General features: G+C 37.4%; 3 protein-coding genes across 3 annotated transcripts; 2 read left to right on the top strand and 1 right to left on the bottom strand.

The window, feature by feature from the left end:
* Positions 1-17790: 17790 nt before the first annotated feature.
* tm9sf2.L (transmembrane 9 superfamily member 2 L homeolog) lies at positions 17791-39410 on the top strand. The gene is made up of 17 exons (XM_018247229.2): positions 17791-18064; positions 21232-21299; positions 22125-22218; positions 22851-22978; positions 24142-24271; positions 26593-26717; positions 27102-27213; positions 28048-28127; positions 28312-28420; positions 28978-29110; positions 29607-29726; positions 32743-32800; positions 33210-33369; positions 34603-34754; positions 35638-35749; positions 36306-36477; positions 38269-39410. Exons 1-17 carry the CDS (start codon positions 17930-17932, stop codon positions 38334-38336), a joined length of 1956 nt encoding a protein of 651 aa, XP_018102718.1. The 5' UTR covers positions 17791-17929; the 3' UTR covers positions 38337-39410.
* Positions 39411-48654: 9244 nt separating this feature from the next.
* On the top strand, positions 48655-229609 carry clybl.L (citrate lyase beta like L homeolog). The gene is given in 9 exon segments (NM_001093877.1): positions 48655-48736; positions 144919-145123; positions 191016-191204; positions 198411-198512; positions 202604-202697; positions 204427-204594; positions 212909-213033; positions 229354-229441; positions 229443-229609. Coding segments are annotated over 9 exon segments (1134 nt in total). The 5' UTR covers positions 48655-48692; the 3' UTR covers positions 229562-229609.
* Positions 229610-268907: 39298 nt separating this feature from the next.
* zic5.L (Zic family member 5 L homeolog) lies at positions 268908-275982 on the bottom strand. The gene is made up of 2 exons (XM_018247228.2): positions 274869-275982; positions 268908-271820 (listed from the first exon to the last, which is right to left on the bottom strand). The coding sequence occupies exons 1-2, from the start codon at positions 275962-275964 to the stop codon at positions 271381-271383; spliced, it is 1536 nt and encodes a 511-aa protein (XP_018102717.1). The 5' UTR covers positions 275965-275982; the 3' UTR covers positions 268908-271380.
* Between the last annotated feature and the right edge of the window lie 12376 nt (positions 275983-288358).

Raw genomic sequence — 288358 nt, 5'->3', positions numbered from 1 at the left:
GCCTGGACTTTGACTATTCTCTAGTTTAACCCCTTGGATACCATGATCTTGGACTCTTGTTCCTGGCTTCCTCCTTGGTCCGGACTACTCCCTTTGGGAGCCGCTTGGCCCCGTGACACTAATGTTCTCTAATGTACTTGTAATGTCCTCTAATGTACTCATAATTTCAGTCTTCCATCCCTCTAACCAGTTTAGTTGAACGTCTCTGCACTCTCTCCAGCTCATTCATATCCCTCTTAAGGACTGGAGTCCAAAACTGCACTGCATACTCCAGATGAGGCCTTACCAGGGACCTATAAAGAGGCATAATTATGTTTTCATCACTTGAGTTAATGCCCTTTTTTATGCAAGACAGAACTTTATTTGCTTTAGTAGTCACAGAATGACACTGCCCAGAATTAGACAACGTGTTATCTACAAAAACCCCTAGATCCTTCTCATTTAAGGAAACTCCCAACATACTGTCATTTATTGTATAACTTGCATTTATATTACTTTTGCCAAAGTGCATAACCTTGCATTTATCAACATTTTAAAAGCAAGGGACCTAGTACAGTGCCCAGTGGTACTCCACTTACAACACTGATCCAATTATAAAATGTTCCATTTACCACCACTCTTTGTAGTCTATCTTTTAGCCAGTTCTCTATCCAGGGACAAATACTATGTTCCAGGCCAACATTCCTTAATTTAACCAGTCTAAGTAAATCACATCCACTGCCATCCCAGAATCGAGGTCCCTGCTAACCTTCTCATAAAAAGAAATTAAGTTAGTCTGGCAAGATCTATTATTACTCATTAAACCATGCTGGCACACACTCGTAGTATTATGATTTGCTATGAAGTCCAGTATCTTATCCTTTATTAACCCTTCAAAAAGCTTTCCTACCACTGATGTCAGACTAACTGGCCTATAGTTTTGAGGCTGAGAACGGGATTCTTTTTTGTATAGAGGCACCATATTAGCAATACGCCAGTCTCTCTGCACTATGGCAGACCTCAATGAATCCTGAAAAATTAAGTAAAGAGGTTTGGCAATCACAGAGCTTAGCTTGCTAAGTACCCTGGGATGAATACCATCTGGCCCGGACCTTTGTTTATCTTAACATGTTCTAGTCTCTTTTGAATTTCCTCATGCATCATTAGTTGTATTACTAGAATTTGGACTATTAAGAAGGAAACCTTCATTAACTGGTTCCTCATTTGTGTAGACAGATGAAAAATATGAATTCAGAATCTGCGCTTTTATTTTGTTTTCATCAACCAGCTGACCCCCCTCCGATACTAAAGGTCCCACCCCTTCCTGCTTCATTTTTTTACTAACATATTTCAAAAATAATTTTGGATTCTTTTTACTGCTTGCTGCAATTTCCTTTTCCATATCAATTCTAGTTTGCCTTATAGCTTCTTTGCATGATTTATTGGCCTCCTTGTACCTTATAAATGTTTCGGCTGTACCAGCTAACTTGAAAGCCTTAAAAGCACATCTTTTCTTACCCACCTCAACACCAACACTTCTATTGAACCAAAAAGGTTTTGCTTTGCAACGTCGTTCCTTGCTTACAAGTGGAATATACTGACATGAATATTTATTAAGCAACATTTTAAAGACTTCCCATTTTTGTTCCGTGTTTAACCCTGTGAAAAGTATTTCCCACTTAATATGTTGCAGAGATGCCCTTATATTGTCAAATATTGTGAAATTTAGTGTTTTAGTTACTCCCTTATAGAATTGCTTCTGCAACAGAATCTCAAAGGAGACCATGTTATGATCACTATTCCCTAAATGCTCACCCACACAAATGTTAGAGATGAGTTTTGTATTATTAGATATTACAAGGTCCAAAAGTGAGTTATTCCTAGTAGGTTCTTGAACGAGCTGGAATAAAAAGTTGTCATTCAGCATATTTACAAACCTACTAGATTTTTCTGTCTTGGCAACCCCATTACCCCAGTCAATGTCTGGATAATTGAAGTCACCCATAGCAACAACTTGACCCAGCTGTGAAGCCGCTTGTATCTGCAAGAGTAGCTGGGCTTCATACTCGTCACTTATACGAGGTGGTTTATAGCATACACCAATGATAATTCTCTTTGTAATCTTTTGCCCAGTCAAAATCTCTAACCAGAGGGATTCTACACCCTCACCAGTGCCAGCTATGGTTATTTCTTTAGCGCATGGCTTTAATTCAGGCTTTACATACAAACACACTCCTCCACCCTTTTTAATCCCACTATCCCTCCTAAAAAGCATGTAACCATTTAAATTCACAGTCCAGTCACATGTTTTATCCCACCAGGTCTCAGTGATACCAATTATATCATAATTTTTAGAGCATGCAATTTATTCTAGGTCTCCCATTTTACCTGACAAACTCTGTGCATTTGCCAGCATACAGCGGAGGTTACTACTTTTACTTTTGAAATTTGCATTACTTAGTGGAGAATTATATGTTAAGTTAGTATTATTCTGTTTTCCTTGTTACAGAGGGACCTCCTTACCTGTTACACATTATGCCCCCTCACTCCTCACTCCTACCCCATGACCCCTTACTAACCCCACTGCCCCGTCTACTCTAGCTTCCCCATATTTCTTTATCTCACCCGCCCCCCCCCCCTTGCCTAGTTTAAACACTCCTCCAACCTCTTAGCCATTCTTTCCCCTAGCACAGTGGACCCCCTTCCATTGAGGTGCAAAACGTCATGACTGTATAGGTTGTACCTCAAGAAAAAATCAGCCCAGTGCTCTAGGAACCCAAACCCTTCCTTCCTACACCAAGACTTGAGCCATGCATTTAAGCTCCCGCTGTCTTCCTAAACTTGCATGTCGCACGGCAAAATTTCAGAAAAGATGACATTGGAAGACCTTTCCCTGATCTTAAAACCTAGATCCCAGAAATCACTCTTTAAGGTCTTCCATCTACCATTTATTTTGTCATTAGTAATCTATATTTATGTATAATACACAAGAGCCATACAAATCCTGTAGATTATATCCTTTTAAACTGTGCTTATTGATGTCATCAATTATAATTAGTATTTCTAATTTGTATCACATGACTCACCGAAACTGGTGTATTATAAAAAAATTTTTACAACTTCTTGTAAAATATGAGGATATTTGAAGTTCCGTGACCTGTATAAATGAACTAGGCTTTTACAATAAGGGTATAAGGGTACAGTATTCCCTATATACACTACAAACTTGTCAGCTTGATGCTTTTTAGTTCCTGCATACAGGTTTCCTCTATAACATATATATATATATATATATATATATATATATATATATATATATATATATATATATATATATATATATATATATATATACATGGTGCGACTGCCAATGGGCTCAGACACAAGTGAACCTTTGCCAATAGCAATTCCTATCAGCCATTATTCACATAACAGCTAGAACTCTCTACATCTAATTGCTGTGAATGTGGGCCTGGATATCAAGTTCTCAAGTGATCCCTTGAGGCCCAGTCAGACACTGAGAATATTTTAAAAGTGCAAAGAAATATATACAGATTGTCACCCATAGCAACCAATAAGCAGGTTGTTTTAATTAATTGGTCCCCTTAGATCCACTACTGTAATAAGGCAATATGGGAATGTGCTGTCATTGGTAGTTTTTTTTAACCATAAATTTGGCTCTTTGGTGTAGAAAGTGTAATAGAAATCTCTGGACTAGTGTTAGGGCTTCCCCTCTCCCTGTCCACTTGCAGTAGTGGTAAGTAAGAGGGGGTACAAGGGAGCAGCATCAAGTCAATCTAAAGGCTCTTACAGATGGTTTCCCCATGCATTTTCCTGCAGATAATTTTCCTGCATTTCACTGCAGGGGAGCGCAGAACAAAACATAGCCAACTCTTCCTTACGGCCTCTACTGACACGGGTGCATCGAAGTGCGGAAGGCAACATAACGCGTTCCACGCTTGTATGCACATGTATCAGTACGGCACATAAGGAAGAGACGGCTTTTGTTCTGCACTTCCCTGCGGTGGAATGCAGGAAAATGAACAGCAGGAAAGGCAGGGTGAAACACCCATCTAAAGGAGATCCAGATGATATTAAGATTGCCCAGAAGGCTCAGATAGGGGAAATTCACCAATTTTATTGTAGATGACTCCATCAAGGATACAAAGTAACAAAATAATAAGCAAATCTATTATATACCAGTGCAAACGTTCTCACATGAATTGCAGCACTTATAGCATGACAGGGTGCATGGTAATGTGCAGTAATCATGTTTTTTGTAATCTATCAGGTGTGCATTCTACAACAACAGAATTATATCAGGTAATTGTTTTTTTAAAAAAGCACCAGGGTCCTCTTGCCATTAAATCAATTTTATTTTTAGTTTGAGATACAGTTGGCATAATTAAACAGAACATTTCCCAGTCCTATTCCAGCACAATGACAGTACTTCTTGAGGGGTGATAATCCCCAATCCCCAATCCGCAAGCGTGATTGGTCTATAACCCATAATGGCAAAAATGGTCTAAATGCTTAAAGAATTTCTGTTGTTTTAGCTTCAATCGAGTTTAATCTTGGCCCAGCAGCAGGCAACAGAGCACTTTAGAGCCAAAGATGACAGTGGTTTTGCATGTGTTGTGGCTATTAGCAGAGATGAGAAGAGTGAAATGGTTTCAATACAACAAAACCTACAAATACTACAAGTTGGATGTAGCAGTTTCATACCTCAGAGACTCTAATGAAACGAGTAGCAAACATTTCACCGAAATGCAATGGAAAGGCAAAAGTACATTGTGGTTAAGATGTTTTTATCTCTGCAGTAGTATATACATTGCCCTACCTTGTTAGATAAGCTCTTTTTGTTTGAAAGAAATTGTTGTCAAATTCTTCCAAACACAGCACCTGGACAAGTTCTTGTATGTGAAGAAATGTAGTGAGGAACAGAGGAGTGAAGGGCTTTGGATGTTAGCAGAAGGATTTTATATGCTATGCTTTGCTTAACAGGCAGCCATTATAGGGATTTAGCTGGTGGATGAATCGGTTCCGTCTAGGGAGAGAGCAGGAGGATCCTAGTAGCAGAGTTTAAGACTGATTGCAGGGGAGAGAGGTTGGAGTCAGGGAGACTGGTTAATAGGGCATTGCAGTAGTCTAAACAGAATAAGATAAGGGCCTGGATTAGATTTTGGCTGTTATTTGTGAAAGAAGGGGACTTATCTTAGCAATATTGTGATGGAAACATCAGCAGGTTTTAGCAGAATTATTAGACAGGGGGCAGGTTGGGGAGGGCTCCTATCCCACTGATTGATGGATGTAAGGGATGGGTAATAATGACGTCTACAGAGTTTTTTGGTGATAGAAATTGCAAAAATCTGGTGCAGACCCGCAAAAATCTTCAAAACCAGCAAAACTGTGCCAGGCAAAAAGTTTTCTCATCCCTAGTAACTAGTCCAGGTAATTTTAGATAGGACTTAAGGTGGGACCTTTAAACAGCAAAGTTCCACACAACCCTCCCCCACAGGGTCAAGAACCAAAACAGTGAGATAAAGGCACAAAATATCAATAAATTGAATGGTCCATCTGTCTTTACCTCAAAAAACGTCCTAGGGAAGTCACTGGCATGTTGTTTTCCTCTATCATGCTTCAGCTAGTTAATGAAAAAAATAGTATAGATCTCATACTGGTCTCTAAGGGGCTTATTTATTATTTAGAGGTTTTTAATACCTTAAATGAACTCAAATGAACTCGAATGAACTCCCAACTCGAATGCCATCTTATTTAAGAAAAAACTTGAATAGAAAAAAACTCGATTCTGTGAGTTGGAAATGTGAATCATGAAAACTCGAATATATAGCGTTTTCTGCGGAAAAAACTTGAATCACTCAAATTGTCAAATAAAACCCTCTGAAAAATCTCGAACATCATGCAGGCTATTAACATCTTCAAATGGTTCAATGGACCACTGCCATTGACTCCTACATGACCTCGACAGGTTTTAGATGGTGTATTTTCAGAATCTAGCTCTTTCCAGGGTCAGCCATTTTTTTTAACCAGAAAATGTTCCTTTTGACCATAAAAATCAATTCGAAAACTAAAACCTTAATAAATAATTCCCTGAATTTTGAGAGATATAGATACTGATATAGATAATCTACTACTACACAGAACTTTACTCACAGATGCTCTGTGCCAGATTAAAGAGCCTGGAGCAAGATGCAAAGTGCAGGTCTATTAGGTGTATGGGAGCCTTGAAATTAGTGTCTGGCATGGGTAAGCATTCGAGGGGATGCCTATGTGCCACCCACCTTATTCCCCCATATGCATTCATGCCTGCTAAACACATGCATTTTTGCATATTATTATTGTTATCCTTTATTCACATAGTCCCAACATATTCTGCAGTGCTCTACAGAGTTCCTTACTCTAGGAGTGCAAAGTGGCATGCCTTAGGGAGCAGCAAAATAAATGCATTGCGGCAATGCAAATATACAATATAAAATACACAGAGAGCTTTATGCTGTTTTACTTTGCATCATTATGGTAAATGAGCCTGTCAGACCAGTAAGTATGATGTGGTACTCACTTGCATCTGCTTCATAGAGGGCAACTTGTCAATATCTTGGCAACTTCCCTCTGTGTTAAATCACCACTAAGGGGCATAGTCATTAAAACATTTTAATATAAAACCGAACAAAAATAGCACAAAACAATTATCTTTGGATATCATTTCAACAAAATGGTATAGGTATGCTCACGTAATTGCTTAATTTAATGATGCCTTTGTAAGAAATATGAATATGTTTAAGGATAATTATATGATTAAATGCTAACTTTTCATATTTCCTCTCTAGAAGGCTTGCGTTTAACCTCCCAGGTAAAGTATCTCGCTGCTCATTTTCATTAAGGTAAATGAAAATCAAGAAGATCTTAACCGGTGGCTCATTAAGAAATGGTTTTAGTGAATGTGATAGATATAAGGTATAGCCCTGACAGGCAGCTACTGGTTATACCTTAAAACAGTTAATGAATATCCTGTAGTTTCTTCATTTTCATAAATCCAGAGGGAATCTAATTTGGTTCCATCTTCTCCCTGGGACACTGTGAGAAGTAAGAAAAATTGCATTAGTGTGTGTAATTTGAGTCTCACTTTGGTATGAAGCTTTAATTTACTGATCTCTAAATTTCGCCTCCTGCTGGTATATGTGCTTCCAGTTTTTGGCATGAGGGCATTTCACTGGCTGATCTAGTGAAGAAGTAATTACACAGTTTTTAGAACAACCTGGATAATTAAGTTCTCCATTTGTAATCAGTAAACCACATGGGACAGTTGTGATGAACGCAATCGGTTATAATAACACGACTTTTAGCTCTGTGATTGGTTGGGATTAAATAAAATGTAAAGTGCTGTGTAAATCTGTCAGAAATAGCTAAATAAAAAACAAATATTAGTACTGTTGTTTTTATTTTTTGCTGTATGTCTTATTTTGTTTGTTCTGGTTTAGTCTTGGTAGAATAGCGTCACGTGAAAAATATGATCTTTTGGAAATCACAATGACAGGCTTGAAAACATTTATTTAGATAACACCAAGTAATATTATTTTAACTATTATAACTATTATTACTTTTATTTAAACTACTGTTTCAGGAATATAAAAATGTCTAATTTGTTCTTGCATGCTGTGAAAGTGATTTATTTAAGTAATGGCTATTAGCAGTCAACACGAGCTATGGATTGTAGCATGCTCAGATGGCAAATTTTATTAAAGTTTAATGATGCAAATACTTGCATATACATCTTGTGATATTATATTGCAGGCATATGCAGATACTGGAAACATATATTTATTATTATGTCCTGTGCAAAATTGCACAAATGTATTCATTCATTTCAGTGTTACTAACATCATACCAAGTACAAACATTGTAATCACAAAAGCTGTCAAAATAATCAAGAATGAGCTATGGAAATTATCTTTACAAATCAGTATATTAATGTAAGGAAGCCTTACCCTGTGGTCTAGTGGGCAGCTGGGTCCACCGCCGCATCCTCGGCGTGGACGCCCGCTGCTCCCTTCTCTCCTGTGCCGGCTTCCTCTAAGGCGCGCGCTGCGCACACGTCAGTCTTTTAAAGGCACAATGCGCTGGCGTGTGACGGCAGCGCGCAATGGCGCCAAATTCAAATAGTTTAAAAGGGGAATTTAGATTTCAGCACACTGCCCGTTGTTAGGTTCTATTTGGAAGTTCCTAGGTGCCTTGCTAAGTTTATTCTTCTGATCCTCAAGTGGTTTGACCCTTGCCTGCCTGCTTACTACTCTGACTTCTCCAATCTTGATCCTTTGCCTGTTCCCCCTACTATTCTACGATCTCCAATCCGATTCCGGCCTGTCTGAAGATTCTCTACTTGTGCTGGCCCGGCCTGCCTGTTCCTTGTGGTTTTCTTCCTTCCAAAATCCTGGTGAGATGATCATGCCCCTTTGCTAGTCCAGAACCGTTTAGCTTTGCTCCTCTCCCTATTAAGACCTGGCGGCATCTGATTAGCCGAGGGCTCCTCCCGAGGTGAAAGGCGGCGGTTAAAGGCAGAAGTGAGAGCCGAGACCAGGGAGCTTAGCTTGGGTTCTGGATATAGGGTGCCGAACGGGCCCATGAGACGGAAGAAAATGGAAGAAGCTCCCACTATTCCGCAAACCACTGAACTGCTGTATTTGACCCTCCTCCAGCGCCTTGATGAACAAGAGGGAAAACAGAACTTTATTATTCAAGGTCTGGGGTCTCTTTCCGAGAGGTTGGATGCACAGCAATCCTCTTCTGAGTTTCCAAAGAGGTCTGCTACTCCGGGAAATAGAGGTTTTTCCCTTGACCCAAAAATCCCCTTCCCAGATAAGTTTAGTGGGGATAGGAGTAAATTTTTTGTTTTTCAAGAGGCATGTAAGTTATACCTCAGTTTTTTCCCTCATAACTTCCCTACTGGTGAGGATGAAGTAAGGTTTGTTATGACCTTACTACAAGGTGACCCACAAGTTTGGGCACTAAGATTACCCCCCTCTCTCTATTAAGACCTGGCGGCATCCGATTAGCTGAGGGCTCCTCCCGAGATGAAAGGCGGCGGTTAAAGGCAAAAGTGAGAGCTGAGACCAGGGAGCTTAGCTTGGGTTCTGGATATAGGGTGCCGAACGTGACAATTAACAGCTGACGTAAAATAATCTAGATTCATATACAAAACAGTAGAAAAGGCAATGGAAGGGATAAATATATCATTTGCATCAGTAAGAAATGTTTCCTGTATTCTGATCCACTAACTTCTCATCATTTTACTCAAAAATAATTTGGAAGGAACATTGCTAGTAAGCCACACAAATCAGATCCTATATAAGGGAGGATATTAGATAAACTCTCTCTCTCCTGAGGAACAAAAGGTGCAAATGTGTGAGCTGTACTGGTGAACAAGCTGTTCAAATACTGTTAGGGGTTGATGGAACAGGGCTTAGCCCATTAATTCATAGATAGGAAGCTGTTTTGTCTAGTTAGTGGTTCACTAACAAGGATTTAATTTGTAGTTGTGTTTATTTTTCCTTTTTCTGTTCAGTGTGAGTAAAACTGGTTGTGTGCGACTTAACCCTCCTACTTCTGTGAAGCTTGCTCTATTACTGCATTTAAAAGACAGTTAACCCTTACCACAGGAAATGCAACCTCGATATCCACAAATATCACATGTGGTGGAGGGCGCAGGCAGAATTTCAATGAACAGTATAAATGGAGGCTGTTGTAAAACCTTCTTACAAGATACTTACAAATTATTACTGTGCAGCAAAGTATAAAAAAGAAGGGAAATAATTAGCTTAAAACAATTTACTAATACATTGAAAATAAAAGCAAAGATCTTATTGGGTTCTATGGATAACAACACTGGTGCAATTTAGCATATGTGTTTCAAAACCAGTCCTACGGTGTTACTTATCTCTATAAGGGGGAGGCAGCCTTGCTATTTTTGCCCAGGGGGTGTTTTCTTCTAGTCTGCAAGGCAAGCATTTTTTGTTCATTGCTTGACTGCCTACTAGATTTGAATTGTAGTATGTGTCTCCTAGAAACGCAGGCTAAGAATTTACTCCCCTGCTGCTCCTTCGCTCCTGTTCTGCCTGAACCCGGATGCATTGTCTCTGCTCAGGTGCCCTGCCTAAAGAAAAGAAGGGGAGCAGCAGGGCAGCGGAAAATCCGCAATCATTTGGCACTAGCCTTAAGTCTACTGTGCGGTGCTCATTTACTTATTTTTACCTCCAAACTATCTTTGTACTAATGCAGTATGTTTGTACAATAATGAAACTAAATGAGTCTTATTTTCATTTAAAGCAGATATTGAGTGATCTATATAAATTTATAATACACAAAAGCCATGAATATCTTGTAAATTATATCCTTATAAACGGTGAGTTCTGATGTCATCAGTTATAAACGGTGAGTTCTGATGTCATTTCTGTCACATAACTCACTGAAATTTATGTATTATAATAAATAAAGTACCCCCTGTTGTAAAATATGAGGATATTAGAAGTAACCTCGGAGTTCCATGACCTGTATAAAAACACTCGGCCTTCGGCCTCGTGTTTTTATATGGTCATGAAACTCCTCGGTAACTTATAATATCCTTAAATTTTAAAAGAGGGGGTACTTTATTCACTATATATAATACACGATTCATGAATCATGTAATTTATATCCTTATAATACAAAAACCATGAATATCTTGTAAATTATATCCTTATAAATGGTGAGTTCTGATGTCATCAGTAATAAACGATGAGTTCTGATGTCATTTCTGTCACATGACTCACTGAAATTTGTGTATTATAATAAATAAAGTACCCGCAGTTGTAAAATATGAGGATATTAGAAGTTACCTCAGAGTTCCATGACCTGTATAAAAACACTCTGCCTTCGGCCTTGTGTTTTTTATGGTCATGAAACTCCTCGGTACCTTGTAATATCCTTATATTTTACAAGAGGGGGTACTTTATTCTCTATATAATAGTGCTTAGTGATGTCATCAGTTAGAATTGGTGCTTAGTGATGTAATTTCTGTCACATGACTCACTGAAGCTTTCGTGTTATAATAAATTAAGTGCACCCCTACTGAAAAATATGACCTTGGAGTTCGATGACTTCTATAAAAGCACTTGTGCATTTATATGGTCATGGAACTCCACCGTGACTTTAACTATCATTATATTTTACAATATGGGATAATGTATTCACTATATAATCAAGTGCTGAGGATAGCTGGATAGTATTTAATAAAGCACATTACAGGTTTTATGTTGTTTTTTAAATGGTTGGCCAAATTTCAACCTGAACCTACCCAACCAGTGGTCGACCTATGGGTCACCGCAGGTTTTGGGTCAACCCGTACATCACTAGTTCTGATATATTAGACACAATTATAAAAGTATATTACAGTTATGACAGCTAGGATATGCAGGAAAATCAAGGTCTTCCACACCCTTCTCAGCAAACCCATTTCCCATGGACCTCACTATGTGTCTGGGAGCATTATTGTGTTTAAATAGGAAAGGCCCTTCCAAACTGTTTTCAAAAGTAGGAAACAAGCAATTGTCAGAATGAAATTGTATGCTGTAGCCATAAGTTCTGCTTTCAAATAAACTAGGGGCCCCAGACTAAACCATAAAGAACAGGTATTGTTCTCCAAAACTTTTCCATCAGACTATTATATGGTTAAATCCCATTTATATTTTTAGAGGATGTGTTTCCACTGCTACAAAATTCAAATGTAATGACCTTAACACCACTCCAACCGACACCCACATTCCCAATGAATATTTCTTGAGCTGATTGATATTGCTTCCAAGGGAAAGTTTGAATGTCAGCAGTTAGGACATGTCATTTTAGGATTGTCCAGTTTCTTTTGGCCTTATAATGTCCCAAGCTGCAAACAATTACTGTACTGTTTTGACTATAAATTAGTTCTCACAGTCTCTGTGTCTCTAGTTATTAAAAAAAATGATGCTTGGAATTTAGTGTTGCCACCTTTTCTAGAAAACCTTCCTATATTCCCAAATTAATCACTTTTTTCTCATCAAGGGTTAGTTGTGCAACTTGAAGCTACAAATGTATTAAACTTGACTTTTATGGCTGAAAACCCAGCATTGGTGTCACTGGAAATTTCATGAAAAGAAAAGATGAGGTTGAACACTTGCAAATGCAAAACGAGTATTCATGACTAAAATGATCAAAACTTCAACTTCAACACAGAGGTATTATCATTTTGGCTCAGCATTTCTGGAAATTCCTTTCCTCAGGCTTATGCATTATAATTGATAGCAGCCTTGTGCAGGGTAAAGCTTAGCAGCAGCCACAATGCTGCATTCCATCTTATAAGTGTGAATTAGACTGCAAGGTAGAAATAGAAACACTGCTGTGGAGTAAACACCTCTAAAAAGAAACAATTTTGTAGTGTCAGGTGCTGTACTGGAGGACCCACTCCTGCTACAGGGTCATATCCATATGTCGAGGAAAATACCAGCAGCACACTGTGTGATTTTAAATTGACGTAAGCGTAAGTTAACAATTTTGCTAGGAAGGTGGTAACTCTAGAGAAAATTTGTTATGAAATTTAAGTGCCAATAAGTGCCAATAAATCATCGCTGATGAAAGTACGCCAACTTTCACATTGTTGCGAGTCTGTGGCCTAGTGACAAATTCAAGCATAGAGATGAAGCAGAACAGAAAAATTCTATTGCGTTTAACGCAATTCCTACTTATTCTATAGTGAAATATAAAAGCAATTGCATCTGATTGCCAGGAAAGTGCAACTGCCTCCATTTTAATGCATTGGCACAATTGCATTAGGCTCATCTCCCCCTGGTAGGGTTGCCACCTGGCCGGTATTTTACCAGCCTGGCCGGTAAAAATGATGGCTGATGCCAATGTTATTAATAGGGAATAAAGATAAATATATAGGAAAGACAGTATTTTTTTCCAGAAAAGGTACCCCCTGGCGATTGCAAATATGCTGGAATCATCCGTATAAAAAATCGCATTGTGGTTAGGGTTGCCACCTTTTCTGGAAAAAAACACAGGCCCTCCTATATATTTATCTTTTTTCCCTATTAATAACACTAGGATCAGTCATCATTTTTACCGTTGAAGCCGGTAAAATACCCGCCAGGTGGCAACCCTAATTGTGGTGGATAAAAAAACCTATGGCCATTGTGTCCGAAAATGAACTTTCACCCTTTGATAAATACGCCTTTAAAAACCGATAGAAATTACTGAAGAGAGGCGGCAGGGTCGGACTGGGGGCCCAGGGCCCACCAGGACTACTGTCCAGGGCCCCCTCTGACCCCCACGTGATTGCGCCGAGCGCGCCTGCTTGAAAGGCGCCACTCTGCGCTCCTGCATGAATGGCGATGTCGCATGCACTGATGGCACTGCGTGGCTCCTAAAGAAAACTTTTTTTTTTTAACAAAAGGTCGGAGAGGGGTTTGGCCCGGCGGGGGCCCATTAAGGTCTCCCGCCAAGCCAGTCCGACACTCAGTGTCGGACTGGCCCACCGGGATACCAGGAAAACTCCAGGTGGGCCCAGGTGTCAGTGGGCTTCTTGCTTCTAACCAATTGGCCTTTTTCATGGCCATTCCCTATTTCTATGAAAGCAAAGAGGCTGGAATAACAGATTATAGTTTATAGTTACATAGTTAAATTGGGTTGAAAAAAGACAAAGTCCATCAAGTTCAACCCCTCCAAATGAAAACCCAGCATCCATACACATACCCCTCCCTACTTTTAATTAAATTCTATATACCCATACCTATACTAACTATAGAGCTTAGTATCACAATAGCCTTTGATATTATGTCTGTCCAAAAAATCATCCAAGCCATTCTTAAAGACATTAACTGGCTGTGAAGAACCCCCTACGTTGCTTCAAATGAAAGTTCTTTTCTTCTAGTCTAAAGAGGTGGCCTCTGGTACGGTGATCCACTTTATGGGTAAAAAGGTCCCCTGCTATTTGTCTATAATGTCCACTAATGTACTTGTAAAGTGTAATCATGTCTTCTCGCAAGCGCCAGAGAAAAAACAACCCCAACCTTGACAGTCTACCCACATAATTTAAGTCTTCCATCCCTCTAACCAATTTAGTTGTACGTCTCTGCACTCTCTCCAGCTCATTTATATCCCTCTTAAGGACTGGAGTCCAAAACTGCACTGCATACTCCAGATGAGGCCTCACCAGGGACCTATAAAGAGGCATAATTATGTTTTCATCTCTTGAGTTAATGCCCTTTTTTTATGCAAGACAGAACTTTATTTGCTTTAGTAGCCACAGAATGACACTGCCCAGAATTAGACAACGTGTATCTACAAAGACCCCTAGATCCTTCTCATTTACGGAAACTCCCAACACACTGCCATTTAGTGTATAACTTGCATTTATCAACATTGAACCTCATTTTCCAGTTTGCTGCCCAGTTTTCCAGTTTAGACAAATCACTCTGCAAAGTGGCAGCATCCTGCATGGAACCTATAGTTCTGCACAATTTAGTATCATCTGCAAAAATAGAAACAGTACTTTCAATGCCCACCTCCAGGTCATTAATAAACAAGTTGAAAAGCAAGGGACCTAGTACAGAGCCCTGCGGTACTCCACTAACAAAACTGGTCCAATTAGAAAATGTTCCATTTACCACCACTCTTTGTAGTCTATCTTTTAGCCAGTTCTCTATCCAGGTACAAATACTATGTTCCAGGCCAACATTCCTTAATTTAACCAGTAACCTTTTGTGTGGCACTGTATCAAATGCTTCAGCAAAGTCTAAGTAAATCACATCCACTGCCATCCCAGAATCGAGGTCTCTACTTACCTTCTCATAAAAAGAAATTAAGTTAGTCTGGCAAGATCTATTACAAATAAAACCATGCTGGCACAAACTCATAGTATTATGATTTGCTATGAAGTCCAGTATCTTATCCTTTATTAACCCTTCGAAAAGCTTTCCTATCACTGACGTCAGACTAACTGGCCTATAGTTTTAAGGCTGAGAACGGGATCCTTTTTTGAATAGAGGCACCACATTAGCAATTCGCCAGTCTCTCGGCACTATGCCAGATCTCAATGAATCCTGAAAAATTAAGTAAAGAGGTTTGGCAATCACAGAGCTAAGCTTGCTAAGTACACTGGGATGAATACCATCTGGGCCGGACCTTTGTTAATCTTAACATGTTCTAGTCTCTTTTGAATTTCATCATGTGTGAACCATACATCATTAGTTGTATTACTAGAATTGGTACTGTTAAGAAGGAAACCTTCACTTACTGGTTCCTCATTTGTGTGGACAGATGAAAAATATGAGTTCAGAATCTGCGCTTTTATTTTGTTTTCATCAACCAGCTGACCCCCCTCTGATAGTAAGGGTCCCACCCCTTCCTGCTTCATTTTTTTACTATTAACATATTTAAAAAAAATCTTGGATTTTTTTTACTGCTTGCTGCAATATCCTTTTCTATGTCAATTTTAGCTTGCCTTATAGATTCTTGGCATGATTTATTGGCCTCCTTGTACCTTATAAATGTTTCGGCTGTACCAGCTAACTTGAAAGCCTTAAAAGCACGTCTTTTCTTACCCACCTCAACACCAACGCTTCTATTGAACCAAAAAGGTTTTGCTTTGCAACGACGTTCCTTGCTTACAAGTGGAATATACTAACAAGTATATTTATTAAGCAGCATTTTAAAGACTTCCCATTTTTGTTCTGTGTTTAACCCTGTGAAAAGCATTTCCCACTTAATATGTTGCAGAGATGCCCTTATACTGTTAAAGTTTGCACGTCTGAAATTTAGTGTTTTAGTTACTCCCTTATAGAATTGCTTCTGCAACAGAATCTCAAAGGAGACCATGTTATGATCACTATTCCCTAAATGCTCACCCACACAAATGTTAGAGATGAGTTCAGTATTGTTAGTTATTACAAGGTCCAAAAGAGAGTTATTCCTAGTAGGTTCTTGAACGAGCTGGAATAAAAAGTTGTCATTCAGCATATTTACAAACCTTCTAGCTTTTTCTGTCTTAGCAACCCCATTACCCCAGTCAATGTCTGGATAATTGAAGTCACCCATAGCAACAACCTGACCCAGCTGTGAAGCCACTTGTATCTGCAAGAGTAGCTGGGCTTCATACTCTACACTTATACAAGGTGGTTTATAGCATACACCAATGATAATTCTTTTTGTTACCTTTTGCCCAGTCAAAATCTCTACCCAGAGTGATTCTACACCCTCGCCAGTGCTAGCTATTGTTATTTCTTTAGCGCATGGCTTTAATTCAGGCTTTACATACAAACACACTCCTCCACCCTTTTTAATCCCTCTGTCCCTCCTAAAAAGGGCGTAACCATTTAAATTCACAATCCAGTCACATGTTTCATCCCACCAGGTCTCAGTGATGCCAATTATATCATAAGTTTTAGAGCATGCAATTAATTCTAGGTCTCCCATTTTACCTGACAAACTCCGTGCATTTGCCAGCATACAGCGGAGGTTACTACTTTTACCTTTGAAATTTGCATTACTTAGTGGAGAATTATATGTAAAGTTAGTATTATTCTGTTTTCCTTGTAACAGAGGGACCTCCTTAGCTGGTAAACTGTATGCCCCCCTCACTCCTCCCCCATGACCCCTTACTAACCCCACTGCCCCGTCTACCCTAGCTTCCCCATAATTCTTTATCTCACCCACCCCCTTGCCTAGTTTAAACACTCCTCCAACCTCTTAGCCATTCTTTACCCTAGCACAGTGGACCCCCTTCCATTGAGGTGTAAACCGTCACGACTGTATAGGTTGTACCCCAACGAAAAATCAGCCCAGTGCTCTAGGAACCCAAACCCTTCCTTCCTACACCAAGACTTGAGCCACGCATTTAGCTCCCTAAGCTCCCGCTGTTTTCTTAAACTTGCACGTGGCACGGGCAAAATTTCAGAAAAGATGACATTGGAAGACCTTTCCTTGATCTTAGAGCCTAGATCCCTGAAATCACTTGATCATCTACCATTTATTTTGTCATTAGTACCGATATGCACTAAGACAGCTGGGTCGTGCCCAGCCCCACCCAATAATTTGTCTATCCGATCAACCACATGCAGAACCCTGGCACCAGGTAGACAGCAAACTGTTCGGTTGTAGCGATCTGGACGACAAATTACCCTATCCACTTTCCTAATAATTGAGTCCCCTACAACCACAATCTGCTTAGGCCTGACTCTACTCTGCTCCCCACCACTACTAGAGAAAGTAGTATAGTATATAAAGAAAAGAGTAGAATAGAGGTTGATTGAGGAGAGTATAACACTGAGAGTGGGCCCCTAGTCTAAGGTTTTTTGGTGGGCCCCTGGTGTCCCAGTCCAACACTGCCGACACTGAGAGGCGGTATTTTAGTCTGCGGACTGTGGTGATCTCGAACTTCACTCTTTGATAAATATACCTCTAAAAGTTAATTTAAAGCCGAACAAACCCTTTAAGACACTTTTCCCAACTCCTATAAAAAGGGAGGTGACTGGTTGATAGTTCTACCAATGTGAAATTGTACACGTGGATATACATTCTTGGCATTCTTAGCTATAGCATAATTATTTATAGCTGGCTCTATAAAGGACTGGTGTGGATTATAGGTGAACGAAATGATAAAGCGCTTCTATTTTACGTCCGCCGGCTGCGGTTCTGCGTCGCTGTCATGGCAACCCTTCATCCCCACCCTAAACTGGCGCATTCTCAAGCTATCATCCATTATACTGCCTACCCGGAAGCGGTATCCTTGATGACGCTATGCTGGGTGACGTGTCTGATCAGCAGGAAGAAGGAAGTGAGTGTCGGTTGGAACTCGGAGCGGCTATCACTTTGGTCATCTGATCGGGGCTGATCTCTTAGTGTTCTACTGCCGCGCGGGCGAGCGGCCATGGCGATCCAATCAAGCACTGTGATCTTCACTTTACTGCTGCTGTTCGTTATCAGGCACGGCGCGGCTTTCTACCTACCAGGTCTTGCTCCAGTTAGCTTTTGCGAGGAGGGGAAGAAAACCGCAGAATGCAAGGTGAGTGGGCTCTGGTTGTAACATTGTGCTGGCAGGGTTAGCTTGGACGTGACATCACAGCACCTTTTACATGTATCAGCAGTACGCCGTGTTCCAGAGGCACAAACGCAGTGTTAGATTATTACCTTATGAAAAGGGGATTGATTCCCCAGGGAGCATCAGATTTTACTCAAGTAATAGGGCACATCCATCCATCCCAGCTTCTTTAGTTGTTAAGCATATTCTGGGTGTGGTAATTCAGCAACTGATAATTTATATTTCCATAGTAAATTGCAGATCTCCCATGTAGTAATAAAACAGCCTTTATTACAATATTACATTTGGCACAGCAACGTTTCGGACCTCCTGGTCCTTTTTCAAGCTGACAAAGTATGTAACTACAAATTTTTCCCAACTACTATATTTCCCCCAAACCTTAGCATGGATTGGTGCCATTTGCTCCGTCCCCCCTCCACGCTTAATGAATTTTATAATTAACATAGTTATAATGTTCCAAAATATAAAGCAGCTCAGTTCATGGGAATATAAATAATAGGTTATATAGGAAGATTATTGTTTGAGTCATAATGCTACAATAACTAAAATATGTAGGGCAGCAAATAATTAGCTGGGCTGTGATTGGCACATACGCCGTACCAATCAGGTCCGGACTGAGAATTAAAATAGGCCCTGGCATTTTAGGTACACAGAAGCCCAATCCACCCACACAGAGGCCCAAACAGCCCACACAGAACCCACTAAATACTGACTTTCTATGGGACCTTATAGCAGCCCCTCTGGCATTTGCCAGAACCCACAGATTGCCAGTCCAGGCCTGGTTCCATTCTACAGGTAAATCCATGCAGGCCTAGCTGGCAGTTTAGGAACAAACTGGCTGACACTTGTCTATGTGTAGGGTGTCTGGCAGTGACTGAACAAGTATCATCTGCTTCTACTAGAGCATTCACGCTGTCATACATTTTGCTTAATAGTAAGTAGAACAGACCTTAAAAAGAGGTGACGGCTACACGAGAAAACCATATTCAAACAGTGAATTCGTGTAAATATTGTTTGATTATTCTATAATAACTGGTGTTTGCCAAGCACTAAGAGTTTCCATAGGCTTTCGTTCAGTTTGGAAGTAGTCTGAGGGAAACTTATAAACATGCAAACATTAGTATTCATTTATGGAGCGATATGCACCCAGTTTCTATCATTAAGCTTTGTAAGATATATTTAGATCCAGTGTTTTGAAACATTCAGTTTGGTCCTTCGAGATTTTTAAGACACAGATACTGCAATACATTATTGTTTTGTAATTATTTCGTTCTCTTGATGAAATTCCACACATCAGTGTTGTGTGAGAAATTGGTGCTTTGTTATGTAAGAAAGGTATTTTGTTTTATTCCTGCCTAGTCTGAAAATGTAATTTTTAGTTTATATAATTAGGAAAAAAAACTTTTTTTCAGGTACAAACTTGGTTCTTTGCACTAGGCTGTGTTGATTTTTATTTTTTTTTTTACAAATGCACTGCAGCTTATAGTAACTACAGTATATCATTAATACACAGATATACAACATTATTATTTTTTTTTTTTTTTAAAGACTTTCTCTTTCTTGTATTATCCTGCTTTTCCCTCCCTCCAAATGTGCTTGCTCCTTCCATGGATATCTTTTCAAGAACTCTGTAGAGATTTCAGTTGAATCAATTATGTTTGACTGAACCAACCTAGCACATTTAATTACAAACTGTAAGATCAGGTCTGCAAAGAACTAGAAATGCAGGTTTTGATCTAATCTGAATTGTATATTTGCAAGAATATATGGCATGGGTATATTGTTTTCACATAACTGCTCCTCTGACTGACAAGCAAAGCTGGAAAATCCACTCTTAACAATGTACAAGAATGAATAGGGCTGGGCACATCTGAGGAGTCGACCTTCCTTAGCTCTATTATTCAGCTGACTCTCCTTTCCTGCATTCTACTATTAACTTTTTCTCCAGTTGCAATTAAATGGGGTCTCTACAAAATACTATTCCTTGCATAATGAAAGAAAAATAATTTTTCCAATATACTTTTATTAAATGTCTTCACTGGTTTGAAGGGAACAGTATTCTCCCTTGTTACTGAGTTTAACGAATAGGGCTTATTCAGAAAATATATGGTTTCTGTTATTTCTTGAACAGGGTAATTGAAGCTACACCGTATTTGGCTTTTGCAAGGTAGATTGTTTGATTACCAGTTCACACATAACTGGTATATGAGCATTATATGTGCATTATAGACTTAGGGGCAGATTTATTAAAGGTCGAGTTGCACTTAACCCAAAAAATTTGAGTTTTCGAGGTGAAAGTCAAAACTTGAATATATATTCTTTCTGGGAGTGTAAAGTAAAAGGGAGTCATTAGTGGGTTAAACTAATATAATAAGGGGATATATTGATAACATTAGCCTCCTCTTTAATTCGCACACAATGCACTGTCTGAGGGTTCAGAGTACTTGATACACAAGAGGGCCAATCCACTAGAAGTTGGGAGGTAAGTTCAGCTGTTCATTGGTCCACATTTAAAGGGGTTGTTCACCTTTCAGTTAACTTTTAGCATGATGTAGAGCAGGGGTCCCCAACCTTTTTCACCCGTGAGCAAAATAATTGGGGAGCAACACAAGCATAAGTTCCTGGGGGTGCACTGCCAAATAAGGGCTGTGATTGGCTATCGGTAGCCCCTATGTGGACTGGCAGCCTACTTGAGGTTCTGTTTGGCAGTACAGCTGGTTTTTATACAACCAAAACTTGCCTCCAAGCCTGGAATTCAAAAATCAGCTCCGGCTTTGAGGCCACTGGGAGCAACATCCAAGGGGTTGGGGAGCAACATGTTGCTCGCGAGCTACTGGTTGGGGATCACTGATGTAGAGAGTGATATTCTGAGATAGTTTGCAAAAGGTGAACCATCCCTTTAAAGGACAAGGAAAGGCAAAAAAATAAAATCCCATTTTTATTTTCTTTAATGAAAAAGAAACCTATCTCCAATATACTTTAATTAAAAAATGTGTACCGTTTTTATAAGAAACCTGACTGTATGCAGTGAAATGAATGAAAGCTGCTGATTGTGAATAATGACACAACAGTCATAATTTATATATGCATATGTTTACACAGTTTTTTAATGTCTTTCATTTGTTTTCTAGTCTGAAATAGAGCTGTTTGTGAACAGACTGGACTCTGTTGAGTCTGTTCTTCCCTATGAATATGCTGCGTAAGTATTGAATTCAGGTATTGTCAAACTTTGTAAAATCCTTAAAACAATAATCTTGGTTTTAAATTCCTGTAGTTGCTCTTACAAACCTATCACAGCTTGTGTGCTATAAAAACATGAAATAAACCCAACATGATTATTTATGGATTCATGCAGTTTAGTTACCATCAAGTACAAGCCACTGATTTGTTATTACAGAAATTGAAACAATGTGAGATGGCCTGTTTTAGTACTCTGTTTGCAGTATGCTTTAAAGTGGACCCGTCACCCAGACATAAAAATCTGTATAATAAAAGTCCTTCTTAAATTAAATATGAAATCCAATTTCTTTTTTTTATTAAAGCATTCATAGCTGTTGTAAACTCATTTAAAAATATCAGTTGTCAATCAAATATTGCCTGTCCCTCCTCTATGCCTAGGCATAGAGATGGGGCAAGCAATTACTTTCACTTTCCATTTAGCACTTCCTAGATGTTACCGCACTCCCTACATTCCCCCAACTCTCTTAACCATTTAATTGTGTACATGGGGATGGACATTGGGTCCCTGTCCCCTGGTGCACAAACAAGATTCTGAGCTGATACAAGGCTTGCCTTAATAACAGTGTCCACAAAATGGCTCCTTCCTGGTTGCTATAATTATGAGATCCCAGACTGATGGAAACAATATTGAGATAATTTATATAGTGTAATTAAAGTTCATTTTGCTTGACTAACATGATAAAATAGGATTTGGACAAATTTGTTTGGGTGACGGGTCCCCTTTAACTTATTACTTATATATTCCAAAACAACTTAATTTTGTTTTGTTTTTTTTTATAAATAGGTTTGATTTTTGCCAAAATACAGGTGAAAAACGCCCATCTGAAAATCTTGGGCAGGTGCTGTTTGGTGAAAGAATTGAACCCTCTCCATATAAGGTTTGATTTTAGTCTGGACACAGTTTTATAGTATTTTAATGAATAGACATTAGCATCAAGTTTAAAAAAAATAGATTTTGTAGACACACGCACACACATGCACACGATGAGGTGCACACCGGGAGCCTTTTTTAAAAGGTTAAAAATTCTTAATCTTGTTTAAAACAGGTCAACGTTTTCTCAAGACCATTTTATGAAGAGAATTGCCATGATCATACTGCAGCATTGTGTTGCAAAAGGATATAGAAAAGCAAATTTCAATAGGCATAACTTGATTGATTATCATAATACTAGTTGTTAAATATCCATTGACATATGATGATATTTAAATCCATATTTGGTTAGTGTAATATTGTTGAAAACAAAGTATTCACAAGCTCAACCTTTTATTTGTGAATAATTAAGAAGGCTAAAGAGAATGGCTTAGAATGGTAGAAGGACACAACTGTTATTTAAATGACTGCTTGTTACCCATGTGCCCATGTAGTGTCATGGCCAGTTTTTCCTCCTCCAGTTACCTATTGCAGCAAATCAAGCACATACCATTTATTACAAGGCCAGTAAAAGTTAATATTATAGGTTATGGGTTTCTGTCTGTTTTCTTTAATATGTTTAATATATTTGTTTTGCAGTTTGAATTTAAAAAGGATGTCAAATGTCAGCTTGTTTGCAAAAAGACATATTCTACTTCTAACCAAGAAACCAAGTCAAAACTTGATTTTCTGAAAAAAAGTATGCTTTTGAACTATCAGCATCATTGGTAAGTGAAAACACTATGAACCTTTAAGACACCCCTAAATTGATACTTTAGGGTACACTATTAGCTTTTTGACCGTAGAAAAACTTCCTGTGATTACTTGTGTTCTCTTTATCAGGACATTTTTGCAATTAGAGTGCATTGCTTTATATTTTAATTGCCCTTTGTGTTACCAGCTATGAAGAGAAGAGAAAATATATAGAGAGCAATGTACCACCTTTTGTAAAATATAAGGATATCCTCATCATATCAAGTCACGAGGAGTTCCATAATCATATAAAACAAGAGGTTAAAGACAGATTTTACTTTTTGCATTGGGCTAAAGCCATTATAAGTGTTTGCTGGTTGGTCAGGGAGTTTTGAGCTCTCTATTTACAGGGGAAAATGGCATTCAAACACAATATTCTTGAACATGAAGGGGACTTTCATGATGGTTAACATTGACAGACATGGAACATGTTGAACAAGTAATGTACAGCATTCAACAAAACTCTGAAAGGAAAAGTAAGCCTTTTATTGGAAAATCCCCTAAAATTACTCCACAGGATAACATACCTTTCTTTCTAAATTACAAGCAGTTTAAATTCAGCTCTTTAAGCTACTTCCTAGTCTAGTGTAAAGCTCCATCTCTTTTCCTTTCTGAGCTTTCCTTCTCTCTTTGACTATGAAGACTTCAAAGAGGTGCCTACTTGGCTCCAATAGAAATCAGTTGGACATGTGCAGTAAAGGAAGTCACTAAAAGAGCTGAAGTTAAGCTGATTGTAATTTAGAAGCCAAGTAAGAAGTGTAGAAAGAAAGGTATGTTGTTCTGGGGGATATTAAGGGGAAGATTTTTCAAGGGTCAAATTGAAAATTGAATTTTAAAGTTTTTTTATGGTCAAAACTCAAATTCAAATCGAGTTTTCAGTTCAATGTTATTCACCTGAGTTAAAAAAAAATTGGATTTTTATAATAAATTTCGGGATGGTCGAATTTCGAGTTTATGGCAGTTTTAAAAAAAACTTGCATGAATTTGAAATTCGACCTTTGATAAATGTGCCTCCCAGTGTAAGATAGAAGAAAACAAAAAAAGATTTATTTATTCATTAAAGGAAGCTTTATCTGCTAACAGTCACTAGTATTGCATTGTAACCTATGAAATATGCTCATTAATACTTTATTTTTAGGATTGTTGACAATATGCCTGTAACATGGTGTTATGATGTTGAAGACGGGCAGAGATTTTGCAATCCTGGATTTCCTATTGGTTGTTACATTACTGAAAATGGTCATCCAAAAGATGCCTGTGTAATTAACGTAAGTCTTATCTTAAATTCTGTACTTCTCAGCTTTGGTTTATGTCAGAAAAACACATAATAATGGATGGCTATAAATAAATATGCAAATATGTGTTTTTTTTAATATAATGACAGATTGAAGATTTTTTTTCCTTTATTTGTGTAAACGAAGAATATGTGACCAAGATCCACCCACTTTCAGACACTGTCATTCTTTATTTTTTGAAGCTTTTCGGTCACTTAGCAGCTGAACTGGAGAGCTGCTGAACAGAAAGCTATCTGGTTGCTAAAGTCTTGTGTACCTTAGCAACCGGGCAGTATTTGAATGAGAGACTGAACTATGGGAAGGAAGTGCCTAAATAAAAAATTATCTAATACAAAGTAACAATAATAATGCAAAGTAAGCCCATAGAGCAATAGGTTTTTGCTGACCCCATTTGAAAGCTGAAAAGATATAGAAGAGGAAGCAAAATAACTCAAAAACTATAATAAAAAAAGGATAAAGATTGCAGAGTTGCTAGGAAAAGGACATTCTATAACATACTAAAAGTCAACTTAAAGGTGAACCGCCCCATTAATATCTTGTTTTACAATTTTTCATAGCTAATATATAAAAGCTAGTATATAAAGGTGTTTAATCACCAATACAGTCATATGAAAAAGTTTGGGAACCCCTCTTAGCCTGCATAATAATTTACTCCACATTCAACAAAAAAAGATAACAGTGGTATGTCTTTCATTTCCCTGGAACATCTGAGTACTGGAGTGTTTTCTGAACATAGATTTTAGTGAAGCAGTATTCAGTTGAATGAAATTAAATCACATGTAAAAAACACTTGTAATTTTGCAAATTTGAATGTATGTAACTGCTCAATACTGATTACTGGCAACACCAAATTGGTTGGATTAGCTCTTTAAGACTTGAACTTCATAGGCAGGTGTGTCCAATCATGAGAAAAGGTATTTAAGGTGGCCAATTGCAAGTTGTGCTTCTGTTTGAAGCCTCTGAAGAGTGACAGCATGGGATCCTCAAAGCAACTCTCAAAAGATCTGAAAACAAAGATTGTTCAGTATCATGGTTTAGGGGAAGGCTACAAAAAGCTATCTCAGAGGTTGAAACTATCAGTTTCAACTGTAAGGAATGCAATCAGGAAATGAAAGGCCACAGGCACAGTTGCTGTAAAACCCAGGTCTGGCAGGCCAAGAAAAATACAGGAGCGGCATATGAGGAGGATTGTGTGAATAGTTACAGACAACCCAACGATCACCTCCAAAGACCTGCAAGAACATCTTGCTACAGATGGTGTATCTGTACATCGTTCTACATTTCAGCACAATTTGCACAAAGAACATCTGTATGGCATGGTGATGAGAAAGTAGCCCTTTCTGCACTCGCGCTACAAACGCTTGTATGCAAGAGCTCATTTAGACAGGCCAGTCATTTTGGAATAAAGTGCTTTGGACTGAAGATTGAGTTATTTGGTCATAACAAAAAGTGCTTTACACCACATTCCAAGAAAAACACCTGCTACCTACTGTCAAATTTGGTGGAGGTTCCATCATGCTGTGGGGCTGTGTGGCTAGTTCAGGGACTGGGGCCCTTGGTTAAGTGCATAGTTACGCAGGGGTTGGATATTCCAACAAGACCCTAAACACACTTTGAAATCTACAAAGGCATTTATGCAGAGGGAGAAGTACAATATTCTGGAATGGCCGTCACAGTCCCCCAACTTAAATATCATGGAAAATCTATGGGATGATTTGAAGCAGGCTGTCCATGCTCGGCAGCCATCAAATTTAACTGAACTGGAGAGATTTTGCATGGACGAATGGTCAAAAATACCGCCATCCAGAATTCAGACACTCATCAAAGGCTATAGGAGTCATCTAGAGGCTGTTACATTTGCAAAAGGAGGCTCAACTAAGTATTGATATAATATCTCTGTTGGGATGCCCAAATTTATGCACCATTTTGTTATGATGCATATTGCATATTTTCTGTTAATCCAATAAACTTTGCCATAGCTGAAATACTACTGTTTCCATAAGGCATGTTATATATAAAAAGGAAGTTGCTACTTTGAAAGCTCAGCCAATGATAAACAAAAATCCATAGAATTAAGAGGGGTTCCCAAACTTTTTCATATGACTACATTTAATGATCTCTCCCCTATAATTGCTTTTGTAACAAAATGATCTTGATAGAACTGTGTCATTTCTGTTCTCTTTGGAAAAGGAGTTTGTTTTCTGTTCCGTAGTTCATGAGTCACAGTTCCTGCTCCCTCATTAAAAGATGGGAGGAATACATTTTAACTTTTTCTTCTATTCTTGTTTTCACAGTCAGAGTTCCATGAGAAAGACACATATTATATCTTCAACCATGTGGATATAACCATTTTTTACCATGTTGTAGAAAATGAGGGCCAAGGGGCAAGATTGGTTGCTGCTAAACTGGAGCCTAAGAGGTATTTTTTTTTAGCACCAGCATTCACTCTTTGGCTATATTGATACTGATTTCGGCCAGAGACCATTTTAACTCGAGCCACATTGACCCGTGATTTATTCAATGTCATTTTTACACTGTTGTCTGAGTTTCTCTCTGGCCTGCTCATCACTATCTGGAATGCTTAGGTTTATTTTTTTTTAAATGAGTAAAATACATTTAGGGAAAAATAACTGCACATTTCAGCTTGGGGAATGTCATTGCTGGTTTTCAGAGAATTCAGAATTCTATTTAACTGGTTCCTGGAGTCAGTACTTGTTGAAATTAAATAAATCAAGTACTGTTTGCTTGTATACCTGCTGTATAAAATTTGAATTTAGTTTTAGTATCTGTATTTACTTTTTAGCTTCAAGCAGACTCATGCTGACCAGCCAGACTGCTCGGGGCCTCCTATGGAAATCAAAAATCAGTTTAATGGTGATGTCACTGTTCCATATACCTACTCTGTAACTTTTCATGTAAGTCAATCCATAATTCTCTGTTTTTGACATACTGTATAAAAGTTCTGTCCAATCACAGGCCAGATCTTGAACATTTTTAAGATTGTCAGTCTGACCAAGGGCCTCAATGACTTCATTTGGCATGAAAATGTTTATATAATATGTGGTTAGGGTTGGTGGGCGGTATTTTACCAGCCTAGCCAGCAAAGTGGCAACCCTACATGTGGTTCTTGTTAGACATTCACATAGGGGGTTATGTTCGAGTTATTTTTAAAAAAAATCATGTTTTTCTAGGGCAGTTTTCAGTCAAAACTCAAATTTTCAGGTTTAGAAAGTTTTTATTCAGATTTATTATACCCGAAGCTGGAAATAGCCGAACTCCAAAAATACTCCAGATAAAACCTGTTGACGTTATGTCGAAGTTAATGGCATAGGTCCCTTGAACCATTTTAAGATGTGAATAGCCTCCATTAATGTTCAGGTTTTTTCATTGAGTTTTTTTCCACTGAAAACTCGATTAATTTGTTTTTGGGTTTTAACCCCTGAATTCACTGATTTGAGTTTTTTCCATTCTGTTTTTTTTTTTTTAAATCAGAAAACATTCCAGTTGTAAGTTCATTTGCGCTATAAAAAACCTCTCAAACTCGACCGTTGATAAATAACCCTGATAATAATCATAATAGAAATGTAAACGCTTACAACAGTTTATTAGGGCATTGCGTGAGGCTTCTGTCTGAAACTCACGAAAAATGCACTTATATTGTGTTTTTTTCTGTTGTTTAAAAATGCCCTTGTGTAAGTTCCCTTAATCTTTCTTTCAAAATAATATATGAATCTTACTTTATTTTCTAGGAAGAAAAAGACATCAGATGGGCATCTAGATGGGATTATATTTTAGAATCTATGCCTCACACACACATTCAGTGGTTTAGGTAAGTACACATTAAGCATATATTCCAATACCCCCAAATTTTACTGTATTTGACTACCAGGGTGGGCTTCCAGTTGTAGCAAGATAGCCAATAAGCATATCCCCACATCTCAAGCTTTCATGCTATAATCACAAGTTGGTTTAACCAGCAAGACAAAGTAGAAACTTGTTTTTTATTTTTTCAGTATTATGAATTCGCTGGTGATTGTCCTCTTCCTTTCGGGCATGGTTGCCATGATAATGCTAAGGACATTACATAAAGATATTGCAAGGTACAATCAGATGGATTCTACGGTAAGTGTTATACATTTACTTATACACTCTTAATGGATATATCCTTGACAATTGTTAATTTTAAAACTGCACGTCTGCTTTTTCTTTTTTTATCCTTTTTTTTTTCCCATTATAAAATAAGCAGGCAAAAATAACAGATCATAGTAAATATAAGCATAGTGTTTCATGCAAGATAATCTCATGAATCACTCATAATTTGTAGAGAAGTAAAAATAACCTTATCACAGGCTGCTGAGCATGGAATATACCCAAGGCACTTCCTTAAGTCTGCAGTAGCTTTTACTAACTCTTCTGCAGAATTGCAGTCTTTCCTGCCTACTGTAAAGCTTTTGAGTACTTTACTTTTTAGACTAGAGAAGCAGTTAGGCAATATTCTAAGCAGCAGTTACATATATATATATGTGTGTGCGTCACTGAACTGTATGTCTCTGAAGGCATACTGTTGGAAGTTTTGATTTATGGATAATGAGCATTATTAAGTAAAGGGCACAATGAATATAATCATTATGTACTTGTGTTATAGTTATTAATATAATTATCATTTTAACATTTTTCAGGAAGATGCACAAGAAGAATTTGGCTGGAAGTTGGTTCATGGTGATATTTTCAGAGCACCAAGAAAAGGCATGCTGCTCTCTGTTTTCCTGGGTTCTGGCACTCAGATTCTAATAATGACTTTTGTCACATTATGTAAGTACACAAACAAAGCTATTTCACAGCCGTTGTTCTGCAACTTAAATTAAGTGTATGTTTGTGGACAAACTATTTTCCTATTTTTTTTTTCCCCTTCTGTATTTTTATTTTTTAAAGGGGATCTAATGTTAAACTTTTTCACTACATGCACCCAAACTCTAGTGATTGCTTAATTATTTTTCACAAATGGTTATATTTGGCAATATAAACAGCCAATTGTACACCATAACATTATAGCTACTACAAAAACATCAGCCATGCAGTTGTACATTGCAAACTTCAAATAAACATATGTATGAAAGAAAATATGTGGAACAGAATTATGAAAAAATCCACTAAAGCTTATTTTTAGATCTTTAAACAGCCCCTGCATAACCTCAAAACATGCTTACATAAATGCATTTTAAATGTATATGTATAGAGACACATATGCTGTGAATATCTGTCATGTTCTCTAATGCAACCTTTTTTTTTATTTATTTATTTTTTAAAGTTTTTGCCTGCCTTGGATTTTTGTCCCCTGCTAACAGAGGAGCTCTAATGACCTGTGCTGTTGTGCTGTGGGTGTTGCTTGGAACTCCAGCTGGCTATGTTGCTTCAAGATTTTACAAAGGTAAATCCATATTAAGATTAAGCTTTTAACTTCATAGTAAGAAGAAAGCTTTAGGCATTTCGCAGATTGTGATGATTTTCTTTATTCCTTTAAGATGAAATAACATTGACAAAGCAATTTTTTTAAAAATTAGGGTTGAAACTTTAATATTTAATTATTTGACACTGTTCTTAAAAGAATCATACTTGGAGGTGATTGGTAGGTAGGGCCCTTAAGTGTCAGTGACATTTTTAGTTTTAGGCCTCAGTAGGATGGATTGGGGAAGGGTCTCTGTCAAATTTGGTAAGTGATCCTTTCTTGGCATAAAATAACAGGATGTGAAGGGTGTTATAATGCCTAAGACCCCCAGGAGACAAGTGACCCATGCATTGACCCAGGGAAATTCTAGGATATCTGCCAGGTAATTAGTGACAGGTTCTTGGGAGTTCGACCCATTTGCTTAAGGGAAGTTCTGTAGAGGTGGTGAAAGGTTTTTTTTGTTGCCTCTTTCCAGTCATCTTGCTTGATGTGTGGAATTTTACCTGACTACCACTACTACTAGGCAGACTGGAAAGGTTTGAGACCAGACTGGAATAGACTTTGCTGTAGCCTATTTTTTTGTTTATCATTGGCTGAGCTTTCAAAGTAGCAAATTCCTTTTAATATATAACATTATATATATAATATTATGGGTAATATGACATGTCCTGGTTCAACAGTCCATTACCAAGTAGCGCTCTTAGCATCGCACCACTGGTTGTTAACCATGAAACAGACTCTTCAAACTTTAGCTTTCTTAGCCTCCGCCGTTCTGTCTATGCGAAACAAATAGAGTCCCGCAGTTTTACTGCTCGATCCGGCACTGTGGGTGTTAGCCATGTTTTCACAAAGCAAAGAATGTTACAATGCCTCGTGTCACGTTGGAAATAACTCTTAGTCTTAGGTCATCCAGTTTGTTTTCCAGGGACTGGACATTAGCCAGCAGGATACTGGGCAGTGGTAGTCAATATGCTTGTTGTCTCCATCTGTTTCAGACGCCGTTGCGTTTACCGTGCCGTTTCGTTGTTCAGCATAGCTTGTATTGTTGTCATCTGGGATCCCGGAGGATCTCAGCTGGCCACGATGAGTTAAAAGTGTCAAATTATGTGTGAAAGTTGTTTCCCGATTTCCAGAAGTGTCTTTCTATCTTAAGTAACCAAATAGGATGATGTATGTGTCTAATTGGAGCAGTCAGGAAGGCTGCTGAACGTAGCTGCGCCATAATTGACTGAGGTATAGGACTGTGGGGACACTCCTAGGGTCTGCCGGGCACTCACCTGCCTGTGCAGTTGACCCAGACACTTACTGTCCCCTCCATGTCTTCCTGAAGTTTAAGCACGTTGGAGCCGCACTTCGACAATTTTACTTGAGTCCCCGGCTTCCGTGTTGTTTTAGGCCATATCTGTAACTCAGGACTGCTGGGAGCTTGATTGCTCGTTTTGGTCACGGTTTGTGGCGGGTGTTTCCTGGGCTATATCCGCTGTTTTCCTGGGCGCTGGGTCCCCTACTGGCTGGATAGATGCCGATTGTAGTTGCAGCCGCGGGAGTGCTGGTGAAACACGTCCTCCCTATAGCATTGGAATTTTTGTGTCATGCAGGAGCTCTTCTACCATGAGAGAGGGGAATTGAGACGTGTTTGCGGTAAATTTGGAGTGAAAGGCATGCCTAAGATGGAATTATTTAAAGAGTGGATGTGGGGGTGGTTGGCATTTTTGCTGCAGTTGTGTATGGTTAGGAAAGATGGAGTTTTTCAGGTCTCCCACTTATTTGATGTTGTGACTGGGCCAGTGAATAAAGTCCTGCAGCTGTTTGATAGGGCAAATAGGAGTTCCCCCATAGACGGATGTGTGAGGATAATAGGAGAGGTTGAGAGCCAGTGACCAGGCTTTATGTGGGTAGATGGGAGGGCTGAATCCTTGTGGTGTGGCAGGGAACCTTACGGAGACCCAGACACCAAGACTGCCTAAAGTTGTGCTATTAGAGTCAAATTGGGAGCAGAATCAGTAAATACTACTGGTATGCATGCCAGAGACCTCTAGTGACCAAGCAGAGGTAAAACCATAACCTCAATAATTTCTCCAAGGCATGCTAATAGGTAAAAAAAAATATACTTTAGTCACGTCAATAGTTAAAAGACATGGAAAGTATCCCCTCTAACGCCTAACGCGTTTCATGCTTACCCAGCACTTAGTCATAGGCAGGGGCAAAACACCAATGGTAGTATATTTGTGATGCTATGTAGTACAGGTAAAAATTGGGGAAGGCCAGGCCACCCACCCCATGGGGCTTATAGTTTGGTTATAGAGTCTATACCTCTCTTAAATGGTATAACAGCTTTGTGAAGCTAACATTTTATCGATATTTCTACTTTTTATCTTATTACTTAGCTTTCTGCTCAGGCCCTTTCGTATTTATATTCTAACCTCTCATTCAAACCTCTGCCTGGTTTCTAGGGTAAACTGGACCCCAGCAACCAGATATCTGTTAAAATTCCAAACTGGATAACACCTATCCTCTTTATTGTAACACTCTTTTTAACAGTGGGGTTATCTACCTTACAAGAACATAGATTAATTTAAATGTAGCTGTTTAGGTCAAGAAATAAGAGTCTACAGGCATGCACCACATCAGACATACTTTTCTTTTGGGAATTCTGGTTGTCTGCCCAAACCATGAGCTTAGATACCATGTGGGCAGCAAAACGTTCATGCACCACTGCCCTTAACAGGATTATGTATAAAAGTAGATTATATGATTTAACAATACAAAGCAATTAACTTGTGAGCAGTAGCATAAAAACCCATCAATAATTAGAAGCGCATGAAAATGAAACGGGATTTAAATTTTTTTTTGTTATAAAGATAAATATTTATAGTATAGAATGCTTTGACTTTTTCCTACAGATTGTTCCAGAATAAAGACACCACCATGAACCATGCTAAATGGTTTTCAGATATTTATTTGCATATCTAATATATATATATTTTTTTTACTGTAGCATTCGGTGGAGAAAAGTGGAAAACAAATGTCTTACTGACTGCATTGCTCTGCCCAGGGTATGGTAATTCCATAAAATAACATAATGTGCTATTCGTAGTCTATGGCAGGCATGTATATTTCAGTTATCACAATAGAGCTAAAATACCGATAATGTCAATACTTAGTTGCAGCACAGTGAATAAGAATACTTGCTTAGCTTTAAATGTGGCAAGTTAAATTACAGATGTAAGTGATGAGCTATGCTGAAAACCATTTGAGGAATGCTCACTCCTGCTTTATACCATGTATAAATGTAGAAAGAGGGATATTCAACCTGAATATTTTACCTGCTGTTCTAATTAGTGTGTTTTGTTGCTAAGTAGCTGTCAGAGTAATGGAAGCTTAGAGATCATGAGCATTTACATGCTGTAGTTTCTGGAAATGTTTGAGCACCTAGAAATAAGTCCTTTTATTTATTTTTTCCAGGATTGTATTTGCCGATTTCTTCTTAATGAACTTAATTCTCTGGGGAGAAGGATCTTCTGCGGCAATCCCATTCGGTACCCTTGTGGCTATACTAGCATTGTGGTTTTGCATTTCTGTTCCACTGACATTCATCGGAGCATATTTTGGTTTTAAGAAGCAAGTAAGCATTGCTCAGTGTCCTGAATAATATTTCTGTTGATTAGCAGATTATTTTTTTAATAATTGAAAGGAGCAGTTTTATGTAAAAGTGTAAACAGGCTGTGCGAAATAAAAAATGTTTCTAATATAGGTAGCCGAAAATATAATCTATATAAAGGCTGTAGTGACAGATTGTCTAATGTAATATCGAGAACACTACTTCCACCACGGCAACTCTTTACTTGCTTAGTGCCCCCCTCTTAGTTGAAGGGGATACATGGGACATACTGTAACTGTTCAGTTTACTTCTGATCCTTCCTTAGCACTTACGTCAGATTCTAAAGCAAACTAACAGTTTTGTCCAGTATGCCCCCCCCCACTTTGTCACTGATTGGTTACTGGCTATTAGATTAGACAGTACATTAGTATTATTAGTGTTCTGGCTAATACATTAGACATCTGGTCAATCCAGCCTATATTGATTACATTTTTGGCTAGCTTACTATATTGAAAAACGTTTTTATTGAAGCCTATTTTTACACTGAACAGCTCCTTTTAATATAGTAGAGATGTGCATATGATAATCTGCCCATGTCAGATGCTGTGAAAAGTTTACCAAGGCTTATGAAACAAATTCACAAGATATGGATGTCACCTTGTTATAAGTAAATTACACTTGTTTACAGCCTTCTTTAAATATTTTTTTTTAAATAAAATTTCAATAGAAGCGTTGCCTCTAATTTTTTAAACCTGTGTAGGTCCAGGTGAATACAAAGTTATGTGTCAGGATGTTCTGTACATTTGAGTTTGTTGTGACACAGATAATACCTCCCCATCTACAGTGGCAGAGAAGGTGGATGAGAAGTAAGGTGAAAGTTATAAATACATGAGAAAAAATAGAGCTCAATATAGGAGATCCACAAAAGGAGAGCATGGGGGGGGGGGGCAGTATGACATATATTTTCTATATACACGGAATAAGAAGCGATTGTGAGAAATATATGTTTTTGTTTGCTTTGCGCTGGATCATAAAAAGGCTTATCACGGACTGCTTGATTAGGTGTATGTGAATGAGAGTTTAAGTTCAATGCCAGTCACAATTTTACTTTAAAACTTAAAGCATTGAAGAGATTACTTTAACACCATTAAAGCCAGCATGGAAGCCTCGCAAAAAGCTTGCAAATTGCGCGGCAAAAGAAAAGTGAGATTAAAATGGCCTTCTAATGATGCCTTTTCTTTCTTTACTTCCCTTTAGGCCATGGAACACCCTGTCCGCACCAATCAGATCCCTCGTCAGATTCCTGAGCAGTCATTCTACACAAAGCCCTTACCTGGTATCATAATGGGAGGAATTTTGCCCTTTGGTTGCATTTTCATTCAGCTGTTTTTCATTCTTAACAGTATTTGGTAAGTTTATCTTTATTTTTTTCAGCGTTATTTTTTTTGAATGAGGAATATTGGACATTTTTTCCCCTACACCATGAGTCGATTTGTTCTGAAGGTTAAAGCTGACTCACCTTACTTTGATTAAGGCCCCATGAGTTAATTAATTGCTTGGATCTTACAAAATGATACACTAGTGCATCAACTAATATAGAGTGCAAACTTTTGAACGGCACATGCTACATTTGCCTAACATCAGATTTGCCATATTTGTGTAATAACATTTGCAGATGTCATATTTTTGTTTTTTCCCCTACAGAAGTATTGTTAACTGCTTTTCACTTTGAAAATGAACAAAACCTGTCAATTGGCATGGGGCAGCAAATTATTACACAACTATATAGCACTCCCCCCCCAATAAATCCATATTAATATTAAAAACCCAGAAACTTTCAAGTCCATTGATACCACATTCATAGGGCACAAAAAAGATATGGCTTCTAGTGTCACCAAAAGGAAAATCACACATTATATTTTTGACTGAGATTTCGCAAATCTAAAAATAATTTTTGATTAATGTGTTTTTCTTCAATTTTTTGCTGTTAGAAAAGGAAATGACTAGCACTATAAAAATGTCACTATGTATTAAATCGCTTGTGTAAGCACAATAAATAAATTGTATTGAATTTACTTCATACTACAAATTCATTAGCTAAAATATATTATTTGCACTTATTAGTTGTGGTAGGTATTTGAATCATTATATTGTACCTTTGGTGAAATACAGTATACAACATCCCAATATCTGTTCATGTTGAAGCACCCTTGTTCTGTGTAACTATCATAAAATCACACATACATGAAATGGGGTCTTACATTATTTGTAATGTTTATTTTTATATTATAGGTCACATCAGATGTATTATATGTTTGGATTTTTGTTCTTGGTATTTATCATTTTGGTCATTACTTGTTCTGAGGCAACTATATTACTTTGCTACTTTCATCTCTGTGCAGAGGTAAGATTCTTTATTAGGTTCTACCCTAAAGCATAGCATTTATAAGAAAAGGTAAAAAAGAAAATAGTTTTTTAATGAATAATTTGTTCTAATACATCATTGGTCTGTGATTCCTTAGAACTGTATTTCTATATAAAAAAAAAAAAAAAAAGCTTTAACACTGACATAAAGAATGTAATGTCCGCTTATATGACAAATCTCATTTCCTACTGTGATTTCCTAAGCTTAGCTTCTCAACTAAGCATGTGCAGTGTCACTAACACTCCTAACAAAATCCAAGATGGTGGGCTCCTGTGCACAACTTTGCAGACATGGATCATTACTGTTAAAGATGCATTTCTAGCCTGGGTTTAGTTCTCCTTTAAGACAGGGTGTTCACATGCTTCATGCCGCAAACCCAGCACTGCCTTAAAATAGTTCAGAATTTTTACTCCTATTTTTACTTCTATGCTACTGTTGCTGGGGTGCAGACAGGTTAGATACAGTATAAAAAGATGAATGGAAATTTGTTTAGAATACACGTGTTAATAATATGTTTCCTTCTCTTTGTTTACAGGACTACCACTGGCAGTGGCGCTCGTTCTTAACTAGTGGCTTTACTGCAGTATATTTTCTTGTATATGCAGTACACTATTTTTTCTCCAAACTACAAATCACGGGGACAGCAAGTACCATTTTGTACTTTGGATACACTATGATAATGGTTCTCATCTTTTTCCTTTTTACAGGTAAGCATATTATGTTTATTTTTATAGGAGGGCTGTTGATGGTTTGTATAATTTAACAAAAAATACACAAGCTATGTCAAAAAAAATAAGTATTTGTCCCCTTTTGTTACTGTGTTTTGCTTTTTGACATTACATTTGGTTTGTTTGTTCTAGAAAGCAGACTAAACGGCCCAAGTATTGTTTTCATTTGTTTTCTTTGTAATTGAAGATTATGAAATTTGCAGTCATAGACACTTCCTATTTGGGGGTTATCAAGTAATCTGGACATGGATACCTAGCCATGTCTTAAAGAGATACTGACAACAGAAAGTATATCTTTTTTCATCTATCTTAGTATTGGCTTTCCATGTTACTTATAATTTTGCCATAATGGATTTGCCCAAAGCTTTTTCATTACCTATCTGACTCCCTGCTACATTTGTGCAGCAGGAATCCGTTAGCGTTGGAAACTTTACTTTAACTGACAGGCTGAGATGGCACAGTCAGGTTGGCAAAACGGGTGTAGGAATTCAACTAACAATTACTTACTATGGATGCACCGAATCCAGGATTCGGCCTTTTTCAGCAGGATTCGGATTCGGCAGAACGAATCCTAATTTGCATATGCAAGGAAGTAAAAAATGTTTTCCCTTTCCCACGCCTAATTTGCATATGCAAATTAAGGTTTGGGATTCGGTTCAGTATTCGGCCGAATCTTTTTGCAAAGGGTTGGGGGGTTTGGCCGAATCCAAAATGGTGGATTCGGTGCATCCCTATTACTTTCAAAAACAAACCTCTCGGCAAGAAACAATCAATATGCCCTATAGGTAACATGTACATTCATATTTTAAATGTCGTTTTTTAGTGTCAGTATCACTTTAAGCTATGGATCTTTCTGGCTGTGAAGCACAGTCAGAACCATATTTTTAAAATGGCAAAAGACTGAAATTGTGTGAGCTGGGAATAGTCTGTTTCAGAAGAAACAAGGCATAAAATCACAAGTTAGCACAACATTCTGGGAATTGCGGGCTTCTGTTGCCTTAGCTTAAGATGGTATTCATGACATAATAAGTCAGAAACCACTTCTTCATAAAAAATAAAAAAAACTTTGTCCAGTTTACCAAAAACACCTAGGTCATTAAAAAACACACACCCAAACATTGCAACAAGTTAGCAGTACATCTGCTAGATAATTTAAATTTTGCAATAGCCTTGAATAAAATCCAGAATCTGACTTAAAGGAGAATTTAAACACTTAACTAAAAAAGTTGGGCAGAAATGTTACACATTTTGTTTTGATCTTCTGTACCAGCCCAAGGCAACCTCAGCTTCAGAATGTAATCCGCTATGAAACATCAGTTTCTATAATAGGCCAGCCTCATTTCTGCTTGATTTGTGACAACCCCTAAACTTAGCTTCTCAACAGCTGCCCACTGAATATTTGAGTGTTACTGACACTTTTAACAAAATCCAAGATGGGGGCTCCTGTGACAAGTTTGAATCATTACTACTATAGAGACGCTGAACCTTTAGCCTGGTGCAATAAGTTCATTACATAGAGATTTTTGTTTTTTAAAATTTATCATAAGCTTTTATTGTTACGACAATAAAATTAATCATGGGAGCCAACAGTATGCAGTATGTAATAGAGCAGTAATGACAGCTGTTCAAAAAGTCATCATTTAGTGATTCATGTGACATTGTTGAGAGCTGTTTTATATACGGAATGTGGAATTATTGTTACAGTATATACTAACTCTGCCAATTTGTGTTTTTTTACTATTTGGTAACAACTCTATTTTTTTTCTTTAGGTACAATTGGATTCTTTGCTTGCTTTTGGTTTGTATCAAAGATTTATAGTGTTGTTAAAGTTGACTGAAAAGAAAATCCAACACATTAGCGGGAACATGTTCTGATCGCTGGGACTGAAGTTTACTTTACAGTATTGTCACCTATTTGTGGGAAAACAGTAACAAAATACACCCTGTCTTTGAAACATCTTTAGTTTGAATTAAAACGTTCATGTTTGTTTGATTAAAAAAGCATTCACATGTTCCTGTGGAAGGAAGATTGTAAGCATTTGTAAATAACGGCTGTAACTAAGATTTATGCTTTATACGGTGAATGTCTGCTAGATCAATTATACAAATGTCAATACTATTAATAAAGTACAATTGTAAATATACAGTTTTGCTTTTAGACTGTAGGTGGAATGAATGAAACTTTGAAGAAGGAAACTTGATTTACCTTAAAACTATAGCAATGTGCTTTCTGAAATATATTTCCTTTCATTCAAGTTGAGTTTTATTTTTTATACTTGGTGATATGTCCTGACCATGAGTTTTTGTTGTCTTTATTAGGTTTAGTGATTGAAGCCTTTAAAACCATGTGCCTCTCAGTCTATGAATTTTTAAATTTATAATCTTAATAAATATTGTAAAAATGTAATAAATATGTACTTTATTATTCCCTTTGTATTTTCTGGTGACAAACTATACTGTAGAATAAGCTTTTCAATATAGCTTAGGTTGTGAAAAGAATAGAAGTAGCAGGTCTGATTTAATATGAACACATTCTTGATTTTAAATTATTTTAAAATTATTCCAATATATGTTTTTAGAAACAGAAGTTCCCTGAATTGTTCCTTTTAATGTATACACACACAAGTATTTTAGGTTAGCACACGCAAACTGGAAGATTTTCCAGAATATGGGGTCGGGTTAAGGTTATGTTCTTCTTTCAGCAAGACAGTGGGACATGCTGGCATTCTGGATGGCTGGATGCAATGTCAGTCATTCAGCATAAGTGCTGGAAGGGGCAGAGCTAGGCAGCCTTGGGCACAGTGTGAATAAGAAGGCTTTCTTCTCTTTGCCTCCCTGTACAAGCAGCTCAATATACAATCCTGAGTATTTATTTCTGTCTGATGTTGATCATTAAAGTGATCCTGTCATGATTTTTATGATGTAGTTTTTATTTCTAAATTACACTGTTTACACTGCAAATAATTCACTCTACAATATAAAATTTCATTCCTGAACCAGCAAGTGTATTTTTTTTTTTAGTTTTAATATTGGTATGTACGCAGCAATCTCGGGTCATTTTGCCTGGTCATGTGTTTTCAGACAGAACCAACACTTTAGGATGGAACTACTTTCTGGCAGGCTGTTGTTTCTCCTAATAAGTGTACCGTATATACTCGCGTATAAGCCGAGTTTTTCAGCACCCAAAATGTGCTGAAAAACTCAAACTCGGCTTATACGCGGGTCATACCTTTCCGCGGCCCCAGCAGGACTGCCTGTGTCGCCGCCCGGAGCAGGTCCAGGAGCTCCGGGCGGCGCGTCCTTCCCTGCCGGCGTTCGCTTTCAAAATGGCGGCGCCCATGGCCGCCACGTGGGTAGCGGCGCCGGCCGCTACCCACGTGGCGGCCATGGGCGCCGCCATTTTGAAAGCGAACGCCGGCAGGGAAGGACGCGCCGCCCGGAGCTCCTGGACCTGCTCCGGGCGGCGACACAGGCAGTCACAGGCAGTCCTGCTGGGGCCGGGTCACGTTTTACTGTGACAGAGGGAAGGACAGAGGGAAGAGCAGCAGACGTGAGTGCCGGGGTGGGGAGAGCGACGGGGTGGGGAGAGCGACAGATGGGGAGGGCAGGGGGGGGAAGTGGCAGAGGGAAGCAAACATGAAATGGGGGTGGCAGAGGGAAGCAAACATGAAATCCGGGCGGCGACACAGTCAGTCACAGACAGTAACAGGTACCTGCCCAGTGTCCCCCAATTGTTGCGGCCGGGTCACATTCACATTTTGAAATCTGACATGGGGCCCCTAGGCTTATACACGAGTCAATACATTTTTCCAGTTTTCTTAGGTAAATTAGGTACCTCGGCTTATACACGGGTCGGCTTATACACGAGTATATACGGTAACTGAATGTGTTGCAGTGGCACCTGGCTTTTACTATTGAGTGCTGTTCTTAGATTTACCAGGGAGCTGTTATCTTGTGTTAGGGTAAGGCCAGACGAGGAGATTCGGGGAGTTTTTGTCGCCTGGCGACTTATCGCCACGTCTTTTGTGCGACTATCTCCCCGAACTGCCTCAGCGTTTTTTCCCCATAGGCTGCAGCGCAAAATCGCCTGCGGCAATGTGTTTTCAATAGTCGCCCAAAGTAGTGTGAGGCAACTTTGGGCGACTATTGAAAACCCATCGCCGCGTGTGCATTAGCGCAGGTGATTTTGCGCTGTAGCCTATGGGGAAAAAACACAGAGGCAGTTCGGAGAGATAGTCGCGCAAAAGACGTGGCGATAAGTCGCCAGGGGACAAAACCTCACCGAATCTCCTCGTCTGGCCTTACCCTTAGGGAGCTGCTATCTGGTTACCTTCCCATTGTTCTGTTGTTGGGCTGCTGGGGAGGGAAAGGGAGGGGTGATATCACCCCAACTTGCAGTAAAGAGTAACTGATGTTTATAAGAGCACAAGTCATATGACTGGCACAATATGTCTAGCTCCATGGCAGATTTCAAAATTAAATATATAAAAAAAAAATCGATTTTCTCTTTTGAGAAACGGATTTCAGTGCAAAATTCTGCTGGAGCAGCATTATTAGCTGATGTCTTTTTAAAAAAACATTTTTTCCCATGAAAGTATCCCCTTAATTATGCATAGCTTTGAGTGGTCTCCTCTGCACACCCTGTGGCGAAATAGAAACTGTAACATGTTGTCTTAAGAATTTGTTCCCAAAGCAGCTTATGTTGAACCAGTATACAACAGTTAAGGCAAGGACACACATTATATATCCATAAGTTCTCTCTACCTGATGCTTGTAATCAGGTGGAGAGAAGTAGCTCCATGTATTCCACTTAAGTTCAGGTACATGGAGCAGAGATCAGTCCCTTCTCTGCTCAAGTTATCTTTGTTGCTTTTCTGCAAAAGGAGTAGCTGCATTAATGATCACGAGCGACCATGTAGTAAATGCAAACCACAAGATCTCAGTGAGACAACACACCCTGTTGTGGTAAGTCCTAAGATTTGTAATGAGACAACTGCTGAAGTAGTGAAGGTACAGTTTCTTTTCACTTCCTCTTCTGCTGATGCACCATGCACTTGACAAAGAGTCCTTTGAGACTCTAAACATGTTGTGTTGAACAATAAACACCTAATTGAGCAGTTAATCCGGCAGTCTGGATCGTTCCTTGGAAAACTTTATTTTATATATTGTGCATTGACAGATAACATCAACATGGCCATCTTCAAACTGCCCAATATCTAGATTACATAGATATTGGTTGGGACTGGTGAGCTGTCATGTACATGTACCAAAACCGTATATTATTGTAAGAGAACAGTAGTACTGAAAAAAATGTACTCCGGGTGTATTTTTGATTCTAATAACCTGAAAAAGAGGTATTTTTAAGGTTATTAGAATCAAAAAGACACCCAGAGTACAGACATAAATTCCTGCATATGAACGTGTCTCGGGAAGATGCTGGGTAAACTATTTGGAATGTGTCTTTTAGGTAACGGTTATGATGTGTAAGATTTAGTTTTAATATCTTTTTTTATTTTTCAGTATCACAATGTTATCTTATGTTTATTATGGAATATGTTGAACATTTGGACTGGTTAAATTATAAATCATGACATACTGGACTTTTATGGACTTTACCTTCATGGATTGGATTAAATACAATATTGCACCTTTGCCTATGATGTCATTGATTGGAAAGGGGTGGAGTCCTTTTCCACGCCTCTTCCTGACACTTTAAATATGTTTTGGGGGGCTGTAATACAATTGCTGCTGTTGGACCTTGTGATTAAAAAAGGGTTTGTAGAAGTAGCCTCCCAAAATGCTTTTAGCAAACTAAAGCAAATGTATATAGAGAAAGCTTTGGATAAAAAAATATTGAAGTCTTTAAAGGGGACATATGCCATAATTTTTTATTCTGCACAAATAAATGGTATATAAAGTAAAATAGAAGACTGAAAAAGACTGCTCTTTTTTTCATACCTTCTGGGTAAATTTCTTTTAAAAATTTCAAAATGGTTACACCGCCTTTCCCACATTTCCTGTCTGAATACTCGTTGCTGGTCTCTGGGGCTGCCGGTTGTCTCCCATGTAGATGGGTCCTAGCGCCCGATATCGACGCACACCATTCCCCACGCGAGTCATAGTGCTAGAGAACACTTTAGGATGAGGCTGGGCGGCAAGCTGCCCCTAAAACTTAGCCCCCCTGGCCTTGTGTTTGGCATGTGTATGGGGCGGGCAAAGGTAGGAGGTTCTTCTTATTACACAATGTGGTTGGCTCACTCTATAACTGCCGAACTTATCTGCCTGCTCACACACATTATTTGTCTCTCTCCTGTCCAGAATGTTCAGCTTTCTCCCGGCTCCCTCCCACCCGTCTCGCTCAGCTCACTTTTGCCCGTGGTGTTCAAAATCCTCCCGGTTCCCTCCAAAGATCCACACTCCGCAGCAGGACTGGGATTCAAAATAGGCCCTGGCATTCCTAGTACACAGAGGCCCAAGCAGCCCACTTAATTACCACTTTCTATGGCATCTTGCAGCAGCCCCTCTGGCATTTGGCAGAACCCACAGCAGTCCGGGCCCGCTCAGCATTTCTGCTCATAGTGTTATATTTGTGCTGGCTCCCTACCACCTGCCCTGATGAGCTCTCTCCTGCCTGCAGTGATCCACTCTTAGATCTCCCTACCTGTTTTACAAGCTGATCACATACCCAAGCCCCAGATTGAAATCTGGACATGGATTGTTTTACTTTATGTTGTGTGCTATTGGCGAACATATGTGCTTCCTACATACAATAAACCACACCTCATAAAAAGATGCAGGGAGTTACACGACAACAAAACTACACTTTCTTTGATTGGATAAAAATAAATAAGGCACAGAAACTGTATATCAATAATAATAAAAATTGCAGGGAGTTATGACAGATACTGTATGAACACATTTTGAATGGGACACACAGGGAGGAAGATGGGAGGGGTTTTTGCCTGCTAATGCAGATTTCTGCCTATCCATACAAGCTATGACTACTTCCTGTGGAATAATGAAGAGACGCCCATTCCTCATTTTACTCTAACCTCTGAAGTAGAAGGATCTCCCTGCAGCTCTGATATAATGATAGTTTTAGTAGGTAAAAGCTTTCAAAACCCTTTTTCCTGCATCATTACATATTGTAAGGAAGGGGGGGATATTATACTAGAAAATTAGTATTATACAAAATGTCTCCTTTAAGAGGAACTTGTACATTGTTGGAGCACCTACTGAACAGACAAATGTGCTTTCAACTAAAGCTGACAGGGACCATTAAAGGGGTTGTTCACCTTTGTGTTAACTTTTCTGAATAAAAGACTGGTATATAAATAGGAGAGGGCGTGAATAGAAAGATGAGTAAAAAAAAAGTAGGGATGCACCGAATCCAGGATTTTGCCTTTTTCAGCAGGATTCGGATTCGGCCAAATCCTTCTTCCAGGATGAATGGAATCCTAATTTGCATATGCAAATTAGGGGTGGGGAGGGAAATTGCGTGACTTTTTGTCACACAACAAGGAAGGCTAAGATGTTTTTCCTTTTCCACCCCTAATTTGCATATGCTAATTCAGATTCGGTATTTGGCCGAATCTTTCACGAAGGATTCAGGGTTCGGCCGAATCCAAAATAGTGGATTCAGCGCATCCCTTGCAAAAAGTAGCAATAACAATAAACTTGTAGGTTTAAAGAGCATTTGTTTTTTAGATGGGGTCAGTGACCCCCATTTGAAAGCTGGCAAAAGGAAAATAATTAAAAAATATAATACAAACCAAATGAAAGGTTGCTAAGAATTGGCTATTCTTTAATATTCTAAAAAGTTAACCTAAAGGTGAACCACCCCTTTAAAGGTGAAGTTCAAGGTCCCTAGATTTGCTAAGACTTGCTGTACACAGTTGGAAATTAAGCTTCTTAAAGTAAGATCCATAATTCATCTCTTTGTTGTTTGTGCTGAAAAATTCAAGATTTGTGGATTGATTTTCCATGTTGGAAGAATTTACTTCTTGTAGTTTACTTACTAGTGAAGTTGTCATGATCATCACCAAACAAACATGCTTAGAGCAAAAACCTGGATTCCAGTATAAGTGTGCCTGTAAATGTTGCTGAAATACTTATTCATATTTGTAAATGGTATGAAAGTTACAGTCACATCATTATGGGCATCTTGCAGGCAAGCTAATACTGAATTTTTTCAACCTCATTTGCAGAGGTCAGCCCTACTTACAACCTGGTAAGCTTCAGTTACAGTGTATGTGACATATACTTTATGTATGGTGTCTGCCAGCTTGTGTGCAGTTTTGTGGCCACTAATAGTAAATGTGACCCGATGCCTATTTAAACAGCTCAACATGTATTAAAAGACATTATCCTCGACTATATTTCTCAATCTTGACAAATGAAAAATGTTATGTTCCAGCTTACAATGGTAATATTTAACCCTTTTTCTGATTGTTCATCTTACCTATATTGGACATGGGCAAAGGAAGCTGAAAATATGAATCAATACACACAATAACACTGTATTAAATACTGTTGATCTGAAGGATATTTATGTGTACCAATATCAGTGGAGCATATACATTTTCTCAGGTCTCTCACCTTTAGATTTATTGTCTGTCTTTTTGGGTTAACAACAATGCTTTAAAATGTTTCCAAACTGTGAACAGAATGTATAGCGATATATAAACTGCATGTTAATTGTTGTATGAAAAAGAAACATCCTTTTAGAGCATTGAGAGAGCACTGATGATCATGATGATATCTGGATGGATTATAAAGGTACAGAAATGTAAGTAGAACCATGTCTTGAAGTATATATGGTAAAGTACATAAAAAGATCTCTAGGACAGATTTCTCTTGGTAAAAAATTCGAAGATATTGTCCATATCGAAGGAAATTGCCAGACATCATGAGTATTTTTAATTACACCATACCTCAACTATACTGTATGTCTGAGTTTGAATAAAAATTTGACAACTTATGCCAATTTCACAAGAGTTCTTATTTCAGTAAGACAATTATTAAAAAGATTTGGCCTCAGCCAATAATTCTGTCAGGGTAAGTCAAGTATGATCTCTGTTGTATTGCCCTTCAGTAACAAATTTGCTGGAGCGTTCAGATGGGGTGTCTCTAGCAGAGAATGCAAAGGCCATTTGATTTTTTTTCAGGTAACTTTGGAGCAGGAGTGGCCATACTTTACTAATGCGGGGTCTACTTTTAGTGATGTTGTCCCATTAGGATCTACATCCATAAAGGCATTGTTAGCATTCTGTTCCATGGAAAATATTACTTAAATATTGATTTATGAGAAAATTTATATTGTTATATTTTACAAACAACTATTTCTTATGTGACTTTATTATTAATAATAATAATAATAATAAATATCTGAATGAAAAGTATGAAATAGGAGAGTGATTTAGAGAAACGTGTCTTGAGATCTACTGATCACCAGCTAAAGGTCTACTGGTAGATCCCAATCTACCTTTTGGACACCCTTGCTTTGGAGGATACAAATCTAATCTTTTAAAATTGGGATGGCCTGAAGGGCTTACATTTATCCCTTATAAAGCAGTGCAGCTGATATTTCCTGTACTTGATTGCTATCTTAACATTTTGGCCTTTATGTTTATTTTTTGTTTTTTTTTAGCAGTTTCCTACTTCTGTAGGAAACACCTCATGAACCCCCTCATGGCCTCATTCTCTAGTCTAGTTAGGAAGTGATTGAGAAACTTGTGATGCTTCTCCACTGTGACAGACACAAAATCCGGGGTAGCCGTTCTGTATTTATCATTTCATATATCAATATGGTATTATGCCAATCCATGGCTTTGTGCTCAGGAATCATTCCACCAATATGCTGACACCAGTTACCAGTTCTCCTCACAATTTCCCCACATCATGACCAGCACTTTAGTGCCAAAATCTCTTTCAAATGCCAGAACTGTGTAAGTGCTAGATTATAGCTCTTCCTTATATAAAATTCCTGGGCGTTAACTATTCCGATTCATGGCTAATTTGCCAGTACTCCTCTTTTTCCTGCTGCTACTCAGACTAGTCTGTCAAACTGCCAGTTGGTGAAGCACAATTCACTGCTCCAATTCACTGCTCCAATTACAATTAGGAATTGTGTGCCTAAAACCCCAAGCTCCTGACTCCTAATATTTTGTACTTATGTTGTGTACATACCCACCCAACAGGGTTCAGTGTTTTTGGCCTAAAGGGGTTGTTCATCTTTCAGTTAAACTCTTAGTATGATGTAGAGAGTGATATTCTGAGACAATTTGCAAGTGGTTGTCATCTTTAATTATTTGTGGTTTTTGAGTTATTTAGATTTTTATTCACCAGTTTGCAAAGTATAAATTACCCTAGCAACCATGCACTGATTTGAAACAGAGACTGGAATATGAATAGGCCTGAATAGAAAGATGAGTAATTAAAAGTAGCAATAATGATAAATGTGCAGCCTTAAATAGAATTTGTTTTAGATGACCCTCATTTGAAAACTGGAAAGAGTTAGAAGTAGATGGCAAATAATTCAAAAACTTTAAAAAACAGACCAATTCAAACGTTGCTTAGAATTATTCATTCTATAACATGCTAAATTAAAGGTGAATGACCTTTTTAAGGGGCTTTTTATAATTGTCACTTGTTGAATGAAAAGTCCGCCCCCTCTCCCCAATCAGCCTTTTGAAGTGTTCTCATTTATGTAACAGTGTCACATCATGTGTGCGGTGTAAATGGAACCATTGAGATGTATGATATGTTAACAAAAGTGGATCTTTAGCCTCCTACCTAGGCACCTAAAACCTTAGGTTTGCAAAGAAATGTCTTTATTTACCTCGTTTGTTTACACACACAAGGGATGATAAATGATAACTGGCCAAAGAAGCAGCAGAGAGTATACCTCCCAGCTGTCCAGTTTTCTGCAGGACAGTCCTGATTTTGACTGCTCAGTCTGCAGTGCCGGTTTTCTTACTGAAATGTCCTGATTTTCTCTTTGATCTCCTGCACTGATTCCAGAATAAGAAACAAAGTTTCCGTAACTTAGGCTTTTTGGCAGAGACTCCAGAACAGTCCGATGCAATTGTAACGATTTAAGATAAACATACAAACAATTGTAATTATTTAAGATAAGCAAACAAACACTTGTAACAATTTAAGATAAGCAACTATACAATTGTATCTCTTTAAGATAAGCAGTTCTCTTGGGAGAACTGATACTAGCCGCTTATAGGGGAATTCAATGTCATTAGCATAACTGTTATAACACATAAGGGCAGGGGCACATTCAGGGAGATTTAGTCGCCTGGTGACTAATCACCTCTTCTTCGGGACGACAATCTGCCTGAATTGCCTTCGCCCTGCTATAATGAGAAAACGGCTGCGCAGTGGCACTCGAGGCACTTTGATTTCCGAAGTCGCCTGAAGTTGCTTCACGCGGAAACTTCGGGTGACTTCAGAAATCGAAGCGCCGCAAATGCATTGCTGCAGGCAATTTTTCATTTTAGCAGGCGGAAGGAAGGCAGGCAGTTCGGGAGATTGTTGCCCAGAAGAAGAAGGCGACTAAATCTCCCCGAATGTGCATTTGTGCCCCTGCCCTAAAACATTGCACTAAAACGAACAGAAATGTGTTCAAACTTTCATAACGTGCTACATTTAGTAAAATGGACATGGTAATTAGGGGGCGTGACAATAAAACTAACACGGCTAAAATGTCGCTTGCAGCTGCATAACTTTTTATCCCTCTTTCCATTTTGTCAATGTTGGGGGGTAGGGCAGAGAGCATCTTTAATCTTGCCACCTAACACAGCTAAAAAGTCACTCTTAACACTACACGCCATCGTGTGCAATGCAGTACGTATGCTGACCTATAGCCACAAGCAGAGTGCCTACCCTTCCTATCACACCTTGCCACTTTGTTGCAACGGGAAGTGAGACAAGGTTTTCCGGAAGTAGCGCGTTCTCGAAGCTACGAGGTGAATTTGACTCAAATGTTTTCAGCGCGTTTAGTTCTCTTGTCTGCTTGAAAGCTCCATCGTATGGCGTAACTTTCGCTTTCATTTTGTCGAGTACACGCCGAAAAGACTCGTATTCCGCACACCAATGGCAAATCTCCTCCCGCGGCTCCTCCCAGTAGTTCCAGGCAGGCGAATGGGCGCAAAGTTATAGCGGCTGACTCAGCGTGGCGGAAGATGGCATTGCTGCAAAGACTATGGCTTGGTGGGAAGGTGACACTGTAAGTGAGTGCTGCTTATTCCACGGGTACATTTACAGCGTCCTCAAGTTTAAACTTTTAGCATTTTCACTGTGTTTATTTATTTATTAGTCGCACAGAGACTTATCAGATGCACTTTGTACTGGGCTTTTCTGTAGTAGGACGAGATGGTAAAGTGGCAGGGTTTGTACAGGCATCTATAGTCACATACGTTACTTTATCTCTAGCAAGTAGAATTGTCAGAAGACAGTATTTCAGCATTTGTTTGTCTGTGGGATTGTTTGTGGTGGTTTACAACAGTTGGGAAAAGTTGTTCCTCACAGAACCATGAATTAATTTACCCATAACAATGACATGCTTCCATTTTTTATCTACCATTGTCTCTTAAAGCGGGTTGTTCGCCTTCAGACAACTAGATGTTTTCAGATAGATCACCAGCAATAACGACTTTTTCCAATTACTTTCTATTTTCTATGTGTCACGGTTTTTCTAATATTGAAGTGTAAAGTGTAATTTTTCACCTTCTAAAGCCGCTGGGGGTCGCCGACCCTGTAAACTGTTTTAAATGGATACATTTAGTTGATACATCTCTTATCTTTGTCCCTGCTGAGCAGAATCTCTGGGTTTCAGTATAGGCAGCTGTTAGAATTGATACAATACTCCAAAGATACTGCTGAGAAATGTATCAACTCAATGTTGCAAAATTGTAACAGTTTAGAGTCTGCACCTGAATTACTGAGCTGCCAGACTCAAACACCAGAGACTCGATCATTCAACTTTAAACTTGGATTTTGGAAAAAGAGTAAAAAATAAATAATGGAAAGTGATTGAAAAAATGTCTTTATTTCTGGGGGGAACAATCTGAAAAAAGTGTTTGGAAGATGAACAACCCCTTTAAAAACGTATTGATGATAAAATATTTGCTAAAAGTGCCCAAAGTATTGTGTATCTATTAATGAGCACTACAGCTGCCGTGCCCAACAACTGCCCTTTCCCCTGTCAAAATGATCAGAGCAGAGCCTTACACACACACCTGTTAGAAATTAAATTAAAGGGAACATCCAAATAAATATACATTATTTTTATACAGACATACCTGATTTCACAAAGTAAAGGGAAACTACTCCTACAGACCATTTCCCCATTTGTACACAGGGAGATTTGTTGCCTGAGTTTGAATCTGCACAACCATGAGCAACAAATAGGGTTGCCACCTTTTCTGGGGGAAAAAATACTGGCCTTCCTATATATTTATTTTTTCCCTGTTAATAACATTGGGATCAACCATCATTTTTACCGGCCAGGTGGCAACCCTAGCAACAAATCTTCCTACAGTGCTTTCCAACTCGCAATAAAATAAACCATATGCAGTGCTTAGTTTTGTAATTGTGGAAAACAAAGCGATGCATATGTTTTCCCATCGGGAATTTACTTTATTTCTGGTCAGGGAGATCTGTCCCACAGTAGCATAGATTTAAATAGGGGGGCTAAAAAACTCCCCTTGTCCCAGTACCATAACCTTGTCCCAGTACCATAAATATGTTCCATTGTTAAGTGATGGAATCTGGAAATTCAGCTATCCATAGTGGGCGGTGCACAAATGTAAAGCAGAGGGACTTCAAGTCTCAGAATCCATCACTTTTCAATGGTCCAAAGTGTTTAGGTTCCCGTTTTGGAGCAGGCAGCCAAGTTTTTCTAGTTCTGCATTGCTTTTCTGGCTTTCAGTGATCCAAACCTGCATATAAAGTCACCCTGAAAGCTCACTTTAGATGTCACTGTCCCACCCCCTAAATTACCACTTCACTCCTTAACATCAAATCCAGCCTTTATATCCACCAATAAAGATGGCAACTCTTGCATGACACTGTCAAGTTAAGTGGGCTTGGGAAATGGTTCATACAAGTCAAGAATAAATTATCATGATTTCCCCTGTCTGTGGAATCAAGTATGCCATTATATTTATTCTCCAGGGTTCACAGTCTGACAGCTGTACTGGAATGTAACTGCTTAACCTGCTCCACAGAATTTTAGAGAACCTGGAAAGTACAGGGGTGTGATTGGATGACTAGAATTTAGGCTGCATATGGCAACTGTGCATGTGGAATCAAACTGAAGAAAAATATTGAAAGTTTCCAAAAAAAGATCGAATTTTTATACACTGTATTCATATTATAGATATGCTGAATCCATAATGTTGGCATTCGGCTAAATACTGAGATCTCACAAAAGATTTGTCAATTTACAAATCTCAATCCGAACCTTAAGAAGCGTATATGGTGTCTCTGACTTTGCTTGTATTGCACTTGTCTTGTACCACATTTCCAAGCAAAATAAGTCCTTGCATGGGCACTCCTAGGTGACTGGTGAGGTCAAGAGGCATGGTTCTGGGCATTTGAATCAGCTAAAATCTGTGGTAATAAAAGCCAAAACATTCTTCTGTGTGCCATTGTCCTTTAAAGGAGATGTGTCAGTGACCTCTTATGTTGTCTGCTCATTTGTGCAGTCACTGCACGCACAGAGCAAAGGTTGGTTAATTAAAACGTGGCAATACAACACCATAGTTAAAATATAATCTGCAATAGCTAAACTGCTGCTTATTTAAACATTCAAATTATTGGTTGATCAAGTATTTTGAATTCTAAAAAAAGCTCTAGAAACTCTCTTTCTGTTTAGGATAGGAGCTGCAGTATTAATGTGGTGTGACATCACTTCCTGCCTGAGTCTCTCCCTGCTCTGGGCTCAGATTACAGCAGAGAAGGGAGGAGGGAGGGGAAGAGGAGCAAACTGAGCATGCTCTTGCCCAGGGCAATGAGGTTTAAGCTGAAGGAAGTCTGATACAGAAGCCCATGTGTACACAATAGAAGGAAAGAAATGCTGTGTTTCTTTTGACAGGGGACTCAGAGCAGCACTATTTTGGGGGTTTACTGGTATATTTAGATGGACCTTTCTGATAAGGCTTACTTAGTTTTAACCTTTCCTTCTCCTTTAAAGGGGTTGTTCACCTTCCAAACACTTTTTTCAGTTCAGTAGTTTTCAGATAAGACTTTTTTTCAATTGCGTATCTTTTACAGACCAAAATTAAAGTTTAATGTTCCTGCCTCAGGTGTTTCAGTCTGGCAGCTCAGTGATCCAGGTGCAGATTCTGAACTGTTATAATTTACAACATTAGTTGATACATTTCTCAGTAGCATCTGTGGGATATTAGCAACTATTGTATCAATTATAACAGCTGCCTTTAATGAAACTCGGGTTCTGCTCAGCAGGGACAAAGATAAGAAATGTATCAATTACAGTTTACAGTGACCCCCTTCCCAGAGATGCTTCAGAAAGACATAACCCCTTTAAAACTATATATAAACTATAATTGACGAGCACCGATCATGCTGCTTAATCACTTATTTTATTTGAGTTTATTGCTATTTTAAGTCTGTATGAAAAATTAGAATTTGAAAAATAAAATATGCCAGCAGTGCATTTTTCATGTGAACAGAGTGAAGTTTTCCCCAAATGTCCACAATAATTACAGCCATCAAAAAGGACGCAATTGCACCTACGTTTTGGTTCATATTAGATGCAAGTTGTGCCTAGCATTTTCACAGTGTAGGGGTTGTGTCATTTCTAGTGAGTGCAGTCAAAGTAGTGTTTTCAGCCAGTTCACTAGGCACACGTTTATTTACGTGGTTCAAGGTGGGTGTAGCACAATAGTCACAGCTGCACACCATTCATCAGAAAAAGCAGGATAGACGGTCACATTGGCAACCATGTGGAAGTGCACGAATGCATATTGACCCAAGCACCTTACTTTATAGCATAAATATATGTTCTCCATTCCAAAATTATTCAGTAAATGTGTGTTTTTAATTAACAGGTTGACTCCTTGAGTTTGTTATTATTGCGTTCTGTACTTTAATTGCATTTGTGGGGCCCATGTCTGGGTAGACCTAATTCTTCAGCAAAAAGGCTTTTCAGAGACAGAATTATTTGGAGAGAAAGTTTATGTGTAGATGGCACCTAGGGAAGGAATGCTGACTGGTGAGATAGTATGGCCGTGTTGAGTAGATAATGGGAAATTGGATAGTGGTGAATTTGGAAAATCTAAGTCCATATGTGACTGGATATTGTGGTATCTTGTATGTTATATATTGGATTGGATTTATTGGATTGCTTTATTTGTCAATACAGACCATATAAACAGTTATACAGCGTATCGAAATTATGTTTCACTCAGCCCCCCCCCACTTGGTGCATTTACATAAAGAAAGAGCATTTGAGGATACATGTAAGGTGACAGGTTCAGGGAACAGTTAGTTTTTCAATGTTATCATGTTAAGGGCTCTGATTGCTTGTGGGAAAAAGCTTTTGCAGTGTCTAGTAGTTTTAGTTTGAATGCTGCGGAACCTTCTTCCAGATGGTAAGAGAGAGAACAGAGAATGTGATGGATGGGATATGTCTTTTGCCAAGATATTTGCTCACCGTACAAGGTGTTTCCGGTAGAGTTGGGAGATGGGTGGGAGAGGTTCTCCTATGATCCTTTCTGCAGTTTTCACAATTTGCTGCAGAGATTTTTGTTCTGCGACAGTGCAGTTCCAAACCATAGTGCGATGTAGCTGCAGAGCACACTCTCGATGGTGCCTCGATAGAATGTTGTGAGAATCAATGGGGGAATAGTTTATATTAGGGTAAATGTTTATGTGTTTTGCATATTGAGGAAACCTTGCATGGTCATTATAGGAAGAAGCCTTGAAGATTGTAAAGCGAGTACTGTAATGATGGGTTATTTACTAAACTCCAAATTTATCCCATAATCAAAAAAAAAAATCTCGACCAAACTTCCATGCCTGATTTTGACTTACTTAATAATAAAATAACTCGAATATGATCGAGGGAAAAAACAATAAAATCAAGCAAAAACCTTAATCGTACTATTTTTTCAGACTTTTTCCCAGAATTGCTAATTTTTTTGCCCGAATTTATCGCATGACTTACTTGCCCCAAAAAGCCTGACCAGATAAATTTGAGGTTAACTAAATAAACCCCTCAATCTAATGTAGCAATTTAACCATAAATAGGGAAACATCCTCACAGTTTAATATATTTCTTTCTCCTACCAATAATGTAAAAATGCTGTATTGTTTAGGAGATAAAATCACATATTTTATTACAGTGAATAAAAAAATAAAAGCAAAGCAAATGCATCCTCATTCAAATCTAAATCCAATTTTGTGGATTCTGTGTAGGAGAGGATTAAAAATGATTCCCTAAAGGAACAAGACATTAAAAGACCAAGAGTGAGCATGGATGTTAAGGTCAAAGCATTTATTGAAGGCATTTAGTACTTATCCCTGTCAGGTTACGCAGTGCCTATTCCTAATATCCTAAAAAATGGAAGAGGCATGCTCTTTCAAGGACTTCATATTTGATGTTTATTTTTGATTCCAGGTCAACAAAATATGACTTTCTCAAGGTCAACATATAGTACAAAAGATGTTGTTGTCTTATTGTGCATTCTTTGTGCCTTCTTTTCTACACAATATCTAAATGATAGTATAAAATAAATCATATTAGGTTGAGAGATTCCATTGTTGGAAATACAGTAGAAATACATATCAATTAATCGATATTTTATCAATTAAAAATTCTGTACTGTTTCATAAATAAAGTTTCTTTTCATTATCCCTGTCATTTTCTTCAGTCTGTTTCTCTACATTCAAGCTTGTGTGAGGTTTTTTTTTTTTTTTTTGAAAGACCCTTCGTTTACATCAGTTAGACATATGGAACACAGACCAGTGATAAATTAGATCTAACTGTCCATGAAAAAAATGACACAAAGTCTACATGTAGAGAGACAAATTGCTGATATTACTCAAGTATTTAACAAATAGTAAAGAATTGTAATTGATGAGAATTAGAAAGTTTCATATTTCAATGACATGAAACTTATGGTACATTTGTTTTCTCGTTAAATATTGGCAAGAAATCAGCATTGTTGTATTAATAATCAGTATTTATTGCCTTATTTGTATGCAGTGTTTATTAATAATAATAATAATAATAATAATAATAATATTCTTTTCCTGTAAGTATTCTTTGAAATATAGGTTGTATTGCAGAAACTAGTAACAAAACCATGCACTGTATAGACTGTAGAATGCCTTGCAAAATTATTCACCTTGCTGTTATTTCACATGCCTGGCTGTTAAAGGAGACCTATTGTGTGAAAAATAAATGTGCCTGTACATTATACTCTTTTAAATATCGAGGGTAAGTGCTGAAAAAAGTAGTGTTTCTGTCTGATTTAATGAACATTTCTTCAAAAGTCAGCCTGATAGGAACACGAAGCCTGTCTTGATTTGTGTGATCGGCTATCCCGCTTCTACTATGCTTCTGGCAGGAACCATTAGGGCACACCACCTCTCATTTGAAACAAGAACAGGAAAAATAGCAGATCTATAGGGAGCTCCGATATAGGGGCTATTTGTTATGATAATATTAACTTTTAGCCCCAAGTAAATCCAGCACCATGTATTATTCATTATTGCCTACTAGATCAGACTTAGATATATTTGTCTGTAATATTTTTATTTTCAAGCAATCACATATAAATACATTACATAAGCTGTTGCATAATAATTTAGTCCTAGCCATTACTATTTTGTAGAGGCACTGCAAATCTATCTATTATAATAACATGAAGGTTACAAATATGACTATTTAATGGCCTGTCAGTGCACAGCTTGACATGTTTACCCTTGTCCAATATTTTCTCGGCTATTCTTATCTGTTTTTCTCACCTTTGTGACAGAAAATTATAATCTGACATTGAAGGAAGCTCAGAACAATTCCAAACTCCCATTATAAGCTATAATCTTGCACTATTACCGTATTCCCAATAGTGGATCTTCCACTTATCTGCACTTGAGTGAGTTACTGTTGGATACTATACTGGCATGTAGACGCATTTAGACAGCTTAGCGTTGATTCTTATCATGCTGGGATTCTCCCGAGATGGTTTAACTATATTCCTGGTTATTGATGGAGCCAGAGAATTAAAAGACTTTATCTCCAGCTTATTTTCCATGGTTCTTCATATCTTATTATCCACTGCAGCTTGCATTTCACAGAATAATGACAGAGAACATCATGAAGAGCCAGTTCAAACCTTCTCCCTTATACCCCATACTTTAACAGCCTGTGGTAAAATGAAAACATCTAGTTAACTAGGTTAGAAAGGAACTTTGGTTTTTGCTAAATATACTTTACACAAAGTTGGTACCATAAATGTACACAAATTAGACCTACTCATAAACAAAATAACTGCCTTTTACTATTGTTACCAGAAAAACTTATAGAATGTAAGCAAAGCCAGCTCCAAAATTACTAACAAAGTTATGTGGTATAACTTGGTGGATGACAAAAAAATTTGCTTTTTTTTTAAAAAAAATGTTTGTCACCAAATCTTCATTGATTTATACAGTTCCTTAGCATATTTCATAATATTGTTTACACACAAATGGCAATTCTTACAACATAAATCTTTCCACATATGGGTGACAATCATAAGCAGTATATACTTCTACTACAAAACTACTTTTCCTTTAGTATTTTTTACTTTAGCTTATTACTTTCACTCGAGATTAAGGGGCCGATTCACTAAGGGTTAATTAACCCTCGATATTCGACTGGGAATTAAAATCCTTTGACTTCGAATATCGAAGTCGAAGGATTTAGCGCAGATAGAACGATCGAAGGATTATTCCTTCGATCGAACGATTAAATCCTTCGAATCGTTCGATTAGAAGGATTTTAATCCAACGATCGAAGGAATATCCTTCGATCAAAAAAAGTTAGGAAAGCCTATGGGGACCTTCCCCATAGGCTAACACTAAGTTCGGTAGGTTTTAGATGGTGAACTAGGGGGTCGAAGTTTTTTTTAAAGAGACAGTACTTCGATTATCGAATGGTCGAATAGTCGAACGATTTTTAGTTCGAATCCTTCGATTCGAAGTTGTAGTCGAAGGTCGAAGTAGCCCATTCGATGGTCGAAGTAGCCCAAAAAACACTTCGAAATTCGAAGTTTTTTTACTTCGAATCCTTCACTCGAAGTTAGTGAATCAGCCCCTAACTGTGATTATCTATCATAATAATTACAGTACAGTTTTTTTTATGATGGGGTACACAAAGGCAAACCGTATAGCAGAGCTATTATCGAAGACTATTGATTTTTATTTATGCATAACAGAAGGAATCCTTGGAAGGAAACCCAGTTTCACTCCTAAAATGTTTCATTTTCATGGAATACTCTAATTTTCCCCACTAGGTTTACATTTACAGCCAGGGCAATTGCTTATCATGTACCCCCCATGTACATCAGTGTAGTACATGTTTTTCTGATATGTATGATATTCATATAGTATATAGAGCCAGGAAATGTAATCCAAATTAAAAGCATTTTGGGTGAAGCCACCTCTTCTCACATCTATGCAATAAAGGTATCTTTAGCAGAAAGCTAAATTTTAAATTTTCGTGGAACTTGGAGAGGATTGCCTCACTCCTGTTGTGTGATTAGAGAAGTAAAGGAAAGACTGAAGGGTTTATTTTCGTTTTACCAGGTGCTAGATCACTAAGGGGCACACAAGTGTACCGTTAGCCCTCATCTAACAAGCCTTTGGGAAAGCTGTTGGGCAGGTGGTAAAGTTAGGGCCCCATTGCTGCCTGTACCTCCTGCTGCTCCCTAACTAAATGACAAGATAGATCAGGAGAGGGGACACCTACATGCCTCCCCCCGATAGCCTCTTGGGTAAACCTCTGCCTAACACAGGTAGCATTCTAATCCAGAGGCTAGCCACAGGTCTCTGTGTCCAAAACAGAACACAGAGGCCTGCAGCCATACATCAATAGTAGAACTCTTTGTGCAAAGTGCAAAAAAAAGTGTGGGTTTTTTTTTTTTGCACTTTACACACTGCTCTGCAACACAAATGACCCCTACAGTAAGGTTTTTGTGTCATGTGTTAGCTAATCAATTGACTGTTTGCTAGAAAATTCTGCATGAATATCGAAGCACAAAACCTTTTGCTGTGCAGCAAGTCAATCCGAATTGGTAGTTTAGAGAAAAAAACGTGTTGGTTGTATAGTTGTATGTAGAACCATAAATAAGATGCACTGCATACAATTTTAACATTTTGTGGTCTCTAGATGACACATTATTATTTATCAACTTACTGGCTTTTTATAGTGTATTGTGTTTCTGTACCCAAGAACAGATGGGAGGGAGATCTAAGGGACCATTTACAAACACTAGTTTGTAGGTAGGTGGCCCAGAGTTACTTACAGTAATAGGCAACAGCAAGCAGTTAAAAAAAAAAAACATAGTTCTTTTTATTTTCTTAAATACAATTTGTTGATGCAACTTCACACTGACAGTCAAGTCTTCAGTCACATATCACTAGTGATGGGCGAATTTGCGCCGTTTTGCTTCGGCGAAAAATTTGCGAAATTCGCGAAACGGCGAAAAATTCGCGAAACGGCGCCAGCGTCTCGTTTTTGACGCCGGCGCCCGTTTTTTTGACGCCGACGCCCGTTTTTGACGCCGGCGCCCATTTTTTCTAATATATTTTTTTGACGCCGGCGAATTTTTGCCGCGAATTTTCGCGGGCGTTTCGCGAATTTATTCGCTGGCGGCGAAACGCGCAAATTCGCCGCGAATTCGCACCTGGCGAATAAATTCGCCCATCACTACATATCACATACATACACTAATTTCAGAATTAGCTTTCTTACTCACAGGATTTTCCGGTATTACCTCTGAATACCAAGGAGCCGTAGCTGTTCCACCGTACCTGCCGTTGCTACCTTTTTCCTAACTGCCTTGTACACCTAGTGCACACTATAACACAAATCTCCTCAGTCTGGCTAAGCCTACCACTTACTTCAGTGCTGGGCTCTTCTTTCCTCCAGCAGGTGTTCTTCACTGGACCACGCCCACCTACGAACTATCACTCCCGTGGCTGTTTACCCCTATTTGTACTATTTCCCTTTTCTTTAGCTCTCTCTAGTGGCCGGGGAAAATATTACACTTTACATAACACTATTAAATAACTAGTGAGAACCTGCTGCCCTCTTGTGGCCAAATTCTGTAAATACACTTTTAACACTTTAATTTTCAACATTAAAAAAAAATCATACATAACAAACATTCTTGCAGTTACACCATCATTCACTGTACTTTTCACCTTACACCATTTTTATCCACCTTACAAGTTTGCAAAATGCTGATTAGCACCTAAATGTTGTAAATGTGTAAGTTGTATTCTTGTTTTTTTTTTCCTGGTATCATTGTGTGAGCACTGTGTCGTGTTAGCACAAGATTTATTTATGTGCATGTGTAGGCACAACCAGCAAAGGCTGTAAAAGTAGCAATCCCACAAGGCAGTTGTTAATTCTTCTCCTTTATGCCTGTGTGCCCTACACTTTTTAGCCTCGCTTATTATACAGCAAAATGCAGTCAAGGCACAAAAATCTATTGATACAAGTACCTTTGTTTAAGCTTTCACAAAACACATATTTTTGCTCATTGCACATGTGGAAATAAATGAGCACTCTACAGCTGTCAATTTGACTATTCTAAAATGTTAAAATATGGTATATATGACAATGCTGGTAAAACATGTTTGTGATTGTTGCTATGTTATGAATTCAATAGGTTGTCTACTTTTTGTAGGTTTGTTCTCATATACTTTGGAATCTAACTTTTGTTTTGACCTTGCAATGTAAAGTGTGCTTATTTTTTGTGTGTAAAAATTCACTGCTTATTTGGTGCAGACAGGGAATCTAGAAGGAAACGGGTCCCTGCTCTGATTTTTTTCAAAAAAATTGAATTAGATTTTTGAGATTTATCATACTCTGTCCATTTAAGAACTCAAATTGGACTATCCGCCACCTAAAACCTGCCGAACTGGGAGCTGTCCAGAGACAAATTAGAGTTGTTTGCAGCCTTCCTGACAAAGTTTTTTTACGAGAAATAACTAGAATCGAGTTTTTAAAAATTTGAATTCGATTCAAGTTTTCGGGGTCAATTTAATTTATCCGAGTTTTAAAAATTAGATTTTTTAAATAAATTTTGATTGGTCGAATTTTGAAGTTATTGGAGTTTTTAAAAACTCACATGAATTCGAAATTCTACCTTTGTTAAAGTGCTTATCAAGGGTCGAATTTTAGTTCATGGGAGTTAAAACTCCCATGAACTCAAAATTTGACCAACTGCAATTTATTTAAAAAAAAAAATCGACCCCCAAATTCAAATCGGATTTGAATCTAATTCGATTCGAGTTTTTTTTCTCCAAAAAAAACTTGAATGTCAAGAAGACTGCAAACAACTCCAAATTGATCCAAGGATGTCTTCCATGGGCTAAAACAGCAATTCAGCAGGTTTAAGGTGCGGAATAGTCTAATTTGAGTTCAAAAGGGCCACTGTATGATAAATCTCGAAAATCGAATTTGAATTTTTAAAAAAACTCAAATCGAATTTTAACAATTCCCTAGTTGAATTTCACAGCTTTGGCCATAAAAAAAACTTGAGAATTCAAATTCGAAAATTCTAATTTTACTTCGACCCTTGATAAATCTGTCCCTAAGCGTATAATATACAGGGTCAAATAGGAAGTTAAAGGTCACTGTGCACAAAGGTTTGGACAAAGACCATATATTGTTATGGTGCTTTCAAACATAGGATCTGTGTTTCTTTCTGAAGAGTTTAGGAGAGTGTTTCTTACAGAGGAATTCAGTGATGAAATAGTAATGTGAAAGTAGTGTGCACCTGCAGTGTTACTCATGGTTGCCTAAGCAGATATGCTGGTAGAATTGCTGCAGAAAATGGATTCAGAACATCCCTGTCCTACGTATATGTTTGTACTTGCTTGTGGCAGTGCCCTTCTTCCTCTTCCTCCTTTAACTGCCTTAGGCCCCCTGGCTTGTTATTACTTTCATACAAAAGAGAGGGTTTGGCAATACATATTATCTGAACTCCTGTTTTATTTGTCTGTGCAATTGCATACATTTTCAGAAGCATGCTAAACCATCATACCATGTCCCATTGTGTATTTTACTGTGTCTTCCTATTAAACTCATCTATCCCCTAATCACCAATACCCCTCTGTGCGTTAGCTGCACAAGAATAATGAGCAGTAGAGTTTATGCGTTGTTGGTCCCTTTATCTGGGTTGGTGACTGGGTGGGCCCCCTCAAACAAGCATGCTGCTGTGTAACTATTTGTGAAGTTAACCTCACATGGGGACTGGGCTAACTGGCTACCAATGTACACCACTGATTTTAACTTTTTTAACAATCACAACCCTGCAACCTACTTTTCCTTCCAAAGATTCGTGCTCAGATCTGTCTCCGGAAAATATAAGGTAGATTTAAAATGTAAGCCCCATACACTAACACACTACTGGATCATGATATACGGCTGTAAGAAACATCTCACAGAGCATATTTTTAAAGGATCAATGAGAATAAACATATCTCTCTACTCCCCCCCCCCAGTTTACAATACACAGTATTCATTATCCATTTGGCCCGTGGACTGATTTGCTGGATACATGGCAGATCACTGTGACCACCTTATGGCCACTTTGTTTGCTTAAAAATATACAAAAGAAACCATTATACATTCATGTTCCACATACACAAATCATTTTCAAATTTATCTCATTACATTTCTTTCAGTTAACATTTGCTCTTATAAAGGTTAATATAATGTATTATCTTTATCATTTCTAGGCCTGTCTGTTATGTTTGCACAATAAAAACGTGTAGAGGTCGCTTACTCAATTCCTTTAGTGAATAAATGGTTTCAGTTCTTGGGTTTTATTAGATAAAAGTTCCCTTTTCTTCTTGAAATTGATCTTAGAGAGAGGCTCCGGAGGGAAATGAAGCATTAAAAGGTAGCAGAATATAGAGTTGGCTTTCTAGACGTTGCAGTTTAACAGTTCCTGCATTTTATATTAGATAACATTTAGATTGAGGGTTTTTTGGTGACCTAATTTCCCTTGTACTGTACTTTGAGCTCTGCACATCTGCACCTGATTTATTTAAAGGACTTAATGAGAAACTTCAAATAGTTTACATGTCAATTACAAAGAAAGCACAGTTTTTACAGTTCCAGTAATCTGTCCACATTGCTGATCACAACATGATCCCAGGTGGGCATAACTGAAGACAGATGACATTCCAGAAGTACAATTACAAAGAGCTTATATATTTTTAACACTGACAAGATGTCACGCTAAGCCTTCCATACTCCTAAATATTGTACACATACAACCGATCCTTTATCTTGTTTGGTCCCTGGCTCTCATTGTACTTCTATCCATTGCTGACACCTTTTGAGGCAAGTATCCATGTAATAGAGATGACTAGAATTTCCGGATATTTAATACTGGAACCATATTACAGAATTTTAGCATTTTGTGGGGTACATTGTAATAGTAGAAGAGTGACCGATAAAACCCCTACAAACATCATTTTAGAATATGGATTTTAGGTTTATCAGACATAAGGCTTAATTTCTTATAGCATGAAAATGTTTGTTTTATATCCACTTATATTGCTAAATTTGGATACTACATTTTTTTTTATTCATAAAGGGCTTGGCAACATCCTCATAGAGTCCAGGTTGAATACCAGTCGAAACATAGATGTATTTATAACCTATATGTAAATAGTTTGCAGTGATTCTTACTTTGTCTGGAAAGGTGGATTAATGGCTTTATGTAAATTTGGAAAGACATATGCAGACCACCCCCACTATGATAATTGTTGTTACCAGTTTGTATATCCTATTGAGAGGAAGGTTTTAAGTTTAATATTTAATATATTAATTTATAGCTATAGTTCTGGCTTTTGACCGATGTTTATCATCCTGTGTAAGAACAAAGTAATTGCATTCTATACAGCTTATCTGTTAACAGCTATGGGGATATGAGCCTTTTTGTCCTATTCAGTGGCAGATTAATGCACAGGCTACCCTAGGCTATAGCCCAGTGTGATCAGGGGATCATCTAACCTTTTTTTTACATTTTTATTTCCATTTTCTTTTGTTGTAATATTTATTTTTATTTGCACTGCTTGGTATGGTTGGGCACAAATGCTGGGAGAAGAAGTCAGGCAAGGTGCATGAGGGCGCCCGGATGAGTGCAAATCCACTGACGTCACTTGTGTGCGCCAAACCCGACTTGGCGTATAGAGATTGGGTGCACACAATTGCTTGGATCTGCACAAATCTGGACCCAGCAGTAACCTAGAGGGGGCCTGTGTCAATTTAGCATAGGGGCCCCACATTAATCTGCCACTGGCCCTATTCGTCTTTAATGGCTGCCCCCGTAGCTATAAAGCAAGTTATTTAGATAAGCTAGAGCTGTGCATACACCCTATTTCTACAGGTGTTAGAGCAATACATTATATTTAAATGCTTAACACTTCAATTTTTTTGTTTGTTTTTTAGATATTATGTGTAAGGCCATGTTCACGTTCATTTTTGATGTGTGGCTTGGCGAACACGAATACGTGTGTACTTACAATTTTAACCACATATACCTGCAGCCATGCTCAATATATTGGATATAATGTCAGCCTGAAATAGCATGTTCAAACACAAAACTCACTGCACTTCTACAATGTGTGTGTTAATTTCTATTTTTGGAATGTTAACAGGGGTTCCTTACCAGTCAATACTATTTGGATCAAGTACAATTGTTTTTAAAAATGTGTATTATATGGATAGAATGGACTCAATGGGAGAGGGCCTTTTCATAATTTAAAACTTTATGTACTAATCTTCTCCGTATGCTTTCCCAATGGAGATAAAGTGAATCACCAGTGCTTAAACCTATGTGTCGCTTCAGTCTTTCAAAGTCGCCAGGACACACGCACACAGATCACAAAATTGCAAACAAAGTCCTGGGCAAAATGGACCTAAAATACTTTAGTATTTATTTTTAAGAAGTAGCATAATTACACATTGTAATGCAATGGGATTTCTTATCTGACAGCATAAACAGTATATATGTCAAGGAGGTGTGGGTTTCAGTGAGGAGGAATGTATTGCATTTCTAAGCTTTTACTGATAGCAGGCACAAGCTCTAAAGCCATGAGCTCCGCAATGAATATTATATGTAGTGCTTCTGTCTGGAGCGGATTCAGAGCAGATGCATCCAAGGAAGATGCAACTCACACAGTGTTACCTCTTATTTCTTTTATGCAGCATGTAATAATAATAAATAATTACTTGATGCAGCTTTTAACGTGAACAAATGCATCAACAGCAGAGTTGGTATTTTTGCAAACTGCTTTACTCATATCCACTTGTCATAAGCACCAATGTTCAGTGTATTGTTTAATTTGAAGGTTTTTTTTTTTACTTGCTTAAAAAAGTCATCCAACCTTTTCTTAAAACTTTCTCCAATATGCACCTGAAGACAAAACCTCTTTGCCAATGAGCTTCATGCCTAACCCATGTCAAGGAAATATATTAGGGGCAATGGAAGGATAATTCAGTTTTAAATATGAATCAAATAATTATTTATTAATAATTATTGTCGGAGATCCTACAACCAGTATTACTGTGCTAATATGACAATATGAGTTTTACTGTCGCTCATTTGGCAATACATTTGTAAAAAAAACCACACAGTTTAGGAAACCATTTTAACTACTGGTATGCGGCAATATCATTAGCATTACTAAAGGTTTTAGGGTTCCATTTGCAGGTAATAGTAATTACTTTTTACCCCTGTGTAGCACTACATCACTCATTTAAATGAGTGAATGTGTAGCAGGGCAAACATTTGTCTGTGTTCTGGGGTGCAGCTGTTTGTGGAGAGGACGCTTTGCAGTAAGAAGTTTTCAGGTGCTATGCTACCTGGTGGTGGCAAGTTTGGAATGGGGGTTTGAGGTTTGAGAAATTTGCTGGCTGTGGAGTAGGGAAGTTCAGTTGGGGTGACAGGGAAAGGGAATGAATGGCTGTAAAATATATTTAGAATGAATGAGAGGCTTAAAGTTACACATATCAGAAGATGCCTAAATCAGTCATTTGTAGTATTTTTGTGAGGGAAGATTATTAAATGTACAAAGTAGACATGGGCAGACTCTTACTCACTGAAAGATGCCTTAAATTTTGGTAAAAAAAGAAAAAAAAAAGATCTGTGTTGCCTCTTTTGAACTGTACTTTCTCAGCCCCAACCTTGGAGTATTTAAAGCCATTGTTCCTTGGACTTTCACTAAAGTCTAGTGATGTACGGGTCAGGAAAACTCAACCCGCACCTGCCTTAACCCACACCCAACCTTGATTCACAAAATGTTGCCATTGTAGAACCCACAATCAACCCATACCCTTTCCCACTCTGTATTCTACTTCTGTGTGTGCCTCTAGTTAAAAGACAGGAAATTTTCAGGAGCAGAGGATTAGTGCACTTTCCCAGTCTGACCCGCACCCAGTGCCGGCCAGCACGGGCAGGCGCCCTAGGCAGCCTGGCTGGTTGGAGCGCTCAAACATGTGCATGTGCGAAGAAAAGAGGCATTGCGAAAGGGACAGCGCGTGTGTGCACACGCCAGCCAGAGCGGGGACCGGACTAGTGCGTGCCTGGCGCACCCTAGCTTTGCGCCCTAGGCACGTTCCTACTCTGCCTACCCCTAGTTCCAGCCCTGCCCGCATCCAACCTTAACCCGCAAGTGTTGCCAACCTGAGGGGTTTTAACCCGCACATCAACATTGCAGTCAATGAATGTCCAAATAACTACTTTTTTCATGGAAGAAAGGTGTCACTCCAAAATATATATATATATATATATATTTACCAGGTATATTTATAATCTGTGAACCTTGGAACATTTAAATATTCTGACATATGGTAGCCAAGTGTCCTATTATGAGCAGTATTTAATTATGCCACTTATATGCTGTGTTTCCTCTAATTTTCTGTAGGCTGCTGTTAGGTGGAGTTATTCAATTATGATCAGTAAATGATGCAATTTTAGGTATGGGCAAACAGTCTTTCTTTGTGTGCTACAATTTGTAATGTGCATTTGTGTCCCCAATTGTACTCTCGTGAACAGGCACACATCTTAGGGACAGCATGGTTCAGAAGCAGTCATTTGTTATGCTTTAAATCTTAGAGAGAGAGAGAGATAGATATACTGTATATATAGAAACAACATTTCTGCAGCACTGAAAAATAGCATTAGAGCCTATGCAATACTGTATTGGAACAGATGTGGACTGCTGCAAATGTGAAATCCTGGAATTATATATTTATATATTGCTAAGGGTTTCTTATCTGTCTCCTACAGAAAAGCCCACTTTTTTGTACAAAGCAGTAAAGCAGTGTATTCTAGACTTTATTAAAGCTGTGTTGCTGTGCAAGAGATTGGGTGGGAAAACCTGTCGAGCTCACAGTGACATGTAGCACATGGCTCAGTAAACTTATAGTAAACCTATAAAATCTGATGCAATATACCCTGCTGCTCTGTGGTAATATTATTAGTATTCCTTACAAAACCAACCAGACAATGCATGCCATGATACAATAATTGATTTACTTTATAAACCACTGCTCAGTAAAGAGCATGTAATTAAGTGACGTGTTTATTAAATCGGCAATAATGGAGCTAACGGTATGTACTTATTTTATAGCTTTTCAAGCCTATATGGGGTCTGTTTCTGTATGCACTTAACAAAATTTTGTGAAATACTTTAGTGTGTATAAAGCAACAGGCATGCCAAAAAGTAAATAACTAAAGTATATATTTCTTGACTGGCATTTTGATGTTACATGTTAAAGCTCATACCTTGACTACTATAAGAGACCTAAGAAACAGTGCTTTTATTGCTTAAGTATGAAAGAGAACTGTAAAACTTTCTAGCACCCTAAAAGCCTTTTTTGGTTATTTGAATATATGCCTTCAGTAGTGCTGGACCTTTAAAGGACAAGGAAAGTCTAAAATAGAATAAGAAATGCTGTATTTTGTATACTAAACATAAACATGAACTTACTGCACCACAAAGCCTAATCAAACAAATGATTCATGCTTTCAAAGTTGGCCACAGGGGGCTGTCATCTCGTAACTTTGTTAAACATTTTTGCCTGACACTGACCCTGCACATGCTCAGTGTGGTCTGTGCTGCTTAGGGATCGTCAAAAATGAAGCTGCTTGAATTCTGCATGGCTGGTAAGTAAGGCGGGGGCTCCCCCTGCTGTTCATAAGTATGATTGTTTCCCTGCTCAGCAGTTAGGGACCATGTGACAATTCCTATCCACAGCAGTAAATTAAGGGAGAATTTTCACTGCATACAGTCAGGTTTCTAATAAAAACAGTACACATTTTTTAATTAAAGTATATTGGAGATCGGTTTCTTTTTCATTGAAAAGTACATTGAAAGTAAAAATGGGATTTTATTTTTTTGCCTTTCCTTGTCCTTTAAGGATTTTATCTGCTTTTAAGGATTTTAGCACAACAAGATTCAAAGATAATGCAGTCAAACTCAGTATTTCTGAAGCCAATGCAATTTCTTCCATCCTTGTTGTATCACATGCTGAAAGGTTGCCTGACATTAGTTCAATATGCAGTCTCTGTACTTATAGTGTGTATATAAATAATTGGGAATATTGTGCTTGCCGTAGCCTGAAACAATTTCAAGCATAACACATTTCTTTTGCTTGAGACATTTCCTTTTATGTTACCAGTGAACTGATTTGTTGTTTTTTGCAAATACATTTCATGTTCACGCTGTTTTTTATCAATAGCCTATAAAAAGCTTTGTCATGGTAGTAAGTCTGTTACACAAAGACAGAAACATTTTTTATTTATTTATATGTACAGGATTGTTAAGGATCTTTTGAAGACTCAACCCGAAGTCAGTAGTGGGGGCGGGCCCTGGTGCGTGACGTGCAGCCAGGCCCCGCCCCCCCCTCCGTACCGCCGCATTTGGCCGCATTTTCAACCTCGAACGGACTGCCGGGGGCCCTGAGGGGGTGCGGGCCCTGGCCTGCTCGCACCCCCTGCTCCCCCGGGAGTTCTGCCACTGCCCGAAGTGCAGCATAGTAGTTTCTCACAATATAATCTAATCAGTTATAGCCAACCTGATTTTTTATATACATCATTAAGAAAAAATGCCAGCACTAGATATTTTCTATATCATATATATTCAATATTTCTATGGCACAACTAAAAAATATTTATACATGGCAACTGTTAAAAATAACCAGATCTTTTTTAAAAGTTTTTTTTAATGTTGTTAGCCCATTAACCACTAGATGGCACTCAAATATTAATGTACTACAGAGCGGGTCTTGAAGTCCTTGAAACTGTTCTTGGTCCTTTGGTGAAAGCTTTGATGCTGTTTTATCTCTAATGATAACAACAAACTGATTTTATTTTTAATAGCCTCAGGGAGGGCTTGCTCATGAAATAATGAAGAAAGAAACGGTATCGACTTTCCCCATGGGTTGTCACATATTTTACCTATGGCCAGAGTAAATAGAGTAGTGTTTATCTTAGAAAGTTCTGCATGTATAAAATATTTGGCAGACCTGTGAATAAGCCTTCCAGTTTCACAGAGCTAACCTGTTTCTTATATTTTTCATAGGAGTATCTCATACTGTTAGATAAAATAGCTAAAGGAAATGTTGACATTAAAATGTTATATATATCATCTTTAAACCGGGAAAAATATGTACTATTAGGCCATTGAAGTAGTACATATATAGAACCTGTTATGCAGAATGCTGCTCGGAACCTGGGGTTTTCCGGATAAGCAATCTTTCCATAATTTGGATCTTCATACCCTAAGTCTACTAAAAAATCATGTAAACATTAAATAAACCCAATAGGTTTGTTTTGCTTCCAACAAGGACTATTTATATCTTACTTTGGATCAAGTACAAGCTACTGTTACAGAGAAATGGGAAATAATTTTTTAAACATTTGGATTATTTGGATACTATGGAGTCTATGGGAGATGGACTTTTAAATAACTAGTAAATAAAACCTTGTTTTGGAAATGTATGCACGTCAGATAAGGATTTTTCATTTGTTAATTCCAATATTTGCAGCAAATTTAGCCAGATAGATTTTATTTTGGACATTGTATAGACCATGTCTATAAGTTTGGAAATTCTTTTAGTGAGGTTCCTGAGGAGACAATTCTAATTATCAGTGAAAGCGAGTCTCCTGCCACATAATATATGTGTGTGATACAAGTAAATTAATATAAACAAAAGTTGTATGTATTTGTTTCCAACTTAAGGAGGCCAGACATGGTAAGATCCACTCATTTGTCGAGGTAGCCAAATGAGTAGATCTGATCCGATCTGACCCACATGCTGTGACAAATTGGGCTGGTACAGTCATTGGACTGTATTGATTGGGGCCTACAGAAACTCATTGGACAAGGGCCACACCAATGCTTCAATGTGCTCCTTCTCCAAATGAATTTTCATACTTGCTTGATTCAGTCTTGGCAAACCTGTCTGGGGGTCTCATACACAGACAGATAAGCTGCCAACTAAGACCGCAGAGGCTGTATTGGCAGCTTAAATCAAGCTACCTTTATTTCTTTGTATACCGCCCAATTAACATATCTCTGTCGAATACTTAACATGAAAGCTACTGTGTAGAAAAATCTAGCTGCCCCTAAGGATTTGTATACTAAGCTTTATTGCTAATGTGCTACGTTTTCATACTAAGATTTCATGTTCCATGTACAATATTAAATGCTAGAAATACATGAGCCATCAATATTCTGTAAAATATATATAACTGTTTGTTTCCCTGACGAAGGTTCCAGTTAGGAACCGAAACGTAGGATTTATTAAACCTCACCTTTGATTCATACCACTGTTGTTTTGGTGAAATTCCTAGGAGTGCCGTCGCCTGCTGTATTTTTATTATATATATATATATATATATATATATATATATATATATATATATATATATATATATATATATATATATATATATATATATATATATATATATATATATGTTTGTTTGTAATCTCCTGACGAAGATCCCTGTGGGGGATCGAAACGTTGAGTGGAATAAATACACAACTATCCTGCATTGAAAACATCCTGTGAGTGTCGCTTCTTTCTGCAAATATATATATATATATATATATATATATATATATATATATATATATATATATATATATATATATATATATATATACACACACACATATATATAATATATATTTGGTATTAATGGTATTTAATTATATCATCAGTTATAATTGGAGCAGTGATGTCACACGACTTATTGAAACAAGTGCCCACTGTTGTAAAATATGAGGATATCACCTCAGCGTTCCATGACCTGTAAAAAAGCATGCCACTTATATTTTACTAGTTATCACAAATACATGTACCTATTATCTGTTACAAAGTAGATGAACACATCAACAACCCTAGATGCCTGGCAGAGTGTTGGTGTCCAGAACAATTTAGTGAAATTAGTATCTACTGGCACCGATTCCATAAAGAGTATTTAAGCCATTAATTAGCTGCCATCGAATGTGACACACAACAAACTAATAAAGGGTGGTTTGTCCCACAAAATGTTAATTTTGTGCCAAATTCTGGCCATTGAGCTGCAGTTGAGCTTGCAAAAGTTATTTCAGCTCTTTGACCAGGCCAAGATTGGGCAATCTTAAAGAGCTAAAGCTAGTTAGTAGTTAGATACTTGTGCTTCTGAATAATAAAAGGGCCTAAAGTTCAAGTCAAAAAACTTGATGGGCAGATCAGATTTCCATTGTAAAAGGTAATGTCAAGGTCTTTGTATTATATTCTGCAGGAAACTTGTGGTGCTGTGTAGCTTTAGCAAAATACCGTTTTTATTATTATTAAACCATTCACCACTGCGAATTTCATGCACAACTGCACTTAACCATTGCCATGAATTTATATATGAAGTTATATAAATGTGTGTGTGTGTGTGTATAATAAATACTTCTATGTGTTTATTCTGTGCTTGCTGTATCTTACATTGAGTATTGATAACCTTGGTTATTGCATAAGGACAGCAGATGGAATTTCTGGTTCTTAGTGACAGCAAAATAGGTTCCAAAGGGAAAAGCATCATGTATTGCTGCATTTAATGCTTTGATCTGCAGTCACATCTGAAGGAAAGCAACTTCTTTTGGTGAAGACACATGGCTTTGCATCTGTAAAAACACAGCTGTATGTAGCAAAACAAAACTATGTTGAATAGTACAATGGCTTTGCTGTGTTGGTGCCTGAGCTGGTGTTCTTAAAATATTGTCTTTTGCTGGATATTACTGATCCTGTAAATTTACACTGCTGTTTACTGAAGTTTTCCCCTAATGTTTTGAGCCTTCTGGAAAGAGCGACTAAAATCTGTATTTGAGGGAAGTGATCATATAAACTTGTTTTACTTTTAGTCTAACCAAATAATGAATATTTTAAATTAAGGAAGTTTTGCTTTTGTTGTTACCCATAATATGCATTTGTTTCTTTAATGGAAGCTAAATATAGATATTAAAGCTGGAACTAGCTTTAAGGCTTGAGACTTGACTTTGTATGCTATTTATTATAGGCAGGCTTAAAGAAGTAGTTCACATTTAAATTAACATAATGTAGACAGGTATATTCTATCAAGCCATACAAGAAAGATCCACTCCAATACCAAGGATGTCATGTTTTTTTTGTTATTTTGCTCCCATACACATGCCAATAAGCTGCCAACATATTCATGGCTAAGTGGGAAGCTACTGTCAGCCTGTTGTTGTAGCTACCTTAATATTTTAAAGGAGCAGTCATACAATAAATGGGAATTAATTATTAGTCATGACTTTTTCTGTTATATACATATTGTCCACCCTTTTATTACAGCATGTTTTCCATCTAGTCTACTTTTCTAGAGTATAGCAAAGCTCCAGCAGGTCTAGCATTCATTAAATCTTAAATATATTCATGCTGGAAGTCTGAGCTCCCCCCGACATTTGAGGAATGGATGAGTGCTGTAAGAGAAACTAGTTTATTAGAGGAACTAACACACATTTCACAGAATAATAGTAAGAGGTACTGGAAAATCTGGTTACCCTGGCATAAATACTTGAAGGTTTTTTTATCAAGTTAAGCTAAGATTAATTGGTCAGTTATAGATACAGGATCTTGAATTTTGGTTACTGATGTTGCCCCACATCAATAATGTGCTTAGAAATATATTGGCTATGCATTACATGAATAATATGTTCAGAAATATGCAATACATAAAGTTTATGTGTATATACATGTAAGGGTAACCACATCACCCCCTTATTATTTCCCCTTAATATCCCTCTTTTTTTTTGTACCCCTGAAAATTGAAAATAAAGAAATTTAAAAAAAAAAAAAAAAAAAAATATTCATGCTCATAGAAGACCTGCAAATAAAACTAAAGGTAATGATTTGGCAGATTACTATTTGCAGACTATTCACTATAGCGAATGCTATTTCTAAATGCATTTATTGTAATTTGATTTCCTGATGTTCTCACGTTCTATCTCACATAAGTAAATCAGCCCCAAAAATCCTCTAGAACCATGGTACAGATACCCCCAAAATGAACACTTAAGCAACAGATAATTTACATCATATTAAGTGGAATATAAAAGAATCTTATCAAACTGCAATATATATTTAAGTAAATCTTGCCCATTTACATCTCTTGCCTTGAGCCACCATTTTGTGATGGTCTGTGTGCTGCCTCAGAGATCACCTGACCAGAAGCTCTACAACTCTAACAGGAAGAAGTGTTGAAGCAAAAGACAGAACTCTGTCTGTTAATTGGCTCATGTGACCTAACAAGTATGGTTTGTTGGTATGTTTGTGTGCACAGTGAATCATACGATCCCAGGGGGCGGCCCTTGTTTTTTAAAATGGCAATTTTCTATTTATGATTACCCAATGGCACATACTACTAGAAAAGTATATTATTATAAAAATTGTTTATTTACATGAAGCAGGCTTTTACATATGAGCTGTTTTATGCAATATCTTTTTATGGAGACCTACATTGTTTGGTGGGTATAGTTTTCCTTTAAGTCACCTGAAATTGGTTGGGGAACAGGTGTTCCTATGTATCAAGAAATTGTGTATGCAGCACTCAGTTTGTTCCTGCTTTTACATTCAACAGTGCTTCTCTTGTGTCTACATCGAATCCAATGCCAACATGTTGTTCTTAAATTACTACATCTATCCATTAATACAATGCTAGTGATTTCTGCTTCCTTACAACCAATTTCTGTATACCTTACCTCTCATGTCTCCAGATTCCATCCCCATACTCTCCTTTATTTGTGTTGTAATAAGTTGGTCTCTGCTAAAGACTGAATCAAAGATATAGTGCTAGAGTCAGCAGTATTCAAGGCAAATATGAGGTCCAGGTCCAGGTGCACATGCCCCAAACCTGCAGCTTGAGCAGAACATGCTCACAGGTCTCATAAGTAGGTGCAGCAAAAGTTTGATCTATTCTTTTACCCATCAAAATAATTGATGTTCAATGATTTGAAAGTTACTTGTAAATAGTTATTGAAAGCTGTATCTGCATGTCCCTTTCTGTTCTCTTCACTCAGTATCAGTGTTCACTATAAAAATAAAAACAAAAACTGGGTAAATAGAAAGGCTGTGCAAAATAAAAAATGTTTTCAATATAGTTCGTTAGCCAAAAATGTAATGTATAAAGGCTGGAGTGACTGGATGTCTAACATAATAGCCAGAACACTACTTCCTGCTTTTGCAGCTCTCTTGGTTTCCATGGATTGGTTACCAGGCAGTAACCAATCAGTTACTTGAGGGGGCACATGGGTCATAACTGTTGCTTTTGAATCTGAGCTGCATGCTAAGCTTCAATTGCAAACTCACTGAACAGTTATGTCCCATGTTGCCCCCCTTAAAGTTGCCGTCTAACTCAGAGTTAGCTGAAAAGCAGGAATTAGTATTCTGGCTATTATATTAGACATTCAGTCACTCCAGCCTTTAAATGTTACATTTTTGATCAACTAACTATATTAGAAATGTTTTTTATTTTGCACAGCCTATATATTCAACAAGTATTTATTTTTACACTGAACTGTTCCTTCAAAGGAGAATTCAACCAGTAACTAAAAAAAACCCTACCCCCTACCCTACGTAGACTCCCCTCCCTCCTCCCCCCCCAAGCCTAGCTGCCCCCAGGGAAATGCCCCTAACTTTTTACTTAACCCTCGGTGCAGAATCGGGGATCGCAGTTCACGTCAGCCACCTTCTGGGTCTTCGGTAAGCTGAGACTGAGACTGGCGAAGTGGGAGCAATTTCCAGTTTGCGACAACTGCGCATTTGCCAGCAGCTAGGGCAGCTAAGCTGGGAGGGAGGGGGTCTACGTCTGGTAGGGGGTAGGGTTTTTTTTTAGTTACAGGTTGAATTCTCCTTTAAATCAATGTAGCTGAAGTCAGCTTTCCTCAAGCTAGGTGTGTACACTTGTGCTGTATTCGTACAGGGCAGGTGGTGGCTTAATGCCCTCTACCTGTTCTCTAACTTGTTTGTCATTCAAATGCACAAGTTAGGGAGCTGCCACAGACACAGACCACATCGGGGCCCTGTATTTAAGGGCCTGACAACGTCTGCACCGCCAGATTTATTTATTTCTGCATTGTCCAAAGTCTTTATAAATTACCCCTTGAGTGTCTTGCAAGCTTCTTTACAGGTCAGCTGGCCTATGCTTTAATAGTCATAGTGAGCAGTGCAAAATAGCAAAGGACATATAAATATTTTAGTAATATCCATTACATTCACAAACAACTTTAAAACAATATTATTGCCATTGTATATTGAAAAGTTCCTTAGAACTGCATTTTCAGTTTTTTTGGGCATCTCTTGACAAATTGTGGTATACAATATAACTGTTTGCTGATTCAAATATAGGTATGGGATCTGTTCTTTGGAAACCCGTTCCCTAGAAAGCTCCCATAGACTCCATTTTATCCAAATAATCCAAATTCTTGAAAATGATTTCCTTTTTCTCTGTAATAATAAAACAGTATCTTGTACTTGATCAAAACTGAGAAATAATTAATCCTTAAAGGAGAACCCAACCTTTTATATTAAAATCCCCTACCCTACATAGACCACCCTCCCTGCTCCCCCTAGCCTAGGTTTTACCCTGGGAAAATGCTCCTAACTCGTTACTTACCCCTCGGTGCAGATTCAGCACATTGGAGTTCATGGGCGCCATCTTCTTCTTTTTGATAATCTTCGTGAAGTAATCGCCGTATCGGCACATGCGCAGTTGGAGCAGTCTTCCGGTTTTTGACAACTGCTCTGAAAGTGAAGGAAATTGCTGAAGTGTGGAAGTATACCCGAGGTTTCCAAAGAGAAGAAGATGGCGCTCGTGAACTCCAATGCGCTGAATCTGCAACAAGGGGTAAGTAAAGAGTTAGGGGCATTTACCCAGGGTAACACCTAGGCTGGGGGGGGGAGCAGGGAGGGGGTCTATGTAGGGGGGTAGGGGATTTTAAAATAAAGGTTTTGGTTCTCCTTTATAGGAAGCAAAAATAGCCTAATATTTCATATTTACATGATTTTCTAGTAGACTAAAGTTATGAAGATCTAAATTACGGAAAGATCCATCATCCGGAAAACCCTAGGTCCCAAGCATTTTGGATAACTGGTCCCATACCTGTTTCTCAAAGTTCAAGTATTACACCCTGCATTAACCCTTTTAGCACCATCATCTCTTTGAACTGCCATGTACCATTTTGCCTTGTAAACATTGGTATTATGTAGCTTTACAGTCCTGCACCATTGATTGTATGGTGCATGGCATTGGTACATGGGTTTTATCTGCTAATAGCATTTATAATAGCAATGTTGCCTTCATTGGGATCTATTTTTAAGTAGTGACTCTTTTTCACAATCCCCCTGCCTCCTCCCCATTTCTTAAAAGCAATGGGGATTAGTCCTGCTTTAACCTTATGAGTTACTGAACATTTGTATAAACTCAACAAGGGAGTACTGCGGAACTAATCATTTGCTTAATACATCACTTGTGTGCATTTTCATCTAATCCCTAAACAAGATGTCTTCATTTGATTAAAATTTGTACAATTTGTAACAATGCAAACATTTACAAATCTCAAACCTTTGGAGCAATTTAATATGCTTTAAATAATTTATTATAACACATACAATGATGAGGAAGCTGGGTGCTAACAAATTGCAACAGCTGAACTGCGTTTTCTGGAGAGCTAAAAGAGTGCACTTTTACAGTTGAGCAGTTGGTGTCACCCTAACCTTTGTGTATCCCCAGAAAAAGTCAGGATGCTTCAGTATTCAATATTTACTGTCTAGGACACATTCAGTCAGATTATGTTGCATGGATATAACCTGAATTGGTTATTTTTAATGTTACATGTTTTTGTTATAAATGTTATTATAATTATGCATGTAAGTAAGGTTGTGGAAGTATTTGTGAACCTTAAATATTGTTGTGTGCTTTCCATAAAATGTAAATCTTGAGTGATGGAGCCTTGTTGTGTTCATATAATGACCCATGTTATATATATATATATGTATACACACACACTTACTTGACTGCCTTTAATGCAAGTATGTGGCGCCCATGATTATCATAAATATTGTTTTTGTTTTGTTTTTCTGTTACCCTTACAAAAATACTTGTGACTATTGTTGTAAACTAACTGTGTCTGCATTTGTTTTTATAGTCCTTAAATGGATCCATCAGATTCCTTTAAATTTTGGGGGGGTTGGATTTTGTATATGCTGTGATATGTATTTATGCCAATCACCTTTTTCCATGACAACAGTATAAGGAAAGCAATAGTTATTAGCAATGCTTCAGATATTTTTTTTAAAAAAATTATAATGCGATAATTTCCGTATTCAAATATTTTAGTCACAAAAACAATAATCTAAGAGTAATAATTATTATTTTGAATAATTATTAAACCACAAGCAACTGTTAAAACCCTTATTTTACACAGTATGTAATTGAAATCATATTTGTTTGTGTGTGGACAGATTCCTTGGGAGATTCATTCCCTGATTGTGCCATGTTCGTACATTTTTTATGTTTATTTTTTTTATTCATACTATTGATCCTTTCTTAATTAGCATATTATTGTAATAACACATACGTTTTAAACTCAGAAGTTAAATGTGTGCTGAATTCAGTTTAAGATATAGTGGAAACTGATACCATTAAATATTTAGAAACAAGTTTGTCATTTGTAAAAAATCATCTATAATGATTGCATTCAAGAATTCAATATAATATAGTTTCTATTTTTTTTTGTCTCTGCTCTGAGCAATATTAAGTTGTCCAATGTAGCCTGGACTTTTGACTTGGAACACATTTGTACCACAGCTGACAAGATCATCCATTTTTTTTACTTTTTAAGAAAAAGATGGAGGCAAAAATTAATTATTATAACTTGCTTTGATGAGAATGTGAGTACAAACCTCCAGGACTAAAGCATAACCTAAATTTGAATGGTATCTCAGTGCATTCCTTTTGGTTAGGCTCAAAATTGGTAGTACTGTGCTACTGATTTTCTCTACCATTCTCTGTTCCTTTGTAAGCAGAAAAATAATTGGTTTAAGAACGTTTTCTCTAAAAGTAAAATCCATGCATACTATGTGATTACCAGCCATTGCATTCCTTCTTTCGAGCAAGTTACACTGTGTGGTTCTGGTTTTATTTTTGTATTTCTCCAGAAAATAATTGAATTTGTATTAGTAGGAAAGTTCAAAAAGGCTGTGTTGATTACATTTTATGATATTAAAGAAGCGTAAGCAAAACATTCAAAATATATATAGATGGATGTGTCTGTGTTGCACTTGCCTATTGAAAAATTAGTCTTTCAATCCAGTAGTTTCCTACCAACATCTATTTATTTTATTTATAAGCTTAATAAAGTAATGGTGATTGCGTTTTTTTTTAACATGTAAGCTATTAAAGCTTGACCCACTGACTTAAAATCTTAAAACATTATACAAATGAAAAAAAAAAATGCAAAGTTAATTAAACAAGTATTATATCAGGAATTTATCATCATAATAAAAAAAAAAAACTCTTTAAATATTGCTGGCTAATTCAAAAACAGACGTCTGGTCTGCTGATGTGAAGAGATTCAGTAGCCGTTTCCAGTGCCCTGGTATAAATCCCTGTTATTATTATATTTTCTGTCAGATATATATTTTTTCTTGATTTATTTTGTGTGTGCGTGTTTGACTATATGTGTTTGTCATATATTGTTCTTCTTCTTCCCATTTTATTGGTTCTAAATCTATCCTAATTTACATACATACAAGAGGTCTGCCCAAAAGAGCTTACAGTATGTTGCATTCTTATTAATTACTAGCAATATTTAAGCAGACTAAAGAGTTTTTGAATAAAATTAATGACATATTTATAATGTTAAAATGTGTTACTTTTATTGCTTGGTATTCTGCAAATATAAAACATCACCTGTTAATAAAAAAGATGGACTTTTTTTTCCCCCAAAAGGGCATTGGAGACACATTCATTTAAAAAAAAAAAAAAAGTATCATATATTGTTTTGTATTTCCATACAATTACTGAAATACACAACTTGTGTTTTTAGTACCAAATTGTAAAGTACCACAGACTAAATATAATTTTTAAATTCGAATCTGAACATACACCCATTTATTTACTTGTTTCTGCTGTTGTTTTGCTGTAATTGTCTATCAATCACATTGTATATGAGTATTTTCTAATTGCAGTTGCAAATACTCTTTTATTGGTCTAAGTTTCAGCAAACAAATAAAGTCTGATTAAAACATAAAGGTGGTTATTTTACAGTTTATGAATTAGAGAGATGTATGGTTGTCTCCTCATATTTAAATGTTTACTTACATACATTTATATGTATACATTTATATATAGATTTATCTTGCAGTTTATCGTAATAGTGAAATGAGCACTTGCAATTTTGCAAAAACATATACAGAAAAATAAATATATAATCCACTTTTTGGCACATATCCCAGAGCAAAGGTTAATTCAGTTTAAATTTAGTAGATTTATCTAATTCACCTCCTTCTAATCCTCTACATTAACAGAGCCCTTTATTTTAATCTCTGCCCACCCTTGAATTAACTGTCATTGGGTTCTCACTTTCAGTAACCTTTGGCTGTAGCACTTTGCCTTTATATCATGACAGTGCATTTATCACCTTCCTGTCCATTGGCTTTTTTTATAATGAAGATATTTAAGTGTTGCATTTTGCTAAGATGATGTGACTTTTTTGAATCGTTATGTAGCGTTGCTACAGTTTTAAACACTTCTTACACTATAAAATTAAGTAAACATTAATGCAAAATAAGTGTCACCTTTATAGACCTTAGGTGTGAATTAATGCCATGCATGTGATCATATAAATAATTCTTTACTAAAAACTAATGGGGTGTTTATAAAAGTTAGTTTTTTTTTTAAATTCTAGACTAATGCTTAAATTCTTGCCATTATACTCCACCACTGTAGACCTTGCATAACCCATTAAGTCAATTGGACATCTCAGATGGCAAAGAATTTCTGTCGTGAAATTGATGTAAAATGCAATGTACAAAGTGGAACAAAACCCCCATCTTTTTTTATTATGAACATATTTCAGAATATTCATGATCACATGCACATTATTTACAAGTCTTTCCATACCAATTCATTTATATTGTAAATTGTTTTCTAACTGTATTCACTTCTAACACATATTAAAAAATATGTTTTTGTTTCCCTGTAATATCAGACATAGACATTTATTATTTAACAATCATTCAGCGCATCAAGTTGCACTATATAAATACATACATATTTGTTTACATATAAACAAATATTGTGATATTTTTAAAATAAAATAGTATTATAATGATATTATATTATTTTTAATGTAGAATTCCTTAATTTACAATCATTTGTTATTTTCAGGGTGATTGTGCAGCAATTTTAATATATCTTAAATCTTGTTCTGACCAACAATTAATTGTATGTGTTTGACCTACTACTCCTTTACCATCTTGCAAAAAATGATTCCTTCTGTTACTGACCGTGATTTTTTCATAGCCAATACTTAGAATATTTTCTGAGATCAGTAGGATGATGATTTTTTAAATTGCTACTATAAAATGTCCTTGTGATGTTAAACTGTTTCTCTTAGAGTTCAGTTTACTGTGAGAATAGTAGTCATTTGCAAGATGTTTTCATTTGCAATGCTATGTTTTTGGGCTGTTTCTTTTTTTTTTTAATGCCACCCCTAAAATGCAAAATTTACCACAAATCTTGATTTACCTTATCATAAATGTTTCATTTGGCTTTTAATGATGCCTATCAAGCTCTTACTCATATTAAATCTGAATCCACCAGCATACATAGCAGTTAATTGGCCAGTCACACAAGGAAATTGCAATGTGCTGAAAGCATTTATAAACTGTATTCAGACATTCTGCATTATTTTTGAAAATAATATTTCTAATTTTACAAATACAGGTGGTTTCTTTAAGCATGGCATCATGCTTATTTATAATCATCCACTGAACACAATAGGCCAGGTGGGGCTTTTGTTTAGATGACAAAAAAAGACACAGCAGATATGATTTAAAATACACTGCATTAAAATAGGACTTCTGTTTCAAATAAAATATCTGGTATGTCCGTTTAAATCATTATTGTTTGCATTGCTTTTTGTTTAATGTATTATAATACCAAGGAGTGGTAGTTCTAAGAAGTAATGTAGTAGCATTATAGCCAAATGATATGTGAACAATTTTTTTGTATACTGTACAAGAAAAGCAAATCATGCATTGCGATTACATCTTGATTTTAATTTAAAATAAAATCCTATCCAGTATGCTAGCCAAATAAAGGAAACCATGTGTTCAGTTTGTCAAGATTATCTGTTCAGTAAGTCAATAAAAATATCATTTTTGAATTCCTTTTATTATGTTGTAAATATCACCAGTGTATATAAGCCTTAGTTAGCTTTTGTTCAACAAAAGGATGACTATAACATGCTGCAAAACAAAAGGAACAAATAAAAGCAACGCTTTCTACTGCTGTAATGTGAGGGTTTATTGCCTGTTAGTTTTCTGTTGGAACTTCCCTGTCAGGTGCCATGAGAGGTTTCTTATAGCCCTTTAAACCTAAGCTGGTTGCTAGATCATTCTATCCAATTAGAAGATATTCTCTTTCTTTGCCTCAGGTATTAATCCTTTTCGCCCCAACTCTCTAATCTGGGACTAATTTTGCCTGAACATGCTAATACTTTGTCCAGCCCTACTTTTGATATACAAGGTATTGCATTCTCAATTATTTATAATTGAAAAGAAGGGACCTATATCCTCCTGTCATTTTAATATATAGCAGTTAATCTTGAATGTAACTGTATTTTGTGTTTAAAATTACTCTATTGACCTCTGTTTGTTCTGTTAATGTATGTGCAGCACTGGAGCTGTTGCTGTAGATTTCTATATACATTTATTAATTCACATCCAAATATAAATAGTCTTAGTGCAAGATAAATACATTTCAGTCACTAGAAAGAATCATCATCAGGGCACTTAAAAGAAAAAGTTTCAGAAACATTTATGCCCATAACATAAGCCCTAGAAGCAAACATGGCAAGCCAAAATAATGGCGTATCAAGTGATCTCCATTTCCGGTTTGCACTCCAGTTGACAGAGGCACATTTACTAAGAGATGAGCACAAATGGGCATGTTGAGGTGCTCCATGGAATCCCTATGAATTCCAGTCCAATCAGAAAGGAGCCAAAGCACTGTTGCACCCATCAATGTGACTGACCATATCCGTATACTTGAAATACAGAGATAATGCAAAGCAATGATACTGAATACACTGTTCGGTAAGCAGAACATGGCCATATAGTTTGTTACACTTAGGGGGTTATTTATCAGAGGTCAAGTTTGTGACCTTTTTCTACCTCGAAAAAACTCACAACTCTAATGTTTGCTTATTCATAAAAAAACCTGAATGCAAAAAACTCAATTGAATGCAGTCGGGCAAAAAAATTTTATTACTTGAATTGATCAAGTTATCTGCTAAAAAAAAAAAAAAAAAACCTTGAATACCTCGAATTGATCAAGTTTTATAGCAAAAACTACTGTAAAAACCGAAAAATCGTGAAGGTAAAAAACATATACAAATGGTTAAAGGGACCTCTGCCTTTGACTTCTACATGACCTCGACAGGATTTAGCTGGAGTATTTTTCAGTATCGGGCTATTTCCAGCTTCGGGGCATAATAAATCTTGAAAAAAAAATGTTTTTTTCCCAAAAATTTTTTTGAAGTGAAACTTCCCCTCAAAAAACTAGAATCTTTCAGGAAAAACTCAACTCGACCTTTAATAAATAACCCCCTAAATGAGTGATCTGGTGTGTAATAGTTTGTTTAATATGAAATCTATGTGATCAGTGAGGATGTGTAAAATTTATTACGCTTCCTTACAAGAATATCTTTGAGATTCTTGCCCCTTTTATTTTAAATCATAATTGCAAACTCCTAGCAGTTCTACACATTTAACATTTATTAGGTGAACATTATTAAACAATTAACAATTGCATCTTATGTCACTGGGTATTTTATCAGAGGAAGTGTGGCATATTGGTTGGGCATTCTTTATATACCTATCATTAATAAAATATATATCTTACATGGCATATACAACACGGCATACATAATAGTGATGATTCACTTATATAACACCAGCATATTCCGCAGCACTTATTATACATCATTCACATATGTCCATACTCCAGTGGAGCTTACGATCCCTATCATATTCACATACACAAGGGTCAATTTTATCAGGAGCCAATTAACCTGCCTTATGTTTTTAGAGTGTGGGAGGAAACCAGAGTACATAGTCACACAAACACATATAATAACCATACACATTACAGTTTTTTTTTCTATTGTAACTTTTTATTATAAAGAGCATACACTAATACTATACAGCCAATTCACATATTATCACCTGGTTAAGATTGCATATGCTCTCTACAAAATGCAAGAACTGGAAATTTTTTTCTTCATTGTAAAATGTCTAAATATATGCTGTGTCTGCAGCAGACAAAATAAAATCTAAGGCTATCCGAAAGACTTTTTTCTCATTGAAGTGCATTGGCAGTTAAATTTAGATGTATCTGCATTTATGAGATCCAATTTACGTTACAATGGGAAGGGATCAGATTTTGTAGGGTCCGACAAAACTTTGTGTTTTGGTGCATCGGATAAAGTTTGGCCTACAAAGTTTGGTCAAAATCTCCTGTATATTTGTAGCTCTTACTTTTGAAAATTGTGAATAAGTAATGAGGACAAACAGGAATCCTGAACCAAGGTGTGGGGCTGGGTGCAGTTATCAGCCAAACTCCTGGGGGCAACAAACAAAGTATTAAAAACAACACAAGTTGCTGATTTATTGATAGGATGGAAGGTTGGGGAAGATGGGAGAGTAGGTGGATCGTAGCAAAAAAGTGTTCACATTAAAAACAAAGAAAAAGTAATATAATTTATAAAATATGCTGCATTTTTTATTACAGATCCTTAATTGTATGCACGGTAGAGAGATTAATTTGTTTTTTGCAGGTGTGACCTGATAGAAAATCAAGTGTTTCATGCTGCCCATAGCTTTCTGTGCAAGTCAGCAAGACATTGGTATTCAGGAAATATATATTAAGGGGCCAGTAATTAAAAATTAAAAGGGCTTTATATACATTTAAATATAATCTACTCTTACTCTGTACTTGTTAAAGCAATGTGTTTGATTTAAGAGTTCTAATATAGTTTATTTATATTGGCTACTCTATAACCATGGTGTTGCCTTTCAAGACTGAATTGGCCTGTAGGGCCCATTTTGCATCGCACATAACAGATAAGATGTTTAAAATAAAATGGTTTAAATACTTAGTGGATATAAACAGAGATTAAATGCCATGGCTCTCCACACATATACACTATTTAAACCTATAATAAATAAGACTATTTCTGCCAATAAATATTTTATTTGTACCTGCAGGACAAATATATAAGATGTTCTCTCCTTTTACTGTTAATGACCCATTAACAGGCAATCCACATGCCATCAGTTGATACACACCTGTAAATACCATCTTCTCTCCCACAGGGAGAAGTTCAAAATAAATTGTTTCCTTTAGTAAATATTCTGCTGAATACAAAATATTTAGAATGAAAAACAGCTGCCACCAGAGAAGAGGCGTTTGATATCTGTTGTTACTGGACTGCACTGATTGTAAACTGATTGTGTTGAAATGAAATGCAATTAATGCATCCATTTTAATTGAATTTTATAGAAGTATAGCTTATTGCGTGGCATTTTCAGACATGTCAACTCACCTGTATTTTTTAAGTCCGCCTCACCTGGATTGTGTGTCTATTGTTTAGAGTGTCCCTTGAGAAATGTTTATACAGTTTATTATAACGTCTACCTGCTATTGATCCCTGAATACTCTCCCTTAGGCTAAAGATCTGGTGGAATAATACCATATATAAGCAGGGTTTTCTCGATGGGTCTACAGTAAGCAATCTTTGTATGAGTTACCAATACACCGACTTTACTTTTAGGAGGAGAACATTTCTTATACGTTTTTATAACCTTTACTTTTATCTTTGATGATAATAGAAGTTATGTTTTATCAATATAAGCTTCCAGAAATGCGTTACTCCCTTTATTTATGACACTTGGTGGTAAGGCAAATCTCACAGTCCTTGCTTAAGAATTATGGAATGGAGGTCCATAGTCTGTGCTCTCTGTTTTTGTCTATTTTGTTATAAAGCTTTTTCTAGTCTGAGCTGCTATAAATTTGAATCTGGATTGAATTTGGGTCTATCCTCAAGCCTACGTGAGGAGATCAGTATATGATGCAGATTTGTCTCTCCGCAGGGTGCACACTTTAGGTGGTCTGAGTGTTTGAACCTGGGGAAATGCTGGGCTGGGCTGCACCCCAGTTCAAACCACTTATTTGTCAGTCATACTAACATGTTTCTATCAGTGGTACTACAGTGGGACATTTAGGGGGTTATTTATCAAAATTCGAATTTATCTCATTTTCTGAAATATACTCCGACCAAATCCACACTGGTTATTTCCCTTTATTTATCAATACATTTTCCGGAAAAATTCCCCCTGAAAAATGTATTTATTTTATTTAATTTTTTTGGATTTTTGCTGGAAAACCACAAAATCTTCTGCATGAATCTTTTGCATGAAACCCAGCGCAGGTCAGGATATCTTCTGGACTTCTCACATTGACTTATATATAACCTCACCAGGCCTGAGATTCCGGATTTACAGATTTGGACTTTTTCCATATAATAAATCATGACAAATTTGAGGGGTTTTTTTCACAAAAAAAATTTGGATTTTATACATGTAGTTAAAAAAACTAAATTTTTTTTGGCATTCGGGTGATATAAAGACATAATACAAACATATCCTTAGAAAGAAAAAAAAAAGATATCTCTAACGACCTCTGACAGCTGGAGGATAACCTGGAAGATAACTTATTCTGGAAGATATGGAAACATATGGATGCCCAACCAAAGAAAAATCAACTCTGAATACAAGTTGGCAACATCTACTTGAAGGATCTGTAGAATGAAATACTGCTAGCAGAGAAACCCCAGAACAAAATCATATTCTGACAAAGCTACATGCTCCAGAGGAGAAAGTCAAGCATTTCCAAACGTCCACAGACTTACAATATCAACAAAGCTGCTGGTACAGATGGAATTGTGCTTGAGATAAAACAAAAAAAAAAAGTACATTCTGTGAATAAAAGTACCGATGTGCCACAAAATGTAGATTCTGCATTCTGAAAAAAAAGCAGCTTCCTCATGACCCACTCGTACCCCTGCCTCTAGGCAATGGGCAATCGATAGTCCAGGGGCCCCTAGGCTGCAGCAGGCACATGAAATCTACTTTTTTGCTGCAGCCTCTACTTCCTGGACCTCCCCACCTCCGCCCCCGTCCCGGATCCTGCCTGATCTTGCCCTCTTCCTACTGGATGGATTTCCAGGCTTCACACCCCAGGTTAGTGTCACACACACAATCACACACTTTTTTCATCAATACATACTTGCATTTACAAATACATACACACACATCCATTTTTGGGGGGTTCTACACATTAACTGCACTCACACATCACAGATTTTACCTAATGCACGTACACATATATGCACTTTTAAAATTGTCAGGCTTTTTTTTTTTAGCCTGAAAAAAAAAAGTTTTGCAAATAGTGTATTCGCTAACCACACTGCAATATGTTATGTTGTATGTTATTTTGGTGATTATATTATAATTTTGGTGATTTGGTGCATTTTTAGACATTTTATTATTTTTATTGCATTTTTGCAATTTTATTGCATTTTCAGCTCTGCATAGGTTTGTTCACTTGTGTCTGTCCATAAAAATTATTTGGCCAAGCTAAAATACTCAAACTGTGATTCTGACTGCTAATTACACTAGGCGAGAAAAGTAATGGTTTTATTGGATTTTATTGCATTCTGCCTTCTTTTTTGTTATTTGTTTTTGCCCATGGAAATTTGTCTGCTATTTATCCATTTGGGGGTCTCTGTGTGCCACATAGTTTGGTAAATCTATGTATGTTGGGCATCAACGTTCGTATTGTACTTATTTAGAATGTTTTATGTTGATATGTTCTTATTTAGAATGTTTTATGTTGATATGTTCTTATTTAGAATGTTCTTATTGTTCTTATTTAGAATGTTTTATGTTGATATGTAACAAATTCTGGTGTATATAATGGGGTAAAATTCAAGCTTTTTGACAATATTTAGAAATTTCATAAAAACCTCTATGTTCAGCATGGTCTTCCAGTTTGGTAGTTTACCATAGAAAGGAGTATTTACCCATTTTGAATTCTTCAGAATGTGTCATTTTGGAAAATATATGGGTTTCTAGGGTCTCCCTACTTTTAAGGGGTCTTAGGGCACATAATACACATACCGGGTGTTTATATTGCAGCAGCCAGTGTCAGATGTGCTATTTTCGTTTGGGGGGAACTCTATGTGCCACATAGTATGGTAAATCTATGCATATTAAGCATTAAAGTGTTCAGTAGACTCCTGGTGTGCCTATATAGGATGTATTATGTTGTTACCTTACAAAATCTGGGGTATATAATGGGGTAAAATGTAAGCTTTGTCACGATTTTCAGAAATTTGATAAAACCCTGCTATGTTTTGGCCTTGGTAGTTTGCTAAAGTAAAGGTGTATTTATTCATTTTAGATCCAACAGTATGGGGCAGATTTATCAAGGGTCGAAGTGAATTCAAGGGAATTTTCGAAGTAAAAAAAATTCAAAATTCAAATAAATTTTTTGGATACTTCAACCATCGAACAGGATACTATGACTTTGAATTTACTTCGAATTCGATTTGAAGTACAAATAGTTTGAATATTCAACCATTTGATAATCGAAGTACTGTCTCTTTAAAAAAAACTTTGACTTCAATACTTCGCCAAATTAAACCTGCCGAAGTGCTATGTTAGCCTATGGGGACCTTCTACAACCATTTTCTAAGTCTTTACACATCGAAGTAAAATTAAATCGTTGATCGAGCGATTTTACTTTGATTGTTCAATGGCCAAATTCGGTGAAAAATACTTCGACTTCGATATTAGAATTCGAATTATTTTAATTTGTTGGTCGAATTTCGAAGTATTTTACACTTCGAAATTCGACCCTTGATAAATCTGCCCCTAAGTTTACTTTCAGAAAATATATGTTTTTTTAGGGGATTTTAGGGCACATAATACATATACCTGGTGCTTATATTTCAGCAGCCAGAGTGCCAGATGTTAAAATTCATAGGCACTATTTTAATTTGGGGGTTTCTGCGTGCCACATAGTTTGGTATATCTATGCATATTGGGCATCAAAGTGTTCAGTAGACCCCTGGCATGCTTATTTGGAATGTTTTATGTTGGTTCCAAATGAAATCTGGGGTATATAATGGACTAAATTGCAAGCTTTGTGACAATGTTCTGAAATTTCATAAAAAAACTCTACATTTAGCATGGTCTTGCGTATTTAACCATTTTGAATTCATCAGAATGTGTACTTTCGGAATTTTTTTTTTCCATTTAGAGCTCTAAATCTTGCTCCAGAAGTGGATATACACAAAAACACTAATTTGAAAAGTTCAGGTAATCCTGAAAAAAACGATGTATAATTTTCATAGGTAAACTAAATATCCCTCCCAGGAAATGCCCCTAAAGTGAGAGAGCACAAAAAGTTCAAAAAATGGCTGGTGCTGAGAACAAATGAAATGGGAACTTCTGCTGGCACTTAAAGGGTAAACAGGTTGGGGCTACAGTGTGGAACAAAATGAAGTCTTAACTTTTCTCAGAGGTGTTCATTATCATGTTTTATTGTCCTTCCAAAAAAAAAAAAAAAACTTGTTTGGAAGTGAAGTGTTTCCTCTCCAGTCCCTGTGAATGTATCAGTTGAATCACTGAAACCATAGAGTGAGAATACTCAATATCTCTTTCTAGTACTTTGTCCTCACAAAAGGAACAGCAGCTCTATTGACCCCTTGACACGTTGACCTCTGACATGCTGTTTTCTCAGAATAAAGGGTCCTCTTGTGCTGTTTATACTACAAAACCAACAGTGTTGTATCATTCATTGATATACTATTGTAAGTGCATTTAATTTGTCTGGGACGCCAGATTATTGTAGTTTGTATTTTGTAAACAGCTGCACCTGAAAACACCTTTTTATTAAAATAAGTGCATATAAAAAGCTTCCATTAAATACTGGTAGTAACTTTTGTGATTTTAAATTTTAACTTACCTTTTAAAAACTGTGAAAAGCCTGTTTTGTTTTTTGTTTTTTACATAGGCCCTCAGCTCCTCACTTAGTGAATGCATCTCCCCACTGAGTGCATTGTTTATTTCATTTTTAATATATATTTTTTAATATAGTATATTTTATGTGGTGCCAGTCAACATTGCTATTCTGCAGTCTTTGAGCTTGGGTTTTCACAAGACTGAGCTCTTATGCATCCCAGCAGTAATGCATACACAACATTTAGGTTCAACTAATTTATGAGGGGTACAGTACAACAAATGAACTAATAAATACACCAGTCTCTACCACATATCTTGTATTGTTCTCAATATAATACAATACACTTTACTGCATTTCAGTTATTGGGTCAAGGTAGATAGCAAACTGGTTGGCGTCAAACCCAAGACCTGGCATGTTCTTTTTTTAACAGGACAATTTGTTATTTTTCTACTATTGAACAAACAAAAAAACTGGAGGTCTTCTCAATGCTAGGTTATTTAGTCAGGTTCTCTATTGCTCTTTGAAGCAGGAAGTAACAGGATATGCTTTTGGTTGAATACATATTTCATAATTAAAACAATAGACAAACATAAAAGCCCTATTTATTGAGGAAATTGTATAAATAAATAAACATTTCCTCTTTTGATTGTGTGATGTCAAAATGTGTGTTACTGCTTTCAGCAGTGGAAAATACTTCTGTCCAGTGGGGAGTTGCCCTGAGTGCTAACACTCCAAAAAAGTTGTTAAACCATGAAATTTATTATTATTATTAAATTCAAGTTGAGAGGCATAAAGATTTGGATAACTATGTTGGTCTTGTTATTTTTCTTACCATATGGTAGCCTTGCCTGCTAGGTATCAAAATACTCATAGATAATAAATCAGCCCCACAAGAGCCATGAATATCTTGTAAATGATATCCTTATAAACGGTGCTTAGCGATATCATTGGTTATAATCGGAGCTTAGTGATGTCATTTCTGATACATGACTCACTGAAACTTGTGTATTACAATAAATAAAGTGCCCCATGTTGCAAAATATGAAGATATTAGAAGTCACATCATAGTTCCTCATGCCCTTTATAAAACCCTTGGGAAATCCTTGGTAACTTATAATATCCTTATATTTTACAAGAGGAGGTGTTTCATTCACTATATTATGGTAGGCTGTTTAGTTTTTTCTTCTTTTTGTCTTGTTAGGGTGATCTGTAATTTATGGTACATAAAAGTGTATGGTGTTGTACATGTAGGCTAAAGGGACAATAGGTGAGCACCTTGCCTCAGGCAGCAGCACATACTTGGTTGATTCACATTAATGTACACAACTATCTTGTTTTAAACCTCATGTACAAAACAAAAAAAATCTGCCAAGAGTTTCTGAAATAGATAATTAAGCATCTGGGACTTGTATTAAATAGAGATTTAAAAGGAATTGAATGGTAATATAAGAATCTAAAATGACGCACATGTAATACTGTGTCTGAGTTAGTTTCACTTGTACATTATTTTGTGCAGATGTTTATATTAATCTTTTGATTTACTCTGTACTTTTTGTTTTGGCATAAAATAGTAGTAACACTTTCATCACATTAGGAGTAATGAATAAATATCTGGACTTTATTATTTTCATTGACCATAAAATTGCTTTATTAAATTGAACATCATGTTTTAGGGTTTAGGACTACAGATTTTCTTTATTACAGTCTATGTTTCATTCAGTGTTTATAGCAACTATTCATAAATAACTGTTGATTATGTTTTCAGATATTTATACCTGCAATGGGAGGTCTGGAAACCTGCTTCTTTACTTGCATTACAGTACAGAGAGGTGTGAGAGCTGCTAGTAAATGACGGAGGATACATTTTTCTGTTAGCTTTTTTTTTTTAACCATTTTATTTTGTGTCATAATATATTATTAAGTACTCATGCTTTAACTATCTCCTTCCACTGCAAGGAGGTGGGAGGAGGGGTAGACCGTTCATTGCAATGAGTCTTTTTGACGAGTTAAGCAGGAATGTTGAATGATTGTTCTGCTTTCAAAGGGATGAGTACGACTAGAGTTTGACTAGTAATGTCTTTTGTTTGAGCCCAAAAGGTTATATATGCAGGCAGTGCCAGACCAGGTGGACTTTGTTATCCTTTAGTGAGTATTTGTGTCTAAATTCCCAATGCGGAGAGGTCTGAGCTAAATATATATCATATTGTTGCATCCTGATATCCACACAGTGTACTAAGTTACTAAGGGCAAAGACTACTTCCAATCCATACTTGTCTGGATATTCCTATCAATAATAGTAATGATGTTATCACAACCAAACAATGGACTTGCAATGATTTTTTGTTACAGACATTGTTATGCATAGATGTTATGAATGAACAGGGCTGCCAAAACTAACCCACTACAAGATTAGCCACTGATAAATATTAAGAATCTTCAGTAATGGTCTACATTTAAACACTTTAATTTCTAACAGTAGCTACACCAGTGTAAAGCATGCACTTCTGTTCTTTTTATCATTAAACTCACTAAACTTGGAAATATATTCTTCCACCAATAAGGAGAATGAACTTGCATCTTGGAAACAAACACATTGAAAGCCCAAAATAAGTAGACCTAATGGTAAATATTCACTTAACTTTCAATTATTATGTGATATTTTTTGTCCTATAAATGTGAAAATATCTTGCAAAGTCCTATTCAATGATATTTTTTTTTGTTGCTTTCCTGTGCATTATGGCATACTTATTAGTTCATTTCTTTTCCATGCGAAAATATTTCCAGCTAATGGGATTTTTGGCAAGTAAAGCTTATGACATTTCAGTAACAACGGGATACAAATATGACTTTTAAAATTGTGTTTCTTCCACTGCAAATAAGTAGACCTGATACTAATCTGGGCATGATCTTCCTTCTACATGCATTTTTTTAAAGTGCTGTATTCCCTGTGGGAGAGTGCAGCCACCCCACTGTCTAAAGCTCTGTTTAGGCATTAGGGTCTGTATTTTTGAGCTACTATACTCTCAGGCAATACAGCCTTTTAAAAATGCAAGTGCCAGGATGTCAGGTCCTGAGAATTGCACTGCTGTCTGATTTAAAAATAGCATATTTTTATTATGTCACTCTCTCTCTCTATTCTTTAGTCTAAAACAATGTATAGTCAAAATCAATAAACCCATTAAAGAGGCTCTTTAAGTACAGATTTATGCAGTAATCTTTAAAGAAAAGTCTACTGGTTACAACCTTTCTAGAACACTCTACATATTTATCCTTAAGAAGGCAAATACATTCTAAACCATGCCAGTCCTTTCCTGGCTGAACATACTACTTCTTGGCTGAATTACTATTGATTAATAAAGTTATAATTGATATGGTCCCATGTATGAGCCTCACCAATGTTCACTTTGGTAGGCAAGTCCTCAACGTTATTGTCACTACAATAAAGAACCCTTCTTTTTAATAAATGTGAAATCTCCCTTTTTAGTTTCATTGAATGTTCTATTTTTTTCCTATAAGGCACATATTTACACTGATCTTTCAAATATTTGCACACATTGATTATACCTCACTAACATTCCCAATTTTATCGGGTTTTTGAAATACAGCCAAACCACAATTTTATATACCCTCATTTTACAGTTTCCTGTATTCTAGGTTTTTTTGCAGTCCCTTCATGTTCTAATGGATTTTAATGGGAGCATTTTCCGGATGCTTAATAATTTCCATAATAATTTTGGCCCGATTTTATTGCCTGCCTATATTTTACGTTTTTTTTGTTGTAGTTTACAACATTTTTACAGGAAACCCTTGATTTAACATACCCCCCATTTTATGGTTTCCTGGATTTTACTTTTATCTCTGGTTCCCTGGAAAATTTAAAACTGGGGTTTGACTATTTTTTATTCTATGTTCCATTTTAGATTAAAATATGGCATACCTTTTGCTTGATGTGTACAGCAAGTAGAATAATGCATGCATCCACTCATGCATTATATTAACCCTTACAGCTGTTTTTTGCCATAAATGCTGCAACCATGTTTGTTTTCAATTGTTATTCCTAATTTTTTTCCCAAAAATAAGTTAACTGTATTTAGCCTGTTTGCTATTATGGGATTGGTGTATGTCATTTATAAAGACAGTGAAAAGAACCCAACACTGACTTCTGTATTGCCCTATCTAAATAAATGTTTAAAAAAAATAATAATAATTTCATTTTCTCTCTGCCTACTCATAATCCTTTGAAACATTGTACTTCAGCCAGAACTCCACTTCCCAAAATCAATTGCATGTTCATTGATTAACAGGACAAGAAGGGGTATATCAAAAAGCCTCCAAGAGAACTGGAGGAAAATTGATATCTGATCATTTTAAAAAAACAAAACAAAACAAAACTATTTTACTAGTTTAAAGATTGGCCTGTTGAAAATCAAGCAAAAGACGTCATATTTAAGATCCAGGATATGCCATTCATTATGTGCCACAATTAATATACTTATTTTTGTGTATTTGTAGGCAATATTTTGTTGTTCTTATTGTATCAATTTATTTAGCTATGTGCACTCACTCATTTTTTTAGTATTTTATTCAAATATTTGGGCCAATTTATTTACAAAATATTTTGCAAATGGAGCAATAACTATGTAATATTTTCTGCTATGTAATGGGATAATATGCCTAGGCAATTTTGCATTGCCAGCTATACTGTTATTTGTTTTAAATAGTTCTACACATTGTATTAATGCTCCTTAAAAAGATGTTTAAAGATTTATATGCCAAGAAATATATGCTTATTATTATTATTCTGGCATTGTCCAAAACATTAGACTTGTGCCCAGTATGTGAAAGTGCCGACTGATTATTCATTATGCCACCCCTTTTCTCTAGTATTCCCATATTTTCCTTTCAAGTACGAGGTGTGCTGTTGGGGCCCATTTCCTAAAGCTGGGGATGAGAGAAGAGTGCTTCAATTGTACTGCAGTAATTGCATGAAACAGTCTGCACCTGCAGAGTCCACCGAGGGCCAGAAAACTGCAGGAGCCTTGGCTTTTCACTGCTTTGCGGCAGTGTATTCATTCCAGAAAAACTCATTCTGCTTTAACCCCATCCAGTACTTCAAGAGCCCAGCATTCATAGAAATGTGAGAGCCCTAGAAAAAGCTTGACTTCATAACCAATAAATGAGAAAAAATGCCATGACTGAAATAACCAACTCCAGTAACTGCCAAGTTCAAGCTGAGGGTTAGTGCAACGTTTTCTGCTGACTTTTATAGAGTTTCTGCTTAAATGGTGATTGGTCCATCTGTGGTTCCAGGGGAAGCGCATCACATGCCAGACCTAATTCATATAATCCCTTGCTATGGATTTCACATTACAGCTGTACATTTCCATCCAAAAGCATGCAGTGTGGCAAGAATAACGTAATGCAGCTATAACCTTACGAGTTACGAAATTTACAATTTACACTACAAGAGCAAAAACACTGAAAACAAACAATAAAAAGACAGAGAGCAAGCTTTATATACTTCTCACCAAGGATACTCTATGACATTTAAATCTATGAGTTCTGAGCATAGTTGATATAGAATATATATTTGTCAAAATCTTGATTTTTGTAATATACTGATAAATAATTACGTTTATGAAATTATCCCCCAAATGAAATTGAATTCATTTAATAGTGCCTGGTGCCAGAAGATCCAGAATATGTGAAGGAGAAGGCTACTTTCAGGGCCTGAGTAGAGAAATTGACAATTGTAAATAATGTGTCAATTGTTTGAAAGACGGAATGGAATCAGTTGAGAAGAGGGACCTCATAATGAGAACTGTGCAACGATTGTAGGGAATTCAGAACTGCTGCACTTAGAGGACAGCCTTTTCTTCCACTTTCTTTAACTTTATCACATCTTAGATTTAGTATTCTTAAATAAAATGTAGATTTTAATAAAATTATTTTCTTAAAGTATTGCTGTTAATAATTATTAATAATGATAAAGCATATTATATGGAGATGTTTTTATGGACCTGCAGATATTGCTAAATTTGCACAACTGACACAAGAACTCCTTGTAAGACATTTTTACAAGTTACAGCTACGGCAGTGTTTAGCAAGTTCAGTTCTATGCAATCCACTCTTGTTGGCAGATCTACATCAGCGAATCACAACCTTTTCAGGTAATTAAGAGCATTTTTACAACTGTTGTTTTTTGACTGATGACTAGCACTGTCAGAAAAAAAATGTGCCCTAGACCTAATTGAATAAGCATGGCTACAGATAAACCTACATTTGCACTGTAACTCCCAGCGACCTCCATTATTAAATTTTCTGCTATTCTGAGCTCCCCTTACTAATAATTGTGCCTTTGTGAAAGCACCATATGTAGTAACTAGAAGTAACTTTGCAGCAGACTCCAGCATAAAATATTACTACAGCTTCCATCATCATCAAACATAACACGGTCCCTCTGACTTCCAGACCTCACTGTATGTGACACATACCCCACTATATAATCCCATGTCATTCAGCCTTATCCAAGCAAATGCACCCACCTAGAATGTAAAGAATGTCTGCGAGTAGTTGAAAATGACATTTAGGATTTGGTTCAGATTTCTGGAAAAAGTAGTTTGAATGCTACCAATAAGGTGACTGGGTGGAGTCTGTTTAAGTTGCTCAGGAAATACTATGTTGTGAGCAACTTGCACAACTGGGCAAACTATGATTCCTGGCGATGGGCCATTTAATGTTTTTGCCTTCAAGGAATTAAAGTTTATTGTTTGCTACACAGTTTAACTGCTCCTCCAGACTATATTATATATGCAGCTTCTGAGAATTTGGGACCACCAGATCCAAACACTGTCATAATGCTTCTCAGATTGGGGATGAAGATCAGTTTGAGCTACATCCTTTGCTTGCATTTTTGCAGTATAGACATTATTACTATGGCATTGCAAGCTCAAAACATTTTTCCTTAGCAGACTGTATGACTGGATTAAGAAAGTAGATGAAAACTGAACAGACTGATGTCAAGATGTCTTTTAAAATAAAGCAACATGAAGGGTAAAATGGCACTTACTACAGACAACTGGTATGTTCAGTAAGGCTAATGGCACAGGTAATTTCCTCTGCTTGCATATATGCACTGTGTGTGGGCACTGACAGGCTGAACCCATGCTTGTCAGTCTACATGCATACAAGTGGCAAAAGGCAGCAAATCAGCTTTTCTGTATAGGAAAATGTCCTGTGTGTCATTAACCTAAAGGTACAAATAATTATGAATGGCAAAATCCTAAAGTATAAATTTTGTAACAATTTTTGTCACTGACTTTAACTAGTTACATCAGGTCTGCGGTGGGCATGATACATTTCACACATTAATATGCTGTCGGATAAAGGAATATACCTAATAATTACACACACACACACACACATATATTTGTGTATCTACAATTTACTCCTTTCTCTAGATAACTTTTGTGTTCCAGCAGACATAGCCTGTAGCTTTGTCTAATGTGATTCATTTTATCAAACATTTCAGCTATGTTTCCTTTTTATTGTGTTGCCATTTGGCTGAACCCTTATACCACACTATAGAAAGGACTTGGCCTTAAACCAAAACAAAGTTAAGAACTCAGAGAAACCCTACATTTGTAAATGTAATGAAATAACATGTTAAAGTCATTTTATGGTAAAATGGCGTTAAGCAAAAACAAAGGTGGGAAACAGTATTAAAGCTCATGCACATCTGGTTTTCATCTGGCTCTTTTGCCCAATATAGAAATGTATCAATAACAGATTAAGTAGGTATGGGGGTTATAGTATAATTCAAGTCTTTGATATCAATAACAGCTGTAGCCCAGAGGAACAAAAGATGTATTTTAAATAGATATAACCTTCTCATTTCTGGGATAATTTACTTTATAAATGAAAACTGCCTAAGACTGAAAAAAGATTTGACTGCAAAAAATATTTAACATTCAAATTATTGGGGTTCATTTACTGTTGGTTTTGTCAGCTTGTGGCCATCTGCACATCAGTATAGTAATTTCTTTGCCCTCATGCCTGTTGTCCTTGACACGTTGTATCAAGTGCAAGGTGCAGAGCACTGTGTGTGTGGAGCAAGGGAGTCCTGCAGAACTGCCTTAAAGAATGGCTGTATAGGGTCCCTTGCGGAGGGCCTTCCTTGAACTGTGCTACCTACACCCTCAAATACCTCCTTGTTTCTCTATACCTGATCATAAAAGACTCAACATGTCTGGCCCACTGCCTTTCCAGAGACCTGTACCAGGATCTCTGGCAACCAGATGCATGTCCAGTTGAAGTTTTCACTTTTGACTATTCAAGTTCCTGGTGTGGCAGGGGCCTTATAATGTATACAGTGGTTTTGTTCTCCAATAAGCAGGTAGTTAGTAGATTTCTACCAATACATCTTATTCCCAAATTTGCTCCAGCTCACATTTGTAGAATGGCTTGCTAAAAAGGGGCATCCACATCCTACCCAACCTATCCGACTTGTGCCTGTCTTCACTGCTAGTCATGCACACCATTTGACATAATTTTATATATTGGAATTCAACTCCTGCCTCCATTGATGTTGAGATAGAAAGGGTAGGCAGAGACATTGCATGAAAAAGAATGGATTTGATGTTCACCCACAATGAGCGCCTGGACTCCATTTTTGACCAGAACTCTCCAAAACCAACCCACAGGTGCTCTGGAGTTTGTCCCCATCTGCATACCACTGCTGCATGCTATTGACTTTCAGCTGCAAATCTTTGTTTGTTACAAAGAAATGCATATGACAATATTTGTTGCAGTTAAAAGAGTAAAATGGGGAAAATGTTGCACTGCAAGCATAAATAAAAAGTCCTGTTTTTTTGCACTTTGCAGCCCTTTTGTTTGTTTCTAATGAGTTCTGAAAAGCACTTTGGCATCCAATATAAGAGCTTGTGTGTCTGAATTAGTTTGGCATCAGTTTCTCTAAAGAGAGACTAAATGGTGTTTTTGGTACTCTGCCTAAAGTGATTTTGGGACCGTCTGCAGCTGTATGTTTACTGTATGTCACTCATTAGAAAACTATTATTGGGTTTAATTATATTTGATCGTGTTCCGCTTGGCAGGATGGCACATTGTTTATCATATATTTGCTATCTAGAGTATCGGGGAAGGATTCATATTCCTCCCTAATGGCATCTGTGTTATGTGTACATAAACCCTTTTTGTAAAGCCATCAGGTTTTAATCAGGAATATCACACTGAGAAAACAGAATAATTTGGACTTGGCCTTACAGTATTTTTTAACCCTACAAATGTGTTGTTTCTTTTCAAGCGTGGTAGCTTTTTATTTTACTAATTTGAACGATTTTCTTTTACATATAGTAAAATTCCATCGATGTAGGGTTGTTACTTGTGCTTACCACAATATTATGAATACTATGAATTTTGAGTTACATTTATCTTTTGTCCCTCACATATACAATACAGTTGTTGGAAACTGGTTTAGGACGCTTTAGATTGTGTCTTATTGTAATTATTGTGCTTATTTACAAGAACACGGAAAGTTACAATCTTTTTGGGTTTCTTCAAGTTAGGCACTCCCAAGTGATTGTAATCACTTACCTTCTCAAATCAGCACCACAGAGCAATTCTCTTCTTCTGCTTCTTTCTTTAAAATCCTATACATGCACAGTAGAGTAAAAAAAAAAAAAAAAAAGCTATATTTTTCAAAGTTCAGCTTTTCAATTTACTGTGCAAAGAAGAAGAAAGTAGAGGATCGCTCCTTAGTGCTCACTGGAAGTACCCCCCGGCCAGGCAGTTTTTTGCTATCAGGAGCACAGGTCTGGGGTATCACGTAAGTGAATACAAATGGCACCCCCAAGTGATTTGTTGATTTTCATTCTCCTTTAAGTGCAGTAGTGGTCTGGCAAAAGATGAATATAATTCATTAAAACTATTTTATGTAAAGTTGTTCCTTGCACTTCCATCGGTTGATTTGTTACCAATCTCATGCACAGTTGTGCCTATTGACAGATGTGAACCCTGGAACCAGGGCAGCTATCAGGGGCGACAGGGGGGAGAGTTGTAGGGGGCTCGAGGGTAAGGGGGGCCCTGTCACGCCACACTTACTTGATTATCTGGGCCCCCCATCTTTCTGAGAGCTGTTGACTTTGGGAAGGCATGGACGTTTAAGGGGCCCTGGCCACCAATTTTCTTATAATGTGTGGGGGGGGGTTGCTTAGTGACTTAACTGCACACTTAATTTTGGAAAATGATTCCTTCAATGTTTTTACGTCTCAGATAGAATGTCTGTGGTGAAAAAGTGTATACAAATGCTAGAATAAAAGTCACTGTAAAAATGCGAGGTAATGGGGAGACACGTGGAATATACTGCTGCGGTCTACACTTCTTGCTTCCCCAAGATGGCCCCCTCAGATCATCCATGATGGCCCACTTCCTCCAGCACCAGCGGCCCTCCTGCGTGTCTGGCCTGCCTGCTTGCACAAGTAAGTGACACCACACAAACACAAACTTTTTACACTAACACGCACTTACACACATACAAATATGTTGTGGGGGATCAGGGGGCTTTCACACATTCACAGCACTCACATATACTTACAAACACTCACATAAGCAGTTTACCAAGTACACACATATATACAGTGGTGTGAAAAACTATTTGCCCCCTTCCTGATTTCTTATTCTTTTGCATGTTTGTCACACTTAAATGTTTCTGCTCATCAAAAACCGTTAACTATTAGTCAAAGATAACATAATTGAACACAAAATGCAGTTTTTAAATGAAGGTTTACGTTATTAAGGGAGAAAAAAATTTCAAAGGTTATAAAGCCATTTCTAAAGCTTTGGGACTCCAGCGAACCACAGTGAGAGCCATTATCCACAAATGGCAAAAACATGGAACAGTGGTGAACCTTCCCAAGAGTGGCCGGCCGACCAAAATTACCCCAAGAGCGCAGAGACAACTCATCCGAGAGGCCACAAAAGACCCCAGGACAACATCTAAAGAACTGCAGGCCTCACTTGCCTCAATTAAGGTCAGTGTTCACGACTCCACCATAAGAAAGAGACTGGGCAAAAACGGCCTGCATGGCAAGGCGCAAACCACTTTTAAGCAAAAAGAACATTAAGGCTCGTCTCAATTTTGCTAAAAAACATCTCAATGATTGCAAAGACTTTTGGGAAAATACCTTGTGGACCGACGAGACAAAAGTTGAACTTTTTGGAAGGTGCGCGTCCCGTTACATCTGGCGTAAAAGTAACACAGCATTTCAGAAAAAGAACATCATACCAACAGTAAAATATGGTGGTGGTACTGTGATGGTCTGGGGTTGTTTTGCTGCTTCAGGACCTGGAAGACTTGCTGTGATAGATGGAACCATGAATTCTACTGTCTACCAAAAAATCCTGAAGGAGAATGTCCGGCCATCTGTTCGTCAACTCAAGCTGAAGCGATCTTGGGTGCTGCAGCAGGACAATGACCCAAAACACACCAGCAAATCCACCTCTGAATGGCTGAAGAAAAACAAAATGAAGACTTTGGAGTGGCCTAGTCAAAGTCCTGACCTGAATCCTATTGAGATGTTGTGGCATGACCTTAAAAAGGCGGTTCATGCTAGAAAACCCTCAAATAAAGCTGAATTACAACAATTCTGCAAAGATGAGTGGGCCAAAATTCCTCCAGAGCGCTGTAAAAGACTCGTTGCAAGTTATCGCAAACGCTTGATTGCAGTTATTGCTGCTAAGGGTGGCCCAACCAGTTATTAGGTTCAGGGGGCAATTACTTTTTCACACAGGTTTGGATTTCTTTTCTCCCTAAATAATAAAAACCCTCATTTAAAAACTGCATTTTGTGTTTACTTGTGTTATCTTTGACTAATAGTTAAATGTGTTTGATGATCAAAAACATTTTGTGTGACAAACATGCAAAAGAATAAGAAATCAGGAAGGGGGCAAATAGTTTTTCACACCACTGTATATACCAGCTAACACAATTTTCTGTTTTGTCTGAAAAAAATGAATTTCCATTGCGAATGGCGTATTTGCTTACAGTATTATGCAGTACATTTTGTATGTTATTTCAGTGGTTATATTATATTTTTGGTGATTTTGGTGCATTTTTAGCCATTTTATTGCATTTTAGCTGTTTTACATTTTGCATTTCTACGTAGGTGTTGTTTGCTTATTTCTGTCTATAAAACCTATTTATATTCACCCATATAAAGTGCTTAGATCGCAGCAGCCAGAATGACAGCCGTGAAAAGTATATGGACTATTTTCATTTGGGAGCCTCTGTACACCACATAGTTTGGTAAATCTTTGCATATTGGGCATCAAACTGTTCATTTTGGGGTCTCTTAATGCCGGATACTTTGGTAATCCTATGCACAATGGGCATGAAATGCAAAAATCTGATGGCACTTAAAGGGTTAAAGAATCTTTGAAGTGAAGGTAAAAGTGAACTCGTAAAAAGAGAGAAATTTATTGACTGAAACCTAATGAAGGGAAATATATATAGGAGCAGATATAATAAACTAAGACACGTACAGTATATAACAGATAACCTAGTAAATGTGCAAACTGCAATAGGGAGGCTGAGCTGCATGTATGCAGGAACTGTGCTCATAATTTGGAAGGAATGGGTGTGTATTGGGAGACAAGACACTGGGTTGAGGTGCACTCTGTTTGTAGTTGTACTGCACTGTACTTAGGTCTGTAAGGTAGATGGAAAACCAGTGCATATTATCATATTTATCCTGAAAATCTCAAAAGATATAGGAACAGTGAAAATACAGTATCTGAGAATAGAATTACAAGAAAACATAGAATATGCAGTTAGCATGGCTGCACTTTGGGTTGCCACCTTGCTAGTTTTACCAGCTACCCTGTAAAAATGGTGTTTGATGCCAATGTTATTGAAAGGGAAAACCCATAAAAATATAGGAAGGCCAGTATTTTTTTCCACAAAAGGTGCCAACCCTAACTTCCCTGAATGTTATAACAGAGTTGTTATAACCAGTCTTAATGTGCGATGATACAGTTCTTGCTCCTGGAACATTTATAGCTTCTGTTTTATGTCAAACACAGATGGGTGCTAAATAATCAGGCAACCTCAAAGATTCAAATAAAGTTACACACTGATACAAATTGATTGTTACAAAACATAGGAGAAACACACATGAAAAAGGGGAGCTTACCCCTTTAATTAATCAAGCATATTTTGTCTGTGGGTTCTATTGTAATTACATTACATATGTACAAGCAAGCAACAAAAATCCATGAACCATGAGTATAAAAGTTGTTATGCTGGCGCTTTCCTCTTGCTTTAATATAGCTATAGTCACTGGCACTGGGGTACTATCATATATCATGTCTTCCATCTTATCCAATGGGAATTTACATATTGTGGTTGCTTGCTGAAGCATACAGAAGCTGAATTTAGATACTATGTCAGGTTCTATGATTAACCATGGGTAAATCAGCTTTTGAATTTGCCACCCACTGCTCAAAAGTACCCTAAGCTGTACATACTCCAACTGATAGCATTTAGTTTATTGTCAACAGATCTCTGATAGTCTGCTGTAATTTTATATTCCCTACTGGTGTTGCTGCCTTACTTGAATGTGGTGGCTGTTTTCTCAATGTTGGATATGTTCAAGGCCCACAATCTGGGAACTGGTGATAATTATCAAGTGATAAATGGGCCTCCTCCCTCATTATTCTGTTTGCTTACCACAATTAGATATAAAGCTGTAGTTATATACCAACAACCAGACTGTTGTGCTAGACTCTTGGCGGCAGATTTACATAGGGTCGAATATCGAGGGTTAATTAACTGCTGAAGGATTTACCGCAAATCGTTCGATCGAACTATTAAACGATTCGAAGGATTTTAATCCATCGATCGAACGATTTTTCTTCGACCAAAAAAAAACTTACAAAGCCTATGGGGACCTTCCCCTTTAGGCTAACATTGAGGTTCGGTAGGTTTTAGATGGCGAAGTAGGGGGTCGAAGTTTTTTAAAGAGACAGTACTTCGACTATCGAATAGTCGAATATTCGAACGATTTTTAGTTCGAATCGTTCGATTAGAAGACGAAGACGTAGTCGAAGGTCGAAGTAGCCAAAAAAACATTAGAAATTCAACGTTTTTTTTATTCTTTTCCTTCACTCGAACTAAGTAAACGTGCCCCCTAATTATCTGTGTAGGTAGACCAGCAAGAAAGTTTGCTTCATTTGAAGGGCAGATGTATATGTTATGTTTTGGGTAGCCGAGGATGAGAAGAGTATAACAGTGCTTTATTAGCAGAGTCAGACAGCCATTACATAACTTTCACTTTTAAGCTGTCCAGGAAGTATGCACACTATGTCTGAGCACAGTGACATCTACAGGCCATTTGTATAAACATCATCATTGAACTGATAAAGAAGCAGACCTGACCAACAAAACGAGTGTGGGAGGAAAACAAGAGTAAACTGCCACCAGCAACGTTCCTAGAGGGGGGCGGGCCCTGATGCGTGATGCGCAGCCGGGCCCCGCCCCCCTCGGTACGGTGCGCTGCCAGGTTGATTTCAGTGGCATGCGGCGCTGCCGGGGGGCCTTGAGGGGGTGCGGCCCGCTCACACTCCCTGCTCCCCCTGTAGGTCCGCCACTGACTGCCACACAAGCAGGGAGAACATACAAAATTCTTGCCAAAAGTGTCCTGGCTAGGATTGAACTCAGGACCCCAGTGCTACAACCGGCCCAGGTTAGGCCCTAGCATTTTAAGAACACAGAAGCCCAAAAATAAACCCTGCCAGCCCACTAAATTGTGGCTGTCTAAGACATTACACAGCATCCCCTCTGGCATTTTCCAGAATCCACAAATGTCTAGTCTGAGTCTGGCTGCAAGGCAGAAGTGCTACCCACTGATCCAGCATGCTGCTTTAATTGGACTACAATTTATTACCCTCTGATTGGGTATAACATTTTTCTTTGAACAAGAAATGCAGAATTGAAAGCATGGGATATAACAGAAAGGCAGTAGAATAATTACTGTTATCTGCACTACTACTTGCAAAAAATTACCCTTCCTTCCAAACAATTGTAAAGAATTAGAATGTTTTCTCAACATTCTAATTCCTAAATCTAATTAAGAGGACCTTGTATTGAAACATCATGTAAGTGAAACATTCTTATAATCTATAGCAATACATATAAAATGAACTAGTCCTAGCATCTTAAAATTAGCCAATCCTGGACTGTTCTTTCAAATAATGTCCGAAAGTATCAGTCCGACGGTCAGTTCATAAACATACCATAGACACAAAACTTCAACAACTCATTAGCCGGTTCTTCGCCTTCCAGTTTGACCGTTGTTAATATTTTGGGTAGACTTTATGATTAGTGATGGGCGAATTTGGGTCGTTTTGCTTCGCCGGAAAATTTGCTGGAAATTTAGCGAATTACCTGCGAAATAGCGAAAAATTCGCAAAACTGCGCCGGCGTCTCGTTTTTGACGCTCGCTAATTTTAGCGGCGGTTTTGTGAATTTATTCGCCGGTGGCAAATCGTGCAAGTTTGCTGCGAATTCGCCACCTGCCAAATAAATTCGCCCATCACTATTTATGATTGTGGTTCAATTTGATTGCTAGGCAATAGCTTGCAAGGCAGGGGCTCACAGACTTTGTAGTATGAAAGATGCATTTCTTCCAATTTAATAGGTGTGGGTGAAATTACCAGCACTTAAAATGGTCCCGGCCAAATTTCAGTGTGCTTTTGTGTGTGATACTAATAGAGTACCTGCTCTTGGTCACCTACTGTGTACCTGCTAATGATGGTGTGCATATAAATCTTTGGATTAAGCAGGTTTATGGAAATACCTTTTAAATAGTATTTTAAATTTAAAGGAGGCCTAGTTGCTCAAGAACCCTTATAATGTTATGTTAAAAGCACAGATTTGTCATGGGCCTTTATAGTTTTCTGTGAATTTTACAGAATTTTTAAGATGGGTTTAAATTCATCTGCTTTATTTACCCCGGAAATTCAGCTTTCCAGGTAATAATGGGCTAGGCTGCCATTGAGACAATACTCTGCTTTCAGGTAACATTTGTTAACTACAGTAGCAACTCAATAGCTAAACTGGGAAGACACTGTATACTAAAACAATTTAAGTGAAAAAATAAAAGCACAGAAAATTAGCATACTTTTAAGACTTATGTTTTCATTGTGAAATGGTGTTTGCAGAGTCACAGTTGGGGGTCACTTTTGGTGTATCAGGTGCGCATTATTCATTTTAAGTTTGCTGCAAATATTCTGGGCTATGAACATCCCACGTCATTTTTAATTTTAGTAGGTCAGTATAACAGTAACCTCTGAAGTAAAAATACAAACAAACAAAACTAGCACTAACCACCACAGCTTTATTTTCCCAGACCACCTATATATGATTTTGTATTTTAAATGTAAGCACAATTTTAACCATTCATTTAGAAAGTTTAATTAACTGGAATCTTTGATGTCCTGCTGGGAGAATTACTTTGGATTAAGAAAGGCGACATAAAAGATTTCTTGTTCCGATTTAATTAAGGCTTATTAAAAGCTTGAAAACATGTTCAGCAAAAGCAGTTAATTATGGATTGCTTTCTCTCTTCTTTTACATAAACACAAATGGGCACCATCTCCTTCTTTATTACCCCAATACTAGTTCAAAAATGGCTTATGAACGATCGCAATTATTAGCAAACTATGAGCAAAAACTAAATAGAAATGAGACAATTTAAAAATAGCACATTTTATCTTGCAACATGCACATCAGGAAACCTGTAACCCACTACATTTGGCAAGCCTATGGCCCCAAGGTTCCATGCCTGTACTGTATACTAAAGGATACGAAGGCCATATGCATATATAACCATCACATGCACAAAGATGACTGAATGAGATTCTAATATTGCTTAAATATTTGCAACATATTCACGCTTGCCAATATGTCACCCCAGTCTTCTGGCATTCATCCTCTGTCCACCTGCCATCTTTTATTTATATACTTGTGCCTGGCTTGCCCCTCTCTGGTGATGTAAGCAAGAGGAGAATCAAGCAGGGCATGTAAGTGATGATAATATTACAGATGTTGGGTGAGAGTAGATTAGGGTCCGATGCAGTTTGACCATTTGTTGACCCAAGAACATATTTTTAAAATAGTTCACTTGTTGAAAATAGTTTTTTGACAATTATAAAAACCCTGTACAATTTTTCGATAAAAAAGGATTTTTGCATTCCCAGAACTCAATTTCTCTTCCCAAACTTCTTGTGCTTATCTAAGTAGTTATCACAGGACCGTGCACCACAACAATTAACTCATCTGAGCTCAAGAAGTTCTAAATGTTTTCTTTTTTTTTTTTTGGGTTAAATAGCCCCTGAAATAGATTGTAATAGATTAAGGATGTAAAGATTTTCCAAAGAATCAAGAGACCTATTACATAAAAACAGGAACATCTGCATTATTTCAAATTTTCAGCATTAATAACAATCAGTTCATAATGGCCATGTCCTACCATAGTTACATAGTTAAATTGGGTTGAAAAAAGACAAAGTCCATCAAGTTCAACCCCTCCAAATGAAAACCCAGCATCCATACACATACCCCTCCCTACTTTTAATTAAATTCTATATACCCATACCTATACTAACTATAGAGCTTAGTATCACAATAGCCTTTGATATTATGTCTGTCCAAAAAATCATCCAAGCCATTCTTAAAGGCATTAACTGAATCAGCCATCACAACATCACCCGGCAGTGCATTCCACAACCTCACTGTCCTGACTGTGAAGAACCCCCTATGTTGCTTCAAATGAAAGTTCTTTTCTTCTAGTCTAAAGAGATGGCCTCTGGTACGGTGATCCTCTTTATGGGTAAAAAGGTCCTCTGCTATTTGTCTATAATGTCCTCTAATGTATTTGTAAAGTGTAATCATGTCCCCTCGCAAGCGCCTTTTTTCCAGAGAAAACAACCCCAACCTTGACAGTCTACCCACATAATTTAAGTCTTCCGTCCCTCTAACCAATTTAGTTGCACGTCTCTGCACTCTCTCCAGCTCATTTATATCCCTCTTAAGGACTGGAGTCCAAAACTGCACTGCATACTCCAGATAAGGCCTTACCAGGGACCTATAAAGAGGCATAATTATGTTTTCATCTCTTGAGTTAATGCCCTTTTTTATGCAAGACAGAACTTTATTTGCTTTAGTAGCCACAGAATGACACTGCCCAGAATTAGACAACGTGTTATCTAAAAAGACCCCTAGATCCTTCTCATTTAAGGAAACTCCTAACACACTGCCATTTAGTGTATAACTTGCATTTATATTATTTTTGCCAAAGTGCATAACCTTGCATTTATCAACATTGAACCTCATTTTCCAGTTTGCTGCCCAGTTTTCCAATTTAGACAAATCACTCTGCAAAGTGGCAGCATCCTGCATGGAACCTATAGTTCTGCACAATTTAGTATCATCTGCAAAAATAGAAACAGTACTTTCAATGCCCACCTCCAGGTCATTAATAAAGAAGTTGAAAAGCAAGGGACCTAGTACAGAGCCCTGCGGTACTCCACTAACAACACTGGTCCAATTAGAAAATGTTCCATTTACCACCACTACCAGGAAGCTGAATTTCTGCTTCATGACTTTGTTGGCAGAAAAAAAGGCACAGGCAGCAGATCTAGCAGATTTTCAGAACTAGCTAGTCCCTGTTAGCATCAGACAGTTTGTTTTGTTTAGAGGATGCAAAGGAGAGCCTGCGATAGGCTGTACTACATGGGCCACTATCCAGGAAATATACATTATTCACAGGTTAGAACTTAGAACCAGGATGGCGCAGCTTAAAGCTGGCCATAGACGCAAAGATCCAATCGAGGATTCGTACGATTTTCGGACCATGTGTGGAGAGTCCCGACATTTTTCGTCCCACGGAGATCGGTCGTATGGTCAATCGGCCAAGTTAAAAGATTTCTGTCGGCTGCCGATAATTTCTCTGCATGTATTGCAGATTTGTGGGATTTTCAGTGGGAGACTGTCACCAGCTTTGTTGGACATAACTTTCATACGATTGCTGTCAGGGGCAGAACATCGGCTGATCTGTTCTTTTTCTACTTTATTTAAACTGAAGGTTAGTGGCAGGTCGGGAGATGGGGAAGTCCGATCATTCGAGGATTTGAACGATCAAATCTTTGCATTTATGGCCAGCTATAGGAATTGCTCAGAATGAGCAAATTGCTTTAAGTTTTGTACTTTCACCTTACATCTCCAAACCACTTCACATTGCTAGTTTGCCTAATTGCCTGGGGGCCCAGTATCACGCAACCTAAACATCAACAGACCAACAAGAACTTGGCTTTTTTAGGTTTTCATTAAATTCAGTGTTAACCACTACGTCCTAATTCTTTGCTATCTGTAAATTAACTTTTGAGGTTTAAAACGCACCTGTGTTAGGAACAAAACACTGTATAAACTGATGACATGCTGGCGTATCTAACAGAACATAACCACATACCGTATAAGCCGTCCCGAGTATAAGCCGAGGTACCTAATTTTACCTCCAAAAACTGGCAAAGCTTATTGACTCGAGTATAAGCCTAGGGTGAGAAATGCAGCAGCTTCTGGTAAGTTTCAATCAAAAAATTGAGGGTTTCTGCTCCCATTGGAGGTGCCGGCGTCTCATTTTTGGATGCCGGCAACCATTCTTGGACGCCGGCGAATATTCTTGGAGACTATTTTTGGATGCCGGCGACTATTCTTGGACGCCGGCGACTATTCTTAGGCGACCATTTTTGCGCTTGACCCGAGTATAAGCCGAGGTAGAGTTTTTCAGCATATTTTGGGGGCTGAAAAACTCGGCTTATACTCGAGTATATACGGTATCTACCTCAGGCAGCAGACCTGATGTTATCATTCCTCACCTGCTCACTTAACATCTCTGGTGCTCAGACTGGGGCAAAAGCAACAGCACCCCTTGTAAAGTGGCTTCTAAAACAAGATAGTGTGTACTTTGTAAAGATATATTTTTATTCTCATGGCAATCTTAAGCACTTAAGTACCTTGGCATTGAAATACCTGGGGACCTTTCACATTTAGTTATCATCAAACAATTGTAGTTACATTTTTCTGAATGTTTTAAACTATATTGATTAAAGTATTGGATTTGTTTCACAATTCACAAAAAGTAGAATGTTATAGTCCCATCAACTGGTCTTACTGAGGAAGAATCTACAGAAAATGTGCCAACATCATTTGTTTTACATTAATATATGGGATACTCTCCTTATCCCCAACCTAGTACAACACAGGCAGATTACCATCATCTCTTTAAAAGAAACCATCTAGGCACTAGGAGGAAGTTTCCTCTCCTAGATGACTATGAAGATTTTCATTCATCCAGGTCATGGTATATTTAGTATAGGTAAATCTAAAAACAACTGGACTTGCTGAGTAATCAGTGAAGACGTTTCACTACTCATCCGAGCAGCTTCTTCAGTTCAACTGACTGGTGTGGGAAGTTCTCGGCATATAAACTCTTCCAACTCATGCAACTCTTTCTAGGAGTTGCATGACACATTGGATAATCCTATAACAGTAACTACACAGAATCTACACCTCTGTGAATTTCTTCAGATGTCACCTCTTTGAAGAGTTACAATGTGCCTTTGAAGAGTTACAATGTGCCATTGTGATTGGATTAGTGGAAGAGTTTATATGCCGAGAACTTCCCACACCAGTCAGTTGAACTGAAGAAGCTGCTCGGATGAGTAGTGAAACGTCTTCATTGATTACTCAGCAAGTCCAGTTGTTTTTAGGTTTACCTATACTAGATATTCCTCTCCTAGAGTTCCAAAAAAGTTTCCATCAGGTTGATTTAGGCGAATGAAATCTACTACCAAAATCTGTCCAAGTATTAAGCTTTACATGAACTGCCTAACAGAAAAAAATATAAAATTGATATACTTGTAGCATTATAGTTTTCTTTTAGGTGATATTAGGATTTGCTGGACACTCTTCAACATTTTACTAATAGATCTATTAAGTTCAAGATTACATTGTCAATCCAACTCCCCCCTTTAGCAGTCCTTTGTAAAAGGATTTGGCAAAAAGGAGGGTATATATTCCGTTTAATACTTTAAAAAGACTCTTAGGGGGAAATGTATTAAAATCCCCAGATTGTGTATTTTCTGTGATTTAAAAGCTTTAATTTTTCTAACTTTACTTTTTGAGATTTGTCAAACATATGTTTATATCGAATTGATTGTGTCTTAGCTGCTACTTGGAAATATCTGCTTGGAGAGTGCCAATAAATCTTAAAAGCTTCCAGTAGAAACAACAGAATTTGTTTGACATTCGTACATTCTCCTTCATTAAATACAAGTGGATGCTCACTGGTTTCTTTACTGCACTCTAAGGATCTTTGCCAAACTGACTCATTGCTAGTAGAGATTGGCCCAATCCTTTTTACTAACCATCTGTGTTGCTTGCTAAAATCCTGTGGATGAAAAACTTGTTACAAACGCAGAAACATGAACTTGCGAACTTTCATGTTTGGGGGGGGGGGGGCTGGTGTAAAAATGAGTACACTTATAATAAGTTCCTCATATCTGGCACATCAACAGAAAGCTGTTAAACTATAATTATTTGAAGAATATAACTGTGATTATTACTCAAATTACTCAGATATTTTATTATTAAATGATTACTAAATCTGTTTACTGAAAAATGACTGGGAATTCTCCTAGGTTAAATTCTGAAAAAGAGCAGATTTAAAGTCATATATTCCACTGTTTTGTGTCTTTTTATAATTTAATGGGAAGGAAATAGCCCTTTTTTATATTCCATTTTAACCTTGTTAGATCTAAGCTTTACGTTGAAGAACCAAAGGCATCATTAAAGTGCTTTTAATAAAGGCTTAAGCTAGGGATATCACAATGTTTCTTTAATTGAGAAACATTTTGAACTATGGAGAGACTTAATCAGATCTCCATTATGTGCCTGGGTAGGGAACTGCCTGAAATGTTTTAAGTGTTTTGATAATCTAGCCATTGAAGTTTGTTAGTTATATGGAAACATGTATCAGGCTCCCTTGGGAGTGATGATATTTTTAAGTTACAGATATTTGGTTTATTTTAATGCTTCTCCTCTCAATTCTAATGAACTTTACTACCAGACTATTTGATCATGACTAAGCTTATGAACAATGCAAATGGAATTGCCCCCTGATGGTAAGGAATGGGGACCAGATGGCCCTTAAAAGGTGATAATTAGGAAATATAGCATATTTGAGTAGCTAGAAAGAGTGAAACTTGTTAAAGACAGTCAATCTGTTGGAAGCAAGGTTTCCTAATTGTATCCGTTCCATTTTGAGCTGCTCTGAATAAATGCTTCCAAGAATATTGAACTTAGAGCTATGAATGCACATTTTTTAAAATCATTGTTTGTGTTTCTTGTGCTAAAAATTGTATAGTTATTTTACTGTTTAAAAATGTGCTTCGTAATATGTAAAATGTTTGTGATTTCTACTCAGATATGAATAGGTAAAATGTAAAATCATTTTTTTCACATTTCATTTTCTTTTTAATAGTTGTAGGTTAGTAACTGCTAATATATATCAGTCCAGCTTCAAATACATTTCACTGTTAATTGGTATTTAATTTGGCATTAAGCCAACTTTGATATGATTTTGCAATTTGATAGTGCTTATATTAATAGTATGCATGTTTTGATGTGTTTCAGTCATCAGGTGTAGAAATTGATTTATTCTAAATTACAGAGTGCAGAGATTGAGATTTCTATAAATTCATGGACAAAGCAGAGCAAATTTCAGTAGCTTCTTTGTGCAAACACTGAGAGATGTGATCATGATTGCAGGTGCCTGTGCTCTATGAATAGTATTCAAGGATCATATTAATAATTAATAGGATTCAAATCTTGTTCTTTGGTTTCCATGTTCATGTCTCGGCTTATTTGCCACCAATTTGCAAAAGGATAAATGTGTAAATCTTTTTTTCCTGACACATTTTTTTTCTCCATTCCTTTACATGTGTCTTTGTCAAAGCACATGCCTGTTTTATACAGAACCTTTTTAGATAAATGTTTGGCACCGGTAATATTATTGCATCATTAATAATAATATTTTACATCTGTTTGCTGAATGGTCTTTACTGAGCATAAGCTGTACTTGATACAAAAGGTTTTATCCAAAGATATAACCTTTTGCCTGTGAACTGGGGCAAGTCCCTTTGGTTTGATTGAGGATACACAGAGATCAGGTGTGGATTCCCGACTAAATATTGATATATAATCTGCACTTGCCCTTGTCTTTTCATGTCCAGGTATGTGTACCTGGTCTCATTATCATAAAAGAAATGTTGCAAGGAATACAGCAGATGTATGCAGAGAGTTAAACACAGTTTTGTAGCTCCTGTTTTAAAGAAGGAACTCAAATTTTCAAATATAAAATCCACATCTGTAATCATTGTTCTCTTTTTGTCCTGTAAGGGCTATGGCACCCAAAATCACCAATAGCACTTCTCATTAACTTAACACCAGTAGTACAGGTGGTTCCCAGCTTGAAAATGCTCTAATACATGTTTTAGAGGTGAAGTAAAAGGCACCATCCTATTATGCTATGTTGTAAAAAAAATGCCACCCCTGACCTCTGCAATTCACCTTTTCCTGGGTGCACTCACATTGTTTAATAAATGTCACAGTAGAGGAGTTGCTCCACTGTGCTGTCAAGTTCGCAGCATATATACAATGGACACTGAAGCCTTATCACACAAAACATATATTTTTAGATGATTAATGCATTTATTTAAGGAACAAATTTATCCAAAAACTATATCACCCATGCAAAGTGACTGCCATAAGTAAATATATGTATATTTTTGTATATGTATATATTACAGTGAGGGGTGGGGCGGTTATCCCTTCCAACAGCGATAACTATCATGGTTTCCTATCTATCTGTGGATTCACATATCTCTGTGTAAAGTAAAAAGAATATAAATATATATATTTATATTTATTTTAATTTCTGGAAGTTTAGATAATGTTTATGCATCTTTTCTACATAACCCCTTTAACAAAAGCCCCCACCTTACATTTCAAACCTTATCTCCAGGTTCTCTTCAAATTGACTGCTATGTTCCTCCAATGACCTTAGATTTTCTTCTTTCCTAGTAACCTCCTAACATGCAAGCCTTCAGGACTTACCAGAGCAGCGACCTCTCTAATGCTGGAATTAATTTCCTTACTCCGTAAAATTTCAAATTGAAAATTCATACAAAAACTGCCATTCCTACTATAGCACATTAGCCTACAGATATCACATCATGCTCATATATGCTCACTAATAGTTTTAAACTTCATGTATCATAGAATTCCTCATACTATGATATCTTATGTTTAACTTTCTCAATCCTTTAGATTGCAAGTCCTTGTGGGCAGGGTTATACCTTCTGTATTAGTTTGTGCGTATACTCTCTGTTATATACCCTTTTGTATAATGTCTTTAAAAAGACTTATATTTCTTTTTTTCTTCTGCCACATTTTAATTCTGAGTTGCTGTGTTAAAGTTCTATTCGTAAACAAAAGGAGAGAAATGTTGCCAGTCCCCATTCTGAGTATATTTCCTTGTGCTAGTTATTCTTTGAGTTGATCACTGATATTGGCCTGACATAATGTCATTTACAGCTGCAGAAAATGGAAAATCAGTCACAGGGATTTACCTTTTCAGTAAATATATATTGATCCCTAGACTGCTCTTCCAGTATCAGCACCTGAAACCTACTTAGGTGTATATACAGTGGGTTGAGCTCCCCAATTTCAGCATATCAAGTAGAGTAATTTATGTCATTGCCTGGTTTAGGTACAGAGGAAATGGATACTTCCAGTATATTGTGATTAAATTATTTTCCCGCAAGAATTGTATTGTGTGGATCATTTGGGTTTTTTGGTTTATTTTTTTTTTAATGTTTGGTTCATATCTGCTTGTCAGGCCTTGTTAAAGTAGAGCAAATGGATTTTAACCACACAGTCAGCATGTTGCCTGCATTTGACTCCATATCATCTGCCTGCAATCTATTCTGCACACATGCCTTGTGCTGCTCCTGCTAAACCTAAATGTCTTTGCACACATGAAATGAAGAAAAAACTGAGGCTTGTCCTAATGCACATAATCGCGGCCAGGGTGTTGGGAGAACAGCACAAAGGCAGATAATATTTACCTCTTTATATGAAATAGAGTCATGCAATAAGTTCTGCTTGTCAGGTTAAAAGAGACATTTCAACATTATTTTATTCTACCTTTCTTTGTTCTTTAAGTCTAGCAAGGCATTCAATATCTTATTGTCTTTATTGGGATTTGATTAGATTTGTGTGCCACATTTCCTTACTTAATTAAATGCTCTATTTATACAATTTACTGTAATAATCTCTGAATGCTTCAGCTATTAGGTTTAGAGAATAATATATCTGCTGTCATTAAGTACAAAGTAGATGGGTTGACTTAAAGTGATACTGACACTATAAAAATGTATTTTTAAAATATTAATCTACCTATAGGTCATGTTGATCGTTTTTCACTGATAGTTCTGCTTTTATAAGTAATTGTTACCTGAAGTTCCTAAATCTGACTGTTTTGTCAACCTGACTGTCTCTTCTCAACTTGTCAGAGTTTCTAATGCTAACAGAATATTGCTGCACAGATATGGCAGCCCCCTCATATGGAAAAAAGGGGGTAAGAAAGTTAATGTAAAATCATCAGGCAGATACTTTTATGGCCAAATTATAAATAGTATTCAAAGATAATGTTATGATAGATATTAAAAAAGTTTATTTTCTGCTATCAGTATCTCTAACAGTATACAAACCAATAACACCTTCCAATCAAGACACTGGACAGAAGATGTCACCAATCAGTAGTAATTATAAAATAATGTTTATTATATATCAAAGGGCCAAAAACAAGAGGTCTGGTGTGTTTCGTACCTACAGGTATGTAGTCATAGGCATAACTCAATAGCAAACTGATTACATGATTTATTGGGTGCTGAACACATTTTATTTGTAAGCGATATGTGAACATATTTTAAGGTAAATATAAGGAATGTAAGATGCTACACAAGATTGTAGGCAGCCCGTCTGAAACAGTGGCAGCATGATGACCCAATGGTTAGCATTACAGAGTATAATCAGCACTATGGGATTTGTTAGCGCTCTATAAATGAAGCATACTAATAAAAATGAAACATAAAAACCACATGCTGAAACAGTTACAGGTATGGGAACCGTTATCCAGAAACCCGTTATCCAGAAAGCTCCAAATTACGGAATGGCCATCTCCCATAGAATCTGAATAAACTAGATTTTTTCTCTGTAGTAATAAAACGCTGCCTTGTACTTGATCCCAACTAAGATATAATTAATCCTTATTGAAAGCAAAACCAGCTTATTGGGGTTATTTTCATGTTTACATGATTTTCTCCTAGACTTATGGTATGAATATCCAAATTACAGAGAGGTCCATTATCCGGAAAACCCCAGGTCCAGAGCATTCTGGATAACAGATCCCATACCTGTATATTTTATGGACTAAGGGGGAAAGCAAAAGGACATGTTTTTTAAATGTAAACACATGCATTTTCATAATTCTAAGTAACTCTTTCATATACTTAACTCTTTCATATAACTTAAATTGATATCATAATTAATTTGACATGTATTTGCAATTACAGATGATATGTAATTGCAAGTGGAGACGACTGTCTGCCTCTTTCTGTGCTTCTTGCTCTGATTCTTTAAACAATCTAGCAAACATCAGCTTTAGTCCATTTCTCACAATGATTTGCATCCATATTTGCAGTCTAAAAAAATTGCTGAGTTTTGCTTTACTGCTTCAATACTTAAAAGCAGTAAGACAGAAAATAGCGAGACAGGTATTTCATTAAATAGTGAATACAAATAACATTGAAACTTAGTAACATAGTACGTAGTAACTTAGGTTGAAAAAATACTCGTCTATCAAGTTCAACCTTTTATGCCTACATATAAACTGCCAAACTGCTAATTTATCCAGAGGAAGGCAAAAAACTCTGAAGCCTCTCCAATTTGCCTCAATGGGGGAAAAATACCTTTCTGAATTTTAAATGGCTATTGGACCAGTCCCTGGGGGGTTGAGTTAGGGTGCAAGGTTTACAGAACAACTTATAGCTCCTCTGTAAAACACTGTTGTGTAGTGAAACAATTTAGAATGTCATATTTTCTATGTGGGGCACATTATGCACCATTCTTGTATGACACAAGTCTTACTGATCTGTCTCTCACCAGATGCTCTATGAGATACAGCAGTTGTAGTGAATAACAGGGGCTGTGTACACTCAGGCTGAAAATAAATGTCATCACTGGACATAAAGGAGGTCTGGCTGTCCAGGAAGAAGAAACTAGTGAAAAATCACATAAATGTGAATTGAATAGTTGTAATTTTGTATTGGATAAAGTAGTCCTAATAGTGGATGAGACACTAAAAAGTAGTTTTTTTTGTATGTGTACAGACTGTGAGTAGACTAGTTTGTTTTAGTTTCAGAGAAATTAACTTTAATTAGTTTGTTGCATATACTGTGTAATAGTCCTTTTTTTGTGAATAAACCCTGCTTTGAATAAGACACGAATACCTGCTTGAAGTTACCGTGGGTTTTTTACCTGTCTTTTACTTTGAGGGAGGTATTATTAGCACTTCTGCCATTTGAGTGAAATCCCCCCTCTCTCTCTCGCTTCTTTCTTTATATATAGTAAAAGGTGTGGTTTAAAAGATCAAGATTTTTTGTATTTTTCACCGGTGGTAGTTAAACTCCAAGAAGAATGTCTGTTGCAGCAAGCATGGCTGTGTTTGTGTACTGGCTTAGGAAAAGCTGGATAAATAGACCCCTGTAGTGAATGGGGGAGAGCAGGGTGGGCCCTCCATTCCATATTCCATTGAGGGTTTTGCAGCTGCCCAGCTAGAGGTAGCTATCTGATTAGGCTGCAGGTGAGCAGCAAATAAAAGGGGTTTCAGACTAATCTCAGTGCCCCTGGATACCTCCTTGTGTTGGAGGAGGGTGGGAGGCCCGTGGTCACCTCCGTGTGCTGGAGGGAGGTGTGTGAGTAGTTGGGAAGGAGAATGTGTTCTCATGCTGAGCTGCAGTAATTGTGACGACCAAGTGACTGGAGAAAGAAACAGAAAACCCCTCCTAAGAGACTGTGTGTTAAGTGAAAGTCTAACAGAGGACTCTGGGACTTTGTACTTCCAAGCCTGTAAGTGCTAAATATATTTGTGTTTCTGTATACACCAATGTGGGTGTTTAAGTGGGACGACTTATCCTGTGTTAAGTCTGCTCCTGCATTCATTGGATGATCTGATCACAGGGCTCGTGTCAGGAGGAAATAGGTATGGAGGGGTGTCAGGATTGTGGGCATATTTGAGTGTAACAAGGCTTTGCCATGCCTGCTATTATTTAGTTAGTGTTGAAATTGCTCTCTTCCCTAGAGGTAATATAGAATGTCCACAGGCACACCCTGTCACGGCTGTCCAGTACTATAGTACTGGGAGAGAACGGCCCCCTCCTCAATGTCTATGCACAAACAGGACCAGCCCACGGAACCACTTGCTTGGGAATGTCCCCCTGTTTTATAGTCAAAAGTGTTGTATACACCTATGCACCACACCCATGCACCACCAGAGCTGTCAACTTCCCCTATTTTTTCAGGAGTTATTTATATTGGCCCCCTTCCCCTGTTCTTCCGTCACTCTACATATGTTTCATGATTTATCAAGTCTCTCTGTAAATTCTGTGGTGTGCATGCACAGTAGCATTCAGTGATGGTTATGGTGGAGAATTTGCACATGCATGGGCAATGGCTTCATGTCGAGCATTTGCACATGCATTTGGTAGAGTGTAAAGGGTGTGTAACAACATTTTCCGCTACACACTCCCCAATTTCATGCCCCCCAGGTTAACGGCTATGCACAACCCATTTATGACTTGTTACTTATCTGTGTAATGAAGAACTATTAACTGTATAACAGATAGCCTGGTCTGTCCTTTTTCCTGATACTACTCTTATATCAGGTGTTAAACTAAGTTAAAATGTTGTTTTCCAAGGTCAGATTTTTTTTTTGCAGCATATACTTCTAATTAACTCTTGCAAAGGCTTTTTTGCCATCTGTTTAATTTTGTAGTAATGGACTCCTCTTGGCTGCCACAATCAAGTTGAACAATCTGTTTGGGTTATCCTAAGACCCCTAAACAAGACAAAATCAACCTGCTCTTAATTAATTAGTTTACCCAAATGCCTTCACAACATGGCTTGTAGTACCGTTACAAACAATTTAAAGGCCCACTATACTATCATTATTATTTTGCCTTGGTATTTTATTTTTTACTTTATTATTTAATTACTAATTTATTTAAAATTCTTCAATTTCCCTTAGTTTCTATAGAGCTTTTTACTGAATTTACTTGCAGTTTACTTGCAGTTCCAGAATTCCCAAAAATCCCTACTTTCCACTGTCCCACCAATTCAAAAAAGTATTATATTTTAGTATTACAATATTATTCTTTATGTAAATACATGGACATAGTCTGCAGTGGTTTACACAAATTATACCTCCATCCATGCCCCAGTGAAACTTGCATTCTGAATTAAAGGTATTGTTAGTAGAAATAACAATATTTTATAGATCAGAAAAAAAGAAAATTACTAAAAATAGGACCTGCATTACTCTACTACTACACAAAATGGTATACCCTCAGACATTTTAAGGGGTAATGGAAGGGGCTCCACAGTTGTGATTTTACAGCCTCACTGTCTCCTGAACTTGAAAATTAATAAAGCGGCCTCTCTGAGTTTCTTATTATGGGGCTGTTCAGCTACTTCCTGTGGAATCATTGGATCATATCACATAAGTAAGGTCTATATTGCTCAGCCTATTAAGGTATCATATAAAAATGAGAGGCTACCATTGGTAAATTACTAAACATTCTAGGAATTTAGGGTTACGTTTTGTCATCACTTATCTGTGCAAAGTGGGAGGATTCATTGCATGTATAAATAAAATGAGCGCTTTAACTTTCACTCTTTAATGGTCTGACCACACAGGCAGATTTGGGGAGATTAGTCACCAGGCAACAAATCTCCTCTTGTTCTCGGTGACATATCTCCCCGATCTGCCTTCCGCTGGCTAAAATGAAAATCGCCTGGGGGCAGGCACTCGGAGTGCTTTGTTTTCCAAAGTCGCCCGTAATTGCCTCACGAGGAAACTTCGGACGACTTCGGAAAACGAAGCGCTCCAAGTGCCTGCCCCCAGGCGATTTTCATTTTAGCCGGCAGAAGGCAGGAGAAGGTAGATCGTGGAGATTAGTTTCCGCGAAGAAGAGGAGATTTGTCGCCTGGCGACATCTCCCCGAATCTGCCCGTTCAAAGTGGATAAATGCAAGGCCATGCACCTTGGTAGAAATGATATAGTGATTAAAGTATCCCCTATTGTAAAATATAAAGATATTATAAGTCACCAAGGAGTTCCATGACCAGGTCATGGAACTCTGAGGTTACTTCGAATATCCTCATTTTGCAACAAGGGGTACATTATTTATTATAATACACAAGTTTTAGTGAGTCATGTGACAAAAACAACATCACTACTCACCATTTATAACTGATCACGAGTCACCGTTTATATAGTGAATAAATTACGCCCTATTATAAGGATATTATAAGTTATAGAGGAGTTTCATGACCATATAAATACACAAGGCCGAAGGCCGAGTGTTTTTATACAGGTCAGGGAACTCCGAGGTAACTTATAATATCCTCATATTTTGCAACAGGGGGTAATTTATTTATTATAATACACACGTTTCAGTGAGTCTTGTGACAGAAATGACATCACTACTCACCATTTATAACTGATGACATAAGTATTCACAGTTTATAAGGATATAATTTACAGGATATGCATGGCTTTTGTGTATTATAATTATATCATGAGAACAGAATAGTGGAATTCCGCACACCAGACTTAGCTTGTTAAAAAACCAAAAATCTTTATTCAATCCATATATAAAAAACACGTAGCATGGCTAACTCGACGCATTTTGGGCACAGCTGCCCTTAATCATGAGCATGCATCCACTGTTCTCTTCTCTACATTGTATACAGTGTAGGACGCTGAGTGATCGTGCACCTGGTCGGAGAATTTGGACTGGCATTCTATAATTATTCAGATTGCTGTGAGATGAGCGGTTTTCTAATTTATCTTTATTATAATAATCTAGACTTAAGGCCTATATATTATAGCTCCAGCTTTTTTATTTGTGGATTCATCAAGGAAACCCACCCTGAGTTTCTGTACTCACACTGGGTTTCAGGCTGAAAAACATTCTTTAATTTTCCCTGAACTGGCTTTTGTAATGAAAATTAATTAGGCAGCTTTTAGCTTAGTGTCTTGCACGGAATACCTTGCCAGGTGACTTTGTGATGGCAGATTCTATTAAAGACTTGGATGACCTCTTGAAGAAACATAATAATATTATGCTACTGTTATATAAAACTCATATGATATTGTGTCTAAAGTTTTCCCATAAGGCACAAGGGAGCTAGAAGAAGGTACTATGGTCTGTTGAGACCAAGATTAAGCTTTTTGGTCATCATACTAAATACCATGTCATAAGCCAAATGATGCATGTCTCATAAAGACACAATCGTTGTGTGAAGTATGATGTTGGCATCATCAAACTGTGGGTTGTCTCGTAGCAAGCTGTGAGAGTAGAGGGTAGAATGTATGCAGCAAAATACAGTTAAATCTTAAAGGAAAATCTGATGATGTAAAGTTCCAGCTTTAATTCTGTAAATTTTCACAATTCAGTTCCTAACAGATCCTGCTGTTAAGAACTTTAGGTAAGCCAGGGAAATGTTGAGATCAACAGGATATTAACTTTATCTGTGGTGAAAACTGTGAAGAAAATTGGACTAGTTATACAGGAATTGCAAAACCTCTGGTAGAAGGTGGAATGCCAAATAAAACAATAGGTGTTCATTTCGAATGCCACTTTGATCTTGGGTTGATTTCAGAAAGGGCAGTGCACTGGAGTGCAATTGGCAGGCAGTAAAAATATAGGACTTCTTCCCCCCATAACTGGTTTAATTAAAGGAGTGATGCCCATCTGGAGGCCCATGGAGACTCTTCATGTCTGCCAAACCATAACCTCTGTAGACCTCTATATATGACATCATTATTATATATTAATCTGGGTGACATGTAAAATAGCAAATAATTAATTAGCCCATGACATGAAATATCTTGGACGCAGTGAATTAGGGTTTTGGAAGTTTCAGCCAAGAGTTGCATAACTCAAACATCATGTGATGTAAGTGGTTAGGACTAAAATATTTGCATTGGTTGGGCTGGTAAGGAGGCAGCTATGCCACATGCATCTTAAATGGATTTTCTCAGATACTTACTGTGTACCTTAGAATGCAAGGGAAAACTGTATTTGAGTAGTCGATAAGTACATGACTCCCAATGGGCCTTGCACCTACAGGGGCTCCTTCTAATGCTGGGGTAAAGGGTGTGTGTGGGCACCCACATTCAGTTCTTTCTTGTGCAAGTTGTACTGGCTGGTGAGCTGTTCATTTTTTTAGTGGCAAATCTTTGTGTCTTTGATTTCAGAGATGCAAAGATGTGTACATGAGAGGGGTGGGCACAAATAATGTTTTATAATTAAACTTTCAATTATACATTTAAACATTTCTGTGGTTTTAAATATATTTGTTTCTGTTGCATTCATTTGTTTGTCCATTTCTCTACCAGTCAAGATTTCATTCCAATTCCCACAATACTTGCATGCCTCTTCTCAAGTCTCTTTGTCAGTTAGGTTACATTGTGTTAACAGTTAAAAGAGCAGTTCAGAGACAAATACTGCTTTCAGTGGCAAGTAATAATAATAGGGATTCACCGAATCCAGGATTCGGTTTGGGATTCGGCCAGGATTCAGCCTATTTCAGCAGTATTCGGATTCGGACCCTTCTGCCTGGCCAAACCGAATCTGAATCCTAATTAGGGACGGGGAGGGAAAGTGCGTGACATTTTGTCACAAACAAAAATAAAAAATGTTTTCCCTTCCCACCCCTAATTTGCATATGCAGATTAGGATTTGTTTCTTTCGGTCAATGAACCACTGCATGTTGCATATTACCTGTGTTTGATAGTTCATTGTAGAGAAGTGGGTACAGGGAAAAATGAAAACAATGGGCTCTGTCTTATGTTTTCTTAAAGGACCAGTAACATCAAAAATTTTTTTATAAAAAATGTGTTAGTATAGAACGAAAAATAAACATCAAGACAAATTAAACTTTAAAATAGCAAAGCCTTTATTAAGAAATAACTTACCAAAACTCTACTTCCGGTCCTCTTCAAAACAGGCAACATGGCGACCATCCATGCTGCAGTGTTTGATTTCTCCTCCCTGGCTACTGACAGCATGTGAAGGAGGCTGTGGGGGCTGCCGCTGGACATGCTGCTGCTGTCTGGACTCTCTATCTGGGCACGGCGCTGAGTGCAGGAGACATAGCCTGCGGAGGAGAAGATATCCTGAAGCCGAATCCCTCTTTGCTTTGCCAACAGCCGACCCCTCAGTCCTCGGAAACTACAGAGCCGGATGAAGAAGTCACCTGATTCCTCTGTATTGCTGGTACTGCTAATTATTTCAGCAAGCTCGTGCAGCTTAGCAGGTATAGGTACTGCAGGTTTTACCCATGTGACTGTCACAGACATTATGAACTTTCCTATGTTTAGCCCCACAAACCTTATAAATATCTCAGCTAATGCCAAGATAGATACCCGCCGGGAATGACATGAATTATGTACCAACAACCCCTTCTACGTAGCGCAAACTTTCCTAAAAGTACACGCTGTACCAAGCGATCGCTTGCGTGTGCGAGTATACAGCGAGTATTGGAGTTTGCTGCTGTTTGCCTGAGTTGTACAAAGAAAGCTGCTGCCGCTGTACTGAGCGTGCTAACAGGTATCACGCGGTTGTCGGTACATGTGTCAGATCTTTAGGCTTCAGCATATAATGACACAGCAGTCACACTTATACTACACTCTACTTTGGGTTATGGTATTTGTAGGATAGTCGGGCGATCATTTCATTTTTTTAATTCGGTGATCGCTGGGCGGGTTTGCTGGAAGGGAGCTGCACGAGCTTGCTGAAATAATTAGCGGTACCAGTGATACAGAGGAATCGGGTGACTTTTTCATCCGGCTCTGTAGTTTCCGAAGACTAAGGGGTCGACTGTTAGTGTGGCTGTAAGGGAAAGCAAAGAGGGATTCGGCTTCAGGATATCTTCTCCTCCGCAGACTATATCTCCTGCACTCAGCGCCGTGCCCAGATAGAGAGTCCAGACAGCAGCAGCATGTCAAGTGGCAGCCCCCACAGCCTCCTTCACATGCTGTCAGTAGCCAGGGAGGAGAAATCAAACACTGCAACATGGATGGTCGCCATGTCGCCTGTTTTGAAGAGGACCGGAAGTAGAGTGTCGGTAAGTTATTTCTTAATAAAGGCTTTGCTATTTTAAAGTTTAATTTGTCTTGATGTTTATTTTTCGTTCTATACTAAAGAATATTTTTTTTTAACAATTTGATGTTACTGGTCCTTTAAGGTCCTTAAACACAGGTGTATATTCTTGCATTTCCGTGCTGTGGCTTTTTATCTGTTTTAAGGAAACACCTGGGTGTAAAAGTCCATAGTATATAAGAAGGTACATATTGATACTGAAGTTTAGAATGCCATGACCAAATAAGCTTGCATTAAGAAGAGGTGGAATGAGGGTAATGCAAGTGCATTTTGCACTGATAGTGTGTATAGTACTTATGGCTACCATAAATTTAAGGAGAGGAGCACCTGATATACATTGCAGATGATATATATATATATATATATATATATATATATATATATATATATATATATATATATATACACATGACAGTGATTACAAAAAGAAGATTAAAAACATGAAAACGAAAACTAACTGAGAACTGAAATTAACAAACATGAAACTTTTAAACGCACAGGCCAGTTAGAACTGTCTTAATTATTTGCATTAAGGTGCACGGTAAAGGTTTTGTCATATTAAATTTTACTAACCAACCATGAGCATTATCTATATAGAGTAGTTCTCAGAATACTAGAATCAGCAGCAAAGCATTGTAACCATCATGATCAAAATAAAGTGTGTCAAAACAACATTCCACATTAGATGGCCACCTGCAAGCAAGTGAGGCGGCTAATTGCATTCAAATGGCTTTTTGAATTTTAATTTGTACAAGTTCAGCTGTCACAATACATTATTCTTAAATCTCTAATATCTGGAAACTTGAGATTGCTTTTTTTGTTTAAAATGTCTGGTGTTTGTTTTGAAGAGTCAGCCAAATTCATCCCAGGGATCACATTAACTAGTATGTGATAGAAGAGGATTATAAGGCAAGCTTGAATAATCTGTTAAAATGGCAAGTGAAATAGTAGGTATTGTATTATATCTATCTATCTGTCTATCTGTCTGTCTGTCTGTCTGTCTGTCTGTCTGTCTAAAATAATTTCACTTGCTGTATTAAGTCTAGCTGAGTGCTGTACCTCACTGATATATATCTATAGATATATGTTGTATATATTATGTATATAATAATTTTATGAATACCCTTAGAAATGGTACTTAGTGATGTATAGTACTCATTTCCATATAGTTGTGCACAGCAAAAGTGATACAGGTCCCTATAGTCTCATGTGTATACCTACTTTACTGAGGGGTTCACACCATTGTAAATAAATATTTTCTATTCTCAAATGCCCATATTACTCTTCTGTCTCTGCACAGTATTTTTTGCACTCGTTGTGTGTTTTCAGTTTAGCAGTGTCATCAGCTTTAGTAACTAAATGAGCCAAGAGTCCCACCAGAGGCTGAACATGTGCAGCAAGTCCAACACTGATACTGCTGCTAATTAGACAGGTAGACTTGCTGCGGATGCACTAGACTGAATTCTATGGATAGTTTCCACTGAACACAGCTTCATGTCCATCAGCTGGCTGCCTCTTGAGTAGGGAAATCAAATGTATGCTTAGTTTGGCAACAAAACAAGTAAATATGGCAAGAGAGATGGCTTCAGAGACGTGTCTTTGTAACCGGAGTAATATGGGTGGATGGATTTTTTAACCTTTATGGTATTAATCATCACTCAGCAGACCCTATGATAAATTATACATTTGTACAGTAACTTTTTCTTCAAGTACTGAAAGGATATAATCAAAGGAGTCAATTTTACTTTGAAATACAATATTTACTTATTGTTAATGACAAGGGTTAAGCATTTTAACATTATGGGAGGGGGGGGCATGTGACCTCTCTGTCAGTCACATACACAACCTAAAGCAATAAGTGATTGGTGCAGGACTGTATAAGGGGCAGACTAATTGGAATTGACCAATTACAGCCAGAACGATGGCAAAATATACATATGGTTAGTATTTTAAACCTCTTTATTCCACAAATAATAACATTCATAAAGGCAAAAAGCAGTTTTTGGGTACATCAGGACAAAATTTTGATGTTAAATTACTTAAAATCAGGGAAATGCACCTATTGAAATGCATTATAAATGCAATATAACTAATAAACACCACAAATAAAAAATGTAAAATTCAGGAAAACCTAAAATCAGGGTACCGTATATACTCGCGTATAAGCCGAGATTTTCAGCACCCAAAATGTGCTTGAAAATCCTACCTCGGCTTATACGCGGGTCAGCTGCCTTACCGGTAAATTTGTAGCGATGAATCCCCCTCCCAGCCACGAAGAAAGAGCAACAGCGCAAGTGTCATCTAGGCGTAATAAGGAAAACCCCGCCTCTGCCTGCCCCACGTGACAGCTTTGTTGAACTGCGCTTGCGCGTCTCCTCCTCCATTCCGTGATTCGCGAGTGCGCGCACCGTCTTCTCTAGTCCCGTGCGCGCAACCGTGCTTTCTCAGTTTCAGTGTGAGCTACGGTTCTCGACGTCTCCTTTTGGCCTTCCAGTTTCCTCGCCATGGGTCAGGGCAGCCGGAATCCAGGTTTCCCAGCGCCTTAAGCAGTGACCATCATGTTGAGCAGCGAATCACAGAGCCGCCGTTGAGTGATACTCCTAGGCCAAAGCCCTAACACCTTCCCCCGGAGGAGCCATGGCTGAGCAGACGTACTCCTGGTAAGCGAGGCTGCGGGTGAGGAGGAGGATGAGGGGGGAGGGAACAGGCCAGTTGAGACGCGCTGTGTTTGTTATGGGCACTTGCAGGGATGCCATGTTTGCGGCCCTCCATCTGTTGTCCAGCTATCACTTTCACCAGCGCATTCACGGCTCCTGCATGTTGTAGTGAGGCATCCCAGCCACACGCTGATGTCATCAGCTCAGCGCCGGCTGCAGGAAGCAGTATCCCCGGCTCTCCCCTTCTTATACACGAGTACCGTATATACGGTATATCTCTCAGTCTGAATTGAACTTGAACTTGTTAAGGGTTATTTTAAGGGTTATTTCCTGCTTAGTTTGCTCATTTCTCGGGCCAGGTAATACATTTCAGTGATGCAGTGATCATGGCTTGATTTTTAACATTAAACCGACTGTTTGATATTTCTGAGACTTTTCTGAGTTGTGTCTAGGCTTATACGCGAGTCAATAAGTTTTTCTGGTTTTCATAGGTAAAATTAGGTACCTCGGCTTATACGCGGGTCGGCTTATACACGAGTATATACGGTACTTAAAATCGAGGTTTCACTGTATATGATAACATTCAAGTTTAAGCCTAAAAATTAATATCGAAGCCCTGCACATATGACAATTCTTTTTTGTCTTTTAAATTGTATCTATTGAAGTTTTAACAAACACATATTGATGTGTAGCAGTAAAACAATACAGTTGAAATATTCTCTAGTTTTTGCGTCACCAAATATCTCGAATATATTAAAATATCTTTTATCCCAGGAGTCTTCTTCTTTAATCCAAAATATAAATATGGATTTATGGGTTGCAGAGATAGCAACATATAGAAATGCCTTCACTTTGACAACAAGTTTCTTTTTAGCTTTAGGTAAAGTCTGTACTTTATAAGAATCCAGAGGAGCAAAATGCGGGTGGGGAGGAGATTCTGATATTAGAGTGGAGTATTTTAGTAAATAAGATGCAAACTTATTCCACATAGCCAATATTTTAGGGCAAAGGCATAAGTAATAAGAAAAAAACATCCCATAGTGTTCTTTACACTTAGGGCAGCTAGATTAAGATGACCCATCAGAATTTTTTAGATAGACTGTCCCATACCCCAAATGTACAAGTCTCAAATGTTTATCTCTCTAATTTTTGCAATTAGAGGCACATTTATCAAGGGTCGAATTTTAAATTCATGTGAGTTTTTTTAAAACTGCTGTAAACACCCATAAATTCGATCAAAATGTGTTAATAAAATTTTAATAATAAAATAAAAATTAATAAAAATTCAGATTAAAAAAAATCGAATTTGTTTCGAAAAACTCAAATTGAATTAAAAAAACTTGATTCGAGTTTTTTTCTCCAAAGAAAACCTCGAATGTTAGGAAGGCTGCAAACATCACCAAATTGATCCCTCGACCTCTCCCAGTGACTTATACAGCAATTTGGCAGGTTTAAAGGGGTGGTTCATCTTTAAGTTAAATTTTATTATGTTATAGAATGGCCAATACTAAGCAACTTTTCAATAGATTTTCATTATTTATTTTTAATAGTTATTTGCCTTTTTCTTCTTACTCTTTGCAGCTTTCAAATGGGCGTCGCTGACTCCCTTCTAAAAAACAAATGCTCTGTAAGGCTACAAATGTGTTGTTATTGTTACTTTTCATTACTGATCCTTCTATCCAAGCCCTCACCTATTCATATTCCAGTTTCTCTCATTCAAACTAATGCATGGTTGCTAGGGTAATTTGGACCCTAGTTACCAGATTGGTAAAGATGCAAATTAAAGATCTGCTAAATTACTCAAAAACCTTCAATAATAAAAAATGAAAACCAATTAAAAATTGTTTCAGAATTTCATTCTCTACATCATACTAAACGTTATCTCAAAGGTGGACAACCCCTTTAAGGTGACGAATAGCCGGATTTGAGTTCTTAAAGGACCAGAGTATGATAAATCTTGAAATTCAAATTAAAAGTCCAATCGAGTTTGGATAATTTACAATTCGAATTTGAGAGTTTTGACCCAAACAAATTTAGAAAACTAGAATTAGAATTTTGACCCTTAATTAACCCTTAATAATCTGCCCCTTAATGTGCTTATTATAGTTCTTAACAGGAGTTAATTGTTGTGGGGAGAATATGTGATTATTATTGCCCAAGTGTTGCAAAGTGGTTGCTTGGGCACAATGAGCATGTTGTTTATTTGTAGTACACATTACATATCATCAAATAATGTTATTGCCATTTCAAATAAAAACACTCCTATTTCATTATCGATGAAAACAGCTTTTATCAAAACATGCCTTTTAAATGGATGAAAATCATTTAAATGTTCAATTTAAAGGATTATTCACTCTGTATCAATTGAGTAATTGCAAAATGAGAAACTGCAAGATCCCACAGCTGTGGAGCAATTCACTCTTCAGTATGATAATGTCAGCCATATGAATGCACTTGAAAATCAAAATAATAATGATAAAATGATATTCCTAATAGGGGTTATCTGTATGTTTGGTCATAGAATATAACATCCTTAATATATTGTTTGTAACATTTAAATCAGTGAAGTCCAACCTGAATCTCTATAGCTATTGAGAATTTCTAGCATCTCTATGCTGAATATCAATGCCAAAATAGCAGTTCAACAGCTGCTCTGCATAAAAGGGACAAGTCAAAATCCTATATTTTATATATTGTAAGCTTATTGGGGCAGGGACAACAGTGTACTGACAGTTATGTATTTAAATGTTTTCACATTAATAAAAACAAAAAGGATTGCTTTGGCTCCGATAAGGAATAACTATATCTTAGTTTTGATCAAGTCCAATGCAGTGTTTTATTATTACAGAGAAAAAGGAAATTATTTTGATTATTTGATTAAAATGGAGTATATGGGGCAGATTTACTAAGGGCGAAGTGGCTAACGATAGCGACTTTTTGCCAAAACTCACATCCGCAGGGACATTGCCAATTTACTACCAGGCGCAGGTGACAATTTGCTAGAGAAAGAGACTGTCACTAGCATTCGTTCGCACTCTATCTCCAGGCGTCTTTTCACTCAGACGAATGGTCGTTGCTCTGCAAATCCGCAGTGCAGATCTTTACTGAACTTTACCTCTTTCGCCAAAGTTGACTTTGCCACCTCAGACCAGACGAACTGCTAAAATGAAGCTAGATCTTCCTTAATCTTATGTCACTTTCATTATATCCTGGCTGCCGAAAATGCGTTAAAATTGAAAAAACGCTGGCGACTTTTCCTTTTTTAAGAGGGATTGCCCGCAAAAGTCCTAAGTTGAACTTTCTTGGGTTACCATTTTTTCCTAGACGTTTGAGGGCCATGGAACAGTCATTTTACAGTGGGGGCATTATATGTTCTTTTTTGTCTTTATTAAGGTTCCTTGGACATTTGTAATTAAAAGTGGCCACTTCAAGCATTTGCAACAGCATCTCTAATAAAGACGTCCATACAACTTTAATGTACAAACGCCGCCCAACAGTCTCCCTCTAAAAATTGTACGATCGGCAATACACGCAGAGATATTACTCGCAGCCGACAGAAATTTTCTAACCTGTCCGATCGACCAAACGACCAATCTCCATTGGACGAAAAATTCGGGACTCTCCACACACGGCCCGAATATCGTCCGAATCCTTGATCGGATCTTTGCATCTATGGCCAGCTTATCTTATTAGCTTGTGGTCATACACATAACAATTAGCACATGTATGGTGGCCCGTTAATGTAGATTTTATAGTTTTAGTATTGTTTTATATAAACTTTCTCCAACTCTGGTGGCTGCAGCACAATAATCCTCCAAATAGAATCCCAGTTTATCTGTTTAAATCTGGCTACATGATCTTTGTCCCTGCAGCTGGAGTTGGAAACAGTAAAAGGGATGTAAAGGCAAAAATTAAATCCAATACAAATCTCTACACAGTCGCCGACTGCTCTACAGGGAAATAAACAAAGCTGCTTGAGTTCTGCATGGCTGAGAAGTAAGGTGGGGGATCCCCCAGCTGTTCATAAGTATAATCGTTTCCCTGCAGAGCAGGTAGGGACCTTTTGACAATACCTATCCATAGCAGTCAGAGCAAGTAAATGAAGGGAGATTTTCACTGCATACAGTCATTCTTATAAAAACGGTACACATTTTTAAGTTAAAGTATATTGGCGATAGGTTTCTTTTTAATTATAGAAAGTAAAAATGGGATTGTATTTTTTTGCCTTTACTTGCCCTTTAAGTGTGAAGAATGTATAGCTATCATGTTTTACTTCCAAAATAATCTGTTTCAAGACGAATTATGTAAAAAGGCATTATAATGACATGTTGTCATGCGTTACATCTTTCTTTGACCTCTGCCCTTTTCACCATTGAATATCTGTGCCATAAAATTTGTAGGAATGGTTTCTTATGGAAAACACGCAGGATTTTTTTTGTAAACACAAAACCTAAAGTAAACTGAATATAATTGAATACAACATAGTGCTACAATGCATTAACCAAAATGGGACTGGTTAATACTGTATCCCCTTTCTAAGTAAGTTAACTGGCCCTTTTTCACTATGTTAACTGGGCCAGTGTATGCCTAGAATTATAAACCTTTGAACCACCATGAGCAGTTATTTAGGTTGAAAAAAAAAAAAAAAAAAAAAACTTTTGTGAAGTACAGTAAAATGTTGCTCTGGCTGAATTCAACAAAACCAGAACCAAAAATACAATCTAGTCTATTGGTGGTGCTTTAAATAGAGCTGTAACTGTATCATTTAGATTTACAATAAAAAAACTAAATTATTTGAAAAGATTTCAGGGAATTGCAGAGTCCACACATTTAAAATAAAAAAACAGCTTGGAATTCCTTAAGTGTTAAAGAAGTGGGAAGATAATAGATCCATTTAACTGCCTCGCTTTGCTTGATGTATGAAGGTGGATTGATGAGTAATTCCCCTAACATTTTGCTGGTGGTTTAATACATAGCATCATTACCAAAAGAAAAGACCAAAAGAATTGCAGAGGACAAGGCGCTGAGACAGTTTTCCCCTTTGCTTTTTAAGGAAGCTTGTCTTTGATGAGATATAGCTGCAGGCTATCGTTTTACATTTTGTGTCGGCTACCTTTGTAAGAGACTCATTATTGATGCTGAGTTCTGTTTTAATTCACACTTCTCTGCTAATCAATTACAGCGTTTATCCATTAATCAGGTATTTTGACAGGGTCAATAACTGCTTTTCACTTTTGTGATCTTCTTGCATGTTACTCCGTAAATAATAACAGTCAATAAGCTAGATGAGAAAAGCATCTTTTTTTCCCAGGCTGTTTTGCAAAAGGAAAAATAACTGGAAGTAAGTTAAGCTTTTTGTGTATTTTTCAGGGGGGTGTTTATGACTTATGTACAGAGCAAGGTATGTAGAAATAGGAAATAATATGGTGTTTTTATGAATATTTAATACAATTGTTCTGTGTTAAAGTGCAACAGTGCACGGAAAGGCCATTATTAAAGGGCATTTTCCTATTTTCTTTTGCTTTTTAATCTATAATTTAGTAGAGCACATGGGATGTATGATTGAGACAGTACTATTTACAGTTCTAATTAAAATATGTGCAGTTTTCACATAATACCATTTCACATAAGAGCATCAGGGCCCTTTTTAAAGACTAATATGAATAACACCTTAGTCTTGGAAAGGTTTCCTTTTTTTTTTATTTATCTGTGTTCTAGTTAGTCTCATGTTCATGAATGCTGAACAATGTCTGTAATCATGTAATATTTTATCTCTGCCACATTTTCTGCTAAATCGCCAACAAAGTAAAGCATCAGAGAAATTATATTCTTTTATTTTTGCCAGTGGTGTAGATGACAGAGGACATAATTCTAATTTGTAGTGTAAAGCCTTTGTGGGGTCACCCACTGTACACAGGTTCATAGTAACAGGTTTCAATTATCTTCTTTTTTTATGATGGCTGTACCAACATCTAATTGTTTCTCACCAAGTGCAGAAAGAAAAGGCAGTTCTTCTGTAGATTTTTCAATTCTTTTACATGTCACTTAGCTGTCTTCTCCATTGTCTGAGGTCCTTTCTCTCATCCCTTTCGTAGCAATGAGTTGTGTCATTCCCTCATGATCAGCACTTTTGTTTTCTTTGTTTTTTCAGTACCTCAGAAGTCCATCTTTCCTTTCATCTCCTTCCCATTCATGCATAAGGGAACAGTTGTGCTCTGTTGTGGGGATGTTCCGCTGGATTTCAAACAGTAGGGTTTCTTTTCATGCTCTTCTGAGTAGTACAATGGAACTGAATGTCTGTTGCACAATCCAAACACTAATATGCCTGGTTATTTTGTTTCTAAGAAGTCAATAAAACCTCTAAATTTGGACTTTTGGCTTGCTATTTAATGTTTAGCCATAAATCTGTTTGTTTCAGGTTGTGCAGTAAAACCCTCAGCTTTAAAATCAGGCATTACGTTAACTTGCAGTTAGTGCTGGCAGAAGACTATTTTCACACAAAAGGACTTGGCACTCCTCAGCAGTCATGATAAGAGTGTGAAGTCTCAGCCAGATCTAATTAATGTGGAGTGTGTGTGCTAGGAATTGGGGGGGGGGGGTGTCTGTGATCTTGGATTAGTTTTGGCAAAAGTTTTTACCTTGTGCAGTCGATGAAAACTGAATATATTAAGTTTAGACTTTACATTCACCATTTTGTGCCAGACTTTTATCTTGTTAGGGTTTTAGACTGACAGAAAATGTAAGCCTTAAGGGGCAATGCTGTCTAGTATTGTTGTGTTAAGAGCATTCTCAAAAAAAAGAAAATCTAAATGGAACAATTGGTATATGTATACCTTCCTTATGCATTGAGTAACCGTTTTTTCTGCTTGCTGTTAGGTTTGAAAGGGAAATTGCCATTCAAAACATGCACCTAAACTGTAATGAATACCTAATAACATTTATTTATATGTTATTTTTTATATCATTTTTGAGATTTAAAAATTGTTTTATTTCCCCACCCAAATATTTGATTCTACAGATGAGTCATGGAACATAAAAATAAATAATTAAATAAAGAAAACTAAAGAAAAACGAAAGAAAAATGATTGTTGAAAAAAAATGTTATAAACGTAATTACCGGTAATAAAGATAAATATTATGCCGTTATCCTGTCACCAACTTAATCTATTCTTAATGGAATAATTTATCATTTAAAATATTTTGATTTTAAATTGGTCAAACCCTGTTAAAGGGCAAGTAAACCCCAAATTAAAAATATGCCTAATAATTTAAAAAATATATAATTCTTAGCAACCTTCCAATATACATGTATTAGAAATTGGCAGTGCTTTTAAAGTTATTTTTAAAAACAATGTGGCATTGAAAGCAGAATTTGCCTAACTCCTGTTTACGTTTTAAACAATGTTGCCAAAGTCTTCGTTCCCCAGCAAAGACAGGTCTGTTAATCAGCTGCTTGTCTTACGTTGTATCAACAGTCTGAGCCACCAGGGCAGAGAATAAAAAGGGACAGACAAACACTGCTTTCAATTGCAATACATATACAAATAACTTAAAAATCATGGAAACCTTGATGAATGTATATTGCTAAATTGCTTAGAATAATGTTTTCTTTTATCAGACCTAGTTAGCAGCTAATCTGCCAGTATATGGGCTACTCCGACAGGCCTTCCTGACAGATTTCAGGATTTTGACGTTGGATTGAGGACCACATCTGTGCATTGGTGCCGAACTAATCTCGATGGACTGCTTAGCAGCAGTTTTGATATGTTCATGGGCAAGGTGTAAAGCCAGCTAAATGCAAATTAGTTTTTACCATGATTAAAAGTTTTTGCACTAAAAAAAATTAATTGTTGAGTTCCAAAATTTTAGGCACTGCCAGTGAATCAAATTGCTAAGTCTCTACTTGAGCCTATGCTTGTTTTAAATAAAACCTGTACCAGACAAGAAAAAAATAACACATTTTGCTTGGAAGGGGTTATTAAAAACATATTCTTCCAGTCTCTCAAACCACTGCCCGGCTCAAACTAACTAAAGAGCTATTGAACAAAAATCTAAAAACAAATTAAAAAATAATAAAAATTCAGACGTTACATATTGTCTCAGAATATCACTGTCTGCATCTGGGTTGTCCAAAAGGTAGATCGGGATCTACCTGTAGACCTTTAATTGGTGATCAGTAGATCTCAAGACACTGTCGACAAATAGCTTGTCTACATTTCTCTCTTATTTCATGTTTTTCATTCAGATACAAGGAGTCCTCGAGTTACATACACCCTACTTAAAGATTACTCATACTTACAAATAGGGCTATTACAGGAACATAATGTGGGTTTGCTTGGCCTTTATTTGCATTTAGCTTTAATAAACCACTTGCCCCAATCTCCTCTGACATATGTTTTGTCTACTGCAGAGCACAGAAATGTAAAAATAAATACTATATTAAGACAAGCACCTATCTAAATTGCATTTAATAAGTAAATGTATATGTTTCAACGTATATACAAATTCAACTTAAGAACAAACCTACAGATCTCATCTCATATGTAACCCAGGGACTGCGCATATTTATTTTGATATGGTTACATAAGAAATGGGTGTTTGTTAATCAATGTTAACAATGTTTTATGGATGTAGATTATAATGTGACTAAAATTAGACCTCGCATTCGTAAAGTGTGGGCACTCCTGGTCTACATGATACCAAAAAGTTAAGTTGAAAACTACCCCTTTAAAGGAGAACAAAAGCTTAACTAAAGAATTAGCCTAGAAAGGTTATACATTATGTTTTGGGCTTCTGTACCAGCCGAAGGCGACCACAGCCTTTTAGCAGTAAAGAGCTGTGCCTCCAAAGATGCCCAAGTAGCTCCCCATCTTTCTTTCTGCTGATTCCCAGCACATGATCTGTGCTGCTGTCACTTACTGAAATTAGGGACCAACTCAAAATATACAGTACACAAAGAATATAAATGTCACAATATAAGGCTGATTTGTAATTAATACAGATTATTATTATTATGTGGCAGCACAGAAGCCATTGCAACTAGCATCATAATTTAATAATCAACCTTGTAGCATCACGTTATATTACAGGCCAACCTCCTTTTGTGCTTGATCATTTGCAACAACCCCATAGCTTAGCTTTTCAACAGCTGCTCAGAGTCCACTGAGCATGTGAGTGTCGCACTTTCCAAGATGGTGACCCCCTGTGACAAGTTTGAAGTCCTTGATCATTGCTGCTATTGAGAAGCTGAAACTTTGGGCTGGTGCAATAAGTTCAGTATATAAAATATGACATTTTTAGCCATATTAATTTTTAGAGTTTAGTTCTCCTTTAATCAATGTATATTGTAAAGTTGCTTAGAATTACATTTACTTTCCTTATGCAGAAAACTGTTTTTAAGTGTACATCCCCTTTAATCCCTAAGTTGTGAAGGGGGAATTCACAATTCAGACAACTGGTTTCTGCTTTCAAACAAAAATAGAAAGAGAAATTTGAAGTGACTGAACTGTTACAGCTCTGTAAAAAATTACTGGTTATTGATAAGTCTCTTCTCTTTTGCATTTTTTGAGCACAGCCCTATATAAAAATACTTTTAATACATTTATATGCACAAAAATGTACTGCCAGGACAAGAAATGCATGTAGGTTGTATTTGAATACATGAATTCTGAGTACATTTTCCATGCATTAGAACAGAAAGTAATAGCCACCTCCTTATTCCCAAAATAACTCAACATTATGCAATATAAAAAATTTAAACGTTCAGTTAAAGATGTGTAAGGGGCAGCTGCAACAGACATCATTAGTTAGTTTCCTCATACATTCGCAGTTTTTTCACTTGTTGAGAATACAAAAAAGTAAATTCATTACATTCCAGCTGTGAACCTGCAATGAATCGGTGTACATAGGCAATCAAGACATACTTAACAAAACAAATCTTTCCACAGGCAATAAAAATCTCAACAGCTATTTATTTCCACGAGTTTTACAATTGGCTATTTGGAGCATAAGCCTGTAGATGTCCTGAAAATTCTTCCACAGTACAATTATTACGTTTTTTTAAAAAAAAATGTAGACTTGATTGTACTTTTTGTAGGTTAATGACAACATAATTGCTTATAGTAAATATACTAAAGAACCCATACATAGCAAGCAAAATCTGGAATTCCTCAGAGACTCATTCCATCCGGTTACTGCCTAGACGGCATCCTTCATAAAGTAAATCCAACCCCCACTGTGATTTAGAAGGCATAAATAGACTACCCGTCTTATGCTACCAAAGCAGACCTAACTGTGTGTTCCAAAGTTTGGTAAATCTTTGGTTTGAGTAGAAAACAAATTTGGCATGTTGCATAAGAACCCCCCACCCCCACACTTGCTGTTGTAAAAAGCAGTTTTTAAAGCTTTAAATGAGGTACTGTTTTATTTACAGGCTACCTGATGAATTCACTTATGTTCTTAAACAGAAGGGCTCATTTACAAGTGCAGTTTCGTTCGCACAGATTTCACTGCAGACAGTTGTACATAAAAACCCCATTCATTAAAGGTACTTGCGTCAAAATGTGTTTGCATTTCCGCTGCCTTCCCTTTCTGAATCAAGTTCTGTTGCTCCTATTGTTACAGTGGAACCCTGGAGCCACCCCCACCTCCAGACCACACTTGAGTCTAAAAAATAGGTGCACACATCACTTGCATGCCAAACACTGGAAATGACTCCAACTAGACTTTTACATTTTTTTGGCACAATTTTATTTGAATTTGTGGAGTATTGTGCTATTTTGCCCCATCTGCGGCATCAGTTTCAATCAAATACCTGCAGCGACTTGATAAGTACAGTGCACATTTAAACCTTGTAATGCCGACCTTGCATCTCCATAAAAATGTCCCCATAGATTCTATGGTTTCAGGATGTGTGCTTTGATCTATGCCACACAGAGTGAGACACATGTCCCCGAAAGGAATAAACATTAATCTAAAGGGCTGTGCATTCCTATTAGTAGTTAAAATAAATGTCTCAATAAGAGAGAGAATACAATGGCAGATTGGTCAAATTCATAAGCCTCATAACTACCAACTACCAATATGTTATTTTTTTTTTTTATTTAGAAAATCTGTCTATACAGGAGTACTTAAAAAATGTACTCATTTTCAAAATTCTCTGATTAGAATCAAACCCAGGACTTCAGATACCCACTGTGCTACAGAGCCATTCACCATGTCAAAGTCATGAAATAACAATAAGTAGAACACCTGGAGCCTGATCAAGAGTGCAGAAACCTCAATAACTATACATTTTCAATGAAACTGGAGATTTTATTTATTTATACCTGTGCAAGGAAAAGATGTTAAGTTGTAATGCTTGTAGTTGAAGTTTACAGGCATCCCACTGAGATAATATACATAGGAAAAAGGAGTGGATTTGAGCACCACTGCAGAGGAAAAAATTCAACATTTTATTTAGCTTGTTTATTAATGACTATGGGGAGGGTATTGTAAGTAATGTATCAGTGTTTGCAGATGACTCACAACTATCCAGCTCAATAAATTCCATCCAGGATGTGTCATCCTTGCTGCACTAGGCAAACCCATAATGAAAAAGGACCTTGGAGTCCTTGTAGATGATAAACTTGGCTGTAGCAAGCAATGCCAGTCAGCAGTATCAAGGGCAAATAAGATCTTGAGCTGTATTTAAAGGGGCATTGATTCACGGCAGGAAGGGTCATTCTTCCACTTTATAGAGCACTGGTAAGGCCCCATCTAGAATATGCCGTACAGTTTTGGTCTCCATCACTCAAACAGGACATTATTGTATTATAGAGGGTACAGAGAAGGGCAACTAAGCTGGTGAAAGGTATGGAAAATCTTAGCTATGAAGAAAGACTGGCCAAATTGGGGATGTTCACGCTGGAGAAGAGGTGCTTAAGGGGTGATATGATAAATATGTATAAATCCTATAATCCTATAATAATCTCTCTAATGCTTTATTTACCAGTAGGTCTTTCCAGCTGACATGAGGTCACCAATTTATAAGAAAAGAGGTTCCGCCTAAATATTCGGAAGGGGTTTTTTACATTGAGAGTTGTGAAGATGTGGAATTCTCTCCCTGAATCAGTTGTACAGGCTGATACATTAGATAGCTTTAAAAAGGTGTTGGATGTTTTTTTTTAGCAAGTGAGGGAATACAGGGTTATGGAAGATTGCTCATAGTACAAATTGATTCAGGGACTAGTCCGATTGCCATTTTGGAGTCAGGAAGGAATTGGAGAGGCTTCAGATGGGATTTTTGCCTTCCTCTGGATCAACTGGCAGTTAGGCAGATTAAAAAAAGTTAAAAGGTTGAACTTGATGGATATGTTTCTTTTTTTTAACCTATGTAACTTACTATGAGTGTAAGGCTTTTTTCATCTCTGCTATATCTTTACTTCATGTAAATACTTTAACTTCCTCGAAGTCTAAAAGATCTGCAAATACATCTATAATTAAATACTCGAATAAAGCACAGGGTCAGACTAGCTCACTGGGATACTGAGAGAAATCCTGGGGTGCCCTCCCATCCTGTGTTGTTTTATGCTATGGTAATTGGCCCTTGCAGTCAGGTTCTACATTGGGTCCCACCTACTCAAGTCTGATACTGATAGAGCACAACTCTGTGGGTGCTATTTACATGAATCTGAAATGCTTTTATTACATGTGTGATATAGATGGACTATTATGAGGTTGAAGGTCTCTCTTTTCTGATGACAGGTAAAAGTGATCAATTTTAATCTTTGAAGGAAAAGCACTTGAGTCTTACATGTTTTCATGAAAGGCATTATTTAGATGGATTTTTGCAAAAGGCTTAAGTCAGCATAGTGCTTCAGAAAGATCAGTAAGCGGCCAAATAGTATAGTAGCAATGTGGCAAACAGCCAGTTCTCAATTAATTTCTGCTGACTGGATCACCATATTATCTGACTGCAAATGTTTTTTCTTGTTGATCCATATGTTGTTATTATTTTTACAGAAATCATATTGCTTTGATTTTTCTTGAAGCGCTTCCATGATTTCTAGAGAAATTATATCTGTGCATGTAGCCATCCATCTGTCAGAGATCTGATTTTACTAGCAGAAGAGTCTTCTAGTTTTAAAGTTACAAAAAAAGCTAGAAAATAAAGGTATGAATCTATTTGCATTGCAAATGATTTCAATCTTTGCTCAGATTTAAAACCGACTCTAGATATCTGATAGTGGAACTGTGGATTTTGCTAAAACTTTAAAAAAAAAAGTTTCCCCTGCATAAATAGCTTTACATTGTATATCTCTATATATGTTTTTTTCTTTGTTCTATTTAATTTAAATTATGTTTTCCATAGGTGGTTAATGCAAGTAGTAGGACACTCCTTGTGCACATAGTCTTATTCATGGAAGTACAAATGATATATTATTACATTGTAAAACAATTATTTACATCAGTGATGTATGGTTATTGAATGCTGGAGGGTTCCAGGTAAAGGAATCTCATACAACCCCATAGGGGACATGCAGTCTGTACTCCAATAGTGACCTCAACATTTTTCTTTTTAACTTTCCCACTCATTTAAAAGTTTTTATGTCTGACATATTGTGGCTTATTTTGTAGGCAAGGGGAATTCAGTTTAATTTTGTCAACAGTGCCAAAATGTGCCTGTGTTGTGCCACCCTTATTAGCAGTATTTACAAAATATTTAACTTTTTAAAAAAACAATCTGATATTAAGCAGTAATATCTGATTAAGTAGTTTTGGCCCAAAGCTCTTTTTTATTTAGGAAAACAAATGCTAAATGTCAATAGGAACAGGAAACAACTTACTTGTTTGTATTGTCACGCTTGTATTAAAAACAAAAAAAGTACTAATAAATGAAAATATTTTTGAAACTAAATAATACCCTCGATTATGTCTTGTTCATTGGAACGGGGGTTATGTTCTCTTACTGAAATCTGCCAGATGATCTTCCTCTTTTCTTCCACCGTACAATACACAGTGTGTTGTTGTGTTTTTTTTTTTTGTTTTTTTTTTGCATATTCCTCCCCTTCCTCTGAAAGATATTGTTGCTGACCAAATTTAAAACACTGCAGTCTTTAGGAACCCTGCAGTGACATTTTAAGTACTTGGACCTGCAAAATGCCCCAAGCAATAACTACCTGAATTGCTTTTAATTACACAATATAGCTGCATCATCTTACTTCAGATTCTTCTTGATTGATGCTGTAAAGCAATTGCAACCACGGATGATGGGATTAAGTGGCTCTTGAAGTGACTTTAGCTTCTTGTCTGAACAAAGGAAATGAAGAGAACACTCAGTCTCTTTCTGAACAAGCGGCCTTTTTCACTTGCTATATAAAGAAATACAATTAACAAACATTACCCGCAGAGGGAAATTGAAATGTACATTCAAAAGAAAAAGGCACTTGAGTACAATTTGACATATATGATCCAAGCTGTTCCGGCCATTCATTACTGCTAATTGTTTGAGGACAAGTTCACAGAACAAATGATTAAAATTAAGACCAAAACTGGCATTATTAGCATGTGTAAGAAAAGGCATGCTCTGCAGAAGCAGTAAAGCTGTAGCTGTGGTCACTGGCCATTGAGAGCTATCTCAGACTAGACAAATATTAGGTCTACCTCTGTTGTGAGCTTTCATTGATTGCAGAAGACCTGCTGGTATTTGAAATAAACAACTCACATTTTCTTTTCTTAATTAATGGGATTAGTGTGCAGATTCCAGAGTTTTATAATTTACAAAATGTTTGGCTAGATGGTTTTGATTTAGTTTTTTTTTTTAATATCTATGTATGATTAGTGCTGGAAAGTTTTTTTTTCTTACTGACCAAGTCTAGTTGTCATAAAATTGTGTTTTACTGCTGTATACTTTTCCTTGTCTTACTAAGCTTTCTTTTCATTTATGACCCCCTAACAGGAGGACATTGTTGGCAGTGTTTCCTGAGCAACACCCGCAAGTGATTTGGGAAACTCTGCATATTGACATATAGTGCCTGCCCATGGCCAGCACAGTACAATAGTCTCATGAGTGCTGAAGGCACCACAATACTTGTGCTTTAATTTCAATTAACAGCATCATTTGTGACTTACTACTTTCTCCACATCTTGACATCATCATTTATTTCTATAGTGCCAGCATGTTTCACAGGGCTTTATATTAATTTATAACCAATAATAATTTAACAAACTAGGGTTACACAGTAAAAAATAGGATCAGATAGTCCCACACACAAGAGGCTACAATCTAAAGGGCTTGTCCTGCCTACTTGCATAATGGAAACATTATATTTGACAGTAAGCTCTCTAGCCAAGTCTCTAATTCCTACAACAACTTGCATTTTCTAGGATGAACAGACTTTAGAAGTAGAAGAACAGAAGCCTGGACATATTGTGAAAAATGGAATCCTAGCTGAATGAGAGCTGATTCCTACTATTAACAAAATGTACATTGTTTCTGTAGTCAGGCAAGTATGGAATGGAATAGCTAGGAGAGTAGCAGTTGATCGCTAATTATATTCTCACATTAGATTAAAATATGTAATGTATATTGAAAAGTTGGTTGGTATATATATATATATATATATATATATATATATATATATATATATATATATATATATATATATATATATATATATATATATATATATATATATATATTTTTTTTTTAGTAATTCTCCAATTCTTTGGCTGGACATCCCCTTTAAACATGTGCAGCATGTTGAATTTCTTGATAACTCTGGTATAATACAAAAATATATATAAAGTACTTTTTATTATAAACCGTGCTGGTTAACATGCACCTGTCTTGTACTCGCTTACTGAATCCCTTTCTCATATATGAGGGAGTATTAGTAATTGCTACGGCTTGCTTTTTGCCTGCAGGTTTGCCTCCTGAGGTGAGTTTTTCATCTTGCCACATAACTGAAACACCCATGAGTATAAGGAATCCACACCAAATCTGAAGCAGAAAAAAATATCTAAGTAAAATAGGTTGTTTATAAAACACATGGCAGATGAAGTCGTGTTCTTATTTATGTAATTTCTCTTTACTTGAATTACTTTAAGGGCCAAAGAATTACATTGAACATGAATAAACAGTGCAGCTTTCTGAGTGGCACCAACAGGGTTTCCAAGTGTGCAGTGTCCCCTGCTTTCCCTATGTTATTATAAAGAAGCAGATCTATGGGGTTTTCTGTTTCAGCTGTTTAATTATCTTTTTTTAGCCAGAATTGCCAATAGAGTATCGAATTTCTGATTTACAGTTTTGGAGCGTTTGTAGCACTGAATGCTGCTAAGCTGCATGCATTAGGATGTTGATTTATTCTGTAGCATTTGGATTCAGACGAAGCTTAGCAAGATATCTTGTGCAAATGCTGACAAGTAATATGTCCCTAACCGTGTGCTCGGCTGGATTCCAAATTTATCATGTGTCTGTGGTTTAGTGTAAATATACTATTGGGCAGCTTAATGAGTTTTACTGGGGCTGAGAAGTTGGCTGTTTGTCAACTTTATTCTTGGTCATATTTATCAAAGTTGCAAGCTCCTGAATATTCAGTCTCCTGTTGTCCCCCAACTATTATATTAAGAACCGCAATTAAAGTGAGAAGGAATTAACTATGCCACAATGTGTGTATGCTAACACAGCTATAGTATTTGTATTTGTACTGGAAATGTACATGTAGTTTTTTTAAAATTCATAATGGCTGCACATAACCGTTATAGGACTATTGCACACTATGCTTTTTCTGTACCAGCAGAAGAATGCCAGTGGAAACTACATTCACAGCAGGAGAATCTACCAGTCGTTGTACAGATTTTCTCTCCAAAATGCACTTCTTACATCCTACTTTATATGATTTGGGGTACCGGAAATATGAAAGTATGACTGCCTTTATTCATTTATGGCAAAAAAGGAAAGTTGTGCTTACCACTTAACAATTTAAAACCAGTGGCATAACTACCATGGGCCCTAACCCCCTTGCATATGTGGGTGGAAGGGTCATGGAATATTTGTATAAGTGGAGCACGAGTCCATGAAGGCCAGGCTGAGAGTAGTTATATATAGAACATAGAAAGATGTAGGGCACTCTGGAACCCACATGAAGATCAGATCAAAAATATTTGTGAAAAAGTATTGTTTGTGTATATTTGTGTTCTGTACTGTAATGTTAGACATCCAGTCACTCCAGCCTTTATACATAACATTTTTGGCTAACTAACTATATTAGAAACATGTTTTATTTTGCACAGCCTATCTATTTACCCACTTTTTTTTTTTTTTTTACTTTGAACTGTTCCTTTAAAATCTAAAGGTGACCATGCATTATAAGATCCACTTTTTTGGCAAGGTTGTCAAGCAAGTGGATCTTTCCCCAATATCAGACTTTAATCTGATCGATGGCTTTCGGGCCAAACAATCAGATTACATCAGCGGTAATACGAGGCGTCAGATTGGGGACCACACTGGATTGTTAGAAATCAAACTAAAATCAATTTTCTGCCATTTATTGGTCAGGTGGGCACATTGAAAGTCCCCATACATGGGCAGATAAACTGCCAACCCCGTCTAAAGGGCCAAAATTGTCAGATTAAAGCTGCACAGGTATCTCCACCTTTGGTTAACAAAAGCCCCTGCTTCATTGTAATGATCAGAGGACATCCAAGAAGTAATGCAGGGAACAAGATAGTGGCCAGAGTGACAGAGCTGCAAGGCTTCAATGTGAACCACTGGCCCACTGTGCTACCCAGTATATACAATACCTTCAATAAAACAAACAAAAAAAAAATAGTATTTGATTTTGCCAAATAAATTAGTCATGAGTTTCAGAAAATGCAAGCTAAAAAATAGCACTATGGTAAACCCAGCAGGCGCACATTGTTACCTTACAAAACATTTTTTTCATGTGCTAGGAATTACTTTTTATTTTGATAACCGTATAGAGGTCATTTACAACCAGCTTACTTATTTTAAAGGACAAACGTCAAGATACATTTCTCCTATTAGCAGCTGATAATTGTGGTAGGTGACTATATCATTCAATTGTTAAGCAAACATTTTTATTTAAATATCAGTGACTTAGCTCCCAGAAGCCAAAGGAAGCATGGTGGTGCATCTGCTGATTCAGCTCTCCTTGTGTGCATATCTATTTTTCTATTTACAAGTGTATTCTTTGCTTGTTTGCGCAAAGTCACATGGAATTTGGGTGCCTTTAATATTACCGGGAAATAACTGACAGTCAGATTACACACTATAAACTTTATAGGCCATTAATCTGCCTTATTTTATTTCTTATTTATTTCTTATTTTATTTTATATTCTTTTTCCACAACAGTTTTTTGACACTTTTCAAATCATAGTATTTGTGCAAAAGTTTTTGCGTAAACTTGTTTTTTTATAAGCCCTATTTATAGTGCTATATCCAATTGATTTTATATTGATATATTGATTTTATATCTATATCAAATAGTTTTTTTTACAGTTTAGCTATTATAATTAATGGATGAAATGATTGTATTTGAATAAATACATTTTAGTTTTGATTAATGGTGGTAGACTGGCCTGCCACTCTTTTTATGTGTGATTATCATTAAGAAATTAGTGGTGTATTTTTAAAATTATTCGAGCCCACTTGTTTGGTAACGGTATTGTTCCATAAATGTCTCATTTTGTCTGTTTTTGCAATGTAATTGGCAAGGCTGTGCACAGATGAAGCAAACTTTGTTAAGTAATTATCATAAAACAGCACAAAAAACTAACATTCAATTCAGATAAAAGAGGGTTTGCTACATTCCAGTGCTTCTAGTTCAATTGTAAGAATATAAATCTATGATTTACAATTATTTAATACTTTCTTCCTTTCTCTGTGCATTTCTTGCAGGACAAATTCTTGTGTGAAAAAGAAAAAATTATTTAATACTTTCTTCCTTTCTCTGTGCATTTCTTGCAGGACGAATTCTTGTGTGAAAAATGTCTTTACAAAAACACCAAAAATAAGCTTTTCCTCTCAAGTTAAAGGTTCTTCTAAGTACATACCCCGCCGAGCTGTGCTTTACATACCTGGAAATGATGAAAGAAAAATTCAAAAAATCCCCAGTCTCAATGTTGACTGTGCTGTACTAGACTGTGAAGATGGGGTAGCCATCAACAAAAAAGTAAGAATGTTATATCTTTCGAAAAATGTTTGTAAAACTATATCTAATTTTAAAATGATATCACAATTAGTAATTAATGCCTTATGAGGAGAAAGTCGCAAATGTAATTTTGGTTCGGGTGGGACATGCATGCAGCAGTCTTGTAAAAAGGTGGAGTTTGGGATGTATGTAGACTGGAACCACACTGTCTTTGGCTGCAGAGTACCAAGGTATAGACTATTCAACTTGGCGTAGACTCATGAGCAACACTGACCCATTTGATGTTGCACCCAGGGGCCTTAAAGCAGGTCCTTATTTGTAAAATTCCTGGCTTGGAGGCAAGTTTTCAAGGCATAAAGACCATGTGCATTACCAAACAGAACCTCCCACATGTTGCCAGTCCACATGGTGCTGCCAAATAGTTAATCACAACCCTTATGGAAAATGGCCTACCAGTAAAAGAAAGGTTGGTGACCCTGCTTTAACAAATCATCTTTGAGACACTTTCACAAATAGGTGATAAGAGTTTGGTGTCTGGCATTCCTCTAAAGTAACATCAGAAGTAACTATAGTTAACACGTGGTGATATTTGCTTAGCTTTAATAAATTAGGCCTACAACGCCTTTTTCATTTTGTATCATCATAGAACTGTTTTTTCACCTTTAATATCCTTAGAGGTGAATAGGAATATGCACTGTTCTATGCTTTACAATTTCCACTTTAGTTTATTGTTGAGCTTTGCTTTTGAGTATCTATTATCTATTAAGAAGTTAGGATATTTGATTATGGTGCATTATAAAGAAAACTGACTTTCTTCTTTTATATATAAAATGTGTATTATCCATTTATGGATATGCGACTCATATTAAAAGCCATAATGTACCTACTTTCTGTCATGTAGCCACAGAGTGTCACGTTTTGACCTTTATCTATGGCCAGGAAACTCTTTGTCTTGCAATACCCTTATTATATACAGCAGGGTGTCCTTTATGCCATCTGTAATTTGTGTGATCATTGTGTCTGTTGCTTTCATTTCTAGTTCACATTATAAATATCTTTGTGTGTATCTACATGCTACTTTAGTTGTGTCTTGACTGCAAATGTTTCTGTTAAGGCTATGTATTTTCAAAACCGAGTTTATGCTTACTCTTGTCTTTGCCTCTTGTTCTGCCACATAAGACCATTATCAATTCATATACCATATATCTCTGTAGATCCTTTTTCTGGCATAACAGTAAAAAGAACACTCCAAAAATTGGCACCAGCAAATCCATAACTTGCAACTTAAAAAGAAAAATCTATAGTAAAGCTGTTTTTCCAGAGTGGGATTGGGTTATGCCTTCCTTTCCTCCTCCCTTCCAACCTCGATCTGCAGAGAGGAGGAAGCACATTAATAATTATCCTAATAACCCTAATTATCCAGTCTAACAATACCTGAAAAGCTTTGCATTTATTCAATAATATATCAGTTGATTCAATTCAATCAAGTTTTGTGTTTTAGAGGCCGAAAAGCAATTATTTGACAGTGGCTAAGCAGGGTTTTACATGCAGGCCCAAGATTAATATAACATGTCCTATTATAGAAAGAGAACTTTAAAAAGGTAATTAAGAATTGCCTATAAATATAAACTGTAAACTAAACAAAATATTTGATGCAGCTCAGTAATTGAATGTGCCTCTTTATTACATTCAGGCAAACTGTTTGAATTACAACCAATCTTCCCTTTCTTGATGTGGCTGCAGATTTCTGTTATTTAGAGTGTTTGAAGCTGACCAATTTGATGCCCAGATTTCCATGTAGAAGTGGAAACCCGAGATAAATCATGCAATATTTTCATTATTTGGTTGAAAATACAGGTATAGTCTACAGTATCCAGAAACCTGTTATACGTAAAGCTCCAAATTAGGCACTGTCTCCCATAGAATCCATTTTATCCAAATAAATACATTTTTAAACATAATAATAAAACAGTACCTTGTACTTGATCGAAACTAAGATATATAATTAGTCCTAATTGGAAGCTCCATTATCCAGAAAACCCCAGGTTCAGGGCATTCTGGATAACAGATGCCATACCATTACATTATAATAGTTTATTCTTATCCTCAGTGCCTTGAGTCAAACTCGTAAAGGCTTGGAACGTTCTACCTTTTGATAAAGTTAATTTTTAAGTAACAGGCAGATCCATTTGTCACACTGACTGGACAGCTTTAAAGTCAAGTCATTTTAATTATAAGTGATCACCAAATAAATCATTGGAATCTCTGCGAGGTTTTTTTTGTTTGGCTTGGCATTCATATTGGTACAGTGGTTTAAATTTGTTACAGCTTGTGTCTTTTAACCATATTTTTGGTATGCAGTTTCTACTTTTCATCCATGCAGATAGATGTCCCAAAAGGGCTGTTTAACATAAATACTTAATGATTTTTATAAACCAAAAGTCTTAGAAAATTAATTACATGAGTTGTATAGGAATATTTTGTCTTGTGTTATTTCTAACTTTCCAGTCATTTTTGTGTGATTGGGCATATCTTCCCAAGTACTTCAATTGAAGAGTTGGCAAAAGCACAATTTGCTACGGTGGAAAAAACAGGATTATAGCTGTGGGAAATAGAGGGCAGTTTTAAAACTAAAGTAATCAGTCTCTTTCATTTACCAGCAGTGATGAGCTCTTTAAATTGGGATTAATACATGCAAACAAGGTTTAATCTGTTTAAACTTTTCACTTAATCTTTCCCAAATGTAAACAACATTTGTTAATACCTTCGAGATAGCGAATGATTGGGCTCAAGAGACACTGCTTATCCTGTTCAACATTTTCTGTTTTGTGACATCAAAGTAAAAATTGTATATTTATTGAGGGTGTTAAGTGTATTTAGCGAGACTTTATTTCTTGCCATTTTGTTAAAAACAACAGGGATTAAAAAGGAATTTATAGCTGTTTTCCTACAGCCAAGTAACGTTTTTTACAGTGCTGACTGATGAAAATATACTACTACTAATTTTGTTTATTGTTGAAAAAATTAAATGTATTGATTATGGGCATATAGGTTTCTCCATTTTGGCATTTAAGTGGACTTCTGCTGAACACAGGTATTGAATTCTGAAAATGAAACTTAATATGTGGTCAGATGAATGTTCAACAATACAGAAGCAGTGATATTTCACATACTGTAAATTTATATACAGTTTGTAAATAATTTATACATAATGGATATCTTCCAAATGTTCCAAAATTGTTGGTCAGTTCAAAGTTTTCTGTTAATATGTAATTTAAGAAAAGGAGCTTGAAAAAGGTTGATTTGATTGGCATTACATACGTTGATTTTCAAAACTGAATGTTTGGATGGAAGCTTGATTTGTTACTGCAACAAATCAGACATCAGTTTTGGCAATGGGGGGTTAGACACATCTGTTTAAATGTACCTTAAATATGCCTTCATGACAAAACAACACAACTGGAAATGGTATGCCTGATCACCCAGTTATGTGTTGCCAAGGACTAGATTTGGTGCATATATTTAAATGCATCCTGGCATCAAAACAACAGTGCTACATTTCAAAGTCATGTGCTGCATCACCACAAGGAGAAGGATACCAGGGAGGTTAGACACATATTTGTAAACGCACATTGATACAATTAAAGTAAAAGAGTGCCAGAAAAGCGGTGCATTGCACAATGAGTCCTAGTTGAAACTGCAGAAACAATAACCTTACCAGAGATAGGAGGGCGGGTAGACTTATACTGAAGGTTTCTCTGTTTTTTCAGTCTAAGGGAAGAATAACTTTGTCTGAGATTGATTAGTCCTTTCAATCTCTTAGTTGTGGATGGTATGCAGAAGAAATTCAACTAGACCCTCAGTAAATTGCTGAAGACATTTCTAAATCTAGAAGACGTTGTACTCCATGGACATAAATGGAAGACAAAGGAATACCAAGAACTGAAACTTAATAATTGGCAAAAACATGAACCAGTTTAGGAGCAGCTTTTTGAAGTGTGGCATCTTTTAGACCACTAAAAAAATGTTTTAAAATGGCAAGACTACATAGCCATTAAAACATCAGACCGTTTCAAAGTTTTTAGGGGGAAAACTCACATTTTTCGTAAAACAAAATCTGAATTTTTAAAGATTTATCATACCCCAAATCTGCTAAAAATCTGAATTCAAAAATACTCCATCTCAAACCTGTTGAGGTCATGTAGAAGTCAATAGCAAATGTCCTTCATATTGTTTCTTGACATTGTGATCTGTGCTGGATAATCTGAAAAAATCAGAGGTTTTTGCAGCGAAGTTTTGAAGCACCAATCATATGATACAAATTGACACTTGGTTTTATTGTGGCCTTTTGTCTCTCAGATTTTGTTTCTGAAAAAATATTGATTAGTTAAATTCATGGAAGAGAGTTTGGTTGGATTTGTTTTCATAAAAAACAAGATTAATTTGAGTTTTAGTAACTCAGCTCCTAAATGTTTAGACAACAGGATGGCCAAAGATGTTAGAAGTGAGCTCATTGTAAAGCATAGAGCCATGGGCTTCTGAGAAAATGATTTCCTCAACAGGCAGTCAAGAGGACATACCATACTTGAGGTAGGAAATATGATTAAGCAAAGGTTTGTGACGGTGCTAAAATATGACACTATGGAGAATACATTTTACGTTAGTCCTTTTTACTAGCTCATGATAATATATAAACATAATACCCTCAAAGCACAGGCCACATATTTACTAGCCCATGATGATATATAAACCCACCATACACTCAAAGAGCAGGCCAACATTTTGTTGAATTTCTATCTGTATGCCCTAAACTAAAATCCCCAGCAGACCAGCCACACATATATCTTATATGGGGGTAATACCAAGTCACTGCAGATAGAAATTAATTAAACCCAGAAGGATTGTTCTGCCTTCTATAAAGATTAAAGGACAAGGAAAATCTATGTAAGAGTTAATATTTATTGAAAGGTATACCTCTGCTGTTGACATCACCAGTGCAATTCAATCCCCTCTTGTTTAAGCCCTTTACCAGTTAAATGCTACACATTGAAAAAATGACCAAGACCAAGTCACATGTGTTGTAGCGAGAGTTTCTAGGCAGTGCATGCACATAAAATACTCTTCGCGAGCGTGCTTTGTGGGAGCACTCCCACTGTCCCTGTAATCCCCTCCTTCTTTAAGTGGAATGTTCGCACATGTGCATTGCTTCTTAACATTTGCAAGTGAATCTTCTAAGGGGGTCATGCCAGTGCAAAGAATGAATTTTTAAATATAAACTTGGTGATCAGGTACAGGCTGTAAAAAAAAAAAAAAAAATGGTGGGATCATTCACTACACATCACTAGGCTTTGCCATGTAAGAAATTGGTGTAAATTTTTTTACGCATCTTTTTCTTAGAGTGACTTCTGCTGGAACTTACTTAAAGAGGTCTGAAGCAATTATATATATATATATATATATATATAAGTATTCATCAATTCCGAATTCCAACGTTTCGGTCCCCATCTTGGACCTTTATCAAGACGTCTTGATAAAGGTCCAAGAGGGGGACCGAAACGTTGGCCTGTTTTCTTTTAATGATACATTAAATGAAAGTTAAGTTTTTATTTTTATTTTTCTAAAATCCTTGTGTGCATCCGGAATTGATGAATACTTCTAAATACCCGACAAATGGATAGCACCTGGGTGAATTGATGAAGTACAGCGTGGGAGTGCTTGATCCAGTACTTTTTCTATATATATATATATATATATATATATATGTATATATATATATATATATATATATATATATATATATATATATATATATATATATATATATATATATATATATATATATATATACACACAACGTTTCGGCCCTCATTGGGGCCTTTCCGAAACACGAGTGCTGGTCCAATTTGAAATATATGTGTGTGTGTATATATATATATATATATATATATATATACACACACACATATATTTCAAATTGGACCAGCACTCGTGTTTCGGAAAGGCCCCAATGAGGGCCGAAACGTTGGAGACACGAGTGAAATTTGAATAAAACCATTTGAAAAAGAGTGCTGGTCCAATTTGAACTTTGTATACTACACTTTGACCGAGCACCCACCATTGAACAGAGTACGAGTGCAGGTACTTTACAAATCATTATATATATAGTAGATAAAGTACCCCTTCTTGTAAATTATAAGGATATTATAAGTTACTGAGGAGTTTCATGACCATATAAAAACACGAGGCCGAAGGCTGAGTGTTTTTATACAGGTCATGGAACTCCGAGTTTACTTCTAATTTCCTCATATTTTGCAACAGGGGGTACTTTATTTATTATAATACACAAGTTTTAGTGAGTCATGTGACAGAAATGACATCACTACTCACCGTTTATAACTGATGACATCAGTACTCGCCGTTTATAAGGATATAATACACAAAAGCCATGAATATCCTGTAAATTATATCCTTATAAACGGTGAGTTCTGATGTCATCAGTTATAAACGGTGAGTTCTGATGTCATTTTTGTCACATGACTCACTGAAACTTGTGTATTATAATAAATAAAGTCCCCCCCAGTTGTAAAATATTTTCATGGTCATGAAACTCCTCGGTAACTTATAATATCCTTATATTTTACAAGAGGGGGTACTTTATTCACTATATAATTTACAAGATATTCATGGTTTTGTGTATTATATATATATATATATATATATATATATATATATATATATATATATATATATATATATATATATATATATATATATATATATATATATATATATATAAAATACACAAAAGCCATGAATATCTCGTAAATTATATCCTTATAAACAGTGTGAGTACTGATGTCAGATGTCATCATTTATTAACGGTGAGTAGTGATGTCATTTCTGTCACATGACTCACTGAAACTTTTGTATTATTATAAATAAAGTACCCCCTGTTGCAAAATATGAGGATAATAGAAGTTAACTCGGAGTTTGGCCTCGAGTTTTTATATAATCATGAAACTCCTCGGCACTTATTATAGCCTTATAATTTACAAGAGGGGTACTTAATTCACTATATATATATACATATATATATATATATATATATATATATATATATATATTCCAAAATTCTAACGCACTCCGTGTACAGAAAAATCTGAATCAGGTGCTGCATTATCCAACATCCAACGATTCAGAAAATAGGTGCACACTGGGATTTGTAGAAATATTAAAAATCCATATTTTATAAATTAATTACATTTAAGAACTGGCCAACGTTTCAGCCTCTTCCTAAGACTTTTATCAAGACCCCTCAGAGACCTATAATATTGTTTACCTCCAATATGCGTTAAGTATATCTTAAGAGCAAATTTTACAAGACACTGTTTTATTATAACAGTGCATCAATAATTTCAAACAAACAATATTTGTTCAAACTGCAATATTTGAAATATGTTATATAAGTGATATATGCTAACAATACATGAGGTTGAAACAGCATGCGTCTGGTTGTTATTGCACACTGTGAGCTAATACCCCCTGCTGAGATGAATACAGATAATGTGCTGGGTTTAGTGTTTACCATTACCTTGTGGAATTTCACACTAACATGTTTTGAGTGTTTATGTGGAGAGGACAGGCTCACAGCGAATCAAGGTTATAAAACCAAGGTAACTCCAAAAGAACATCTCTCTTATCTCAAGTGTGGGGAAAGCAGAATGTGAAGAGAAACAGGGAAATGTGTGATAATGGGATATTCCTCAGGGCCTTAATGTACCAAACACAAATTTAGGTATGAAACGCTGCTTAATAGGTGCAGTGACCAAAGAATTGACAGTTTTTGTGTTGTGGTGTTTTTTTTTTTTTTATATCAAGGATACAGTAATACCGATGTATAATAAAATATATCAAAGAATCTACAAGTTTTTACAGGCATACATTGTGATACTTATTTTTTGTGACATAAGATATTGTCTTTTATTCTTGCATAGTCCAAGCAAGTGTACCATATAATGTAGCATCAAGTTACAATTTCCTGAACTAAAATCAAATTATTGGTGGTTCAGGCATGATAGATTGTCACTTGCTTAAAGAATCAAACCCAGAGTTCAATGACTGTCACTAAGCCATTTTTTAAATATTTAACAAAACATAGATGAGGTCTTGCTTGTTCTGCTTTATATAAACTTTATTGGGCCCACACTTCCTAAAGTTGCTGAATCAGTTCCTCCAGATCAAGTAGGCAACTTTTGAACCAGTTTATGTGGAGAACTGCTGAAAATCAGCCCGATATCAATCAGACAATTTAAGCAGAATATGGAGGTGTAAAGCATATGGATAAGGGCACACTATGTGGGTAATCTGCTTCCCTTTGTCTGTGTTCTGTATGCAGATGGAGAAAGGTGTTTCCCCCCCCCCCCATCTGCTCCTTCTTGTCGCTACACTGAAAGGCATGGAGTGGTCTGATCAAATTTTGGGGCGAAAACTTGAAAGAATGCATCTCCAGGAGAGGATCAACTTTTCTCTGTCTGTGTATAAAATGCAGACAGAGAAAAATTAGATCACCCACACAGTGGGGGACATTTATCAACACTGGCCAAATGTGCTCATGGACAGTAACCTATGGCAACCAATCAAATTGTTGCATTGTTCTACCTGCAGCTGGCTGAAAAAGCCACTCACTGATTGGTTGCTATAGGTTTATACTTTATTCCTAATTAATATAATGTGAAAATAATTGATTCCAGATATTACTTCATTGGCCATAAATACATTTAATAATGCATTCATTTATTGCTAAGAAATACTATTTTGTATAAAATATTCATTATGTGGGCCATTGGCATTGGCTCCAAGAAAAATCTAAATATTCCAGTGGGAGCAGGTCTAGGCTCAGTCCAACCCTGCATACAGCATCCTTTCTATTTAGTATAGTTAGACAATAAACCTGCGGCCACTTGTTAGTGCTTATATTATTAAATTGGCAGAGCTTCAAGATATATGGTGTAGATCCTGGGCTAATATTGACATTGACATGTTTAATAACCAGGTCTTTTGCACTTTAGTTTTTATGTATGTATGTATGGTGCAATGGTAGACAGGAAAAGTGCACCAGAATAAAAGGCTGCATATATATATATATTAATACATTGGAAAGAATGTATTCAAACATACAAATGAAGAAGTAAACACATGTGCTGTTTCCTATTCAAACATAGTGCAAGCTCTATAGATTATCCTTTGATGAGAGAAAAAGGCCATTGAATATAATGATAATGGGAACAAATAAAAGCCCAACACAAAAGTGTTAAGAAGGATTACTTGTTTTGTCAAATTATGATACAGCTGTAGAACACAGCCAAGCTCTGAGTGGGATTGTTACAAAAATACAATAGTTGTTTCAATATGAACATTGCCTATTGAGTCTTTTTTTTTGCAGAAATTAAAACCTTTGTTAAATGGAATCCCTTAAGGAGCTCTACTCATTCACACACAGACACTGCCAGGTCAGAGTGGTTAATTATGGCTGGACTTTTTCTTTTTTACTTATCTTTTAGTTTGTGCAATCTTGCTAGTCAATTTAAAATATCTCTTGCTATTTTTTTTTTAAAAATAGAACTTCCTGAATGATCTGTATCCGTGATTCAATGGCATACATTATCATTCACATTTTGAAGATATGTAAAATATATTTGTGTGTGTGTGTGTGTATATATATATATATATATATATAACAATCAAGGGAATTGCACTATATGGACAAACAATCCCTGTTTTGCTTAAATGATAAGGCATTTTTCAGTAGCAGTATGCACAAAATGTCTCTGTCTTAAATATATTGATAATGGGTTGAGTGCAGAGGACTTGTATTTGTCTCTCTCTCTCTTTTCTATGAAGAAAATAGTAATGGACAGCACTCGATTCTATTCATGAATGGAAGCGAGTGCTGTCTATTACTATTTAATATGAAAAAGTTTGGGAACCCCTCTTAATTCTTTGGAGTTTTGTTCATCATTGGCTGAGCTTTCAAAGTAGCATAGTTGCATAGTTAAATCCGGTTGAAAAAAGACACAGTCCATCAAGTTCAACCCCTCCAAATGAAAACCCAGCATCCATACACACACCCCTCCATACTTTCACATAAATTATATTATACCCATACTATACTAACTATAGAGTTTAGTATCACAATAGCCTTTGATATTATGTCTGTCCAAAAAATCATCCAAGCCATTCTTAAAGGCATTAACTGAATCAGCCATCACAACATCACCCGGCAGTGCATTCCACAACCTCACTGTCCTCACTGTGAAGAACCCCCTACGTTGTCTCAAATGAAAGTTCTTTCTTCTAATCTAGGCCTCTGGTACAGTGATACACTTTATGGGTAAAAAGGTCAGTGAGGTTGTGGAATTTGTCTATAATGTCCTCTAATGTACTTGTAAAGTGTAATCATGTCCCCTCGCAAGCGCCTTTTTTCCAGAGAAAACAACACCAACCTTGACAGTCTCCACTCATAATTTAAGTCTTCCATCCCTCTAACCAGTTTAGTTGCAAGTCTCTGCACTCTCTTCAGCTCATTTATATCCCTCTCAAGGACTGGAGTCCAAAACTGCACTGCATACTCCAGATGAGGCCTTACCAGGGACCTATAAAGAGGCATAATTATGTTTTCATCCCTTGAGTTAATGCCCTTTTTTATGCAAGACAGAACTTTATTTGCTTTAGTAGCCACAGAATGACACTGCCCAGAATTAGACAACTTGTTATCTACAAAAACCCCTAGATCCTTCTCATTTAAGGAAACTCCCAACACGCTGCCATTTAGTGTGTAACTTGCATTTATATTATTTTTGCCAAAGTGCATAACCTTGCATTTATCAACATTAATTCTTAGCAACTTCCTTTCAATATATAACATGCCTTATGGAAACAGTAATACTTCAGCAGTGACATAGTTTATTGGATTAACAGAAAATATACAATATGCATCATAACAAAGTTAGATAGGTGCATACATGTGGGCACCCCAACAGAGATATTACATCAATACTTAGGTTGAGCCTCCTTTTGCAAATACAACATTCTCTAGATGCCTCTTATAGACTGTGACGGCCATTACAAAATACTGTTCACTTTCCCTCTGCATAAATGCCCTTGTAGATTTTGAAGTGTGTTTAGGGTCATTGTCTTGTTGGAATATCCAACCCCTGCATAACTTCAACTTTGTGACTGATGCTTGAACATTATCCTGAAGAATTTGTAGATATTGGGTTGAATTTATCCAACCCTCGACTTTAACAAGGGCCCCAGTCCCTGAATTAGCCCCACAGCCCCACAGCATGATGGAACCTTCACCAAATTTGACAGTAGGTAGCAGGTGTTCTCCTTCGCCATGCAAAGCGTCCAAAGCACTTTGTTCCAAAATTACTGTGGCTTTTGAATACAAGTGTCTCTGTGGTGTGAGTGCAGAAAGGCCTTTTTTTTCATCACCCTGCCATACAGATGTTCTTTGTGCAAATTGCTCTGAATTGTAGAACGATGTACAGATACACCATCTGCAGCAAGATGTTCTTGCAGGTCTTTGGAGGTGATTTTTTGGTTGTCTGTAACCATTCTAACAATCCTCCGCATATGCCGCTACTGTATTTTTCTTCACCTGCCAGACCTGGGTTTTACAGCAACTGTGCTGGTTCTTCCATTTCCTGATTACATTCCTTACAGTTGAAACTGACAGTTTAAACCTCCGAGATAGCTTTTTGTAGCCTTCCCTCAAACCATGATACTGAACAATCTTTGTTTTCAGATCTTTTGAGAGTTGCTTTGAGGATCCCATGTTGTCACTCTTCAGAGGAGAGTCAAACAGAAGCACAACTTGAAATTGGCCACCTGAAATACATTTTCTCATAATTAGACATACCTGCCTATGAAGTTCAAGGCTTAATGAGCTAATCCAACCAATTTGGTTTTGCAAATAAACAGTATTGAGCAGTTACATGCATGCAAATTACAAGGGTGCCAAAATTTTTGCACAGCCAGTTTTTCACATTTGATTTAATTTCATACAATTGAATACACTAAAAATCTTTGTTCAGAAAACACCCCAGTACACAGATGTTCCTGGGAAATGAAAGGCATACCACTGTTATCTTTTTTGTTGCAAGTGGAGTAAATTATTATGCAGACTGAGAGGGGTTCCCAAACCTTTTCATATGACTGTATGTATGTATGTGTGTGTGTGTGTGTAGAATTGATGCCAGGCAGAGTGTGAGCAGTCAAGCAAATAACTGGCATAATAAATATTGAGATACTTTGAGAAAATATTCATTATTTGTAACAATCTTTTGCTGTTATGTGTAATATTGTTAAAAAATATCATCTGACTAAAACTTGCACAGGTGTCAGTTATCTCAAAACCGTTTACCAAGGGAGCTCCAAAATACAGAAATTATTTTCCCATAGTCTCCTATTGAGACTTGAATGATTTGCTTTTTTCCTGTACAGATACTTCATAAATTCATGCTGATGACAAACCCTGTTGTGGTTTTTTCATCTTAAATTTTTTTTAGTATATTTTGTGCATTGTGCTCCCCAGTACAGCATGGCAAGAAGCACATACAGAAATAAAAAGTCTTTTTATAAAAATGCTGCAGAATATTGAATTTTTAACTGGGGAAATAAAGTTCCTGGAGAATATTCTATACAACCTGGCTAGCTTTTACTTGCGTTTTTTTTTTTTTTTTGGCAAATGTTTTCATTTTATTTTCTTTAATAAATACCAGTTGTTCAACATTTCCGAAAATACTCACACATCTTTTTATCTTTAAAAAATAAAAAATATTTTTAAAATAAAAAATAAAGCAGTGTATTGAAAAAAATTCTCATAGGCAAAAAGTACAACCCATATTTGTTGTGCTAATATTGAAAAGGGTGTATACTGACTAAATGGCTTATTTTTAATAATTTGTTAATAAAACAAAATTCCATTAAAGATCAAATGTCTAGTATCCCAATTTGATATCTGATGGAGCAAGAATATAAAAACCTGACTAAATGCCCTCATCTGATTTACAATAAAAAGTCTTCTCATGGAAGGCATTATGCTTTTTTTTTCATCCTGCTATGATCATTTTTTAGCCTGAACAATATATTTTCTCATGAAATTGAGTTTTACCCAAACGAAAGTCACTTTGATGCTTTTATCAGCTGGATATTCTTTGCTGCAGACAATATAGGGCAATTAAACTGTAAGTGGCAAGTAGTTTAGTACAGGTATTTAGGAATGACAACACACCTCTTTTGAAACATTTTTCAAGTATAATGTCATTTAATTCAAAGTCCTACTGGTTTTAAATTAAGAACCTTCAGAAACTCTTACTATTGTTTTGAGCAATTATCATGCTATAAAACAACCATGCTCTGGGTCCCTTCTTACATGCAACCATTTGCCAATTGTTATCTTTGCCTGTTTCTGAATACCATTTTATACACATTATATACACATTATTCTTTTAGCCATAAGTAATATCATATATGTTTTTGAGATATTAAATATTACGTTAATGTGACATTTCTTTATATTTATGTGTGGAAACAAACCCTAAAATATCATTTTTAACATTTGATAAAAGAAGCCAATATACAGTAGCAAGAACTAAGGTTCACAAGGGACATTGTTTAACCTCTTTCTTTCTTAAAGGGATACTGTCATGGGAAAACATGTTTTTTTTCCAAAATGCATCAGTTAATACTGCTGCTCCAGCAGAATTCTGCACTGAAATCCATTTTTCAAAAGAGTAATTTTTTTTTTCAATTTTGAAATCTGACATTAGTCAGTTTCCCAACTGCCCCCAGTCATGTGACTTGTGCTCTGATAAACTTGTCACTCTTACAGTCACTGTACTGCAAGTTGGAGTGATATCACCCCCCCCCCAGCAGCCTAACAAAAGAACAATGGGAAGGTAACCAGATAGCAACTCCCTAACACAAGATAACAGCTGCCTGGTAAATCTAAAAACAACACTCAATAGTAAAAATAAATATGCACGCACTCCTGCGACCATAGCAATAGAGGTTAAAAATTTGTAACTTTATTCCATTTGGTTAAAAGGTATGCGTCCTAACGCGTTTTGTATCAAAAGATACGTAATCATAGGCACTTGTTAACAAGAAACCGTTACAACAATTTAAACTTAATTGAAGGAAGTGACGTCCGAATTGACCTTACTTAAGGTACTCCCAACGGACTCAATACATAAAAGCAATTAACTCTTAACAATCAGGAATGTTACCACTACAAAATGTCATAATTTAAGAAATCATAAATAAATTTATATCTGTTATGCGAAGCATGTATATCATAATAAAACATTTCTATATATAAAGTAAATATACATTAGATCCAAATTTAATACATTAAATATGAGGTAGTAAAAAACAACAACACGTTTTGATTCTACAGAATACACTCCAATTGGTATTGCTTATAGTCTAAGTCCACCCATTAAGCATTCGCTACATTATTGTTTTCAAGTACAGACTCATATTAAATTCTATTACTTAATCTCCAAAAGGGCCAAACGGCTAATTTGTCGCATTTTTCATACATGTTTTGTGTCTTACATTCCTAACTACACTGCTTAAGAATGTTTCAAGTTTGGAGAAGGAAAAAATTAGTAGAACCACAGTCGAAATAATTATTTTTTGTGAATCAAAAATATGTATAAAAATATTTATAAAATATAAAACCCAATATCTCTAATTCAGTACTCAAAAAAGAACCCCAACATACAAATCGGAGATGGTATCTTGGGTTACTTTACGCCGCAAATGTCAGACGTGACACACAACATCAAACCGAAGGTTTAACCCTTTCGGTTGCCTCGTGTCCATTGTAAAAATCCAATAAGCTTCTCTATAACGAAGTTTTGCAGTTTTATCACCGCCCCTTGAAGATTGGTAAATCTTCTCAATTCCTTGGATCTTGAGATTATTAACATCACAGTTGCTACATTCTAAGAAATGCCTAGATACTGTTGTGCTGTTACTATGAGACTCGATATTATGTATATGTTCATGCATCCTGCATTTTAAGTTCCTGGAAGTACTCCCCACATATTGGATGTTACATTTCTTGCAAGTTAACAGATACACTACATAAGTGGTGTTGCAATTAATGTAGCATTTATTCTGATAAATGTTGGCCGTACTGCTGCTGACAAACTCTAAGGTTTTATCAATATATTTACAAGTCACACAGCGACCCGCTCCACACGGGTAGGTTCCTAATGCGCTTAGCCACGTTTTCGGACTATTCAATTTTCCACATACATCACTGGTGTCAGGGAACCGGGAGTTCCCTCTGGGGAGTTGTCCGGATATAGGAGGAAGCCCCTCAGGAGGGATCAGGATCGTGGTATCCAGGGATTCAGCAGAAGGGGTAATAAAGTTCAGGCAACAGGTCAAAAGGCAGGCAGAATATAAACAGAGTCCGAAGTCCAGGCAGGGGGTCAACAACAAGAGATCAATCAATCGAATACACAGGAATAACAGCAACAGGGAACCCAGGAATCTAATCAGGAACAAGATCCTATTTTCGGGCGCCATCTTGACGCCTCAGGCGTCCTTTTAAAGGGGTTTTTTTGGCGCCCTTGCGTCGGCGTCAGCACGTCTGCGACCGACGCGCTGCGCCTGCGTCCGTCGCGCCGTTGTGACGTTTTCGCGCCTGCGCACTTGCGCGCAGGCGTCTCTGCGCCGGCGCCGCTACCCACGTGGCGGCCATGGGCGCCGCCATTTTGGGAGCGGCGTCGGAAGGAATAGCTGCGCCGCCCGGAGCTCCTGGTCCTGCTCCGGGCGGCGATCGTGACAGTACCCCCCCCTCACGGGGGGCCTCAGGACCACCAGGACAAGGCTTCTGGGGAAACTTGGCGTGAAAATCCCTCACCAGACGAGGAGCGTGAACATCACGGTGTCCTTCCCAGGAGCATTCTTCAGGACCAAAGCCCCTCCACTGAATGAGGTACTGAAGGGACCCTCTGGAGATCCTGGAGTCTAAGATTTTCTCCACCTCGTACTCGAGTTGACCCTCCACAGAGATGGCAGGAGGAGGAGATTGACCGCCAGAGAACCGGTTGGTGATGGCGGGTTTCACCAGAGACACGTGGAACACGTTGGGGATTCTCATCTCTGGTGGAAGCTGAAGTCTGACAGCCACAGGGTTGATTATCTCCAAGATGGGAAATGGACCCACGAATTTTGGACCCAACTTGGGAGATGGTATCTTCAACCGGATATTCCTGGAAGAGAGCCAGACATTATCACCCACCTTGTAGGGAGGAGAGGTTCTTCGACGACGATCCGCGAAAGTCTTATGAACAAGAGCGCTCTTCTCTAGGTTCAACTTGGTGGCAGCCCAAATAGCAGACATATGGGCTGCGGAATCGTCAGCAGCCGGGACGTCAGATAGTACAAAGTCTTGGGGAAAAGCTTGAGGATGCTGCCCATACACCGACATGAACGGAGATCTTCCTGTAGAGGAATGACAAGCATTATTATGAGCGAATTCCGCCCATGGGAGGAGATCTGACCAGTCATCCTGGCAGAGGGATACGTGGTTCCTCAGGAACTGTTCCAGGGCTTGGTTGACACGTTCAGCTGCCCCATTAGTCTGAGGATGGTATGCAGAAGAAAACTGAAGAACAATTCCCAGGTTCTTGCATAGGGAACGCCAGAATTTGGCAGTAAATTGGGTGCCTCTATCGGAGACAATCTCCACCGGGAAACCATGCAGGCGGAAGATGTACTGGATAAATAACTGGGACAACTCCACCGCAGAGGGCAACTTCTTCAAAGGGATGAAATGGGCCATTTTGGAGAATCGATCAATGACAACCCAGATCACAGTGTTCCCACAAGAGGGAGGAAGTTCGACAATGAAGTCCATGGACAGGTGGGTCCAGGGACGGGAAGGAACCGGCAAAGGCTGTAGTAACCCACTGGGGCGAGAGTGGCTTGACTTAGACGTGGCACAAACATTACAAGCAGCAACGAAGTCCTTCACATCTTTGCGGATATCAGGCCACCAAACCAGGCGTCGTAAGAGTTCAAGAGTCTTAGCTGGGCCAGGATGTCCGGCTTGCCTGGAGCAATGGGTCTGTTGCAGGATAGGCAGACGCAGCTCAGGAGGAACAAATGCCATTCCAATGGGTGTATCAGAAGGAGCAGAAGACTGACCAGCCAGGATTTGGTCGGCAAACTGTGGATACAGGGAGGCAATAATCTTGATTGGAGGAATGATTGGTTCTTGTCTCTCAGGAGAGCGGTCCACCGGAGTGAAGCTACGAGACAAGGCATCGGCCTTCAGATTCTTGGAGCCTGGGCGAGACAAGATAAAATTAAATCGAGAGAAGAAGAGAGCCCACCTTGCTTGTCTGGGGTTTAGCCTCTTGAGGGACTGGATGAACTCGAGATTCTTATGATCGGTGTAGATCTGAACAGGAATCAGAGAACCCTCCAGGAGGTGACGCCACTCTTCAAGGGCAAGTTTGACAGCCAAGAGTTCTCGGTTCCCGACATCGTAGTTCTGCTCTGCGGACGAGAACTTCTTGGAAAAATAAGCACAGGGATGCAACTTCCCATCAGCGGGGTGTCTCTGGGACAAGATGGCTCCAGCTCCGACTTCAGAAGCATCAACTTCGATGCAGAAGGGTAGTTCAGGATTGGGGTGTCGGAGGACAGAAGCGGACGTGAAGGCCTCTTTCAATGACTGAAAAGCTTCAATGGCAGATGGAGGCCACAAGCTGGGTTTACCCCCTTTCCGAATGAGGGCCAGGATAGGTGCAATGCGGGAAGAGAACCCCCGGATGAACTGCCGATAATAGTTAGCAAATCCGATAAATCTCTGGATTGCCTTGGTACTCAGCGGGATAGGCCACTCCTGGATGGCAAACACTTTCACGGGATCCATCTCAAATCCCTCAGGAGAGATAATGTATCCTAGGAAGGGGATCTTGGACACTTCGAAGACGCACTTCTCCAACTTGGCGAAGAGAGAGTTCTTCCTCAGACGAGAGAGTACCTCCTTCACCTGGGAGCGATGGCTTTTTAGGTTTTTAGAAAAGATCAGGATGTCGTCCAGGTACACGACTACGAACCTTCCTAGGAGATCCCGGAACACATCGTTAACAAACTCCTGGAAGACGGCAGGGGCATTGCAAAGGCCGAAGGGCATAACGAGATATTCATAGTGCCCGTCACGAGTGTTGAAAGCCGTCTTCCATTCATCACCCTCACGGATGCGAATGAGGTTGTACGCCCCCCGGAGATCCAACTTAGAGAATATCTTCGCCCCCTTCAGCTGGTCGAAGAGCTCTACGATCAAGGGCAGAGGGTACCTGTTTTTTACAGTGATTTTATTCAGGCCCCGGTAATCTATACATGGCCGAAGACCTCCGTCCTTCTTCTCCACGAAGAAGAACCCAGCCCCTGCAGGAGAGGTAGAAGGGCGGATAAACCCCCGCTGGAGATTTTCTTGGATGTATTCCTTCATTGCGGTAGTCTCAGCAGGAGAAAGAGGGTAAGTGCGGCCTCTGGGGGGCATGGCTCCTGGCAGGAGTTCGACAGGACAGTCGTAGGAGCGATGTGGAGGAAGGAATTCCGCAGACTTTTTACAGAACACATCGGAGAATTCCTTATAACAGGAGGGAAGAGACTTTAACTCGGTTGAGGAGATAGTTACCTTCTTGAGGGGTTTAGCAGGAAGGCAATGCTGTAAGCAGAATGGGCTCCAACGAGAAACCTGCCCTGTGGACCAGTCTATGGTGGGATTGTGCAGGCGCAGCCAGGGGAGACCCAAAACAACAGGAACATCGGGACAAGAGATGATAAGAAACGAAAGTCTCTCTTTATGCAGGGTCCCAACCTGCACAAGTAGTTCGCCAGTGGTCATCGTGAGTACAGACTCCAGGGGTTTATCATCTATGGCGAAAATCCTCATGGGAGAAGGCAAAGGAAATAGGGGGATTCCCATGTACTTAGCAAAGAGAGCGTCCATGAAGTTACCCCCGGCTCCGGAATCGAGGAAAGCATTCCCGAAGATGGTCTTATCAGTCAGACGAATCTGGAAGGGAAGGAGAAACCTGTGTGAGTTTCCTTGGGTCTTCCCCTGAGACCAATCTCGAGACTTTTGAGTCGTGCCCCCTACATGAGTTACCATAGACATACCTCGGGGTACAAAACTCTTAGCCTTTGCAGGACAGGCATTAGCGAAGTGGGAATGTCCGCCACAATACAGACACAGGCCTGACGTCCGTCTGCGAAGTCTCTCTTGTTCAGTGAGGCGAGTTCTTCCTACTTGCATGGGTTCCTCCTGGAGAGAAATGGATGCTTGGGCAGGCGGGGTGACAGGAGCCTGCAGGAGAGGCCTCTGGAAGCGGGGTGCCAACGTGGGTTGAAACCTCCTGACACGATCTCTCAGGGTTTGATGCTCTCTCAGAAGAGTGTCCACCTTAACAGCCAAGGCGATAAGGTCCTCAACTTGCGTGGGTAATTCCCGGGAGACCAGGTCATCTTTGATGCGGAGGGAGAGACCATTATAGAATGCAGTATGGTATGCGTCGTTGTTCCAACGAGTCTCAGCAGCAAGTGTACGGAATTCAATAGCATACTCCGCTACACTGCGACTCCCTTGGCGGATTTGGAACAGACGGGAAGCAGCGGATGTCACCCGGCCGGGAGCATCGAAAACGATCCGAAATTCTTTGAGGAATGCTTCCGCGTCATCCATCAGTGGGGACTGCTTCTCCCAGTGTGGAGATGCCCACTCGAGAGCTTTCCCTGCCAGACGAGTAATCACAAACCCCACCTTGGCACGTTCAGAGTCAAATTCAGTGGGGTGTAGGGCAAATCGAATCTGGCACTGATTCACGAATCCTCGACAGGCTTGAGGATCGCCATCGTAGAGAGGCGGAGCAGGAATATGTGGACCAGAGGTGGGGGGCTGGGTAGCCTTGGCAGCAGCCGCTTGCGGAGGAGGTGCCGGCAGGGGGGTCGCTGGTGTCAACAAGGAGAGCTTTTCCAAGATCGCCTCCAGCGTGTGTCCCACGTAATTCTGCCGGGCTTCATACGCCTCCATGCGGGAATGTAGGCCCCGAAAGGCCCTGCCGAAATCTGGCTGAGCTTCCTCAGAGGAATCCATGGCCCGAAAATAATGTCAGGGAACCGGGAGTTCCCTCTGGGGAGTTGTCCGGATATAGGAGGAAGCCCCTCAGGAGGGATCAGGATCGTGGTATCCAGGGATTCAGCAGAAGGGGTAATAAAGTTCAGGCAACAGGTCAAAAGGCAGGCAGAATATAAACAGAGTCCGAAGTCCAGGCAGGGGGTCAACAACAAGAGATCAATCAATCGAATACACAGGAATAACAGCAACAGGGAACCCAGGAATCTAATCAGGAACAAGATCCTATTTTCGGGCGCCATCTTGACGCCTCAGGCGTCCTTTTAAAGGGGTTTTTTGGCGCCCTTGCGTCGGCGTCAGCACGTCTGCGACCGACGCGCTGCGCCTGCGTCCGTCACGCCGTTGTGACGTTTTCGCGCCTGCGCACTTGCGCGCAGGCGTCTCTGCGCCGGCGCCGCTACCCACGTGGCGGCCATGGGCGCCGCCATTTTGGGAGCGGCGTCGGAAGGAATAGCTGCGCCGCCCGGAGCTCCTGGTCCTGCTCCGGGCGGCGATCGTGACAACTGGGTGACAAAATGTTCCCAATTGTTCTAGCCCGTCAAGACACAAACCTACATCCATTTTCCATTACTCTCCGCAGTTTATCGTCTCCATCCAAAACCGGTAAGTATTTTTGCACTATTTTTTTTGATCTTATAAAACTGCCTGCTATATGTAGTAATGAACATGGGTGAGGCACTTTGCGTAGATTTTTCAAACTTTTTTACCCTACTTAGTAGTGCGTTCCTGTCTTCTCTCAATGCTCTCACAAAAGCTATTTCTAAGAGTGATAGAGGATAACCTCGAGCCAAAAACCGATCCCTCAATTGCACTGATTGTGACAGAAACTATGTTTCCGTACTGCAGTTTCTTCGCAGACGTTGAAATTGCCCAATGGGCACTGCTTTAAAAATATGTTTTGGATGGCAAGAATCCGCCCTCAACAACGAGTTACCTGCAGACTTTTTCCTATATACCGTGCTAACTATTTCACTCGATTTACTCATTAGCTTCAAATCCAAAAAATCTATATTAGCATGATCAAAAGAAAAAGTAAACCTTAAATTACAATCATTATGGTTCAAACTCTCTACAAAACTTGAAAATTGTGACTCTGAACCTCTCCAAACCAATAGTAGGTCATCCACATACCTCTTATATAGTTTAATAAAACTGACCCCTACTAATTTTCCTCCAAACAAGTGGATCTCTTCCCACCACCCCATATACAAATTAGCATATGTAGGTGCAAATTTTGCACCCATTGAGGTGCCACATGTTTAGAGGTAAAAGGTCCGATCAAAAGTGAAGAAATTGTGAGTTAAAAGATAGTGCAAAGCTTCTATTATAAATTCTATAGTTTCAATATTATAATTGCTATACTTCCGTAAATGATAGTGCACCGCCTCTATCCCTTGCCCATGTGTATATTAGAATACAGGCTAACTACATCAATTGTGCCCCAACTATAACTATTCTCATCCCAAACAAAACCATCCAAAACTTGTAAAACATGCTTAGTGTCACGCAGATAGGAATCTAACCTCTTTACCAAAGGCTGCAAAAACATGTCAATTAACTCTGCTAAATTTTCATTTAAAGAACCTATACAGGACACTATCGGTCTTCCTTCAGGTGGGCGTTTGTTTTTATGCACCTTAGGCAAAATATGGAAAATCGGTATACTGGGATTTTCAGGAATTATATAACTTTTAATCCTGTCAGTATAAATGCCTACTTGCCTACCCCTTTCAACCTATTCCAATAACATGTCTTTGAACGATTCCTGAGGGTTTGATTTTAAGATCCTATAAGAGTCTGTGTTGTTAAGCTGTCTTTTGACTTCATTAAGATAATCAGCCCTATCTAGGACCACAACCTTCCCCCCTTTGTCCGCCTTACGGATAACGATAGTTTCGTCAAGACTTAACTCCTTCAACGCCAGGATCTCTGAACTAGACAGGTTAGAATTTGATTTTGTAATAACTTTTTTAAGTGTTCTTAATTCTTTTTCTATAAGATCCTGAAAAGCCTCGATCGCAGGGCCTCTTTGGTTAACGGGATAGAATTTTGATTTATCTCTTAGCGTGTTGATATCATTAAAATGAATCCCATGCATCTTTAAAACATCATTATCCGTTTCGGCAGACAAAGCATTTAAATTAAACAGGGCTACTTCATCCTGAAAATCAAACTTTATTCACCCCTTCCAATTCACTGTTCGTTTCATTAGGTCGTTCCACCCCTGAATCAAAGTCCAATTGTGAATTGTCTATGTAGCCTTCTTCGTATGTGCAATCTTTGTCCTCACCATCCTTCCCTCCCTTGTCAGTCAAAAAACACTTTTTAAGAACAATTTTACGAACAAACCTGTTTACATCCACCAGCGTTTCAAACAAATTAAAATCTGCTATGGGTGAAAAAGAAAGACCTTTGCATAAGAGGGAAGACTGGTGTGAACTTAACTGCTTTTGCGACAAATTTAATACTGCATCTTCCCAGCTTTCCCCTTTTTCTTCTTGTGTTGGAAGCTTCTCTGTTGTTCTATATTTCCGTCTACTTTGTCGGGTCCTGCTCTTTGTTGCTGTATTTGCTGCTGTCCCTTCATGTATGTCATTGCTTCCGGTCTGCTGCACTCTTTGGTTCGTTGCGAGCATCTGTAGTCCCCTTCTATTTCGTTTTTTGATTCATTGATACTTCCATTGAAGGACTTCTTACTCGTATCTTTGAACACCTCAAGTGCTAGACTTTCACGGTCACTCTGTGGAGATGAGGAAACAGGAAAAGAGGAGCAAGCAGTATCTTCATCTAAACCATATGAATCGTCTGCACTTGAAAAACTAACATGCTTATGCTGCTGGGTTCTTTTAAGGATAGATCTAGAAAATTTCTTGGTTGTCTTTTGGTATATACATTACCCTCATCATAATCTCTCCTATCTCTTATCAAATTTCTTTAACTATAGTTATATAAGCTATAATTAGATCTTCCTCTTTCTTCAACTTTAAATTCAAATCCTGATCTAACTCTAGATATTTTTCTTCTGTGGCAACTTTCAACAATTCATTTCGAGTGTGCTCCATTTCGGTCTTTGCTTTAACCAGTGTTTCCTTTTTATAATCGACCAACAATTGTATTAAATTATTGGAGCAATCTGTAAGAATCATATTCCATTTTGTAGTGAACTCCTTATCCTCCGTGGTGAATGTGGGAAACTTTTTTATCCTTAAACCACGCGGAACCATTTTTAACTGCAAATATTTTTCTACCGTGGCTACATTCCACCAAGCTCGTATTTCCCTAAAGAGGCATCTCTCTAAGGTTACAGAAAGTGTTTCCGCAAGTCTCTCTGATTCAGTATTTCTGCTAAAAACCTCATGCAACCATTTCAAACGTGCATCCTCCATTTTAACAGGAAATTTTTCTTGGTTAATTCCACTTGGTAAGGATTACCTTGTGGCTTGCTTTGATTTACTTAATGAAGTGTTTAGGGGGTTTTACCCTGTATAAGCAAGTTTAGATTTGATTTTGTTCTATTAACATTTAAATAGTCCAGAAGAGATTGGAGCCAGCCGCCCTTCTTGTTTGTATGGATACTCAATAGTAAAAGGCAAGTCCCACTGAGACACATTCAGTTACATTAAGAAGGAGAATTAACAGCCTGCCAGAAAGTAGTTCCATCCTAAAGTGTAGGCACAAGTCACATGACTGGGGGCAGCTGGGAAACTGACAATATGGCTAGCCCCATGTCAGATTGTAAAATTTAATATAAAAAAATTAGTTTGCTCTTTTAAGAAACGGATTTTAGTGCAGAAGTCTGCTGGAGCAGCACTATTAACTGATGTGTTTTGAAAAAAACATGTTTTCCCATGACAGTATCCCTTTAAGACTGTGACCTCTCGTCTTCTCAATCACTTGTTAGATCCATTACTTTGAATAATATGTAAATTGTAATACAAAGAATCTAAATATCGTATTACTTGCAAAAAGGCAGTAGACAATATGAAGGGCATAATTAATTATTAATTTCTGGTGTCAGTATCTCTTTAAAGGAATGTTTTCATGAACATGTTTTAGATATTTATTTTTTTAAAACCGATTTATGTGATAAAAAGCTTATAGCTTGATCAAATTGCAATCTAGATTGGCATTGAGAGAGTGTTCCTACATGGTATTTATGAATTTATTATGTAGAAAAGAAGTGAAATGGATTCACACACCAGTGGTCTTGTTTTCTTTGATGTATCTTAAGTTCTTTTTTCTCCCTGTTGTTTTATTTTTCCATCCCAGACCTAAAGCCTTATTAACTGTCATTGGTTAATGGTTTTTTTTTTTGTGAGTGATATTGGCTGACCTGCTATTATACTTCCAGCTCCGTAGAAACTGCTCAGCCTGTATTGGCCCAAGTATGGTCATCTTAGGTCAGTGGACAGGTACAGAAATGATAGATTTTACATCCGGATCTTGCTGGAGCCTATAAATCTCTAACACACCTGTGCACTGTTATTCTTCCCAACAATTAAGCATTATCGTCCAATCCTAGCAAGTTTCTTCTGTCTGCAATTATTCCAAGCTGCTGTTGCCCAATCTTTGCTGTTTGGCCTTCTCTCTAGTTCTCCTGCTTCCAACACACCCTAGTTTCTGTTCACCTCATTTGTGCAACACTGTTTTGCTTGCAATTTCCACTTCTCCATTCAGCCTGCTGTCTCTGTATTCCCTCATTGACCCAGTAAGCCTTGCATCAGCCAGCTAAATTTTGTATTTTTATATTCCACATTCATATCCCTTTGTTTTCCAGCCAGTCACTACTGTGTGGCTCCAGTCTATGCTGCTAATCTCTGCCAACTCACCAAAATTTGTTAATTTCCCTTGGCCTCTCTTATGAACAAACTGATTAACCCATTGGACTCTGCTGATGGACTGACTAACTGGCCTGCATTCTAACTTTCTCTTGTTAAAACCTAGTTTTCTGTAGTTGACCTCTTGCCTAACTAAAGAAAACTGGTAAAGCCAGCTCTTTTGCGAACTTCTCACTTCAAAAAATCCTGTTCCCCTTTAAATTAACTTTTAGTTTGATGCAGAAAGTAATATTCTGAGGCAATTTGCAGTTGGGTTAATTTTTTATTATTTTTGTGTGTGTGTGTGTGTGTGTGTTTTTTTTCATTTATTTAACTATTTGTTCGGAAGTTCACCAGTTTGGAATTTCAGTAGCTATTTGGTTGCTAGGGTCTAAATAACCGCAGTTTAATAAAAGACTGGAATATAAATAGGAGAGGGCCTGAATATAATTTAACAAAAACAATTAAATTGTAGGGGAACATTTACTTAGGGTCGAATATCGAGGGTTAATTAACCCTCGATATTCGACCGTCTAAGTAAAATCCTTTGAATATCGAAGGATTTACCGCATTTAGTACGATCGAACAAAGGAAAAATCGTTTTATCGAACGATTAAATCCTTCAAATTGAATGATTCGAAGGATTTTAATCCATCGATCGAACGATTTTCCTTCAATCAAAAAAAGCTAGGAAAGCCTATGGGGACATTCCACATTGATGCTCGGTAGGTTTTAGGTGGCGAAGTAGCTGGTCGAAGTTTTTTTTAAAGAGGCAGTACTTCGACTTTCAAATGGTCGAACGATTTTTAGTTTGATTCGAAGTCGTAGTCGAAGTAGCCAAAAAAATACTTCGAAATTCGAAGTATTTTTTATTCTATTCCTTCATTCAAGTGTAAAGTAATAATCAGTGTTTATCAATCAGTTAGTGCCTTTTCTTCTTAAACTTCCTTGGAGGGCTGCTAATCCTGGGCCACTAGAATCTGTGTACAATGGATAGCTTAATGTCTTTTATAATAATTAAAAATAAATTTAAATTTAAAATAATTTGCTAAACCATTTATCTACTGATACAGCTCATCACAGCATTTACGTTGTGTTGTGTTTACTTTCTGAAACATCTGGGAGACAAATCATCTAAGACTAACTTATAATGAATGTCACTTTCTAAACAGAGTTGTCTAGATTCTATGCCATAGCCAATCAAAGTTTTATGTAAAAAAAATCTCTTACAAGTCATACATGAAGCAAAGTGTATTATTTATTGATAAAAACAGCTTTCTTTGAGGTTTGTGCAACTGTACACATTGGATGACTGGCAGAGTCTGCCTCTAGGGTTATTTTCCTTTTATTAAAAGAATTCAACCAAAGAGGGATGCTAAAGAGTGCAGCTTGGGATTCATCCTTGATCAAGCTCAGGCCAGAACAGTGATCAAGGCAGAGTTTTGCCTGTTACTGATCAGTTGATGATCATGCATTCAGGTACTTCCTCCAGGCTAGAACATCTTTATTTGACAGCACAAGTGACTCAGATTCATGTATAAGGGCTGCTGTTAGACTTTCATGAATCAATTTTTTTAAAATGATAGTATTTATAATACTAAGGTGCTTTCATTCTAAATCTCTCTCTCTCTCTCTCTCTCTCTCTCTCTCTCTCTCTCTCTCTCTCTCTCTCTCTCCCTGTCTTAAAATTACAATAATTGTCTTATTGAGTGTGATTTAGAAGTAAAAATGAAGACAATCCATATAAAATAAATTTCCAGATAATGCAAATAATTTATTAGGAAATATTGCCCTTATCCGTTAATCTGATTTGATATCCACAGTTCCATATATCCAGAATTGTATTTATGTCGTTGTATGGCTCAAAATTGCTCTCAGCAATAGAGTTCAAAGATGCAAAAACTGTAAATGCAACAGGCCTTAATTCCAGTTACTAGGAGAGGCAGAAGGCAGATGGCAGTCTATTAAATCTGATCCTAGTGGCTGAAGCTTTCTTTGTATTTGTCAATGGCAAACTGATACTGGTTTAGTTATTTTAAGGTGCTGTGATCTCATAACAAAAAACAGTGAACAGTTCACTTGCCTACATTTTTACAGTTTTGTGGTCTTACGGCACATAACGCACAGTTGGGGCTCTGTTTTCAGCTCCTCAGTTAGCCAGCGTGAAAATTCATATGCAGATTTTTCATTTGGGGTCCGTATGTACCACATACATATATGCATATTGGGCATCAAACTATTCAGTAGACCTCTGACGTCCATATTTAGGGTAATTTTTCTTTGTACGTAAAACATTGTGTGAGATAAATGCAGCAAACTGAAACATTTTAGGCGATTTTCAGATGTCGTAAAAACTTCTACTTTTATAAAAGCTTTGCAGTTTGGTAGTTTGGTGTAGAAAGACATCTTTATCTTTGTTGGATTCATCAGAATGTGTACTTTCCAAAAATATTTTTTTTTTGGGGGGGGGGTCTTTGTGCTGTTAGGACGGTCTTGTGGCACATAATATGCAGTCAAGGTGTGAGGGCTACTCACCCTGGTGGTCTAGTGGGCTGGCAGGGATGCCCGCCACGCCGGTCTTCCTCCTCTCATGAGCCGGATCTCTAGTACACGTGCAGCGCGCCTCTGCTAGAATTAAAGGTGCCAGCGCGCATTGGCGCGAAATTCAAACGCCTTAAAAGGGGAATCAGTGTGTGTGTGTAAGCCTTGCCTGTTATAGGATTTGTTCCTCGTGATTTTCCTGGTGCCTCTGTGCTGTATAGCTTCTGTGATCTGTTTCCTGTTGTGACCCTTGCCTGTGTTTGGACGATTCTGACTTCTTTATCCTGACCCTTGCCTGGTAACCGAATCTGCTTATTCCGTATCCCTTCTGATTGATCTCCTGGTTTGACCCTTGCCTGCCTGACTCCATTTGTACTCTGCCTGCCCCAACCCAGCCTGATTTGACTACGCTTTCTGCATATGCCTTTTACCGTGACCTTCTGCCCAAAAGACTTTGCATTACCGTTGTGCCCCTTTGCTAGTTCAGAACCTTTTGCTTGGCACCTCTCTTAATAAGACCTGGCAGCATGCGATTAGCCCAGGGCTCCTCCCGAGGTGAAAGGCGGTTGTTAAAGGAGGAAGCAAGAGCCGAGAACAGGGTGCTTAGCATTGTTTCTGAATTTAGGGTGCCGACAGTGACACAAGGGTCAAGGGGAGAAAAATCTGGCTAATTGCAATATTTTCAGGTGATTTTCAGAAATGTCATCAAAAATGCTGCATTTAGCGTAGATTTGCAGTATGGTAGTTTGGAGTAGAAAGACATAATTACCTATTTTTGATTCCTCAGAATGTGTACTTTACAAAAATATGTGGTTTTGGGGCTATTAGAGGGTCTTGTGGCACATAATAAAAAGATGGAATATTTTGGACATTTTGCATCCTCGGGGTATAATAAATCTTGAAAAATTTAGGGGTTTTTTTTCCCACGAAAAATTGGTATTTTATAGTAAAAAAAACGTTTGTTTTTTTTCGAGTTTTTAGCATTTGGACTTTAATAAATTACCCCCTGTATGTGTTTTTCTAGAATATTCTAGAAGCGCTTATTGAATTAAATGGAGTAGTTCATCTGATAAACAGTTAACTCGTTTTATCATTTTTTTTGTAATTTCTGTAAACTTCAAATTTAATATCATCCCTTTCTTCTCTGCAAAACACAATTCTTACTTGATCACTTAATAATAAGGAGGTAAATAATATTCAGGAGGTACAGTTGCTACGCCATGATTTTAGCACAGATTCTAAAACACAAGGGGGCAGATTTATCAAGGGTCGAATTTCGAAGTGTAAAAAACTTCTAAATTCGACCATCGAATGGCATTACTTCAATATTCGAAGTCGAAAGTTTTTTTTTTTATCGAATTTGGCCATATTCGGTCTAAGTAAAATCCTTCGATTGTACGATGAAATTCTTCGAATTGACCGATTCAAACGATTTAATCGATCGATCGAACAATTTTACTTCGACTTCTAAAAACGTAGCCAAATGTTGGATATGGGTTCTAGGAGGTCCCCATAGGCTAACATAGCAATTCGGCAGGTTTAAGGTGGCGAAGTGTCAAAGTCGAACTTTTTTAAAGAGACAGTACTTCGATTTTCACCGTCGAACTTTTTTACTTCTAATCGAAGTCGAATTTAGGCCTATTCGATGGTCAGAGTACCCAAAAATTAGTTCGAAATTTGAAGTTTTTAAATTCGAAAATTGACTTTGACCCTTAGTAAATGTGCCCCTTGGTGTCCTTCAACTGGAAAGGCTGTTTTGTTTCTGTTATAAACTGGAAAGCTTGAAATTAAAGCAGGCCCATAATGGTTTGCTTTTCCAACAAAATATTTTTAAGGCAAGCCCAACTCCAACCTTTAGGAATATAATGTATTTATTTACTGTATACTAAAATTGCAAATTACTAATGAATTAGCAACCTTGTCCTTTATACTATCTGGTCGACCTCCAAGAGACTTCAGTCTCTATTGTTAGGGCCCTAGTCCAGGGCATGCTAGTTCTGTTGAATACTTGCTGAGTCGCCTATTAATAAAAGATAACCTTTGAACGCAGTACGAGCTTGTGGTTGGAAGGTGGAATCATGCTATGCACCCTAAAATTCTTTAGTGGAAATGTCTTCCACACATTTCAGCATTAGTTGCTGGATATAACAGCTTTTAGTCCTGACTCTTGGTACCCATTTTGTCAATATCTACATCACACAGAAGCACACACAAAACCACAACATTTTAACATATATTAAAATATGCCAGTTAGAAAGAAAAGATTGGTTACCCTGTCCCTGACACAAAAATTCTAATATAACATTTGAATAATACTTTTAACCATAATGGAAAATATGTTTTCTGTTCAATTATGAAATAACGTTCATGCATAAAATATATAAAACAATATAATTTGTGTTCATCATGCAAAAGTAAAGGGTATATTTTAGTTTCTTGGAACTAGTATAGGAAATAGGCCATATACTATATTTGCCGAGTTTGGGAAAGAAGGCAATACACTGGGGATTTCAATCCTGTATTATTTGCACAAAAACTAAGGGAATATAATGTGGATCATTTTGCCATATTTGTTTTGATTGAATCGCATCATACTTATAGTCCATAAGTCTTTGTTGATTGCTCCTCTGTATGTTGTGTGTTTGGGAAGGGCATTGTGTAGACAGCTGTAGACACCTTCATCTTGGATTTCCATTTGATCAGGTTAGCCAATTAAATTTTTCCTCACACCTCAATCAAATGTGACTACTAAATGATGATATCAGTTGAAAGCTGAGCTCTGAACCTGAGCCCCTTGTATAATACCCATGAAATGCTCTAAGACTGATTCATCTTGGCCTTGTATTGTTTCCTTTATACACAGGAGGATCCAATCAACACTATTGTACAAGACCTTAGGAAAAACTTAGCTGTAACTGTAATATAGCAGGGGGCAGTCGGTTTCTTTTTGTTACTTTTTAATGGTTATCTTAAAAATTCTTAGCTTTTTAAGATTTCCACCTCAGGCGTCTGCCTGAGGTGGCAATCTTAAAAAGCTAAGAATGTTTTTCTTTTTATTTCAACACTGTATTTTTGGATGTAACTTTTGGAACATTTTTTGTGTTATGAGCGGTCACTTCTACCATTAAAACAACATTAGCGCGTGGTTCTTTCTGCAGACGTCTGTTGGAACCGTGCAACAATGCAGATGTGTAAGGAGTATGTTTAGACTTCCTGAGCTTAGATGCACTTGCATTTCTAAATGATCCCTATTCTCTCATAAGCCTGATAACATTGTTTATCACATTACATATTGCTAGCCTAGTAAAACACCAAAGTAAATGCAGAAGTATATACTTATGTGTAAAAATATATTGCACACCCCTTAAGATTTAAAGGGGAACTATCGCGAAAATGAACATTTTAATAAAGCTTCATCATAATGAAATAAGAAACATTCTAAATACAATCAATGAAATATTCTGCTTTGTCAAGTTTCTCTTCACTATCCCTCTCTCAGCATATGTTTATTTTTGTCTTCATGCAGGAATTGGGTATCAGATATTCATTGACTGTTATATCCATTATATTTTATAGGGGGGGCTCCCTTGCCTAGCAGATGAATTAGCACTCACTTAACTGATTCCAGTACAAACAAAATCTAAAAAAATAGCTGCTTTTTGCACAAATCCTGCATGTAGAAAGACGTGAGGTCTGGTGATTTTAATAGAGTGAGGTCTAATACATCTTCTAGGCAAAAGGACCCCCCCCATATAAGATATATATGGCTGCATTTTGTCTAGGACAACTCCCATTGGCTTTTATAAGAACTCGTAAGCTTTTAGATGCCAAAGTTTTACATTCAAGTTGTTTGCGTTTTTTTGTGCTCAAAGGAGAAGGAAAGGCTTAGTGCACTTGGGGGTGCCAAATGTTAGGCACCCCCAGGTGATTGTATTGACTTACCTGAAACCCCGGGCCTGTGCTCCTATCAGCAGAAAACTGCACTGGCCCGGGGTTATACCAGTGAGCACCACAGAGTGATCCACCTCTGTCTTCTTCTTTCGTCAAATTTCCCAGGGCAAACGCATGCGCAGTTCAGCGAAATAGCTGACCTTTTAGTCAAAGTTCGGCTTTTCGTTCTACTGCGCATGCGCAGCCGCACAAAGACAGAGGAAGACGTGGTTTCAGGTAAGTCAATACAATCACTTTAGGGTGCCTAACATTTGGCACCCCCACGTGCACTAAGCCTTTTCTTCTCCTTTAATAAATACAAATACATTCAAGTTTTTTTAAAATATAACTTGAATTGGTGTGTTTTTGTGCAAACAATTTCAAATTCTTGCAAAAATTGTTGCAATAACTGATAAATCGCCCCCATAATGTCATATCCAAACTAACACTAGTGATCTGTGGATAAGAGGTGCAAACTAACTTTAAATATTTACTATTCCAAGGACCAAGGGCAAAATATGAATGTGGTTAGTATTTCACTTCACTTAATTTCACTTCAAATCACAGAGGACAAATAATTTTAGCAAAACCAGGCTTGAAACTGAAAAGGTAGAAGACACTTCAAATGATCACAGAACAAATCCACAAGGTAAAAACCAGTTTAAATCAGCAACAATTCATACTCGGGCAGTCATGCTAGCCGTCTTCCAAAACCCTGGTCTTCTTTTGTAGCTTTGTCAAGTCAAAATATTGTGAACGATTTTAGCAGCAATTCATTTGAACACCAAGATTTCAACAACCTAAAATCAATAATAGTTTTCTCAGCTGAACTAAGCATTACTATAGATGCAGATTCCCAGGGTACGTTAGGAACTAACAAGTAACTGCAGCAGCATCAAGACAATAAATTGCTTCCAGCACAAAAGAAGAACAGCCAACCCCCAAATTTATTCCAACCACGTGTAACTGTAGTAGCGTCAGTTAGTTCCACCATCCTAGGGTTTGTCACCTTTCCAGTAGGAAAATGGGCAGGGGGTGAATGATAGGGCGGGGCAATAATGGTGGGAGAGGAGCTGATGACCTTGGGGCAGGGACTGATGATGTGTGATCAGCTATTGGCTTATCACCATGCCATTAACTTCAATGTCCTGTCTGGATTTCCTAATGGCAGTCCTACACCATCCTTTAGCTAAACATAATCTTGGCATAAGCACATTGAAGTATCAACCTCTAGTTCTGGCAAAAGGTGCTCTTATGCTCTGTATTTTGTCAGAAGCATACAAATGTTTTTACTCATTAGTTCAAAAAAATATACGTTACTATATTTACCCATTTTCTGTGCCTGAGCAAATATTTAAAAAATTGTCGGCAAGCAAAAAAAATTTTGCAGCAGTGCTTAAAGGACATGTAAACTCCCACAAATTAAATCCGTGAACAGCCTCTTTAAATTCCTGCCACTCCAGTTGTTAAAAGATTAATAGTAAGGCTGTAACATCCTATCCACAACCAGATTTTTGCAAATGTAAACATCACTGATGATGTGTCAGAGGGAAAATGGCTGCCGGGTGAAAGCTATTTGTTTTAGGAAAATGTTATGGCACTGGCAAATGGAGGGTATATATGCATTACAAATGATACAATTCAAGTGGGGGAAGAAATACCCAACTTATAAACATGGTAGGAAAATGTAGGTTTTACACATCCTTTAAAATGTGATGGCTGTTGAGGATATTGTTAAATGAATATATTTACTGATTTGAATAATTAGAAGAGTGGAATGTTCTGTTGTAAGCTCACATTTTCTCAAACACAGTAAATAATGGGCTACTTTAGACTCACTTTATCTTTATTTACTTCCTTAACTTTATTTACTTCCTTAACTTTTTTTTTTATTCCTTTGTGTAGATACATTGCAAATGTATAAATTAAATGTATGTCTTGTATGGGTGTCTCTACATCTCATATTCCTTATAATACTGTGCGACACTCCATTTGATGAATCTCTGATCCCTGAAAGTTTGGAACTAATGAACTAACTGCTGAGCTGTCGCCACGGAGCTTGGTCCTACACTATACAGTACTTCACACTCGATTTATTCTCCAGATGGTGAGACTGTGCAGCCCTGCCGTGAGGGACCACCTCTTCCACTGGAGTGTGAAAGTGGACGGATGTTGTTTTCTTAGCAGATCTGATCATTCTGAGCTTAGATCTTGTGAGGATGATTAGTTATTAGTTGTAATGAGTGCCAATTTAACAAACTGCTCGCATATTTCTCCTCTAATTTTACTGCCTGGCCAGCTCTGTGGCTCGGATACAGAGAAGGATGTGCTACATGCACTTGCTTGTCACTGAAGCCTTTGTCTGCCCCAGTTGGTGGGAGCTTATGGTAACTAAAGTCATAATGTGCTCTTGTTTTTTTTCCGTTTAAGGCTATACAATATAGTAATGGTGATAATTAATTTACTACATTGATTTTGCTCTAAAACTAAAAGGCATTTAGGCTTTTTATATAAATATTCTGTATGTATGCATTTTAACCACTAAGATGAAAGGCTTAGCAAAAAATCTTTTAAAATCTGATTTTACATGCAAAATTATCCTTCAAAATGTTCTATTAAAACAATATTACACTGAATTGTTTGCAGTCTTTCTCTGGGGGAGAGTAAAATGAGATGATTTGTACTGATATGTGATTTCTACTTTTTAAAATTACTTACTATGCTTTGTTTGCTACATTGACTTTTTCTATATAGGTGAAGGTTTGGGTGCAGACTGGGCAAGACAATAGTATACAGTGACTACTGCAATAATCCCCTATCCCACATGTTTTCAAACTTGCCCTTGCAAAACCTGAAAAAGTAGGTTAATGTCTATAAGGATTTTAGTTAGACTATCCATGAAAACTACAGTGAAATGGCAGATGCAAGATTACAATATTATAGAAAATGATTACAGAACTCTACATACCGGCATGTGCTTTAAGGTTCTCTGAATTTGTTGTGGATATTTAAGGATGACAAATGCTGCCATTGTCTCAACGTTGTCTTCTCTGTGACTTCTTAATTTACATCCTTACACTGCAAACCTGCCATTATCAAGACTGGTGCTGAAGTCTCACCTATGGAAATCCTAACACAGCAACTAACCACTCTAATGCAGTTCATTACCTGCAAGGTGTAAGGTCTAGGCACAACTTCAGAGGCTTAAACAGATACTGACACCAGAAATTACACCGTATTTTTTACATCTATCATAACATTGCCTTTTTATTAAAACAACGTCGACCTAACTCCCATTCACAAATTGAACTCCCTTATCAAACAATCAGTACGTAAAAGTGGGTATGGAAAAAGTCTTGACAAAATAATGCGACTATTCAAATTGTACAAATTATTCGAGTTTGACGGCCGTATAGTATGAAGTTGTGTCCCGGAAACCCTGACTTTGTGGGATTATCGTACGAAAACCAGAGAAGATCACAACATCTTCAAATTGTAAAAGGAACATCTACCATTGACTTCTACATGACCTAAACAAGTTTTAGCTAGAGTATTTTTGGATTTTTAGCAGCTTTGGGGTAGAATACTTTTCCCCCCCCCTCTAAAAATTCAAGTTTTCTCCTTTAAAAACTCAACCAGAAAAAAATAGGTTTAATAAATAGGAATAATTTGAATGTTTAACGATGGGGGGAAACATTCTTAAAAAATCATGGGTAATTCAATCTTGAATTCCTCATCCCCATCATTGATAATATTAGCAGAAATGTGTAAAGGAAATTCAGACAAAGCTTGATCCTTGGAAGATTTTAATTGAGAAGTGAAATGAATTTGGATTATAAGATAGTTGTTTGGTTGTAGCATTGTAGCATCAGTTTCTTAGAATTATCATTAGAAAAAATTCTTGAAAGTGCAACTGTATAACATTTTTGGAGCCTGAACCATAGGTAATATAGTAGTTACATTTCGTTAAGAAAAAAAGGACAACATGCTTGTTTCAGATTAGATCTTTTAGCTATAAAAAGGTATTCAAGGTTCTTATGATCACAAACTGTAAAAGGATGTTTAGCTCCAGAAAATGAGTTCAGTTCCACCAAGGCTAGTTTAATGGCTAATAGTTCTCTATCACCAATGTCATGTTTTTTTTATAGTGGGTGACAATGTCTTACATTAGATGAAAAAGCAACTGGATGCAGAATATTAAGACCAGATCTTTATGAGAGAATGACTCCTACTGCTGAACTGAAAGCAACCCCGTTCAATAAGAAGGGTAGAGAAGGATCAGCATATTAAAGAATAGGAGTCTGTAAATTTTGAAATTCCAAAAACTTCCAAAGAAACTCGTTCTTTGAATTTGTTAATTCAGTAATATGATGAATAACTTGTGAAGCATTTTTAATACATTTTCAATCAAAACTAGAAGATCAGATGAATCTGAAAAGCTTTTAAAATCTTTAGTAACTGACCAGTTCGCAATTGCCTCAACCTTTTTTGGAATACGTTTTTGTTAGAGATCTTAAAACTACAAAGGTAAATTTCTTCATTTTCGAATTTGCATTTCTCAATTTTTTCCACTATTACATAGTCTTACATTTGTGAGAACAATGTTTGTCCAAGGTATTAGAGAAAATTACAGTATTGTCTAGATAAACAATAATGAGGATGTCAAGAAAGCCTCTGAAAATATTATTGAAAAAGTATTGAAAAGTAGTTGGGAGCACTGCATAACCCAAAAGGGATTACTAAATCATCAAAATGACCATATCTGATATGATATATAAAAGCTGTCTTCCACTCATCTTCTTCTTTGACCTGACTTAAGCACCATTTAAGTAGATCTTGAAAAAATGTTTGCAGTACACAATAAAATAGTGAATAGGGATTCCTGACTGAATTTTTTATTTAACTCTCTGTAATCAGTGCAGGGCCTGAGAGGTGCAACTTTCTTTTCAACAGCCCCAGCTGGGGATGCAGAAGGTCTAATGAAACATTTCTTTAGGTTTTCATCAATAGAGTCTTTAAGGACATTCAGTTCTGACAATGAATAAATCATGCCAATATGTTCCCTGGAAAATAAGTCTATTGGATCTTAAATACAATGTGGTGGCAACGAGTAATTTCCTTAAAGACCTTAGAAAAAGAATTGTATACAGGAGATAGAGCTTGAAGCTTGTTGTTGGGACAAAAACAGCAATTGGATCTAGAGTCCATTTTTCTGAGGACAGTGAAGATCAAAGAAGACCAAGTTCATGGGTTTAGTGTATTCTATTACAGAAGAAGCAGACAACAGAGCCTTATGCAAGGCTTAAACATAAGTTGATAACTCAGACCTATATTTATGATTTCTCTCAGTCTCCTGTCAATTAAAATGACAAGAGCAATGAGCCCAGGCCTGGGATTCACACCCAGTTTTAAACAAACCATTCATTTTTATTTAAATGATGTTGTTTTCTCAGTAATAAAACAGTACCATGATCCCAACTAAGATATAATTAATCCTTATTGGAGGCCAAACAATTCTGTTGGGTTCAAATGATTTTTAAATTTAGACTTGAGGTATGCAGCTTCAAATTGCATGAAGACCCCTTATCCTGAAAGCCCCAGGTCCCGAGCATTCTGGATAAAAGGCTCCTGTAGCAGTACAAAACACAAAACACAAAAAAAGAAATGTGAAATATGTCCATCCTTCGGAACTCTTATTGAAAGAACACCATGGGCCCATTTACCAAAAATCAAATTATCGATTTATTTTTTTCCACAAATCTCTAAAAGCTCTCAAAATTTGAGATATACTGTATTAGATGCAAACATCATGAAAACCACTAATACAAAACTTCGGCAGGTAAAAGTTGTCAAGATCCTATAGAAGTCAGTGGGAGCTGTGCGGATGCTATTGGACCGTTTTAAATAAAGTTAGACTTTTATTGGTTTTCAGATTCTTTCACCACTAGGAACTGTCTGCAAAACTCAAATTTTTAGAGGTTCTCGTATTTTTTAGCGTATTATTTTCTGTTTGTGCTTTTTATATTCGGATCTTTTAGTAAATTCCATGACATTTGTAAATTTAGCGTTTGTAAGTTTAGTTGTGGTTTAAAAAACTTCCAAAACCACTAAAATCTGGCCTTTGATAAAACCCAAATTGAATTGCAGAGTCAGCTTTGTGGAAAAAAGTTCAATTAAGAGCTAGTTATGTGCATTGTTTTAATTACTATTTTATTGTAACAGACCAGTCATTTTTAATTAATACATGGAGACCGTAGCCACCTACCTTAAATAGCATTTGTATCCTCTACTCCTTGGTTAATAATTCTTGTTCTCATTGTTTCCTAACAAGTTTGCATAAGGAATATTATACCCCCCAAACAATTTTTCTGGTCTCTATAAAAATATATTGCATAAACAGCACATACTGTATGTAAAACTCTGCTTCATCTAAACCATTTTCATAATAATATCTTTTTTTTATCAGTATGTGCCGTTCGGTGATACTACATAAAAAGTGCCATTTTAAGTATTAACTTTTTAAATGCCACAGATTTTAGAATCTACGTTCTGTGGCAAAGTAACTTGAAATGCCACAGAACGTAGATTCTACGTTCTGTAGCATATCCGGGTGGGACGAGTGGAGGAGCGGCTTTTAAAGTCGCTCTCCAATCCCCGCTCACTCAGAAGCCCCTAGGCAGCAAGCAGAGCTGGTCGCATAGTGGCTCCTGGGGCACGATAGCCCAGGGGCCCCAATGGCGCAGCAGACACATGGGTCTGCTGCTGCCTGCTCCATGCCCAACTTCCTACTCACCCCATGGGCGACTCCGGATCTTCGCTGGATCACATGGATTGACGATTCCAGCATTTCCCACGTCGCAGAGGATGATCTGCTGCCTGTAACAGCCCCAGGTTAGTGTTAACACACACAAAACACTTTTTACACTATTACACACACTTTTTTCACACTTACGTACATTTTTGGGGAATCAGGGGGGTTTCATACATTCACAACACTCACACATACTTGCACACACGCATGCATGCACACAACACACAATCTGCCTAGTATAACACACATATACACACTTACACAATTTTATAGCTTTTTTTTTCTTACTGCATTATGTGTTGTTTTGCCTGAAAAAAACAGTTTGATTGCCATTGCAAATAGCATATTCGCTAATTGCACTGTGCAATACCTTTTGTATGTTATTACGGTGATTATATTGCAATTTCGGTGATTTGGGTGCATTTTTAGCCATTTTACCTATTTGGCCATGCTAAAATATTCAAACTGTGATTCTGACTGCTGATAACACTAGGCGGAAAAAAAAAGCATTGATTTTGTTGGATTTTAGTGATTTTATAGCATTTGTTCTGTGTGAAAAAGTGATTGCCCCCCTTGTTAAAAAATAACTTAACTGTGGTTTATCACACCTGAGTTCAATTTCAAAGGTTATAAAGCCATTTCTAAAGCTTTGGGACTCCAGCGAACCACAGTGAGAGCCATTATCCACAAATGGCAAAAACATGGAACAGTGGTGAACCTTCCCAGGAGTGGCCGGCCGAACAAAATTACCCCAAGAGCGCAGAGACAACTTATCCGAGAGGCCACAAAAGACCCCAGGACAACATCTAAAGAACTGCAGGCCTCACTTGCCTCAATTAAGGTCAGTGTTCACGACTCCACCATAAGAAAGAGACTGGGCAAAAACGGCCTGCATGGCAGATTTCCAAGGCGCAAACCACTTTTAAGCAAAAAGAACATTAAGGCTTGTCTCAATTTTGCTAAAAAACATCTCAATGATTGCCAAGACTTTTGGGAAAATACCTTGTGGACCGACGAGACAAAAGTTGAACTTTTTGGAAGGTGCGCGTCCCGTTACATCTGGCGTAAAAGTAACACAGCATTTCAGAAAAAGAACATCATACCAACAGTAAAATATGGTGGTGGTAGTGTGATGGTCTGTGGTTGTTTTGCTGCTTCAGGACCTGGAAGACTTGCTGTGATAGATGGAACCATGAATTCTACTGTCTACCAAAAAATCCTGAAGGAGAATGTCCGGCCATCTGTTCGTCAACTCAAGCTGAAGCGATCTTGGGTGCTGCAGCAGGACAATGACCCAAAACACACCAGCAAATGCAGAAAAACAAAATGAAGATTTTGGAGTGGCCTAGTCAAAGTCCTGACCTGAATCCTATTGAGATGTTGTGGCATAACCTTAAAAAGGTGGTTCATACTAGAAAACCCTCAAATAAAGCTGAATTACAACAATTCTGCAAAGATGAGTGGGCCAAAATTCCTCGAGAGCGCTGTAAAAGACTCGTTTAAACCTATATAATAAAAACCCTCATTTAAAAACTGCAGTTTGTGTTTACTTGTGTTATCTTTGACTAATAGTTAAATGTGTTTGATGATCAGAAACATTTTGTGTGACAAACATGCAAAAGAATAAGAAATCAGGAAGGGGGCAAATAGTTTTTCACACCACTGTATATTGTAGTAGCCAGAGTGTCATACGTGCAAATTTATATGCACTATTTTAATTTGGGGGTCTCCGTTTGCCACATAGTTTGGTAAATCTATGCATATGGGGCATCAAACTGTTTAGTAGACCTCCGGTGTTCATATTTAGTATGCTTTATGCTGGTAATGATGATTCATGGACGATATGATGCTGGGAAGTTGAAGCTTTAAGGCAATTTTCAGGTATTTCACCGAAATTGACAATTTTGGGAAAGCCTTTCGACTCAGTAGTTTGTAGCAGAAAGGCATGGGTACCCATTTTAGATTCAGTAGAATGTGTGTTTTCCAAAAATATATGGTTTTGGTTTTGGAGGGTAAACTGTGTTTTTACCCCCACAAAAAATATGGTTAATGTGTTGATTTTTCATTAGCCAAATTAGTTTGTAGCAGAAAGGCATGGGTACCCATTTTAGATTTGATATAATGTGTGCTTTCCAAAAATAGATGGAAAGCAATAAATTCAGTGTTGATTTTTTCATTAGCCGAAGTTACCCACGGGACTATATGTATGCACTAACTTTATTTTGGGGCCTCTAAATGCCAGATACTTTGGAAATCCTATGCACAATGGGAACCAAACTGTTTGGAGAACCCCTGGGCTGGCAATCATATTTACGGTGGTTTTTCTTGGTACGAAATGATACATGAGCAATATGATGCTGGAAAGTTGAAGCTTTGAGGCAATATTCAGGTATTTAACCAAAACCGACAATTTTGGGAAAGCTTGCAACTAAGTCGTTTGGAGCAGAAAAACATGGGTACACATTTTAGATTCGGTAGAATGTGTACTTTCCAAAAATATATGGTTTTGGGGGTAAACATACATTTCAGTGTTTTTTACCCCACAAAAATGCAGTCAATGTGTTTTTTAGTAGCTAAAGAAAAGTCTTGGACAATTTGGATGTGCTAACTTCATATTGGGGTCTCTAAATGCCAGATGCTTTGGACCCCTGACAATCAGGGTGCTTTTTCTTCGTACCTAATACAGTGTGGCATATGCAGAGCAGCAAAATAAAACCTTTGAAGAGATTTTTCAGAATTTTGATACATTTTTGTAAAAACTGCTACGTTCAGACCAGCTTTGATGTTTGGTAGTTAGGAGTAGAGAGACATAGTTACCCATTTTGGAATTAGCAGAATGTACTTTTCAAAAATATTTGGTTTTCTGAGGTAAATCTACTGTTTCAGGATTATTTGGCCTTGGAATCGAAAGTATGCCGTTTTCTGCTTTAGAGCTTTCAAAATTCGATAATATACTGCCTGTAGTTTTTGCTGTGCAGAAGCCCTTATACTCCCTAAAACTATACATATCTGGTATTGGCACATTCCAGAGACACAAGGCTTTCCAAAACAGTTGAATATTCATGCGTAAAATATTTTTCTGGTATAAATTCATATATTATGAAAAATAGGAATTTTTCATTTGTTTCGGTATTTAGCGCTATAAATCTTTTTGCAGAGGTGGAAATTCATGAAAACCCAGGCAGATTTAGAAAGCTCAGGTTCTCCTGACAAAAAACAATGTATAGTTTTCCTAGGTAAACTAAAGGTTTCCCCTCAGAAAATGCCCCTAAATTGAAAGAGCACAAATTGTTTCAAAAACGTCTAGCATTTTGTGTAACCAAAATGTCAAAGGGTTAAGAACCACCCCCTGGGATTGTACTATTCACAATGCACACAAACAAACCAAGGGAACACATACATGTTGGGTCACATGAGCCAACAAAGTTCTGTCTCTTACTCCCACACTTTTTCCTGTTATAGAAAGAGCTGCAATATTTTTGGTCAGGTGATCTCTGAGGCAGCACACAGACCATCATAAAATGGGGGTTCAAGGTAAACGATGTAAAAGGGCAATATTTACTCTATACTATCTATATTTTCCAGTTTGGTAAGATTTTTTAATATGCCACTTAATATGATATAATACCTTAAGAGTATAGATTTCCTTTAATATAAGGTATAAAATTAAATGGTTGGGCAGGAGAACCAGAAAACTGTTAATATTTTATTTTATATTTGTAATGTTTTAATATGTATTACCAATACTTGTAAGCATTAATATTTAATAATTGTGTTTCTACAAAATTTTTGGTATTACATTTAATTTTAATTAAGCCCAGCAGATGGTAATTGGTATACTTTCTGGTGCGGTAACATATTTTGAGATTTTGACACTGCTAAAAAAAAAAAAAAAAAACTAGCCAGTTGGTGTAAAGTCTTTGATTCTGATTAAAATAACTTTTAAAGAATTCATGCAAAACTGTATAACAACACTAATACTCAACTGATGATGGTTGTTTATGTATTGGGGTGTTTTTAATGATTGAAGATACATTATTCTGACTGCTTGTAAATAGAAAGCATTTAGAGCTTGTTAGTGAGATGTTACATTGTGGCTTTTTGTTGCCATTGTTTTTTTGTGAGACTAGGACATTAGAGAGAGTGTTTAAATTTGAATAGAGTAGTAATCAGACTTTTTTTTTTTGGTTCAAACCCCCTTATTGAGGAGGAAGCCCATTAGCTCATGTATGAAAATATTACGTTGCGTCCTGGGCGTCGAGCCCTGGCAACTTTTCGCTAGCATTACTTTGGCTGTGTGAGTGTTACAAAGCGAAATGAACCTAGCGATCACTTCTGCCTATTGAAACTTTGTTAGTCCTCTTACGGTTAGGTCAATTGAAATAGGGCGGGTACATTAAAGGTGTATGGACTTCTTTAGAGATGTTGCAAATGCTTGAAGTGGCCACTTTTTATAACAAATGTCCAAGGAACCTGAATAAAGACAAAAGAGATCTTTTAATGCCCAACACATAAGCCCACCCTAAAACTAATGTTCCATGACCCTCAAATGCCTGGGGAAAAATGTTAACCCAAAAAAGATTAATAGTTAGGACTTTTGCAGGCGATCCCGCTTAAAAAAAATGGCAAGTTGCCAGCATTTTTACAACTTAAATGCCGGCAGACAGGATATGATGTAACGAATAGTCGCCTGTCAATAGAGTGCAAACAAATGCTAGTGACGATCCCGTTCACTACCGAATTGTCTCCTACACCTGCTAGTAAATTGGTGATATCCCTGCGGATGGGATTTCTGGCGAAATGTCGCTAGCGTTAGCCACTTCGCCTTTTAGTGAATCTGCCCCTATGACTTTTGCACTGACTTTCCTGCAATGTATATAAAAGCAGTCTTGAAAACTAATCATATTTCATATATATTTACTAATCATGTTTCATATTTCTGTGAAAGTTTATGCATTGTATTGTATGCATGAGTCACAGGAATATTTCTCAATGTATTGTAATTACTAACAGGTAAGGCCTTGTAAATCAGTAGCCTGTAGGCTCTCTGGAACTGGAAGGTTTTACTGATCCAACCTGACAGCTGTAAGCTACTGTTTCCTCACTGTCTTAAGCGATACCACATTATAAAACTTTCCTTCTTGAACATTTTTATGTTCATCTGTTTTACATCTGCTGTCTCAATGATTGGTATGGTAATAGAAACTTGACTTTTTGGTCTCACTTTTGCCGCAACATTTACAAACTAGTTTCCTGCAATGGAAAGCATTCTGTTTCTTAAAACTTTTTTTTGGCATGCCAGGATTCTGAAGCTCCCTACACAAATGGCTTATTTCCACCCTAGGTTTGAATGGGATTCCAGAGAATCTATGCAAGGTATATGTGAGTAAGTATTCATTTTGTGGGATGCCTGACCATCTCGCACCAAATTTCAATCTAACGTATGCAAACTAACAATGAGAAAGTTATGTGGAAAAAAAACCCTGGTTTCTTAAAGTGGTTTGTTCTCCTTAGAGATAACAGTTCCTACTGCTTCACTTTAGGTGGTTGTGGGGCTAAAAAAAATTCACAAAGACCCTTACTATATTGTGTTTTAAGTGTGTGCATTGAAATGTATGCATACGCATGAATCGTGTTTAGATTTCATTTCTTTTCTGTAAATAATGGCTCTTTTGTCAAAAAACGTGCATCTCTTTAAAACATACATCAACTGCAAAAACATGCAGAATGCTGCTTTAAAAAAATGTTGGTATGCCAAAACGCAAATCTAAAGTTTTGGGTACAACCAGGCAGAATTAAATGGAAGCAATTAGCTCAGGCTCTTAGGAGATATATATATATATATATATATATATATATATATATATATATATATATATATATATATATATATATATATATATATATATATATATATATATATATCTATATATCTATATATCTATATACTGTATATATATATTATACTGTCACCAGTTCAGTACATGAACAGTCCCTGTCAACTGCCTCTATGCACTAGCAATTCACTCCCGGAACAATTAAAGACAAAATGCTAGACTGTTGTGATGTGGTCAGAAATGAGTCCAGATCTAAATATATAATTATAATACGATTTATTGGAAATAATGTACATTGATTTTAGTCCCCAGATTAATACAGTTCTGTGTTTTTTAAACCACTAAGTCAAAAAAAAAAAAACTCTCAACTTGCTACCTCCAGATCAAGTCAGTAGCTTATTGGCTCCTGTATAGGGCCCACTGGCAGGTTTTGCTCGACTGATATCTGATAGAAAATCAGCCAGCTATCAATCAGGCAGGTTTAAAAATCCCATCGGACAAGAACCACATATTGATGCAGCCCTTTTGCGATGGGCCTCTGCCCAATGCTTCACTGCATTATCCATTTTGGCTGGTCCAACAATCGGGTTCAGATCCACTTGTTTGGCAAACTCACCTAATCAGCTGTCTGGCAGTGTATGGCTACCTTAAAGGGATACTGTCATGGGAAAAAAAAATTCAAAACACAACAGTTAATAGTGCTACTCCAGCAGAATTCTGCACTGAAATCCATTTCTCAAAAGAGCAAACAGATTTTTTTTATATTCAATTTTGAAATCTGACATGGGGCTAGACATTTTGTCAATTTCCCAGCTGCCCCTGGTCATGTGACTTGTGCCTGCACTTTAGGAGGGAAATGCTTTCTGGCAGGCTGCTGTTTTTCCTTTTCAATGTAACTGAATGTGTCTTAGTGAGACATGGGTTTTTACTATTGAGTGTTGTTCTTAGATCTACCAGGCAGCTGTTATCTTGTGTTAGGGAGCAGCTATCTGGTTACCTTCCCATTGTTCTTTTGTTTGGCTGCTGGGCGGAAAAGGGAGGGTGGTGATATCACTCCAACTTACAGTACAGCAGTAAAGAGTGATTGAAGTTTATCAGAGCACATGTCACATGACTTGGGGCAGCTGGGAAATTGACAATATGTCTAGCCCCATGTCCGATTTCAAAATTGAATATAAAAAAAATCTGTTTGCTCTTTTGAGAAATGGATTTCAGTGCAGAATTCTGCTGGAGCAGCACTTTTAACTATTCATTTTAAAAAAATGTTTCTTTCCCATGACAGTATCCTTTTAACACTCTCAATATGTCTATATAACAGTATTAAAGCTTTCCTTTAACTCAATATTAAAGAAGTGGCAATAAGATCAGTCTGCTAATTGAAAAATATCAGTTTGACATTTCTGCTTTAACACATACACAATAATAATAAGGTATCTATCATGTTAATGTATCTATATTGTATGTAGTGGCTATTTCTCATTATACTAAGAAATATAAAGGTAAGCTTACTACAAGACAACAGTCATGAAAAAAGGGGTGCAAGCTGGTTTACAGATCTTTTCTGTTCTAATATTTAACCATTTTAGGTACCGTATGTATGTATATACAAGTATGGTATATATTTATATATATATATATATATATATATATATATATATATATATATATATATATATATATATATATATATATATATATATATATATATATGTAATGAAAATATTTTCTCTTTGGGTTGCAGGTTGAAGCAAGAACAACAATAGTGAAAACACTTGAAGAGCTTGACCTTGGCAGTACAGAGAAATGCGTTAGGATCAACTCTGTCTCTAGTGGCCTTGCAGAAGCTGATCTAGAGGTCATACTGCAGTCAAGAGTCTTGCCATCTTGTATTATGTTGCCAAAAGTTGAATCTTCAGAAGAAGTGGCATGGGTAAGAGCCTAAGTTTTCATTCCATTAGCCAGGCCTTAGGAGCAGTATAAGACATATAGTAATGGTGAAATAATTGCATTTTAGAAATTTGAAAAGGACACAGCATATATTTATGTTAAATGAAAAGACATGAGAGAGGTTATGGAAATGTTTGTTGAATTGACTACAAATTATATAGGGCAAGTAAAGTTTTTCCATTAGCAAGTTACATACAAAGAAAATACAGTCAGTTAAAAATTGCTGATTACACATGTTAGAAATTCACCAAGCTTGCCGTGATCAGAAATTGTCACTAGTTCATAGTGGTTGTCTTATTCTATGATGATTTAGCAGTGAACATAATGACACATCCATTGTGCAGATTTGCTGCTATGGCTTTCTTGCAGTAAAATTGCTGAGATATTGTGCATTTTCAATTTGAGTTGATTGAAACAGAAACCATTGCAATTTGTCTGAAAATTCAGACCAGCCACAACTTCCAATGAGTTTTGCAGTCACAGCTGAAATATACAGACAGTCAGTCACTAGTGTGGTGCAAGGATCAACCATAAAACATGACAGAGAGGACTGTTTTCAAACCCAAATACTTATTTTTAAGACTGTATACAGTTAAGACTAGATGATTATATTTACTATTTCGTTTTTATTTAACTTCTACGAAAACATTTTGTTATGCTTGTACAGTACTGTATTTATTTCCATGGCCTATGTCTGTGTGTCTTTTGCACACTTTCCTAATATGAGAATCGTTCAGCTCAGATTTATTTGTATTTTGTTAAAGTTGGACATGGCACAAGGTCTGTGACTTTGGCTATGCAATGGCTTTTAATGAGTTTTTTTTTAACCCTCTGGGTGCTAGAGCACTGCATAAAAATGTCTTACAAAGCATTATTAAAAAAGATGCCAGTCACAATATAATTCTGCTCAGCAAAGTGTTTGAAACATGCTGCAGAAAGCACATTATCAGCAAATGAAACAAAATGACTATAAAGAAAGGAAAAAGGAATAAGGTCACTTCTTAGGGCACCAAAGAGAACAAACAGGAAGCCTTTAACTAGTGTTTTTAATTAGCACAGATATTATTTCCTGAACAGTTCTCTAGTTCTTCCTTTTTAATTGCTGACAGGTGTGTTTGGGTTTCATGACTGAGTTTTCAGCCAATAAAATCCTGGAAATGTTAAGTGGCATGTCAAAAGTCTTTACAAATAGTGTAAATAATCTAATTGTTTAAAAGAAATGATATAATGTCCGTTTATTGCAGAATCTAAGTATTTTTGTGTGATGCTATTTAAACTATTTCTACCACATTCAGTACCAGACAGTTCCTTATTTATTATGGGGTAGATACCCATACCAAATACAAACATTTCATTTATGGTATATACCAGCACCTTAAACCTTGTTCCTGCATGTTTTCCCCTAATGGAAGACAAATTAGTTACCAATGTAATTTTATATTATAAATATTTGGATGTTGACAAACAATACAGCAAATCATAATAAGATTACAAACAAGCCTTCAAATTGTATATAGCTAATGATTTAGAAGGGATTGGGGAACAGGTGAAGCATTGGCATGAGATTTGTCATTAAATATATTGTTTTAGGATTAGCCAGATGGTGTCAAATAGGCATCCTTAAAAAGATCGGCCTTCAGGGAGTGTTTCAAGGTCTTCAGGGATACATTATTTTGGGCCATAGAAGGAAAGTCCACAGCAGTTCAAAATATTTTTTGAAGCTTATAAGAAGCAAGAACAGCAGGGGTGAATTAAACAATAAGAGCAGAAAAATGTGTTGGGCTGGATTGTTAAGGGTACCAAAGTTTGATGGTGAGATATGTAAAAGTGGGGTTGGAGTATACATCACTCGCTTCATATTACACCATATGTTAGTTTAGTCATAGAGAGGCAACTGGCAAAAGTAGGGATGGGATCCGTTAACCGGAAAAAAATAATTCACATTTTAAAACATTATTTCCATTTTTTCTATAATATCAACACAGTGAGGCTCATTTATAAACAGTGGGCAAATTTGCACCTGGGCAGTAACCCATGGCAACCAATCAAATGATTGCTTTCAGTGCTCAACCTGCAACTGTTTTAAAAAAGCTAATCACTGATTGGTTGCTATGGGTTACTGCCCAGGTGCAAATTTGCCCACTGTTTATAAATGAGCCCCAGTGCCTTCTAGTTGACCCTAACTAAAATATAATTAATCCTTATTGGTGGCAATAATTATTTTTTTAATAGACAAAGATTGGAGATCCAAATTACAAATCTGGAAAATCCCAGGTCCCAAGCATTCTGGATAGCTGTGACAAAACGCCTGTGACAAGTCGCATGGGACAAAAATAAGGTAAGCTAATGCATTGTCGCATGGTGTGGCAGCGTTCATCCGACGGGACATGACTGTCGGTGCAACGCTGCAACACCATGCGACAATGCATTCGCTTACCTTATTTTTGTTGCAGACGTTTTGAAAACGTCCATGTAGTCCTACCCTTAAATGCATGTGTCTTTTAAGCTCTGGAAAATCTATGGTACAGTTGTTTTCGGCTCATTTAACTTTTTCCCCTCAAATTTTAATATGCAAATTAGTGTTTGTATTTGGTTCCTTATTTGGCTCCAAAACTGATAGATTTGGTGCATCCCTAGTAATAAAAAACTTTGCAGCTGATACTATTTTTCTCTTTTTACACAGCTGGAAATGTGTTTGGGTGACAAGTCCCCTTTAAAGATGGTAGTTTCTAAGATCAGTCGTTTGCAGTATCGAACATTAAGGGGCACATTTACAAAGCTCGAGTGAAGGATTCGAATTAAAAAAACTTCGAATTTCGAAGTGTTTTTTGGGCTACTTCGACCATCGAATGGGCTACTTCGACCTTCGACTACGACTTCGACTACGAATCGAACGATTCGAACTAAAAATCGTTCGACTATTCGACCATTCGATAGTCGAAGTACTGTCTCTTTAAGAAAAACTTCGACCCCCTAGTTCGGCAGCTAAAAGCTACCGAACTCAATGTTAGCCTATGGGGAAGGTCCCTGAGTTTTTTTGATCGAAGGATATTCCTTCGATCGTTGGATTAAAATCCTTCGAATCGTTCGATTCAAAGGATTTAATCGTTCTGAGTTTTTTTGATCGAACGAATAATCCTTCGATCGTAGGATTTGCGCTAAATCGTTCGACTTCGATATTCGAAGTCGAACGATTTTAGTTCCTAGTCGAATATCGAGGGTTAATTAACCCTCGATATTCGACTCTTGATGAATCGGCCCCTAACATCATAAAAAGAAACTCTTCAGGGTTACTGTGGTCCATTATTTTAAATTCCTTTGGTATAGAGGTGTCTACAGAACATGACAAATATTTGAAAGGAATCTTTTTTTTTTTTTTTGGTTTGGTACACAGGGCCAAAGAGTTACAGCCTATATATATAAAAAAAAAAAAAGGATAATAATAAATTGTATGGAGGAAATGGATAACAATTTACCATGGGTTAGGTTTCTGCAGCCTCCAATTATTTGATTTGGACTTGTATTATGATGTTCACAGTAATAATCTAATTTCTGGTATCCATTATCACGTTTTCAATTCTTTTAGGTTGATCCTTTTCAGATTGTTTGCTACAAATTCATCAAACATTTTAAGCACATTAATGTAAGGTGTATTGTGTGTTTCTCTTTCAATACCCTTGTGTCAAGATGCAATATGATCAATTTTAAAGGGGTTATTCACCTTTGAGTTAACTTTTAGTATGATGTAGAGAGTGATATTTTGAGACAATTTGTAATTGGTTTTCATTTTTTATTATTTGTGGTTTTTGCAACAACAATACATGTTTAACCTTACAGAGCATTTGTTTTATAGATGGGGTCACTGACCCAAATTTGAAAGCTGACAAGAGTCAATAGAAGAAGGCAAATAATTCAAAAACTATGAAAAAATAAATAATGAGGACCAATTAAAAAGTTACTTAGAATCCGCCATTCTTTAACGTACTAAAAGTTAACCTGAGGGTGAACCACCCCTTTAAGGTGTTATGGAAGATAAGAATACATCTCTGCTCTTCCATTATGATGATACTTTGTAGTGTTTTCATTACTAGAAGTCTGTTAGGTTAAGTGGTCCATAAAATTAATCCCAGTGGAGTGTACCGGACTACAAGTTGATTCATTGTCTAAAACCCGATGATATGTTTGCTATATACCCTATGATATATATTTGCTTTATGTAGGTGAAGTTGGTTTATGCTTCCTTAATTAATACACCTCTGCTGAGCATGCATCTCCTAACAGGTATAAAGTAAAAGCAAAACCCATTTTCTTTGGTCACTCAAAAAGTTCATTAATAAAGTTTTCTTCCAATTTTCTTCATCTCATTCTAGCCATGTGTAAGATCTCCTTTTATTATAACAGTAAAATACACATTTCTTTTAGGGAATGCTGACTTCAAGATATGCAATGTACCTATCTTTCTTCTCACATTTTTGGTTATGCTTTGGATGATCAATGACAAAAAATTGAAAGTTGTTGGTCATTGTCTATATAATATATATATTATACTGTATGTGTATGGTAGGTTCTGTACTTGATGTGATAAAGAGTCAAATGGCAGGTTAAAGTTTTATCTTTGTGTCTCATTTGAACTGTGTTTAATCCTTTTGTTCCACTCAATTTAATATAATACACTATCAAAATCCTTGTGCTACTGTAAAAATAACTTGTTGGGCTTTATCTTCTTCTATATCTACTTCTGTTGAAAACTTATTTACTTGTGTTTCAGAATATAAATAAAGCAAATGTCCTCTATGAATCAATGCCTTGTAGTGCATTGCTGTTCTCTGTGAAAAAAACTGTACCAAAATCAGAAGGTCCCATTTCACTGCTCCCTTGCTCCTTTCCAGACAGACAAATGCATCCTCCTCCTTCCTCCTTCTTGACCTTTATTTTGAAGATTATTTTAGCCATCGACTTGCCGTTAGACTGAGACTCCTCCTCCTCCTTGCTTCTTTCGTTTTCTCTGACTCATTTCAATGAAAAGCCTTTCATCTAAAGAATGTCTTACACATTTTAACACCTAGTTTTTTTTTAGCTAATTCTTTTTTTATTGAAAGAAGAGGGGTTTTTTTTGTATTACACCAGACATCCTTTCTGATTTTTTTTTTTTTTTATCCCCTCTCATTTTTACTTATGTTAAGCAGAAAACCTGGAAGCTGATGCACAACTGAAAGATGGGCTTACTTGTTTTCTTTTGTGCTACAATCCCTTGCTCTCCTTTTGTCCTTAGTGTGGCTACTTGTTTGACTGGCATGGCTTATTGGACTATAATAAGCGTAACTCTGCCTCCTTTGTACTGGGACAATTCTCCCACAAATCCTGAACAGTGGGCATTCTTCCTTACACACTACTGGGTGTGCACTGGAATTGAAAGAATTGCTGAAGCCTGCTACTTCATTCCCTCCCCAATCTCTTTGTTTTGTGGGTTTTTCCTCTACCAGTGCTCCCCACCCCTCAACACCTTCTTACTTTGCCAGGCCGGAAACATTTAATTGTCCTGTTTTACAGAGAGAGAGAAAAAAAAAATATATGAACTGAAAGCTGCCTCTAGGCTTGCCTTTTAACTTTTTTCTATAAACAAATATTATTTTAGGGAGTACATGTTGGGACTCCATTTGAGATACCAGAAGCTGTTTTTCCTAAAACGCAGATGCTATAATAATATTTAATATATACAGACTAATGAATTTTTTTTTTTTAATCCATGTTTTAAAAATGAAAACATTTTTAACATTTACTTTATTGGGTTAACCTTTAAGTTACAACACAACTAATGCATATATATATTTATATATTTATATATTTATATATATATATATATATATATATATATATATATATATATATATATATATATATATATATATGTGTGTATATATAGATTGTTTAGCAAAGATTGAACTTCATGCACGTCTAATGTTTTTGTTTTGCTGTTTATGTAAAATCAAATTTCTTGATGCATATATAACTTTTGCAGTTTTAACTCAGAAAAGTTATTTGGTTTTGCTTAATTAGTAAATGCTATTGTAGTGGCCGGATGTGTATTACATATCGGACCATTCCATACTTTGATTTGACCACATAGGGGAGGGTTCAAGTGACGGAGGAGGGGGATGTGGGGAAAAGCTAAAGGGGATGAAATAACACCTCTAATCCAGCTTCTGGTAAATGGGCTGCCAGCTTTTAGAATGAGTTTCCCTTCTATTAGTCAGAATATTATGCTAAGCCGTAAGCATTAGTTTTTTATGTTGCCATAGCAGCCCTGTTCCTGCAGGGTTGTGACCTGTGATGATTACAGTACAAAGCGTATAGGGTCTTGAAACCCCCTTTGAAGATGAAAGTCTTTGATGGTTTATATTTATGCAAATCTCTTAGATATGATTTACCCAACTGAGATTGAATAGAGAGATGATTAAAATTCTCAGTTTCTTTGATATCCACCAATGGCAGAATATTTCCTAAAAATGAATTCGACAAACCTGTAATTCTTGCCTGTTTTCACAAATTGTGTTATCTTACCTGTAAGATGTTTTCTTATCTTCCTGAAAATTGTTCATCAGGACGCATATTGCAGACATAATCTATTTTTTTTTCAATGAAGTAGAAAATCCATTCAAGAGCTTTTGTATGTTTCCAATTGATAGAATTTGGATTTTGGAATGCCCCCCTGGCAGCTTATATCTCACTGTGAGTTTGTCTCATAGAAAAAAAAATAAAAAGCTTTGCCCTTCAATGAATGAAACTTCCTTCCTAGGTAAGTTCATGCTATGAATAAAAGAAAGATTGGCAAAAGTTTAATGGTTGAGCCATTTGTAGTTCAGCATCCCCTCGGAACACATTCAGTTACTATGTCAGTGTAATAAAAGGTAGGCCAAGGGCAAAATAATATAATTGGGAAATTTTCTATCACCTTTCTGAGTATTTTGCACAAAATTAATGAAAGTGTCCTGGATAAAATTCAGTTTTCATATTGAGCAATTTTAGATGATTCTTTACATACAAATATATCTATTTACTAGAGTTGCTGTTCTTACTTTCTGTTATTCCTTTATCGGGCAAACTTTATCGTTCAACACTGCACTTAACTTCATATACATTTCAATCTATGTTAGCATATTTATTAATAAAGACATACATTTGCTTTCAGTTTGCAGATAAGTTTCTACAGTGTTTGAAAGGCAGGGAGCTGGAGCAGCCAATGCATTTGATTATTTTTGTGGAAACAGCTGTGGGATTACTGAACTTCAAGGTAAGAATATCTGTATCTGAATTCAAATCTATCTATGGATATATATTGCAGCATTTCAAAACAAATCACGGCTAAGCATAGCATTGTTTCTAGAAACTTCCTGTTTGTTTAGTGATCGGTAATGATTTTTTTTTTCTTTCATTCCATGGGTAAAAAAGGAATTATAGATACCGTCCAGGCGTCTATAAGTGCACCAAGAATAGCGAAGTTGTTATATGAGAATGCTGCACACGAGTATGGTCAAATTTGGGTGTGCTCCTGCACATGCCAGCAACTGTACATAGGGCAGGATGCACCAAATCTGCCTACATAGAAATGAGTGTAGCACATCAAATGCCTGATTCTGCTCTGTGAGGGAACAGTACTCCATTATTATACTCCAAATTCAAGTTTCTTTAGTAATTCTTATGTTAAATAAACATGCAAAAATTAAATCTATGAGTCATTTAATAAGTTGCTTAATATTTTTAGGCTTCTTCTAGAACCCCAAAGACTTCTTCAAAATAACAGTAAAATGTACAATTCTACAATACATAGAACAAGCTGCAGATTTGCATTTTAGATTTTCATTTAAACAAATATAACTTCTTCCCGTGCAGTACATGGATGCATTTAGTAGAGTAACCATTGCTCTTCTGTTTTCATGGACAAAAAGGATTAAAGAAAAAAGCCGTTAAATGTGATGAAACTGTCTGTAAGTCTTAATTCACTATGAACATAATTCCTGAATACTCTTTTCTTAACTTGACATTTATTCATTTTTATCAACATTAAATCAGACTGAAGTTTTTGCAGATATTCGCGATAGGGGATTAACTATGCAAGCATATTTTTAGATTTCAAGATTTTCTGAAGTATTAAGTAAATAAATACAATGCTAATTGTTTGCCTATGTTTCACTTGACTAAATCAAGCATTAGTGTTAAGTTATGAGATGGCTAATTCCAATGCTGCTTGCTTTATATGCCCAGTCAAATATCAAGGTTTTTGTTTTTTTGCTTCTGTAGATCACTAAATTAAACGTCCTCAGTATTTATTTCTAATTGAATAAAAATGTTAAAGGAATGATTTGTATGTTAGCCCCAGCGGGGAGGTGTCAATGCACAACTTTGTTTTGTACTTAGAGCACAGTAAATTGACTTGGTAAAATGTGTTTTCCTATATTTCCTGTAATTGAGATATTGTGGAAAAACTTCACTATTATTTTAGCCTTAAATTAACTTACATTTAGCCTGGTGGGGGAATCAGACTGTTTAACTGGAGATCAATGGATTCTCTGCAGCAAGAGAATTTGTCTTACACGTATCTGCTTACACAAAAGTAATCTTTAAATGTAAAATTAAAATAATATTAAAGTATGTGACACTCAAAATAAATATAACCTGTCCTTGTTTGGAAGTGTTTAGAGGATATCCCATATTGATGGTGCATTTAAATTAATTTGAGAGTAGTCACTTGGTACAAAGTACAAAAGAGACTGTGTGTTGCTCGGTCTAGTGAACCTTTAACTGCAGTCTGTAAAAGAAAGGGTCACGGCAAATTAATCCCATTCTATGACAGATATCACTTTTTGAGAAAAAGTTTCACTGAGGGGGGGTATTTACTAAAACTCTAATTTTTCTAATATTTTAATAAAATCAAATTCAACCTAACTCCCATCAATGAATTTATCAAAAATTTTGGTAGTGTGGGGAAAGTCTTGAAAAAATCGTGCGACAATTGGATTCATGCAACTTTTTTAAATTTGATGCTCGAATCATGCAACTTTTTCGATTGTCACCCGATAACGTAGACTTTTTTGAATTATTGAACGAAAAGCAGCACTGATCACGAGGGCAAGAAACATCTTCAAATTGTAAAAGGGACATCTGCCATTGACTTTTTAATGACAGGTTTTAGCTGGAGTATTTTGGATTTTTAGTAGCTTTGGAGTATAATGTCATTTTTTTTCCCTTAAAAAACTCGACCAGAAGAATTTGAGACGTACTAAATAGGCCCCTAAATGTAGACTAAATAAATGTTTATTATGTAATGTAGGGTAGAACTTACTAAACAAACAAAATCATAGATGAGGAGGGCTGTACAGAATAGTAATTGAACAAATGAATAAGTTAATGGGTGAATAATATATAAAAATGTTACTCTTTTCTCATAAGGCAGGTACTTAGAACCAAGAGTCCATATCCTGACAAATAAGCAGAACTGATCTTAATGGTCTAATAATGTTATTGGCTGTTATCATAACACAGTGCACATTGTGAATTGTTTTGCTGGTGCCATAAATGTGCATACTTATGTGTCTGCAATACCATTGCCAGATATCCCAGTGTAGAGATGTGTCCGAATCAAGGGCTTGATGTAAATAAGATCAATGGACAAATAGTTAGCTATATAACCTGCCTACCATAACTGTTACAAGTTATTGCTTTGTCATTTACACAGGACTTGGAAAAATCCACTGGCATGCAGGGAATAATGCTAGCAGGGCGAACCTTTGCAAAATTTATTGCGTGATACAACTTGCCCCGAAACGTTGCATCATGCAATACATTTTGCAAGGGTTCGCCCTGCTAGCATTATTCCCTGGGTGCCGGTGGATTTTTTCCTAGTCCTATGTGGTTGTGAGTCCCGCACTGAACACCAGGGGTTTGCGGTTTTTGGAGCGCCAGGGTGTGCGAATGGAATCTATCTTCAACCTTTGTCATTTGTACAACATGCTAACCTGCTAACAGTGTTGTTTCTAAAATACAACTTTAATTATGTTACATTAAAATCGAGCTGATTCATTAATTCCTTAGGGTTAAGGAAGGATATGTAGTCATTCTGTGTCCCTAAACATTTATAAATCAATTTTTATTTAACACTAATCTACCAATGTCTATTGGTTAGTGGATCAGATTCATCCAATCTGCCTGTATCGTGCCCCTCCTCTTTAGTAAATTAGTATTTGTTTTGTTTGAACTGCTATAATTGGATAAAAGGTTTAGGGTGTATAAACTAGCTGCATTTTGCCACTTTATAAAGGCCTCTAGGTAATAAAAGTGGTTTATATTGCGTGGCAAGTTCTAATTTTTGCTAATGTAGACACATAATAGTAGATTATTCATGGTAATTCAGCATCACTAGTTTATAGGTGCACCCCTTAATTAAAAGTTATTTGCTATTGGTGACTGCAAGTTAGCACTTTCAAGTCAGCTTTTCTGTTCAGCTTGTAAGGGCACAGGGTTCACATATTGTGTTTTTAGGCATGGTCATATTTTGAGAATGTACACATAATGACTAGACAATAGTAGGAAATTACACCAGGCAGGTTAGTTCCTTATCTTTCTCTATATCAAATGATAGACTATAAGTCTGATTGCTTCTATGCTTCTGTGTAGTCTATTAAGCTTTACTACATGATATCATGGTACCCATGATACATTGCACATGAGAATGAAAATCAGATATACTTGAAGAGTTATTGACAAAGGTGTGCCTGTTTTTCAAAACAATTTTTTTTCTTTTTTTCCCCACTAATTATTATTAAAATGCCATTTTAAGTATGTACTATTCCATCAGCAAAGACTATATAAATAGAACCCTTGAATTTATTTAGATCAAGAATGATACTAATAATTATACTAGAATTATAATAATAATGGCTATAACAAAGAATAGAAAGACAAAATATAAACTGACCATACATTAAGTCATATTGAGGTTGTTTTCTACTTCATTTCCTGTTCATCACTTCTTGTGGCGGCCCTTTGTAAAAGCAGTTTTGCCAAACCATCCTGTGATCCTGTTGTAATGAAAAAAGTCTGTCTAGACAGAAGATCAAGAGTTTCAGTTTATCCTATTCAAGCATGGGGAGGTGAACTGTGAACATAAAGGCACAACACCTACCTCCTGTTTCCCTTGTCATCCTACAAGCAAAGGAGTTGTTCAGGTCAGTTTGGCCATATGTGTGTGTGTGACCAAACTGTACAAAGTTGGTTACATATCCTAAAAATTATCTGTGCATGTCCAGCTCTAAAATAAAGGTTTACTTTTCAAGCTTCAGTTTGATTCAAAAATCAGTTTGAATTTTTAAAAAAAATTATTTGCAGGGTGTTTGTGAAGAAGCTTTGCAAAGGGGACCTAAAGTTGGTTTACACTTGGATGGTGTGGTCTTTGGAGCAGAAGATTTCCGTGCAAGCATAGGTTTGTATTATTGTATTGCAAAGTTACAGATAAGAAAGCACTAATTAAAGTAATTAAGTATAGTAGTGTATTTAATTTTCTGCATTAACTATAACTACAAAAAAAAGTTTATATATATAAATATATATATATATATATATATATATATATATATATATATATATATATATAAGAAAAAAGGAACCGCACACACAGGTCTTTATAGTGCAAAACAAAGAATAGTAGGCTTTATTACGACGTTTCGGCTCCTATACTCGAGCCGTCATCAGGAAGTTTTACTATTCTTTGTTTTGCACTATAAAGACCTGTGTGTGCGGTTCCTTTTTTCTTATTAATTACTATTTATAACCAGCACCCAGGCATCAACATATAGTGACAGGTGCACTAGCTTTGTTTTATATATATATATATATATATATATATATATATATATATATATATATATATATATATATATATATATATATTTGGATGTGGATCTCCTTTTCATACTTCATCAATATCTGGGTGCTAAAGTAAAGAAATAAATAGCTGGTAATCCAAAAAAACTGCTGTCTAAAATAAATGTTTCAAAGATTAATGGGGTTATTAATAAAAGTTTGCCCAGGAGTAGTAACCCATAGCAACCTATAAGCAGGTAGCATTTACAGGTCACCTGTTTAAAAGCAAACATCTTATTGGTCGCTGCGGGTTACTGCTCCTGGGCAAACATAGTGCCTGTTATTACACATGGGGGTAAGCAGTTTAAGAACAAAGTTAAACAATTTGAAATTAGTGAAAAACAATGTCAGGAACTGTCTGGTTGATGGGTTTATTTTTTATTTATTGTGTGGGCAAACCCTTATGAAGCAAGCAGACAAAATGATATGTTTTGGTTCATTTCACGACAATATATAATACATATTATTTTCAAATGTGTAACAAATACATATTCTGGGAACCTTAACTACTCCTACTACTCCTTTGCAAAAGTGTTGTTGCAATTAATGCGGTAAAAAAAATGTAAAATCACCTTTCCCGTTCCCATGAGAAAAGGTAGTAATTTGTACCTGCATTGGAATGAAGAAAGAAAATGATGGAAAAGACATGTCTATCAAGTTAAACTACCCAGATCACACCCATATTTGCTTAGTGAAATGGTGTTAGAAACTAGCTCATTTTTCCCATCTGTGTTCCCCAGATCAGTGACTTTTTGGATAAACAGTCAAGTAAAGCATGAGAAACTTTAATGATTTGTTAATTAAGAAGAACCCCTTCCTTTACTACTAGTTAAGATGTTATAAAGTAATAATTAAAGTTATGGTTCTGGCAGTAACCAGAATATTTTTTTTATGGTGTGTGTCTAGGAGGAGAAAAATGTAGGGGTAGGCTCTTTTATAAGTTCTTCTGTAAAGCCTTCTATTGGTAGTCTCCACAAACAAAAATGTCATCTATCTACCTTAGTTACAAATTATTTAAACTCTGGCACATGGATGAACTTTTTGTAATTTTCCACCCTAAACTGTATGATCAGAGGTCCATTTAATTAAGGGCCTCTGTATAGAAAGATTTGGTTTATCAATGTTCAATTCAATCCCACCAGGTGACCTATTTTTATATGTGTGGAGGACCATCAGCTGACGCAATCGGTTATATCTTCTCTGTAACATGAACTGATGAACTGAGTACAATTGCACTATATGTAATAATTATGTTTATAGTAATTGGCTTCTGCTTGGTAATAATACAGGTTCCACAAGTAGCAAAGAAACATATGACCTGCTTTATGCCAGGCAAAAGATTGTTGTTGTGGCCAAAGCTTTTGGACTGCAAGCAATCGATCTTGTGTACATTGACTACAGGGATGGAGATGGACTTAAGCGACAGTCACAGGAAGGAGCCATGATGGGATTCACTGGTATGTATTATCAGTTGCCATTAGTGAATTATTTTTTAAGTTCAAATTGTGACATGTAAGAATTATTATCATGCCAAGACTTGACACCAATACATTGTTTATAGGATAATAGCATTTTATCAGCCACTTATTATTATTATTAGTCATTTATAGCAATCACTGCAAAACAAAGTAAATGAAGTGACATAACGTTTTACACAGAGCACAGTAATGTTTTGGACATTGTGAGAACTTAGACATGTACAGCAGATGATACAATTGGACATGTTTTGACTGCTTGGATCTGCCGGACAAAGCAGTTACAGAGATGCTTAGACTTTTTTGTGACCATAACATGCCAGTCCACACCTTAAAGAATTAACCATGTTATCAGGATACAATTTTGTTTTGAGCTTTTAATAATTTTTCTTATGTTCTCTAATAAACTGCCTTTAAATAATATTAGAAATAAAGTGTAAAAAAGCACCAAACATTTGTTAACATTTGTAAAATCAGCATCCCTTGATTGTAAGATTACATGATTACAAGGCCATTTCCTGATTTCAAAACCAGTGCTCATTTCTCCTCTGCTATAAGCGTCAGGCAACAAATTTAGATGGGAAGTTTTATGTAACAGGTACTGAGTCATAATAACGATGCATAGTTAGTACTTAGATTAGGTATACCAATAATAATCTCAGTGTCTGACACAGTTATTGTTAAACATTATATAAATTGAATATATGGATACAGTTCGTAAAATTCAAAATAAAATTCCAAACTATGTTGCTTTAAAATATAACCATTTGGAATACCATCTTACTTGATTCAGTTTCAGCACAAGGAATCCTAAAATAATCATTTACATATAATTAAATGATCTTTAAATGAAATTTAATGTTTGCACTCAAAATCAGAACTGTGCTGCATGTACATTGACCCATACCATCACTTTATGAAGGGATAGAATTACACTGTATCCCCCTATTTTTATTTTTTAACCCAGCGTAGAATGTTACAAGCCTTACTGACTACATCCTGGTCTTGCCTGCTACATACCAGTCTAGTATCTACAAGTACAGAAAAACTTGTCTCCATCAAATGAAAAATGTCAAACAGTCCCACATCCTTCTGATCAGGAAAACTTTTTAAAAATGTAGATATAGCCCAATAAAGTCATACAAGACATCATTATGGCAGCTGAATTAACCCATTAAACAAGGACTCTGGAACAAGGCAGAAGTGACTTGTTTGTGAGAACCAGGAAGGAAACAGGATTGATGGTTCTTTGTGTGAAGATAATGGGGCAGGGGAGGACAAGTCAAGTATTTCAAGAGAAAATGGGTTTTCAGTGTTGTCAGTGTTTTTGAAACCAGTATGAAGAATGCAGAAATAAGCCAAAACAGACCTTTTCAGAACATAGCAACATTCCTCCAGGTTTAGTTCGACTACCAGGTGATTTCCGTTGCCCATATCATCATTTCTTGTCAACAACAGAAAAAGGTACTAGCAGAATCGGGTTCAACTTAAATATCAGAAGCATCTGCCACAATAGTAAATGGACACTGGAACTGTTAAAGGGGAACTATCGCGAAAATGAAAATTTAATATAAGCTTCAGCATACTGAAATAAGAAACTTTCTAAATACAATCAATTAAATTTTCTATACTGCTTCTGAAATAATCAAGGTTATCTTCACTATTTCTCTGTTAGCATCTGTTTCTCTTCATTCTCTCTTCATGCAGGAGTTGGGTGTCAGATAGTCATGGACAGTTAGATCCAATATATCTTATAGGGGGTTCCTTTTGCCTACAAGATGTATTAGAGCTCACTCTATTAAAATCACCAGACATCATGTCTCTCTGCATGCAGGATTTGTGCAAAAGGCAGTTATTTTGTTACATTTTGTTTGTACTGGAATGAGTTATTTGAGTGAACTCTAATACATCTGCTAGGAAAGGAAGCCCCCATAAGATATATTGGATCTAACTGTCAATGAATATCTGACTCCCAACTGCTGCATGAAGGCAGAAAGAAGAGAAACAGATGCTGACAGAAGGATAGTGAACATAAACTTCATTATTTCAGAAACGATGCAGAATATTTAATTTAATTTATTACAAAGTTTCTTATTTTAATATGCGGAAGCTTATATTAAATTTTCATTTTCGCAATAGATCCCCTTTAAACAGATCATAAGCATGTTAGGCTTATGGGGTTTAGGTAGGTTTAACATATGTTTTAGTGAGTGCAGTGCTCTAAACCTCAATTTGACGAAAGCTCTTTATAGGGCATATACAGTAGTTAAAAGAGAACGATACCCCTGCAATGAATACTAAATCAAAGAGAGTGTATATCATATTAAGTGGCCTATTAAAGCATCTCGTTAAACTGAATATATGTATCTGTAAATGTTTTTTTACCTTGATCCACCATTTTGTGATGATCTGTGTTCTCCCTCAGAAATCACCTAACAGGTAATAATACAGTTCTAACTCGTAACAGGAAGAAGTGTGGGAGTAAAAGACAGAACTTTATCCATTAATTGGATTAAGTGACCTAACATGTATGTGTGCCCTTGGTTTGTTTGTGTGCACTGTGAATCATATGATGCCATGGGGTGACCCTTAGTATTTCAAATGGCAATTTTCTATTTAGGATTACCCAATGGCACATAATACTAAAAAAGTATATTTTTATGAGAATGTTTGTTTTAGATAAAGCAGTGTTTTACATATGGGACCTACATTGTCTGGGGGTACAGTTTTCCTTTAAACTCATTCCATAGGGAGATGGATATCTCTGAAAACCACAGGAACAGGCCAGTCTGGTACTGTATAACTTTAATGTATTGGAATTTTGAGATTCCAGTACTGTGATTTTGATCTTGGCAACAAAATCAATGTATCATCTTGGCAGACAATAACAAAATAATTGAGCAAGTACTAAAGAGTTTCCTTAATAAAATCTGAAAACATGAAAAGAGCGTTGCAAACGCCAAATTACATAATAGTATACTCAGAAGGGCCCTTTTATGAACACAAGTGTAAAATACAGAAACATGGGCAAATCATCATTTTTTAACCTACAATACTGAATTTTCTCTTCAGAGCAATATGCGCAAACGTGTGTGTAAGAATAGAAAACATATATATGAATACCTTTTTGACATTGATTCAATTTTGTGCTTTGCTTTTGTGCTCGTGGATAATTCCTATAAAGTCCAATGGAAATCATTTTAAAAAATGGGAACTATTCCCTTAAGGTAGGGGTTTACAGATAAGGGATCTCATGCTTGCATAAATCTATCTGATGTATAAATGGGAAAGCCAGGTAAGATGGCAGTGTGAAGCTGTGATAGAAAAATCCCTGGGCCAGTGCTTTTTTTTCCTGAAAAAGACCATGGACCAAGGGAAAGGATTTAATAATTGAATCCACTGAGCGACCACATTGTGATTTTGTGTTTTCTTGTTATTTCAAACTCCACATTCGCAAACCAGGGCCCTTACCTGAAGAGGAATCCCACATAGCACTCTAAATCTACTCATTTTCAACAGGCCAATAAAGATAAAGGACCTGGTAAACCAATGTCTGAAGTGGTCAAAATTCCCTCTTGGGTGATAGATGTAAGCTAGCTTTCACAGTTATGTCATTGAATGCAATAAATACATATCATAATATTCTTTTTCATATTAGAAATTGCTGTTTTGCATTCATTTTTGTTACACCTCTAAAAGAAACTGCAACATACTCTATCACACTAGCTTTGTGTGTATATATAGTTTATACTATATCACAATGCAAATAGTACCTTGTGAAACAAAGGTGTCATATGTAACATAGAAGAAAAAGATCTGTGTGGCATATAATTGATTAACGTAGTAAATGAAACATAGCCAGGTTTGTGTTATGATCTGCTGAAAATGTGCAGAAAATTAGGGAATGTAGGCAGATGGTGCACAGTGGAGGGTAGTGGCAGGTCATACGCAGCATTTGGAGGGGGCAGAGAGACATAATGTGTAGTTCGTTCCAGTTCCAGAGCAACTACATTCTGTGAGGAGCCAGGCAAGTTCAATAAGATAGTAAAACTTGGAAAAGGGGTTTTTTATGATGTGGGATACAAAACAGAGCTTATGTTAACATTATGTTCTATAATATATATTTATTGTATATGCAAAACATGGATGTATGGATGTTTTGTGCGAAATGCTGAAGCCACAGATACTAAATAATACAACACTGTCTCTAGTAATGTAGAATTATATATTTTAAGCTATATGGTATTAGTACTGTTTTTAAACCTGTATGCAGACATAGTGTTTACATCTATATGCAAAATATATTCTTATAGGGAGTTCAACACGGAAATTCTTATATTGGTGTGTTTTAATTATATATAGAGCTCCTTTTGTATGCAGTTCTGTACATTAAAATGACATCAACCAAAGGCTAGTGATACAGTACCATTGTGACTGCTTGGTTTTACTTTTATTAATATAATATATTAATAATATTTAATACATTATTGAAATTTTCTCTTAAAAACAAATGCTCACTGCAAAATGCTTTTCTTCTCTTATAGATAGATATATATATATATATATATATATATATATATATATATATATATATATATATACAGGTCAAGTGTAAAGAGTACAGTAAGGGAGTTATTTATCAAAGGAACAAATTTTAGAGTTTTTTTAGACCTCAAATGAACTCACAACTTGAATGGTTTCTAATTTAAGAAAAAACTTGAATGGAAAAAACTCGAATCAGCGAGTTCGGGGTTAACAACCTCAAATTGATCGATTGATTGAAAGTTTTCCAAAAAAGACTTGAATATCATGAAGGCTATTAACATCTGCAAATGGTTCAAGGGACCTCTGCCATTGACAGGTTTTAGATGTTGTATTTTCAGATTCCAGCAATTTCCAGGGTCTTATAAATCTTGAAAAATTCAGGGTTTTTTTCTGAAAAATCAATTTTTGACTCTAAAGCTGGCCATAGACGCAAAGTTCCGATCCTTGATTCGTACGATTTTAGGAACGTGTGTGGAGAGTCCCGACATTTTTCGTCCCACGGAGATCGGTCGTTTGGCCAGGGTAAAATTTCTGTTGACTGACAATGATATCTCAGCGTGTATTGCCGATCGTACGATTTTCAGTGGGAGACTGTCACCAGCTTTGTCGGACATAACATTTTGTACGATTGCTGTCAGGGGCAGAACATCAGCCGATCTGTTCTTTTACTACTTTATGTGATCGGAATGATTAGTGGCAGGTCGGGAAATGGGGAAGTCTGATGGTTCGAGGATTCAAACGATCGGATCTTTGCATCTATGGCCAGCTTAAAATACCCTTCAAAAATCCTCAATTTTTTCATGGAAACACAACTCGAACCTTAATAAATCTGCCCCTAAGAGGCAAGGAGAAACCTAGATAAAACCTTTGGCAGGACACTTTAAGGCAATGCAATTCTTACTCTGGCTACACATGGATTTTCTCTCTGTTAGGGTTAATGATCATTCTGAGCTGATCTTAATAGATGTAAAGCAAGACTTAAAGCCTTGTCAGCCTATGGACAACATCAGTGCAGTGTCATTGGCTGACCTGGGAATGACAGGGACCCCACCTCTTTTGCAATTGTATTATTTGGCTTTGTGGCCAACTGACAAGATCAGTTTACTCTAGCCATGCACATATGAATTACATATATAAGCATTTAAATGATTTAAAAGGGAAGCATTTAAATGCTGGGTGGGTTACCTTTTTCAGAATGTAGGAATGTGCCAAGTTTCTTCATGTATTCAATTCTAATGTTTTATCAAACTTATGTAACTTTGCTCAGTAAATTGAAATACATAGTATTTGTTCTGGAATTTTTAGTAACTAAACATGTAAGTGTAGGGTGTGTGTACAGGACATCTTTCCAAGAGCTGCTTGTTGCCTCACCCTGATATTGAGGAAGAGCAGAATATTGTTGGTTGTGCAGGTACACACATGTTCTTGTTTATCATCTCATTCACTCTTTTAATCCTGTAACCAATACAATTTGCATGATATTTTTTGTGGCAACAGTAAAACTAACAGACAATAAGGTTTAGTAAAAGCCTGGACATTCCATTAGAAAGCTAGAAAAAACGTCTAATGTCTTGCAGCGCATGTCATGCACTTTAAAGTGCAAAGCTATATGACACTTGGTGTGTATCTGTGATAAGGGTGCCAGAGATTCCCCCCCTGAGCTGCACTCATTTCAAATGACACAAGTTGTCCACCACCATTGCTTTAATAAATGGACCTGTTGGTGCACAGTAGTATTCCACAAATGCAAGATTATCATTTTGCAACGCTTTGCTTTCAAATGGCTACTTTGAAGTGCTTGACTAAACATATGATAACAAATTAGTCAAGGTGTATTACAATTTGGGGGAAAATTGTGTGCTCAAAATTTAGGAAGTTTATCCTCTTAAACAAAGGTGTGCTGCCCTTTAAATCCATTTTAAAGGTTCAAATAAATAAGTAAGGAAAGATTTAGTAAAAATGGCACTGGGTTGCAGTATTTACCTCCATGAATTTCATCCATCATGTTGAGTTTTATGCAGTCACACCTTGTTTTGTTATAGAGTTAGACCCTACATTATATTCTGTAATCCCTCCATAGCTGACAAATTGACCTAAAATGATATGTCAAGTTGTGATGGATACCCAAGGAGACAATGCAGTGTTAGAATCTTTACAGTTTATTCAGCTTTTGTAAAAAAAAAAAAAAGATTTGAAGACTTTTTCACAATACTAGGATTGTTTTTAATGGAACTAGTATCTATTAGGATGCAGTATTACATTATTTGTTATTATGTAAAGTCAAGTGCCATTTGATCAAAATAAAATATTGACAGAACACAATGAAAAGTAAATGTCATTTAAAACATAAACCAGCCATATTTTGTATGCTACATCTTCAACATTAATCACTGGATTACTAAACTAGGTACTCACTGAAACAAATATTTGGCAAGATGTCAAGTGCTGTAAAATACAATTTTACCTTATACTGAATTAGAATAAATAAATATAAACTGCACTGCTTTATAGGGGACAATGAGCACATATGTTAATATTATTATATTCAATGTGCTTTGATACAGTTAGAAAGCTAAAATCTTTTTTTTTTTTTAATATGCTCTAGAACGTGTTTGCATTAGCAGTGACAAAATGTTCAACACAGACCCATTAAATGCAGCAAACATTTAATATTTTGGATTGTTAAGATAGAAAAGACTACTAGAACTTGAATAAGATTTTGATCTGGATGTGAGCCATTTTGTTAAACATGGTAAATGATTAAAAAAAGACATAGTTTAAAAGCTGCTTTATTATCTCTGCTTTTTAAAATGGTACAAAAATGAAAAATAAAATTAGGCGCATAGTTGTGTTGTGCATCTATGTATCCATATTCTATAAACAATAGATTGATCAACTGTTGTCTCTATGAACAGTTGATAGGGTAATATGTAAGAAAAGATTTTACATTAATGTTCAGCTACCCGCACATTTTAAATATATAGAATTCTGTAGAAAAAAATCTATATATCTATACATTAAAAAGATAGCTTGTTTGTGAGATGATAAATAAAATGTAAATTGTGGAAATGGGAAAGCAAATCAGAGGGTTTTTAAAATATTTTTGTATGAAATAATTTACCATGTTTACGAGAAAAAAAATCCAACCACAACAATCATTGTGCTGACATATATTTATAAGATGATCACATTTATTCGGACATTGAGTTCGCTGGTTAGCATGACAATATTTTTGGCTACAATCGTTAATAGCATTAATAATGAACAGGCTGTATCGTTTGACTGCATGTTGTGTTTTTATTGCGTTGTGTTCTCATCTAAATAGACTCCAATAATGTTCTTTCACTCCCCGTCTTCACATTTAACCTATTTAATAGCATAGGGTCCTGGATCCCTTCTGCTGCTGAAGGGGTTTATTCCAACTATCAACCCCTTTCTGCCAGCTAGACAATAAAGTAAAAATGGGGCTCTCTTTTTGTTTGCTTTAAAACAGAACTGATTATTTGTATTCTTTTAAACTGCTCTGAATTGAGTCAAGGCTGCATTTATCCTTCCATGCAGCGTGAGCACACGGAAAGGATTCACGCTGCTCTGGAGTACCAGGGATAAAAAAAAGAAAGCTATTACAGTAATTATTTGTTATTATTTAATGTGTAGTCCAGGAGGCATTCTCCATCTTTGAATGTTTGACACATTTCATGTGAACATCTGTTGTTGATTCATGTTTCTGGTGTTATTAATCTTCTTGTAGGTAAGCAGGTGATTCACCCGAGTCAGGTTCCTATTGTCCAGGAGCAGTTTACTCCGAGCGCTGACAAAATAAAATGGGCCCACGAATTGATTTCTGCTTTTCAAGAGCACCAAAGATTAGGAAAGGTAAAAATAAATATTAGTCCAGAGTGTCATCTTTTCCTTCCCGTATGCTGTTTTATATCCATTGCTAACTTTTCTAGGCTGTATATTTGCACAGTATTACCACACTGCAGTTATTTAAATTAGATCATTTATCTGCCTACTCTTTGTCATTTTTTCCCTTTAAATTAAACTACTTTTTAAAAAAAAAAAAAAAAATGCCATACATGCCTGTTAGTAGCTGAGAACTGAATTTATCTTTCTTCATTTTGCTGTGTGTCTGTATCACAATATGCACCCCTCCTGTTATTCCTCTGTATTCTTTTTTTTCAGTTGAAGCCTTCCCACACATTTGCAGTAAATCTAACATGGAGATTTATATTTGTGGCTTACTTCTTGAACAGAAGGCATGCTGTTAACCTGTACTATTCTACACTGAAATCAGTAGCATATTCATCTTACAAAATTGAAATCAAGTCAATCTAAAAAAAAAACACTTGATATTGTTAGCTATATTAATCCTCTGTTATGCCTGTTCATGATTCAATGGCCATATAACTCTTTTTAATTGTGATGATTAAGAAGTAGCTCTATTTGAAACAGCGATTTAAAGACCAGAGAGTTGGAGACACAAGAAAGCAAATTAACAGTGGAATATGGTTGTTGCTAATTTAGTGCATCATTGAGTCTCATGTTTCCTGCACTGTGGGTTTCTGCTATGTAAATATTGCAGTGGTAATGTACAATCTGTCTCCACATAGTGCCAGTAATACTTAAATTAGGTGTCGCCTGAAGGAAGGTTTTGATGCCAGTTGTAGCATTGTCAGTTAATTATCTCTTAGTTTATTTGAAATAATCCAGTTTACAGGTTTTAAAAATAAGGATTTTTTTTAAACTTCATGTTACAGTTTAGTGTATCTCAAAACTCAAATCATTAAATAGAAATTACTCTGAAATGTGGATCATCACGCTGTGTACAGTAATTAGTTACATATGGGGCCTCATTTGCAAAGCAAGTATACTCAACAGAACATCTACCGCCACTAACAATCTTGTTTGGCAAAAAGAGGGAAAAACATTTTTTTTTTCACTTGCATTGTGCAGTCATTTAATGGAAATCACAATGCATGCTTCATATATAATTTCCTTTGTACAATATATCATCCTTTCCCCTCATGAGAACACGTTTCTGAATGCATTCAGGTTTTGTCTTCACAAGATACTTTGGAGCACAGCAATGTTATGGATATAAATTTAAATTAGAATAAATGCTTGGGTGGTGAGATTTCAAATAGCTTTGTACTTGAGATTTCAGAATGAAAAGTACTAAAATAACAGGATCCTTGACATTCATATAACTATAGACTAGAACTTCAAAACTGGATATTTCTATATGTATTACATGTTTTATTTAAGTTGGCCATGCTTTGGCCAGTTTGCAGGATATCCAATCAGTCATGTACATATTTGACTAATCTACACAGATGCATGCCTAAAAGTACATCATTTTCAGGGAAAGCAGGATGAAGGTACAATCTTTCTCCAGTTCATATTGGTCATTGCTAACCACCTACACTAAGGGCAAGCAATAGTGATCTCAATTTTCTGTCCAGACAGACCATCTGTGATCCAGTGCTGCTATGGGCTTTGCTCTTGTAGATTATAATGGATAATATACATCCTACTAATATAAAAGAGGATATTAGAAATATCCATGTTCTGTGAATTAATTTATTGGTGCTGTAGTTGTATATATCTGTGCAATATATGGAATCCCTTTTGTCTTAAACTACCTGAGAGATTATGGCTTGACTAAAAGTGAGAAATAATGCTTTTATATATCGATTATATATCAATATCCATTATCGAGATTTTTATATATAAAACTGTCATACACCCCTTATAGAATCAGATTGTGAAACATCAAAAGACATTTCCACCACCATGTAAGTGTTAAATACAGGACTCCTATACAACTCCTATACAACACTTAGCACTGTGCTTTCAGTGCAAGGGTTAGGTGCAAGGAATAAGCATTTGGCAATCTGAAGGCCCTAAGGGTTAAGCTACACAGGAGAGTTTGTAGGATGGTCCTGGGTCGGCAGATAACATCTTACAAGTGGGATGTAGTTGCATGGGTCAAAAAATAAATACATTTAAAAAAATATAAATAAATATATATATATATATATATATATACATATACATACATACATACATACATATACAACATCTTACAAGTGGGATGTAGTTGCATGGGTCAAAAAATAAATACATTTAAAAAAATATAAATAAATATATATATATATATATATATATATATATATATATATATATATATATATATATATATATATATATATATATATATGTATGTATATATAAAAAATCTTGTGCTGTTGTGTGGCAAGATCAGAAAAAATCTGACCCACAAAATCTGATCTAAATCTTCCATGTAGTTTAGCCCTATTATATTTTGTATATACTGTTGGGAATTCTGATTTTGCTAGAAATACTACCATTTTTTGGGTGCTTGATGTACAAACAGACACAAGAAAGATGTGTACTATCTCCTGTTGTATCCATTGATGTGTAAGTGGATTGCTTTGGGATGTATACTTAGAAGGGGAGTGTGCTTAACATTGTCCATGTTTTGGCAAATCATAGATGACTCCATATAAGTAGTTTTGTGAACAGAATGTAGACTCTACCTCTGAAATAGTGCAGGAAGGGTACAACATTATTTAAAGAGGAATACATTTCACCAAAACCCATATACAGTACATAACAACAACACACAAACTCAAGTCATTAAATATATCACATAGTATTCAATGAGGAGGTTGGTGTTCTCCTTTAATGCTATATACAAAATTGGTGTCATGAAAATGATTCATTTCTGTGGCACTACTTTATGAATAAATCATGTGTATATATGGGTTGCTGCTGGTTGAGAAAAAATTCTTTGGCATAAAAGAAGGAAAAATAAAGGTAGCAAAAGTTGTCATTGTGAATGAGGATTATTGGCAGTTGTTATAGAAGTAAAGGTGAAGCCATTCTCCATAGTGTGGCAGCAGTTTGGATAAATGACCACTTGTAAACCATGTGTAAATATAAATATTTTACATGTGTCAAAATATTATCTAATGTTGGGGCTTTGCTTTACAAAACAGAATTGTTTTTCTTCTAGATGCTGTGAATAAGTGTAGCACATTTATTATATTATCTCTTATAGATGGTAAAATTGTGTCTGACAAGCAGTGTAAGCCTAACAAGACACAAACAAATTTCATATTTTCTACGAGGAAGTTCTCTACAATTTTAGCATTTTTAGACCTGAAAATATATAAAATATTTTCAACAGTCACAATATAATTTAGGCATAAGCTGATGAAGGATTGGTGTTTTTACTTGGCATTTGGAATATGAATGATAGGGTGTTCATTGAGAAAGTCCTATTTGCTTTACATTCAGTTGGGAATAGATCTACCAAATATATTGCTTGTTAATGCTCAATAATAGCATTTCTACTCGCTGAGTAGATTTATAATTCTTGTTTTTTTCTGTTCTTGAAACAGAATCTTACATTATTAATATTTTGCACTTATAGTTTTTGACTGTGTCATATGCAGTTGCCTGTTTATTTTGGAAATGTTAAATCAAGAGAAACACAAAAAAGCAGTTGCATTCATTTTATTAATGGATTTTTATATTTTTATATATTTGACTGATATTATTATTATTATTGTTGTTGTTATTATTAGTCCATATTTCTAAATATTATGAAATGGTTGTATACATTAAACATACAAAAAGCATACTGAGCAACCAAAACCAATACAAGAGGTAAAGAGGACCCTGCTCAAAAGAGCTCACAATCTAAAAGACTGCTATGTGATTTGATTCATTTTGCAATTCATTGTTTTCAGCGTGTTACAAACTAGTGTTTAACATGTACTATGACTAAAGGTCAAATCAGCATATCTAGAGCACATGCCCCTTTCCAGGCAGATCAAAACTTCTGAAGTGGCACAGGCAATAGAGTTGCTATCTGGCCCTGACTGCTCTCCTGGTGATTCATTGGTCCCTCCCCTTAACGTTAGACAGAAAGAGACCTCAAATCTACCCAGGCTCCTGGGGGTAATTAAAATCTATTACAGAAGATCCAGGCATTTAGTCTGAAATCTTTGAAATATATAGTTTCTTACTTGGTTCACTAGATTGTTCCTTTTGCTTTATTGTAAAACAATTGCTGCATCCTTATTTTTTATACATATAAGGATTCACTGTGTATTCAAAATAGAGAATGGGCTCATTTATTTTATTTGCAAATATTTAATACCAGATTAGAAGCCACAATAAAGGCTTTGATGTCTGACATATCAAGGTCAACATGCCAGTCACAATTGTATGATCTTTGTCCTTGGTGTTCATTTACTGGGCATCTTTCTGCCTACTGTACTAATAACTGCCTCATAATGTTGCTGAAGCCACAACACCCCTATCTATCCTAACAAGAGTGAGTGACCACTTTATTCATTGCATGTGATTGTAACCTAAGACCTGAGGTTATAATATGTCTTTATGTCCATTGCTACTTTTACCCAATAGTAAACAACATCCAAATGATGTAGCATGTACAAAGATGGTGCTGAAAATGTCAAAGCTCACCCTGGATCGTTAGGTTATATCACATTGCTATTGTTTGGCAGATGCACAAATTAGAGCATATTAATAAGCTATATTGTCAATGGCAGAGCGTCAGCAACTACTATTACATATATAAAACAAAATACCATTGAAAGACGCAAAACCATAAACACACTCCAAGCAATTCTATGTTCAGTTTATTGAATCTTGTCTACTGGTGAATCCCAAAAATATATGTCCCCAATCATCGATAAGGTGTTAATGCAATAAGTATTCAATATATGCAACTAGAAACCAATGTGATCTTATAAACACTGAAATTCATATTATAAATAACACACAATCATGTTAATGCATCATAATGGGATATAAACAAAGTTCACACAGTGTGTTTTCTTCATTGGCATAGATACTCTGCATGCAGGGAAAACGCACCATGTGCTCATGATCTAATAGGTATGTGGCAAAAATATGTTGCTTAATTGTAGCACTAAAAAAACGATAAAACATACATACATACATATACAGGTAAAGGAAAAGTTTTCTGTTATATATTAAAGTTGCATTCTTAATTAAGCCCTAAACTAGATGCATTGCAATGACGAGTGTTTGTATACAATTCATATCAATGATATTGGTGATACCCTGCCAGCAATCCAAGAAATGTATCTACCACACTACAATACGTTTATCATTTTTATGTGCAAGAACAATTAATATTTTAAAGCCACACAAATACAGCCAATATAGATTAGGGTGACTACACACTGGCCAACTGGAATATTGACTGCCGTTCATCTTGACTTAAGTGTGCACTAACAGGCACAGCATGAGTCTATCAGTTGACACACTGGCAGATCTAGGCATACCAATGGTACGAAAATGCAGACGCTCACTTTTTTGTGCCAAAATGTACCTGTGTGTACTGACAGGTGGACACTGTGTCTGTCAGTGCACATCAAGGTGATCTGCCCATCTTGTGCAATAATTCGATTTTGTATGGCAGTGACTTTTTTTCTTGGTAATCTCTAATCACTAATCTAATAGACTCTTGTTGGACATTAATCACTTCACCCTTTGTCTTCTGTAAAAAATCAAACAAACAGTTAATTGATACAAAAACCTTTGTAAATCAATGTGACCCTCAAATTTAATGGGTGCACAACTGGGAGCAAACATTAACCAGAGAGGTCTCTTTTTGATAGAGGGTTCAATACTTCAGGGGCTACAACCTTCAGAGCCATCTTCCTTTTCTTTCTCTTTCCTTCTACATATTTTAATATATATTGTATATACCCTTGTATATACAGTATCCCTTGGGCAGTGGCTTGTCTGCCATGAGGCAAGGTGAAAGTCTTTCCTCATGCTGCATTGACCCATAAGTTTCCAGGTGTGGCAAAAAGTTGCTCCTGGTAACTTTAAGAGACAAATTTCAGTTTTTTATACTGGAAATTCAGTTCTTCTAGTGCAATTGCGTTCTCTGCACAAGTGATGCGGCCCCACTGGACCCCCTCTGGAGAGATATAGGGAAAAGTGGTGGGGAAAAGGGGGGCAGCATCATGGAAGCTGCCTCAGGGCATTTAAGGGGCCAGACTCTCTTTTCCCCTTGGGACTGGATGATTGAAAATATCCCAATTTATCATAGCATAGCGATTACTAGTTGCTAAACCTGAAGTATACTGTGGTGCTTGAAAGGTTGTGAACCCTTTTAAGTTTTTCAATATTTCTGAAAATACATCACACAATTCCTAAAAGGAAAACCTGATTTAATAAATTAGAGTAACATTATACTTTTTTGTTTATACTTTTTGTATATCATTCTCTACATCATACAAAAAGTTAATATAAAGGTCAACTACCACTTTAATCTTACTGCAATGTTCTCGAAGGACCTGGAGGCAGTTTATACTAGGAAACCCACCAGCTGCTGAAGAATGTGATCAGTCTTTTTTTAATAACAAACCTCAATATTCATCTATTAATCTAATATTTAGGGGCATACTTATCTTAATGTGAGTTCATCCCACTTTCTATTCATTCCTGTAGGATTTTTAGAAGTGTATTTATCAATTGGTGAAAGTTAGGCTGGTACTCGATGGTGCCCGAAATTGGCCCCTAAGTGGACATTAGCATCCTCCTCTGCCTGCCCCTGAACCATTGTTTCAGCTTAGCTTCAGCTATTTCCAACATGAGAAATTCGCACATTTCTTCGCCAAAATCAGCCATGTTTGCCTGCACCCAAGCCCGTGTCTGGCACTAGCCTAACCTTTCACCCATTTACAAATACACTTCTAAAAATAGTAGGTAAATTTTTCTTTGTCTAATCTCATATTTTGATAAATCTGCCCCTTTATCCCATTTATTCATAAAATTCTTATCAGTGCATCGTACCCTTGGTTTAATTTGTATGAATACAGGGCTGTTTTCAAACCTAAATTAAAAATAATATTTTTGTTGTGAAAAATGGCTTGATATAAAAAAAATATAGATGTAAACCATTTAGCAGCCAAATTCCAGGGTAAAAAGTCTACGATTTATTTTTGAAACTGCTTGATTTCCAGTGTATTGTCTTCTATATATCATCAGGTGTCACAGGATTATGGTGAAATTACTTCCTCGCCATACCAAAGCCTTTCATTCTCATTATACAGATCAACCTTTAAGGTTTTACATACAGTATTGGCTCATGAAAGGTAGAAATCATATGACAAAGTGCAGGCCTATTTATTACAGGAAAATGAAAATGCACTATACAGTTTCTCTCAAAATCGAAAGATAGTGCTGCATGTTTCAGTTATGTTATTCCATGCTTCATCAGGAGAAAAAAAACGAAATTGCAGATAATACCCGCACTCCTTCACACCATCTCGTTTTGCCGGGTGCTTGGTCAAAAGTGGTATATAAAATTGTAGAAAGGACCAGCACTCCGTTTTCCAAAGAATTCAGTAGTTTATTTTAATATCACAGTGTCTCCAACGTTTCGGCCCACTTGATAAAGGCCCCAAAGTGGGCCGAAACGTTGGAGACACTGTGATATTAAAATAAACTACTGAATTCTTTGGAAAACTGAGTGCTGGTCCTTTCTACAATTTTATATATATATATATATATATATATATATATATATATATATATATATATATATATATATATATATATATATATATATATATATATATATAAACAAAATTACAAACACAAAATAAAAACATATATAATAAAATCAGACAGAACTTTCTACTGGCTGAAATAATATGCAGATATATTTAACTTAATATTTAAGCCATTAAGTTCATTCTCATGTGTTTTCAAAGTTATTTTATGTACTAGTCTCTGTCTTCCCTAAATACAATTTGTTGAGTGGACATATACATATGTATACCACATATATATTTCCACACTGTGCAAAAATGATGGCATTTTATTAAACAAATGGCTGGTCGGTTTGGCTAGTTTATTCCTTGTAGAGCCCTTGCAGATTCAATGACAGTGCAGTGATCATGAGCAAGATTTAAAAGGTGCTTTTTGACACAATAAAAGATGACAAATAATCAGACAATCAGAACTGCTCAGAATGTATTTGGGTCACTGTGAGTTTGTGCAACTTGAGTTTTGAGTGAATAGTTTTTATAGGCAAAATCTGTATTAGCTACTGTGTACACCTGCGTAATCCCAGCAGGATGCTTGTCCATTGCTAAGAAAGCATTTCAGATAAATGGCTTAATGCCTGAATGTGGTGTTCATTTTGTCTTTTACCAAGAAGTGCTCTGTTTTATAAAAAAAGAATCCTAGTTTACTGTATTTTTTTCTGATTTGAACTCACCCAGTCCAGAGAAATATGATACAAACAGACTTTTAAATACCAGTTTTAAAGCATTTTCAGAATTTCATGATGCATTTCTAAATATTGATTCTGCTTTGATACATGTTGTTTCTCATTTGTACTCACATTCCAGAGAATGTATTTTGTTTTGCATTATAGCTGCATATAATGAGTTCTGAATAACAGGCAAGGCAAGTCATGCCGTAATGCAGAAATACTGTTGTCTTATCTGCAGTGATATAACAAAAATCTTTGCAGAACATTGTTCTAGCCCTGTATAAATATGTGTGTGTGTGTGTGTGTGTGTGTGTGTGTGTGTATGTATGTATATATATATATATATATATATATATATATATATATATATTTTGTTGTGTTTATGTTATTCAAGACATGCCATACCTATATCTGGTCATAAATGTAGGAGGAAAACATGACAACATGGTACAGGTTTGCTTCTGGCAACAAAGATGTTAATTTATCCAGGGTGATATTTTACCTCCCGCTTCTCCAGGCTTTGGTTTTGTGACAGTTCTGGACCTCAGCCAGCTTCGGTTTAGTGGTTGTCATTGACAACAACTTGCTGGATCTGGGTTTCTTTCTTTTTTTTTTTTTTTTTTTTTAATTCCCTCTATCCCATATTCTACAAAATATTCCTGATCTGAAAACTGACAATCACTTTTAATTCGTGGAAGTTGTTGAATCTCTGTAGATCACCTGCCCACATTTTGTTTAATTTTTCCTTCACCCCCAACTGACACCAATTGCTTTCAGATATATTTAGCAGTGAATGCACTTTGAAAATGAATGAAATGCTCCGCTTCTGTGTAATAATGGAAGCAGAATGTACCTTCTACTCTGACAAGCACAATTAAGAAGATTTTGGATACTTAAAGCCTTCTCACTAACTGGTTTCTGTAATGGGGAGAGAAAAAGGGAAAAGACAGATCAAAGACAGTTATCGCAAGCAAACATATGCTCCCCGGCATCTCCATCCTTAAATGTGATCACCAGGAGGAAGGCTTGTTATGGAGAACCCTCAGTGCATGATTTTTCTCCTAAAGTGTAGTCTGAGTTCAATTCTAGGCCATCTATATGTGCTAAATAAGTGGAAAATCTAAACAAATCATGCAGTGTTTTTTTTTTTTATATTTATTTTTTTTTTTTAGTAAAACATGCAGTGTGTGTGTGTGTGTGTGTAAATATTTACATGCACAGTAAGTATTAATAAATATTTAAATACACATGTGTTTGTGTATATAGAGTCTGACTGTAATGTGACCTATTGGCATGCATTTAAGGCTCTTATACATGTGTTCTTTCATGCATTCCTGTACAGTGGTTTTTTATGCATTCCACTACAGGGGAACACAAGTTATTGGAGCCCATTCTTCCCTTTGTTACCAGTACCCACAACGCCATGCTGAACTGCTGAAGATGGGGTCAGATGCTGCAAGTCATTTTTCTCCTGCATTTAGCAGAACCACCCATGCAGTGGAACTCATAAAAAAGCCACCACAACCATAACAATAGGAAGTTGAATTTTCATTTTCTTTGTTTCCTAATGACAGAACTCGGTGTTGGGCAAGGGGCTTTTTAGGAAATATTTACAAGTTTTAGTCTAGGTACTTATACACCTTTAGGGCTACAGCACAAGGTATGTTTTGTTGCATGTACGAAGACAAAAGGTCTGAAGTTCCCTTCCCACTGCCATTAATGTGAATCTCTGATGGGAAAGCATATGCAACCATGTAGTAGCCCAGAGTTGCTGAGCAAGACAGTTTTGGGCTGCTACGTTAGGCATAAGTGACACACATGTTTTCCCACCAGTGATTTACATTAATGCCAGTGGGAAGGGAACTTTGCATGTTTTGTCGCTGCCACTGGAGGAGATTAAATGCAAGCTACAAAATGTTAGGTGTTCCTGTAACTTAAAGGCAAATACTTTTATTGTAGGCACAACAGGGTAAGTAAATTAAAAAACAAAATAAAACTGTCTGGATTTGAACCAAGCAATGATTTTCTGTTTTTTACCCAAAGCAAAGTCTTCCTTTGTCACAAATAAATCTCAATGTAGCACAAGCTTGTTGAGAATTTCTTCCAAAATTCCAGACCCTTAAAGAAGCATCAGTTCAGAGAGGCAAGCTTTCTTAAATTTTGAGAAGCCTCATCAAAAATTTGGATAAAATTATTAAAATATTTTTTAATCCAGTGTATTTACAAGGGATAATGGGATTTGCCCGATCATTCCACATGCACATTTTTACTGTATGTATATATCAAATTTTTTTATACGTTTTATTTTTGCATTTTAACAAAAGGTAAAACAAAACAACACAACAAGGGATGATAAATCTATATTTAGGGCACAGACTCGAGGAAAGTCAAGATGGACCAATATCCCTAGGTATTTAAATTGCTCCACACAGGGGAGGGGCTGCACCTGGTTCTGAAGTCCCTGCGGGGGTGAGTCAACATGCAGAAGGGTGGATTTGGACCAGTTGCGGATCAGGCATGCTAGTGGTTCAATGGCAATAGCAAAAAGATATGGGGACAGGAGGCAGTCCTGCCTCATACACCTTGTTAGTGGGAAGGAGGAGGATATCTTACCATTGCTCTGAATTTTGGCTGTAGAATTTGTGTACAGCAATTTGACCCATTTAAGAAATTTGGCACCAAAGCCCATGTACTCCATAGTTGCCCACAAGAAGTCCCATTGTAGGGAGCCAACGGATATACAAACTTTAAACACAGGAAAGCACTTGCAAGCGTGTTGTGTTGACACTAAACATTAAAAACACACACCCCCGTTAACTTTTTATATTGGGCAGTAAAATAAAAACTTAGTAGGGACTTTATTATTGTAAACTCTGTTTTGAAGAAACCAAAAGGTCTTTAAAATGCAAACAGTATTTATCAGTCGAGGTGCAGCACTGATGGGCTGCAGACACTTCATTGCAGGTGGAATGCACTTTCTTAGTGCATTCTAAGATATTTAACCATCTACAATATCATTAACAAATGGATTGTAAAGCACTAGGCCAAGCAGTGATCAGTCAGAAATGAGCCAATGTTTCGTATATGTGGTGGTCTATGAAGATAAACATACACAGGTATGGGATCTGTTATCCATAAGTCTATTATCTTTCTTCCATGCCCAGGCAGACATATGCCCAGCAGAGTTAAAATGCCAGCCAGGTCTGGACTGGGAGTATAAGCTCTGGAGTTCCAAGTACAAGTACAAAAACAGCCCAACCAGCTCACTCATTAAATAGTGACTTTCTATGTAACTATGTAACTATCTTACAGCAGCCCCAGAACCCAAAGATCACCAGTCAGGCCTGAGGCCAGCTTTTCTGGCTTTTCACTCTTCAGTTCATGCACACCCACACCCTTCATGTGGGCACACATACAATATATGTACCTTCTCACTTGCATCAGTCATTTTAATCTGTCATGGATATATATATCTTTACTGTCTGAACTGCAAAAGGCTGGCTGGGGATTATGGGATTGACAGTTGTAGCCATCCCTACCTTAGTGCCTGCCAGAGTATTACTGTAAGAAGATAACACTGCCAAGGAATGTTAATCACTGTATATATTATTGTTAATGTGTAAATCTCCCGAGTGAGAAAAAATGATTTGTGGCTGCCGTTCTTTGATGTTTTGCAGAGTGTGTTCACTCTCCGTGTTAGAATAACAGACATATTTTTACATAAACCCACCATATCCCTCTCTGTTTAACCCTGTATCTACCCAACACCCCACCTATATCATGCTGTTTATATATTTTACATCCTTTGTTTCCATTATACGTACATGTACATCTGCCCCTACCTGATATGGCACATGACAACTGTAGGTACTTCTTTATGCCTCCTTCCCATCACTCCCAGAGCCAATAGTTTCTGGAGCTGGTCCCTGGCATCACCATATGTTCTGTATCTAAGTGTGTGTGTTTCACTGTACGGCGAGAGAAGTTTTATGGACCTGCAGCGACACACATAGACAGCAAAAATAATATTATACTTTTTCTTAAAGGAGACTCTCACTGTAAATTTTTGTGCTGCATTTCTATTATTTTGACTTGCTTTACTTTATATTGTTAAGTTATCTAATTTCTAATAGAATTGATTCATGTTAATGATGTTTATTCTTATGTGTAGGTGCTGGTTATGTGTATCTTAAGGCAGTAAGCTTGAGCTTAAGGCAGTAACCTGTAGTAATGAGATTTTCTTTTATTAGTCTGACACAAGATCAGTCAATGCTTATTGCCTCATAATGGTTCCTATAAGCTGCAGTATTTTTGCACTGAAAGTGCTATAACAGATCAGGTAGTTCAGCCAGGCTGCTCAACAAGATCTGTTGTGAATTCATCTGCACATTTTGGGATACAATGGATAGATATGATAATTTAGCCCTTGGGCAGGTGATTGTATTACATAGGGCCCTTGACTAGGACATCAGATACCTACCAATTCATGTCCTTTAGATTTACAAAATATTGTCAAAATCAACCTTGATTATCTGTCCAGTCATCTGAAAATGTAACAACTGGATAATCATATATAACTATATCTTAACCCAAAGCTCAAGAATTAAGTTAGAAAAAGCCTTTCAGTTGGTCATTACTTTTTTCTATGTATTATGCCATTTTCTTTTTTATCTAACACAGTTTGCACGGAAGCATTTATTAGCTCAGTTTTTATTTTAGATTTACTACTATAAATGTCCAGAGAGTGGCCAGTGCTCTTTGTCAACTCTACTGTTCCTGAAGGGTTAGCAGCATATTTGGGCCAAAACAATGGCCAGCCTGATGGACTCTGTTTGGGAACATGACTAGATCTCAATCGAACTGGCAAAGAACATAAATCAGTTTATGTGGTCCTTTACTATAGGATCTGCTCTGCCCTCCTGGTCGGCCTGGCATCCATGACAACCAACCAACAGCCAAACAACTGTATGTTAGCTTGTATGCCCAGCTTATGGAAAATTGTGTGTAATTGTTACTTAGGGGCCGATTCACTAAGGGTCGAATATCGAGGTTTAAATAACCCTCGATATTCGACTAGGAATTAAAAAAAGGAATTTTGTTTTGGAGTGTATCCTTTCTGGCTATTATATATAATATAGAAAGAAAAGGTTTGTGGACCCTTTGGTATTATATAGATTTCTACATGAATCACTCATAAACTGTGCCCTCATCTTCAGCTAAGTCACTGTAATATACAGTCAGAATATGCTTTAACTAATAACACACAAACACTTGCCAATACGGAACACATTGTATAAACATTCACAGTCTAGTGTTCCAACCAGTGAGATGATATTGGAGGGGTTGGTTGCAGGTGCCTTGCCCTATTAAATAGCCATCAAAATAATCAAAATAAATATCAAAGAAACTAGCTGGCAAATGCTGCAAACACTTTTGTGTCTGGATGATCATCAATTCACAGTTAGACAAATTAGAAGCCATTTATTAAAATGATTTAATCTTTTATGAGCAAAGTGCAAATTACCATGTTTCCGGAATTCCAGTATAAAAGTGGTTGTTGGCAAAATAACATGCTGCGCATGTGCAAGCTTTACCAGTGCAGACACAAAGTAGCCAATGCTTTGGTAAAACATGCTCAAGTCTTGCTTCCTCAGTTTATGGGGGGCGAGTGTTCACTGTTTAGCGTTTGGGGAAGGGCCACGAGCCCCACACCTTTTCAAACTTTTCAGGGGCAGATCTATTGGTATATAAGTACTACATTCGAGCTATATACAGTTTTATTTGTTCTAGTCATAATTGATGGGAGGGGGGTTGACATTCTTCCACAGCAGAGTTATGCATCTGTGGGCCTGAAAGAAGTTTCCCAAATAGTTATCCTGGTGGGATAATTGTGAGTGTAACCATATTTTCCGCTCTATGTGTAGCAGGAGGTGAGCCTATGATTAAGTGCCTCTAAGGAACGAAACACATAAGGCTCTTACTGTGATGTTTTTTGCCTAAATAAGTACTTTTTACTGCATCAACTTGTGGAGTGTGGTCTGGAATGTGGCAGCCTTTTTTCTATTTGCAATCAGATTTATCAAGGGTCGAATTTAGAGTTCATGGGAGTTTTTTTAAACTCCCATAAACTCCCATGAATTTGAAATTCGACCAACTGCAATTTATGAAAAAATTTAAATTTCTCAAAATTGGTTGAATGGGATCGACCTGCAAACTCGAATCAAATAGATTTTCAGGAAGGCTGCAAATAACTCCAAAACGATCCCAGGATGTCCCCCTTAGGCTAAAACAGCAACTCGGCAGGTTTAAGGTGGTGAATAGTCAAATTCGAATTCTTAAAGGGCTAGTACATGATAAATTTCAAAAATCAAAAACTCGATTCACTTAAAAAAACTCAAAAATTCAAATTTCCAAATTCTAAATTCAAATTTCCACTTTGACCCTTGATAAATCTGCCCCTAAGAGTTGAGGATATGCTGCTTTCAGTAGCAATTAAGGTTCAAATTAGCTGGGAGGCCAATAACACATGCAAAAAAATATGTAAATTGTAAAGAAGCAAGAAGGGGGTGGGACCCTCAGGAAGGTAAATTGGTTGATGAGAGGAGGGAAAAAGCAGTTCCTTTGAATAATGATGCTATTGATGGCTGGTTCAATGCTAGACTAGAGCATAAAGTACAAAGGTCCAGAACCAGATGGTATTCATCCCTGGGTACTAAATTGCCATTGATTGCCAAACCACTTTAATTATTTTTCCAAGATTCTCTGAGATCTAGCATGAGGCTGAGAGATTGGCAAATTGCTGATGTGGTGCCAGTATTCAAAAAGGATCAAGCTGTCAGCCTGACAACTATAGGTCTGTTAGTTTGGCATGAGGCCTGGTATGATGCCAAAAGATTGCCAAATTGCTAATGTGGTGCCATTTTTCAATTGTTATTTTGACATCAGGAATTGCATGATGCTGAGAGATTGGTGAATTGCTAAACTGGTGCCATGAGGGATCATATACTCAGCCTGGAAACTATAGGCCTGTTAGTTTACCAACAGTGTTAGGAAAGTTCTTGGAAGTGGCAATAAGGGACAAGATACTGGAATACAAGGCACAATTGGTGACAAGAAAGCTTGACATTGGAGTGGCAGTGGATGTGATATACTAAGATTATGCTATAGCATTGGTTACAGTACCAAGCAGAAGGTTACTAATTAAATTTATGAATATTGGCCTTGAACATAATATTTGTACATGGATAGAGATCTTTCTAAATAATAGTTGACAAGTGTGACGTGAGTGGTGTGGTGATAAATAGAACATTTTATAATGGGGGGCCACCACATGTACCTGTATGGAAGGGTGAAGGTAGGGGTACCTGTATCTTATGCCATAGGAGCATGTGCATGACAGATGGGTGACTGAACTTGTAACAATCATTGGAGAAGGCTAAGGTCTGGTTCCTAGGGCAGCTTTGGGCTACTAAAGCAATTACCCTGCCGGGTGATGTTGTGATGGCAGGGTGCTGCACACATTACAACAGGCAGCTAATCTCCTGCAAATGCTTTCCCAAAATGTGTTTTAACCCACATTACCTATGTAACTATGAGTACATATCCTTAGTGTCTGAAATGGTAAAAACTTGTGGATTTGTACCTACCAGTACAAATGTTTCGTGATTTCTTTCTGTAGCTGGGGGGAGAGGGAGGAGAATAAGAATTGGTCTCTCCATACTTTAGTATCTGAATTTTTTTATTTTTTATTTTAAAGTGATAGCACTGTTGAGGAGCTTGGTCACCTTATCAATAATTGTCAGTGTGCAAAGCTTTTTTTCGAGAATGATATACTAAGCACTGATTTGTGACTGCCTTTCTTTGATGTTTTGCAGGGTGCATTCACTTTCCATGGCAGTATGATAGACATGCCCTTGCTTAAGCAGGCCCAGAACATTGTTACGCTTGCCAGAGCCATCACAAAGGAATCATCTGCTAAATGAAGCTCCTGCCAGGTGGGCCCAGATTGCACCATGCAAAGAGAAAGAGCAGCGGGAGCAACAAACACCAAGCCACCAGGCAAAGCATCGTGTTAGTATATAAACCTGTTTACAATAAATGGGCAGGCCTGTGTTTAACTTGCTTGCTCTCTAGTGTATTTGCTTTTATTTCTATTGAGTGTCACTGTCGTGTCAAACCTGGGCACAAATGAAGTGGTGCAGTTTAGGGCCCAGTGTGCGCAAGCCTATGCATCAGTCTCTAGTCTATTTGTATAACAGTGGTGCTCCAGCTCATGCATTCCATGTTGTTAACTGGATAAAGCAAGCTGTTGTGCAGAAGTTAACCCAGCTTGTAGAAAGGGTAAGTAAACATAAGCCACCATTGTCCCCAGTTCTAATACTTTCGGCTGAGTGGGTTGAAGCTGCAGAGCCTCTGGTTGTGCCACAGGAGCACTTCAAGGATGTCTGAACAAGCAGTTACCAGAGGTTTCTTTTGCTTAGTAAAACTTGTCAGTGTGTGTCCCAATCGTACAAAGGGCTGCGTCCAAGGAAATGTCTATGTTGTGGGATGTGCAGTAGAGCTGTGACTGCTACATGGCAAATTGTATTTATGCCATAACTGAACCCCTGCCCAGGGCACTGGAGCATGGAGCACCAACCTATTGATTACTTGCATCTTCACTTGTTTTATGGCTCTGACAAATATATGGAATTGAATGTAATTAGAGTGGTTCATCATACCCCAATTGCAAATGCATCAAATTGTGAATTAACTCACATGACAATATATGCCTACATGCAATGAATTGGGTCCACTGTTATTGAATGTTTTCATTAATGACTTGGGGCGGGCACTGTAAGCAAAGTATTGGTGACACAATGATGACACAAAACTATGCAGCCCAATTAATTTAATCCAGGATGTGATATTATCCTTTTTTAAAAGAGGGAAAGATACATAGGAGCAGAGGCTCATTCTTCCCCTTTACAAAGCACTGGTAAGGCCCCATCTGGAAAATGCTGTGCAGTTCTGGTCTCCAGTGATTAAAAGGGATAAAAGAATGTAAGGAAGAGTCACTATGATAATAAAGGGTATGGAAGGTCTCACTTTTGAGGAAAGACTACCCATGCTGGGATTGTTTACAATGGAGAGAGGTGCTTAAAGGTGGAATATATATTTAACTATATGAAGGCACCATATCGTAAACACCAGATGGTTCTTCCAGCAGATATTAGGGGATCCATTGGGGGTCCCATCTTAATGAAGTTGTAGACTTATCTCCTTGAAGTGGTTGTACTGGCAGATATATTAGACATCCTGAAGAAAGGGTTAGATGCCTTGATCCAGGGAATGGTCTGATTACCATCTTAGAATCAGGATAACATTTTTCCCCTTTGAAGCAAATTGGAGAGGCTTCTGGATCAACTAGCAGTTAGGCAGGCTCACTTAGATAAAAAGGTTGAACTTGATGGACATGTCTAAACACTTAAATTACTGTTCTGTAACTACTATTGAGTGGTTCATTGATTATTTTTGCCATGATTAAACAATATTTATAAATTTTTAGGCAGACTTTTAATAAATAACTGACTGTCCAACTGCATTTGTTCCCTAATGTTGCCAAAAAGACAGCATTTTATTTAGTGAAGAGCGTGACAACCTTCACTTCTTCATATACTGAGCTACATCTCCCAGCACTGTTTCCTTTTCAAGAAACAAATGAAAGAGGAATATTTTTGTCAGCAGGCAAGCCCGAGTGAAAATACCCTTTGGCACTTTAACAAGAAGAGGATCAGACAGTTTTTATTCTTTTCATTTAGAATTTATTGGGGGAAAAGACCTTTGCACAGAAGCAAAATACCAAGCCATTATAGGTGTTAGGAAATACAAGAACCTCTCTGCTCACCAAGGACCCTGTCTGCTGTAATAACACTCATTTCTTTATGTTTTTCCCATAACAAAAAAAATCTGTAGAAAAGCATTTTAAATGTATTTTATATGGAAGTTCAGTAAAAACAAAGTTGCATCCAACTGCTTGCACTGGTTGGATGCTATTGGAGGCAGTGGGTTCTGATAGATTGCAAGTTGATTGCCCTAAAATTGCAGTACAGGTTTAGGACCTGGTAACCAGAATGCTCAGAACCTGGGGTTTTCTGAATAAGGGATATTTCCATAATTTGGATCTCCATACCTTAAGTCTACTAGACTATCAAGTAGTCATTAAATAAAGCCAAATAGTTTAGTTTTGCTTCTGATTAGGATGACTTATATATTGGATCAAGTATAAGGTTCTGTTTTATTATTACAGAGAAAAAGCAAGTCATTTTTAAAAATTTGGATTACTTGGATAAAATGGAGTCAATAAGAGATGGCCTTCCCGTAATTCAGAACTTTCTGGATAACAAGTTTCCAGGTAACAGATCCCTTACCTGTACTCTCTAAAATTGATCAGAATTCTCCAGACCAGTTCTGGAGGAATCCCAAAGACAAAGGTGTACACATAGGGGCAGATGTATTAAGGGTCGAATATCGAGGGTTAATTAACCCTCGATATTCGACTAGGAACTAAAATCCTTTGACTTCGAATATCGAAGTCGAAGGATTTAGCGCAAATGCTGCGATCGAACGATCGAAGGATTATTCCTTCGATCGAACGATTAAATCCTTCGAAACGAACGATTCGAAGGATTTTAATACAACGATCGAAGGAATATCCTTCGATCAAAAAAACTTAGGCAAGCCTATGGGGACCTTCCCCATAGGCTAACATTGACTTCGGTAACTTTTAGCTGCCGAAGTAGGGGGTCGAAGTTTTTTTTAAAGAGACAGTACTTCGACTATCGAATGGTCGAATAGTCGAACGATTTTTAGTTCGAATCGTTCGATTCGTAGTCGAAGGTCGAAGTAGCCCATTCGATGGTCTAAGTAGCCCAAAAAACACTTCGAAATTCGAAGTTTTTTTACTTCGAATCCTTCACTCGAGCTTCATGAATCGGCCCCAAAGTGTGCCTAAGATCGAGGCACACTATGCTATTTGGGGAGGTTAGTCAACTCTTCTTTCGGGTGACTAATCTCCCTGCAATGCCTTCCTGACAGCTAGAATCTAAATCGGCAGTGGAATGGCACTCAGCGCTTCGTTTTCCGAAGTCACCCAAAGTTTCCTTGTAAGGAAAACTAATTGCTCCTAGTGCCCTCCCACCGGTGATTTAGATTCTAGCCGGCGGGAAGGCATTGCGGGGAGATTAGTCGCCCGAAGAAGAGGCGATTTGTCGATGGGCGACTAGTCTCCCCCAAACAGCATCCTGTGCCTCTACCCTAGACAGGCACTCCACAGATCTCCAATTCAATCTGATTTGTAGTAAAGAAGCCTTTACTTTTTATTTTTCTGAAGTTGATATTGAGTGATGCTTCACAACCTTATGGCCGGCTGTTGAGAATGCCACTGCTGAAATTGCTGCAATGTGCACGGACTATGTACAGTGATTGTGAAGCAAGGGGTTACAGGCGCACTCCATGGGGCAAATTTACTAAAGGGAGATTTTTCCTTTGCGCAACTTCGTTAAACATTATTTCACATCGAATATGCGTATTTATCAAAATGCAAAGTTCCGTCTGCCATACTTTTGCCAGCAAAACTTCGTCAGCGCAAATATTTATAAGCAAATTTTCTCTAGCATTACTTTCTTCCTACCGAAACTTCTTTAACATACTTACACTTACATCAATTTAAATATGGCGGGTACATATAGGTCATAAACAGTATGGGGCAGATTTATCGAATCTGGTGAATTTTCGAATGAAAAAAAAAATCGAATTTCAAGCTATTTTTTGTTTACTTCGACTAGGGAATAGTCCAAATTCGATTCGAATTTGCAAAAAATTAAAAAATTTGAATATCGAAAATTTATCATGTATTGTCTCTATAAAAATTCTACTTCGACCATTCGCCATCTACAACCTGCTGAATTTCTGTTTTAGCCTATGGAGGACCTCCTAGAACCTATTTGGAGTCAATTGGTGGACTTTGAAAAATCAAAGTTTTTTGTTGGTAAAAACTTCGAACAGAATACAATCGAATGCGCTATTCGATTTGTACAATTCGACCTATCCGAACGAAAACGGACCTATTAGACAAAAAAAAAACTTTGACTTAATTTCGGTTGGTCTTTTTGAATTTGAATTTCGAAGTTTTTTCAATTCGAAATTCGACCCTTGATAAATATGCCCCTATATGTCTTTATTAGAGATGTTGGTGAAATTGCTTGCAGTGGCCACTTATCCAAGGAAGCAAAATAAAGACAAAAGAGATCCTCTAATTGCCTAGACGTGAGCCCACCTTAAAACAAATGTGGCATGCCCCTCAAATGGTTAAACAAAAAAGTAAATAATTCCACATTAAAATATAAAAAAAGCCAGTATTTTGTCTTTTTTTATGACTTTTTTGGCATACAGGATATGATGCCACTGACATAATAATGTTGAGGATGTAGCTTCATCTTATCAATTCACCAGGTAGAACCAGGCGAAACAGACTCTGGTAAAAAAGAGTAACGGATTGGAAAGTTTGCACTTTGATAAATTTGCGATCTTTCGTCTGAGCGAAAATTCACCTAGCGTAACGGCGCAAAACGTATCTAGCGCTTCGTTTTTTCGCTAGCATATTGTCCGCTTTGCCTTTTGGTAAATTGCCTATTTCCCTGCGATTTGTCATTTTGGTGAATTTTCTTAAAACAGTCCTCATCACCCTTTAGTAAATTTGCCCCAGTGTGTACAATTTATCCACAGCCTAGTGACCTCCTTTAATTTTTTTTCCTGGGCCTGACTGTTTAGTGACTAAATGACCCTATCACCCCAGGAGGGGGGCACTAATTCAAGTCAGGATTGAGAAGTTAAATCTTTTCATATCACTAGAGGGTTTCAATGTCTTGAATTAAAGATTCCAGATCAAACTGTACCACCTTCCAACACACATTTTAAATCACATTTGCTATGGAAAAAGAACCAAATTTTTATCCAATTTTATTTAAGGACTTTATAAGAAGTACTTGGTCGGCTGTGTAAATGGGGGGATATATTCAAGGAGCAAACTTAAGTAGAATAAACTTTGTTAGCTGGGATAACCCTTGTGATGATGAATGAGAGCTATTGTATGGGGGTGTAGTGAAGGCACATACTCTGAAAAGAAATCCCCCAGAGGTCACACACATATACAGCTAAAGTCCTCTTTATTGCAGATATACCCTCAGCTCAGCCAAATGAAGTAAAACCACCACCTACGCTGTGACCCTGAGAGAGTGCAGTTGCAGTACAGTACTTGGGGGATTTCTGGGCCATACATACACACTCCTTCATTCATTCAGTGCAGAGGAACATTGGGAAGAACAGGGGGAGATTACCTTGGCGCACTCTGCGGAACCAAGGCCAGTGCATTTTCTAAACAAGAGGCGCAGCCGTGAGGGGTCTCTGCTTAGTGACTGTAATCAAATTGGCACCCCCTAGTTTATTTTAGTTTGCATCATCATTTAATAAACAGTTGCAACCTTAAATATGAATAAACAGTTGCAACCTTACTCTGCCATTTCTGTTTTATCGGTGTCTTTATTTCATGTATGACCAACATTCCCATGTAGCACATTTTATATCTAGGTAGCGAGTCTGGAAGTCCAAGAGAATAATGTGGCTAAAAAGCATTGTTGTACATAGGTTGAAAAGAAAAAGAACATCAATTAATAACAGTGCTCAGGGGCATTCACTGTGTTTCATTCATTGTGCGAAACAAGTTCTCATCTCATTGTGCCCTTCAGCTCAGAGCAAAACAGTTTTTTCGGCATTTAGCTCTCTCTCTCTCTCTCTCTCTCTCTCTCTATATATGTATGTGTGTATATATATATATATATATATATATATATATATATTCCTGTTGTATGGAAGCATGTACACATAGCACCTGGGTCATTGTTTGATACTCAGAATGGAGTGCTGGAAATAACTGTTGGACTGTTCCTGGTGGAGGTTCAGACTGACTTCAATATAAAGGTATTTTCAGATGTCTTATGATACAGAAGATGTTCAGAGCTACTGCATCTTATTGTTATCAAAGTGCACATGCAGTTGCTCTTACCTTAATGCATAGCCACCTTGCAGCTGCAATTACACTAAAAATGTGCAAAAATAAAAGGCTGCATTGTGGGTAAAACATTGTGACTTGAATTGCACTTTGGACACTTGCGATCTTAATGACTCCTCATGTTTTTCCGATTAAATCCAAGTCTGACCTGGTGGTTATTTTTTGGGTTGATATTGCTTAAAGTGATAGTTCACCTTTAAATTAACCTGTAGCATGATGTACCAAGTGATCAGGGCTGGAACTAGGGGAAGGCAGAAGAGACACCTGTTAGAGCGCACAGGGCTGGGGCACTGGGCAGGTACCTGTTAAAGCAATTGTTCAGTATAAAAATAAAAACTGGGTAAATAGATAGGCTGTGAAAAATAAAAAATGTTTCTAATATAGTTAGTTAAACAAAAATGTAATTTATAAAGACTGGAGTCACTGGATGTCTAAAATTATAACAGAACACTACTTCCTGCTTTGCAGCTCTCTTGGTTTCCACTGATTGGTTACCTGGCAGTAACCAATCAGTGCTTGAGTGGGGGCCACATGGGTCATAACTGTTGCTTTTGAATCTGAGCTGCATGCTGAGGATCAATTGTTATGTACCATGTGGCCCCCTTCAAGTCTCTGGACTAACTTAAAATTAAGGTCCCCATAGAAGCAAAGATTTTACTTTAGTGAACGACCGATTTTAGTGCAATCCAAACAATCCATCAAATTATGGTGAGGTTAGTGGCAATCGAACAATTGTGCATTTAACGATTTTTCGTCCATATGTCAGAAAATTGATCGGCCAGGTTAAAAAATTTTCATCGGTCATAGGGAAATCTACCTATTGTGCAATTGTTTGCTGGGCTAGGGCTAAGTAGGCAGCTACCCTCAGTTTTCCGGGCTTCAACTAGACAATATCCCGTGAAATTGTTTTTTTAGTTGTTGGATAAATTGTACATTTAAACAATCGTTTCAAGATTAAAAGGTAAGGAATAGCGGTGCACTTCAAAGACTTGTAGTCTGTAGGGGAGAGAATGTGCTGATAGTGTAATATCGTTATAATACAAAAATTGGTGTGATCGATTGGAGCTACTCACATTTGGTTCACCGAAAACTGAATGTGAGTAGCTCCAATCGATCACACTGATTTTTGTATTTTAACGATATTACATTATCAGCGCATTCTCTCCCCTACAGACACGCTTCAAGTCTTCGAAGCGCACCGCTATTCCTTACCTTTAACTTTTAACTTCTGGGATAAGTGGATCCCATAAATTGAGTTGGTGCTGCATCAAATTGATTTTCTGTACCCATTCCCTATTGATCATTTCAAGAGAATCTTGGTCTCACAATAACAAAAAGATCTTTTAAAAATCTTTACATCTATGGCCAGCTTTAGAGAGCTGAAAAGCAGGAAGTAGCGTTCTGTTCTGTTCTGTTAGACATCCAGTTACTCCAGTCACACATTTTTTTTACACCAAACTGTTCCTTTGAAGGGAATGCCTTCTGCTTACCTAGGGTTGCCACCTAATAAAATGATAAAATGCGCGCCGGCTTGTGGTGGGGGAGTGCGGTGGCCGGCTAGGTTGCCTTGGATGCCCAGTTGGCTTGGCCCACCAGTTAAAGTGATATTCTAAGACAACTTGCAATTGGTCTTCGTTACTTTTATTTATTTTTTTTATAGATTTTGAATTATTTAGCTCTCCAGTTTGCAATATCAGCAGCTATCTGGTTGACGAGTTACAAGTGAATTGGGGGTTATTATGCCTGTGATAATAACTAGCATTTCAAGCGGTGATTTTTACCACAGTTTAGTGAATCTAGGCCCTTGTGGTTTCATGTACAATCAGTCTGGGGGTGAGGATGATGGTTGAAGACAGAAAAATTGCTGATAGTTCCTGAATGGCTTCCCTACTTATGATTTTACATGCACGAAGAAACTCTTGTGGCGATATCATGTCTAATAATACAATATGAGTGTTGGCAACCAATGACTAATTATATATATATATACAAATGTGAGACGGACTGAGCGGGGAGGAGCCAAGTACAATTCATTTCATACACAAACTCGACTCGATTCTGTCATTGGAGCTGCCAAACTTTCCTACCGAATAATGTTGGTGTTTATTTTTCTCTATAGACCTTATTCCCCTCATACACTATGGGGCCTCGATATTCGACCGTCAAAGTAAAATCCTTCGACTTTGAATATCGAAGTCGAAGGATTTACCGCATTTCCTACGATCGAAGGAAAAATCTTTAGATCGAACGATTCAATCCTTTGAATCGAACGATTCAATCCTTTGAATCGAACGATTTGAAGGATTTTAATCCATCAATCGAAGGATTTTCCTTCGATCAGAAAATTGTTAGGAAGCCTATGGGGACCTTCCCCATAGGCTAACATTGCACCTCGTTAGGTTTTACTTGACGAAGTAGGGGGTCGAAGTTTTTTTTAAAGAGACATTACTCTGACTATGGAATGGTCAAATAGTCGAAAGATTTTTAGTTTGAATCGTTGGATTCGAAGTCATAGTCAAAGTAGCCAATTCGATGGTCGAAGTAGCCAAAAAAAATCATTTGAAATTCAAAGTTTTTTTTATTCCATTCCTTCACTCGAACTAAGTAAATGGGCCCTTATATGATTCATTATATTCTACACATCCACAGGCGCCTTGTGTTTCTCTTTGCCTGACTGCACGGCTGGGAATTAGGTGGGTATGTGTATATGGAGGCAGTAGCGCCAATTATAGTTCCGTGAGGAGATTTGTATAGGGCTGATGACAGCTAGATATTTTAGCATTAGCTAGAAACAGCAGACAGACGGGACTGACAGACAAAGCGCTATAATATTATAAAGAGGAAACTCGGGCAGGTGAAGGGGTGAAGTTGCTGGAGATGCTGAGAGAGGGTCACGTGGGTGGCACAAAATGGGCATCAAACCGGTGCCATTAGCTGTGGGGGCGCTGTGGGTGAGTTCATTTCACGTGTCGTTAGGACACAAGGGTGGAGTCACCTTTCCCACTGGAGTTTCTATTAGGAAGCTTTTAGTGACAGTTATTTTCGTTCAGTTGCTAAAGACAATTGGGGAAACAAACCAGATTAAGGGATTAGCAGCGGGATTTTGTGCATATTAATGGCACGGAGGGGAACCTAATGGGTTGGTAATTACACAGCAGCAAACGGGGGATGAACACAAAGTCCTTTCCATGCCAAAGAGCCCCTGGGAGGTATTTACAGTGGGGCTGGGGGAGAAAGTGAGAAAACAATGAGAGAGGCATCAGCAGCGCACTGTTCCAAAGGCAAAGCTCCTTCATAAAGACAAGTGATGGCAAAAGTGGATAAACTGCTCAATAAGAATGTTTGTCAATAATAAACCAACAAAGGCAAAAGTTTATGGCTGCTCTCTTTCATTCCCAACAATGTGTCACACACACACAATGCACGAGCGACATTTCCCTCTCCAGACGGACAATTAGGAACTATTTCGGTCCATCTTCCAGTCAGGGAAATGTGCTGAGCTCTACAGCCTGACCTATGATCAGAATCAATGCGCGTGTAGATATAAATGGAGATGTTCTAGTGACGCACACACACGATATTACTGTTAGCAATTAGGATACACCTATTGTGGTTACAACTAACAGGCCGCTGGTGCTTTTGCCTCCGTACAAATTGGGGATTTCTCTCTATGTAAGACAAATGTAGAATAAATATGTAGCGCTAACTAAAGCCGTAGCGCGATACAGAGCGCCTGTGCCCGTATATGGGCGTGTATGTGCTGGGATGCCAATAAAATCCAGAGCCGCCATTGCTGTTCTCCGTGCCAGTCTAAACTATTGGTTGGCTGCAGAAGAAGGGCACATGCGCCGGAGACATTTCCGCATCAACAAGCCGAAGCTTTTTACTTCCAACATGATTGTAGCGCTGACAGACCGAGCTGCACCGCGGCCCCTATTTCCATAAATCAATATTAGCCTGTCCTCTGCCGCAAACGCACGAGTGCCAGCGCCCCCGCTCTCCTACAGGCAGCGAGAATTCTCCTCAGGACTGGCACTCCAGCAGCCATGTGCTCCTCTCATTACACACTCATTATTGTCTATGTCTATATGGTATCGCCTGAATGTAAAGCTGCACATATATACCATCCATAAGCCTAACAGCCATTCCTCATCTATATATCCCATCTATACATCTTTCATTACTCTCCTTTGCTCATATAGGTTAATATAGTGAATAAAGTACCTCCTCTTGTAAACTATACGGATATTATAAGTTACCGAGGAGTTTCATGACCATATAAAAACACTCGGCCAAGTGTTTTTATACAGGTCATGGAACTCCAAGGTAACTTCTAATATCCTGGGGGTACTTTATTTATTATAATACACAAGTTTCAGTGAGTCATGTGACAGAAATGACATCAGAACTCACCGTTTATAACTGATGACATCAGAACTCACCATTTATAAGAATATAATTTACAGGAGATTCATGGCTCTTCTGTATTATATGATCTATAGTTATAGGCTCTTTATTCTGTATCATGTCTGCTACTACAATATATATCCTGTCTCATTTTGATCTGGCCTCAATTGATCTGGCACTCCAATCCAGACTTAAAAAAATCAAAGTAAATTAATTAAAACACAGACATAACTTAACCCTAAAGAGTTTTGTGCGGTACCTAGCACTTTATCATAGGCAAACTAGTTTATGATTTGCAGGTATAAACTTCTAATCCTTCATGAGTTGCAGAAAACACTCCTCCTTCTTAGATTACTGGGTTCTTGTTAAAGGGGTTGTTCAACTTCCAATGCATTTTTTCTGTTCAGTTTATTTCAGATAGATCACCATAAATAAAGACTTTTTCCAATGACTTTCTATTTTCTACGTGTGACCGTTTTTGTAATATTCAAGAGTAAAGTGTGATTTTTCACCTTCTAAAGCAGCTCTGGGAGGTGGGTGGCCGAACCCAGATTCATAAATTTAGTTGATACGTTTCTTATCTTTGTCCCTGCTGAGCAGAATCTCTGAGTTTCATTAGGGTAAGGCCACACTGGGTGTTTTGGGGAGATTTGGTCATCTGGCGACTAATTGCCTTGTCTTTGTGGTGACCAATCTCCCCAATCTGCGATGGCTAAAATGAAAATCAAACGCGTAGTTTGTTTTCCGAAGTCGCCAGAAGTTTCCTCGTGATAAGCGCCGGCAGTTTTTCATTTTAGCCGGTGCAGAGTGAGGGAAGGCGTTTGGGGAGATTGGTCACCACAAAGACGAGGCGATTAGTCGCCAGGTGACCAAATCTCCCCAAATGCCCAGTGTGGCCTTACCCTAAAGGCAGCTGTTAGAATTGATACAATAGTTGCTAATACTCCAAAGATACCTCTGAGAAATGGAAAAAAGTCCTTATTTCTGGAGAACAATGTGAAAACAATTAAACTGAAAAAAGTGTTTGGAAGGTGAACAACCCCTTTAAGTACAAAATGGCCAATCCAATAGCTGTGTAAGTAAAAGAGGGCACACACTACCCGTATATTAGGTGTATCTATCTAGCTATCATCTATCTATCTATCTATCTATCTATCTATCTATCTAGCTATGTATCATCTATCTATCATCTATCTGTCAGTCTGTCTGTCTGTCTGTCTGTCTGTCTGTCTGTCTGTCTATCGGTCTATTTATCTATCTATCATCTATTTATCAATTATCTATTTACCAATTATCTATTTACCAATTATCTATCTATCTATCTCGGTATCATCGGTCTATCTTTCTATATATTTATCAATTATCTATTAATTATCTATCATCTATCTAACTAACTATCTATCATCTATCTATCTATTTATCATCATCTATATCTATCTATCGACTTATCTATTATCTATCTATCAATCTATTTATCTATTTATCATCTATCATCTATTTATCAATTATGTATTTACCAATTATCTGTCTATCTATCTATAATCTATGTATCATAGGTCTATCTTTCTATATATTTATCAATTATCTTTCTATCATCTAACTATCTATAATCTATCTATCATCTATTATCTATCTATCTATCTATCTATCTATCTATCTATTTATCAATTATCTATTTACCAATTATCTATCTATTTATCAGTTATCTAGCTATAATCTATGTATCATCGGTCAATCTTTCTCTATATTTATCAATTATCTATCAATATAATCTATCTATCATCTATAGTAACATAGTAAGTTAGTTTGAAAAAAAAGACACACGTCCATCAAGTTCAACCTTTTAACCTGCCTATCTATTTATAAATTATTTATTTACCAATTATCTATCTGTCTGTCTATCTATCTATAATCTATGCACCATTGAGCTATCTTTCTATATATTTATCAATTATCTATCAATTATCTATCATCTATAGTAACATAGTAACATAGTTGAAAAAAGACACATGTCCATCAAGTTCAACCTTTGAACTTTTTTTTAACCTGCCTAACTGCCACTCGATCCAGAGGAAGGCAAAAAAAAAAAATCTATCATTTATCTATCTATCTATCTATTTATCAATTATCTATTTACCAATTATCTTTCTATCTATTTATCTATAATCTATGTATCATAGATCTATCTTTCTATATATTTATCAATTATCTATCTATCATCTATCTATAATCTTTGTATCATCAATCTATTTTTCTATATATTTATCAATCTATCATCTATCAATTATCTATCTATAAATTATCTATCCATCATCTATCTATCATCTATCTATCTATCTATCTATCATCTAGTTATTTATCAATTATCTATTTACCATTTATCTGTCTGTCTATCTATCTATCCATCTATAATCTATGTATCATTGATCTATCTTTCTATATATTTATCAATTATCTATCAATTATCTATCTAGCTATCCTCTATCTATCTATCTATCTATCTATCTATCCATCCATTATCTATCTAGCTATCATCTATCTATCTATCTATCTATCTATCTATCTATCTATCTATCTATCTATCTATCATCTAGCTATCTATTTATCAATTATCTATTTACCAATTACCTATTGTCTAGCTATCTATAATCTATGTATCATTGATCTATCTTTCTATATATTTATCAATTATCTATAAATTATCTATCTATTATCTATTTATCAATTATCTATTTACCAATTATCTATCTGTCTGTCTATCTAGCTATCTATCTATAATATATGTATCCTCAATCTATCTATATATTTATCAATTATCTATGAATTATCAATTGATTATCTACCAGTTATCTATGAATTATCTATGAATTATCTATCATCTATCATCTATCTGTCTATCTATCTATCTATCTATCTATCTTTTTATCTCTCTATCATCTATCTATCTATCTATAATCTATGTATCATCAATCTATCTTTCTATATATTTATCAATTGATTATCTATTAATTATCTATCAATTATCTATCATCTATCTATCGATCTGTCTATCTATCTAACTATCTATTATCTATCTATTTATCTATCTATCTATCTCTACCTCTGTCTACCATATATCTCTATTGTTTTCTAACTGATGCAGTGAGTGGAGCACAGGGGCTGTGTGTAGGAGCTGTGGTTAACTGCAGTCCCACATACAATGATGACGTGCTAGTGCTAAGTATGTGTCCCAGTCACTCTAGCTCACTGTAATGTGACAGATCAAAGCCTTGTCCTTTGGCACCCAGGACAATCCAGCCTCTTTGTTGCAGTTGCTAGGATCCCAGTAAAGTAAGACAAAGTGTTAGGAGCATGTTAATCAGATGGTTACAGTGCAACAATAATGTCTGTCCTTTTATATCTCCCCTTTTCCGTGCTGTGTTCTATAAACCCCTACCCCACCTCCCCTTTTGATGCAAACAATTGACGTTTGTTTGTTGAAAAGTGGGCTTTGTCATGTAAATGCAGTTTTCTTTCCCCCGCTGTATTGTTGTAGGACGATTATGAAATTTATTGGGAGACTCGGAAAGTGAGGTGAATGATCAGACAGCCGTCACTCTAGCAGTAATGTTTATTGAGCCTTTTCAGTTTGTCATGGTAGTTTCCTGCAGTATTCATTCCATAACTATGTGAGGTAAAGTGTTCTCCTGAGGACAGCATCAGTGGAGCTGCTCTTGTAGTCAGGGATAGGGGGTTCACTGGGAATAAGAAAGAGTTAAGAGCATATATACAGTATATACAGTATATCTTATGGGCAACATTAGCTGTGTTTGTTTATCCCTGATGTGGCCAATGTGGTAAAAGTTGAATTTCCCTGTTCCGCATGAACTCTACCTGCTACAATCACCACTATTCAACACTATTCTGCTCCATTCCATTGCCTCTAGCCATTCTAATCCTTGGCTTCTCAGCATCCCTCCCCGAATTGTGCTTTGGTGCTGATTTCAGTTGTTTGCCTAGTGCCCATGTGTCAAAACTTTGTTGGAAACTCTGATGCCTTTGTTACTGTGTGTTCACTGTATCTGGATCCTCCTGCATCCTCTTCTGCTCATGTATACACGTGGGTCAGTGATCCCCAACCAGTAGCTAGTGAGTAACATGTTGCTCTCCAACCCCTTGGATGCTGCTCCCAGTGACCTCAAAGCAGGGGCTTATTTTTGAATTGGAGGCACGTTTTGGTTTCATAAAAACAGGTGTACTGCCAAACAGAGCCTCAATTTAGGTTGTCAATCCATATAGGGGCTACTAAATGACCAATCACAGCATTATTTGGCCCCCCAAGAACATTTTTCTCATTCATGCGTTGCTCCCCAACTCCTTTTACTTCTGCTGTAGGTTACTGCACCGGGGGAAACAGGTGTATTTTATTACATACAGGGGTAACAATGGGCATATTTAGAAAAGTGTGAATTTTCTCCTCATCTTCTTCAAGGTTCACCTCAATTTGCCAGTTATATTTACACAACACATATCATAGTTACTAAAAATTGTAAGTATGCTTTTAAGATAGATATTATAGTCTTATAGATAATAGTCTCAACCTTTTGTTTTTTTTCTCAGAATTAGCTTTGATTGTCTACATTATCTCCTTTCCTGGCTCTAGTTTTCCTTTTGATAACTAGTGCGTTCACTTTATTGATGGATCCAGTAAGGTGATGCTTTTGGAGCTGGTGTATAAAGTCACTAGGAAACAACGGGAATGAGTCAGTGTATTGACTGCAGGACATGAATGATTGTTTCAAACCCAGACCAATAAATGAGTTATCCTTATAGTTCTACTTTGCTTCTCAATATGGTAATTCAGAAGAATTTGGAGTATAATTTGCTCCCTAGTACAATGTCTGGTTGTACAAATAGAATACTATACATATAGCAACATTCCATACACAATTGATCTGATTGCATTTTTTAGGAATTAGATCTGTCTGGGTGCATCCACAATCCAGATAGCTACTCACAGTGGAGTGGGCCACAACAACAACTCCCTGAACCCCTTGGTATAATTCTAAAGAATATACCTTTCTTAAAACCACATGCACCCGAGATGTAGCTCTCCTATTCATTTTAACAAACGGATGAGAGTTCCTGCATCTCAATGAGCAGAACAAAATGGCTACCACTTGATGCCAGGCACATGTTTAATTGCATAAGAATAAAGACATTTTTAATCTAGCCTTATAAAACACACCCTTTATTTAATGGACTATTTGGCTTTCATTATAGTGTACATAATTGCAGACAAAATGGGGAGCATAATCTCTGATTAAATATATATATAATATTGTATTTGTGTTATGCACCTCGGCCAGGCATGATAACTGAATTTTCCACTGTGAGCAACAAGCAGCCCTTCCCTCCCTCCAGCCGTGGTATTATGGACACCTACACATTTATATGCACTTTAATTACTGTTCCTTTAAACATTTTGGTGGCATTTATTTCACTTGATGCCAGGGTGGGATGGCACCTTGTTGACTTGTTTATGAGGTAAATATAATGACTTTCTTTATTTGCTACTTTTGCTGTAGTCCTTGATATCCTTACAATAATGGACTCCATGAAAATCCCTGTGGGTTCTACTGTATATATTTCAGGATGCTGATACCAAACCAAGTAATAATTGAAACTGTAAGTTGTCAGGAACAAAGGATTCCCGTGTGTGCATTATTCTTCAGAGCACACTGCAATGTACAATAACAGTTTTCTAATTACCGAGAAATAATATGGAACAAATTCTTTGTCAGGAACAGGTAGCGGCTCTGCTAGGATAACAATACAACTCCCCAGTCTGTTATTATTACAGGCTGAACAGATTCATCCTGCCAATAAATTACTTTAGCACTACCAATGAATAGCAGCACAACTGGGCCCTGATTGGTTAACCTTGCCTTATTGTTCTACACGCCAAGGATCAGCCACGTGTTTCTCTACAGCTAGAACTGAACTACAGCTGCAAATTATACTGTGATACCTCTGCAAAAAGACAAATACTGGCCCCTGTGGTTATAGTGGTGGCCCTGTGCTAGCAGGTGATTCAGGCCAGTGAGACTCAGCCTTTCATGCACACATACAAGTACAGACTAATTGCACTCAGTCATCTCTGTGTTGAAACACATATGTGCACCCCATGATTGAAGCTTGTACCCACCCTCCTAAAGATTTGCCTCACATGACAGCATTGATACAGGGAAATAGAAAAAGTAATAGCTTTCACTGGCTAATTAAGAAGATTAGCAAACACATGCTTCTTGTGATAACCTAGCTCTTTGCTTCAGCACATTTATACACACTAGCACCGGAGAAACACACACTGCTAAAAATCTGTAATAACTATGACTTTTTTATTTTCTGTATTAAACCATAGCATCTGCAGAAACCTAAGTTGTCCTGAAAACTCTTATAGTTATATGGGGTTATGTAATAAAAGGCACTAAGTTTGCCCAGGAGCAGTAACCAGTAGCAACCAATTTACTGGTCAGCTGTTTAAAAGCAAACATCTTATTGGTTGCTAAGGGTTACTGCTTCTGGGTAAACCTAGTGACTTTTATTACATAAGGGGGTTAGTAGTCTACTAAATTAGTCGATAAAAGGCATCAATTACCATATGTTTTTTGTTTTGGGCTATGGCTAATACAATAAAACACTGCTACTGTGGATGTGGAATACATACTTAAAACATTCTTGGACCACACCATGCATCCACTGACAAATGTTCAACAGAAGCAAATCTGTACAAACACATTTTAGTATGTTATACAATAGCCAGTAATAAGCAACTTTTCATTTGATCTTAATTATTTATTATAATTAACAGTTTAAACCTCTGAGATAGATAGCTTTTTGTAGCCTTCCCCTAAACCATGATACTGAACAATCTTTGTTTTCAGATCTTTTGAGAGTTGCTTTGAGGATCCCATGTTGTCACTCTTCAGAGGAGAGTCAAACAGAAGCACAACTTGGAATTGGCCACCTTAAATACCTTTTCTCATGATTGGACTCTATGACAGAACTGCAGGGGGTGCGAGCGGGCCAGGGCCCGCACCCCATCAGGGCCCCCTGGCAGCGCCGCACGCCACTGTAATAAGCCTGTCAGAGCGCCGTATGGAGGGGGACGGGGCCCAGCTGTGCGTCCCGCACCAGGGCCCGCCCCCCTCTAGGAATGCTGCTGCTCTATGAAGTTCAAGGCTTAACAAGATAATCCAACCAATTTGGTGTTGCCAGTAATCAGTATTGAGCAATTGAGCGGTTACATGTATTCAAATTACCAATATTACAAAGGTAACCCACATTTTGCACAGCCAGTTTTTTTTTTTTCACATTTGATTTAAATTCATACAACTGAATACTGCTTCACTAAAAATCTTTGTTCAGAAAAAACCCCAGTACTCAGATGTTCCTGGGAAATGAAAGACATACCACTGGTATCTTTTTTGCTGAAAGTGGAGTAAATTATTATGCAGGCTGAGAGGGGTTCCAAAACTTCTTCATTTGACTGTAACTCAAAAACCACGAATAATAAAGAATGAAAACCAATTTCACTCTCTACATCATACTAAAAGTGAACTCAAAGATGAAAAACGCCAGGAATCTAAGTTAATGCATCATTGCTTCAGTGTGCTTGATTGTTAACAGCCATTAATAGGGTTTAAAATAGTGATGGGCAGAGAGACAGGCAAATGAACAATGATAATGCATTCCAAAGCCGTGAGGCTATTAGCGAGCATCTCAGAGGGTTCTTGCTGTAAAAGAAGTGGATGGACGAGATTCTTGGTCTGAGCACATGTTGGGATTCCTTAGTGTTTGGTGGTACAATATTACCTGGGCATAGTCTGATACTGAAAGGAATCTATTTAAGGGTGGGCTAGGGGTCCTAATGTATGGAAAATGTGTTTTTCATAAAATGTGATGTTATTTTCCCTAAACTGTGGGACTGCCCCCCATACAGCAGTGACTTGCGAGGGGTGCAGGAACTGCCAAAGCCTCAAGGTTGGTAATCTTATCTAATATCATGTAGCCACATTTTATTCTTATCCTCACAAATTCCTTAGGGTTTTTAGATTTTTCTTGTTGCCTTTTATATTACTAGCATCCAATTCTTGCCCTGTAGACCTTAAGACACATTGAAACCCTGCACAAAGATTTAAAGAGAATGTTGATCTGAATGGAGCATGTACTAGCCTTGTGTCTTGCAGTGATGTCAGGGTCTATGTCCTGTGTTAGTGAACAGAACTTGTAAAGATAGAGCATGTTTCCAGAATATTCATGGCCCTGTGCTATTGTTATGGTATGTTGAATAAGTCATGGGAGTGCGCAGGGCCTTTCATATGGTAAAACTTTTACAATCATCAGTCTGGTTAATTACAACTCCCAGTACTTTTCATGTGAACAACATTTTCTATAAAACTACACAATAAGCAGATACACAGTAGGTATGTTGTGCATAATATGCTCAGATTGTGCAGGCTTCCCTCCATTGCTTGCTCTGTAGAATTTATGACTTTGGTACAAGCAGACATTATATATACCGGTATATAGGGATCTAATATAACACTGATGAGACTGTGGATCAACATTGTAGTTTCAGTATATGAATAAAGATCTGTAGAAAACAGGGTTGCCATACACTAAACATCATCATGTAAACACCATGGTGTGCTATCTAAAATCATGCATAGTTACAAATCTGTGTAATTATATTATTTGAATGTGTAACAAAGTGTAAAAAAAGAGGTATTAGCTACAAATAAGCAGCGTAAATCCAGCATTAGACACAGCACATTACATCACTTTATCCACCATAGTGTATTTGTTAAGTGCTAAATAGGCAACACTATATAGGACAAAGTGGATTCATTCTCAGTATATAAGAAATTGTCCTTTATGCAGCTTGTTTGTGTTGGGCCCTATGTATAAACTTTAAAATAAAATGGACCTTTTATTGAGGTGTGCTTTTGGGCTAATGCATCTCATAGTAAATAAAGGTTCTCTTCAGGTTTAAAAAATGAAAGTAAAGTTGCACACCAATTAAGACTATATTCTGCTTTACAAGTTTATAAATAGGGCCCTATGTCTTGCTTCAGACATGGACAATTAGTGTTCAGCTTCTGTAGTGTATTGCTCTGTTGTATACTGAACACTGACAAGCACGTTTATTGAGTTGCGCTTCATGTGTTTGGCACTGAATTCCTCTTTTTCTATTTCTTCTATGTGTGCAGGTCCAGACTGAGATTTAAAATAGGACCTGGCACCATTTCAGGTACACAGAGGCCCCCCACAGGCCCCCAAAATAATGAATGTCTATAACATCTTACAGCAGCCCCTCTGCCACTTGTATTTGTGTCGCACTTCATAGTTCCTAAATGATATAATTTATCACCACTGGCAGATAGGTATTAAAGGCCCCTTTCTCCCTTCCTTTCATACTTTCTCATTAATACTAGGTTGCCTGTATTCTTCTTGTTTTAGCCTGAACTGAAAGCAACATGGGATGTTATGGAAAGCACCAGAAAATACGTATATTAATATTTGTTACAAGTAACAAGATAAGCAAATGCTACAAGAAGTATCAATCAGAGTCAGGAGTAGAAGATACTTTCTATATTATGTAACCAAGTAGTTCATTTATGTAGCACAAGTAATTCAGTCACAACCTGTTACCTGCTCATTAACTCCTGTTTGCTCACGTTAAAGGAATTGTTCAGTGTAAAAATAAAAACTGGTTAAAAAAGCCTTCAGAAGCAGAAGAAGAATCAAAATTTGTTTTAAAAAAATTTGTTAGTATACCACGAAAATAGAACACCAAGACTAATTAAACTTTAAAATCTCACAGCCTTTATTAAGAAATAACTTACTGAAACTCCGCTTGCGCTCCTCTTCAGAAAAGGCGTCACAGCGATGATCCTGCTATAAGAAAAGCAGGGAGTTGAAATCGAGCGCTGCACGATGGATCGCCGGATCGCCTTTTCTGAAGAGGAGCCCAAGAGAAGTTTCCGAAAGTTATTTCTTAATAAAGACTGTGCACTTTTAAAGTTTAATTTGCATTGTTGTTTTTTTGTGGTATACTAACTAATTTTTAGAATTTTTCAGTGTTAGAGAACTGAAAAGCAGGAAGTAGTGTTCTGTTCTGTTATGTTAGACATCCAGTCACTCCAGTCTTTATACATTACATATATGGCTAACTAACTATATTAGAAACATTTTTTATTTTACTAAGCCTATCTATTTACCCAGTTTTTATTTTTACACTGAACTGTTCCTTTAAAACATCTAACCTTATTGCAGCCATTCAAGCTGAACAAATGTAACCTTATGTAACAGTCCCCATCTTACCCGCCCCTACTGTTTTGTTACCTGACTTATTTGAATTTAGAGCTAATTCGCTAATTCCTTTGCGATGCTTTTGGAATCAAGGAAGCTCTATACTACTACTACTACTACTACTACTACTACTACTACTATAAGCATATAAATAAATAAAAAAGAATCCAAAGGCTCTGTGGGTCACTCCCTCTGCCGGTTTTAATAATCCATTCTCCTCCAGATAAGCAGTAGTTGTGTTTATGTAGGTGAACCAGTGCTGTAAGCTCAGAGTAGCTCTAGGGGAGCCCAGCATTGCATGCATACAATGCCGGCTACTATCACCAATTTCAGCAGAGTGAAAAGTTGGAGCTGAGAATACCTATGGATTGACTGTCAATATGCTAATTCCAAGTGTATATATTTGAGTGCAATTTTATTTTATAAGATTCATTTATTAAAAAGGTTTTTACACAATGTTGAGCACATCTCTTTAGAACCAACTGGTGCCTACAATGCCTACAAAGGTGGAATAATCATTATCAACGCTAGCAATACTCCTAAACATTTGAGAGTATTCAATTTGAACACATAGAAGGTGCCATTGTCTTTTAAAAGATTGGTTGAAGGGTGAGTTAACACCCACAGAAGGGTGCAATGACTAACAAAGAAATACTATACTATATATTATTACTTTTCTTTTTCTTTTATTCTGTCTACCCTGAGCTTTAAGCGCTGGTTCACCTACATAAACACGACTACTACTACTATAAGCAGGCTGTAAGTTCAGGTCTCTCTATAGCCTTGCTTCCCGTGGCTCATTTGCACATCTAACATATGTCTGACCAGGTCCAGACTGAGAATTAAAATAGGCCCTGGCATTTCAGGTACACAGAGGCCCAAACAGCCCCCACCAGCCCACTAAATACTGACTTTCTATGGCACCTTATAGCAGCTCCTCTGGCATTTGCCAGAACCCACAGATTGCCAGTCCAGGCCTGTGTCTGACACCCACATGCCACCCGTCATGAATAAAACACTAACAAACACAGGCAGCACTGTATTTATAGGAAACACACAGGTCTTTATATTCTTTTTACCCAGTCCAACCATTTGTAAGTGAGCCTTCTTGTCTCTCGAGTCCTTACTCCAGTTTAGAAAACATTTGCCTGTTGTTTAACTATTCCTTTGCCAGCCACCTACCAAGACCTCTGCCTTTTGTTTGACTACATGATAGTGTATATGCATTGTTGTTTTGTAGCACTAGGGTCTTTGGTTTAATTCCAGCCAGGGCACTAAATGCAGTGAGTGAGAACTATGGGACCTGCTATCCAGAATGCACAGGACCTGGTGCTTTCCAGATAACAGATCTTTCCATAATTTAGATCTTCATACCTTAAGTCAGGGGTGCCCAAAAGATAGATCAAGATCTACCAGTAGACCTTTAGCTGGTGATCAGTAGATGAAGACACTGTCAACAAACATCTTGTCTAAATCACCCTTCTGTTTCATGCTTTTCATTCACATATTTATTCTGTTAAGGTTACATAGGAAATAGTTGTTTGTTAAATAGAGCAATATAAATCTCTCATAAATCAATATAATATGTAAGTAATATTTTCCATGGAACAGAATGCTTTTATGGATGTTGATCATTATGGGACAACATCACTAAAAGTAGACCTCGCATTAGTAAAGTATGGCCACTCCTGGCTTAAGTCTACTAGAAAATCATGTAAACATTAAATAAACCCAATAGGCTGGTTTTTCTTCTAATAAGGATTCATTATATTTTAGTTTGGATCAAGTACAATGTACTGTTTTATCATTACAGAAAGGAATTCATCTTTACATTTTTAGATTATTTGGACAAAATGGAGTCTATGGGAGATGGCCTTTCCATAATTCTGAGCTTTCTGGATAATGGGTTTCCATATAAAGGATCCCATACCTGTACTTCCATTACTTGCCTCTGGCTTCTCCCCATACTCCAAAAGCAAACCTTTTAATTAGTACCTGATAAAACTGACATAGAGTGTGTGAACAAGGGCCTTAGATTATAAGCTCCACTGGGCAGTTAAATATGTATTATATCTGTAAAGCCCTGAGGAACATGTCAGTGCTATATAAGTAAAGGATAGTAATAACTTCTGCATTTTGCTCTGCTGTCTCTGCTGTGTCTTTTCAGTGAGAATTGCCATGTCTAGAATGCCAGAAAGACACACAGCACAGAGGTTTTTTTAAGATTCATTATCTGAAATGATCAAAATCATTCTGTACTATTTATAAAGTGCTTATAATGGCAACCAATAAGACGCTTCCAGTAGATTCTACCTGCTGATTGGTTGTTATGGGTTACTGCTCCTGGGCAAACACATTGCCTTTTATTACATAACCCGCTTAGTCTTTTTTTTTATGCTGCCCTCTTCATTGTCTCCATGGTAAACTCAATATGAACAGTTACACTTAACGTCTCGTATGTTTATGTAAATGGAATGTAAGGAAAAAAAGGGGAATTGTGTACCAACGTGTTCTTTTTGTGGTTATTGTCTCTTAAATTCAATGCTGGTAAAATGAGGCAATGTGGTTGCAAACACAATAATGGAAATCTATTGTATATAGTATTATGATTGTTTATATGAGCATTCATTTGTTTAACCATGGTTTTGTTTATGTGATTGAACATCATCAGGTTTAAATAAGACTTCAATATTAATAAACACCTATGACTTGTGTGTTGTATTACAAAAATCCAATTTGTCATCCTACAGCGATGGAGCAAATAAGCACAACCACTTCTGATTCCTTACAAAGTAAATGGTAATATAGAACAATAAAAGCCACCATTGTTGCATCTTCACTTTTGCTGCTTTGGTTTCATTTAGGATTCCCCAAACACAGCTGAACAACTCTTAAGAGCCAGAAGCCAACCTATAATTCATTGAGTTTTGTACAAGCTTTTATAAAGAAAAGTTTTACAGCACCTTTGAGAGTCTGCATTTTTGTGGGATTTAAATATTCCCTAATTAGGTGTCGCCTTTCAGCAGAATGAAAGCGAGACCTTCATTTCATTTAACATTGCCATTTTAATTCACTCTCCTCCATGTAAAATAAGTAGGTAATGAAATGTTAAACAGCTGCTGTTAAATATCACATAGCTAGTTCATTGGAAGTGAGAATGATCCCAATGGCCATTGGTTCTTACTTGGCAAGACGCCTTCATTCAGATTAATAATGGAATAACCCAGCCTGTCTGTTCCCAGAGGGAGCCATCATTTTTTGGATGTGTGACACAAATTATATAAGGATATGGAAGGATAGCAATCACAACTAGCAAAACTATATTGCAATCTATGAAAGATAAAAAGGGAATCATTTCTATTACTTTCCCTGGTAACAATTCCCAGGAAGCTGCATGTTTCCAGTTTTTTTTTTAGTGAACCTTTATAGTAATTTCCCATTAGATATTTTGATAAAACGATGTGTTATTTGGTACCCTGGCTGCCTCTTTATCTCAGTATCATCACTCCTTCATTTTTTATAACATCTGTAATTGCCTGGCAACATCTCCATCACAAACAATAATAGGTTGTATCATTCTTCCATTTTACACCTCCCGGACACATAAATGGTGAGTGCTATAAACAGACACAATTGTGTTAGCAAATGCAATGATTGTGTACTATATTGTTTTAATGAAGCAAAGCAAAGGTGTCTTCTTAGGGCTCAATTAGTAAGTCCATAGTGTTTTTGCACATTTGTTTTGCACTGTTAGGAATGGTTCCATGTCTTTCTGCTCCAAAATGCGTCGGCCTATGAATACAGCATTGCCTGTGATTGGCAACAGTTATTTCATAGTCAGAAAGGAAAGGGAACAGGGGCAATTCTACACCCTAGACTGCACTTGGGCTGCCTTCCTATTTCTAGCCTCTGCATACAAATTCGGTTGAGGGGGGACTGCAATTTTTGTCTGGAGATGCTTTGTGGCTCAGTTCATTTCAAAAGGCTGAATGGGGCTCATCATTAGCTCCGGAAATCATCACCTTAGTGGGAAATGCCAAATAGTAATAATAGAATACAAAAAAAGTTATTTTTATTATTTGTGGGTTTTTTTCCCATTATTTAGCTTTTTTCAGCAGCTCTCCAGTTTGCAATTTTAGCAATCTAGTTGCCAGGGTCCAAATTACCCTAGCAACCACACAATGATTCAAGTGAGAGACTGGTATATGAACAGGAGAAGGCCTGAATAGAAAGATGAATAATAAAAATTAGCAATAACAATATATTTGTAGACTTTTTTTTAGATGGGGTCATTGACCCCCATTTGAAAGCTGGAAAGAGTCTGAAGAAAAAGGCAAATAATTTAAAAACTATAAAAAAGAAATAATGAAGACCAGTGGAAAAGTTGCTTAGAATTAGCATATAACATACAAAAAGTTAAATTAAAGGAACTACCTCTTTCAGGTGTAATATCCCTGTCTCTGATGTTTCAGTGTCAGCTCAGTAAATGAGGTGCAGACTCTGAACTCTTACAAGTTGCTACATTAGTTGCTACATTTCTCAGCAGCATCTCTGGAGTATTAGCAACTATTGTATCAATTCTAACAGGAAACTCAGGAATTCTGCTCAGCAGGGACAAAGATATGAAATGTATCAGCTAATGTATCAATTTAGAACAATTACAGAGTTGGTGGCCCCTTCCCAGAGCTGCTTTAGAAAGACATAAAAAGGTGAAAATTTACACTTTAAACTTCAATATTAGAGAGAGTCACACATTCAAAATAAAAAGTAATTGAAAAAATAATTTCAGAAAACAACAGAATTTAAAAAGTGTTGGAAGTTGAACACCCCCTCAATCACTATAGCCTTGGATATTTGGGGGCAGATTTACTAAGCTCGAGTGAATGGTTCGAATTTCAAAAAGTTCAAATTTCGAAGTAAACTTTTGGGTACTTCAACCATCGAATAGGCTATATTCGACCATTTGACTTCGATTCGAACGATTCGAAGTAAAAATCGTTCGACTATTCAACCATTCGATAATCAAAGTACTGTCTCTTTAAAAAAAACTTCAACTTCATACTTCGCCAAATTAAAGCTACCAAAGTGCAATGTTACCCTATGGGGACCTTCCAGAGCACTTTTCTACGTTTTTTTTGGTCGAATAGAAATCCTTTGATCGATCGCTAAAAATTCGAACAATTCGAACGACTTAATTGTTCGATCGAACGATTTTTATTCGATCACAGGATTGCCAAATTTGTTGAAAAAACTTCGAATTCGATATTTGAAGTTTTTTAATTCGAGATAGTTTTTTTGTACTTCGAAATTCGACCCTTGATAAATCTGCCCCTAGGTTTGTTAATGTGGAAACACTTGGCAGATCTATTAAAATTGTAAATCCTTGAAGTCCTCATATAAATATATAAATAACTATGGCTGCCAGCAAACATCCTGATCCTCAAAATGGTTACACTTCCAAAATAGCAAGAAATTGCCTGTTTTCTACTCCAGCTACTTTGCTCTTCCAAATCATTCCCATCATATTTTGTTAAATCCACAGAAAAGCTCCCTTTTCCCAAATCCCAAAAGATTGCACAGCCCAAAGAGGAGGAAACTGGAAGCTTGGAGACTGAAAGCAAGAAATTGGTAGATAAGTATCCCACAAATAAAAAAAAACAAAAGATCATTCTAGGGACAATGAGAAATTGGAAAGCTCTAATACATTGTATTGTATTGGTGCTTATACCAGGCAGGCAAGAACACTGGAACATGTAGTTTAATTTAACAAAGAAAAACATTTCATTTAGAAATGACGTCTCCTATAAAAGCCTTACTTGTTGCATGCATAAGCATGGGCTACATTGTCTTAGGAGTGTTAATGCAGAGACTGTAAGCAGCAGGGCAGATACATTAATAGCAAACACATTTCCACAAAATCTTAAAGCCGCTGACATTTTTAAATAAAAGGGGTAGTTCATCTTTAATTTAACTTTTGGTATGTTATAGAATTCTAAGCAACTTTTCGCTTGGTCTTTATAATTTATTTTCTATAGTTTTGTAATTATTTGTCTTTTTCTTCTCATCCTTCCCACCTTTCAAATTGGAGTCACCGACCTCATCTGGAAAACAAATGTTCTATGAGGATGAATAGTTATTGCTACTTTTTATTACTCATCTGTCTATTATGGCCTCTCCTATTCATATTCAAATCAGGGTATGCTTTTTAGGATAATTTGGACCCTAGCAACCAGATACTGTAGCTGCTGAAACTGCAAACTTAGAAAGCTGCTGAATTAGAAGCTAAATAACTCATAAACCACAAATAATGAAATATAAAAACGTTTGTTTCGTCTCAGAATATAACTCTCTACATCATACTAAAAGTTAGATGAACAACCCCTTTAACATATATCGAAAAGTTGTCTAACATACATTTTATTTTATTATTACTATTTGACATTTCCCACTCAAGTGATAAATTCAGGAGCTAATGATGTTATAGCATGGCTAATGCTAAGTAACTTTTCCACTGGTCTTTATTTGTTTTTTATAGTTTTTAAATGATTTGCCTTCTTCTTTAGGGATGTAGCGAACGGCGGAAAAAATGTTCGCGAACATATTCGCGAACTTGCGTCAAAAATGCGAACGGTTCGCGAACGTCGCGAACCCCATAGACTTCAATTGGAAGGCGAATTTTAAAAGCTAGAAAAGACATTTCTGGCCAGAAAAATGATTTTAAAGTTGTTTAAAGGGTGCAACGACCTGGACAGTGGCATGCCAAAGGGGGATCAAGGGCAAAAATGTATCTGAAAAATACATTGTTGACACAGCGCTGCGTTTTGTGCTGTAAAGGGCAGAAATCACACTACGTCACTCAGGTGATGTTTCTGGACACGGAATGTGAAAAAGCTCACACAGCGAGGTGGCACTTGGTTAAAGACTGGGCAAACAATGCCTGCAAGGGCAACGTATACAGTAGTGGATACGGAATATATTATTGCTGCTGTATCACTCAGGTGATGTTTACGGACACAGAATTATTATTGTTATTTAGACAGAATGTGAAAAAGCTCACACAGCTAGGTGGCACTTGCATACCTCCCAACTGTCCCTCTTTTGACCACTCAACCCCCTGTCCCTCTTTTGTCCTGGAAAGTCCCTCTTTTCTCTGAACTGAACAGCTAACTTAATTAGCTTTTGGCAAAGAGCTCAGAACAGCTAACAGGTGCAAATAAGATACTTTGTAACAATTTTGACTCTGGTTGGTGCTGGTAGTGGTGAACTACTAGGAGGAGCAGCACACCAGTCCCACTCCCCAACACAGCTAGACTAATAGCACTGGGCTCTTATAGTAGCAAAGTAAAAAAACAAAAAAGAAAATAAAAGCAGTCCTTACAAGGACTATTGGGTTACAGGCAGCAGTCAGCAGATGAGAGATCAGCAGCAGGACAGCTGCCCACAGCAGCTACATACAGAGCACTGCAGTAGAAGGTAGATTACTAGCCAGCAAAGCTACCTAACCTAAAATGTCCCTCAAATCCCTGCAGAGTTCTGTCCCTACAATACAGAGCAGTATCAAGTAGATTACTAGCCAGCAAAGTTACTATCAACTGTCCCTCAAATCACTAACCAGCTCTCTCCCTACACTAGCTCTTCCAAGCACACACAGGCAGAATGAAAAAACGCTGCAGGGCTTCAGTTTATATATGGAAGGAGAGTGGTCCAGGGGGTGTAGGGGTGGTCCAGGAGGGAGAGCTTCCTGATTGGCTGCCATGTATCTGCTGGTCTGGGGTGAGAGGTCAAAAATAAGCGCCAGCTAAGGCGAACCCAAATTGGCGAACGTCGCGCGACGTTCGCGAACATGAACAGTCGATGTTCGCGCGAATTAGTTCGCAGGCGAACAGTCCGCGACATCCCTATTCTTCTTCTGACTCTTTCCAGCTTTCAAATGGGAGTCACCGACTCCATCTAAAAACAAATGCTCTGTAAGGCTACAAATGTATTGTAATTGCTAATTTGTATTAATTGTTTTTCTATTCAGTCCCTCTCTTATTCATATTGCAGTCTCTCATTCAAAGCAATGCATGATTTCTGTGGTAAATACTTTGAAATTCGACCATTGAATTGAAATACTTCGACTTCAAATATCGAAGTCGAAGGATTTTCATCGAATATGGCTATCCTGCGGTCGAAGTAAAATCATTCGATCGAACTATTAAATCCTTCGAATCGAATGATTTGAAGGATTTCAGCGCTTGATCGAACGATTTTACTTCGACTTCACAAAACTTAGAAAAATGCTCTAGAAGGTCCCCATAGGCTAACATAGCACTTTGGCAGGTTTAATTTGGCAAAGTATTGAAGTCAAAGTTTTTTTTTAAAGAGAAAGTACTTCGATTATCGAATATTCGAACGATTTCACTTCGAAACGAAATCGTAGTATCCTATTCGATGGTCGAAGTATCCAAAAAAATTCAAACCTTAAAAAAAGCTAAAAATTCTTAATGTGGTTTGGTGTTTGTTCGAATCCTGAAAAGATAATTCTGGATTCTACGAAACAATGATTAGCAGGGGTTGGTGCATCTCTAGTAGGGATGCATGAGTCCAGGATTCGGTTCGGAATTTGGCCAGGATTTAGCCTTTTTCAGCAGGATCCGGATTCGGCCGAATCCTTCTGCCTGGCCGAACCGAATCCAAATCCTAATTTGCATTTGTAAATTAGGCTCGGGTAGGGAAATCACATGACTTTTTGTCACAAAAGAAGATTTTTTTCCACTTTCCACTTTGGGTCTTTTCGCGGCTTCCGGACTTTGGCTTTTTTGGCACTTCCACATTTCGGCTGTTCGGGACTTCGGAAGGAAGCAGCGCAGTTTTGGCGCTGTCAAGGGGGGCCCGGCTCTTTCAAAATGTTCAGCTCTGCTGGCCCCCCTTCAGGCCAGGGCCCAGTACACATGTACCTCCTGTCCCCCCCTGATGGTGGCCCTGCCCAAGGCACATGTGCTCATTGAGCATAATGCCTGAGCGTGGGTTGAAACTCACCTTGTCAATAATAACCCTGCATTTGGGCATTACACATGCACTTTGGGAGATATAGCATAAATGGGAGTTATACACTAAATGGTAGTGTGTTGGGTGTATACTTAACTGAGCAGAGTTAGGGGATTTTTGTGGATATCAAACTATTTAACTCTAGACAGTCACTCTGTACTAAAGCAAATATATTGTCTTGCGTTAAAAGGAAATTCATTGGAGTGATAAAGATATAATTTTGCCTCTTTGTAGATCCTTGGTAAGGCCTCACCTTGAGTAAAAACCATATTAATAAACTGGAGAAAGTGCAGAGCACAAGACTAGTAAAAGGGATTGAACAATTAGACTGTCAATGTTTTTTCTCTTGAGATACGGTGCTTGTGAGGGGACATGATCAGACCAGGATTTGTGGGCAAGCCTAGGGTGGTAAATTGATGACCTGGGCCCAGTCCCCAGTGTTTGGGTAAATTGCAGCAGTGAAGAAGGTGGAGAGAGCGCGGGGAAGGGGGTGCCAGCAGGTTAGGTTTGTGTGTTGAGATGTGTCAGGAGGGTTAGTGTATGAGGAGCGTGAGAGGCCTAGGAGCTCACTATATTAAAACTAGCCCTGGACATGATTATTCTTTACAAGTACATTAGAGGGCATTATAATCAGATAGCAGGGGAAATTTTCTCTGTCCCAAAGGATCAATCCGCATTCCAAAATCTCATTGCCCTCACTGTGAAGAATCACGTACTCTGTTTCAGATGAAAGTTCTTTTCCTCTAATCTAAAGGGGTGTTGTGATGTCTGATTCTGTTTATGCCTTTAAGAGGGGCTTGGATGATTTCTTGGACAAGCATAATATCCAAAGTATATGGGGATCTTAAGATATACACCTTAGTATGCAAGTAGGTATCTGGAAAAATATGCATATAAAGTTGTTGCCAAGAATACTTGGAAATGTATTTCAAAAACACTTAGCTGATCCCAGATTTCCTTGGGCAGAGGCTGCAATCCACAGGCACTAAGTGTCATGAGCCCCAGCTGCCAGTGTCTGGCCATAGATAACTAAGCGGCAAAGCAGTGGGAGCTACAAAGTCACTCTCCATTTCCTCTTTTTTCGCCCGGGCTGTTAATAAAAGGCTGGCAAATGCTCCACTCAAGCTCCGGAACACAATTTGCTTATACTGGGCTCCTGAGTATATAAAAGCTCAGTTCAATCATTTTTCATGCTTTCTTTCTGCCAAACGAATTGGCAATAAAAAGTAATACGGAGTGTAAAACAAATCAGCGCTATTAAACTACTTGTTTCTGATGCTTTCATAAAATGTTAATGACACATGCTGGAACAACCTGTTTTACAGGCCGGCTTTATTAAATGCATGAAAGGGGCCGAGCACCATCTCGCCCCGCCCCCTTTGCTCTTTCTCTCTCTCTTCTCCCCGGTGCGTCTCCCTCACTTTTTTTTATCAATCTCTCTGTTTTCTCTCTTTATATCGCCTTTCTTTGCTGCTTCTGTCGCTCTTTTCACTTTCTTTGTTCCTTCTCCCCATTCAATCATTACTCCCGTTAGTCTCTCATTCTCCTCTCTCTTGTGAGCGCTTTGTATTCTCGCGTCGCGCTAATTTGCGCACAGTCTTCCCTTCTTTACTCTCACTCTCGCTTCTTTTATTTGATATCTGTCTCATTCTCTCAGCCGTTGTCTTACAGCACAGGATCAGACTGGAGCAATCTTACAAGTGTATTTTGTATATTGGAGCAGGGTAAGAATTGGTAAAATATCCCTTATACAGAGGATAAATGGCAACAGCATCTGCTAAAAACATGGAAACTGCAATAGTCAGCTTTATATGCTCCTAATGGAATAGTCTCCAACGGGCAACGGCAAAAGTGTAACAATTATTATACTGCTTAGATGCCTGACGCACGTGCTCAAAGCGCAGTTGTACTTTGCGACAAATTTGACGCAGCGAACAGAAACGTAAGCGCTCAGCGGCTCACTCTGTGCGTCAGCGGGAAAAAACAACTCACAGAGGGGACGATCCAAGTACCATAGAAGAGGCACAAAGAATGAGCAATTTAACGCGTTTGGTGAAAAATACTTCTAGTCAGTGGTGTAACTCGATGTTACTGGATCCCGCCGCAAACTCATTTTTGGTCCCCCAACATAACCAGAGGTTGTCCTTTTTTTTTATAAATATACGTTGAAATTGCTAATTAATTAAGGTCCAGGGGCCCCTATATACCCCTTGCCCCCCCTGATTCCTCTGTAGTCGCACCCCTGCTTATAGTATGTATCGTTATACACAGTATTGTGCGTATAAATGGCAGCATCTCTAGTCTGGTACTGTCACTGAGCTCACACACCTGATTTGTGCCTATAGTAAGTAAGAACAGATAGATGTGGCCTCACACATTAGTTCCTTTCAAATAACCTCATTCGTTTCGTTTTCCTGTTGAAATGAGAGCAAATATCAGCTAATTATTTTGGGGTTGTTTATAAAAGTTGCTGTTTTATTTACAGGAAACTTACATTTCATAAGTAGAGTATTTTGTATAAAACCATCTCAAACCCTTAGGAAATAACCCATCCTGACAAATAACAGAGTAATCTGCTGCGCTGTTTGTATGTGTTGATTAATAATACTTTGCTGGTAACTTTTAGATCTGTTACTGACCAGTTTTATGATAAGCCTTAATTTAGGCATTTTGTTCTGAAGACTCTACACTGGGGGTCCCCAACCTTTTTTTACACTTGAGCCACATTCAGATGTAAAACAAAAAGTTGGGGAGTAACATAAGCATAAAAATGTTCCTGGCCTGGGTGGTGCAAAATAAGTGCTGTGCTTATCCATTTGATAGTCCCTATGTGGACTGACAGCTACAGGAGACTCTGGCAGTACATCTGGTTTTTATACAACCAAAACTTGCCTCCAAGCCTGGAATTCAAAAATAATCACCTGCTTTGAGGCCACTTGAAGCAACATCCAATGGGTTGGCGAGCAACATGTTACTAGGGCACTGGTTGGGGATCACTGCTCTACACCCTTCATTTATATCTTCTAGCACCTCAACCTGCCCTTTGGAAAACAGGATCCTATGAGCTGAGAAGCCCTTGCAAGAGCGCACAATGGACTTTCTAGATGGCAATGAGGTCTAGTCTGGATAAGATTTCAAGTCCAGCATTCTGACAGGCTCAATCTGCAGCAGAACAGATAAATGTAGAGCTGGTGACATGAGAGGTCCAGTCTTATAATCATGTTAGAGTCCAGTGCTGGTCATCTTAGCCAGACATTATTTTGTACCTAATAGGAGAATATAGGCCCCAATCTTCCAAGCACCTATGCGTCACGTACTTCATGTCATGACGTCATGTCGTGATTCTTTCACGACATAAAAAGGCTTAAAGGGATACTGTCATGGGGAAAAATTTTTTTTCAAAATCAACCAGTTAATAGTGCTGCTCCAGCAGAATTCTGCACTGAAATCCATTTCTCAAAAGAGCAAACAGATTTTTTTATATTCAATTTTGAAATTTGACATGGGGCTAGACATTTTGTCAATTTCCCAGCTGCCCCAAGTCATGTGACTTGTGCTCTGATAAACTTCAATCACTATTTACTGCTGTACTGCAAGTTGGAGTGATGTCACCCCCCCCCCATTAGCCAAACAAAAGAACAATGGGAAGGTAACCAGATAAAAGCTCCCTAACACAAGATAACAGCTGCCTAAGATCGAAGAACAGCACTGAATAGTAAAAACCCATGTCCCACTGAGACACATTCAGTTACATTAAGAAGGAAAACAGCAGCCTGCCAGAAAGCATTTCTCTCCTAAATTGCAGGCACAAGTCACATGAAGACAACACTCGTAACAAGTCACATGACCAGGGGAAGCTGGGAAATTGACAAAATGTCTAGCCCCATGTCAGATTTCAAAATTGAATATAAAAAAATCTGTTTGCTCTTTTGAGAATGGATTTCAGTGCAGAATTCTGTTGGAGCAGCACTATTAATTGATTCATTTTGAAAAAAAAAAATTTTCCCATGACAGTATCCCTTTAAATATTTCACCTCTAGTGTCTCCACGGAGCAGCTCTGGGAAGGTGGTTACGGACTCAAAACTGTTTTAATTGAGTACATCAGTTGATACATTTTTATCTTTGGCCCCACTGAGCAGAACCCCCCCTAATTGATACAATAATTAACACGATTGTTGCTAATGTTCCACAGATGCTGCTGAGAAGTGTAGCAACTAATGTAGCAACTTGTAACAGACTCTGCAACCGGATCACTAAACTGCCAGACTGAAACACCGCAGGGAGGAACGTTACAGCTTAAAACTTCAATTTTAGAAAATTGTTACAAAAAGAAAAGTAAGAAATATTCTCGGTTTTTGGTGTACTAGTCACTGAAAACACAAGCGGAAAATGTTAGGAACTCCTTTAGGGAATGCAATGTTGGTGATACTTAGTACAACTTATATTAATGATATAATGTATGTGTATTATAGCGCTGGGGGATCTGAACACACAGTGCAGGTTGGTATAATGATGTCCCAGAATGTGGCTTGTGATTGTGCACTCTGGCCCTACAGTGGTTACTCAGCAGAAAGTGAAGTGCGTGTTCAGGGATGAGTCAGGGCATAGAACGAGTGGGGGCTTTAGAAATGTCTATTGACCAGATCCCAGATGCATACAAAGGTTTGGGGTTACTGAAATAACAGGCGGACTTAATTAACAAGATCCCAAACACTTCAGCAGTCTTTGGAGACAAGGCTAAAGAAAGCCTTTAAGGCTGAGTGCCCCACAACAAGCTGCTTATTATTGCGCTATTCACGCTATAAAGCGCTCTTCTGCTAATGCTGCTCTGCTGCTTTCTCTTAGCGTGTACCGTATTTATCTGTCTATGTATCTTTGTATTTATCTTTGAATGCATCTATGTATTTATCTGTCTATGTATCTTTGTATTTATCTTTGAATGCATCTATGTATTTATCTGTCTATTTATCTTTGAATATATCTGTGTATTTATCTGTGTATTTATCTGCGCTGCCTCCTGCACCAACTAGAAGCCCTTTAGCCCAGTGTTTGCTGCTGTGTGTGACTTGTAACTTTTGTGTGACACAAGCATTCCTAAAGCAGCACAACAACTAACACCGGTTGCAAAGCAAACACAGTCGGTGTGATAATGGAAGAGAAAAGGGAGCATTGTTTTATTGGCCTCTCAGTTTTCCCTGGATGTGGATGTGGATGGGTGCTTTTGTTTGGGGTGTGGGCAGCTTTACAAAAGACTCACTTGAGCTGACACTTGTCTGAAGCAGGGAGTTGGCACATTCGTTTGTGAGAAGAACTGAATGTCTATGGAGCTGGTAGCAAGTCTAGTGCAGTGCATACAACACTACTACATGTTTACACAGAGTGGATGGAAGGTAGATAGCAAAGTGACAGTCAGACAAACCGACTAACAAGGGTCACAGTGACTTTTTTCCAAATAGTAAAAGGATGTGAGTTTTTTTAATAAAATAAATTAAAAAAAATAAACCAAAAAGTGGTTTCAAAATTCAAATACATTTATTATTACATTACAGGTGATGATCTAACGCGTTTCGTGCGTAATGGGGGCACTTAATCCAATAGGCACGAAACGCATTAGGCCTTCACCTTTATTGTCCTAATAAATGTATTTGAAAAAACGCACATCCTTTTCTATTTGGTATGTATACATGGACCCATAGACTGGGGGAACTGTGAGCATTTTTCATTTTGACTTATCCATGCTTTACTATTGCTCTTATATATATATTATCCTGCTGCACTGCTAGAGATTGGCTTTTTTGCACCTTTCTTTTGTTATTTGCAATACTCACAGTGACAATACAGGTGAAAGCGTAACGCGGTTTGTGCGTAATGGGGCACTTACTCCAATAGGCACGAAATGTGTTAGGCCTTCACCTGTATTGTCCTAATAAATGTATTTGAATTTTTAAACCACTTTTTGGTTAACTTTTTGGAAAAAACGCACATTCTTTTGCTATTTGGTATGTATAAATGCACCCATAGACTGGGGGGAACTGTGAGTATTTTTCATTTTGACTTATCCATGCTTTACTATTGCTCTTATATATATATTATCCTGCTGCACTGCTAGAGATTGGCTTTTTTGCACCTTTCTTTTGTTATTTGCAATACTCACAGTGGCAATACAGGTAAAGGCCTAATGCGTTTTGTGCGTAATGGGGCACTTACTCCAATAGGCAGAAAATGCGTTAGGCCTTCACCTGTATTGTCCTAATAAATGTATTTGAATTTTTAAACCTCTTTTTGGTTAATTTTTTTGAAAGAACTCACATCCTTTTGCTATTTGGTATGTATACATGCATCCATAGACTGGGGGGAACTGTGAGTATTTTTCATTTTTCTATTATATTTATGCATACTTTACTACTGCTCTTATGTATATATTATTCCGCTGCAATGCTAGAGATTGTCTTTTTTTATACCTTACTTGTATTTGTAATAGTCACAGTGAATTTATACATATACAGTGGAACCTCAATTTTACATCCTCTGATTTTAAGTTTTCCCTCGTTTTACATTGTTATTTTGTGGTCCCACCTATATATTATGCATAATACATTTCCCTGGATTTTACACGATTTTTTTTTCTGGTCCCTTGAAAAACGTAAAACGGGGCTTGTACTGTAGTTTAAGATGAAAGCAGTACTTATTATTGATTTCTACTTCCACAAATGGGATGATCCCCCCAAATGAATCGTATTGTGATGTTCAGATATGTATCAGTCACCGAGGGGGAAGATTCATTGGGGGGATATTTACTAATGATTACGCCAATTGCTATAGTTAAGGAATGTGAAATGGCAAGTTAAAAAAGCAATGAATTGTCCAGAGTTTGTAGCGATAGAAGCCTTAAATCGCACACAATGGCTGGAATGTCGCTATTGTAAGAGAAGCAATGTCCAGCCCCAAATCTTCTTACAAGTGAATGACAGCGCGTTCTTTAAAGGTGCAGTGGTCCAACTCAGCGGCCCCTAAAGCAGTAAAGCGGGGGCCGAGTAAAGCTCCGTGCGTTCCCCCCTGACTCCTTTTTGTGCTGAAGTCAGAGGCGTCTGTAAGTCTGAGGCGGGAGTGAGTGATGTGCGGCCTGAATGCTAAACACTCTCATGGAAGTCACTTCTCCGGCCATCCCAGCAGCAAAGGAGAACAAATCGCTGACAAAGGAGAGAGATTTCAATTGAGCGGCGTCGTTAGGGCAACCCAGAAGTATTCGTCCCATAATAAGTTCCACTTCAAAGGGCTTCTCATTCAGCGCTCACTGCCTCCTCTCACTTTTATCAAGTGCGGGGTTTTCACACGGAGGACTCATCTGTTTGGTTATTTTTCATGGTGTTTATTTTTCACCATTCACCCAGTACTTGTATTAAATAAACAGAGGACAATCCCTGTGCAAATAAGCCGGTGCTCCTCGGGCGCAATGGGATGGTGCGAGCTCTTGGGCTCATCTTTGGGGGGGAGGGGGGGGGTCCAAATGGAATGGGACTGTGGCCAAAATTATGAAGTGTTGTGATGAAGTGAAAATTGACTGAACTAACAGGGCATGAGACGTGGGGTGAAGGCAAGTGTATCTTAATAGAGTGTCTCGAATCGACATGGGCTGCTGTGAATGCAACTTTGCCTTTACTCATCCAATCCCTCTTGCTTATTGCACATTAAAGCACCACTTGCAATTTCAAGCAAACCTGCCTTTCAACTTCTCCCTTTCCGATCACTCACTAGTGCGCCGGGTGTGCTTGCGCTTTGTTAGCGCTGGGGCCGGGTCAGGCAGATTTGGGGTGCGTCAGCTCTGCAGTATATTATCAGGGGTACTGATGCAGTCCCTCTCATTACTATTGTCTGCTGTAATACTCCAATGGATGCCCAGCCTTATGCTTGTACAGCCCATGTCCAACTACAACTTTCAGGCAACAAATCCCTTTGCGCCTCACGCTGCGCATCCTCAAGACTGGCGCTAATGGAAGAAATGAAATGACAGTGCAATTGAACATAATAAATTCTGATTATTATTAATATGTATGAAGCAAATGCTGGAAGATTTTCCAAATGCCAAGCCCACGTTTCGCCCGCTCCAGATGAAGCGTTTGATGGCGAGCAGCTCAGTGTCAATAAGTGGCTTTCTCTGAGAAGCGTACAGAATGCGCTCGCCAATTACCATGGTGATCCTAACACTCCATGAACATTGCCCAAGCCCAAGCCTTCCGAATCTGCTCTTTGAAGTGGCCCGAGGCTCGTTTTAAACTCTATAGGCCGGACGAAAAGCATCAGGGCTCAGAGATGTCGCAGACATGAAACCTAATAGTTGCTGCAAGATGTCCTCAATCTCGCACTTCTTTTATAGCGCCCAGAAATAAGCTATACCTGGCACAGTGGCACTGCTTTTTTGTATCAATCATTTTTACTGAATATTTCATTTATGTTCATATCATTCTTGTTATATTGTACTGTTTTTCTTGATACATCAGAGACAGTATGTTACATACACTGGCAATCGCACAGCTCTCCTTATATTACATTGTGCCCTTTCTGTGCAGAACCCTACACCCCACACTTCATAGGACTCTAAATAACACTAACCTTTTGACAAAAATGCTGCTGACATTTTGAGCACTGCATTTACACCGGCGTTAAGTACCCCAATAAATATCACTCTCTGGCGCATTAGCTGAGCAAATATGAAATGATACAGATGTGGGCTTGCAAATATTTTCTTTCGATTCCGCTTGATTTAGGTCCGCACGTGTAGCCCATTAATATCCAGGTGCGACTACTTGCTTATAACCCCAGTCCCTTTGTGTGGCTATTGCTTCATGTAGTGTCCTGCCTTACTTTTACCATTAATGATAAATAGCCACACACATACTCATTAAAAATAAAATATTAAAAAAAAAAAGAATGCCTTGGTGGTATCACAGAATATATATATATATATATATATATATATATATATATATATATATATATATATATATATATATATATAATACATATTGCTTTCGAAATTCAGGGAATATAGGGGAAATATAATGTATTCGATTTTTGGCACCATCATTACCTCTTGTATATGTTACATTTAGACCTGACAACCTTCTTTAGTTTTAGGCTGCTGGAACATCAACTTCAGAGTTATATAATGATTCAGAGGTGGAATCTGGGGAAAATTCAGAGAAGGGGGGTTGGTGGGAGCTGTAGTTTGGAAGAAATGTATGACCTGGAGCTTTTACAAAACAAAACGATTACCATATAAGGTTTTGCGTTATGTGTCAACTGTGTGTTTTAGTTTTTTTGCACAAGGTGAACTTGTAGGTGTTAGCAGTTGAGACTTTGGACTCGTCCTTCCCACCTATTCCCAATGTTAGTTCAATAGGGGGAAAAGAAGTGTCCCCCCCAGTTCCGTCTATTGCGCTGCAATTGCACTGCAAAGAGAATTCTGCATATTAACTAGTAATAAACAGATATATAAAGCGATAAAAGTACAGAACAATACAACAGCGAACGTTTTAGACGTACTTTTTGTTTATTGAAACAGTAGGAAATCTGAAAAGAAGACACAGTGAATGTTCTTGTAAGACGTTTGACCTATTTTTTTTGTTTTCTTTTTAATTTTTTTTCTCCAAAAAAAAATGGAACTTGAAAAAAAAAAGCAAAAGTCACTGGACAATCTAGACAAAGGAGAGCTAGCAGCACACACTTTACTAGGGAAGTCCTATGCACTACTTGGGACACAGACTGCACAGAACACAAGCACCAACAGCTGCTGTCACATTACACTGATTCAAGTAAAATGCAAAATAGATATACCTCAAAGATTTCTCCTGAACCCTAGTTCTTTTTTTTTTTTTTCTTTTTTTTTTTAAAGCACAAGAATCAAACACCGAGATTTCACTGAAAAATAACCATTTACGTCTTTGGTGTATGCTCACTCTTGCAGAAAAGGAATCCAGTTAGAAAATAAATTAATTCAACTTTTTACCAAAGCACAGCGTTCACAGACACTTTATGGACAATAACAAAGCTAGCACAATCGATCACAGCACACACAACATTTTTTCTGTACACCCCAGGGAAGGCCAGTCCACTAGTAGATGTCTCCTGGTCTCTGAGGGTAAATTAGTAGTCTTTAGCAGGAGTGTTGGCTGTGGCACTTTAAGAGATATATATAGGTCTGACAGCAAAGGTCTGGGCCTGGAGTTGCAGCTTATTGTAATGGGGCCGTTCAGGGAATAAACATCCCATAATCACTGTTCCCTAGCTGGATCATGTATCATATGGGGACATATATTTCGTTTCTTGACCTCCACATCGTACCTTTAATATCATTAAAATTAATTCTCAATCCATCATATGATTTGTGGAGCTGCCTGATACATTATAGCGACGTGACCTTCTTTTCTATTTAGACTATATGCCTAATAAAGCCGCCCTACCTCGTTAATAATGCCTTCGCCTGATTTGTTCCAATCTAAATACAAAAATCAACTGATTTAGGATAAGGAGAGGCCTGACGTCACCTCGTGCTAATTCTGTGTTGCAGTTCGTACACACAATGACTTATATTTTAAGTTGAAACATCAATAGGCAAATTATTATTATTTTTTTAAAGAAAATCTAAAAATATAAACCAAAAAAATATAAATAAATAAGAAAAATGTAACTAGTGCAGGCCAAATATTATTTTACTTTACATATCGTTACCAGAGCTTTCCCTATGCAAAATTATGCAAAGTTTAAGCAAAAGTGTAACAGTGCACACTTTGCAATCTAAACATTGTATTTATGTTTAATTGTGTTTTATTTTTTTTTGTTGTACCTTTGAATATACTTCATACTGTGTTTGTTTTTAAATGAAATTGCTTTATCAAGGGACAAGGATAGAGACTGATACTACTTGATTATTCTTGTCCTGTAATAAACTATCAGGGGCTACTTTATAGATGTGATATATAACAAATAAGGGACCTTGTGCTTATTTTCATGTGACTATATACAGTATCCAACTGTTTTCCCTTTAACACCTCCATAGTCTGGATTGACAATAACTGATCATCTGAGTATATATTTAACAGTGACTCGCCCACTCATCTATAGTGAGGCTGTACATAACATTTAGATTATTTTAAACAAGGATACAATCACACCCTGACGTAGAAGCGAAGTCTGCTTTTGATTTGATTCAGTTTACAGAAAGCATGCTAGACGTATATCAGTTGAAATTTTAAATCCGATGGAAAGTGGTACATTGAATGCACACCAGATCAGATTAAATATCACATTAGGGCACAACAAAATCAATTCAATGCAGCAAACATGATTTTTTTTTTCTTTTTTTACAATAATAAATACGGGATTTTCTTTTCTTTCCATATAAAACAAGGATCCCAAAGGATTAAACTGCGATCGGTTCGACTGTATAAATAACATTAATTATTTTTTGACCTCTACGTAAATAAACGTGGGCCTGGGAGACTGTAAACATTCTGAAAAAATAATGGATAAGGGTTTGGTTAGAAACCAGATTTCAGATTAAACTGGCTGGATTTTGTTGCATTGTGGTCCATGTTCAGCTATGATGATGGTTTATAATCCAGGCGCCATTGCAGAATTGGGGCCTGGGCAGCTGAAACCTCCATTGTGATGTCGCCTGTGTTTGAGGTACAAGAGAGCACTGTCGCTCTGTATAATATCCAGGATGGATAACTCTCCACAACACAAACAATACAGTATTTGGCAGTGAATCAGTTAGCTGTTCGTGTTCAAGTCACCAGCAATCACCAGCAAAACACAGTGTGTCCATGATGGCACTCTGCTGCTATATTTATGGAGCATTTGCAGAGTTTAACAGCATAATGTTTATTGTTTTGCGTTTATTTCAGAAATAAATATCGTTTGCCCAAAAAAAAAAAAGGCAATTATTTCTCTCCAGTCCATCTGTCAGTTTGGGTTGGTCCCAATAGGGACAAGTAGTGGCTAGCGTATAGTCCTCTCTGAGTTCCTGTAAGTTTCCTCATCATCTTCCGACTCGGACGAGTCTGCGTTGCTGGAGGTCGTGTGCAGGTTACCGGCTGTGGCTTGGCACACATACCACTCGTTAAGGTTGGTGACCTGAGGGGACAGATTAGCAGATCGCCCTCTAACCTGCTCCTGAGCAGGAGATAAGGGTTCATCTAAAGGAGTGCCAACTGCAGGGTAGCCCATACTCCCATTAGTGGGGGAGCCAGGGGGTGACTTGCAGTGTATCTTCATATGCTTTCTCAGAGAACTGGGGTGTGTGTAAGACTTATCACAACCTCGCACTTTACAGTAGTACGGTTTGTCGCTGGTGTGGACATGCGAGTGTTTTTTCCTGTCGCTGCTATTCGCAAACTTCCTGTCGCAACCATCAAACTCGCATTTAAAAGGTTTCTCTCCTGAAACGAGAGCAAAAGAAAAGATGGCATGTAAAACACACACAGAGTAAGGAGGTTACATAGGAACGCGTGGCTGCATAGGCAGCGCAAACACATCGCAGAATCCTAGGCTGTCTCTGGGCAGCGCAAATCGCCAACTCTCTCATAAATGCACGTTCGGTACCGATACTCATTCTATGTTATAATGTAATGATATTATCCACTATTATCTTATATTTCACCCCACACAATCCCTTATATATCTGTGAAACGTGAAGACGCATTCATCTTCCATTGTATAAACTATTAACAGCCATCTCCTGTACCTGGACTCTGATATAAATGTATTGGCGCGATTTAAATGTAAATACGGTGCTAACGTCTCAATCCCTGGCCCTAACGTGACTATAAATGTATTATAATGTAATTGCAGGCGACAGGAAGAAAAGGAACAGCAGACAAGTAGAACCCTGTGTGTTTACCCCAGGCAAATCTATGTCAAGAAATCTATAGCAAATCTATTTTAATAGCTTTACGCATTGCTTATGGTTGTAAAACCAGCCTGGGGGATTTGCTTTGTTATCTGGTATCCCCTTTAATTCTGTTTTATATCTGTAATGTAATATTTATAGAGAGTATGAGATATTTTGTCTAGATATTATAATAAATAACTATTTGCCAGAATACAATATAATTGAAACTACATTAAATATCTGCATTAAAAACAATTTTGCTTACTATAAAGCATCCAGTAAGAAATGTTAATTCTATATAGATAATGTAATAGTGAGCAACGTGCTAAATCATTTGTAACATGGAGTTGTCATTGGAATTAGCCAGCCAAATCTCATTCTCCTGTTTACTGAAATGAACAAGCCGGATTTATGTTTTTTTTTAATGAAGAGCAGCCTATAATAGGAATAAAACATGTTGAAGAGATATGGTGGACATGCTGAAAATCGTTAAGATTTACTGTAAATCAATACAGTTAGAGGTCTTTCCCTAGATACATATACCAGGAGGCTGGTGTTGTCTGTCAGCTGGGAATGGGATGCTACAGGCCAAGGCAGTTAATAACAGAATACACATGGACTGGATTATCCTACAGCAAGATATATTAAATCTCTATGCCAGAACGTTTGACAGCTGACTGACGCCAAAAGCCGAAAATGCAAGCCAAATATCAGCTTTCTGTGATGCTCTGGTGCAGTGAACGCTAAAGAAAAGAAAGTAGTCACAGTGGCTATTACGCAGAGTTCTGACGAGAGCACACGTCACAGCCCAGCACGCCGCACCCCAGACGCACAGCTACCCACACTCACATGCGCTCACCCCTACCCCCCTGGGAATACAAGCACAGGGTTAAAGCAACACTTCTCAGGGTTTACATGATGGCACTGAGTGTAGCAGTCTGGCTCTTCTCTAAAGCACATGCATTTATTTTGAAACGTAGTGACATATATGAACCACAATAAATAATCCGAGACCCTAGACTGTAATCAGCTATTTATTTCAGCATAGTATTAATGAAGCCACAAATTAAGTATCTCCTGATTCTGAGCTGGGAATTTCAATGGAATGGAGTGGCCTGTATTGGTTAAACTGGTGTTTTTGCGTCAAAGACTACTATAGTTTTTATAAACAAGCTGCTATGTAGCCATGGGGGCAGTCATTCAAGCACAGGATACACAGTAGACAAGTTCTGAAGAATCCCATTGTTTATTACAGAGCTTATCTGTTATCTGCTGAATAACCTGTGCCTTTTCTCCTTTTTCCAGCTTGAATAGCTGCCCCCATGGCTACACAGCAGCTTGTTAATATAAACTGTTTTTGTGTTGCCGAAGAAAACAAACCAGTTTTACCAATGCAACACAACAGTATATTATTTTTTCTTTACTAAGACATTTTCTTTCTTTTTTTTGTGTTACTGTTTCTTTAAATTCGTCAACATCTGTCTAATTTAGCAACACCGTCTATTAGTGTTGTGTCTGGAACCCAGAGAAGCTTGGCTTATGTGTATATGTAATTGTCATTTAAATGTTACTTCTGACCTGGTATTGCCTGCATTGCCTTTAATATACACCTGCATTGCGATGAACAGCAAAGGAGATTTACTAATAACACACATGTCCTTCTGGCAGAGAGACAGTTTTATTGCAAGCTGTGGTGTTGGCCTGAGTCCATAATGATCCTCTGTACCTGGTGCTCTGTCTATGTGTATATTTTATGAAACTGATTTTTTACATATTTTTTTTAAAATGCAGAAAAAGAAATGTCCAACTTTTTTTGTGTATATTTTATCATCATGAATGGAAGAAATGGGTAGGCGGGTGCATTACTATGCCAGAAAGCATGTGAGAATTGTACTGCTCATTGAAGAATAATAAGGCAGGAATAGGGAAGTTTACTATTTATCTGGCTGACTATTCATTGGTCTTATTGAAAAGACTACTTGATGGGGGCTGGGGGGGTAAATACAGTCCCCCGGGCATATGTGTTTATGAGTATAATTTTCTACAGTGATGTAAGCACATGGAGTCTGGGATATCCGGCACACAGAAAGGAAAAAGAGCGCCAACAAGTTAGCACTAACTGGGCCTTGGACTTTTTTTTTATAAAGGGCTGGTTATGCCCGAAACGTTGCTTTACCTGTTACACAAATAAATTCTATTTTCACTGTATCGGAGTGCGGCTGAAATATGTTTTGGAGTTGGGTCTGGGACAGTAGCTTCTCTAGAGATGAGGTTAAAGCCTCACGGGCCTCACTAGTTCTTTCTCCATTTTAGCGTCCCGGGTCGCCTGGCTGGCTAGTGGCCTACTAATGGCCAGTGAATGGTTGCAGCTCCCAATGACACACACAGACTATCACACACTCACAAACACGGGATGAGTTGGGAATGTCCAGCAGGGCTGTCCTGTAGGATTTAGTGCAAGGATCGATGGCAAGAAGCGAGTGTGCTTCCCTCAATGACTTATTCATGAATAGCGTCACATGGCAGAATACGTGTACAGACAGATCTGGCAGTTAGAGGGGAGAGAGAGGGGGAAGCAGGAGGAAATGACACCCACCTGTATGAGTTCGTTTGTGAATCTTCAAGTTTTCAGAGCGAGCAAAGACTTTGCCGCATCCAGGGAAGGGGCAGGGGAAGGGCTTCTCGCCAGTGTGTACTCTGATGTGATTCACCAGTTTGTATTTGGCTTTGAACGGCTTTCCCTCCCTAGGACACTCCTCCCAGTAACAGACATGGGTGCTCTGCTCGGGCCCCCCGACGTGCTCCACCGTGACATGGTTGACCAGCTCGTGCATGGTGCTGAAGGTTTTGGAGCAGGGCTTTTTAGAAGACTGATCTTGATCGATCCACTTGCAGATGAGCTCCTGCTTGATGGGCTGCCTCATGTACCTCAGGAAGGCCCCAGCAGTGGCCGGGTGGGCGGCAGCAGCGGCGGCGAGGTTGACATTTAAGTTCATCGAGTTGTAGCTGTGGTGGAGGGAAGAGGCGGCATAGTGCTCTGCTCTGAAAGCCTCCGGTCTCCCGTAAAGTTCCCCGGCCAAACCCAGGCGCATCTGCCCATTGAGGGGGTGGTGGACTCCCGCCTGCTCGTGGATGGCAGGGAAGAGAGGGTGCCCGGCCGCCTCAGGGTGAGCATAGGAGCCAGTGGAGCTGATGAACATGCTGTGCGGATGGTGATGATGGGGGGAGCCGGCGGCCGGGTGCTGCTCCCCTAACATGGCAGAAGTGGACAGTTCCCTCCTGAGGATGAAGTCCCTGCTGGCGGAGTAGCCAGAGTGAGGGTGAGCCACGGGGTAACTGACTGAGGCCGGCGACCCAAATGCAGCAGCTGTCTGCGCCTCGGGATGAGCTGAGGGACTAAGTTTCAGAGCAGTGGCTTGGGCCATGTGCTCAGGTCCGAATGGAGTCAGGGCAACTCCAGGGTCACTCCCCAACTCCCCAGGGTGCATGTGGGCAGGGAGTGAGTGAGACTGATGACTCCCCAGCCCCGGGAAGCCTGTCATATTGTGATGAGGATGGGCTTGAGCCGCTGCCAAATCCGCTAACCTCAGAGTCTGACTCCTCTTGCTCAAAGGGGGCTCCATGAGCGCACAATCAAGTCCATCCACACTCACTGTTCTTATTTTTCCCCCTCTACCATCCTTCCCAAACATGGGCAGATTAGGCGCTCTTTAACTTCTTTTGTCTGCCTCCCAACTCTGCCTATTCCTTTTCCCACTCTGTCCCTCCAGCGATTGGCAGAAAGCGCAGCATTGGAGGCGCTCAGTGGGGGCATCGAGTTTAGCAATGGCACAGCCGGGATTGGACGGGTTGCCAGGATTGGCAGGAGGCCCGCTTCTCTCATTGGCTGGCTGTCAGGCCGCCGCACAGCGGGGATCCGCCCCCATGCTCTCTGCCTGCATTCCACTCTTCAAAGTTGCACTTGTAGAAAGTTTCGAGGGAACCTTGAATGCGATAGAAGACGGGGGAAGCCGAGCCAAGCCCACAGCATGCACACGCTTTGCACTTCCAGGGCACTGCCAGTATCTCCCCAAACTGAGCTCAAGGTAGGACTGGCCGCTGCACTGGAGCGAGGCTCACCCGGGAGAAACTTCTGCACAACGCAAACTGACACTTTACCGCCACACGAGATTCCCACTGGGACTGACAGCTGAAATGCTGGAGTGAGACTTGTAGGTCTGCAATAATCTCCCTTGTTTGGGCAGATTCTGAATCTTGCAAGGGACAAACGCTGGGTCCCAATGACTCCCACTAACCGAGCACAAATGACCAGTAACCGAGCAGTACCAGCTGAACCTGCAAATCCTCTAACATAACTGTACGTGTTGTGGATGTGCTTAACCGCCTGCAGACTTTCCCTCATCATGCTGCCCTCTCCCTGCCCTGTGCATTCATGCCAAAAGCCTGTCCCACTGAAGAACTAATCTATCACTATGTTTATTAGAATAACGAGAAATTAACTTCACAGTCACATACAATATAACAGTTAGATTAACCCCCAGGTAAAACAGAGAAAAACTTCCTTGTCTTGCTACTCTCACTGCCAAAGATAACACTTTCACCTTATTGTGCTTTGCTTGGAGAATTAGGGAATTGTACATTCACTAGACTTGATCTTTGCTTACTGCAAATGCTACTGGCAGAGCAGGGTGAAAGGGAACTTGCTTTCCTCTGATAGTAGGGTCAAACTTTACACTTTAGACACTTTGCAGTCAGCTTCTCTACGTCGCTCTAAGAATGATATATTTATATATATATATATATATATATATATATATATATATATATATATATATATATATATATATATATATATATATATATTAGTTTAGAAATTAATTAATAATTGAATGTATATTGTATTTGTAGGGAAAGCAGCTGCAGAACATACATACACAAACATGACTAGGCAGAGGGGGTCATGGGATATGTGTGTAATGGTTGTATTCATGTATGAGTGCATGTGGGTGTCAGTGGGTGTATCTGTGCTTGAGTAGCAGTGATTCCTTCTTGTCCTTTCTTTTCGTGACACCCCTCATGCCCAGACATTGTTTCCTTTGGGACTGGGGATCACTGACACTCTTTTATCCGCGAGGATATGAATGCAGCTACTAAACACCACACGCGCAAATTCATCTACACACACACATGTACACAGATATCCTTGGCTCCTCTGCTTTTTCTAAAATTATAAATAAATAAATATGTATATATACTATTCGTACAGTCATCGGGTAAAAAGTCAGTAGGGACCTTTTTTTTCCTAATCAAAACTGTCTGGACACTGAATATGACCCACTGTATCGAAAATGAACCTCAGTGCTCAGTATGTCCCACATATTAAGAGATACACTTTTTATGATCACGAAAATGTGCGTAAAATAATATGTATATGTACGAATATATCGCCTACTATTGCAGCACTTAACTCCCGATACACACATATTTATACACATACAACACATTGGTTCTGCAACCAATACACTTTGATTATAAATATTTCGTATTTGCATTAAAAAAAGGAAATAAAGAAAATAAAAGCTGTCATATTGAGTTATGGGAAATATTGATCCATATTAGCTGTGTGCTACAGTAAGAGAACACACATTCGATGTGACCAGAAACGGTTAGGGAACAGACACTTTACGGCAAGTCAATAAATGTTAATAGCCGCTAATTGACATAGGAGATAAATGCCGACAGTTCGATGAATGAAACTCATGTGTCAGTACTGGAGGCGAGTGGCAGAATCTACAATGCGTTGTGCCCTGGTCGTTGGAACATTAACACTGGGCCACATGTACAACATTGCGCCTGCACAGTCCAGTCTCACACCTGTCGAGCAATTTCCAAACCATAAAAACGTTATAGGAAGGTTCCTAATTAAAAGGCTAAGGATCTTTACCTAATTAAGCTATATGTGTAAATTTATGTAAATAAAAAAAAAAAGTTCGAATCCCAAGTGGGTCCTTAATTATATTAATTACACTACAGGTGTAACATTACCATCAATTGTTGTACAACAAAACCAGCCAAAGCGATTATGGCAGATTCGCAATTCCCTGTATATTTAGCAAAGCAGCTTCACGGAATTCCTCATATTAATATTTAATGGAAACAATTGTGAAAACAATAAAAGCATGTTTCAAGTCACAATCAGCACTTGCTAAGTAGCAGGTTAAACCCGGGTGCCTTGGGCCTGCCATTCATTTACAAGGTCTCCAGAAAAATATATTTATGGGTATTTTTTCAGTAATGGAATTTATTACAGTTATACCCAACTGCCCTGCTTAATAAATAGTCACTGTTACACACAGGATTCATATTAGACAGACACATGAGAGACGTTACATTGAAGACGATTCTATTACTTCTTTATGAGCTGTCATTCTGTACCTATATATCACTTTAACTGTTTAGTATACTTCCACACACACAGAACCGACTCCCACAAGGCTGATTAATTGTAATTGTTGTGGGATTACACCTAACAATACACTAACTATATTGGGCTCCATTCACTTACAGCAGAATATCTTAGAAATCTCAGGTAAATTCTGATAAAATAACTAAAAACAATTCACTTTACTAAAATAATGGCAGATCAAACCAGACATTATGAAACACATTTTTTTAGTTGATGCAGCTATAACTTCCCTCATTCCTATATCTCTATCAGTATACGAGTGTGTGCATACCCACCATTTTTAATGAGAATTGTCCCATTTTTAATACAATTAATTTTACCAGTGGTTACTCATTATACATAGTTCACCCATTATGCATTACCTGTCCTTTCAACTCCCAGAGGTAATAAGTCTTATTAAAAATATTTCTACTGGATATTACAGGAAAACATTCGCCAAAATGCCAGGGATAGGGAATAGCTATTAGAAGTCTTCTAAATTAGTCCCTTTTTGTTTTAATATCATTTCATGCCTTAATAACATCAGCAATTAGCATTATTAGCACCAACATGATATCACTTTAATCATCAAGAAAAACCCATTACTTTTTTTTGGTGATATTAAGGCAAAAATACAATGACAGGTAAAGAAGGTGGCTTATTAGTGGAGAATGCATTTTACTGAGGATTATGCAGTCATAACTGAATAGAGAGCATGCAATAAAAATAACTATCAATGCTGCCCTAGCTGTAGGAGCTTTTTTGATATTTAAAAACACATGGCGAGCATAGATATTGCTTTATATGGGTTTTTGAAACACAACTAAATATGATTTTTTTGTGAGTTCCAAACACAATCCTCTATTATATTGTTCTTTGAATGTGTTAAGCACAAGGAAATGCAGCATGTCTCATTTAAAAAAAAAAAAAAAACGCAATAAAACACGAATGCAGTAAAACACAACTGAATGATCATGAGCTCAGCCAGGCAGAATATATTGCAATCAATTAGCTGATGCATTTAGGTGGGCTCCAACCTGCATTACATTGTGCTCAACTTGCATTTGGCACTTGCCTGCATCACAATGTGTACAATTTTGTAGGATATAGAGACCTGTGTTTCTTAAAGGGGTTGTTCAATAAACCTTAACTTTTAGTGTGATGTAGAGAGTGATGTTCTGAGACAATTTGCAATTGGGTTTCATTTTTTTTCTTTGTGGTTTTTGAGTTATTTAGCTTTTTGTTCAGCAGCTCTCCAGTTTGTAATTTGAGCACTTTGGTCACTAGGGTCCAAATTACCATAGCAACCATGCATTGATTTGAATAAGAGACTGGATTATGAATACGAGAGGGCCTGCATATAATTATATTGCTCCAAAAAAGGAGCAATAAAGGAGCCTTAAAGAGCATTTGTTTTTTTAGATGGGTCAGCGACCCCCATTTAAAAGTTGGCAAGATTTAGAAGAAGAGGGCAAATAATTCAAAAACTATATATAAAAGGAAAAATGAGGACCAACTGAAAAGTTGCTTAGAATTAGCCTTTCTATAACATACTAAAAGTTAACTTAAAGGTGAACCACCCCTTTAATGCCTTGGGACATTTACTTAGGACGCATTTTGATGCATTCCACCTGCATTTGGTGCTTGCCTGCGACACAAAAAGTGTACAATCCTGTAGGAAATAGAGGCTGGTGTTACTTTTACAAAGGAGCAATTTGATACATTCCACCTGTATTTGGTGCTTGCATGAACATCAGTGAATACAGAGAGATCCAATAGAATGAGCTGCATTTCTCCCCTGCAATGGACCACTCTAAAGATTCACTGCAGGGGGACACTGGCTGACATGAACGTGTGTAAGGATGTTTCCCCTATGGAGGAATGCAGGGCAAAAAACACATGAGAGACATAAAATTATATATTTTTCAGTTTCTGCTTGGTTACCTATAATGCAATATAGATACCAGTATCAATCAGTGGTAATAATACAAAATGATGCTACTACAGTAGGTAATGGCATGGGTCAATACAAAATTCAAGTGAAAAAGCTCTATATTGCCAAGGTGGTCTATTTATTATCTGTTTACAGACAGATAATGGACCAGATTCACTAAAGGCAAATATGTCTGTATTTTTGCAGTTATTTTGTGGTCCTTACAAATTGGAAATGTTGATACGGGCAATCGTCCAGCGACCCCATCTATCTCTATCTACCCATAACTTCTTCAGCAATCTGCTATGAGTAGAGAATATTTCAGCTTGATATACGGTAAATTCTTTGAGCTTATGACTGTACCCACTTGTAGAAATGATCATTGGCAAATGCACCCCTATCTGTAGTTTTAAGTAAATAGCAAAGGAGGGACCTAGGGCCTTTATTAGTCAATACAGCTACATGTGTCTGTTCACATTTGATTGAGAAAATCCTAAAAATAAAAAAAGAAATGTATTCAAGGGAAGAGCAGTATTAATATCCATATTGTATTGCACACATGGACACACACAAACACACACACAATCTGCCTTACTCTAAATACATTTACTTACACTGCCAAATAATATCCGAATGGTAGAAATAATTTGTGGAGTTGCTAAGTGATATTAAAAGGGTTGTTCACCTTTGAGTTAACTTTTAGTATGCTGTAGAGAGTGATATTCTGAGACTGGGGTATGAATAGGAGAGGGCCTGAATAGAAAAATAAGTAATAAAAAGTGGCAATAACTATAACTTTTTAACCTTACAGAGCATTTGTTTTTAGATGGGGTCAGTGACCCCCATTTGAAATCTGGAAAGAGTCAGAAGATAAAGGCAAATAATTAAAAAAAACTATAAGAAAATAATTAATGAAGACCAATTGACAAGTTTCTTAGAACATACTAAAAGCTGGCTGAAAGGTGAACTGCCCCCTTTAAAGGAGTGGTTCACATTAGAGTTAACTTTTAGTATGATGTAGAGTATGATATTCTGAGACAATTTGCAATGTGTTTACATTTTTTTTTATTAGTGGTTTTTGAGCTATTCAGCTTTTTATTCAGCAATAGCAGCTCTCTAGTTTGCAATTTCAGCAATCTGGTTGCTAGGGTCCAAATTGCCCTAGCAACCATGCATTGTTTTAAATAAGAGACTGAGATATGAATAGGAGATTATTTGAATAGAAATGAGCAATATAAAGTAGCAGTAACAATATATTTATAGCCTTACAAAACATTTGTTTGTTTAGATGGGGCCCGTTTAAAGTTGAAAAAAGAAAAAAAGACAAATAAATAAATATATAAAAAATAAATTATGAAGACCATTTAAGAAATTGCTTATAATTAACCATTCTATAACATACTAAAAGTTAAATTAAAGGTGAACCACCCGCTTTAACACTGCTCTTAGTTAATCTAGGCCTATGCCTAATTCTTTGGTCAGATTCATCAGAAGCCAATGATACATATAAGATATCAGTCTTACACAACAAGCATGTGACTATTGAGGAAGTTGTGTAAAATAAACTACAATCAAATAAAAATTAAGCATCTGAACAACTGCATAAAATATGGCACACTTATCAAGTTGTGTATTAACATTTGGTAATCTTATACCTCTGTGTTAAATTCCAGAGTAAAAAGCTGTGGCCTCTTAGAAAAAGTTATTTATATACACAGCGACTTCTTTCTAATCTACTTGCCAGCTCAATTTTGACCATTGATTTCAATGGTGGTGTCAAATAATGAGCAGAAATACAGCGATCAGGTGTTGTACAACAAAGAGCACACCTTTACAAAGGTTGATTTCTGCAGTCTTGATGGACACTGTCAAACTACATGTAAAGTGTAATACACACCTTTATAAATACACCGTTTCTTTTACAATGCTGTTTACATTTTACACAACTTGATAAGTAGGCCTCAAAGAGCACAATGGTTTTTAAAAGGATGACAGTTATTGGATGATAGGTAATAATGCTTATTATTAACAGTATTGTGAACTCTGTCTAAGCTCTCTGTCTGAAAAATGCATCTTATGAAAGTGTGTGTGTGTGTGCATTTGTGCACAATGATGTTATCTTCTGCTATTAATAAAAAGCATTTTAAAGTGATATTATTGTGTTGCTATAACAACAAAAAGTGATATGTTTACCAAGAATGTTTAGTGAATTTTGTTATTATCTCACCTATATCCAGACTACCCTTAATAAAGATGGGCCTATCAACCTATCCAAGTTCATGCACAGGCTGTATTCATTTCTGTTCTATGCTTTCTCCATCAGTCTTTCTGAATATGAGTCTATCGATCTATCTATCTATCTATCTATCTATCTATCTATCTATCTATCTATCTATCTGTTTATCTGTCTATCAATCATCTATCTATCTATAACCTATCTATTTATCTATCTATCTATCTATCTATCTATCTATCTATCTATCTATCTATCTATCGACCTATCTATCTATCTGTCATCATCAATCTATCAATCATCTATCTATCTATCTATCTATCTATCTATCTATCTATCTATTATCTATCTATCTATCTGTCTGTCTGTCTGTCTGTCTGTCTGTCTGTCTATCATCTATCTATCTATCTAGCTATCTAGCTGTCATCTATCTGTCATCTATCTATCTATCTATCTATCTATCTATCTATCTATCTATCTATCTATCTGCCTACCTATACAAGTCATATATCACTCCTACAGGTGTTTATAAGCTATTTATATAGTTATCTTCTTTAAGGGTATCCATAATTATCAGGAATAAGACATTCTAAAAGGAAGAATAATCAAATTAGTAGAATGTCTTTGTCATCAATTCCTGTAATTAGTGAATATGACCATTACATTTGATTGTTTTCCATGTACTGCCTGAAAATGTTCGGTTGTTGAAAGAAGACAGAAGAAGCACCCTAATGTAATGGATGGGCATGACCTACTCAACCTGCCATTATTTCATCCCAGGATATAGTCGTGCTGCTCAGATCAAAAACACATTTATGGCCTTGCTGATTTCTAAGCGTTTGCAAATAATTTAACCATAACCGATAATCTGTTTGCCAGAAACCTCATTTTACCGTTTCACTGCACGGGATCCAGTTTGTTGTCTCTGGTGGTGGCCCAAGGGCAAGTGCGAGGCAGGGTGAGGCCATCATCAGCCAGTCCTGTCTCTGCACTGAAGCAACTTGGGAAGATGAATGTGGCACTGACAGGTTTACATGCAAATGCAATATGGTTCACTTGTGCGCTTTATTTCCAATGCTCTTGCTAGCCTAATGCAACTCGATAAGTACACTTTCTTTCATGCTTTTCTACACGGTGAACGTGTTGATAAAACGATCAAAATCATCACACTTTATAACAGGTCAGGATTCTCTAAATAAAGACACAAAGGGTCGAATATCGAGGGTTAATTAACCCTCGATATTCGACTGGGAACTAAAATCCTATGACTTCGAATATCGAAGTCGAAGGATTTAGCGCAAATAGTGCGATCGAACAATCGAAGGATTATTCCTTCGATCGAACGATAAAATCCTTCGAATCAAACGATTCGAAGGATTTTAATCCAACGATCGAAGGATATCGAAAGATAGCCAAGCCTATGGGGACCTTCCCCATAGGCTAACATTGAGTTCGGTAGCTTTTAGATGGCGAACTAGGGGGTCGAAGTTTTTTCTTAAAGAGACAGTACTTCGACTATCGAATGGTCGAATGGTCGAACGATTTTTAGTTCGAATCCTTCGATTCGAAGTCGTAGTCAAAGGTCGTAGTAGCCCATTCGATGGTCGAAGTAGCCCAAAAAACACTTCGAAATTCGAAGTTTTTTTACTTTGAATCCTTCACTCGAAGTCGGCCCCAAAGTCATGGAAAATATTTTTGTAGGTAGCAAAGTGGGGGCTGGAAAAAAAAAAAAAAAAATATATATATATATATATATATATATATATATATATATATATATATATATATATGTAGTACTGAGGGGCTGGAGAATCTTTCTAAATGTAGTACTGAGGGGCTGGAGAATCTTTCTATATGTAGTACCGAGGGGCTGGAGAATCTTTCTATATGTAGTACCGAGGGGCTGGAGAATCTTCCTATATGTAGTACCGAGGGGCTGGAGAATCTTTCTATATGTAGTACCGAGGGGCTGGAGAATCTTTCTAAATGTGGTACCGAGGGGCTGGAGAATCTTTCTATATGTAGTACCGAGGGGCTGGAGAATCTTTCTATATGTAGTACCGAGGGGCTGGAGAATCTTTCTATATGTAGTACCGAGGGGCTGGAGAATCTTTCTAAATGTGGTACCGAGGGGCTGGAGAATCTTTCTATAAGTAGTACTGAGGGGCTGGAGAATCTTTCTATATGTAGTACCGAGGGGCTGGAGAATCTTTCTATATGTAGTACCGAGGGGCTGGAGAATCTTTCTAAATGTGGTACCGAGGGGCTGGAGAATCTTTCTATAAGTAGTACTGAGGGGCTGGAGAATCTTTCTAAATGTAGTACTGAGGGGCTGGAGAATCTTTCTAAATGTAGTACTGAGGGGTTGGAGAATCTTTCTATATGTAGTACCGAGGGGCTGGAGAATCTTTCTATAAGTAGTACCGAGGGGCTGGAGAATCTTTCTAAATGTAGTACTGAGGGGCTGGAGAATCTTTCTAAATGTAGTACTGAGGGGTTGGAGAATCTTTCTATATGTAGTACCGAGGGGCTGGAGAATCTTTCTATATGTAGTACCGAGGGGCTGGAGAATCTTTCTAAATGTAGTACCGAGGGGCTGGAGAATCTTTCTAAATGTAGTACCGAGGGGCTGGAGAATCTTTCTAAATGTAGTACCGAGGGGCTGGAGAATCTTTCTAAATGTAGTACCGAGGGGCTGGAGAATCTTTCTAAATGTAGTACCGAGGGGCTGGAGAATCTTTCTATATGTAGTACCGAGGGGCTGGAGAATCTTTCTATATGTAGTACCGAGGGGCTGGAGAATCTTTCTACATGTAGTACCGAGGGGCTGGAGAATCTTTCTACATGTAGTACCGAGGGGCTGGAGAATCTTTCTATATGTAGTATTGAGGGTCTGGAGAATCTTTCTATATGTAGTACTGAGGGGCTGGAGGAACTTTCTGTACATAACACTGTGGGTCTGGAGAATTTATTTGTATGTAGTAATGACTGAGGGATTGGAGAATATTTCTCTATGTATCACTGTGGGTCTGGTGAATTTGTATGAATTACTGATGGGTCTGTAGAACATTTCTGTAAGTAGTAATGAGGGTCTGGACAAATGGAGAAATCTATAGCGTATACAATATACACATTTGTGATACTAAGGGTCTTAAGAACAGTTCTGTCTATAATACTGGGGTAGCTGGGTAATATATGTCTAAGTAATACATTGTGGTTTTGGAAACATCTTTATGTAGTATGGATTGGGGGCTGATTCTTTATATTGTACTAATGATTAAAATGGGTGAGAGTTTTACAATAAAATGACCAGACCAATTGGGCATATTAGAAGTTGGCAGGGAGAGGAAATACGAATATCTGCTACGCTTGCTTATTAGACTACGCTTGGGACTGGAAGATAGAAAGAAATAAGCAGCACAGGTTCGCCCTTCTCTCAACAAATAACCGGTTGCAGGTCTGGCACATATTGGCACGGTTTGCCTCTACATAACATTACACAGCCTGACAAAGAAGCCGCTTGTGCTAATGGCTGTTCCCAACACCAATACTACATATGTGGTCTACCAGGGGTCAGGGGCCGAATATCCGAGAGGTGACCCAAGGTCACAGCAATCAAAGGTAACCTGCAAGCTAATATCCTGTCGGTGACCATGTTGATTTTATGAGTGTCAGTCAAGCAGACAACGCTTCGGCATCCTCTTCTTTTCATCTCCAGCAAAACACAATACATTCCATATGGGAAGGCTGAGAGAATTTGTTTATAATAAATACCATGCCGGACACACACAATATGCTGTCATTTTTTTTTTCAACCAACCATCCCCAAAATACATTGTTGTGATTAGAAACGGATTTCATTTAACAGGGATATTTTATATGCCTCAGTAAAATGCCTTTATACTGTAATATACGCATTACACTGTCTAGCCTGTGTTTTTATGACAGAAAAAAATGAAATAATGAGTGGAAGTTAGCTTGCCGGTTTAACGAGCTTCCAGAGAAAGCGGCACGAGAGCTACTGAGATTTTAGGAGCAATCACAGGACAAGATTTAAGATAAAGCGGTGGATAAAATAGGAAAAAAATGTTTACCCATTCAGCGCGTCCTGCAGGCATGATTTACGCTGGGGCAAGTTGAGAAGAAAACGCCTTGTTGTCTAACCATCGGCTTTCTGCTTTAAAGCTAAAGCTAAGGCAGCCTAGGATTGTGGCAAAACTGTACAAATGATCCCGGGCTCCTTTCTCTCCCCCTCTCACCCCGTGACTCTGGGGAAAAGGGGCTTTTGTGGCGAGTAGGGAATAAAGCGCTTCTTAGAGGGGTCGGCAGAAGTGACTTTGAACTTGGATCAGCTCCCTGTGTGTCCTGCAGAGAGAGAGCAGAGAGACAGAGAGACAGATCAGAGAGAGAGAGAGATCAGAGAGACAGAGAGAGACAGATCAGAGAGACAGAGAGAGAGAGAGCGATCAGAGAGACAAAGAGACAGATCAGAGAGACAAAGAGAGAGAGAGAGAGATAAGAGAGAGAGAGAGCAGAGAGACAAAGAGAGAGATCGGAGAGACAGAGATAGAGCGAGCAGAGAGACAGAGAGAGAGCAGGACTGCTGCCCTGAAAGAAAAGCACGTTCACTCATAAAGTTTAGCTCTACAGGCTGCTCAACTTTTTCTTAACAGACTGAGCGCAAAGACGGGCAGAATCAGGCTAAATTGACAGGTATGTTCTTCAATCGGATTATGTGAATCCCTCCAAATTATGTCTGTAAATTACCCTCCCATTTAGACTGTAAACCCCACGGGGCAGGGTTCTCCATCCTTGTGTCTCATTGACACTGAGCACTTATTTGTATTGTAATTATATTTGATATTTATGTGAATTGTATTTCTAATAGTGCACTTATTGTTACTTATTAATGCAGTTACTACTAGTTTATTGTTCTGATGTACATTGCTTTGCCTCAAGGAGCGCTATACAAATACAAATATCCATACAGAGCAGACAGCGCCCTTACTATACCATATGCAGCCCCTTTGGATTGGGTCACTTCCATTTGTCGAATTAAGATAAGCGACAAAATCGCAGCTGCTGGGCAAAAGTGTTAAAACTCATAGAAGAATACATATACATAGGATATGGAATCAATCACGCGGCTATTTTCGCAGTGATCACAAAAGCACTTAATAAGTAAATCGCTGAACCTGAGCGATACCTCTTCATTGCTTATTTTTCCCCTCGATACTTTCCATGTGAAAGTTACAGATGGAGGCGCAGTGCGATGCATTGTCTGGGCACAGGGCGCTGGGTCCTTGGGATTGAATAGGTGATGCAGGTGGAAATCACAGATTATTACAGGACCACAACCTCTCCCTTTCATCTGCGGATACACATTGGATTGTTTCTATGCCTTTATCTTAGAAAACAAACAGCAATTAGTGATTATGTCGTTATTTACAGATCAATGTCTCCCTGTTATTTGTG

This window comes from Xenopus laevis, chromosome 2L, assembly GCF_017654675.1.
Source record: "Xenopus laevis strain J_2021 chromosome 2L, Xenopus_laevis_v10.1, whole genome shotgun sequence".
Taxonomy (NCBI): domain Eukaryota; kingdom Metazoa; phylum Chordata; class Amphibia; order Anura; family Pipidae; genus Xenopus; species Xenopus laevis.
Note: the sequence above shows the minus strand (reverse complement) of the source record. Positions and strands in the feature narration are given on the sequence as shown.

Bases quoted from the DNA above. Each gene is read 5' to 3' on its own strand.
- zic5.L (XM_018247228.2), bottom strand. From the start codon at position 275,964: ATGTTTGGGAAGGATGGTAGAGGGGGAAAAATAAGAACAGTGAGTGTG. The intron at 271,821-274,868 runs GTGGGTGTCATT...CTCTCGTTTCAG, and splicing joins TCACAAACGAACTCATACAG to GAGAGAAACCTTTTAAATGC.
- tm9sf2.L (XM_018247229.2), top strand. From the start codon at position 17,930: ATGGCGATCCAATCAAGCACTGTGATCTTCACTTTACTGCTGCTGTTC. The intron at 21,300-22,124 runs GTAAGTATTGAA...TTTTATAAATAG, and splicing joins CTTCCCTATGAATATGCTGC to GTTTGATTTTTGCCAAAATA. The intron at 22,979-24,141 runs GTAAGTGAAAAC...CTTTATTTTTAG, and splicing joins TTGAACTATCAGCATCATTG to GATTGTTGACAATATGCCTG.